Here is a 277,551-nt window from a genome sequence, read left to right as displayed (position 1 = left end):
AAACAAAAAAATCTACCATATACAACCCACAAGCATGATTTGATCAATCGGCCACCTAACTCTCTATATTAATTTCCATGTAACTTGATTTCTTCTGAGGGGTAAATAGTATATGAAATTTAACAGGTTTTTCTACTTAGTAGTAACATTAACTAGTCTGGTGTAATCTCTGCACAAACAAATGGGAATTTCTTATATATTCATTTGTTTAAATGATACATAATGCGTATGGTTAATTTATATAAGCCGTGAACTTTTATAAGTAATAGATAAAAGTTTAAATATAACTATATACACTACACTGTTTATCAACTCACTACGAATAGCCCATTCTTTTAAATGGCTGATCCCGTTCAGAAGTTTCAAACCACTTCCAAGACACGCAGAACTAATGTTAAGATTAGAACCATATCTGACAATAATGGGTAAGAGACGACGGACAGCATTTCTGGACATTTCTTCAATTACTTTTTCCGTCTTTTCCCATTTCTTCTGTACTTCAGATTTCCTGGATGAAGTTTCCACGTTCTGAGTCTTAGACACCGGGACAGTGACGTTTTCGTTTTTGTGGTGCATAGAACCCGACGCATTGAAAGTCGCTTTGTTTTCAGTCGTTGGAAATGGGGCAAGAGCCAATGTTTGTTTCTCTTCTGTGGCAGGATATGGGTCACGAGTGACAATGTCTTCAGTCTTGTTAATAAAACCGTGTAGATCTGGTGTAAAACCCTGAACAGTAGACGAAACCTCTTCTGTTGCGGCTTTGTACTTCGAGCCAATGCAGACGAGAAAAATCATTGCGAGATGACTGGAATACATTGTATTTCTGTTTTGTTTCATGACACAGAGAAAGTCCTGGTGTATTCGCCAAATTCGAACTTAATGAACTCGCGAATACTAAGCTAGTTTATAAACTCTTTGGAAAGAAAATATTCAAGATCGCGACCACAAAAAAAATTATTAACTCCCCTTTTAGTCACGTTCTCTACGATTGGCTGAGAAATAGTCTCCAAAGTTCCAGCTTCAAAGTATCTTTGTAGCGGCTTTCTAATTGGTCAGAATCAAGAAAGAGTTTAAAAAAAGCAAATGAGAAAAAACTTGTTATCTGTCAAAGCACATTAAAAATCTCGTCACATTTCTCTCTATCGTGTTTCATTGTGAGTTGAGCAACAATCAACAAAATGGGTTATTTGTGCTCTGTCCACCAGGGGCATCAAAACCCGGATTCTGACATTGTAAGTTCGCGGACATACCACTAGGGGCCGTCAGGTTTTTAAAGGAGATTTTACATTTATTGATTTGTGTTAGTTTTTTTTTTTTTTGTAATTTCACGCAAAGCTGCACGAGGGCTATCCGCGCTAGCCTTCCCTAATTTAGCAGTGTAAGACTAGAGAGAAAGCAGCTAGTCACATCATCCACCGCCAACTCTTGGTCTGCTCTTTTACCAACGAAAGGACGAGCATGTTTGGTGCGACGGGAATTCGAACCCGCGACACTCAGATTACGAGTCGAACACCTGTCATGACGGGCCGTCAATGACAGACACAAGAGACCTGATTTATTAAAGTAAGCTACATTATGTATAATTTAGTGTCTAAAGAAAATATTTTTATTTTTATAAGGTAGGTACTACCTACCTTAGATAAGCAACCGATTCGCGGTAAATTAATTAATTTGGTAAATATGCAATTTAAAATAAATAGAATAAATCGGTTAATGGTGACAAAAAACCCAATTGAAGTAAAAATGTACTTGAAAGACATCTGGTGAAAATATTTAAACTTTAATTAAAATATAGTACAAAATGACGTTTCGACCTTCTCAGGTCATCTTCAGGTTAACAAAGTTTGTAACTGACTGTTACTGGGCGCGTCTTGGGGACGAGAGTGTAAACGGGGACGATATTGTAGGGGGCGTTGCAGTTAAATGTTGGGTTATTAACTAGTATAGGTATAATGGTGTTCCTTTACATTAATTCAATTTTATTTCGAGTTTTTGTACAAGTAGGGCTTTGATTTTACATTTGTTTTCTTACTTAATATTTGGGTGTTTCATATGGTCATGTTTTGGTTATTTGAGTTCAAAAACGTGCAAAGATATTTTGTTGTGTTCTCTGTTTTTTCAATATAGAATTCGTGACAACAACGCATTGTATTTTATAAGTAATGTTGGTGTTGTGTTTGTAAAGGTAATTTTTACATAGTATGGACTTTAGTTTTGTACCTGGTTTTCAAATAAAATTAGTATTTACTGAAATGTCTTGTTGTAAGTTTTTTTCTTTTTTTCCAAATGTTGGCTAAGGATAAAAATCTCGAGAATTTAGAGTTGCACAATAAAAATGGTTTTCCATAAGCAAGAGTTCCGTTAGAGTATGATAATATTAATTAATAGCCTAACATCTAACTGCAACGCCCTCTACAATCTCGCACCTGTTTACACTATCATTCATAAGACGTACCGAGCAAGGGTCAGTTGCAAACTCTCTTCGTTAACCTTAAGATGACCAGAGAAACTCGAAACCCATACCAGCCAGTCTTTGGCATACAGAAGAAATCGGCATAAGTTCTTAGAAAATATTACAAACATAACAAGTCCCCTCAGTGACACAGCGGAATATCTGCAAAAGAACCAGCTAGGAGCCGGGTTTCGATACCTGTGGTGGGCAGAGCGCAGATAAACCATTGTGTAGCTTGGTGCTGAATTCCATAGGAACAAATCTTACGTATGTAACCAACAAATGTTAGTCGTTAGTTTCAATTAATGCCGTATATTTACTGTTCGTTGAAATGGTCTAGGTTTGAAATTAATTGTTTATCTCTATAGCACTGTTATTTACCACGTGAATTCTTGTACATTTTCAGGCCCGGCAGGACCAGGTGGTTAAGGCGTGCGACTCGTAATCCGATGGTCGCGGGTTCGAATCCCGATCGCACCAAACATGCTCGCCCTCCCAGCCGTGAGGGCGTTATAATGTTAGGTCAATCCCACTATTCGTTGGTAAAAGAGTAGTCCAAGAGTTGGCTGTGGGTGGTGATGACTAGCTGCCTTCCCTCTAGTCTTACACTGCTATATTAGGGACGGCTAGCGCAGATAGTCCTTGAGTAGCTTTGCGCGAAATTCAAAACAAACAAACATTTTGTTTTCAAGCTTTCTGATATTAGTATTAATTCCTGGTTTTACCGAATTTTGAACACACTAATGAAATGTTACTTGGTGCGAGAGAATTAGATAACATCCATATTTGTGGTTTGTATTTGTGACAAATCTTCGTAGGATATTTTCTGTAGTCCCTCATTTAGATCCAATGATCGTAAGAAAAGCAGTCAGTCAGCAGCACCATATTACACATTATTTACGCTAAGGAATTGACTGCAGTCCTTATAACGCACTCACAGATTAAGGAGCGAAGAATATTCTATGGTATCACACAGATTTGTGCCAGACTTATCTTACCAGCTCCAAAATAAATTAAAAAGATATAATTACTTATATATGTAAAAACGGCTCGTTTGGGTTGAGAAAATATTTTACGGAGAGGAGCGAACAACGTTTCGACCTTCTTCGGTCATCGCCAGGCCTAAGGTCAAATATATTGTCAGAACGCAAAAGGGAATAAAACTGACAATTGTTTTTGAGTTATTATAATTTAGTTTTTTTTCTCGAATTTCGCTGGAAGCTACTTACGAGTATTTTCACTTTAGCTGTCCCTCGTGACATGCTTAGTAATAAATGTTGATCATTAAATAAAAAAAACCCAAGGACATTCATTACGTTTCTATTCACGGTCCAAGTTATTCTGATTAGATGTCCTGGTTCTCGATAATTTTTGTCTATCGTTAAGAAAACGTAAACCAGATTCTTGATAACAGATGCAATCTCTTCTCTGACGTAAAACAATTTGGGTCATGGTTTAATAGTTGAATTTTTATAAGTCGTTGAATAATAAAAAAGTAATTTTACAGTTTATTCATTGTTTTCTTAGATAATATATCTATGTGGGTCTATCTTCTATGTCCATCGCAAAGACTCGAACTCCAGATTTTAGCGTTCCAAGATCGTTAACGTGCAGATGTCCCATTGGCAGGATAATTTTTCAGGAAAACATATTTGTGTTTGTAAAGAGGAAAAAGTTTTGAATGTGAAATAACGAAACGTTCCAATAAGGAAACGTTATTATATCGTATGAAAGAAAGGAATTGTTTCATGTGTGTGTGTGTGTGTGTGGTGGGTCTTCAATTCGAGTCCCAAAATGTTTGTTTGTTGAATTTCGCGCGTCCGTAATTTTGAAGAGACATTTTAAAGGGAATGCAATATTGTCCAGTGGTCACTCTGAAACCACCACTTAGCCAACAGATGGTGGGATTGGCCATCACGTTATACTTACCATCTGGCTGAAACAACAAACATGTTCGGTAGCGGGATTCGATTCAGCGATTTGCAGATTGCGAGTCCAGAACCCTCCTATTCTCCAGACCATGTGATGTCTTTCTAGACCTACAAATGTTAACATTTTGAAATGTCTTGCTTCTGGAAACAAGAAAGAGGGTATGGTTGTGTAATCATACATATCGCACAGACGAGTGCAAAAGTTTAAACATAGTTCAATTACCACGGCCACGTGGGTTAAGGCGTTCGACTCGTAATCCGAAGGTCGCGAGTTCGAATCTCCGTCGTATCAAACATGCTCGCTCTTTCAACCGTGGGGGTGTTATAATGTGACGGTCAATCCCACTATTCGTTGGTAAAAGAGTAGTCCAAAAGTTGGTGATGGATGGTGACGACTAGCTGCCTTCCCTCTAGTCTTCCACTCCTAAATTAGGGACGGCTAGCACAGATAGCCCCCGAGTAACTTTGCGCGAAATTCAAAAACAAACAAACAAGTTCAATTACCTGAAATGCAAGTAAAAGCCAATCAGCTGTTCGCTGATTGTTTAATCTAGGCTTCAGTAAAAGCAACAACAACAAAACAATCATCTGATTCACCCCTAACGTAGCCTCGTTTTCGATTTTACCAACTACACTGAACATATTTCGGATTCGGAGCAGGTCAAGTTCACATAATACGTAGCGACTAATGCTTGAACTGTGATTAGTGTTCCATGAAACATCTCCCCGGTTTTTAACAGTCGATCCGACGTAAGCGCCCCCACACTTTGGGCAGCAGAATTCATAAATAACACGTGATTGTTGAAAAAAAAACATTGGATACATCTTTAAACCTAAGAAAATTCTGCTTTATTAATAAAGGTTTTAACACATGTTCAATACGAACTTGTGGGTAGAATCTGTCTATTATGGGGTTTAGTGTTCCATTGAAGTTACGTGGTTGATGTTCTTGTATGCGAGTCTCTTGAAGAGAAAACTAAACACCATAATAAACAGTCTATCCATAAACTCATCTTTAACGTCTGTTATGACCTTTATTTAATTTTTTTTTCAGATTTAAATGTCGTATCCTGTTTCTTCGACAGTCACGTGTTATCTATGATTTTTGCTGCCAAAACTGTCGGGTGCTGAAGTCAGATCCACGACTGGAGGTGATGTTTTGAAAAACAAACTAACCCTAGATTGAAGGACAGTTCAAGGATTGTTTGGCACACATTAAGTGAACGTGATGTGGTCCATACTGTTGGTTTGGACAGTATGGTTACAGTAATCGGTAAAGCCAAAAATGGGCTTGTGTTAAGGGCGTAGGAGACACTTGTAGTCCTTCAAATGAAACCGACATCAAACAATCAACAAACAGCTACCGAACGTTAGACCGCATTTAGTTAATTTTACATCGTCGGTTTTTTTTTGTGCAATGGACAAGCCGTGCGATGCATAAAAAGGGTACCAAAACCTGGATTTTAGAGTTATAAGTTCGTACTCTGACCTCAGAGCCACTAGGTGGTGTCTTTATCAGTATATAATGATCTCCGAAGTGCTGAAACTATCACTGTTTAGTTTTTTTCTCGTCACGTGAGTTATAATGAACTAAAAAATATCAGTGACGTATTCCTCGTGACTGAAGAACCAAAATCTTATCTAAAAAATACTAAATTTTTTTTAACTGGATACTTGAATGTTAATTTCAATTTTTTTTACGAGATGGGGTTCTGAATTGTTAACTGTTGACGTCATTCAATTAAGTTCCAATATTACGTGTATAAACAACTGGTATTCAGTTTAAAAAAAAACAAATCGATACTTATGAAGGAGTTTTATCTTTACGTTTTTCGGCTCGGTATGGCCAAGTGGTTAAGACACTTGACTCGTAATCAGTAGGTCGCAGGTTCGAATCCCCTTCACACCAAACATATTCGCTCTTTCAGCCGTGGGGGCGTTATAGAGTTCGGTCAATCCTAGTGAATTATCATTCGTTGGTAAAAGAGTAGCCAAAGAGTCGGCGGTGGGTGATGATGACTAGCTGCCTTCCCTCTAGTCTTACACTGCTAAATTAGGGACGGTTAGCGCAGATATCTCTCGTGTAGCTTTGCGTGAAATTCAAACCCAACATTTATATATATATAAACTTTTTGTATTCATGACATTTTTAAAACGATTTTCTTTTAATTTCCGTTTTGATACTCATGTGTTCAACATTTTAATTAATAAAAGGCTTAATTTAATTTCCGTTTTGATTCTCATGTGTTCAACATTTTAATTAATAAAAGGCTTAACTTAATTTCCGTTTTGATTCTCATGTGTTCAACATTTTAATTAATAAAAGGCTTAATTTAATTTCCGTTTTGATACTAATGTGTTCAACATTTTAATTAATAAAAGGTATAAGATTGTCTTTCTGATTTACGTTCGTTTTGTTATCAAGAAGAGAAAAACAAAGTACACGTAACGTTGTAGAAACCGACAGGTACTTAACCTATGTAGCATTGTTGCGGTGATCAGAAATCATATTAGACAAAATATATAGGTTCACTGAAAGGTGATTAGATAGATACACGTTGGGAAAACACGGTATATAAAATATAAATAAAATATTCATAGAAAAATCGTGTTTACTAACAACTTTTCTTACGTAAGAAGAATTATGTAGAAGTCGACATCTAAAAACTTCTTGTGCTTGACTATATTGACCTAAGTAGTTTATCTGTGCACGAGAGGCACAATCCGCCACGATCGTATGACAGTTAGTCCTACTGTGGCATGGCTGTATGTAAACACAGCAGTCTGTCCTTGTGGCACAGTCGTACTGTGACACAGTTGTATATATACATATTAGCTTATTCTTGTGGCTTAGTCCTGTGACACATCTGTACGTAAACATATCAGCTCATTCTCGTGGCTTAGTCCTGTGACACATCTGTACGTAAACATATCCGCTTATCCTTGTGGCTTAGTCCTGTGACACATCTGTACGTAAACATATCAGCTCATTCTCGTGGCTTAGTCCTGTGACACATCTGTATTTAAACGTATCAGCTTATCCTTGTGGCTTAGTCCTGTGACACATCTGTACGTAAACATATCCGCTTATCCTTGTGGCTTAGTCCTGTGACACATCTGTACGTAAACATATCCGCTTATCCTTGTGGCTTAGTCCTGTGACACATCTGTACGTAAACGTATCAGCTTATCCTTGTGGCTTAGTCCTGTGACACATCTGTACGTAAACGTATCAGCTTATCCTTGTGCCTTAGTCCTGTGACACATCTGTACGTAAACATATCCGCTTATCCTTGTGGCTTAGTCCTGTGACAGATCTGTACGTAAACATATCAGCTCATTCTCGTGGCTTAGTCCTGTCACACATCTGTATTTAAACATATCCGCTTATCCTCAAAAGCTGGTTAATTCTACTGTGACGCAACTACACGTGTAATACAACATGTTTATCTTTGTAACCAGTTAGTCCTCCTGAGATAAGTACCCATCACTTTCCTCTTCTAAAAATGAAGGCTAATTAATTTCAATATCTTACATTCTTTTCTGAGGATTTTCTGGTCAACTAAACCTAATCATATCTAAATTTGTTCCAAACGTCTTAAAAGTTATTTTGAAGGTTGTCCCTTTTGTGATTTGATGAGCCGCTTAAGTTTGTAAGGATTCACGTTTTTTGTTATCCAGTAGTTAACAAAAAAACTTTACGTAAATCGTGGATCATGTAAAGAAACTTAACCTCAAACTTTTACTCACAAACGTAGAATTGAAAATGTGACAAAACTGTCAATTTTGAAAACAGGTTTGTTTGTCTGTTTTGAATTTCGCGCAAAACTACACGAGGGCCATCTGCGCTAGCTGTCCCTAATTTAGCAGTGTAAGACTAGAGGAAAGGCAGCTAGTCATCACCACCCACCACCAACTCTTTGGCTACTCTTATACCAACAAACAGTGGGATTGACCGTTATGTTATAACGACCCCACGACTGAAAGGGCGAGCATGTTTAATGTAACGGGGATTTGAACCCGCGATCCTCAGATTACGCTTCGAATGCCTTAACCACCTGGCCAGGCCAGGCCTTTTAAACATGACATAATTTTTTTATCGAGAACCATTATTTTTTTCATGTGCCAAGCTTCGTTATTTTGTGACGATTTCAACCTCAATTTACTGGTGTCAATTTTCCCTAAGTAATCATGAAAAACTGAATATGAAATTGACTACTACTCATGTTAAAGTTTCAACAAGGATTTATTTTTTAAAATTTGGTTTTATGGAAGTTGATACACGAACTAAACAAAGGAATTCTTACTACACAACAGAATCGAATCTAAAAATTACTAAATCGTCTTTCGCTTATTAGTATCATAACTATATGATAAGCGATTTGCTTATTGTTATAAAATGTAAAACAGATGGCTGTTCTTCATTGGAATAGTGAGAATATTGGGTTAATTCGAGCTTTTAACAACCAATACTTAAACGGTACTTTGGTTAAAAAAAATGCTGTCCAAAAGATGCCTGATCAAGTGCTTACTCAATTCTTTCCAGTTTGGTTATTATGCTAGTTGACAACCAACACATTTATTTTGTTGGAGGATAAATCGTATAAGGAAGAATTGATGAAATAATATTTACTTCAGGCATTTTCCCATGGTTCCAAAAGATAGATTGTAAATCTTTTGTATCATGGTTCAAGGAAAGCAGTTGAAATACGAAGGTTAGGGGTTAACAATGCAGCCAAATCACGAAAAACAAACCACGAGTGTTTCATGGTCATGAAAACTGATGGTTATAATTAAAAGTGTAGTCTAATCACGAAAAGCAAACCACGAGTGTTTCATGGTCATGAAAACTGATGGTTATAATTAAAAGTGTAGTCTAATCACGAAAAACAAACCACGAGTTTCATGGTCATGAAAACTGATATAAAGTGATGGTTATAGTTAAAAGTGTAGTCTAATGACGAAGAACAAACCACGAGTGTTTCATGGTAATGAACACTGGTTTAAAGAGGGATATCTTTCATGACGGTTAAAATTCTGCCCATCCCGGATACTGAGGTCTGATTTATATCATTATAAATCCGCAGACATACTGCTGTGCCACTAGCTCGACTGGTTAAAAGTTATTTCTGATTAAAAAGAAAAACATGTTTGTTTAGTGTTGAATGTCTGTGTAATGATTTGTCTGAAGTATGGATGGTTATCTGAGATAATCATTGAATATCTTATGAGTGCCTATCCAAAAACTATGGAAATATAAAAATACGATAAAAGTTTATTGATTGAAATAATATTACTTAATCAGAGCTACAATGAGATTCAGGCTTACGGTTTACGACGACCTTGTTTAATCAGAGCTAAAATGGGATTTAGGCTTAGTGGTTTACGACAATCTTACTTAACACGAACTAAAGACGGGATTCAGGCTTAATAGCTTACGATAATATTAATTAACCAAAACCAAAATATCGTACAAGCTCAGTAATTTCTTCAACAACCTCACTTAATAAGAGATAAGAAATAGATTTAGGCTTAGTGGCTTACAGTTGTTTCAATTAATAAGGGTTAAAATATTATACTATCTTAGTGGCGCAGTATAATCTTAGTTAATGAAAGATAATATAAAGATACGGGTTTCGTGTTTTAGAACACATTTATGTATCAAAGCTAAAGTCTCTGAGATCATCAAAATTAAAGCATTTAATGACTTAGACTACTGAGTAAGGTGTAAACCTTCACCTGTAAGCTTAGATAAAAACTGTTTGTTTGTCTTTTCAATTTCGCGCAAAGTTAGAAGAGAGCTATCTGCGTTAGCCGTCCATAATTTAGCAGTATAAGACTAGAGGGAAGGCAGCCAGACATCACCACCCACCGCTAGCTCTTGGGCTACTCTTTTACTAACGAATAGTGGGATTGACCGTCACATTATGACGTCCACACGGCTGAAAGGGCGAGAATATTTGGTACGACGGAGATTCGAACTCGCGACCCTCGGATTACGAGTTGAGTGCCTAATTCACCTGACCATGCCGGAGCCACCTAACACTTCTAGATCGCCTTATTCTCTTGCACGTCTTAAAAATTAGCCTTAGTTGAAACTGTGATTAATTATATGTTATGTTTGAATGCTTTGTAAGCAGTGAAAACTTAGCAATTTGTTGTGTTAAATTATTTATCTGGTAAAGTGAAACTTGAATAATTTTTTTTTTCTCATTAACTTTATTTAATTTCAAATGCTCTTCAAATCTACGAGTTACTATCTGCAAATCCCTCGAAAAAAACAGCTGTATGTTTGAACATAACAACATTTCTAAATAAACTGTACATTCTCACTTCGACTGTTGGTTTCCTTTTCAATTGGATCTCTGCACCCTTTACACTATATGGGGAACGAAACTTTGACCATTGTAAGCTGGTATTTTTCGTCGGTAAAACAGTAGCCCAAGAGTCGGCGGAAGGTGGTGATGACCAGCTGCCTTCCCTCTAGTCTTACTGCTAAATTAGGGACGGCTAGCACAGATAGCCCTCGAGTAGCTTTGTGCGAATTTCAAAAAACAAAAACTTTCATAATGGTCTCTAAATTTCTTTTAAATATTTACAATTTGAATTATATTTTGATCAATAATGTTCCTGTAAGATTAGAATTTTTAAGCATTTTAATCGTTAGCCATCTTCTTAATGGTTTTCGTTTTTGAAGAATAAATTCTAAGTTTTATTAGACAAATAAACAATTTGGAATCTGTTTTTTTTTTATCGCAGTGTTTTAAACGCGTTGGTGATGACGTCTTTTATCGAGGCGTGTCCAAAGTGGTTTTAAAGTTGTTGTCTTTCAAGATGTAATAAAAAAGTTTCAAGGAAAATATTAAGGAAAGTAATAAATATTCTGAACACCTTTACGTTTCTAGATGCCGATAACGTAAAAAGTAATTAAAATCTTTTCCTTTTTTCTAACTTTGTAACAGATCAACCGGATTTCATACATAACATATATAAGAGAAGTTATGGTTTTCCAGAGGTGACCTAACAAAATTAAAACCAACATAAAATGAGAACAAAAAGATATGGGTTTAAAACACAGCATATAACAACAATGACGAAAACAGAGCAAGTGAAGGAAGGTAACGAACAGACACATGGAAAAACAGAAAAACGGATTTATGGCAAAAATAAAGAATCTTTAGGACTTTAATGGCGAAGTTTTGCAGTAGGCTATCGGCGATATGCCCAAAACGAGGTCGAGCCTCGATTTCTTGCGTTTTAAGTCACTAAACTTAATTCTGAGCCATTGGATGACAGATGAAGCCATTAACATGTCAGGCCAGGCATGGCCAAGCGTGTTAACGCGTGCGACTCGTAATCCGAGGGTCGCGGGTTCGAATCCCCGTCGCGCCAAATATGTTCGCCCTTTCAGTCGTGGGGGCGTTATAATGTGACGGTCAATCCCACTATTCGTTGGTAAAAGAGTAGCCCAAGAGTTGGCGGTGGGTGGTGATGACTAGCTGCCTTCCCTCTAGTCTCACACTGCTAAATTAGGGATGGCTAGCACAGATAGCCCTGGAGTAGCTTTGTGCGAAATTTAAAAAAAAAAACAATTAACAGGTCAGTCGATGATAAACTTGCTCAATCGAAATATTTATTTAAAGGAAAAATTTTACTTCGATGACGTAAGGGGATTCCATGACAACATAAAACAAAATATAATAATGCGATAGTCAAGCTTCATGGATATTTTAAGTTACCTTAGACGACGTAAATTATTGAACTCTTGTCATTGAGAAAGTCAAAATATCTCCTCTCAGTGGTTCGTAAGAGTATGGTGTCCAGTTTCACTAAAACTTTAAGAAATCTATCAGCATACTAAGAAGGAATACGATTCTATCATCTGACTACATAATTTGTTGTGCCTGGCTCTCTGTTGTGTATTATTGTCAATTAGCTGTAGTTTGAGATAACTACCGAAGTTTCTATAAGACAATGAATTCCCAGATTAAGAAATTGTGCTTAACCTTAAACTGGTAATTTCTGAATTCCGCCATTTTGGTTGGAGTACAGACACCTATCTCCATATTGCCGTTTGTGTTGTCCACCGGTGGGGCAGTGGTAACTCTTCGGATTTACAACACTAAGTGGTTCGATTTCCTTCGGTGATTACAGCAGAGATCCAGTTGTGGCTTTGCTATAAGAACACACACACTGTTTGTGTCTTTTTCCATCCCTAATAGACGGCTGTATTGACTTTAGAAACTCCAACTGTTATCCAGTAGAACTACCGGTATTTTTATTCTCGGCTTGAAGACAACAATTCTAATATCAATATTTACTAAGTCACGTGTACTCACCTATTAACAACGTATAGATTTAAAATAAAACTTGCTCATTTTTCTTTGGCAGTTTTCATTGGTTTGAAAGAGAGAATCTGTGATTCAGTTTTGACAACACTTGTATATCATTATTTCCTGCCCACGTCCATATTGTGGCTTCATTTAATCGAATAACGGCTTTACTACTACAGTATAATGGCTACCTCAGTTGGAAGCACAGATATTGTTCAGTGACATAGTGAAACTCTAAATCTGGACCTTCTGATCTACAGTCAGGCACAGTTAATCAGTGTGAAGTCACAATTCTAGAGTTGTAAAAATCTCTTCATTCTGGCATAACTCAATGAGATGTTATTTAGTTTATTTGATAACTGTTATTTATTAATTTTTATCAGCTGTGATTTCCGCCCCTCCCCTACCGCCAGAGAGATCAGTAAGAAATGGTTTTTACTTCAACCATTCTCATTTAAATTCAGTGTTTAATGTTTATTATGATCGAGAGAAATTACACAAGGGTGGAAAACCGCATCAGACATAATTGCCTGCAATTCACACTAGTGGTATTCTTAGAACTTATAGTTGTTATGAGGGTTTACGTCCACATTGATGCCTTAATCAACAAATAACACTTTACTTTTCTTACACGTACAGTGCTTACATCACGAGAAAATGAACACACGCTGAAGTAACAATACATAAACTTTCTGCGAGAAAATCGAACTGGTTTGTGCTATTTATATAATACACATATATCGATAATGAACTGAAAATTGGAAAAGATATGCGCAGGTACACGTTACGTTTTCCCAGTACAGAGAAACTAACGTATTGTATTCTAATTCGATGTAATAGTTACTTAGCTTATTTTAATGTTTTTCAAGTGAAAACAATCTCTCGCTATTTTGTTTGTATTTACCTTGTTTCGCAACAACGAGCGCACGTGTTCATTTGCTTTCCTCAATTTTTAACCAGAAATTATTTTGAAACTTCCTCCTATTTTCTTGTTTTTAGTTTAGAGATTTATTGAAATAAAACCCCTGTAAAAAATCTAAGTAGTCAAAAGTATTTATAAAATAATATAAGGGTGGCTACAACATCAATTAATACAAGACAGAGTTTTAAGAACCTCTGAAGACGTAATATAACTAAAACGACATGCGATTCTAAAGAACACTCTAATGATTACTGTTATCGATTTTACCATTAAACAAAAAGAAACATCGAAGTCAACTGATAAATTTCACCGTTAAGGACAACAACATTAATGGAGCATCACGAGAACTGACAAATTTCACAGTTAAAGACAACAACAGAAAAGCAGCATCACGAGAACTGACAAATTTTACGGTTAAAGACAACTACAGAAAAGCAGCATCACGAGAACTGACAAATTTCATCGTTAAAGACAACTACAGAAAAGCAGCATCACGAGAACTGACAAATTTCATCGTTAAAGACAACTACAGAAAAGCAGCATCACGAGAACTGACAAATTTCATCGTTAAAGACAACTACAGAAAAGCAGCATCACGAGAACTGACAAATTTCATTGTTAAAGACAACTACAGAAAAGCAGCATCACGAGAACTGACAAATTTCATCGTTAAAGACAACAACAGAAAAGCAGCATCACGAGAACTGACAAATTTTACGGTTAAAGACAACAACAGAAAAGCAGCATCACCAGAACAGACAAATTTCATCGTCAAAGACAACTACAGAAAAGCAGCATCACGAGAACTGACAAATTTCATCGTTAAAGACAACTACAGAAAAGCAGCATCACGAGAACTGACAAATTTCATCGTTAAAGACAACTACAGAAAAGCAGAATCACGAGAACTGACAAATTTCATCGTTCAAGACAACTACAGAAAAGCAGCATCACGAGAACTGACAAATTTCATTGTTAAAGACAACTACAGAAAAGCAGCATCACGAGAACTGACAAATTTCATCGTTAAAGACAACAACAGAAAAGCAGCATCACGAGAACTGACAAATTTTACGGTTAAAGACAACAACAGAAAAGCAGCATCACCAGAACAGACAAATTTCATCGTCAAAGACAACTACAGAAAAGCAGCATCACGAGAACTGACAAATTTCACCGTTAAAGACAACTACAGAAAAGCAGCATCACGAGAACTGACAAATTGCATCGTTAAAGACAACAACAGAAAAGCAGAATCACGAGAACTGACAAATTGCATCGTTAAAGACAACTACAGAAAAGCAGCATCACGAGAACTGACAAATTTCATTGTTAAAGACAACTACAGAAAAGCAGCATCACGAGAACTGACAAATTTCATTGTTAAATTCAACTACAGAAAAGCAGCATCACGAGAACTGACAAATTTCACGGTTAAAGACAACTACAGAAAAGCAGCATCACGAGAACTGACAAATTTCATTGTTAAAGACAACTACAGAAAAGCAGCATCACGAGAACTGACAAATTTCATCGTTAAAGACAACAACAAAAAAGCAGCATCACGAGAACTGACAAATTTTACGGTTAAAGACAAAAACAGAAAAGCAGCATCACGAGAACTGACAAATTTCATCGTTAAAGACAACAACAGAAAAGCAGCATCACGAGAACTGACAAATATCATCGTTAAAGACAACAACAGAAAAGCAGCATCACGAGAACTGACAAATTTCATCGTTAAAGACAACTACAGAAAAGCAGCATCACGAGAACTGACAAATTTCATCGTTAAAGACAACTACAGAAAAGCAGCATCACGAGAACTGACAAATTTCATCGTTAAAGACAACAACAGAAAAGCAGCATCACGAGAACTGACAAATTTCATTGTTAAAGACAACTACAGAAAAGCAGCATCACGAGAACTGACAAATTTCATCGTTAAAGACAACAACAGAAAAGCAGCATCACGAGAACTGACAAATTTCACGGTTAAAGACAACAACAGAAAAGCAGCATCACCAGAACAGACAAATTTCATCGTCAAAGACAACTACAGAAAAGCAGCATCACGAGAACTGACAAATTTCACCGTTAAAGACAACTACAGAAAAGCAGCATCACGAGAACTGACAAATTGCATCGTTAAAGACAACAACAGAAAAGCAGCATCACGAGAACTGACAAATTGCATCGTTAAAGACAACTACAGAAAAGCAGCATCACGAGAACTGACAAATTTCATTGTTAAAGACAACTACAGAAAAGCAGCATCACGAGAACTGACAAATTTCATTGTTAAAGACAACTACAGAAAAGCAGCATCACGAGAACTGACAAATTTCACGGTTAAAGACAACTACAGAAAAGCAGCATCACGAGAACTGACAAATTTCATTGTTAAAGACAACAACAGAAAAGCAGCATCACGAGAACTGACAAATTTCATCGTTAAAGACAACAACAGAAAAGCAGCATCACGAGAACTGACAAATTTCATCGTTAAAGACAACTACAGAAAAGCAGCATCACGAGAACTGACAAATTTCATTGTTAAAGACAACTACAGAAAAGCAGCATCACGAGAACTGACAAATTTCATTGTTAAAGACAACTACAGAAAAGCAGCATCACGAGAACTGACAAATTTCATTGTTAAAGACAACAACAGAAAAGCAGCATCACGAGAACTGACAAATTTCATCGTTAAAGACAACAACAAAAAAGCAGCATCACGAGAACTGACAAATTTCACAGTTAAAGACAACAACAGAAAAGCAGCATCACGAGAACTGACAAATTTCATCGTTAAAGACAACAACAGAAAAGCAGCATCACGAGAACTGACAAATTTTACGGTTAAAGACAACAACAGAAAAGCAGCATCACGAGAACTGACAAATTTCATCGTTAAAGACAACTACAGAAAAGCAGCATCACGAGAACTGACAAATTTCATTGTTAAAGACAACAACAGAAAAGCAGTATCACGAGAACTGACAAATTTCATCGTTAAAGACAACAACAGAAAAGCAGCATCACGAGAACTGACAAATTTCATCGTTAAAGACAACAACAGAAAAGCAGCATCACGAGAACTGACAAATTTCATCGTTAAAGACAACAACAGAAAAGCAGCATCACGAGAACTGACAAATTGCATCGTTAAAGACAACTACAGAAAAGCAGCATCACGAGAACTGACAAATTTCATTGTTAAAGACAACTACAGAAAAGCAGCATCACGAGAACTGACAAATTTCATCGTTAAAGACAACAACAAAAAAGCAGCATCACGAGAACTGACAAATTTTACGGTTAAAGACAACAACAGAAAAGCAGCATCACGAGAACTGACAAATTTTACGGTTAAAGACAACAACAGAAAAGCAGCTTCACGAGAACTGACAAATTTCATCGTTAAAGACAACAACATAAAAGCAGCATCACGAGAACTGACAAATTTTACGGTTAAAGAGAACTACAGAAAAGCAGCATCACGAGAACTGACAAATTTCACCGTTAAAGACAACTACAGAAAAGCAGCATCACGAGAACTGACAAATTTCATCGTTAAAGACAACAACAGAAAAGCAGCATCACGAGAACTGACAAATTTCATCGTTAAAGACAACAACAGAAAAGCAGCATCACGAGAACTGACAAATTTCATCGTTAAAGACAACAACAGAAAAGCAGCATCACGAGAACTGACAAATTTCATCGTTAAAGACAACAACAGAAAAGCAGCATCACGAGAACTGACAAATTTCATCGTTAAAGACAACAACAGAAAAGCAGCATCACGAGAACTGACAAATTTCATCGTTAAAGACAACAACAGAAAAGCAGCATCACGAGAACTGACAAATTTCATCGTTAAAGACAACAACAGAAAAGCAGCATCACGAGAACTGACAAATTTCATCGTTAAAGACAACAACAGAAAAGCAGCATCACGAGAACTGACAAATTTCATCGTCAAAGACAACAACAGAAAACCAGCATCACGAGAACTGACAAATTTCATCGTCAAAGACAACAACAGAAAACCAGCATCACGAGAACTGACAAATTTCATCGTCAAAGACAACAACAGAAAACCAGCATCATGAGAACTGACAAATTTCATCGTTAAAGACAACAACAGAAAAGCAGCATCACGAGAACTGAGAAATTTCATCGTTAAACAACAGAGAAGCAGCATCACGAGAACTGACAAATGTTACCACTAAACTCGGATGAAAAGAAACACGAAACAGAACTGATAAATTTTATCGCTAAAGGCTGGGAAGCCGATCATCTGTTCAAACTTTATTAATCAGGTTTGTAACAGCGAAACTCGCTTGCCCAACGTTTGTTCTTTCATCGGTTTAGATATCGATGTGAAAGTTTATCTTAATCCAACGAAAAAGGCAAACTGGATATTTTTATATCAAATAAACACAGCGGAAAAATACATGCAAATATAGTCGAAGTAGCTGTTATCTGTTTTCACAATCATTGGAAACCTACATCAACTCGGGTGACGTAAAAGATTAAAAACACTGATTATGTTGAAAATCTTTCCTTTTGTAAAGTACTATTGGTTAAAAATGTTTTTATGTTAAGCAAGTCATGGAAATTAATATAATATGCATGGTTTGTGAACCGGTTTTTTGTTCTTGTGCTTATAAAATGATGACATATTTGGAAACGTGACTAAGATAAAAAGTGATATACAAAAGTCTTATTTACGTCAATATATTCACAAAGAAAAGAAACCCAGTTTTTAACAGTAGACGTGACTATAATATTTTATTCAAAAACACAACCTTGAGAGGTAACAAAATTTTAACAGTTTACCTTATATCCTTTAAAAACATGATCTTAAGAAGGAAAATAGTTCAGAATTTTATCTCATGTTACATTTTATTGTTTTGCGATGTTTTGAATTTCGAACACAGCTGCACGACAGCTACCTGCGCTAGCCGTTCCTAATTTAGCAATGCAAAACTAGAGGGAAGGCAGCTGGTCATCACTTCCCACCGCTAAGTCTTGAGCTACTGTTTTAAGAACGAAACTTAGTGACATACAACAGTATGGTATGGTCTATGAACTATATGAATTCAAAAAAAACATTCCTGGCCATAACCTGTTTGTGGTTTCTCCATTCTCGTTCGTAACTTTATAATCTGTTCATAATTTAGTATTTGTGTTTTGTTGCTAAACATTAAACTATATAATGGGCTATCCGTGCTGTAACAACCAAGGGACTGCGATGGTTTGTCCTGATGGAAAAGCAAATGCATGAAAGGCGGATTATATAACAAATAAAAAAAACCCATAAAGAAGGGCCAATAAAGATAATATTAATTGCTTGTAATCATCAATCATATTTAAAATAAAGTCTTCCAATTTATGACAAAAAAAAAGAAGAGATATTCAGCTACTTACTTACTATGTTATTTTTATTCTTCTTTCCCTTTGACTGGATAAGTTTATTACATCATCGTAAAAACTATCACTTTATTTCCAGGTCATTCTGGTTTATATTTAACAGGCTAGAAAAACACAACAACACTGGATTTCTCTAAATGGGATTTCAATAATGAATCATATATTTTTTGCATAAAGTTACCAATTCCACATAATTGCCTCGCAGGTTCCAGTGGTTCATCATGACCTCTAAATATTAATTTCTGTTCAACCAAATATCCTAGTACGTCCATTTTTCTTTTTAATGTCTCCTCTTTAGCTTTTCATTGTTCAATTGCACATTTATCTTCTGTTGACTGTTTAGTTGGAATTCACTCATTGATTTTCCAAATATAGCTAGGCCTACAGTTGAAAATATATGACTGGAGGAATTTTTATCTTTTTTAATTGCCCTATGCATATTATTTAAATCACCAAATCTGCTTGAGTTCCACGTCTCAAATTCACTGTTAAATAATAAACAAGGCTAGCACAAAAACTTCCGCTAGTTATGATAAGCAGTTAACCAAAATATCTCATATTGGTTTACACTGAATTTTCTAACGTACAGCTTTGTTCTTCAAGTTAGGCTTAGTGCTGGTATCGGTCTGCCATTTCTAACAATGCCTTCTTCATCACTAAAATTCTTTGTTCCAAACTTGTTCACTTATGAGCCTTCAATAATACAGTTACATTTTTTTCCTATTATCTTTGGAATCCATATTCACAACTGAAGAGTGACACTTCACAAAGAATTATATATAAAAAAAGAACAGTATAATTTAATACAGTACCCGAAGCACCTGCACATCACGTGATTTCATAGAAGTAACAAACAGCCACGAGGGGAAGATGCAGATCATAAAAACAAAAGTTTTTGAATATTGCAAGAAAACTAAGTAAAAATTATTATTTTTTATTAGTATATTTGATTTGTTTATCGTACATTTTAATTATAAAATAGTAATTACGAAACACTATTTTACTAATAAATTATTGATTTCGCTTAAATTATTTAGCGACTTAAATAATTTAAATTGTCAATAAATTACATTTGGCGTGTATTTTGAAGTAAAATGAACTGGTTTCCTTCATGCCATGGTAAAGACCAATATAACATTCAAGATATGTTGTTGTTTTTCAATACAAGTACGAATTTGAAATTTTTGATCGAGAAAAATGTTTATGTAAGAAGCATTTTATAGTTTAAATAATATATTTATGTAACAAAAATTTTTTAGTTAGAAATAAAGCTTTTGCTGGTAGATTTGTTTGTTGTTTCTTTGTTTGTTTTTGAATTTCGCACAAAGCTATTCGAGGGCTATCTGTGCTAGCCGTCCCTAATTTAGCAGTGTAAGGCTAGAGGGAAGGCAGCTAGTCATCACCACCCACCGCTAACAATATGGCTACTCTTTTACCAACGAATAGTGGGATTGACCGTCACGTTATAACGCCCCCATGGCTGAAAGGGCGAGCATGTTTGGTGCGACCGGGATTCGAACCCACGACCCTCATATTATGAGTCGAACGCCTTAATTCACCTGGCCATGCCGGGACATTTTCCTAGGTGGAAAAAAGCTAAAATCAACTCGAAAAAGGAAGCATTTCGCGAGTTGTAGTACAGATTTTTGCCAACAGAGCTTTTACTCGTACAAGGTAATTACTGATTATGTACGACATAGTACAGTGATCCATATGAATCAATTTCAAGTTCGTTAAAAATTATTATTATTTTTTAAACATATATTGGGGAAGCACTGTGTCTCTTTCTTTCATGGACCTCACGCCTTTGGACTGACAACCACGGTTATTGAGCTCCGGGTTTTAAGCAGTGTTTGTCTTAAGCAAAAACCTACGCAATGGGCTATCTGCGCTGTACTTACCTCCGGATACTGAGCCATCATTTCAAGTGTTGAAATCAGTAAAGCTTACCGCTGAGTTACCGAGAGGGTTGCTCTTAGGTAATTTTGTTTGTTTGTTTTTGAATTTCGCGCAAAGCTACTCGAGGGCTATCTGCTCTAGACGTCCCTAATTTAGCAGTATAAGACTAGAGGGAAGGCAGCTAGTCATCACCACCCACCGCCAACTGTTGGGCTACTCTTTTACCAACGAATAGTGGGATTGACCGTCACATTATAACACCCCCACAGCTGAAAAGGCGAGCATGTTTTGGTGCGACCGGGATTCGAACCCGCGACCCTCGGATTACGAGTTGAACGCCTAAATACACTTAGCCATGTCGGGCCTCTTAGGTAATTATTTTCGAAAACGTCACAAACGAACATTTAAAAAAAATTATGTATATAAGAATTTTGCAAAATGTTTGTCTCATAAATTTTGAAAAGCTATATACAAAAGGCTACCTACACACAGCCATCTCTAATTTTGAACTGATAGATTGGAGACAAAGCAGCTAGTCAACAGCACTTTCCGCCAACTGTTGTGCTATTCTTCTTTAATTGAAAAGCGGAGTTTCATTTTCATTCATATAGCGAAACGTTGAGGACCGCGTTTTTACGATATAATGCCACGAAACGTGAGTTTTCCCTCTGGTTTACTCTCCGAGCACGCTGAGCACCAAGAGACGCCGACTATTTGCAAAATAGAAATACGCTGCTTAGTTTTTATTTTGTATTTTTACAAGAAATAAAAATAAGTAAAAGAGGGAACAGCAGCTCTATCACAAGTATTTATTTATTTATAGGCTTAGCGAGTTTCGTTTCAATTTGAACACACCCGGACATTATTATGCGAGAAACGTGAAGCTTCGAAAAGTTAGATTATGGTTTCATCGCGTAATGGTAACTAGCGTTATCTGCCAGTAATTTAACACTTTAAATCAGGTATTTCTCTTCCACGTAGAACATATTTTGTCATATCTATCGTTTGCATATTTATTTAAGATATGATTGTACTAAAAATTCTTAATCGAATCGATAGTCTCAAACAATATAAAATTAAAAAAAAAATAAACAGATATTTTTAATTCCGTTGACGAGTCCTGGGAAATTTATTGATCATGAAAATATAGTGAAATGAATTATAAAACCACGTTAAACACGCGTCTATGTGGTGGTCACATTGTACATGCACAGAAATTGAGATGGTGCCCAAAATGAGTCAAATCAGAACAAACCTGTGAAGCCAGGAGGAAGGAATAAGTTGACGTAAGAATATATAGTGATAGTGTGAACGTTTCCAGCCAGTACCTTAAAGCAGGAATACCAATATACGTAACGATCTTGAGAGAGTGTAGAAACCCAGCCACAGGGCTTTCAGTTATATTGACGTTTGAACATTCTGCGAGGCTTTTTATAGCTTTCGTAAATAATTAAATACGTAATGCGTGTGGTCATAGCACCCAAACACGTTGTGGATATTCCATCCACCTGACAAGACCCAAATACTTGTGTTATTGATACACATGGAGAATTTCACTGACAAATTTTCAAAATATGCTTACGTGCAGCTGTTAATACACATTATAGTAGTTTGTGTGTGTTTTCTAATAGCACTGGACATCTGCGGAGTCTACCGAGGGGAATCGAACCTCTGATTTTAGCGTTGTAAATCCGTAGACTTATCGCTGTACTAGCGGGTAGCTTCTAGTAGTTAACATTAAGGTTATTTAGCCAGAAGTGAGTATTTATTCACGTGTTGTACACATTTATAGCAGTTAACTGTAAGGCGGGCTCGACATGGCCAGGTGGTTAAGGCACTCGACCTGTAATCTGATGGGCGCGGGTTCGAATCTCCGTCACACCAAACATGCTCGCCCTTTTAGCCTTAGGTACGTTATAATGTTACGGTCAACCCCACTATTCGTTGGTAAAATAGTAGCCCAAGAGTTGGCGGTGGGTGGTGATGATTAGCTGCCTTCCCTCTAGTTTTACACTGCTCAATTAGGGACGGCTAGTGCAGACAGCCATCGAGTAGCTTTGAGAGAAATTCAAAAACAAACAAACCTAAAATGTGTTTTTTCTAAACAAAAATTAGTATGTACTTGACAATGGAGGAAGAAACCAGATAATCCATTTATCCATCGGTTGCATTTCTTTTTACAATATTAACATATTTTCTTGTATTTTGAAATAATTAACTTATTATTGTATGAGAAAAAACAACGAAACTACAACAATATAACAACCAACGGAGAGAGTTACGTTTTAAAAGTGTAAGCCTAACCTCGAATTTTTGAAACGGAAAATATAACTTCCACCAAAAAGAACAAAAACAGCAAGACACAACTTAGGACAGCTTTATATTAATTATTTCATAGCTTTTGGTTTTCTTTAGGTAGCGAAGCTTTGATTTTAGTCGTTTTTAACAAGTGCCAGCAAAATCCACAAGTAAAAATAATTCATTAAGTGTAACAATTACTTAAAAAGTTTTATTTCTAATTTTTTAGATTTTTATTCTCATATTTTGATCAATTCTAAAGACTGTTTCTTGTGACTTTCCACTTCTTTCTTTCAGCACTCAAAGAGCTACGTTTAGAAAACTATATTCGAATACAGTACTCGAACCCATGATCAAAACTTTTGCAGAGATATAATTGGAACAAAAACAACTCATACTGTATTACCATGATCAAATCGGTTTCAGGGGTATACCTGCAACAATAACAACTCATACTGCATTACCATGATCAAACCGGTTTCAGGGGTATACCTGCAACAATAACAACTCATACTGTATTACCATGATCAAACCGGTTTCAGGGGTATACCTGCAACAATAACAACTCATACTGCATTATGATGCATTACCATAATAAAACCGGTTTCAGGGTATACCTGGCATTACCATATAAAACCGGTTTCAGGGGTATACATGCAACAAAAACAACATAATAAAAATGCAACAAAACAACTCATACTGTATTACCATGATCAAACCGGTTTCAGGGGTATACCTGCAACAATAACAACTCATACTGCATTACCATGATACTGTATTACCATGATAAAACCGGTTTCAGGGGTATACCTGCAACAATAACAACTCATACTGCATTACCATGATAAAACCGGTTTCAGGGGTATACATGCAACAAAAACAACTCATACTGCATTACCATAATAAAACCGGTTTCAGGGGTATTACCATGATCAAACCGGTTTCAGGGGTATACCTAAAACAAAAATAACAACTCATACTGTATTACCATGATAAAACCGGTTTCAGGGGTATACCTGCAACAATAACAACTCATACTGCATTACCATAATAAAACCGGTTTCAGGGGCATGCAACAATAACAACCATGCATTACCATAATAAAACCGGTTTCAGGGGTATACATGCAACAATAACAACCCGTACTGTATTACCATGATCAAACCGGTTCCAGGGGTATACCTGCAACAATAACAACTCATACTGCATTACCATAATAAAACCGGTTCCAGGGGTATACCTGCAACAATAACAACTCATACTGCATTATCATAATAAAACCGGTTTCAGGGGTATACATGCAACAATAACAACCCGTACTGTATTACCATGATCAAACCGGTTCCAGGGGGTATACCTGCAACAATAACAACTCATACTGCATTACCATAATAAAACCGGTTTCAGGGGTATACATGCAACAAAAACAACCCGTACTGTATTACCATGATCAAACCGGTTCCAGGGGGTATACCTGCAACAATAACAACCCGTACTGTATTACCATGATCAAACCGGTTCCAGGGATATACATGCAACAATAACAACCCGTACTGTATTACCATGATCAAACCGGTTCCAGGGGGTATACCTGCAACAATAACAACCCATACTTTATTATCTGCAGTTGAGAAAACCTCACTAGCTGAACCAATGACCAAACTGACTACAAGACAGGGTATATCTGAAACATTAATAATCCGTGTTGTACCATCAGCAGTTGAGAAAAGTGAAACTCTTGAACCCATGATATGTTGTGTCACGTGCAGGTGACAAAATCTTAAAACTTGAACCTGTGGTAAAACTGATTGCAAGGGTGCATCGAAAACATGAACAACCAATATTGCATTACTTGCATGTAAAGAAACAATTGAGGAAACATTTATTATATCTTTGAGCCACGTAAGTTAAATGTAAATTCTAATGTACCAATGTACTTACGTGATGTTTGAGTGACTCCTCTTACCAAAGCGATATAACATTTTACACGTAGATTCCAATCCCCTCAAATTATAAACAAAGGGAAAATTTTTAAGAGTTGATTAGAGGATGGGGTCATAATTTTCCCATAATTTCAGGTTTTAATGAATCAATTATTTATTTTAAAAACGATTTTTTCATGCAAGAAATATTTTAAGAAAATACTCCAAATTCGGATTTCTTGAAATTACCGAACTGGATCCCATAATGGTATGGGGAGTCCCTTAGAACTGTATCTACGATCTTTCTTTGTTTCTTCAATTCGTTGAGAATTTGATAATAAATTCTTGCAGATTAGCATCCCCTGCCCAACAGTGGCACAGGGGTATGTCTTCGGACTTAGAACACTAGAATTCGGGGTTCGATACTCGTGGTGGGCAGAGCACGCGTAGCCCATTATGTAACTTTGTCTTTAATTATAAGCAACGTCTTGTTTTGCTTTTGTTTCTTTTTGTTTTCGAATTTCGCGCAAAGCTACACGATGGCTATCTGCGCTAGCCGTCCCTAATTTAGCAGTGAAAGACTAGAGGGAAAGGCAGCTAATCATCACCTCTCAACGCCAACTCTTGGACTGCTCTTTTACCAAGGAATAGTGGGATTGACCGTCACATTATAACGCCCCCACGGCTGCAAGGGCGAGCATGTTTGGTGCGACCGGGATTCGAACCCACGACCCTCGAATTACGAGTTGGGCCTAGCCTAAGCAACGTCTAATTTTATTAAATAAAGCTACGCCGACGTGAGTTTGTTTGACTGGCTACGTGATTTGTTTCAAATAGACAATGATCTATCGATCTAACACATAAGGCCGCCAATGAAACGCACGAGAGGGCATTAAAACTGCTGCACATGTTTCACGGGTCGCGGCTGGTTTACATGACATCTAGCGCGGTTATGTAAATAGTCGCTCAACACACTTATGATTTAGAATATGGTAATTTAAAAGTTTCTCTTCTCATACGACAATGAAGGGAGGTTGTTGTTTTTTGGAGTTATTTGAAACTTAACATAATGTAAGTAGTCATTCAAAATAATGTGTTCACAACTTTATTTGTTCCTTCACGTTTCACATTAATGGAAACTGACCAGTTATAACGTAGTTACGTCTGTAACATTATCGTTTACTGGTATACCTTTTAGTCAGTTTTAATATTATCACGTGTTAATACGAAACCTTTAAAGTTATAAACACTTTTAATGGTCAGGTGGTTAGGACGCTAGACAAGCAACTTGAGGGTCGCAGGTTCGAATCTCCAACAAACTTAACCTGCTCGCCCTTTCAGCTGCGGGGGTATTATAATTTGTTAGTCAATCCCCCTATTCGTTGGTAAGAGATTAGTCCAAGGGTTGGCGGTGGGACGGCTAGCGCAGATAGACCCCGTCTAGCTGTGAGCGAAATTAAAAACAAAGGAAGAAAGATGATTTTGCAGAGTAAATTAATTTAATTATATAAACTGTTTTATTGTAATGTCGTTCTCCAAGCATGACTACGTCTTTACAGTGCTTTAAGTATCCGTAGAAGATAATAAAAGGTTTTTTATTTGTTTGTTTTTAATTTTGCGCAAAGCAACACGAAGGCTATCTGCGATGGTTGTTACTAATTTTGCAGTGTAAGACTAGAGGGAAGGCAGCTAGTCATCACCACCCACCGCCAACTCATGGGCTACTCTTTTACCAATGAATAGTGGATTGACCGTCACATTATAACGCTCTCACGGCTAAAAGGGCGAGCATTTTATTGCGACGAGGATCCGAACTCGCGACCCTCAGATTTTTTTTTTTACACAAACATAAAATAAAAATGTTCCTGGTTGGTTTGAAGTTAAGCACACAACAGCACAATGGGCTATCTGTTCTCTGCCCATCACGATTCTAGCGATTTTATTCCGCAGACATACCGTTATTCCACTACCTGGCCAGGGTTTCTGGTTCTATGCTGCGGTTAAAAACAGTTCATGTTAAATATTTTCAAAGCCAGGGGATTCAGTCATCTTCCTTCTTTGCACAACAGTTTAACATCGTAGTCATTGTGTTGAAATTTAATTATGTTAGTTATAAAAATTTCTGATGCGATTCCAATACCAAAAACTATATATTATCATGAAACATTGCAAGGTATAATGTGATAAAAAGTGTTTCTAACAGTTGTGACGCACAGATCTACAGAACAATAACATAATTCGCTGAAGAAGCGATTTTGTTAATGTTTGAAAAATGTAATATTTATTACATCTCTATTACTGATTTTTTTTTTCGTAAGAAAGCTTTTCTACTTTTGTTTTTCACGACTAGAGTGCGACTTGTTTAGATTTTTTTCTGAGTGGTCCTGGCACCCAAAGCTGATCCATAATGCTCTATTTCCTAATGCCGTTAAGTTTGAGGGATATTTCTTCCTGAAAACATCTTTAAGGTCTAAGTACATAAATATTTTGCGTGATGTTGTTATTATCATACAAGATTTCTTTAGGATCAGAATCCAGGTTTATACGTAGTCTTTACTGATTCTATATCGTTTTAACCCTAAAACACAGTTACTGGTTCAATAATACTTTGACTGTGAAACACTATTTAAGCTACACATTTCTTAAAAGTCAGCCTTGCGGTCTGGAAAAATTACGTATAATAATTTCTCACGGGAATACAATAAAAGGATTGTATTGGCCCTCTGGATTAAATATTATTTAGATAATCATTTCAGGCTCGGCATGGCCAGGTGGGTTAAGGCGTTCGGCTCGTAATCCGAGGGTTGTGAGTTCAAATCCCTATCACAACAAACATGCTCGCCCTTTTAGCCACGGGGACGCTATAATGTGACAGACAATTCTTCTATTCGTTGGCAAAAGACTAGCCCAAGAGTTGGCGGTAGGTGGTGATGACTAGCTGCCTTCCCTCTAGACATACACTGCTAAATCAGGGACGGCTAGTGCAGAAACTCTTGTGTAGCTTTTCGCGAAATTCAAAAACCCAAACCCTATTTTAAATCAAAGAGCAGAATTTATATTTTCTAATATGTTACCTCTAGGTCGTATATTGCAAATCAATGCTAATTAACTTAACATAATGAAGCCTAGGCAAAGATGATAATATTAAAATAAATTCTAGGTTGTACGAAGACGTTTAGAAACTGGTCATTTTTTAACACAGAGTGACATTTTGTGCAACACATCAGACATTGATTCAACGCTGACGTCACTCGGTTTTATCCATGGGTTTTAGAATAAAGACCTTAGTTATACGACAAGTACATGCTCATCGATTTGGATGCAAGCAAATAGCAGCTTTAGGATAGTTTTATACCGTTATGAAGGTATAACTCAGTTATTACTGGCTCAGTTAGCAGTATGTGGATGTGTGTGTACAACGTTCGCTTGATAAAGTTTTTGTCTTGTGTCGATCCAACAATAGAACGTCTTCCAGCTTTAGAACCCCCTTACCCCACCTCAATCCGTTAATATTTATTGTTTTATTTACTGACATTTGTAAGTACGTTGTAGGAGCTACTGAGCGACAAATTTGTTTATCATTCAAATTTGCATAAACAACCGATCTTAAAAGAACGTTTAAGGCATTTTTTTAAACCAAGGTAAGTAGCTTGTTTACTTTTTAGAATTTAGAGAGATAATATAGGAGGAAAAAAACACTGAAATATTTAAATACGGGTATCCTGGTGAATCACCGGCAAGTTTGTGGCTAAGCAATGATAAAATGTGCGGTTCGATTAACGGCAGTGAAATGTTGGAGCTCGCCAGGTTGTTATAGACATTGTTGCCACTTCCAATTATGCTCTATCTAACAGCTGTGCATCTCTACAGAAGCCCTGCAGTGTAATTTTTATTGTACATGGCTCCATCGCAAATGTCATGTCAAACGCTCACCACTACTCACTGCAGGCTTTCCACAATCCAGTTTGATTACGAGGACAGCTATTTCTTAATGTCTGTTTCTTCAGACCGATCGCATAGAATAGCTATTCGTGCAGAATAGCATAAGTATTCATTTGATTAAACGAATATGTAGTGAAAACAATTTGTATAAACGTGCCTTGTGTTGTTTTTCGAGAGTGTGCTTCGTTTCGTTGCCTGCATTATTATGTGTTACAAGATGTTACGCATTGCTTCTCATTGGTAGTGTACAACCTGTTTCAGTTTTTTTTCTGGGTGGTTCTGATATCCCAAGCTGATCCATAATTCTCTATTTTCTAATGTAGTTAGTTGCAATTACGGGATAGCTCTGTTTCGGAAATTCTAAGTAATCTACCTGAACATACCTTTAGGATCTGTGTGCGTGAATATTTTAGACCATAAAAAGGTTGTTACAATCCTTTCTTAAACCCGACCAATTTTCAGTAGCGTCATATTGGCATACGAACTTTTTTTAATTTAAGACTTGGTAGTAATATTGGTTTTAAAGACCTTTGGGGAGATCCCAAAGGCATACTAGGGGCGCTCAGAAACTTCTGTTCCTCTTCAGCCCCGCGCATAAGAGAAGGTTAAAATCGTCAGGAATTGTGAGAAAAACACTTGGTAGTTTAGTGACTTGGTAGATTTCTGCTGGTAGACTTGGGGACATTCGGGGGTAGTTGCAATGAAGGCCAGAGAGTCGGAGGAGAAAAGGAGGAGCGAGCTAACTTGAAGTGAGGAAAACAGTCACAAAACCGACGTCACGAGCAAGGGCAGACAAAGAGGGTAGAGCAGGGAGACGTACTAACTTATATTTAGCATGAAATAAATAGAAGTCACAGGGTAACGGATCACCTTTTCAGGGTCTGGGTAAAGAAATACCCAACATTTTGCTGTGGGGGAAACGGGAGTACCCCGAGAAAACCCACTTTTACGATCAGGGCACCGAATAATCTACCCAAACCGTGCCCTGGATAGCTGGGGGATTTGCATCAAGTAATTATGAAGGGGTTAGATATGGCCAATCCTCATTGGAGAGACACTGCGCATGTCGGAGCCTAGAAGATAACTTTCTAAGTTTCGGTTCTCTAGTCTGTCAGTAAGTCTTGAACGAGACATTCTTGCCAAAAGGGTCTGAAGTAGTGCTTCATATATTGAATCGTAGTCTTGGTCAGTTTCACAGGTTTGTGATGAATTTGGTTGCGGCGGGTACGGTGTCTGAACTTGTATAGGTAAGTTATCCGGGTATTCCTCAAATGTCTGGGAAGATTTATGTCTTCTTGGCAATCTTGTTTGAATAGCTTGAGAGATGGTAGACAGCTTGTCTGTTATGGTTGATTTGTCCGTATAGGTAACCTGTATAGTTTGCATCTGGGAAAACGTTTTCGGGCGAAGCGAAATAGATGACGTCTGAGTGAGTTTGTTGAGACACTGTGGCTTGTTCTGTACTTGGCCGTATCGTCGGCTGTCTGAGTATGGTTATCGATCATCATTGTGGAGGTTTGGATTGAGTTGGATGGCGGCTTTACACGAAACGATCTGACAATAGGCTGAGGGGGTGGCTGAGCAGATTAGATGACACATTGGGTGACGAAACAGGTTTTGATTGCTTGGGTGTCCTAGGATTAATTCAGCGACGGCGAGGACGTTCAGCACTAAGATGGAAGATGTGATAATAGCAACAATTACGTAGAATGGTATCGGCAGTACGTTTACTGGTAGTTACTACTTTCATGAAGTTGGTAGCTTGTCTGGAGTATTTCGGGAACATCCGGTGCACGGCGTATATCATGGACTTTGTTTGGCTCTCAATGGCGTGTTTTATTTCACTTGGTTGAATGGAGTGGTGAACTCCTCTCAGGAAAACAGTGAAAAGATTTACTTTAACCTGTTCAGTGCCGTAGACGAGATAACTCGTCCAAGCCGATTGGTAACACAGTGCCACGGACGAGTTAATTCGTTCTCAATAATGCCTAACTTCAAAGCTAGATGTCAGCACCACACATGCATTTGACCTACTTACAAAATGTTTCACTTTCGATTCAAAATGGCGTCATGAAAAAAGTTACAAAATGAGGAAGCATTGGAGTTGTATTGTAGCAGCTGAAATACTTGGTAGGTGAACATTTAATATTAAATTGGGTATTCCATGGTTCGCAAAAATATGACAGGTCAGCAGGCATTGATAGTTGGAGGATAATACCTCCCTTTCGAAGGATCAGCGTTCTGGAAGGGTCTAGGGAAGCGCCAGGTTTAACCTGCGCGATAAACGTGACTATTTGTAAAGACGAAAGGTGATGTGGCAGGCCGTCGACGATTACTGGCGGGACAGGTGGCGAGATTGGCACAGCCGGTCCAGGTAATGAAAGTCATGTTGGCAAAGTAGTGGGAGGACACACGTCTGACTTGCTCAGGGAAAAGCTAAGCTGTCTCTGGTGATTGGCTATGAAGACACCAATCAATGCTAAAATACAGTTCTGATATATCCTGTTCCACCATGACTATATATCAATTATTATTACCACGTGGTTTAGTCCTGGTATGGCCTTGTTCGACTCGTAATCTGAGGATCGCGGATTCGAATCCCCGTCAATCCAAACATGCTCGCCTTCTTAGCCATGAGAGCGTTATAATTTGACGGTCAAACCCACTATTCATTGGTAAAAGAGTAGCCCAAAAGTTGGCAGTGGGTGGTGATTACTAGCTGCCCTCCCTCTAGTCTTACACTGCTAAATTAGGGACGGCTAGCGCATATAGCCCTTGTGTAGAGAGCCCGGTATGACCAGGTGAGTTAAGGCGTTCGACTTGTAATCTCAAGGTCGCAGGTTCGAAACCCCGTCATTCCAAACATGCTCGCCCTCTTAGCCGTGAGGGCGTTCTAATGTTACGGTTAATCCCACTATTCGTTGGTAAAAGAGTAGCCCAAGGATTGGCGGTGAGTGGTGATGACTAGCTTCCTTCCCTCTAGTCTTACATCGCTAAATTAGGAACGCCTAGTGCAGATAGCCCTCGAATAGCTTTGCGCGAAATTCAAAACAAATCAAACCAAACCAGGCGGCTCTGCTAATTTGCATATTAAAATAATTTGCGCATAACGTATACTCAACTCCATGCAACCATATAGCATAACTTTCTTATACTTTATTTAACACTGAACAAACTGTTCAATACAGGCTGGTCTATTTTTCATCACTGGATGTGTAAAATTATAAAACTAATAACCCCTCTTTAGCTTATTTACCTTCTGTGACCCGACTTCAATATGGCCAACAGACAGTCGTTTTTATTATGTTGTGAAAAGTAAAACTAATAAGTCTCCACTATCAGACCAACGCTCGGTTGTGAGTGTATGTCATAAAAAATACAATGTTTTCATAGTACTGAGCGTGTGTTTGAGAGTGGACTTCCTAATTCGTTGTAAGTGTATTTCCACTGTTTATATGGACACCTGTGAAGTATCCATTTTACGGTGATTTATAAAACTAAGCTTTCAACGTAGTTTAAAGGCGTGAATTAAACTACCAATTATTTGTTATAATCTTGCATAAGTCACTTCCTGTGAATCGTTTAGTTACAACGAAAACGTATGATGACGTGTACACGCAAAGAAACCAAATTTATTAATAAATTTTCTGTCATTTTCCCGTTTCTTGAGAATCTAATCAAAGTGACAACAACGTCTTGTGACAACAAAACAAACCCTTAGAAATAACAGCGTAGAATTTATGCGGAGACACAGGAATTTTAAATTGTAACTAGAAAATGTCCTATCTATATGGGATGTGCGTGTTTTTCTTTATAACAAAGCCACATCTGGCTATCTGCTGAGCCCACCGAGGGGAATCGAACCCCTAATTTTAGCGTTCTAAATCCGTAGACTCATCGCTGTACTAGTGGGTGGCATTTATATGAAATTGGAGAATTAATAGCATTAGAAATGCCTTTACAATTGTGAACACATTTCTTTGTTAGTACTTATGAATAAAACGCCAGGGGGAAGAGATCATCACATTTTAAAAAAGTAAAATTAAAGTTTGAAGTGTAATTTTCAATTTCTCCTTTCGATTCATTCGGTAGAGAAATGTATTAACTAATCTTGAAACAATCGGAAGAGAGCTGTCAAATTTTGAGAAGGTAAAATTAGTAATTCATATTTACATTTGATGTTTAGTCCAAATTTTCAAATTGATTATTGATAATTTGCAAACATGGGAAGGTCAAGAGATAGGCCCGGCACGGCCAAGCGTGTTAAGGCTCGTAATCTGAGGGTTGCGGGTTCGCATCCCCCTCGCGCCAAACATGGGTAGGTCAAGAGATAGGCCCGGCATGGCCAAGCGTGTTAAGGCTCGTAATCTGAGGGTCGCGGGTTCGCATCCCCCTCGCGCCAAACATGGTCGCCCTTTCAGCCGTTGGGGCGCTATAATGTGACGGTCAATCCCACTATTCGTTGGTAAAAGAGTAGCCCAAGAGTTGGCGGTGGGTGGTGATGACAAGCTGCCTTCCCTCTAGTCTTACACTGCTAAATTAGGGACGGCTAGCACAGATAGCTCTCGAGTAGTTTTGTGCGAAATTCAAAAACAAACAAACAGGTCAAGAGATTTTTCCCTATAAATACCTCAAGCGTCCCATAACTTGCCATTTGAGCTTGTTTTAATGTAACGTTTTCCTGCTGTTTGGAGCAATTCTGTTTTTGTTTTTTCTTTGAATACCAAACACTGGACTGGCTGAAAAAACAGATATAGGAGATGAAGCAGTAAGCAATATATTTTAGTTGTTTACTGGGCTATTGTTCAAAAATGAACAATGTTTTTCTTAAAACTCTGAATTCATTGAGTCGTGTTTTAAAATTAACTTCAAAAGTCTGTGGCATGATCTGAAAAAACAAAATTCTATGACTAACTGACTTCTGAATTGTATGCTATATTACAAATATTGTTTATTAGTGGTTCTGGAAGATTAACAGATATCTAAGAAATATTGTTTATTAGTAGTTATGGAAGATTAACAGATATCTGAGAAATATTGTTTACTAGTAGTTATGGAAGATTAACAGATATCTGAGAAATGTTGTTTATTAGTAGTTATGGAAGATTAACAGATATCTAAGAAATATTGTTTATTAGTAGTTATGGAAGATTAACAGATATCTGAGAAATATTGTTTATTAGTAGTTATGGAAGATTAACAGATATCTAAGAAATATTGTTTATTAGTAGTTAAGGAAGATTAACAGATATCTGAGAAATATTGTTTATTAGTATTTATGGAAGATTAACAGATATTTGAGAAATATTGTTTATTAGTAGTTATGGAAGATTAACAGATATCTAAGAAATGTTTATTAGTAGTTATGGAAGATTAACAGATATCTGAGAAATATTGTTTATTAGTAGTTATGTAAGGTTAACAGATATCTCCGGAATACTGTTTCACGTAACAACTTTATGAACTCTTTGTTTTACTTTGGATGTGACGTTTCGCTGTCTCAAAGCCCTTCACTGTTTCTTATTCTTTCAGATGTGTGTGTTTTTATGTTTATTTTAATGTGTACTTAGTTCTACGTCTGTGTTTATGGTTCGCAAATATTAACTTAAGCCTATTACGTGTAATTACCGCTCTCTCTGCTTGAGGGGATTTATTAAACGAATCATGCCATCGTTGTGATATAAAAAAATAGAAAATAAAATCGAGTCAGACGACGGTGTAATACCTTTACATTTATCCTTTTTAAACGTCATTATTATAATTCACATCGATATTTCAATATCCGTTTACATAAAATGTAAATTTATTCTCGGTTTGTATTTCTATTCAGCTATCCAGAGCACTGGAATGGAAGAAATATCCTCGTCCTGGGTTCAAGACTGTGGAAGTCGTCCGTTTCCTGCTGTATTAGAAGCATGGAAGAATATAGGGGCGTTACCTAAACCTGGTCGACAACGACAAGGGTCAAACACGTCTCTAAGGTCCGTTTCCTCAGTCAGTAGTCTGATATCCATGTCGAGCCAGAACCAACTTATAGCTCCTCTGAATTCTCGATGTCTCTTTCAGGACATGCTCTTCACTAAACAAAACATGAAAGATCGGGACGAAAGGTAAAGAACTTTGTTGAAATGAGGCTGAATATAAATGTATATTTTAGGCTAATGAGTTATGCAATTTTTGTTGTTGTTGAGATGCGATAAAGCCAATCGCTGACGTAAGAAAAACCAAGAACAAAACTCAACAAAACAATTTGTTTTTTACGAAATACGTTTCTGACGCAATGAAAACATCTTAGTGAAAGTTAAGAAGAGTGGATTAAGCAAGTCGTCACCACATGGGCAAAGGGGACACGATCCCCCACATTTTTATTTTCAGAGCAACGTGTTTGTTGTGATATCTACATTATCTTTGAATTGTTTGTTTGAAGTTAAGCACAAAGCTACACATTGGGCTATCTGTGTTTCGTCCACAACGGGTATCGAAACCCAATTCTGTCAATGTAAGTCCTGCAGACATGCCGCTGTGGCACTGGGAGGAGGGCTTTTTTTTAGAAATAAAATCATACAATTAGATACCAAAATAATTTGAGAACACCCTCTATCTGTCGTTGTTGTGTACAATATATATATTTATTTATAAACAGTAGTTCAATGCATATTAACTCCGCTAACTAAGTTGTTCTTAATATGACTAACCTTTTGCTCGCCATGGCAAAAAAACAAGAAGAAAAAAAACGGTTATACGACAACAGGTTATCTGTTAACCCCCTTTTTACTCACTATATTTATTGGTGTGAGAGGGATTCGAACCCCTGACCCTCGGATTACGAGCTAAGCGCCCTAACCACGTGGCCATGCCGGGATTGTCAGACACGTGCACAGAAAGACCGTGCATTGGGGGTTAACGACTTTCTGTTGTCTCTACGATTTGTGGCGTACAACTTAATTCGAATTGTTTTTAAAATATTGATAGATAAATTTCTAACCCTGATGCATTTTTATCGTCAGACGATTTTGCAGTATTGTTTATTGATTATCCTTTACGAAGATTTCATTGAACGTAGATAATCTAATTGGTTGATTGCACTGTATAATGTACAATTTATCGATCTGCAGGTGGCGCTCTCACGTTTGGCGACAATTTATGAACAGTACCTGATTACGTCTTGCATTGTATGACTGTATAGTTAGTTAAAATTATATTTTAACAAATATTATTTTATGCATGCATATAAAGAAGGTTATGAAACACGAAATTGATTGTTAAATCTAACTTCCCAAAGTCAGAGAGAGATTAGAGGAATTTACTAAATATACTTTATTTATCTTTGGAAGCACAATAATTTTTACAGGCCCATAACGGGTTACTAAGCGTACTTGCTTAACTATTCCATTGCTACGTCTATACATAAATAAATCTCGCAGTACTAGGTTTAATTTTAGGTAAGTAATAAAAACAAAAGGTAGATGTTTTGACATTTCGTTACCTATTTCAAAGTGACAAACTTAAGAAAGTTGAAAGTGATTTACCTTTTTATTTACGATGTTGTCAAATTCCAATCTTCCATAAAAGTGCTTTAACCTGTTCAGTGCCGCAGACGAGATAACTCGTCCAAGCCGATTGGTAACACAGTGCCACGGACGAGTTAATTCGTTCTCTTTTAGTCTTTAATGTATCGGAGGGCTGGCATATCCAGGTGGATAAGGCACTCGATTCGTAATCTGAGGGTCGGGGGTTCGAATCCACGTCACACCACACACGCTCGCCTTTTCAGCCGTGGGGGCGTTATAATGTGACGATTAATTCCACTATTCGTTGGTAAAAGAGTAGCCCAAGAGTTAGCGGTGGGTGGTGATGACTAGTTGCCTTCCCTCTAGTCTGACACTACTAAATTAGGGACGGCTAGCGCAGATAGCCCTCGAGTAGCTTTGCGCGAAATTCAAAACAAACAAATTTCACAGTTTATTATATATATGTCGTCATTTATTGGTCTGGTAATGATAGTACATGAAATATAATTTAGCTGTTGTATCCCTTGTTGATTAACTTTGCTTTGCCATACTTAAAAATCTATAAGACATAGAATGATTTTTTGATCTTCCGGAATCATAAAATTACGTATTGATTTATAGAGGTAAAGTAGGTAGATAACCGAAGAATTATTAGTTGATTGAATTTGGCTCTAGTAAATTCAGATGTCTGATAGGTAAAAGCAGAATTAATAATAAAAATGAAGAAATAGAGAGGAAAAAAGAAAACAAAAGACTCATGGCCTTGGATACTAACAAACTCTAGATTTGATACATAACTTTGATCGCATTACCGCGTTTATCACAGTCCAAGCAAAAAACAAAAAAAAAGACTGTAAATGAAATTATTTTCCTAACAAAAATAATTATCTACCATCATAAATTCAGTGATTTTACGCTAGAGGGAGAAACAAGAAAAAATCTGACAGGTCTAGCGTCATCACACATGGTTTTTGTTTTGTTTTTACAGTTGAAATTTCACGTTAACAATTATTTCTCGTTTCATAATTTTTGATCATACGTTTTAGCTGGATTTGTTATACGAATATGCGTATAACAGGTTTCGTTTATTTTTAGATTCAAGGTGAAAAGTAATGAGCTCTGTTTCAGGAGACGGCGCTTTAGTTATTCTTTATTCATTTTTTTATATCTGTATTTATTCCAGAGCAACGTGAATAACGTTCTAAACTTTGTTGATAATGACACAGAGCGCATAAACGCAGCCTCAACTTTCTTCTAATTAGACTAATTAGACAAAATTGAATATTATTGGAAGATATATGTGAAGAAATACACATTATATTGAAATTTAAAAGAATCAAAATATGGAGACTTTAAACAAGTGTAAAATGGTCACGTGGTCGGTGAAATTGACCGAGCCTGTATTTAAAGACTAATTAGGTAAAAATATAATCTTAGTTCATTAGAAACATCGTTACAATCACTAGAAAGCACTAGACTGAGAAAATGCTTAATTATAAATCGAAAAAAGGTTTTAATAAGACATTGAAGCGTGCATGAAGCTATTAGAGAGTAAACATTTTAAATTATACAGATAAAAATTAATATGGTGATTTGTGTGAAATACCGAAAATATATTTTGTTAAGTTATAATTTCCAGCAGACGGCACTGAGGTCGACAGAAACATCAAAGTGTATTTGAATGAAAGAAAAGTTTTCTTTACTTGCTACCTTCTAACACTTGATATAACAAAAGCTAAGCCTAAGTGTTCCGTCTTAAATGCTTTCATATTTGCTTGCTTAGAACGGCGTAAGAATATGATCATTTGTGGTTTGCATAGTTATTACACAATTTAAAATCAATTGCACTGTTGACAGATCAAAAGAGATAATTAATGTCCAAAACGCTGCGGTGTACGGTGCACAAATACATCCTATTTAAGGAAATTCACCACCTAACCGCACAATGCAGGAAGCTTGAAAAGGCGCGTTTCTACATCAAATAAAGAAGCGTTCCTTTAATATAGAAATCAATATTTACTGGTAAACACGTTTGTCAACGTCAGAGTTTTTAAAAGACATAATTTCACCTAACATCAAAGTTTCTGGACCATTACGGGTTACAACCCTCGACACATTGACATAATAAATACGGATTTATTCATAAATACAATTTTAAATGGATTTGTCCAGAACCTTCCAGTGTTAGCAGATTATTTTACTTGAACTTGTCACAAGTTTCATCAGTAGAGTGACGAATGGATCTTTTGTAAAGTGGAGAGAAGTATTGCAGCTGTTTGAGACGTTAGAGAAAAAGGTATTATTAAACTAATCAAATATCAGGTAATTTTGGCTAAACCAATCAAATATCAGGTAATTTTACACTACGTTAGAATTGGATGATTTTCATATAGGGTAAACTGACTAGTCAACTGAGCTTCGAGGTGGAGTTTGAAGATACAGAATATCATATTAATCACGTTTAATTACCTAATAAAATTGAAAATAAATATTTTTATTCCCGTATCGGCATGAAATGAAAACATGTACGGTTCTAGTGATATTTATCATTTGCAACTACTTGTTCGCTTTCTTATAGAAACGACCTCTGGTAATGAGATAAGACACCAAAGACCACATAATACGCCATTTTGCGAAGAGCCCGCCGTTTAAAGTTTCGTCACGTCTTTAGCAAGTCAGAAGTTTCGGTGGTCTGATAAATTATATTTTCTTTGTTGCTAAGCGAACAAAGCCTGCAGTGACAAATTCGTTGTCTCGAGACTTGACTTTATTTTTAAGAATAATATCAGACTAGAAAAATGTCACATGTCTTGCTTTCTCACTCACAATCTGTGTAGAATAAACGTGCGTGTCAAATACATTACGCTATGGTCCATACACAGAGTTGAGTGACTTATCGTGTAAATTATGTGTATTACACGCTGGACCATATGACCCCTCTTGTTTCAAATGTACATATTTTAAACCACTTGATGATAAAACTTCTAGCAAAAACTAGATCGGTAGAAGTTGGCAACAGTTTTATTAACGTATTTTGAAACTGATATTCAAAGACTAAAACATTTTTCTAGAGATATCGAATACAGTGGTTAAGACTAGTTCGGGGTTATGCGTTCCCTGTTTATTACGTGCGATAGGTGCGAAGAATGGTTTTTTTTTATTTGGAAAATTTGGACTACTATACGCTTTTTTAGGGAAGCTAGTAGTCTTTAGTTCTTTTTGGTTATCTTTACTTCTGTGGTTACTTTGTTTGTTTCATAACTTCAACTTAAAGTTGAACAAAAGATTGTCAGCGTACATTAGTTCCTCATATAGAACTGATAGCTTAGAGGGTAAACAGTTGTCTTCTAACAGGATCCACACTAGGTTTTTGCACTACTTTGTCTGCCATTTTTTACAGCACACCGTAGTCAACACCGTAGACAGAGAACACTTTTTAGGGATCTCCCAGTGGGACGGAGGTAAAATTACGGATTTACAGCACTAAAATCCAAGGTTCGATGGTCTGCTGTGGCCCCCAACAGATAGCCCAATGATGTTTTTTTCTAAAAAAAATCAAAGAAGCCTATTGGGGACAGAAAGGGGGGAAGATAAAATACGTGTTAGTGTGTTAGTGTGAATTTATCACATCTTATAAACGTGAAACAGGGTATCAAAAATAGCAGTTGGAAATTTGGACCTGATCTGGTATATATGTCACTAATTTTGGACTGCTATTTAAAGCTGAATAGTAGGGCTGACCTTCACTTTGCAAACGCTTATAGGTGAACGTACCCGCATGCTCAGGACCATCCTGTCTCAAACCTTGGACCTACTGATACTCCACATTTCCTGACCTACAAGGAGAACTAGTGTTTAGTAGTAAAAAGGGCTGCGTACAAGACATGGTACATAAATATTTACAAGTACAATCGTGTAGTAATAATAAAAGTTGCGTTATTAGCGTGGCCGCACGCTTAACAAAAATGCAAACCACTGGAATAAAAAAAATAGAATTTAAATTTTGAAAACAATAACATGTAATACATATAAAGAAAAATAACAAAGAATAAAACTGCTAGAAAGATGGAATGTAGCAAATTCAGGTCCAACTCTTGATCAGCTGAGATACTGAAAGAGAAACACCTGCTCGATAGCACCTTTTTATTTAAAAATAAGGCAAGAGATGGCGCTCGACAAAGATAAGTAATAATAATAAAACTGTGAAGCCATTAAGAATTAATTGTAAGTGGTAGTAATAGGAACGTTGGGATGTAGTTTTAAATTTATATTTCAAATAATTTTTGTGTCACTGTTCAGTCTTGGTCAATTCTATCATGTAACAGCTTCTTTTTAAAGCGTAGATTTTGTGCTAACAGCCGTTAGATGTATAACTTTGGTTTAATTTAATCAATGTGTTTGTTTACAAACGTCATCACAATGATTATAGCGGTCACATGTTAGACTACACAGTAAATATCATTCGGTTGAAATTGAATTTCAATACTTACGCCACGTGATAGATCTCGCGAGGGTTAACTCGGTCATGTGACATGTTAATTATGTTGTGTTTTTTTTTTTTTTACACGCCTGCACAAAGTATTTATTTCGTTATCAGAAATTACAAAGAAATGTCATGTTATGTCACGTTAACTTTCTTTAACAGTGACCAGCGTTAAATATACAAGCTATTTAAGCGACTTTTTTTTAACAGTTTTTTTTAGCATACTTCAAAACGAGACCTAATTTGGCACGGAAACTATTGATTGGCCTACATTATGTTGTTTTAGGGCAGCCTCGCCCCCCAACAGCCTTAATTTGAAACCTTTGTTTCTACATCATGGTATATCATTACTCAATACTAATATCTCAGAGCAAAAAAAAAAAAAATCATTTTCCTCAGATGTCAATTTCGATTTCATTATTATGTTATCGGATCGAGCGTGTTCTTAGGTTTAGCGTGACGGACTGTAAATTTGTGGGTTCGACGTTCGCGTCCCGATAACATAAAATCTAGAATAACGTGTTCCACATTTTGGAGACGTGGTTGCGTTAGGAATCTCACAAAATACGCTCTGACAAGAATAGCTCAAGACTTGCCGATGAGAGGTCTTGACTTCTCTTCTTGTCTATCAGTTTAAAATAGGGGATGGTCAACGAGTGGCTTTGTCCAAATATTCAGAAACAACGATATTTTGTTACTAATACAAAATTTAGGACACTCTTACAAGAAAAAATATTTCACTTCTGAATGAAATTAATAACCCGTCTATCTTTCTCTGTTCCGAATAAGCTAGCAAATACTGAAGTTTCGCAGTTATCTGGAAACTTTGCTGTTTGGCAAAAAGATGCAGAATGGATTATATATTCTCTACTCAACACGGGTATTGAAATCCTATTTTAAGTGTCATAATCCTTCAGATTTGCCGATCATCTAGAACTGTCACTAGTGTTAAATTATAGGTTCAAATTAATTTGTAAGGATGAACACATTATCCAGTTGGATTTATGGTATCAGTTCAATAGAAGGGAACTTTTTGGAATAGATTGATTACACTTAAGCGGGAAACGGTCTGGTAAGTTTACAAGGGCTGTTAAGTCCTAGAAGGGAGGTTTTAACCCAGAACTAGAGAGTGATGAGAGCAGGATAAACTTAATGAAACAAAATTAAGATGTAGAGGAGAGTTAACCATAGGAAATCAATATAAAAGTATTATAAGAATAGGCCCAATTGTTACTATTGTAATGCCAGAAGTATAATAAATAAAACAGAAGAATAGGCCTAATTGTTACTATTGTAATGCCAGAAGTATAATAAATAAAACAGAAGAATAGGCCTAATTGTTACTATTGTAATGCCAGAAGTATAATAAATAAAACAGAAGAATAGGCCTAATTGTTACTATTGTAATGCCAGAAGTATAATAAATAAAATAGATGAATAGGCCTAATTGTTACTATTGTAATGCCAGAAGTATAATAAATAAAACAGAAGAATAGGCCTAATTGTTACTATTGTAATGCCAGAAGTATAATAAATAAAATAGATGAATAGGCCTAATTGTTACTATTGTAATGCCAGAAGTATAATAAATAAAACAGAAGAATAGGCCTAAATATTGTAATGCCCTAATTGTTACTATTGTAATGCCAGAAGTATAATAAATAAAACAGAAGAATAGGCCTAATTGTTACTATTGTAATGCCAGAAGTATAATAAATAAAACAGAAGAATAGGCCTAATTGTTACTATTGTAATGCCAGAAGTATAATAAATAAAACAGAAGAATAGGCCTAATTGTTACTATTGTAAATAGAAGTATAATAAATAAAACAGAAGAATAGGCCTAATTGTTACTATTGTAATGCCAGAAGTATAATAAATAAAACAGAAGAATAGGCCTAATTGTTACTATTGTAATGCCAGAAGTATAATAAATAAAACAGAAGAATAGGCCTAATTGTTACTATTGTAATGCCAGAAGTATAATAAATAAAACAGAAGAATAGGCCTAATTGTTACTATTGTAATACTAGAAGTATAATATATAAAATAGATGATCTCATGGCACTGGTAGAGATAGAAGGTTTTAATATAATGGGAATAACTGAAACATGGCTGAATGTAGATAATTTTGAAATACATGATTACAGGTTATTTAAGAGGTACGTAGTAAAGAGAGAGGAAGAAGTGGCTCTATATGTAAAGTGTGAGTTACACGCTGTTGAAGTTGGGAATGTTAAGCAGATTGAATCTATTTAGGTTTCTGTTTGTGGATATCAAGGGGAAACGCTCTTAGTTGGAAGTTGTTACAGATTACCATAGGAAACTTTATAATAACGTTAAGATTTCAACTGTTAAGGAAGTTATAATTATTGGAGATTTTAACTTTAGGCGTGTAGACTGGGAAATGATGAAGTCAAACTATGAGAGAAAAGAAGGTTGTGTGAAAAAAGGTTTGCTGAAAAAAATAACAGTAAATCTTTCTTTAAATACACCAAAGGTAAACAATAAGTTAGAATGTGGATAGGACCCTTGAGGAATAATAAAAAAGGCTCTTATCTGATGGTTATGAGATTGCTGGGTTATTAAATTTTGTTTTCTTACTGATGAATATTGAAACTGTGTTTTACGTCTTGAAGTAATGATAGATGAAAACAAAGTCGAACAAGATGACTGCATTAATTCTGAGGTTGTTAAAATAAAATTGGGAAGTTTGAAGAATGATAAAACTCCTGGGTCAGATAATATTTCCCTGAGAGTGTTAAAGGTCTAAGATTAGATACGTGAGTCACATGTTACATTTCTTTTTATAAGACTGTTTGAATAATGGACAAGTATCAACAGATTGAAAACTAGCTAATGTCATTCCTGTTTTCAAGGGAAGTGATAGAAATTATTCCAATAATTACAGGCGGATTTGGAAACGTTATGGAAAGTCTCATAAGAGATGATTTGCAAAGTAATTTAACAAAGTTTAAAATGTTATTGGATAGTCAACATGTTTTCATTAAGGAAAATCTTTCCTTAGAAATGTTTTGATATTCTGTGAAAATGTTACTGCATATGCAGATGAGGTATAGGGTGTAGTTTTGGTACATCTGGATTTTCAAAAAGCATTCGACAAAATAACACATAAAAGGCTTATAAAGAAACTTATATTTATAGGTGTGGTTAACTTATTGGATAGAAGAATGGCTTGATGGTAGAAAGCAGATGGTTGTTATAAATGGAGTTCAGTTCTTAGTGGTGTACCTCAAGACTCAGTCATAGGATCATTGCTCTTTCTGATTTACATTGATGACATACATGAAAGAATGGTTAATAAATTACTAGAACTTGCTGATGACATCAATGACTTGGGTGATGATGGCTGTGAAGAAGATGCTGCTGATTCACAAAAGGATTTAGATCGTTTATTGAGTTGGGAAAGTAAACGACAGATGGGATTTTAATTATAATAGATACAAGATAATGCGTGTGGGTTATGATAATCTGAATAGGAATAACCTTAATCACTGACATTTTAAAATTTGGAATCTGATCTCTGAGGTTTACACATATAGTGCGGACAGTTCACTCCAAAGCTTTGCGATTAAATAAACAATTATTCCGGAATTTATATCAGTTGTAACGGCCCAATGTTTCACAACATCTCGCTCGGTCAGCTGGTGAGATAGAAAGATCGTTATATAAAGTGGTAGTTAAATATAATTTATAATTTTAACTGGAATTGTTTTAGAGCAACCGTGGCTTTTGTCCCTCAAAGTTTTCAACAACTCTTGCTTTTGTTACCTCCCCTATAAAAATAAGTCTTTAACCTGTATTACAGGGATATAGTCTTGTTGAGATTTCTTAATCTTTACATTGTGGTATCTTTAATAGGGGTAAACGTTTTAGTTAATTATTTAGAAATCAAACTACAAAAGTTCAAAACGTTTTCCGTGTTTCAAAACCTATTCCTCAATTGAATCTCACAACCCTATTGGATTAAAATGAGCCTCTTGTTCCCCTGTATTCGTAAGTTTATTCCTTTTTAACTTACTTGAATGCTACTGTATAGCATATTCACTTATAGTTTCTCCAATAACAAGAACAATAATGGTAGTAAGCCAATTAGACAAAACATTATTTTTTATCGTCGTGGTTACGAACTCGGTCTCATTAACAACAACCTATGTTACAGACTACATCGATCACGGCTCCGCCCTTTAAGCTGCAGCAGATGCGCCAGGAGAGATGCACTAACGAATTTATTTTTTTTTTCCCTTTTTGTTACGTTTTCGTAAGAAGAACTTGATTTATTTGGACCACTAAAAATAACAAGGATTCATGACAATACGAACCAGCTACTTAAAGTTTTGTGTCTCGTAGTTTGGTTTCCGTTTTCTTTATTTTCTTTATTATTATATTTTATTTGAAGCAAACTAATATTTCATTTCAGTTTCTTTTTCTCACATTGTTCTTTGTTATCCAATCACCAAAGGTTTCTTGATCGATAAATGAAATTTCACTCGTTTACACATAAAACAAAATAAAATAAAGAGATGTTACTGTTTTAAGTTTCTATTTTTCTGCAAGATTTATTACAATAAAATAATATATACTTTATAATATACATCATAATATTATATATTTCATAATAGAATAAAATTATATAAAATGTACCCAAACTATTTTTTTTAAACTCCAATCTCGAAGTTTTGATTATAAAGTATAATCAGCTTTGGAATTTCTACGAAATATATTTGTTTCTTTCGTTAATAAGCACAAAACTGTACAATAAGCTATTCATCCTGTGCCCAACACAACTATACCACCTCTGGGTTTGGTGTTATAAGCTTTCAGACTTTCGGCTGAGCCACAGGGAACAACCTACAAGGTAAGTATTACTTATAGTGTAAACTCAATATTTTCTGTTATATCCACTTTCAGAAATTATCCATAGCCTAATCTGGAAATGTTATTCGAACGTGTGAAAAGACAATTTCTTTGTTTGCATTAAACTGGTCTGTAGATTTTTTTTCTGTACGACTGGCAATATATCGTATTATTTGACCCCGTTATATACATCAAAGTTCAATCATTAGTCCAAAAAATATGTTTTCATTGCTTTTCTTAGGAATTCCGTTCAATTACAACTTACTTGTTTCCAATTGTCATAAAAATAATATCAAAATTAAGCTGTTAGAAGTTCTATTATCAAACCAAATAGGGACAATTCCAAAGGAATACGGTTGTTCAGAGATAAGTGTAGGGACTCACAAATTCCGAGTTCGATTCCCCGCAGTAGATACGTCACATATCCACTGTGGCTTTGCACCGAAACAACCAATAATAATTGTTATAGCTTGTTCGCCTTTTACAAGTCCACGAGAAATAATTATAAATAAATTTGTCATAAGACATTAGTGTTAAGCCCATCATATTTTAAATAGTGCCGCCCTCTAGTTTCACAGGAATTTTCAAAAATTAGAAGAATGCAAAATAATTGTATTTCAGCCATACTATATTTCTCGTGTCCATTGCCATAAAAGGTATATACGCCATAATAAGTGTTACTGTATCAAATGACTTATAGAAACGGTGTTCTAATTATTGCTGTGTTTGTTGTGGAGGCGAAGAAAAACTGCCCAATTTTCGAACATCCCAGATGATTTAATTATTTCTAAAATAATTAACTTTAATTGAAAAACGTACCAGTAGTTTGAGATTTGCGTTTGTTTTTTACCAACGGACCTGAAAAGCTGTGAACTGAGCGAAACACCCTAATTTTGGGTAACAACAGTTTGCAAACAGACTTGAAAAAGTCTGAACTGAGCGAAACGCCCTAATTTTGGGTAACAACAGTTTGCAAACAGACCTGAAGAGCTGTGGACTGAAAGAAACGCCTTAATTTGGGGTAACAACAGTTTGTAAACAGACTTGAAAAGGTGTGAACTGAGCAGAAACGCCCTAATTTTGGGTAACAACAGTTTGCAAACAGACCTTAAGAGCTGTGGACTGAGCAGAAACGCCCTAATTTTGGGTAACAACAGTTTGCAAACAGACTTGAAAAGGTGTGAACTGAGTGAAACGCCCTAATTTTGGGTAACAACAGTTTGCAAACAGACCTGAAGAGCTGTGGACTGAACGAAACGCCCTAATTTTGGGTAACAACAGTTTGCAAACAGACTTGAAAAGGTGTGAACTGAGCGAAACGCCCTAATTTTGGGTAACAACAGTTTGCAAACAGACCTTAAGAGCTGTGGACCGAACGAAACGCCCTAATTTTGGGTAAGAACAGTTTGCAAACAGACTTGAAAAGTCTGAACTGAGCGAAACGCCCTAATTTTGGGTAACAACAGTTTGCAAACAGACTTGAAAAGGTGTGAACTGAGCAGAAACGCCCTAATTTTGGGTAACAACAGTTTGCAAACAGACCTGAAGAGCTGTGGACTGAACGAAATGCCCTAATTTGGAGTAACAACAGTTTGCAAACAGACTTGAAAAGGTGTGAACTGAGCAGAAATGCCCTAATTTTGGGTAACAACAGTTTGCAAACAGACCTTAAGAGCTGTGGACCGAACGAAACGCCCTAATTTTGGGTAACAACAGTTTACAATCTGATCATGAAAAGATGAGAGAGAAAGCTAGGTAAAACGTCGCCATAGCAACAAGATTTCCTAATGAAGATTTACGATAGTTTTCTTCTTCAACTCTAATATCAACTGAAGTTTTGCCAGCAATGATCCGTGTTTCATCTCGAACATTAAACTTTCTCTGCTCTTGTTCTGTACCTTTCGGCTAAAAAGAAAATCAATATATATACTCTTGACAGGTATGTTTATTACAGCAGCTCGAGTGTTTGTCTGTTGTCTCTTGGGTAACGCCATCTTGTTTTATCGCTTCAGTACGGAACTGAGATTCGTATTCTACAAATACGCCTACTCCGCTGTTCTGAATGAACGGGCATGTCATTGTATTTATCTTTGTTGTAAAGCACAATTACGTGTTTGGCTGTATATGTACCGTGTCCGCGCCACGGGGATTCAACATGTAAGTTTAATGTTAGGAACTCCTAAGCCTTGCCGATGAATCACTGGGACAGGGGGACATACACTACAGTAACTATTTATTTACAGCTCAACGCTTCTTTTATTCAGTATTAAACTGGTTTGTTTACACTAAATAAAGTTGTAGGAAAATAGAGCTTCTCTGTGTTGGGGAGTGGAGAAGATGTTATTTGTGTTTGTTATTTTGCACACGTATGTTTGAGCTCTAAATCACGGATATTACGTAGATTGGATGTTCAGAAACGTAACCTAAGTTACAGAATTACGTCACAAAGTGACACGAGCTTGTTTCCACTAACCTGGCGAATTATGATTATAATCATTGGGTTTACTGCTTTTCGAAAATTAACACCGAAACGCAACTGGAAACTTCCTAATCTACCAATAAAATCTCAAAAGGGTTAATAATTTATTTAGAGACACTTGCGCATGCGTACTGATTACAAAGAATTACACTACGATCAATTATTTAATAGATCTGTTCACGACAGGAATTTAGATAATACATTCTACTTTTTATGGTAAAGTGAAACAGCCTGAAATAAAACATACATTAATGAAAGAAAAAACGGACACGCGGTATTCGTTTCTAGTGGAAACACAAGTGTTTGTTGGATGACGTTAACCTATCAGTTTGTAATGTTTGTCTTTACTGGTGTTGGTTTGTGTACAGGCATACTCTCGTGTATGTTGGCTCTTTAAATAGTTTAGTAGCATAATACATTAAAAAAAATTCATATAAGAAGAGATACTCACAAAGGGTTAGCACGGTAATTTTGTTTTGTTTTTTTTCGTTTCAATAGGCCCAGCATGACCAGATGGTTACGGTGCTCGACTCACAATCTGAGGATCGTGAGCTCAAATCCCCGTCACGCCAAAACATGCTTGCCCTTTCACCCGTAGGAGAGTTATAATGTGACAGTTAATCCCACTATTCGTTGGTAAAAGAATAGCCCAAGAGTTGGCGGTGGGTGGTGATGAGTAGCTGCCTTTTCTCTAGTCTTACACTACTAAATTAGAGACGATTAGCGCAGATAGCCCTCATGTAGCTTTGCGCAAAATTCAAACTAATCAAGCAATCCTTTTGAATTTCGTGCAAAGCTGCACAAGAACTAACTGCCCTGGTCTCCTCTAATTCAGCAGCTAGTCATCACCACTTCAAACCAACTCTAGGGATACTATTTTACCAACAAATAGCGGAGTTGACCGATACACTATAACGCCCCCAAGACTGAAAGAGCGAGCATGTTTGGTAAGAAAAGGCTTAGAAGATTGAGGGTTAAGCGCCCTAATCACCTGGCCATTCCTTGCCTACACAGTAAAATCACGGGCGTATTAAATATTATGTTTATTGAGTTACATAAATTTTCATTTGAAAGAAATTGCTTTCATTTTTATATGCCCCCCAGTGGCTCATCGGTGTGTCTGCGGACTTACAACGCTAAAAACCGAGTTTCGATACCCGTGGTGGGCAGAGCACAGATAGCCCATTGTGTAGCTTTGTGCTTAATTCAAAACAACAACAACAACATTTTTAAATACTGGATTATCTAAAATATTCCACAGAACCTGTTTTTAGTTCTTTTGGGGATTTTTTCCGCTTCAAAATATTGGGCGAATCGGATTAGTGTTTAGAAAAGAGACACAAATTATTTGAAATTTATGTCCCACTTCTCTGACAGTACTCACAAATAGTGTAGGAACTTATCGAGTGAACTCACCTACACATGCATGAAATAATACCATAAGATTAGTTCTACTCTAATGAAAATAAAAGCCATTATATAAGGAATGTTAAGAAAGGACTTCGAGATTATTTATATTTATATTATGTACAGCATTTAATATTGTTTTGTTTGTTTTTTTTAATTTTGCTCAAAGCTACATGAGGGCTATCTGTGCTAGCCGTCCCTAATTTAGCAGTGTAAGACTAGAGGAAAGGCAGCTAATTATCAACATTCACCGCCAACTCTTGGGCTACTCTTTCACTTACAAATAGTGGGATTGACCGTAACATTATAATGCCCCCAAAGAATGAGCATGTTCGGTACAACGGGGATTCGAACCCGCGACTCTCAGATTACGAGTCGAACGCCTTAACCCACCTGGCCATGCCGGTCCTCTTATCTGTACAACTTGTTTTCAGGTGCACGTATTTAAATCACCTGAATTACGAACACAGTTAAGCGTGACCCAGCTTTCAGCATTCCGTCCAAGGTTCAACCCTACGATGTGACAGTACTTCGTTATTCCGTTAAAAGTAGCCAAGTAGGCGAAGGACATTGCTGATTGGTTAGTTTTCCACTGGTCAGAACTCATGCAGTACATTCGGTTGTTATTGGAATAGTTCTAACAACTAGGTTTACTGTTTTGTATTGCTCCAGAGTTTGTCGGAATGAACGACGTTTCTAGTACATGAATTTTGATAGCGGATATTTGGGGTATTTTCTGCATATAAACATTCAACCGACTTTTGGGACACCTTGTCCATGTCTGAGTCCCTGGATCTCAGGGTGTTTCTCCGATTCGGCGATTCAGGGGTGTTTTTCACATGAGATCAGTACAAGTCAGGTATAACGTTCCGTACGGATATTATTTTAAAGTATCCGCAATGGCCAGATTGATTAACTCCGCGTAGAAGTGATAGCAACAATGGCCTAATAAGCACATAACTACAAAACGGGCTTTGCCCGTCTCGATTATCAAGGCCCGATTTCTTTTCTAATGTTATTAACCCTTAAATTTACAGTTCAGTCACCAGGGGGAAGTGGTCGGCAGAAGCAAAGTAAATCAATAAATACATTTTTGTTTGTTTTTTTTAAGTCAGCTTTCTAACTCAAATAAAATTTGTGTAGAAATTTGACTTTTTACAACGTATAGCATATAATACGAAATTTTGGCTACTTTCTATCTAGATTCGGTGAGCTAAAAACCATTATTTCTTATTATCACATTTATCAGTTTTATAGTTTGAAGCGTAACTCGTCGGTTGCTATGCTGTCAAGCTTTAGTTTCCAGCTAACGTCACAATAAACTGATTTCACTGATGTAAAGAATCTAAATAAAACTTTCGTTGTCGTTGCTAAGCAACTAAAATAATTTCATTTTGGTATGCCGGTTTAAAAATAACATTATGTAACAAAATTTTTACTTTTTCTTGTTCCTGGACAGAAAGTGTTATTTCCCAGTTGCTTATGTCTAAAGTAAATGGAAAAGACCTATTTTTCTCTTCAAACTTTGCTTTTGTGACCTGGGAGCGTATAACGAAAACATGATGGGAGACTATATTCAGGGGCTGATACGTGAAAGTGATTTACATTACAGTCGCAAATCTCAAAAAACTACTCACTTCTAAACATTTTTGTATAACTTTAGTATAAATACATGTAAATCTTGATTCATACGTTGTTTTATTGAGACCTTATGTAAATGAAAATGTACAAATTTGTCCGTTTTTACACAGAAAATAGGTTAATTTCTAAATTTCATTATCTGGGTCACAAAAGCAAAGTTTGAAGGGAATAATGACCATTTTCTCTACTTTTACAACATAAGCAAATAACATATACTATCCAGGAACAAAATTTGTGTTGCATAGTGCTATTTGCAAACAAAAAACAAAAACAACAAACAAACGAGAAACTCCTAACAAAAGATTTGATTTTTAGGAGTTAAAGACTTACGGGGTGAAATTCAGAGATAAAAATCTAGAGAAATTATACATTTTCTTTATGTTTAATTATGCGAAAAATATAAAATTACACATACATATAATATAGGAATGAAAGTAATTCTAGTGAAATGGATAATCTATAAGCTACTTAAAACAACTATTCTTGTAAATGGATAATCCATAAGCTACTTAAAACAGCTATTCTTGTAAATGGATAATCTATAAGCTACTTAAAACAACTATTCTTGTAAATGGATAATCTATAAGCTACTTAAAACAACTATTCTTGTAAATGGATAATCTATAAGCTACTTAAAACAACTATTCTTGTAAATGGATAATCTACAAGCTACTTAAAACAACTATTCTTGTAAATGGATAATCCATAAGCTACTTAAAACAGCTATTCTTGTAAATGGATAATCCATAAGCTACTTAAAACAACTATTCTTGTAAATGGATAATCCATAAGCTACTTAAAACAACTATTCTTGTAAATGGATAATCCATAAGCTACTTAAAACAACTATTCTTGTAAATGGATAATCCATAAGCTACTTAAAACAGCTATTCTTGTAAATGGATAATCCATAAGCTTCTTAAAACAGCTATTCTTGTAAATGGATAATCCATAAGCTTCTTAAAACAGCTATTCTTGTAAATGGATAATCCATAAGCTACTTAAAACAGCTATTCTTGTAAATGGATAATCCATAAGCTACTTAAAACAGCTATTCTTGTAAATGGATAATCCATAAGCTACTTAAAACAGCTATTCTTGTAAATGGATAATCCATAAGCTACTTAAAACAGCTATTCTTGTAAACATGCTTTGCGTACAAGCTCGTCCTTTAAAGACAAAGTTATTTTTATATCAATAATTCCATGTCTACGTGCACTCCATTGTTGCAAGTGTATGTAATTCAGAAAGACCACAGTACTCCCTAGTGGCACAGCGAACTACTAACTATAGAAACCGGGCTTCGATATTCGCATTGAGTACAGCAAAGATTGCTCATTGTGTAGATATGTGCTTAACTATTAACAAATAAACAGTGAATTGTTTTCACAAACAAGATGTGGGCTTTTATGATCCTATGTGAAAGTTTTTGCTAACCAATGTTTAAGTAATCTGATATATTTAAAACAATAAGTATAATTGACAATTTTTTTCCTATCTGTTTGTTTGTCCGTCTATTTGGCCTCTGACTAACTGTTATACCAGGTTTATCTGTCCGTTTTGTTTAAAGGTCAAATGGATATGTGAAACAAACTAATAATAAAGCATTTCTAGAGTACATTTTATTCATAAACTGAGAGAATGTTTTTATGAATGGTTCTGTTAGCGATATTTTGTTATGTTTTCTTGACGATCGTAAGGGATTTTTAGAACAAGTTTAGAACACCGACTAAAACGTATAAATCTCTTACTTAAAGAAATACAAGAACACCGAAAGGTTTTTCCTATGGAATGGTTTAAGTCCTTTAGGTCGCAGATTAATGTTTCTCTGTTAGGTATTTCTAATGGACAGATTTCTTCTTGAGAAATCTATAAATATCCACTGAGCTGTCATTAGGCTAAACGTAAAATACCGCTCAAGTTCCACAGCTTACTACGTCACCATGGTTATTTATATTAGTCAGACTAGTGCTAAGATTCAATCAGTTCTGATAATAGTCGTGTTAGAAGGGTCTTAGTGACTTTAGGTAATAAAACGTCACCGAAAACACGAGTTATGCAAGCTTATATGTTTCAATACTAGTAAAGAAGGAACTAAAACACGATGTTATTTTTTTATGACACTCGATTACGGTTTCCGTTTTAGTGGAACGTTTCTTAAGAAGCTGCGAATCGAAACGTTGAGTATCCAGTTAAAGAATAATAGTAAAATTAGTGTTTATAAAGTGCTTTATTAGTAGTTTTAAAGTGTCTTTTATACATCAATATGCAGAAATTAAATAATTAATTTGGTTTTTATGCTAATTCACTTTTCGAGATTGCGGTGGATCGGGGAGTAAAGTTATCTTTAATTATAAAGTGTAATCACTGTAATATATGAATAAAACAAGCCTAGATTGAGAGAGACCTGATACATAACGGCACATTATACGATACATGGGCTAAACGGAACTCTGGGGTCAAAACGTAGCCAACCATCTGTAATCTAGAACTACTAACCAGGCAAGGTACTGAGTCGACCGAAATCGCCGCCTACATAGCTACGCTTAACAGAATAAGGGAACTGACTGTTATACTTCTAACGCAACTAGTGCTGAAAGTACGGAGATTATTCACCAAAAACTACTGACTTTTTCGTTTGCAATACGGAACGGTAACCGCTAGGCTAAGCCTACTCAAGAGAGGAACAACGGATAATACTGTTTCCACTCGTGTGATTTTGTTATAAACTGTATCAATAGTATTGTATGAGTAATCGAATTTTCCGATAATATTCAAAGCCTACAGCAAAACCTAAGGGACCTTCCCGAAATTCATTTTAACAACTTTCATGAGATTAACGAATAACTGAAGCGAGAATAATAATTAGGCTAACAGAGACCCACAAAACACCTGCGGCCAAATTAAAATCTATATTGAAACAGGATTTCTAGAAAAATATAAAATGATTCTAATCGCAGACGAGTTCGTTCATTTGTCTTAACATAAGTTAATTAATATTAGGCCTAAGACAAATGAACTCGTCTGCGATTAGAATTATAAAATACGGTCTATATTCAATAAAGAGAACACTATAACTTGTGTATGTTTTATGCTTTATTTAATTGTAGCTAAACTTTACCGAAATTAATCCTATCAGTGAATAAATTTATTATGTTATTCTATAACCTAATGTTAGACTTTTTAAAAACTGCGAGAAATCTTTCAGTATGTTGATTCTACTGAAGTATATTTACATTCGTCTTTTGCTTTCATCAGTTGAAACGAAATTCGTGCAGGTTATCTTCAACAGACAAAAACTGAATAACGTTATAAGTTGATACCTTACATGTTTGTGTTTACTGTTTATTCGTGTAAAAGTATAGGTACATCTGATGCAATTATTAACATCCAACACAAGTTTCATGGGCCTGGCATGGCCAAGCGTGTTAAGGCGTGCGATTCATAATCTGAGGGTCGCGGGTTCGCATCCCCGTCGCGTCAAACATGCTCGCCCTCCCAGCCGTGGGGGCGTTATAATGTGACGGTCAATCCCACTATTCGTTGGTAAAAGAGTAGCCCACGAGTTGGTGGTGGGTGGTGATTTCTAGCTGCCTTCCCTCTAGTCTTACACTGCTAAATTAGGGACGGCTAGCACAGATAGCCCTCGAGTAGCTTTGTGCGAAATTCAAAAACAAACAAACACAAGTTTCACGATGCTTATGCTAATGTATTTGTTTTTGTTAACTATCATAATTATGTAAATAATGGATATCAAATGTGTATTTTTGCTTCTCCACTTCTATACTTTAGCAAGTGTTAAAAGTAATATTAGGTAAAACGATACATTACTATCCTATTACAGTGCCTTCATAAATATACAGTATGTTAGGTAAAAATGATTTTGAATATGCAAATCAACAAGTCGCATGCAACCACAGGCAATATATAATTGCTGTGGAACGCCATGTGTAATAACTACATTTTGACGTTCTTTGGCGTTGGGTAAGTATAGAATGGTTATCATCATAAAGAGGATTTCGGGTTCGGGATTTTGAATTTCCAACTCGGGTATACCTCTTGTACTTAAAGAAATTGGAAAACAATGATATAATGGATCAACACTGAGTACCAGGACCATCGAAAACAGACCTCCGATAAGTCTTACCCCAGTTGTGGGAAAGAATGTGTAATGTCTTGAAATTGATGAAAACCTATGAATAAAGATGTCAATAGGAAGAAACCGTTTACGTAATCCAGGAAACGATGCGAAACATAATCGATATAAATCCGTCAAGAAATGAGGATAACAAAGTGTGAGTTCAACAGGATAGCGTTTCCAATCATAAATAAAGCAGCTGGAGAATGAGATGCGCATTTATGTTATTCCATACGGAAAAATGACGAACAAGTTGATAGACGCAGCACCTATGAATGTCGGTACGATTAAAGTGTTGAAACAGGCGCTGGAAGACCGTTTCTCTCACACACCGATGGTTTATAGAAAACAAATAAGAAGGAGTGATGTGCTTTGGTCCTGACAAACTTACAACGGAGCCTTTTGCAAAGGAAACTAAACTTCATGGATATTGTAAAAATGCTCAGTTGTCGGTTAGACTATGACTTGACGTGATGAGGTTCGAAACCCTTTTTATTATATCGTACTCAATATGCATATTTAATACGTAAATCTTTTTTTTAAATAACGATAGAGAGACGAATATGTATTTGTATATTACAAACTGCTAATTACTAAAACTGAACTAATAATAAGGTAACGTATAACACGTATAAGAATTGCGTACATTTAAATTTCATAATAATTGGTATGACCTTGTTCGTAGTTAAGACGTCGTTGCCAGTTATGGTCTCACTTTTTAGTCTTTAATGTATCGGAGGGCTGGCACAGCCAGGTGGATAAAGTACTCGACTCGTAATCTGAGGGTCGCGGGTTCGAATCCCCGTCACACCAAACACGCTCGCCTTTTCAGCCGTGGGGGCGTTATAATGTGACGATCAATTCCACTATTCGTTGGTAAAAGAGTATCCCAAGAGTTGGCGGTGATGACTAGCTTCCTTCCCTCTTGTCTTACACTGCCAAATTAGGGACGGCTAGCACAGATAGCCCTCGAGTAGCTTTGGGCGGAATTCAAAACAAACAAACGTGTCGGAATTACATCATCAACACACGACATGTGCTGGATGAGAAATTCTTGTACAGTCTTTTCTCGAGCCAATGCGACCACAAAACGTGCATAGCCGGAAGATGTTACAAATGCTAGTAATTGTGATTAGTTTGTTCAGTCCAAATAGCAAGTGTGTAATGTTTACATTCGACTGCGACTGACGTGTGGCATATATTTGCGGCAGAAGCTATGAACCAATATCATGGAATCACTTACTGGAATTTAAGCTATTTTTTAAATCGGTTTCAATCAATTTATAATTGATTTTACAATAGGGATATTCGTTAGGATAAACGCTGTTACAGATAAAATAAATATTTCTGTCAGTGTATGTTTGCGTGAGTATATCTGAAGTTTGATTTATTATAGCAAAACCACATCTGGCTATCTGCTGGTCCACCGAGGGGAATCGAACCCCTGATTTTAGCTTTGTAAGTCTGTAAATTTACCGCAGTACTAGCGGAGGACATCTGCGAAGTTATCATTTTACGTTTTCATTTTTTTTTATTCGAGTAAAATACGTTGGAAATTAAAAATACAAATAAAAAAAATTTTAGTTCACGCGTGGGCCCGGTATGGCCAGGTGGGTTAAGACGTTCGACTCGTAATCTGAGGGTCGCGAGTTTGAATCCCCGTCGCACCAAACACGCTCGCCCTTTCAGCCGTGGAGACGTTATAATGTGACGGTCAATCCTACTATTCGTTGGTAAAAGAGTAGCCCAAGAGTTGGCAGTGGGTGGTGATGACTAGCTGCCTTCCCTCTAGTCTTACGCTGCTAAATTAGGGACGACTAGCGCAGATAGCCCTCGTGTAGCGTTGCGCGAAATTAAAAAACAAACAAACAGTTCACGTTTGATACGATAGCTTAAGAATTAAACATTAAAGAAAATATTAAGTACGAGGTAAATCATTCACAGCACATATAATAAATTGAAACAATGCATCTGCAGCAACTTGCTTAAAATCCAAATGTATAAGCTCGATCTCGTCTGTGGTTTATCTTATTATTTCATTGAAAATATTCATGACTTTAAATGTCTGCGTATAAGTAGCTTTCCATCTCAGCACTTAGTAACGTGTATTTTATATTTGTAATAAAAGAAGTACTGAGAAAAATACAATCCAGAGTAATCCTTTCATTACTGAAAGTAAAATACTCTACCTTCTGTACTCCTGCGTTAAGCCTATTACTTTAGTGACACCATAAGAGATTTAATAATCAGTGATGACGAGAAACCCACTTGTTGAGAAATTTATATGCAAAACGGCTCGTTTGGGCTGAAAACACTTTACATAGAAGAGCGAACAACGTTTCGACCTTCTTCGGTCATCGTCAGGTTCACAAAGGTGAACCCGAAGAAGGTCGAAACGTTGTTCGCTCTTCTATGTAAAGTGTTTTCTCAGCCCAAACGAGCCGTTTTTGCATATAAGAGATTTAATTGTGAAATGGCGTTAAGCCTAATGCTTTAGTTACATCATAAGACTATTTTAGTGGTGAGATGGTGTTAAGCCTGATTGTTTAGTTACATCATAAGACTATTTTAGTGGTGAGATGGTGTTAAGCCTGATTGTTTAGTGATACCTTAAGACTTTCAACCGTACGAGATGTTAAGCCTAATGCTTTAGTTACATCATAAGACTATTTTAGTGGTGAGATGGTGTTAAGCCTGATTGTTTAGTGATACCTTAAGACTTTCAACCGTACGAGATGTTAAGCCTAATGCTTTAGTTACATCATAAGACTATTTTAGTGGTGAGATGGTGTTAAGCCTGATTGTTTAGTTACATCATAAGACTATTTTAGTGGTGAGATGGTGTTAAGCCTGATTGTTTAGTTACATCATAAGACTATTTTAGTGGTGAGATGGTGTTAAACCTGATTGTTTAGTTACATCATAAGACTATTTTAGTGGTGAGATGGTGTTAAGCCTGATTGTTTAGTGATAACTTAAGACTTTCAACCGTACGACGATGTTAAGCCTAATGCTTTAGTTATATCATAAGACATTTTTCAGTTGTCAAATGATTCGATTTAACGTTATAGCATTTGAGATGGCACCGAAAGTAGCTTTTAGTTTCTAAGTGCAAAGATTTAGCTACAGTTGACGCAATAGGAAAGTGAAACTTAATACTCCAAATGTCTTTATTTTAATTTGTATCACTCAGTATGTTGTTTATAAGTTCGTCCTGTGTATAAATTTTAGAATTTTTTGTATCATTCTTTCCTAATTAACAAAGACTCCTTAAGACCTTTGTGAGTAAATTAAATATTAACTTCTGGTCAAAGCTGCCTACATAAGTTATAATTAAAAAGAAATACTGTAATGAGTATAGGTACAAAATACAGAATGGTAAAAAATTATCTTTCCTATTTTAAAATCTGATAACTATCTAAGGAACTACAACCATACAGTCTTAACATCGTGTAGCCAAACTCAAAGTCTTTTTTCACTCTAGCAAGTATTATTACCCCGCAAAATGGTAACCCTGCAAGGAAGGGAAGATTTCCCTTATTAACTTGCAGTAACGTAGTAAGTGCTTGTGGTGCAGTGTAATTATAGACGCCACAACAGAAAAGAAGTAGGAGGTATGTTAAGGGTATCGTGGAACGAAAGACCAGGATAACGAACGCTATCTCTTCTGTAGCTGTGGACATATTGCAGTGAATGTGAACTGAAATTAAATATCAGTTACACGTTCTCAGAGCTACTAATGATGCATAGGTAAAAAGGTATTAACATGTCAATAAAAATTGTTTGAGGTTAGTTACAAATTGCTAAAAACTGTATGATTGTATTTCATTAGTAAGCTAATCATCAAATTTTCAAATAGAAAATAATTAATAATTATCCCAGATCTCCAAGACCTAAATCCTGTCCCCGGGAGAGAGAGACCTTCTGTAATCTTATATAGCAAAAACTAGATTGTGTGGTTTATTAGCGACATTCTTGATCTTCATCCCAATGATATTTCCAAGGTTTGGGTAACTTAGGAGATTTAGGTTAGTTTTAATTTGGCTAACAGAAAAATAATCTTTATATCATAAATTATATTAACAATATCACACAATCTAACCAGTACTTTTAACGGAAGTAATTTAAAAAAAGAAACAGATCTTGCTTACAGAACACCCATATAATAGTAGTTTCCTTCATGCAATTTCATAAAATTAATGTTTCTTGAAGACGTGACATCGTTATAAGAAAACAAAAACACCGTAGAAGGCCAATAAACAGCTCTCACAGTGCAACTTTAGAGCAGCTTGGCGTCAGCGATAAATTACTACGACACATTTTACGTCTTAGCTGTAGAATGAGACAGCAGTACAGTACATATAGTATATAAACTGAGGGAATAACAAATAATAACTGAATTATTCAATAAGTAGCAAGAACAATACCGAAACGAAGATAGGATAGTAGTTCTGCTAAGCCTTACTTTGGTTTCCTCTGGCAACGTTTAAGCACACAGCATATACTGAAACGAAGATAGGATAGTAGTTCTGCTAAGCCTTACTTTGGTTCAATCTGGAAACGTTTAAGCACACAGCATATACCGAAACGAAGACAGGATAGTAGTTCTGCTAAGCATTACTTTGGTTTAATCTGGAAACGTTTAAGCACACAGCATATACCAAAACGAAAACAGGATAGTAGTTCTGCTAAGCCTTACTTTGGTTCAATCTGGCAACGTTTAAGCACACAGCATATACCGAAACGAAGACAGGATGGTAGTTCTGCTAAGCCTTACTTTGGTTCAATCTGCAAACGTTTAAGCACACAGCATATACCGAAACGAAGATAGGATAGTGGTTCTGCTAAGCCTTACTGTGGTTCAATCTGGCAACGTTTAAGCACACAGCATATATCGAAACGAAGACAGGATAGTAGCTCTGCTAAGCCTTACTTTGGTTTCCTCTGGCAACGTTTAAGCACACAGCATATACCGAAACGAAGACAGGATAGTAGTTCTGCTAAGCCTTACTTTGGTTCAATCTGGCAACGTTTAAGCACACAGCATATACCGAAACGAAGACAGGATAGTGGTTCTGCTAAGCCTTACTTTGGTTCAATCTGGCAACGTTTAAGCACACAGCATATACCGAAACGAAGACAGGTTAGTAGTTCTGCTAAGCCTTACTTTGGTTCAATCTGGCAACGTTTAAGCACACAGCACGTATGAATTTATAAAACAATATTTTAGTCAGACGTACTTTTATACTTTCAAGATCAAAACAATGTATCAGACTTAACACAGTATTTCATATTAAAAATATTTGTACTAAGGATAAAAAATATTTAAGGCATTCGAACTTACATAAAAATGTATGAGTCCAAGGACGCTAGTGAGAGTTACAGAAGATAAAACGGGTCAAGTCACATTTATAATATGAAAGTCATATTTTTATTGGAGTTAGCTTTCAACTTGCAGCAGGAATAGGTCATTAACCTTAATGATCCAACAGCGAGCTCAAAACTAACCCCAACAGAACTATATATCTTGTATGTATGGCTCGCATATATAAACGTGTTTGTTTCTTTTGGAATTTCGCGCAAAGCTACACGAGGGCTATCTGCGTTATCCGTCCCTAATTTTGCAGTGTAAGACTAGAGGGAAGGCAGCTAGTCATCACCACTCACCGCCAACTCTTGGGCTACTCTTTTACCAATGAATAGTGGGATTAACTGTAAAATTATAACGTCCTCGTGACTGAAAGAAAGAGCGTGTTTGGTGCGACGGGGGTTCGAATCCGCGACCCTCGGATTACGAGTCGAGTGCTTTAATCACCTGGCCAGGCTGGGCCTCACCTTGAAATAAAGTATCTGATGTGGTACTTCGTTTAGAACTAAGCACACAGCTACACAATGGATTATCTGTGCTCTGTCCACCATGGGTATCGAAACCCGATTTTTAGCGGTATGAGTTCGCAGACATACCACTGGGGGGGCGTGTGTGTTCTTATTTTTTATAACAAGGTTGTAACAATAAGAAACGTTTACGTTTGAAGGTTTTAAACTGTACACAAAAGATATATTTTTCTCTTTTATTAACGACTTTTTATATACCGAAAAAAAGGGTTTTTATAGATTAGATTACCAAGAAAAAGACTTCAGTCAATTTGTTTGTGTGTATTTATCTTTATACAACGTGGAAGTAAACTTCACAATGATTTTAAAGCCTCAAAATTTCTATTGTATTAATTATTTGTTTCTTATGTTTTATAAGAAAGCCACATCGGGCTCTCTGGCGTGTCCACTCCGCAGGTCCACCGCTGGGACAGCGGTAAGTCTTCCGATTTACAACGCTAAAATCAGAGATTCGATTCCCCTCGGTGGACACAGCAGACAGCCTGATGTGGCTTTGTTATAAGAAAAGCGTATACATAACTCCACCCGGAGAATTTAACCCTAGATTTTAGCGTTGTAAGTCTGTAAGCCTACCTGTTTCACCAAGGAACAGCAGTTATTACAAAGAAAAACACTTTATTCTTACTAACAACGTATTCTATTAGTAAACACTCCTAGAGGCTCGTAGCAGGCTTACAAACACTAAAAATCGGATCTTGATACCCGTTGTAGGCAGAGCACAAATAGTTCATGGTATAACTTATCAGCAACCAAAGAAGTGTACACACATATATACCAACAATAAAATAATAAAGTAAATTGTCACAACGATGTTTATAGAAACATGTACGTTTGTTTCAATAACATGAAGACCCGGCATGGTCAACGGTTAAAGGTGAATTTTAACAAATTTAATAATTGCCGTAGAAACTGTACTTTGGTTAGATATAATTCCTGTGTGGTTGCCATATTTTTAAACACTTTAGTTTTGAGTAAAAAATGAAACAATATATGCGGGCCCTCGAACTCAAGTTCCTCTCGGTCGTTCGGCTGTTTCCGTGACGTTTTACAACTATGACGTAATAGTTGCCAAACATGCTTCGCTGCGCGCCGACCATTTTGTTCCTTTCAGTGCTGGTGTTTCATGTAAAGCTATTGGTGTTTTCTCGGATTACTTATTTTGTGAGACTATTTTTGTGTGATATTGCTACTTTATGTTTGTTTTATGATAACACGGTTTACTGCGTTGCTTATGGTTGTAAAACGGTTCGGCATCGGGCAATAGCTTCTTTTCGTTTCCGTGCAAGGAGAAGGAACCGGCAAGGTGGCGACAGTGGGTGCGGATGGTCAATAGGAAGAACTGGACTCCTTCACACCAAGCAAAGCTTTGTCGAGATCACTTTGAATGCTCATGTTTTGTGTCGGATCCCACAGTTTTGGATTCCGTTGGTTTCAAACCAGGCAGGTTAAGACTGGAAAAACCATCGGCAGCAGACAGGATCGTCCCCACCATCTTTCTTCGTGTAGAGCTGAGGACTGATCTCAGCCTGCAGCGTACAGGTTCCATCCCTCTGAAGCCATCCTTTGCCATCACGAAAAGAACAAACTTAAAGGTATGTGTGCAGTATAAAGCGATAAACAATAACTAGTATAATATAATAATTTAAAAAGTACCAGTTTTTGAAGAATGTAACTAGACATACACATTTCACATTCATGAGCGTGCTTTGCATTTGTGGCACCTGAAAGTCAGTGAAACCTTGATTTCCTAGTCTAGACAGTGAACAAATTTATCTCAAATAGAGTATATTCCAAGTTTAAAAGCTGGTAGATCATTCTGTAGATGTTTTTGTATCATTTTTACACATGGAAAAGTTTGAAGAATACCATTTTTCAAATGTAACATTTCAAGATAAATTTAAATAAAACTATATCTTGAATATGTTGAAGTAATCAAGCACATGTTATGTATTAAAAAATAAAACATTGTAGACTTGTAAACAATCAAATATAAACTCCATAACATATTTCCATAACTCATCATAATAAAATTAATCTTAACACAGTACTTTGACATTGTCATATTAAATGTAAATCTCATAAACCTCATAAAGCATGTTGTTTCAATATATAATCTTATTTCTTCAGTATCACTCACAGTTCCGCTGCTCTCGCTCGTGGAACTGTTCTCATCACTAGAACTTGTCAGATCTGTGTCAAAAGTAACTGTTCTAGGTTCGTTCAGAGTAGGTTTGAATTGATATGGAGCTACTCAACGCTGTTCAGAACACAAAGTCAAAACAGACTCCGCCTCTGTTTCTCCGTATGCACTGGCCGTGTATATTTACATTCAACGCGCCGGCGTTGGCGGTTTGTTTGGCAACTATTACGTCACAGTACTTTTCCTAGCGGCAAACGTAAAAACTAAAACGTTCGGATTGCCACCCGGAAAGGGCTCTTTCTGCACCAAGTTCTATGTTTCATTTATTAGCACATATGTTTTATAAAAAAATGTGAACCTGCAAAATTAATCATTATGAGTAGTTCTTTTGACTGCAAAGTTTTTTTGTTTTTTTTCGAAATTCACCTTTAAGGCACTCGACTCGTAATCCGAGGGTCGCGGGTTCTAATCGCGATAACACCAAACATGCTCGTCCTTTTATCTATAGTGATCTTATAATGTGACGGCCAATCCCACTATCCGTTGATAGAAGATTAGCCGAAGAGTTGGCAGTGGATGGTAATGACTAGCTGTCTTCCCTCTAGTGTAACATAACAAAATTAGGGACGGCTAGCACAGATAGCCCTCGAGTAGCTTTGTGCGAAATTAAAAAAAAAACAAATTATCAGTACGATACTTTTGCAGCAGTTGGACTATGCGGCCGTATTAGAAACACAAAGATAGCACACAGTCCACCTTAATTTCGAACAGAGGAAAGGCAACTAGTCAGCAGCATTCGTCTCCTATACATTTGTTCTTAAACTAATAGCAAAATTGTCTGTCACTTTTATAACGTTTTCAGAGCTGAGAGTTCAGAAAGATTTCAACGGCATATTACAGGCTCGAACCTTGGTCTCTTTGATATTCATCCCAATTTCCTACCCACTATTCTATGTCCTGTCCTCAACAAATTCCCATAAACAGAACCGTTTTACTGATATAAGCAAGTGATAAAAATAATATTGACATTCGTAGACTGCGTGGATTATTCCTTGACGTAAATAATGCGGTGGTAAGTTGATTAATTTTTCCTTTCTCAGCACTGAGCTTTCTGTGCTGTGTGTGTATATATAGAATATTAATACTCAACACATACACAGTATATATGCTCCGTAGTTTTGATAAAGTTACATGTATGATTACATGTATTCAACCGTTCGTACTCTCAAACCTTCGTATTCGAGCGGAGCATCAGAATTTCTTTTACCCATCGTTCCCGTGCTCGGAAAACTAGCTCCATCAGACCTTCATGTATATTACAGTTCACTTTTCGAATATCGTCAAATGTGTTCGGAGGCGGTGTACAGGGCGTAACTTCCCCCCGTGTTTCGTTCTGCAGATTGTTCTTATCTTTAACCGTGTCGAGCCAAAGTGAGCCTGTTAAATTAATACACGTAACAGTCAAATAGGAAATAGGCACAGAGAACTTTACGGAAGTCTGGCGAACGTTGCGTAAGCGGAACGAGGCTTGCGATGCTGTTAAGCCTAACTGTAGCGGAATGTCAACATTGTTGTGGATGGTACAGTTGAGAATGAACCTTTCGTTTCTTAAAGAGTTGTTAAACAGCTATTCTGGAAAACAAGCAGCTAGAGTTGACATATTTTAATGGGTTTTGATGGTATAACTAAGATCACAATGGAGACTAGGAAAATGTCATTCCCTGCAAACGTTTATTTACCTCGGTCAACTTTGACGGTTCCTGACAGGTCTTCCCTGGACGTGCAGGCAGCAAAACTATTCCGGGTACGCTCGGAAGAGAGGTAAGACGTTTTGAAACACGTTGAATCACAAATGTTTTATAACAATACGTTAAGTGCCAAGTATTTACAGAAGTTAGGGTTAGCAGTGTATGTGTATTATAAAGAACTAAAACTTCGAAGTAAGACGTGTACGGCTCCTTAGAAATTCAAAATAAGACGTTCTAAAAGGTAGAATTATTAATACGGATTACGAACTTTAATTTCGAGAAAACAAAAATCGTTTACTGAAAGTAGGGTTAGCAACATGATATGAACTGTGACTTAATAGAATATTCCTTACAATTCTCACCTTGTAATATAAATTATTATTATAACCTTACCTAGTAATTTTAGGATATAAAGAGCACTCGATTTGAAAATAGTGTTTCATTAGTTGATCAGTTGATGAGCTTCGCGTGACTGAGTTGAAGAATCACCACCGAGCAGTTAGTTGTTTTGTTCTTGGCTAGTTGTTTTCACGCAAGCCTAATTCGTTCTTTTAAAAACATACCTGTGAAATTACGTACAAGATAAATACTGTAACGTATGTACAGAAGATTACAGAATAAATTATTTGCAGTGTGAAGTGAGTTTATTTGGTAGGATATACAAATCTCTAAATTTGTAATAAAGCAAGATTTAACACTTTTTGTATCCGAAAAGAAACAACAACAAACATTAGCATTTTCACACTCGCTTATATTCCGTAATAATATTTTCACTTTCTGTCACGAAAATGAAATTTTGGTGACGTTTTTTGGCAGTAAAAGTTTTCTATTAAATTATTTATCTCTCCAAGATGGTTGTAATAATGTTTCTTAATGATGTAGTATTTTTACTAAGAAATGTTTATTTTGAAAGCTTTTGATGTCTCGTAAAGATAGAAGTTTCTTCTAATAACGGGTAGATTTGAAAGTGCTGGTATCATAACTTCATAGTAGGGTTACTGTATTTTCTCGTAGCAAAGCCACAGAGGGCTACCTGCTGAGTGCAGCGAGGGGAATCGAACCCCTGATTTTAGCGTTGTAAATCCGTAATCTTACCGCTGTAACAGGGTTTTTACCTAAACCATTGTGATAAAACTGTCACGTATTGATAACGGGCTAACACTTTCTCTGACGAATCGATCATCTCACACCAGAAGTTAACGCGATTGAATAGTTTCGTAATATAAGTTGATACTGCTATATTAATCGTTCAGTGTAATTTGAAAGTGGTTTCAATATCGAAAAAATTTACAAAATACTTTTCGTTAGAAATCATTACCTTAGATTACAAATATTGTCTCTAAATGAAAGTGGATACGTGTCAATGTTTATACTGTCTGTAAATGAAAGAGGCACGTGTTGTTGTTTGTACTTTCTCTAAATGAAAGTGGATGCGTGTCGATGTTCATACTGTTGTTTCAAAAGAAGGTAAGATCCGCTAGATGAGATCACGAGTTTGTAGGATTGTAACTGGATTTTCAGCACACCTCTAGTGAATATGATGTGTTTATGTGTTTATTAAACGTGTTATTTCACACAGCTACAGCGTGAGTAACGTCTAACCTTTATAAGTTGACTAATAAGGCTTAGAAACAAGGTGAAAATGAATTTTATACCTTGTACGGTGTTGAACTTTATCAAAGAAATGAAGATACACAAAATATTCTATCTAGATTTCACTGGCTGCTTAATAAATTTTTTCCTTTTAATCATTCAGTAAATGATTGAATTATTAATTAATTATTCCCAACTTAATTTTATTACTTATATTCTCTCAGTGTTTAATTCAGTTTTAGGAAGTCATTGAATTGTTGTAAATGGTTCAGAGGACGGTTACTAAAATGGTCCTTTGGATGGAGAGATTGTTATATCGAGAAATATAAAGATTATTGTTTTTCTCTTGAAGAAAGAAGAGTTAGAATTCACTTGTTCAGTGCCGTAGACGAGATAACTCTTCCAAGCCGATCGGTAACACAGTGCCACGGACGAGTTAATTCGTTCTCAATAATACCTAACTTCAACGCTAGATATCAGCACCATACATGCATTTGACCTACTAACAAATTGTTTCACTTTCGATCCAAAATGGCGTAACGAAAAAAGTTACAAAATGAAAAAACATTAGAGTTGTATTGTAGCAGTTGAAATACTTGGTAGTCAACAGGTTAATCTGATGGAAGCGTTGAAGGTTGGGAAATGAACTGATAATGTTGATATATCAACATTTTTCATACCTAAGAGCGAGGTGTACAGAACTCGGGGACACAAACCGTTTTAGGCAAGGCACAAGCCTTCTTTCGCTAAGACAGTTTTACTTCTCAAATAAAATGGTTCGCCTTTGGGATGGGTTATCTTTGGATATTGTGGGAGCAGTAAATTTGGGTGAATTTAAAAGAACGCTTAATAGATATTTTAAAGATAATGGCTGCCTTTAATTATTTTAAAAAAACTAGTTAGGCTTAGGTGATTAAAAGTATGGCGTTATTTGTTTCAGTTGTCCAATATTTACCATAAATTTCGATTTTTCGTCGCTTAACACCGGTTCTCGAGAGACAAGTATTCATACAGCGTGTGTAAACTTTCGAGAGTTTTGTAATGGTTCCATCTGTCATCCTACCTTAAATCCTGATATTATAGTAAATACGGTTTCATTATTATTATTACAAATTCAATACAGTCGTCTAAAAAGATGCCCTTTTAACAAATCACCATCAAACATAAGCTTGGCCGTATAATAGTTTCTTTAAGCAAGATGTATGATGCTTTGTTGTTTCCAAAAGTCCCTAATGTCAGCACATTCTATTAAAACAAGACGTCTGTGTTTTTCCTAACGAAAGAAGGCTGAATACAAACACCTTGATTGAAGTGCCAATCGAAAGAAGTGATTAACAATAGCAGTTAACTCTGTTTGTACTAGGAAGCTAAGCACTAAGAAAACTTACTCGTGTGTAAATGGCGGATCAGGTATCATAGATGAATGGTGAAGTGTGGCTGTCGCAATACATACGAATTGAGTCAAATTATAAGGCTTATTATTGTCTGTTCTAGAACTGAAACGTTTACAGAAGTGGCAAATGGTTGTTGAGATGGAAACAAAGATGGCAGCGGGTAAAATATTTTCTTTTTACAGTTTCTCGGAAAGCATGCTTTAGGTTTAAAGTCCCAAGCGAAATTAGTGAAGTAATAACAGAAATCAACAAGAAACTTCAAGGTTCTTTTAAACAGAAGATGCTCGAATCTCCGTCACACTAAACATGCTTGTCATTTCAGCATTATAATGTGACGGTCAATCCCACTATTCGTTGGAAAAAGTAACTCAAAAGTTGGTGGTGATGACTAGCTGCCTTCCTTCTAGTCTTACAGTGCTAAATTGAGGACGGCTAGCGCAGATAGCCCTCATGTAACTTTGCTCAAAAATTCAAATCAAACAAACAAACAAACAGAGAATGCTCAGAAGATGTTTTACTGATGCTCTGGCCAAAATAAAAAATAATAATATTGTAATAATTATTGAGGCACTGAGTAAAGAAGTAATAAACATCAGTAATACCTACCTTATCTTCTGAGCATGCGCAGAGTGGAAATGTCTGGAGTTTTTAGTACACATAATTTTTTAACCTATAGAATGCACTTGCTTGCTAGTTTGACCAGTAATATTCTTTACTTGTTTTGGTGACGCTTGGCACGTGCCACAGTATCTACGTCATACTATTACTGGAAATCATTAGTATTACTCCTTATTGTCTCCTCTTATGCCTAACTTTTATCATACTGTATTTCCCTATTTCGTATTAGTAACTGACATTGGGTCCCTATTGCTTTATGAACCCTTTTATCAGCAAAGATTTCCAAAGGTATTTCTACCTTTCCCTAGTCTTTCCCGGAGCACCCTACTAAAGAAAGATTCATATGTTATACACATAGATACTGACCAGTCATGTTCAAGAATTATCTGTTGCATTGAAAACATACCTACTTCTTGGGATCTTTAAATTATCGACTTGCTATGGAAATATATAATTCAACATCGCCACTGGGTCACTCCAGAGGACACTGACACAGGTTTACTCATGACCGTAACTCACCAAAGAACACCCACACAAAGTCACTTCACAGAGCATCCGATAACAAAACACTGGCAGCTACTTTCACAGTAACCACGGAACGATGACATAAAACAACGTTCACTCTAAACGGGGAATAACGTGTTATTGTTTACTTCATGTTGATAAACATGAAAATAACGTTTGAACAACAGGGCGAATATTTCGTTGAAACACAAAAAGTTAGGAAAATGTCTAAAACATTTAACCATAAACTTATTCCCATAAACATAATGAATCGTTCTGAAATAACCTGATTTCAATATATTTATTGGTCTGTCTGATATCGGAAGTATTTAACAGGAATGTGCAAATTAATCTGAATTTTACTAACGACTGGGTATAAAGTCACGTGATAAACGTAAAGATTGAACACATTTTTTCCCTTTCTAACGATTGGGTATAAAGTCACGTGATAAACGTAAAGATTGAACGCATTTTTTCCCTCTAACGATTGGGTATAAAGTCACGTGATAAATGTAAAGATTGAACACATTTTTTTCCTCTGACGATTGGGTATAAAGTCACGTGATAAATGTAAAGATTGAACACATTTTTTCCCTCTCTAACGACTGGGTATAAAGTCACGTGATAAATGTAAAGATTGAACACATTTTTTCCCTCTCTAACGATTGGGTATAAAGTCACGTGATAAATGTAAAGATTGAACACATTTTTTCCCTCTCTAACGATTGGGTATAAAGTCACGTGATAAATGTAAAGATTGAACACATTTTTCCCTCTAACGACTGGGTATAAAGTCACGTGATAAATGTAAAGATTGAACATATTTTTTCCCTCTCTAACGACTGGGTATAAAGTCACGTGATAAATGTAAAGATTGAACACATTTTTTCCCTCTCTAACGACTGGGTATAAAGTCACGTGATAAATGTAAAGATTGAACACATTTTTTCCCTTTCTAACGACTGGGTATAAAGTCACGTGATAAATGTAAAGATTGAACACATTTTTTCCCTCTCTAACGACTGGGTATAAAGTCACGTGATAAACGTAAAGATTGAACACATTTTTTCCCTCTCTAACGACTGGGTATAAAGTCACGTGATAAATGTAAAGATTGAACACATTTTTTCCCTTTCTAACGACTGGGTATAAAGTCACGTGATAAATGTAAAGATTGAACACATTTTTTCCCTCTCAACGACTGGCCAGAAGTAATACCTCATACTGAGACATGATGGAATCTGTCTTTTTTAAGGTGAGGATATCCCTCACACACTGTTTGTCACTCGTGGTTCTACTGATAAGTTCCTTGATGAACTTGTCTGTGACTGTCCTCTAGATCTATTGATACCATTGCAGGTTATATTCTATTGTGCAGTTGCCATAGATTGTCATTGTAAGTAGCAAGATTCTTTGCCCCAATCCTCTTTCGAGCCTTCAATTTAACCTAATGGGTTGCGTGGTTCTTGATAATATCAAGTCGACGATACAACTCACAGACGACTGTATCCTACCCCTTTTGTTGCTCTCAATTAGATGTTCATAAATATTCATAGCTGAACTATCCAGGCTTAGAATCATACATTGAACTGACTGAACCTGAGTCCAGGCTGTTTGTTACCTGCCTGAAATTTTTCAAGTTCTTCTTTCTGCACATTGGAATGGCATGTGCATTGTCCTGCTCACATGGACAAAGAAAACCCTTCCTCAAAGGTCTTCAGCCAATATCTGAATGAGGTGCCATCAATGTAGCATGTGCTGAGTGATAGACGTAGTCGAGGATTCTGAAACACAAAGAGCTAACCATTCCCGGATCCAAGATGGCACGAATGTTAGGATGGCACGACTATTAGCTGCTTACAGCAAATAATCACACAGCTCTGCTCGATCACAGGTTTCGTCAAGAGATACAGGTTTAGTAAGGGAAACCTTCCAGTTTGGAGATACTCACAGACTTTATCCCATGGTTGTTAGGGAAACAGCACTGATTGGCAGATGTTGTCTGATTCAGTGACACTTGTAGTCTTTCTCAGCTGATCGTCACTGGTCTGGTTTAGAGCTAATACTGTAGTACTTTAGCTGGTATCAGACTCGGAGTCCTATAGAAACCATTTCGAGTGCCATTGGACTCACAAAACACTAGTCCACGTCGATGATCCGCAGTTGTTCTCACTTTCATTGTGCCAAGATCAATCCTCCAGGGAAAGATAAAATCATCTGGTCAAGGTGTTTCGGACACGAACACCTCTTCCTGACATGGCGAAAGTCTTATGTCCAGGAAAGGACTTCTTCCAGACTCCCTTTTAGGACCGTCTTTCTCTGGCAACAAGCTCTTCCTGTTATGTTACTTAAAAAAAATTAGAATCGTTCATTTAAACACGCATAACTCAAGAATTAAAATAATGGCCAATAATGGAAAATATCCCAGAAAGTACTGATGACGACAACACCAGAACTACTTCTTCATATTCACTTGTATCCTAGGGTAACTCGATTTTCGTGCAAACATGATATAGTTCCACTAAATAACTAGCTGATAGAGCAGAAAATCTGCGATTTAAACCCGGGAACAACTATTATTTGTGGTACAACAACAAAAGTAGTGTGTGTGTGTGTGTGTACTTACGTGGGCGGCCCGGCATGGCCAAGCGTGTTAAGGCGTACGACTCGTAACTCTGAGGGTTGCGGGTTCGCATCCCCGTCGCGCCAAACATGCTCGCCCTTTTAGCCGTGGGGGCGTTTTAATGTGACGGTCAATCCCACTATTCGTTGGTAAAAGAGTAGTTCAAGAGTTGGCGGTGGGTGGTGATGACTAGCTGCCTTACGTCCGGTTTTACACTGATAAATTATGGACAGGTAGCCCTCGCGAAATTCATAAAACAAACAAACTTACGTGGGCACAGAGCTGATCGCCTCTTCTGAATTAGTAAACGTGTTTGTTGGCAGTTTTCTTTATCTCGAGATAAAACTTGGCCAAACTGTTTTATTTCAGAATCCAGGTGAAAGTTGAAACGTGTAGCTGGAGTTTCGTATCAATAGATAACAGCAACCCTATTCAATTGCGATGAACGTTCCTTCGTGATTGGTTCGTTCTCTCACAGCATTAGCTGGCTGCAACATACAGATATTACCCACTGCCACTAAAGGACGCTGCTGTTATAAACCTATTCTAAACATAGGGCGAAATTGCAGCAATGTCTTCGAGGACAAGATAAATATTATGTGCAATAGAGAACTAAGGACAACTAGGACTATTTCAGTGATTTTATAAACAACGTGTTTATGGTAAAGCTGTACAGAAGTAGATCATTTTAAAAAACAACCCATATTAGTAAAAGATGGTGCAAAACAATGCCCGCATATCACACATTTAGGTGTCTTTGAACTTGCACAAGTTTTACTAAAACTAAACTAAACTAACGTGGCAGGGGTTCAGTTTAGAGAAAGAGAAATCCGAAGAGTTCTCTCTCCAACTGGGGTGTTCAGGAACTTTGTAGTTCCTCTTCGTCCCCTTTCGTGAATTGTTATTAGGATTAAGTGGTGGGTTTTTTTTTTTATTATTATTATTTTAATAAATTAATTATCGTTATTATTCTTGACTTTTTGGGTGGGGAATGTCTCACTAAATGGTCTTTTGGGTGGAGGCAAAGGTAGCAGTGGAAAGAAGGAAAGGTCGGGACCTGTCTCGAAAAGAAAAAGTTGGGTAGATGTGAACATGAATGTAATTCATTCAAGTTTAGATCAAACCAAACGGCCCGATTCTGGGTCTGGCAAAAAGGGGTTGCCTGGGCTGGGATCTAGAAATCCAATGCCTGAAGATTTTGATGTGGGGGGGGAAACGGGAGTACCCCGATAAAACCCACTTTCACACGACAGGCGCCGAAAGTTTTGCCTGTCGTGTGCCCTGTACCTGAAAAAAAAAGGAATTCATGTTAATAACATAGTTTTTATGTATTTAAACTCTTTGTTGAGTGGATTGTGATTCTTGAAATATGTTGTATGGTGATATGTATTTTGTTGGTGCACTTGATAATTTGTGTAGTGATGCCGTTAGTTTGTTTCTGTTTTCTGCTTTTCGATAATATTTCATAGAAAGTTCTGTTATTCTATCTCTTATAGTTGGTAAATTACTAATTTGGTGTAGATAATTTGTTGGTGTAAAGATGGTAAACTGAATGCGGATTTTAATATTTTGTTTTGTTGCACTTGGATTTTTTGGAGTGTGTTGTTTGACATATTGTATGTTACTTGACATCCGTACTCTATTAGTGGACGGATGTAAGCCTATGTATATTTGTATAATGGTGTTCGGTGCGCATTTAGATTGTTTACCAGTTATAGTCTTTAGATATGAAATCCTTTTCTTATTGATGAGTGTATATTGTTTATGTGTTTTTTCCATGTTAGTTTTGTGTCGAAAGTGACGCCAAGGAATGTGATGTTTTGCTCATGTTGATGGTTGTGTTTCCAAGTGATAGATTTATTTTTCTAGATTTTTTCTTTGCTTCTTTAGTTTTCTATAGAAGGTGATTGCTTGTGTTTTTTGTCGGATTTAACACGACCCTCCACTTGTTGCTCCATGTTGAGACGTTGTTTAGTGATTCTTGTACGCGAGACATGGCCATTACTGGGTTTCTGGAGGTGCTCCAGATTGCGATGTCATCTGCGTATTGTGAATTGTGTGTGTATGTTAGATTTGGAAAAGGTATGTCACTGACGAAAATTATGTAAAGAAGTGGAGAGAGGACTGATCCTTGGGGCACTCCTGCCGTTATATTAAATAATTTGGATATGGTTTTATTGACTTTTACTTGTGCTGTTCTATTGGTTAAAATTTGAAATCCATTTAACTATCGTAGGATTTATTTGTAGGTGGTTTAGTTTGTATATGATGGCATTGTGCCAAACGCTGTCGAATGCTTTTTTGACATCTAGGAATACCCCGATGGTTACTTGATTGTTGTTGTAAGCTTTGTATATTGATTCGGTGAGTCGTGTGAGATGATCTGTTGTTTGTCTATTTTTTCTGGAGGCATTTTGAGATTCTGGAAGGATGTTGTTTGATTCGCAAAAATGGAGGAGCACAAGTTTTTATTTCTTATAATGCATTTATGCCAGAAATCTGAAACGCCCATGTGGTTGAGCTATCATTTTTTTTTCTCAAATATTTACCCACTTAACGTAATAACTGAATATTTAACAACGTTAAGAAAGAAAGAGCAATTATATTTCAGAAGAATATGAAAATTATCAGAACTCTTAATGAGAACTGATTTAGTAAACAGCTTATAATAAACAAGAAACGGTAAGTAGTAAATTGTCTTGGTGATCTAGGAAGGTCAAAACGTTGTTCTCTCCTTATCAGTAAAAGTGTTAATATCCATACCAGCCGTTCTGAGATACATTTTTATTTCGAGTGGGTTTCTCGTCATCAAGAAGAGATAATGTGTTGAACGTTTTCACGTGAACTATTTCTACGTTTGTAGGTATATCATGTTTAGATTATAACAAATTTACAGCAAAAAATATTTAGCCTGTGTCCAGAAATACCGTATAAAAGATATGTGCGGTTTTAATATACCACATTTTATGTCACGTGTAAGCTCTACTGACAATACAAGAACTCGGTAGGCTGAACAATGTCGTAACAATGCTTGTTACATCAAATAGAAATATTATCCTAAAATAAATACTTCATCAGTTATTCCAGAATATTCTACGGAATAATAATCACCCACCAAAAATGTTTTTCATAGAAATACGGGAAAAACTAAGAAGCCAAGGTCACGTGCTACTAAAAATAGGGAGACATTACAACCTACAAGTTCAAGGATTGTGTTGAACGCTTTGTACGTGTCTCAAAAAACAAGAAATGAAAGTATTTCTTTGACAACAACGTATAGGTGCCAAAGATTTATAACTGAAGTAAGTGTTATTTAGATTTTGTGAACTGAAATAGATATAAAATTAGTTTTTGTTTTCATTTAGTAGTTCTGATTGATGATTTAAATAAAATCGATCTTTGAACCTTATGATGTGCAATGATAGTTTAACAGCTACTTTACTAATATTTCGTTTTTATGTTAAGATATCTTTCGAGGAAAATGTGATACATATCTTCTACGCGCCGTCTAGTGGCCGAACAGTAACGTTGCAGGCTTGCGACGCTAGAAGCAGAGTTTCGATAGCCGTGGTAGAAAGTGAATAGACAGCCCACTCTGTATCCATATTCATTGTGCTTGGGACAGAAGAGAAATAAACACAGAAAGTGTGCATTCTGATAAACAGAAGTATAGAAAAGTCTGGACGATTTATTTGAATTTCGCGCAAAGCTACACGAGGGCTACCTGTCCATAATTTATCAGTGTAAAACCAGACGTAAGGCAGCTAGTCATTACCACCCATCGCCAACTGTTACCAACTTTTACCAACGAATAGTGGGATTGATTGTTACTTTATAACGCCCCTACGGCTGAAAGGACGAGCATGTTTAGTGGGAGGGGATTCGAGCGCGCGATTCTTAGGTTACGAGTTGAGTGTCTTAACCATCTGACCATGCCAGGCCAGATAGTGGACAGCCGTCGGTATAATTAAAAAACAAATCGAATTGAGTGCCATATTTTAAAGTAATTCTTTAATTAAAACGAAACATTATGAGTTAATTCATTTTCCAATAACGTTTTGGATTTCGTGTAAAATACAGGGAAGTTAAAACAGCGTAGCAGAACAAGGACTGAGTTTACACTTTCGATCTCTCTGTCTCGGATTAAAGTCTCAGAATTAACTACAGAATTGGAACGGAAATAAAATAACATAACAGATTATAATAATTTTTATGCAAATTTACACAATAAAGAAGTAGTTTAAAACACTGGTTTATTGTCTATCGTATATCGCATTCTAATCACTGTTAATTTGTTATACGTGAAGGAAAATTCTCACGAGTGGCTTCAACTGTTGTGTTAATAAAAGATATATCTTACAAAAACATTTAATACACGAACAAGAGGCACCCTTTATTCACCCTGTCTGATGGCGGAGGTACTGGTGTCACTCCTGTATGTCAGTATGTGTAACAAACATTTCCACTTGATTTCGATCAGTGACATGTTCAAGTTTTCCACTAGGTGGTGTGAGTGTAGAAAATATTGATGGGGTCAATAAATTTAAAAAAATTCTGAAATTTATATAAATATTTAATAAAATGGTCGTTACAATAAATTGGTTAAATTCTAATAGTTGTTATGGAAATTTTATTTTGTAATTAATTACACAAAACGAGTTATTATACATAAAAGCTGAAAACTAATATGCCATCAATATGCCTAGAATTTTCAGGGGACCAGGCCCTCTTGGCCTTCTGTGGCTACGTTTATGATTTTGACCAAATTTGGAATGAAACGCGAATGCCCCCAACAAACAAACAAGTTCTCGGCTGGTACAGCGGTAAGTCTACGGATTTACAACGCTAAAATCAGAGGTTTGATTCCCCTTGGTGAACTCAGAAGATAGCCCAATGTGGCGTTGCTATAAGAAAACACAAACACACACAAACAAAAAACAGCAGTCGTTTAAATATTTGTTAAGTATAGCAAACAGGTCAAGGTTACATTGTAGGTGAACCACTTTCGTTATAATGGTCAAGGTTACGTTGTAGGTCAACCACTGTCGTTATAATGGTCAAGGTGACGTTGTAGGCCAACCACTTTCGTTTTCGTTATAATGGTCAAGGTTACGTTGTAGGTCAACCACTGGCATTATAATGGTCAAGGTTATGTTGTAGGTCAATCACTTTCGTTATAATGGTCAAGGTTACGTTGTAGGTCAACCACTGTCGTTATAATGGTCAAGGTTACGTTGTAGGCCAACCACTTTCGTTATAATGGTCAAGGTTATGTTGTAGGTCAACCACTGTCGTTATAATGGTCAAGGTTACCTTGTAGGTCAACCACTGTCATTATAATGGTCAAGGTTACGTTGTAGGTCAACCACTTTCGTTATAATGGTCAAGGTACGTTGTAGGTCAACCACGTTCGTTATAATGGTAGCAAACTAGAATTTAGAAAGATGTCAAACTCGGGAGCAAATTGATTTTTGACATTATACCTACACGTTCGAGGGAGGGGGTTATTTGGTGTATACCTTAGGTTTTTAAGTTGGATACTGCAAAAGTATAATACGTTTTCTCGTGAAACTGCACTTTCTAAGTGCTCTTCTAATTTTAGTTGAGTTACTCCAATTGCTTTATCAGTTTAAGATAATAATATCTATATTATAAATGCTCTAACACTTTTTGGTGCCCAAATTTTGATGTGAAAGCATATTTATATTAATACATTATCCAATCATTTTGCTTATTGTGTAAGTCTTCTACTTAGGTTTTGAAAGGATTCCGTGTAAATTGCAGACTGTTTCATGTATATTATACGGATATATATTCAACGTCATTAGTTTCTTGACTTTGAGCCTGAGCCTCAAGGGGCTCTGACCTGGCTGCATTATCTGTGGGTCACATGATATACCATTCGTATTGGAATTACAAATTCCGTTTTCGGTAATGGTTACAGGTTACTTATCTAGTCGCATAAATGGTATTAATCTAAATTTCGTAGTTAATTTGAAATGTTGTTTTTTGGGGGATGATATCCTATAAAAATGACATTTTTATTTGAAATACTTCCAGATCCGTAACGTGTAATGTGTTAGCTGAAATGATCTCGCAGTTCACTGGTTGGTAAGTCTGAAAAGTATGCAGTAATTGCTAAGCCAAGGTGCGTGTTGTATAACATCAACGTTATTGAGCTGGTTTTGATGCAGGTCACGTGCTTCGATACGTGGCACGCGCAATCCAATTCCCACTTCCAGTTAGACCCCCGAAAGAAAAGCGCATGCGCGAGATAATTAAATTTTGTTCGGCTTAACTGAACAGACTTGGCGATTTTGTAGATTTGTTGGAATAACCATGAGATTACTGGTTCAAAAAATAATAATAAACCCATATTATTTGATTGATTAATGTTTCCTGTCTTGGACAATATCAGTTCTTGATAGTTCTATATGACTGAGGGCAATAACACTATGTAACAAAATGTTTACTTTTTCTTGTTCCTGGGCAGAAAGTGTTATTTCCCAACTGCTTATGTCTAAAGTAAATGCAAAACTTTGCTTTTGTGACCTGGGAGCGCATAACGAAAACATGATGGGAGACTATATTCGGGGTCTGATACGTGAAAGTGATTTACATTACAGTCGCTAATCTCGAAAAACTACTCACTTCTAAACATTTTTGTATAACTTTAGTATAAATACATGTAAATCTTGATTCATATGTTGTTTTATTCAGACCTTATGCAAATGAAAATGTGCAAATTTGCCCGTTTTATACATAGAAAATAGGTTAGTTTCCAAATTTCATTATCCAGGTCACAAAAGCAAAGTTTGAAGGGAATAATGGCCATTTTCTGCACTTTTACAACATAAGCAATTAAGATATAACACATACTATCCAGAAACAAAATTTGTGTTATATAGTGTAATCCATGATACACATTGTCACTCAATAGAACTATATTCAACTTTTGGAGAAACAATCGATTTTCAAGCAGACTGAGTTAGTGAGGTCTCAAAACCGTAATTCTCTATTTGTATGAGATTTATTATATAATCTGACCTCAAATGTCTCGTATTACAAGTTACAATAATGGAGCGTAACGAAATCCAAAGTACTAGATTTCATATATCTCGTATTACAAGTTACAATACAATGCCAATAGAATGGTACGTTCTTAATATGCATGCAGCCTTACAGTCTTTTAAAATAGTGTTAGTCATATAACATGAAGAAGTGTTACTTCAGAATACTTATATGACTTAAACCTAACGTTTTGTTTTTATATACACTTTTTGACCAGTGTTGTTCTTAGGAGATTTCTTTAAAAAAATACATTCCTGTTGTTATATCTGTAGTCTTACACTAGTTTAGGTACCTTAAGGTGTACCTTGAAGCTTGTTTTGTATATATTCAGTAAGAACCAGTGACAGAGACGCTATATTTGCCATCTCTTTGTAGCACTGGGCGTGCGAATAGAATCTTGTCAAAGTGCAGAACGTGACATATTCAAATATAACGCTTTCTGTTGCGAAGGCTTGCTGTAGTTCTTTGAATACAGCGTTAGGTCGTTTCCTTGGTAACGAAAAGCTCTCGTGAGGTTTGAGAAGTAGTGACTATTGGGTTTCTCCTCATATCAGTCGCCATTATGTTTTATTTACAAAGCAAATAGCACGTGTTAGACTCATCTGCTTCTGTGGACCATTACTCACAAAATTAAGATAATTGTCTGAATCAGTTATAATTACGTAGATACAGAATATATTTTCTAATCCTAAATTTTTCTGAGAATAAAGCTGTTCAGCTGACAGTTTCACTAAAATACAGTATTTCTAGTTTGTTTGTTTTCATGTGTTGGTTTAATACGTGACGTATTCAACTTTGTATTGTCGTATCATCTGATAACATATAAATCACAATTAACGCCATATTAGTTTGTGTAACACGTTGGTGATTCGATATTGGCTACAATCTTATATGTGAAGATAGAGCATTGGAGACTTCGCTGTACGTGGTTCTAATAGATCACCCTGTATATTGTATACACGTGTATTGTATACACATCCAAGAAGGTAATATAAGCAAGTTTACACATCATGTGAAACATGTGCACTCGTAACTATTTTTTTGTATGGTTAAACTAACATTAATACCACAATTGCTTCTGACTTTAACACTGTTTCACAATTGACGAAATGTTTTGTCCTCGTAACTTACTCTGATTTTATTATACCTCATCTTACTCCACCAACAAACAAGAACTTTGTCTGCCATCTTTCTTTTTTTAGTGAAGAAATAATAACTATTCGTCTCGATCTGTTTTTTTTTTATATTTTGGTTTGAATTTCGCGCAAAGCTACACGAGGGCTATCTGCGTTAGCTGTCCTAATTTAACAGCGTAAGACTAGAGGGAAGGCAGCTAGTCATCACCACCCACCGCCAACTCTTGGGCTACTCTTTTACCAACGAATAGTTGGACTGACTGTCACATTATAACTCCCCACGGTTGAAAGGACGAGCATGTTTGTTGTGACGAGGATTCGAACCCTCGACCCTCAGATTACGAGTCGAGTGCCTTAACCACCTGGCTAGGCCAGGCCAAGTAGGTAATAACTCTGTTTGATCTCGTTTTCTCCTCTTTATTTTACTCTGAATAAACAGGAACCATATTCGACCTCTTATCTCTCTTTGAGACATTTTAACTATCAAGTTTAAGTGGCTTAGTTAATGAGAAGGAATCCAATCTGTGGTAGAGATGCGTTGGATGATTTCTGGGATTATTAGAACATTAAAAATCTCAGTTCTTCTACTCGAGACTAAACTGGAGATATATTCTATTTGTATCTGAGGTACTAATATAAAAATCTGAGGCTCTAGCTCTGTTGGTCGTTAGATTAACTCGGACCTCCTTCAGGAGCAGTGAAATAATATAAATCATTTAACTACTATTAATTATACTTTAAATTCTCCCTCTTTAAAATTACGTCATTATATTATATGAAATTCAGTTTGAAGTAAATTGAGAACAATCCTAGCGTCAAGGTAACTGTATTTAAGTTTTAAGAACAATCAGAATAAATCTATTTCATTGGACGAAACAGAGAACTGACTTAGTGTGCCGACGCGTAACCATATTTTTCTTATTATATAAAAATGTCTAATGGAACATAAAATACGTACTTTGCGTTTCACGTTAGAGAACAGAATACCATCACGAATTACAAAAATGTGTTTGTGTAAAACAAGCATAACAGATATGTAGCTCAGTACAGCACCTTTCTGAAAATAGCACTTGCTAAACAGGACATTTTAAATAGCGACACATATTAACATTTTTTATATTTCTCTTATACGATTTAATTCGACTTGAAACTTCTAATATGTGTTCTATTTATTGGTTTTTTTTTAATATTCGAAATCTGTTTTAATATTCGAGTGACTGAAAGCTAAAGAGACGTATGTGGAAGGAAGGCCAGTGGAGCAGTTCAGATGTAAACAAGGGTCAAGTTTGGAAGAAGAGTCAGCCTAGAAAGTTCTGTAATTTTTGTTTAACACTAAAAGGCTTAGCTCAGAGGAAAAACAGTTGAAAAAACAACAAACTATTTCTCAGAATTTGTGTCTATTACATAACACGAATAAAAGCACAGGCAAACACCAGGTCGAAAGAGAAAACAGCTGCGTACAGGGTAGACGTAGAAACAATCTTTAAAACAGCTGCTAAGTATAGGAGATAGAACAGCTGCTAAGTATAGGAGATTAGAACAACTGGTAAGTGTGAGAGACGTGTGAATGGTTTCAAGAGATCAGACACAAAGAATAAAGAAACCAATAAATTAAATAACCATAATCAACAACCACGATGGTAATCTAGAGGTGACCATCTGTGAAAATAGGGGCTGAGCTTGAGTTGTGTCTGTCAGTATATGGACTGATCTTGAGTAGTGTCTGTCAGTATATGGACTGATCTTGAGTTGTATCTGTCAGAATATGGACTGATCTTGAGTTGTGTCTGTCAGTATATGGACTGATCTTGAGTAGTGTCTGTCAGTATATGGACTGATCTTGAGTTGTATCTGTCAGAATATGGACTGATCTTGAGTTGTATCTGTCAGTATATGGACTGATCTTGAGTAGTGTCTGTCAGTATATGGACTGATCTTGAGTAGTGTCTGTCAGTATATGGACTGATCTTGAGTTGTATCTGTCAGAATATGGACTGATCTTGAGTTGTATCTGTCAGAATATGGACTGATCTTGAGTAATGTCTGTCAGAATATAAACTGATCTTGAGTAACGTCTGTCAGTATATGGACTGATCTTGAGTAGTGTCTGTCAGTGTAGGGACTAATCTTGAGTAGTGTCTGTCAGAATATGAACTGATCTTGGGTAGTGTCTATCAGTATATGGACTGATCTTGAGTAGTGTCTGTCATTTTTGGACTGCACTTGAGTGATGTCTGTCAGAACAGGGACAGATCTTAACTAATGTCTGTCAGTATGTGGACTGCACTTGAGTGATGTCTGTCAGAATATGAACTGATCTAGAGTAGTGATTTCAGAATATGGATTGATCTGGAGTAGTGTCTGTCAGAATAGGGTCTGATATTCAGTAGTGTGTGTTAGAATATGGATTGATCTGGAGTAGTGTCTGTCAGAATAGGGTCTGATCTAGAGTAGTGTCTGTCAGAATAGGGTCTGATCTAGAGTAGTGTGTGTCAGAATAGGGTCTGATCTAGAGTAGTGTGTGTCAGAATAGGGTCTGATCTAGAGTAGTGTCTGTCAGAATAAGGTCTGATCTAGAGTAGTGTGTGTCAGAATAAGGTCTGATCTAGAGTAGTGTGTGTCAGAATAAGGTCTGATCTAGAATAGTGTGTGTCAGAATAAGGTCTGATCTAGAGTAGTGTGTGTCAGAATAAGGTCTGATCTAGAGTAGTGTGTGTCAGAATAAGGTCTGATCTAGAGTAGTGTCTGTCAGAATAGGGTCTGATCTAGATTAGTGTGTGTCAGAATAAGGTCTGATCTAGAGTAGTGTGTGTCAGAATACGGTCTGATCTAGAGTAGTGTGTGTCAGAATAAGGTCTGATCTAGAGTAGTGTGTGTCAGAATAAGGTCTGATCTAGAGTAGTGTCTGTCAGAATAAGGTCTGATCTAGAGTAGTGTCTGTCAGAATAGGGTCTGATCTAGATTAGTGTGTGTCAGAATAAGGTCTGATCTAGAGTAGTGTGTGTCAGAATAGGGTCTGATCTAGAGTAGTGTGTGTCAGAATAAGGTCTGATCTAGAGTAGTGTGTGTCAGAATAAGGTCTGATCTAGAGTAGTGTGTGTCAAAATAAGGTCTGATCTAGAGTAGTGTCTGTCAGAATAGGGTCTGATCTAGATTAGTGTGTGTCAGAATAAGGTCTGATCTAGAGTAGTGTGTGTCAGAATAGGGTCTGATCTAGAGTAGTGTGTGTCAGAATAAGGTCTGATCTAGAGTAGTGTGTGTCAGAATAAGGTCTGATTTAGAGTAGTGTGTGTCAGAATAAGGTCTGATCTAGAGTAGTGTCTGTCAGAATAGGGTCTGATCTAGAGTAGTGTGTGTCAGAATAAGGTCTGATCTAGAGTAGTGTGTGTCAGAATAAGGTCTGATCTAGAATAGTGTGTGTCAGAATAAGGTCTGATCTAGAATAGTGTGTGTCAGAATAAGGTCTGATCTAGAGTAGTGTGTGTCAGAATAAGGTCTGATCTAGAGTAGTGTCTGTCAGAATAGGGTCTGATCTAGATTAGTGTGTGTCAGAATAAGGTCTGATCTAGAGTAGTGTGTGTCAGAATAAGGTCTGATCTAGAATAGTGTGTGTCAGAATAAGGTCTGATCTAGAGTAGTGTGTGTCAGAATAAGGTCTGATCTAGAGTAGTGTCTGTCAGAATAGGGTCTGATCTAGATTAGTGTGTGTCAGAATAAGGTCTGATCTAGAGTAGTGTGTGTCAGAATAGGGTCTGATCTAGAGTAGTGTGTGTCAGAATAAGGTCTGATCTAGAGTAGTGTGTGTCAGAATAAGGTCTGATTTAGAGTAGTGTGTGTCAGAATAAGGTCTGATCTAGAGTAGTGTCTGTCAGAATAGGGTCTGATCTAGAGTAGTGTGTGTCAGAATGTAGGATAAACGTCATTTGTGTTTGTGAGATACAAACTTAAAATCAGTAATGTATAACTAATAATGATTTACTATATATATATAAAGTGTTACGTCATCAGAACTCTCATTATGCAATCAGTTTCATAAAAATATCGAATAAACAGGTAATTTTATTTAAGTGTTCAGTGACCAATCATAGCAACATATTAGCCACTTTAGATACCAGTCGTAAAAGCTGCACACGAAGTTGTAGTTCCTCAAAGTTAACACATGTCACGTTCGCTCGCGAATTTGCCTTAAGGGATTTTCTTTCAGTTTTGTGACGAAGATTACAAAGATCGCTTAAAGGCATTAAAAACAAAACATTTAGAATTTTAAAAGTGGGAATAAAGAAGACATGTTTAAAGATAATTCTTTTCATTATACATAGTTTCTTCACTTACGATAAGAAAAGTTAGTAAATATTAAATTAAACCAATCAAAATGAGGTTGTGGTTAAGACACTCGACTCGGAATCCCGTCACACCAAATATTCTCGCCCTTTCAGCTGTTGGGGTGTTATAATGTGACGGTCAATTCCACTATTCGTTGGTAAAAGAGTAGCCCAAGAGTTGGCGGTGGGTGGTGATGACTAGCTGCCTTCCCTCTAGTCTTACACTCCTAAATTAGGAACGGCTAACGCAGATAGCCCTCGAGTAGCTTTGCACGAAATTCAAAACAAATACTAATGTAGAGTAAAAAATGTTTGACGTGCGGTAGTTTGAAGTTTTTAACACGAGATTAGAATGGATTAGTAACGGATTAGTGACGGATTAGTAACGGATTAGTGTAAAATTGACATAAATAAGGCTCACATTTTAAATGCAACACAAATAACATGCTTATGTCTGTCCGGAACTCTTACCGATCAAGTTTCACGTAACACATATCGTTAGAAAAGCCTTTTTTGTGAGGAGATTATACAGCCTAACCTTACCTGTTTTTTGCTTAGGTAAACTTTTTAATACAACCAGCATTTGTACAATGTCATTGTCATCACGTGACCATTGGCCTCGATTTCAACTTCAGTTGTGGTTTTGGTTTTGTTCAAAGTACTTCGCAAAAGCTCCCCCGCCCCCAGTGGCTCAGCGGGATGTCTGCGGACTTACAACGCTAAAATCCGGGTTTCGATACCCGTGATGGGCAGAGCACAGATAGCCCATTGTGTAGCTTTGTGCTTAGTTCAAAAACAACAACAACAACTTCGCAAAAACAATACTTATCCCACGTGTAATTTGCTAAAATATTGTAATCACGCTAAATATAATTTCTGTGGGCTTTCTCTACTTATTTAGGTTTAATATGCGCACGCGCAGTTCGTTCAAAACCATATGCTTATCAGTTTATGAAATGCACATTCAGATGTTACTTAATAACCTGCTACACAATTATCATTTTAACTTTACAGTAACATACTGTCGGTTCGCTTCACTGACTTCTATAAACATATTTTGGTTATTTTTTTTCTACGCTACGGTTTTATATTTGTGTGTGTTTGAGAGATAGTTTCTTTGTTTCAACTCGTAAAACTGTCGTATACTGATCGCTTATAACTGTTCCATACTGTGTACACTATTATAAACGCCATAGGTTTGCTTGGAGTTTTGGTAAATGAAGTTACGTCTAACTGAGTATTGTCTGATCGCGTTTTATTTAAACATTAGACCAGAATTTATTGATCGAACACATAATGCCTGCAAAAAATCGTAGCTTAAAAGTTGTGCATGAATATGATACAATGAGGAAAATTCAAGTCAAGAGAATGAAAACCACTGCAAATGTTTGGCTGGTCGCGGCTAGCATCAGATTAAGACAAGTTATTACCAGCTTAGGTCACTAGACTTTCAAACCAATAAAGATATCTTTTAGCGAGGAGATTGGCTTCTCCTAACGGTTAGGGATGCTCAACTCGCAATCTGAGCGACACAAGCTTGAATCCCATTAATAAACATGCTCGTGGAGGCGTTTAATGTGACGGTCAGTTCTATTTTTTGTTCGTAAACAGTGGCAATTAGGAGTTGGACGTGAGTGGTGTTGTCTTCCTTCTAGCCTAGCACATCTCAACTTGGAACAGCTAGCGCAAATAGATGTGCTCGAAATTCAACGCACGAATCTTTCCATGAGACGTATTCCCTGGGGTGTTTTTTGTCTTGAAAAAGAAGAGGAAATTCTGAATTCGTTTTCTGCAAGTAAATATGAGTACTTGTAATTGTATATTGTAAAATACAAAGAAGGAATATGAGTACTTGTAATTGTATATTGTAAAATACAAGAAGGAATATGAGTACTTGTAATTGTATATTGTAAAATACAAAGAAGGAATATGAGTACTTGTAATTGTATATTGTAAAATACAAAGAAGGAATATGAGTACTTGTAATTGTATATTGTAAAATACAAAGAAGGAATATGAGTACTTGTAATTGTATATTGTAAAATACAAAGAAGGAATATGAGTACTTGTAATTGTATATTGTAAAAATACAAAGAAGGAATATGAGTACTTGTAATTGTATATTGTAAAATACAAAGAAGGAATATGAGTACTTGTAATTGTACATTGTAAAATACAAAGAAGGAATATGAGTACTTGTAATTGTATATTGTAAAATACAAAGAAGGAATATGAGTACTTGTAATTGTATATTGTAAAATACAAAGAAGGAATATGAGTACTTGTAATTGTATATTGTAAAATACAAAGAAGGAATATGAGTACTTGTAATTGTATATTGTAAAATACAAAGAAGGAATATGAGTACTTGTAATTGTATACTGTAAAAATACAAAGAAGGAATATGAGTACTTGTAATTGTATATTGTAAAATACAAAGAAGGAATATAAATACTTGTAATTGTATATTGTAAAATACAAAGAAGGAATATGAGTACTTGTAATTGTATATTGTAAAATACAAAGAAGGAATATGAGTACTTTTAATTGTATATTGTAAAATACAAAGAAGGAATATAAGTACTTGTAATTGTATATTGTAAAATACAAAAAAGGAATATGAGTACTTGTAATTGTATATTGTAAAATACAAGAAGGAATATGAGTACTTGTAATTGTATATTGTAAAATACAAAGAAGGAATATAAATACTTGTAATTGTATATTGTAAAATACAAAGAAGGAATATGAGTACTTGTAATTGTATATTGTAAAAACACAAAGAAGGAATATGAGTACTTTAATTGTATATTGTAAAATACAAAGAAGGAATATAAGTACTTGTAATTGTATATTGTAAAATACAAAAGAAGGAATATGAGTACTTGTAATTGTATATTGTAAAATACAAAGAAGGAATATGAGTACTTTTAATTGTATATTGTAAAATACAAAGAAGGAATATAAGTACTTGTAATTGTATATTGTAAAATACAAAGAAGGAATATGAGTACTTGTAATTGTATATTGTAAAATACAAAGAAGGAATATCAGTACTTGTAATTGTATATTGTAAAATACAAAGAAGGAATATGAGTACTTGTAATTGTATATTGTAAAATACAAAGAAGGAATATGAGTACTTGTAATTGTATATTGTAAAATACAAAGAAGGAATATGAGTGCTTGTAATTGTATATTGTAAATACAAAGAAGGAATATGAGTACTTGTAATTGTATATTGTAAAATACACAAAGAAGGAATATGAGTACTTGTAATTGTATATTGTAAAATACAAAGAAGGAATATGAGTACTTTTAACTGTATATTGTAAAATACAAAGAAGGAATATGAGTACTTGTAATTGTATATTGTAAAATACAAAAAAGGAATATGAGTACTTGTAATTGTATATTGTAAAATACAAAGAAGGAATATGAGTACTTGTAATTCTATATTGTAAAATACAAAGAAGGAATATGAGTACTTGTAATTCTATATTGTAAAATACAAAGAAGGAATATGAGTACTTGTAATTGTATATTGTAAAAATACAAAGAAGGAATATGAGTACTTGTAATTGTATATTGTAAAAAATACAAAGAAGGAATATGAGTACTTGTAATTGTATATTGTAAAAATACAAAGAAGGAATATAAATACTTGTAATTGTATATTGTAAAAAATACAAAAGAAGGAATATGAGTACTTGTAATTGTATATTGTAAAATACAAAGAAGGAATATGAGTACTTTAATTGTATATTGTAAAATACAAAGAAGGAATATAATTACTTGTAATTGTATATTGTAAAAAATACAAAAAAAGGAATATGAGTACTTGTAATTGTATATTGTAAAAAATACAAGAAGGAATATGAGTACTTGTAATTGTATATTGTAAAAAATACAAAGAAGGAATATAAATACTTGTAATTGTATATTGTAAAATACAAAGAAGGAATATGAGTACTTGTAGTTGTATATTGTAAAATACAAAGAAGGAATATGAGTACTTTTAATTGTATATTGTAAAACACAAAAGAAGGAATATAAGTACTTGTAATTGTATATTGTAAAATACAAAGAAGGAATATGAGTACTTGTAATTGTATATTGTAAAAAAATACAAAGAAGGAATATGAGTACTCTTTAATTGTATATTGTAAAATACAAAGAAGGAATATAAGTACTTGTAATTGTATATTGTAAAATACAAAGAAGGAATATGAGTACTTGTAATTGTATATTGTAAAATACAAAGAAGGAATATCAGTACTTGTAATTGTATATTGTAAAATACAAAGAAGGAATATGAGTACTTGTAATTGTATATTGTAAAATACAAAGAAGGAATATGAGTACTTGTAATTGTATATTGTAAAAAAATACAAAGAAGGAATATGAGTGCTTGTAATTGTATATTGTAAATACAAAGAAGGAATATGAGTACTTGTAATTGTATATTGTAAAATACAAAGAAGGAATATGAGTACTTGTAATTGTATATTGTAAAATACAAAGAAGGAATATGAGTACTTTTAATTGTATATTGTAAAATACAAAGAAGGAATATGAGTACTTGTAATTGTATATTGTAAAATACAAAAAAGGAATATGAGTACTTGTAATTGTATATTGTAAAATATAAGAAGGAATATGAGTACTTGCAATTGTATATTGTAAAATACAAAGAAGGAATATAAATACTTGTAATTGTATATTGTAAAATACAAAGAAGGAATATGAGTACTTGTAATTGTATATTGTAAAATACAAAGAAGGAATATGAGTACTTTTAATTGTATATTGTAAAATACAAAGAAGGAATATAAGTACTTGTAATTGTATATTGTAAAATACAAAGAAGGAATATGAGTACTTGTAATTGTATATTGTAAAATACAAAGAAGGAATATGAGTACTTGTAATTGTATATTGTAAAATATAAAAAGAAATATGAGTACTTGTAATTGTATATTGTAAAATACAAAGAAGGAATATAAGTACTTGTAATTGTATATTGTAAAATACAAAGAAGGAATATGAGTACTTGTAATTGTATATTGTAAAATACAAAGAAGGAATATAAGTACTTGCAATTGTATATTGTAAAATACAAAGAAGGAATATGAGTACTTGTTATTGTATATTGTAAAATACAAGAAGGAATATGAGTACTTGTAATTGTATATTGTAAAATACAAAGAAGGAATATAAATACTTGTAATTGTATATTGTAAAATACAAAGAAGGAATATGAGTACTTGTAATTGTATATTGTAAAATATAAAAAGAAATATGAGTACTTGTAATTGTAACATGTGCGCAAGTCATTGGAACACGACAGGCAAAACTTTCGGCGCCTGTCGGGTGAAAGTGGGTTTTCTCGGGGTACTCCCGTTTCCCCCCACATCAAAATCTTCAGGCATTGGATTTCTAGATCCCAGCCCAGGCAACCTTTTTGCCAGACCCAGAATCGGGTCGTTTGATTTGATCTGAACTTGAGTGAATTACATTCATGTTCACATCTACCCAACTTTTTCTTTTCGAGACAGGTCCCGACCTTTCCTTCTTTCCACTGCTACCTTTGCCTCCACCCAAAAGACCATTTAGTGAGACATTCCCCACCCAAAAAGTCAAGAATAATAACGATAATTAATTTATTAAAATAATAATAATAAAAAAAAACCCACCACTTAATCCTAATAACAATCCACGAAAGGGGACGAAGAGGAACTACAAAGTTCCTGAACACCCCAGTTGGAGAGAGAACTCTTCGGATTTCTCTCTCTCTAAACTGAACCCCTGCCACGTTAGTTTAGTTAGTTTTAGTGTAATTGTATATTGTAAAATACAAAGAAGGAATATGAGTACTTGTAATTGTATATTGTAAAATACAAAGAAGGAATATGAGTACTTGTAATTGTATATTGTAAAATACAAAGAAGGAATATGAGTACTTGTAATTGTGTATTGTGAAATACAAAAAAGCAGTAACCATGTTATATAGCCAAATAATTTTTTTTATTTGTAGATTTTACGTCACAGATATGATGAACTAAAACAGTCGAATCATACAATCACTATTCAAAATACAGATATGATTCATTGTATTCTAGAAGATACAAAATACAGATATCATCCATTGTACTCTAGAGGATACAAAAGTGTATTCTAAGTATCGTATAATAATATAAAGAACTAATGAACTAAAATTAGAGTGAATTAGTCTATAATTGAAAGATGGCTGTTACTTGCTGCGTGTTGGAAAACTTTCTAAGATAAGTTAGGTTTATTTATTTCGGTATTCAGTGTCAATTTAAGCCGTAGTTAAATGGTTAAATTAGGCATGCAGGTCGTATGTCCTGGGTTTTGTTTGTGTTGGCGTAGTAGGAAGGGGTTTTAACGCTTGCTGAAACTGTCTTGCTGTTTAAACACGTGCTTAACCTCACATTGTATGAAACTGGCTCGCTGTTTAAACACGTGCTAAACCTCACATTGTATGAAACTGGCTCGCTGTTTAAACACGTGCTAAACATCACATTGCGTGAAACTGGCTCGCTGTTTAAACACGTGCTAAACCTCACATTGCGTGAAACTGGCTCGCTGTTTAAACACGTGCTAAACCTCACATTGCGTGAAACTGGCTCGCTGTTTAAACACGTGCTAAACATCACATTGCATGAAACTGTCTCGCTGTTTAAACACGTGCTAAACCTCACATTGCATGAAACTGTCTCGCTGTTTAAACACGTGCTAAACCTCACATTGCATGAAACTGTCTCGCTGTTTAAACACGTGCTAAACCTCACATTGCGTGAAACTCTCGCTGTTTAAACACGTGCTAAACCTCACATTGCGTGAAACTGTCTCGCTGTTTAAACACGTGCTAAACCTCACATTGCATGAAACTGTCTCGCTGTTTAAACACGTGCTAAACCTCACATTGCGTGAAACTCGCTGTTTAAACACGTGCTAAACCTCACATTGCGTGAAACTGTCTCGCTATTTAAACACGTGCTAAACCTGACATTGCATGAAACTGTCTCGCTGTTTAAACACGTGCTAAACCTCACATTGCGTGAAACTGTCTCGCTGTTTAAACACGTGCTAAACCTCACATTGCATGAAACTGTCTCGCTGTTTAAACACGTGCTAAACCTCACATTGCGTGAAACTGTCTCGCTGTTTAAACACGTGCTAAACCTCACATTGCATGAAACTGTCTCGCTGTTTAAACACGTGCTAAACCTCACATTGCGTGAAACTGTCTCGCTGTTTAAACACGTGCTAAACCTCACATTGCATGAAACTGTCTCGCTGTTTAAACACGTGCTAAACCTCACATTGCGTGAAACTGTCTCGCTGTTTAAACACATGCTAACGTTCACGTTGTATCAAACTGTCTCGCTGTATGAACACGTGGTAAAAAAATTTAAAAACAAGATAAATCTCTAACAAATATTGTAGTCTTTATTTTCCAAAGGAACTTTTTAATCATAAATATATTTAAGGTTACTCGATCGTCGGCAGAATGTGATAGGTGGATAAAGCAAGACGATCTGGTAAAGATAGAAGGATAAATATTCACTTCGCTAGATGTGAGAGAAATGCACAGATATGGTGATAGATACTGATTGTTCTACGCACTCACTCAACCAGAGACTGACCACCAGTGGACAGAAGTAGATATTGATTGATTTTTTTTACGTCTGTGGTATCCAGATTTTAAGTTTTGTGTTGCTTTATTAGTCGCGGATAATTTTCTGTACGAAACTGAATTGTCACAAATCTCTACTCGCAACTAGAAAACGTATGTCTCGAAAAACGACAACGTAAAAAAATATACATTTTGAAATACTGCTTAGTTACTGTTAAGTTTAAATGTTAAAATCACGATTTTATGTATTATAGTTGTGACTTACCAAGGACTGCGAAATATTTTATAAGACCAAGACGGGGTAGTTTTGTATAGATAGTGGTTCAGTGCTTTCTGATAGCACACTAAACTGTTCGAAACTGTCCCCAAGTGCTTTCTGAAAGTACACAAAACTGTTTGAAACTGTCCCCAAATCCCCATCGAGCTGTGTGTTGTCATAGTAAACCGTTACTATAGTAGAGTGTCACAATTCTGTTAAAAGTCGCTGGTGAGCCATGTTAATAAATTGACATCTTAAAGATATCCTTACTTGTCAGTTTTCTATGAAATAAACACAAAACAGGTAGCGTTAAAATATATAATAAACACAAAACAGATAACATGGAAATATATAATAAACACAAAACAGATAACATGAAAATATATAATAAACACAAAACAGGTAACATGAAAATATATAATAAACACAAAACAGGTAACATGAAAATATATAATAAACACAAAACAGATAACATGAAAATATATAATAAACAAAACAGGTAACATGAAAATATATAATAAACACAAAACAGGTAACATGAAAATATATAATAAACACAAAACAGGTAACATGAAAATATATAATAAACACGAAACAGGTAACATTACATTCTATGAAATATGAACACAGAACAGCTGACATTACACGTTGTAAAACATACACGCAAAACACGTAACATTAAATTGTATAATAAACATGAAACAAGTAACATTAAAATATATAATAAACACAAAACAGGTAACATTAAATTATATAATAAACATGAAACAAGTAACATTAAAATATATAATAAACACAAAACACGTAACATTAAATTATATAATAAACATGAAACAAGTAACATTAAAATATATAATAAACACAAAACACGAACATTGAAGTGTATAATAAAAACAAAACAAATAAGGTTAATTAACCTATAACAAACTTATAGTTTGGAGATTATTCTACTCTGACATTTTGACTGGGTTTGTTTTTCTAGTTCGACATTGTCGTATGTTCGTCTGATATTTTGACTAAATATACTTTGTGGCATTTTGAATAGACACATAAACCTATACAACGCAGATTAACTCGAGATACTTTTGACGATTTTTTAAAAACACTTATATTTTTATCCAATCAATGGCCATCGTTGCACAAAGACCGTTCCTTGTTCTCTGCGGTCATGGGCGAGTTAAAAGAGTAACAGTCAAACCTCCTTATTTGATTAGAGTAACCCAAGAGTGTCGTTGACAAGTTGCCTTCCCTCTAGTGACTCTGGTCTATCAGTTCAAAACTAGGGCAGTTATCACAGATAACTTTTGGCCAGTTTTGCGCATATATTCGAACAACAACAACAACAATGCACGAGATATTGATGTTAAAGCTTTACTTTTGATTGTTTTTGTAATTAAAAGATATTTGTGCTCCACAGAATACACGTTTCTTGAAGTTTATGTGATATATGTTTTATTTGTAACATAGATTGATTAGTTTGGTTTGTTTTGAATTTCGCGCAAATCTTCACGAGTGCTATATGCTGTTTAACCAACACATTTCTTCTGTTTATAAACAAGCAAACACCACATTCTGAATTAATTTTCTCAGCCGAGTTGTAGTTTTATATTAATGAAGCCTTGATTCTGAGTCTTAAATGATTCTATAACTTTATGAACTCATAAAAAACGACTGTTGTTAAGTTCTAATTAACTTCTTATATTTCTGTAACTATTTCAAGCTTTAATATTTTAACTAAGTGCTGCTTTATTTTAATATCAGTTGGAAAGTTATCTAGGCTCTTTGAGAGCACAGTCGTATAATGTTTGTTTGCAGTTAAGCACAAAGCTACACAATGGAACATCTGTGCTCTGCTAGTCACGATTATCGAAATACGGTTTTTAGCGATGCAAGTCCGCAGAAATTCCGCTGTGTCACTGTTGAGGGGGGTACGTCATATAAACCTTAATCAATATAGAATACCACACTTTACCGTATACAAACTACGATGTAATAAAGCTTGGTTAAAGCGACTTTCATTGGCATGTTTTCTGTGCCGAAAACTGCCCATTTTCAAACACAAGACCTGTTGTTATCTTTACGTAGAAAGATAAACATCTCGATGACAGAGAATCGAGTTCACATAACTCAGAGTAAGAACATCCAGTTACGTTAATCTGGTCTCAAGACTTTCAGTAAAGGACAGCGAAGAGACCTCTGCGAGAAATAAATAGATTTAGTAAGATACACAAAACAGCTAGGGTTCAATATGTCTGGGTTTCTATGGATAACGGGCGAGCGGAATTACGTGCGCAGAGACTCGAGAGATAAGGTAATGGGTATACGATTCCTCGTGCAAGTTTCTAATAACGTACCTCCAATAAAAGCCTGCTTCTTCAGTGACGTCATGGTAGTTGGCTAATACAGATTATCTCTTGTTACTCAGTTTTTCTTGCCAGTATTTTCTTCTTTCCCGCAGTGGTCTTTATTATTCAACCACAGATTCACGAAGAGTTCAAGGTGTCAAAAAGTGAAACATTCTAATTTTCTTTTTATCACAGATTTTATCCAACAGGGGGTCATTTTGCGATATGTCTATTCGTATGGTTTGGTTTGTTTTGAATTTCGCGTAAAGCTATACGAGGGCTATCTGCACTAGCCGTCCCTAATTTAGCAGTGAAAGACAAGAGGGAAGGCAACTAGTTATCACCACCCAACTCTTGGGCTACTCTTTTACCAACGAATAGTGGGATTGACTGCCACATTATAACGCCCCCACGGCTGAAAGGGTGAGCATGTTTGGGTCTGTTCCTATTAGAAGGGTAGAAATGTATCTCGGTGTGATGAAAACCAGTATAGGCGAACATTATGTTTAGGTCTTTCAAGACACTTGGTGGAACTCTGAAAAGCGTTGTTTTTTTTATTATGTGTTTTATATCGTAAAGAAAACTGAGAAAAATTTAATCTTGAAAATTTTCTAATTTATTATCTTCTCTAGCTAGCACCAGCTAGCGGCAACAAAAGGAACTTGCCAGTTTTGATGTCTCATAAATTTGGGCATTATTTCTAAATCTGGAATGTCAAGGCATCGTTTGTAATTACGTCATCCTTTAATAACTGATCCAAGTAATGTCAGACAACTGGTCTTATTAAATCAGTCAACTTACTGCACAAATTATAAAAAAATCTTAAAATTCTATGTTAACAGAATTAATATCTATTTTCTGTAGTCTGCAACTAGCAGTTGAAGTTAATACGTTCCAGTTAGCTTTGTCCCTCGCTGGTACAGCAGTAAGTCTACGGATTTACAGATCACGCGTTCGATTCCCCTCGGTGGACTCAGCAGATAGCCCGTTGTGGTTTTGCTATAAGAAAAACACACACGCCATTCATCGTTAGTGTCCAATAGAAGAACTTAATACATTTGGATTATCGTTAACAGCCAATAGCTTTGTGTAATACACTATGATCGTTATCAATGGATCAACCATAGGTTTTCGGATTTAGAATACAAAAATTCTGCGTTCGATTTGCCGCGGTGGACACAGCAGAGATTCCAGTCTGGCTTTGTGTGAAACATTAACCAACGGTTAAGTTTAACTCATGATTTTATTGTTGAGAATTAGTAAGTATTCGATAAGTACTGTCATGTATTGTTACCATTCACTATTATTATGTATACTATTTACTATTATGTTTGTTTGTTTTGAATTTAGCATAAAGCTACACAATGGGCGATGTGTGCTCTGCCCACCACGGGTATCGAAACCCGAATTTTAGCGTTGTAAGTCCGCAGACATACCGCTGAGACACTGGGGGGCTATTATTATGTATACTATTCACTGTTATTATATGTACTATTCACTATTATTATTATATATACTATTCACTATTATTGTTATTATATAAAGTATTTACTATTATTATCATAATGTATACTATTCACTATTATTATTATTATTATGTATACTATTCACTATTATTATATGTACTATTCAGTATTATTATAATTGTGACATATAGTATTTATTATTATTATTATATGTACCACTTCTATTATTATATGTACTATTCATTATTATTATTATTGCTAATAACGAAATGCATTTCACAGCTTGTAAGATTCGTTGAGACGACTTGGGGTTCGAGTTCCTCAACTGTTGTTCTTGTATTACGTGTGATGTACTCGTGTGTAAGACCGTGTGATGTTTGTATATTTCAGACATCAATCATTTCTAGGAATTTTTTCAGACAATCAGAAAAATTGTACTTGAAACATCGGCGTTTCGAAACGGGTTATGACAGGCAAAGAACTTACAATAGAAAGGGAATAGCCATTGGTCTGAAAATGAAACGGCCATAAGAAAGCTACGTAATACTGATATATATCGTTTCGGAATACGTGAAGCTCACGTGAACAGCGTGCCCGAGACATACGTGATTGTTTGTCTTTCGTAATTACATATATATGCATATGTACATATGTGAATGTTTCTTTATGTTGTTATTTTAATACTTGATAATTGTGCAAGCTGTAAGTTACATAAATATATTTTAATACTTGATAATAGTGTAAGCTGTAAGCTACATAAATATATTTTAATACTTGATAATAGTGTAAGCTGTAAGTTACATAAATATATTTTAATACTTGATAATTGTGTAAGCTGTAAGTTACATAAATATATTTTAATACTTGATAAATGTGTAAGCTGTAAGTTACATAAATATATTTTAATACTTGATAATTGTGTAAGCTGTAAGTTACATAAATATATTTTAATACTTGATAATTGTATAAGCTGTAAGTTACATAAATATATTTTAATACTTGATAATAGTGTAAGCTCGTAAGTTACATAAATATATTTTAATACTTGATAATTGTGTAAGCTGTAAGTTACATAAATATATTTTAATACTTGATAATTGTGTAAGCTGTAAGTTACATAAATATATTTTAATACTTGATAATTGTGTAAGCTGTAAGTTACATAAATATATTTTAATACTTGATAATTGTGTAAGCTGTAAGTTACATAAATATATTTTAATACTTGATAATTGTATAAGCTGTAAGTTACATAAATATATTTTAATACTTGATAATAGTGTAAGCTGTAAGTTACATAAATATATTTTAATACTTGATAATAGTGTAAGCTGTAAGTTACATAAATATATTTTAATACTTGATAATTGTGTAAGCTGTAAGTTACATAAATATATTTTAATACTTGATAATTGTGTAAGCTGTAAGTTACATAAATATATTTTAATACTTGATAATTGTGTAAGCTGTAAGTTACATAAATATATTTTAATACTTGATAATTGTGTAAGCTGTAAGTTACATAAATATATTTTAATACTTGATAATTGTGTAAGCTGTAAGTTACATAAATAAATACTATTATTCAATATGAATAATTTTATCTTTTACGAATTACCATTATTTTGTTTTAAAAGTTTTTATCACGTAAATGCTTGTTGTTCTACACGAACACGTTTCACTTCTCTAATTGATTATTGTTCATTTTGAACAGTTTCATGTGTTCATTATTTGAGCGGATTACTTCATCATTGTTCCATCTTATAGAGTTTTATGAATTTTTTGTCTCAGTGTAATAGAAAAAAATCATTTTTTATATATATTCTAACTTTAAATCAGTGACATATTTTAATATAAAACGAGAACAAAACGTGACCGAATCTTGAATTAGGTGTCCTGATTTCGAAATCATTTCAAAGGAGCCATCCCTAGATTTTCATTTTTACATAAACACAAAATCTCGGAAATCTCATGCAACTGTTTTCACTTGCGCAGAAAGAAATTTACTTTTCGAGATGTTAAATATAAATGAAATGATAATTTCTGTTTTTTTCTGAAAATTCTCTGCATAAGATTCTCTAACCACGCTGTGAAACAAATCTCGCTCTACTTTAATCACTACGGTCCTTCCTGCTTAAATATTTAGGTTGACTGATACTTTGGTAATTGTTAGATAACCCCCTGCCATATATTTGTTTCCTCTGAAACCAATTTTCACGCAACGGAAAATGTTAATCGAATAAAAATGAGATTAGGTTATTGTTGCCTGGTTACCGAAACCAAACATTTCTCACCAACAGAACGAACTGTGTTTATACTTATGTTTACTAACATGGTGTAATTATAAGGAGTGTTAATTTATGATTATTACGCGTCATCAATTGTCACTCCAGAGACATGACTTTTTTTTAAAAGAAAGATCCGATGTTTTTCAAAGTTCCTAAGATGAAAGACACTCAAACTTTATATAAAATATTCTTATTTGTAATTAACCGTAGTAATGTTGTGGTTTCAAAAGTTGTTGTGAACTAAGCACAAAGGGCTATCTATGCTCTGCCCACCACGGGTATCGAAACCTGGTTTATAGCACTGGACGTCCGCAGACATACCGCTGAGCTACTGATTTCAAACAACCTTTTAAATAAAAATATATTTAAACAGTTCACCTAGATACCAATATCCTCGTTGTTAAGTCATAAATGCTACTAGAGGGTACAACAATACTTCTCAAGGGTGTCACTTGCTACTAGAGAGCACAAACGAATTATACATATTTAATTTTCATGTTCGATACCTGCTTCCTCCCCGTGACACTGCTAGAAACTGGTTAAAATACGAATAACCCATTGCCTCGCGTTGTGCTTAATACCAAACAAATAACTCAATATTTTATCCCATAAATTAATGAAATTTTATCAGCTCATTATGTTATTTTTATATTCTTTACCGCTTTGATCGCTCGGGTTATTATTATTAACTCATTTCTTTTCTTATGAGATTGATCACCAGTTTACTAATATTTCTGATCACATATGAAAATGTTTTGATCTCCGTCATTTTGTCCGACTAGTATTTGCATAATCTATATCATAGAGCGATCTAAGATAACTAATGACAGGTGGCGACAAATCGACACACACTGTGTGTGTTTTCATTGCAAAGCCACATCGGGCTGCCTGCCGAGCCCACCGGTTGGAATCGAATCTCTGATTTTAGCTTGTAAATCCGTAGACTTACCGCTGTACTAGCGGGGGTCTTCGACAAACATCCTAAGATGCATGTTTCTTTTTCTTTGCTTTGTCGAAATTCATAATGTGGTGTTTTCCAGTTGCACAGCAGTATGTTTGCGGACTTAAATGCTGCAAACTGGGTTTCGATACCCGTGATGAGTAAAGACAACCCATTTTGTAACTTTGGGCTAAACTACAAACAAACAGACATAATGTGGGTAATTGAAGGAAAACAAATCATTTTAGTTTAGATCAGCCCTCTTACTGCGCATTGTAAAGTAAGTTAAATGTATCTTTGTTATTTAATACATGAACAAATACTTTACTTTTTGAAATCGAACATTCTTATTTCCAGGTAACAGCCTGAATAAACCATTAAAATAAACTGGTTCGTTCAGTTGAACAATGCCACTCCTTGGTAACCTATTCATTTATAACTTACCATAAAATAGTTTACGTGAACATTTTTTTTTTGCTATATTGACCAATTTAAATGACACGTTCCTGGACCGGAAAGACGTATATATGTCTAAGCGTGAAACGTGTCCAACTGTGAGTCAGATGGTTCGAGGTTCATAATGCTGCAGAACACTATCCAAAGTATCAGCTGTGGTCCTACGGTAACAATGATAGTCAATCACGTTATAAGTTATAAAATGAATAGAGTACCTGTGGCGGATTGCTTTAACCTTACTTTACTATCTAGTTTCAGTTATGGGTTTTTAACGTCTGTAACGCAACATTATATCACCAAGTAAAAGCAAAAATCTTCATCTAAGAGACCATTTTGCATTCTACGATTTGGTGTTACCCCCACTTTATTCTAATAACACCCCTTATAACAGAGAGGAGTGGATTGTAAACAGGGAGGTAACTCAAATTGAAATGTTGGTGGCCCGACATGGCCTGGTGGTTAAGGCACTCGACTCGTAATCTAAGGGTCGTAGGTTTGAATCTCTGTCACACCAAACATGTTCGCCCTTTCAGCCGTGGGGGCGTTATAATGTTACGGTCAATCCCACTATTCGTTGGTAAAAGAGTAGCTCAAGTGTTGGCGGTGAGTGGTGATGACCAGTTGCCTTCCCTCTAGTCTTAAGCAGCTAGTCTTAGGCAACTCTTGGACTACTCTTTTACCAACAAATAGCGGGATTGATGGAAACATTATAACTCCCCCACGGCTGAAAGGGCGAGCGTGTTTGGTGCGACGGGGATTCGAACCCGCGGCCCTCTGATTTCGAGTGCCTTAACCCAACGGGCATGAGGATAGAAGGAAAGAACATTCTGAACGAAAGAAAGACTAAAACATGAGAGAAACAGGAAGAAAAAAAAACCGGAAATATCGCGAAATGTAAAGAAATAATTCTTTTTTTTTTTACTGTCTTTATTTCAGTCGCGAAATTCGTGACAAAGATTGTAATAAGGATATGATATTACCTAAACTGTCTGAAACATAGGGGTAACATCTTTGTAAGTGATCTTCGTTTTAACGTATATTTAATCCTTCTAGAAAGAAAGAAAAGATTGAAACGAAATCCATTTCGTTATTTGTGTAATTATTCACGACGTTCCGAACTGTTGATAACTTCCCGGAAAAATCGATACAACATTTCTGTACTTCCGTCAGTATAGAAGAAGTCTAGAGAGTTTCCCGCGAAATCGCTAACACGTGTGTATTATCCTGTACACACACACAATTGCTTCATCATTCTCATTACGTAGTATTTCTTGAACTGAAATGTTTTGTTTTGTATGTATTTATGTGGAGTTCTAATTATGAAATGTTTTGTTTTGTATGTATTTGTGTGGAGTTCTAATTATGAAATGTTTCGTTTTGTATGTATTTGTGTGGAGTTCTAATTATGAAATGTTTTGTTTTGTATGTATTAGTGTGGAGTTCTAATTATGAAATGTTTTGTTTTGTATGTATTTGTGTGGAGTTCTAATTATGAAATGTTTTGTTTGTATGTATTTGTGTGGAGTTCTAGTTATGAAATGTTTCGTTTTGTATGTATTTGTGTGGAGTTCTAATTATGAAATGTTTTGTTTTGTATGTATTTGTGTGGAGTTCTAATTATGAAATGTTTCGTTTTGTATGTATTTGTGTGGAGTTCTAATTATGAAATGTTTCGTTTTGTATGTATTTGTGTGGAGTTCTAATTATGAAATGTTTCGTTTTGTATGTATTTGTGTGGAGTTCTAATTATGAAATGTATCGTTTTGTATGTATTTGTGTAGAGTTCTAATTATGAAATGTTTTGTTTTGTATGTATTTGTGTGAAGTTCTAATTATGAAATGTTTTGTTTTGTATGTATTTGTGTGAAGTTCTAATTATGAAATGTTTTGTTTTGTATGTATTTGTGTGAAGTTCTAATTATGAAATGTTTTGTTTTGTATGTATTTGTGTGGAGTTCTAATTATGAAATGTTCTGTTTTGTATGTATTTGTGTGGAGTTCTAATTATGAAATGTTCTGCTTTGTATGTATTTGTGTGAAGTTCTAATTATGAAATGTTTTGTTTTGTATGTATTTGTGTGAAGTTCTAATTATGAAATGTTTTGTTTTGTATATATTTGTGTGGAGTTCTAATTATGAAATGTTTTGTTTTGTATGTATTTGTGTGGAGTTCTAATTATGAAATGTTTTGTTATGTATTTATATGTGTGGGAAGTTCTAATTATGAAATGTTTTGTTTTGTATGTATTTGTGTGAAGTTCTAATTATGAAATGTTTTGTTTTGTGTGTATTTGTGTGAAGTTCTAATTATGAAATGTTTTGTTTTGTATGTATTTGTGTGGAGTTCTAATTATGAAATGTTTTGTTTTGTATGTATTTGTGTTGAGTTCTAATTATGAAATGTTTTGTTTTGTATGTATTTGTGTGGAGTTCTAATTATGAAATGTATCGTTTTGTATGTATTTGTGTGGAGTTCTAATTATGAAATGTTTCGTTTTGTATGTATTTGTGTGGAGTTCTAATTATAAAATGTTTCGTTTTGTATGTATTTGTGTGGAGTTCTAATTATGAAATGTTTCGTTTTGTATGAATTTGTGTGGAGTTCTAATTATGAAATGTATCGTTTTGTATGTATTTGTGTAGAGTTCTAATTATGAAATGTTTTGTTTTGTATGTATTTGTGTGGAGTTCTAATTATGAAATGTTTTGTTTTGTATGTATTTGTGTGAAGTTCTAATTATGAAATGTTTTGTTTTGTATGTATTTGTGTTGAGTTCTAATTATGAAATGTTTCGTTTTGTATGTATTTGTGTGAAGTTCTAATTATGAAATGTTTTGTTTTGTATGTATTTGTGTGGAGTTCTAATTATGAAATGTTTCGTTTTGTATGTATTTCTGTGGAGTTCTAATTATGAAATGTTTTGTTTTGTATGTATTTGTGTGAAGTTCTAATTATGAAATGTTTTGTTTTGTATGTATTTGTGTGGAGTTCTAATTATGAAATGTTTTGTTTTGTATGTATTTGTGTGGAGTTCTAATTATGAAATGTTTTGTTTTGTATGTATTTCTGTGGAGTTCTAATTATGAAATATTTCGTTTTGTATGTATTTGTGTGGAGTTCTAATTATGAAATGTTTCGCTTTGTATGTATTTGTGTGAAGTTCTAATTATGAAATGTTTTGTTTTGTATGTATTTGTGTGGAGTTCTAATTATGAAATGTTTTGTTTTGTATATATTTGTGTGGAGTTCTAATTATGAAATGTTTCGCTTTGTATGTATTTGTGTGAAGTTCTAATTATGAAATGTTTTGTTTTGTATGTATTTGTGTGGAGTTCTAATGATGAAATGTTTCGTTTTGTATGTATTTGTGTGGAGTTCTAATTATGAAATGTTCTGTTTTGTATGTATTTGTGTGGAGTTCTAATTATGAAATGTTCTGTTTTGTATGTATTTGTGTGGAGTTCTAATTATGAAATGTTTCGTTTTGTATGTATTTGTGTGGAGTTCTAATTATGAAATGTTTCGCTTTGTATGTATTTGTGTGAAGTTCTAATTATGAAATGTTTTGTTTTGTATGTATTTGTGTGAAGTTCTAATTATGAAATGTTTCGTTTTGTATGTATTTGTGTGGAGTTCTAATTATGAAATGTTTCGTTTTGTATGTATTTGTGTGGAGTTCTAATTATGAAATGTTTCGTTTTGTATGTATTTGTGTGGAGTTCTAATTATGAAATGTTTCGTTTTGTATGTATTTGTGTGGAGTTCTAATTATGAAATGTTTCGCTTTGTATGTATTTGTGTGAAGTTCTAATTATGAAATGTTTTGTTTTGTATGTATTTGTGTGAAGTTCTAATAATGAAATGTTTTGTTTTGTATATATTTGTGTGGAGTTCTAATTATGAAATGTTTTGTTATGTATTTATATGTGTGGGAAGTTCTAATTATGAAATGTTTTGTTTTGTATGTATTTGTGTGAAGTTCTAATTATGAAATGTTTTGTTTTGTGTGTATTTGTGTGAAGTTCTAATTATAAAATGTTTTGTTTTGTATGTATTTGTGTGGAGTTCTAATTATGAAATGTTTTGTTTTGTATGTATTTGTGTTGAGTTCTAATTATGAAATGTTTTGTTTTGTATGTATTTGTGTGGAGTTCTAATTATGAAATGTATCGTTTTGTATGTATTTGTGTGGAGTTCTAATTATGAAATGTTTCGTTTTGTATGTATTTGTGTGGAGTTCTAATTATGAAATGTTTCTGTTTTGTATGTATTTGTGTGGAGTTCTAATTATGAAATGTTTTGTTTTGTATGTATTTGTGTGAAGTTCTAATTATGAAATGTTTTGTTTTGTATGTATTTGTGTTGATTTCTAATTATGAAATGTTTTGTTTTGTATGTATTTGTGTGACGTTCTAATTATGAAATGTTTTGTTTTGTATATATTTGTGTAGAGTTCTAATTGTGAAATGTTTTGTTTTGTATGTATTTGTGTGGAGTTCTAATTCTGAAATGTTTTGTTTTGTATGTATTTGTGTGGAGTTCTAATTATGAAATGTTTTGTTTTGTATGTATTTGTGTGGAGTTCTAATTATGAAATGTTTCGTTTTGTATGTATTTGTGTGGAGTTCAAATTATGAAATGTTTTGTTTTGTATGTATTTGTGTTGAGTTCTAATTATGAAATGTTTTGTTTTGTATGTATTTGTGTGAAGTTCTAATTATGAAATGTTTTGTTTTGTATGTATTTGTGTGGAGTTCTAATTATGAAATGTTTTGTTTTGTATGTATTTGTGTGGAGTTCTAATTATGAAATGTTTTGTTTTGTATGTATTTGTGTGAAGTTCTAATTATGAAATGTTTTGTTTTATATGTATTTGTGTGGAGTTCTAATTATGAAATGTTTTGTTTTGTATGTATTTGTGTGAAGTTCTAATTATGAAATGTTTTGTTTTGTATGTATTTGCGTGGAGTTCTAATTATGAAATGTTTTGTTTTGTATGTATTTGTGTGAAGTTCTAATTATGAAATGTTTTGGTTTGTATGTATTTGTGTGAAGTTCTAATTATGAAATGTTTTGTTTTGTATGTATTTGTGTGAAGTTCTAATTATGAAATGTTTTGTTTTGTATGTATTTGTGTGGAGTTCTAATTATGAAATGTTTTGTTTTGTATGTATTTGTGTGGAGTTCTAATTATGAAATGTTTTGTTTTGTATGTATTTGTGTGGAGTTCTAATTATGAAATGTTTTGTTTTGTATGTATTTGTGTGAAGTTCTAATTATGAAATGTTTTGTTTTGTATGTATTTGTGTGGAGTTCTAATTATGAAATGTTTTGTTTTGTATGTATTTGTATGGAGTTCTAATTATGAAATGTTTTGTTTTGTATGTATTTGTGTGAAGTTTTAATTATGAAATGTTTTGTTTTGTATGTATTTGTGTGGAGTTCTAATTATGAAATGTTTTGTTTTGTATGTATTTGTGTGGAGTTCTAATTATGAAATCTTTCGCTTTGTATGTATTTGTGTGAAGTTCTAATTATGAAATGTTTTGTTTTCTATGTATTTGTGTGAAGTTCTAATTATGAAATGTTTTGTTTTGTATGTATTTGTGTTGAGTTCTAATTATGAAATGTTTTGTTTTGTATGTATTTGTGTGGAGTTCTAATTATGAAATGTTTTGTTTTGTATGTATTTGTGTAGAGTTCTAATTATGAAATGTTTCGCTTTGTATGTATTTGTGTGAAGTTCTAATTATGAAATGTTTTGTTTTGTATGTATTTGTGTGAAGTTCTAATTATGAAATGTTTTGTTTTGTATGTATTTGTGTTGAGTTCTAATTATGAAATGTTTTGTTTTGTATGTATTTGTGTGGAGTTCTAATTATGAAATGTTTTGTTTTGTATGTATTTGTGTGAAGTTCTAATTATGAAATGTTTTGTTTTGTATGTATTTGTGTGGAGTTCTAATTATGAAATGTTTTGTTTTGTATGTATTTGTGTGGAGTTCTAATTATGAAATGTTTTGTTTTGTATGTATTTGTGTGGAGTTCAAGTTATGAAATGTTTTGTTTTGTGTGTATTTGTGTTGAGTTCTAATTATGAAATGTTTTGTTTTGTATGTATTTGTGTGAAGTTCTAATTATGAAATGTTTTGTTTTGTATGTATTTGTGTGGAGTTCTAATTATGAAATGTTTTGTTTTTGTATGTATTTGTGTGGAGTTCTAATTATGAAATGTTTTGTTTTGTATGCATTTGTGTGAAGTCCTAATTCATGAAATGTTTTGTTTTGTATGTATTTGTGTGGAGTCCTAATCATGAAACGTTTTGTTTTGTATGTATTTGTGTGGAGTTCTAATTCATGAAATGTTTTGTTTTGTATGTATTTGTGTGAAGTTCTAATTCATGAAATGTTTTATTTTGTATGCATTTGTGTGAAGTTCTAATCATGAAATGTTTTGTTTTGTATGTATTTGTGTGAAGTCCTAATTATGAAATGTTTTGTTTTGTATGTATTTGTGTGGAGTTCTAATTATGAAATGTTTTGTTTTGTATGTATTTGTGTGGAGTCCTAATTATGAAATGTTTTGTTTTGTATGTATTTGTGTGGAGTTCTAATTATGAAATGTTTTGTTTTGTATGTATTTGTGTGAAGTTCTAATTATGAAATGTTTTGTTTTGTATGTATTTGTGTGGAGTTCTAATTCATGAAATGTTTTGTTTTGTATGTATTTGTGTGGAGTTCTAATTATGAAATGTTTTGTTTTGTATGTATTTGTGTGAAGCCTTAATTCATGAAATGTTTTGTTTTGTATGTATTTGTGTGGAGTTCTAATTATGAAATGTTTTGTTTTGTATGTATTTGTGTGGAGTTCTAATTATGAAATCTTTCGCTTTGTATGTATTTGTGTGAAGTTCTAATTATGAAATGTTTTGTTTTGTATGTATTTGTGTGAAGTTCTAATCATGAAACGATTTGTTTTGTATGTATTTGTGTTGAGTTCTAACCATGAAATGTTTTGTTTTGTATGTATTTGTGTGGAGTTCTAATTATGAAATGTTTTTGTTTTGTATGTATTTGTGTAGAGTTCTAATTATGAAATGTTTCGCTTTGTATGTATTTGTGTGAAGTTCTAATTATGAAATGTTTTGTTTTGTATGTATTTGTGTGAAGTTCTAATTATGAAATGTTTTGTTTTGTATGTATTTGTGTTGAGTTCTAATTATGAAATGTTTTGTTTTGTATGTATTTGTGTGGAGTTCTAATTATGAAATGTTTTGTTTTGTATGTATTTGTGTAGAGTTCTAATTATGAAATGTTTCGCTTTGTATGTATTTGTGTGAAGTTCTAATTATGAAATGTTTTGTTTTGTATGTATTTGTGTGGAGCTCTAATTATGAAATGTTTTGTTTTGTATGTATTTGTGTGGAGTTCTAATTATGAAATGTTTTGTTTTGTATGTATTTGTGTGGAGTTCTAATTATGAAATGTTTTGTTTTGTATGTATTTGTGTGGAGTTCTAATTATGAAATGTTTTGTTTTGTATGTATTTGTGTGAAGTTCTAATTATGAAATGTTTCGCTTTGTATGTATTTGTGTGAAGTTCTAATTATGAAATGTTTTGTTTTGTATGTATTTGTGTGAAGTTCTAATTATGAAAAGTTTTGTTTTGTATGTATTTGTGTTGAGTTCTAATTATGAAATGTTTTGTTTTGTATGTATTTGTGTGGAGTTAAATTATGAAATGTTTTGTTTTGTATGTATTTGTGTAGAGTTCTAATTATGAAATGTTTTGTTTTGTATGTATTTGTGTGAAGTTCTAATTATGAAATGTTTTGTTTTGTATGTATTTGTGTGAAGTTCTAATTATGAAATGTTTTGTTTTGTATGTATTTGTGTGAAGTTCTAATTATGAAATGTTTTGTTTTGTATGTATTTGTGTGAAGTTCTAATTATGAAATGTTTTGTTTTGTATGTATTTGTGTTGATTTCTAATTATGAAATGTTTTTTTTTGTATGTATTTGTATGGAGTTCTAATTATGAAATGTTTTGTTTTGTATGTATTTGTGTGGAGTTCTAATTATGAAATGTTTCTGTTTGTATGTATTTGTGTTGAGTTCTAATTCATGAAATGTTTTGTTTTGTATGTATTTGTGTGAAGTTCTAATTATGAAATGTTTCTGTTTTGTATATATTTGTGTGGAGTTCTAATTATGAAATGTTTTGTTTTGTATGTATTTGTGTGGAGTTCTAATTATGAAATGTTTTGTTTTGTATGTATTTGTGTGAAGTTCTAATTATGAAATGTTTCGTTTTGTATATATTTGTGTGGAGTTCTAATTATGAAATGTTTTGTTTTGTATGTATTTGTGTGGAGTTCTAATCATGAAATGTTTTGTTTTGTATATATTTGTGTGGAGTTCTAATTATGAAATGTTTCGTTTTGTATGTATTTGTGTTGAGTTCTAATTATGAAATGTTTTGTTTTGTAAGTATTTGTGTGAAGTTCTAATTCATGAAATGTTTTGTTTTGTATGTATTTGTGTGGAGTTCTAATTATGAAATGTTTTGTTTTGTATGTATTTGTGTGGAGTTCTAATTATGAAATGTTTTGTTTTGTATGTATTTGTATGGAGTTCTAATTATGAAATGTTTTGTTTTGTATGTATTTGTGTGGAGTTCTAATTATGAAATGTTTCGTTTTGTATGTATTTGTGTGGAGTTCAAATTATGAAATGTTTTGTTTTGTATGTATTTGTATGGAGTTCTAATTATGAAATGTTTTGTTTTGTATGTATTTGTGTGAAGTTTTAATTCATGAAATGTTTTGTTTTGTATGTATTTGTGTGGAGTTCTAATTCATGAAATGTTTTGTTTTGTATGTATTTGTGTGGAGTTCTAATTCATGAAATCTTTTGCTTTTGTATGTATTTGTGTGAAGTTCTAATTCATGAAATGTTTTGTTTTCTATGTATTTGTGTGAAGTTCTAATTATGAAATGATTTGTTTTGTATGTATTTGTGTTGAGTTCTAATTATGAAATGTTTTGTTTTGTATGTATTTGTGTGGAGTTCTAATTATGAAATGTTTTGTTTTGTATGTATTTGTGTAGAGTTCTAATTATGAAATGTTTCGCTTTGTATGTATTTGTGTGAAGTTCTAATTATGAAATGTTTTGTTTTGTATGTATTTGTGTGAAGTTCTAATTATGAAATGTTTTGTTTTGTATGTGTTTGTGTGAAGTTCTAATTATGAAATGTTTTGTTTTGTATGTATTTGTGTGAAGTTCTAATTATGAAATGTTTTGTTTTGTATGTATTTGTGTGGAGTTCTAATTATGAAATGTTTTGTTTTGTATGTATTTGTGTGGAGTTCTAATTATGAAATGTTTTGTTTTGTATGTATTTGTGTGAAGTTCTAATTATGAAATGTTTTGTTTTGTATGTATTTGTGTGAAGTTCTAATTATGAAATGTTTTGTTTTGTATGTATTTGTGTGAAGTTCTAATTATGAAATGTTTTGTTTTGTATGTATTTGTGTTGATTTCTAATTATGAAATGTTTTGTTTTGTATGTATTTGTGTGGAGTTCTAATTATGAAATCTTTCGCTTTGTATGTATTTGTGTTGAGTTCTAATTATGAAATGTTTTGTTTTGTATGTATTTGTGTGGAGTTCTAATTATGAAATGTTTTGTTTTGTATGTATTTGTGTAGAGTTCTAATTATGAAATGTTTCGCTTTGTATGTATTTGTGTGAAGTTCTAATTATGTAATGTTTTGTTTTGTATGTATTTGTGTGAAGTTCTAATTATGAAATGTTTTGTTTTGTATGTATTTGTGTTGAGTTCTAATTATGAAATGTTTTGTTTTGTATGTATTTGTGTGGAGTTCTAATTATGAAATGTTTTGTTTTGTATGTATTTGTGTAGAGTTCTAATTATGAAATGTTCTGCCTTTGTATGTATTTGTGTGAAGTTCTAATTATGAAATGTTTTGTTTTGTATGTATTTGTGTGGAGTTCTAATTATGAAATGTTTTGTTTTGTATGTATTTGTGTTGAGTTCTAATTATGAAATGTTTTGTTTTGTATGTATTTGTGTGGAGTTCTAATTATGAAATGTTTTGTTTTGTATGTATTTGTGTGAAGTTCTAATTATGAAATGTTTCGCTTTGTATGTATTTGTGTGAAGTTCTAATTATGAAATGTTTTGTTTTGTATGTATTTGTGTGAAGTTCTAATTATGAAATGTTTTGTTTTGTATGTATTTGTGTTGAGTTCTAATTATGAAATGTTTTGTTTTGTATGTATTTGTGTGGAGTTCTAATTATGAAATGTTTTGTTTTGTAGGTATTTGTGTAGAGTTCTAATTATGAAATGTTTTGTTTTGTATGTATTTGTGTGGAGTTCTTATTATGAAATGTTTTGTTTTGTATGTATTTGTGTGAAGTTCTAATTATGAAATGTTCTGCTTTGTATGTATTTGTGTGAAGTTCTAATTATGAAATGTTTTGTTTTGTATGTATTTGTGTGAAGTTCTAATTATGAAATGTTTTGTTTTTTATGTATTTGTGTGGAGTTCTAATTATGAAATGTTTTTGTTTTGTATGTATTTGTGTGGAGTTCTAATTATGAAATGTTTTGTTTTGTATGTATTTGTGTGGAGTTCTAATTATGAAATGTTTTGTTTTGTATGTATTTGTGTGAAGTTCTAATTATGAAATGTTTTGTTTTGTATGTATTTGTGTGGAGTTCTAATTATGAAATGTTTTGTTTTGTATGTATTTGTATGGAGTTCTAATTATGAAATGTTTTGTTTTGTATGTATTTGTGTGAAGTTTTAATTATGAAATGTTTTGTTTTGTATGTATTTGTGTGGAGTTCTAATTATGAAATGTTTTGTTTTGTATGTATTTGTGTGGAGTTCTAATTATGAAATCTTTCGCTTTGTATGTATTTGTGTGAAGTTCTAATTATGAAATGTTTTGTTTTGTATGTATTTGTGTGAAGTTCTAATTATGAAATGATTTGTTTTGTATGTATTTGTGTTGAGTTCTAATTATGAAATGTTTTGTTTTGTATGTATTTGTGTGGAGTTCTAATTATGAAATGTTTTGTTTTGTATGTATTTGTGTAGAGTTCTAATTATGAAATGTTTTGTTTTGTATGTATTTGTGTGGAGTTCTAATTATGAAATGTTTTGTTTTGTATGTATTTGTGTGGAGTTCTAATTATGAAATCTTTTCGCTTTGTATGTATTTGTGTGAAGTTCTAATTATGAAATGTTTTGTTTTGTATGTATTTGTGTGAAGTTCTAATTATGAAATGATTTGTTTTGTATGTATTTGTGTTGAGTTCTAATTATGAAATGTTTTGTTTTGTATGTATTTGTGTGGAGTTCTAATTATGAAACGTTTTGTTTTGTATGTATTTGTGTGTAGTTCTAATTATGAAATGTTTTGTTTTGTATGTATTTGTGTGGAGTTCTAATTATGAAATGTTTCGCTTTGTATGTATTTGTGTGAAGTTCTAATTATGAAATGTTTTGTTTTGTATGTATTTGTGTGAAGTTCTAATTATGAAATGTTTTGTTTTGTATGTATTTGTGTTGAGTTCTAATTATGAAATGTTTTGTTTTGTATGTATTTGTGTGGAGTTCTAATTATGAAATGTTTTGTTTTGTATGTATTTGTGTAGAGTTCTAATTATGAAATGTTTCGCTTTGTATGTATTTGTGTGAAGTTCTAATTATGAAATGTTTTGTTTTTGTATGTATTTGTGTGGAGTTCTAATTATGAAATGTTTTGTTTGTATGTATTTGTGTGGAGTTCTAAATATGAAATGTTTTGTTTTGTATGTATTTGTGTGGAGTTCTAATTATGAAATGTTTTGTTTTGTATGTATTTGTGTGAAGTTCTAATTATGAAATGTTTCGCTTTGTATGTATTTGTGTGAAGTTCTAATTATGAAATGTTTTGTTTTGTATGTATTTGTGTGGAGTTCTAATTATGAAATGTTTTGTTTTGTATGTATTTGTGTAGAGTTCTAATTATGAAATGTTTTGTTTTGTATGTATTTGTGTGAAGTTCTAATTATGAAATGTTTTGTTTTGTATGTATTTGTGTTGATTTCTAATTATGAAATGTTTTGTTTTGTATGTATTTGTATGGAGTTCTAATTATGAAATGTTTTGTTTTGTATGTATTTGTGTGAAGTTCTAATTATGAAATGTTTTGTTTTGTATGTATTTGTGTGGAGTTCTAATTATGAAATGTTTTGTTTTGTATGTATTTGTGTAGAGTTCTAATTATGAAATGTTTTGTTTTGTATGTATTTGTGTGAAGTTCTAATTATGAAATGTTTTGTTTTGTATGTATTTGTGTGAAGTTCTAATTATGAAATGTTTTGTTTTGTATGTATTTGTGTGAAGTTCTAATTATGAAATGTTTTGTTTTGTATGTATTTGTGTGAAGTTCTAATTATGAAATGTTTTGTTTTGTATGTATTTGTGTTGATTTCTAATTATGAAATGTTTTGTTTTGTATGTATTTGTATGGAGTTCTAATTATGAAATGTTTTGTTTTGTATGTATTTGTGTGGAGTTCTAATTATGAAATGTTTCGTTTTGTATGTATTTGTGTTGAGTTCTAATTATGAAATGTTTTGTTTTGTATGTATTTGTGTGAAGTTCTAATTATGAAATGTTTCGTTTTGTATATATTTGTGTGGAGTTCTAATTATGAAATGTTTTGTTTTGTATGTATTTCTGTGGAGTTCTAATTATGAAATGTTTTGTTTTGTATGTATTTGTGTGAAGTTCTAATTATGAAATGTTTCGTTTTGTATATATTTGTGTGGAGTTCTAATTATGAAATGTTTTGTTTTGTATGTATTTGTGTGGAGTTCTAATTATGAAATGTTTTGTTTTGTATGTATTTGTGTGGAGTTCTAATTATGAAATGTTTCGTTTTGTATGTATTTGTGTTGAGTTCTAATTATGAAATGTTTTGTTTTGTATGTATTTGTGTGAAGTTCTAATTATGAAATGTTTTGTTTTGTATGTATTTGTGTGGAGTTCTAATTATGAAATGTTTTGTTTTGTATGTATTTGTGTGGAGTTCTAATTATGAAATGTTTTGTTTTGTATGTATTTGTGTGGAGTTCTAATTATGAAATGTTTTATTTTGTATGTATTTGTGTGGAGTTCTAATTATGAAATGTTTTGTTTTGTATGTATTTGTGTGGAGTTCTAATTATGAAATGTTTCGTTTTGTATGTATTTGTGTGAAGTTCTAATTATGAAATGTTTTGTTTTGTATGTATTTGTGTGAAGTTCTAATTATGAAATGTTTTGTTTTGTATGTATTTGTGTGGAGTTCTAATTATGAAATGTTTTGTTTTGTATGTATTTGTGTTGATTTCTAATTATGAAATGTTTTGTTTTGTATGTATTTGTGTGGAGTTCTAATTATGAAATGTTTTGTTTTGTATGTATTTGTGTGGAGTTCTAATTATGAAATGTTTTGTTTTGTATGTATTTGTGTTGAGTTCTAATTATGAAATGTTTTGTTTTGTATGTATTTGTGTGGAGTTCTAATTATGAAATGTTTCGTTTTGTATGTATTTGTGTGAAGTTCTAATTATGAAATGTTTTGTTTTGTATATATTTGTGTTGATTTCTAATTATGAAATGTTTGGTTTTGTATGTATTTGTGTGGAGTTCTAATTATGAAATGTTTTGTTTTGTATGTATTTGTGTGGAGTTCTAATTATGAAATGTTTCGTTTTGTATGTATTTGTGTGAAGTTCTAATTATGAAATGTTTTGTTTTGTATGTATTTGTGTGAAGTTCTAATTATGAAATGTTTTGTTTTGTATATATTTGTGTGGAGTTCTAATTATGAAATGTTTTGGTTTGTATGTATTTGTGTGGAGTTCTAATTATGAAATGTTTCGTTTTGTATATATTTGTGTGGAGTTCTAATTATGATATTTATCGTTTTGTATGTTTTGTGTGGTTTGCGAATTCCAAAATATTTTCTATATGAATTATACAGACGTTCTGATAGATAATTTCAATCTGTTTCTCTTCACCATTTTAAAAGTCGCTTGAAGGAAATTGAACAGACAGCGGCTTGTGTAATAATTGTGTCAACCTGCAACAGATGGCGCTTCGTTATGGATGACACTTTTTGATTCATGATAGAAATATGTTTTCACGGGAATGTTTGCACAACTTAGTTGCCAACGAACTAGTAAGGTAGAGTAATTTACCAGAAATCCATAGCATGTTCGCGTTTTTTAGTGTTTATCGAACGCGGTTACATGCTATTCACTGTAGTACATTCGAACTAGCAGACGTAAAATTCGTAAATAACGAATATCTTACCGAACACTTTCAGAGAGAAAAGGAACAGAGCTTTCAGTTGCGGCATAAAGGCTGATAGAACGGTTCTGATTTTTTTTTTAAGTATAAGTTTTTACCTTATATCTCCATCTCTTAACCGAGTTGAAATCTAATTACAGCCGAGGCTAGTGAGGATTTCCTCTTTTTTTTTTTGTTTCAGTTGGATTTCATTCAGCCAATTATACCGATTATGCTTAAATTAATATTTACTATGCTGATAACGTAATGACCAACGACTAGTGGGATTGACCGTCACATCATAACGTCCCCACGGCTGAAAGGGCGAGCATGTTTGGTGTAATGGGGATTCGAACCCGCAACCCTTGGATTACGAGTCTAGTGCTTTAACCACCTGGCCATGCCGGGCCGATTTGGTTAGTTAAACATTCAAAGAAATCTATTTGAAAACCAAATGTCTGAGTGTGGAATGGCCAATGTGTGCTAACAAAAATTGTAGTTGTAAGAACTACAGACCGAAATGTTTCATTGTTTATTAAACATGTACTAGTTCCATGTCGCGAGTCAGGTAACTTGTTTTGTCCACAGAACACTTTCTGCTTTTGAATTTCGCACAAAGCTATTCGGGGGCTATCTGCGCTAGCCGTCCCTAATTTAGCAGTGTAAGACCAGAGGGAAGGCAGCTAGTCATCACCACCCATCGTCAACTCTTTTACCAACGAATGGTGGGATTGACTGTCACATAACGCCCTCACGGCTGAAAGGGCGAGTATGTTTGGTGCTACAGGGACTCGAACCCACGACTCTCAGATTACGAGTCGAACGCTTTAACCCACCTGGCCATGCTGGGCCCCACAGAACGCTTAAGAATATTATGTAGTCATATAATTATTAATTTCCTGTCTTTACCAAAGAAATGTGATTGGTCAAACAAGTGAACCGATGCTATAAATACCATTTCATTAATGAAACGCTTCTTTAGGTAATTTCAATGGAACTCACTGAGTTTAGATGCATGTAAGATTGATTATGAAGAACAATTCTTTTTGCAGGCACTATCTATAGTGTGTGTTTTCGTATATCAAATCTACATCGGGCTATTTGCTGTGTCCACCGACGGGAATCGAACCGTTGATTTTAGCGTTGTAAATCCGTAGACTTACTGCTGCACCAGTGGGGTACTGTACAGTAGATATTTTGTAAATATCAAAAAAATATATTGAAACAGAAAAAAGTTCAAGTCGAGGTCACGTGGTTTTTTTTTAATATTTTATAAAAATACTGTCATATCATGGGGTTCTAAACTCATCAAACTAGAAAGTGGAATAGATAGCGATATATGAAATCATACGGTTTTCGAAGTAAAATGTATAACATTAAGTTAATTATACAAACCGAAATTATACATACGTGCAATATTACGTTGGGTCTATAGACCTGTAAGACCCCTCTAACTGGAAAGAATAATGTTTAGATTATTTGTACGGGTTTATTGTTTCGTTTATAATCGCTTAATACTAGAAAGTGCAATATTACGTTGGGTCTCTAGAGTTATAAACTCACCAATCTGAAAAGTACAACATTGAGGTTGCTTGTAAAAGGGTATTGTATTTCATTTCACCAATAGGCGTGTAGATTGGAATACCCCCTACAGGTTTATTAGTTATTCATCCGATTTGCATTGGCTAACAGAATGTTAGCATTGTTTACGTTGCTTTTATTTTGAAGTTCAGTTGGTGCTCAAATTGAATTTTTGATCTAGAAATCCTTGAAATGTAAAAAAGTTTTTGTCTATATCTATCTGATTTGGTTACGAAATTATCATATGCGGGATCTAAGAAGTAACTACGTTTTAAAAAGGAATGTAAACATGTATTCGTCACCTAGCAACCAATGGAAGAAATACGTTATAGTCGATAACTTCCAGGATGTGAGGCACGTGCCTACTTGTAAAATATTATTATGGTCGACATACTTTTAAACTCAGTTTGGTTTGTTTTGAATTTCGCGCAAAATTACACGAGGGCTATCTGCGCTAGCCGTCCTTAATTTAGCAGTGTAAGACTAGAGGGAAGGCAGCTAGTCATCACCACCCATCGCCAACTCTTGGGCTACTCTTTTACCAACGAATTGTGGGATTGATTGTTAAATTATAATCTCCCACAGCTGAAAGGGAGAGCATGTTTGTTGTGACGGGGATTCGAACCCGTGACCCTCAGATTACGACTCGAGTGCTTTAACCACCTGGCCAGGCCAGGCCTTTTAAACAGGACATATTTTTTTATCGAGAACCATTTTTTTTTTTCTCAGATGCTGAGCTTCGTTATTTTGTGACGATTTCAACCTCAACTTACGATAGGGTTAACAGCCGTAATCTTCTGTCAAAGTCCTTAAAGCGATAAAGTTGAAAAACTTATAAAATAGTTATCTAATTTAGAAGGAGGAACGTATTTTTTTTTAAAAAAAACTAAACACTTTTTTTTTATCAGTTAGGAATAAAAAGAAAACTTTGAGACATGGAATATTAGCTGAGGAAAAATCGTGGAAAAGCAACTTTTAAGCTAAGCATTTAAACATATTTTGCGTGCAACTTAACAGTACGAAGTGAGAAAAATCGGCGATCTATGAGCAGAAAGGGCATAATGACACATACAACAGGCACGTGCAGTCGGTAGACGGAAAAAGTACTTGTAAATACCAGTTTACAGAAGTTGCATGCTGGTATATAGTTGTGTGTATGTGTTTTTCTTATGTAGCAAAGCCACATTGGGCTATCTGCTGAGCCCACCAAGGGGAATAGCATATATTTCATTTTGATATTATGATTCGCCCCCCGCTAGTACAGCGGTAAGTCTATGAATTTAGAACTCTAAAATCAGCGGTTCGATTCCCCTCGGTGGGCTCAGCAGATAGCCCGATGTAGCTTTGCTACATAAGAAAACACACATATACTCTGAATGCCAGGGATCAGAGCGTCATCTGACGTTATAAAAATGCATTTTTAAAAGTTTATCTCCTCAATTTCTTTCAACGCTCACCATAAACTTCTTACAAGACCTTAGTATCATATCACTGTTTTCATCCCACTATTCGTTGGTAAAAGAGTAGCCCAAGAGTAGGCGGTGGGTGGTGAGGACTAGCTGCCTTCCCTCTAGTCTTACACTGCTAAATTAGGGACGGCTAGCACAGATTGTCCTCGTATAGTTTAACGTAAAATTTAGTATCCAAATCAAACCAAGGAAGCAACTCGGCTCCACGTTTTACTTTTGTTTACAAAACCTAAACGTAAACTTGGATTACACAATTGTTTATTCATTTCGTCAAAGTAACACAAGACACTTCTTGTCCATTCTGTACCTCGTTAACGCAGAAATGGCTCATTGGATTAATTTCAAATCAGAACGCATTACGTTGATGTTTGTGCAGTCAAGAAAACATGCACGAGTTATTTTACACAAGCTGTTTCGCACAGCTACGTGCAGTTTTAATACAATGTACACGTTTTGTGGCCCCGGCATGGCCAGGTGGTTAAGTCACTCGACTCGTAATCCGAGGGTCGCGGGTTCGAATCCCCGTCGCACCAAACGTGCTCGCCTTTTCAGCCGTGGGTACGTTATAACGTTACGGTCAATCCCACTTTTCGTTGGTAAAAGAGTAGCTCAAGAGTTGGCGGTGGGTGGTGATGACTAGCTACCTTCCCTCTAATTGTAAGGTGATAAATTAGGGACGGCTAGCACAGACAGCCCTCGTGTAGCTTTGAGCGGAATTCAAAACAAACCAAACCAGTACACATTTTAGCATAGGTTTGTGTGCACATGCGTACGTATGTAATTGTCTTTGAGTACGTATGCTTATGTGTTCATATTTGAATGTTTGTCTTTGTGACTTTACTCAGCAACAGACGTAATACCTAGTTTCCAAGAACGAAAGTTGAGAACATATTTCGGTTTTTATAACGAATACAAAACTCTGAGTTTCTAAGAATTACATAAGTTGAATGACCGACCTAAATGCTGGTTTAATTTTATCCTGAAATAATAATCAGTGATGTAGAGAAAACCCACTTGTAGAGGTAATATATATATGTAAAACAGCTCGTTTGGGTTGAGAAAATATTTTACAACAATGATCAAAGGTCGAAACGTTGTTCGCTCCTCTACGTAAAATATTCTCTCAACCCAAACGAGCAGTTTTTACATATATATATTTTATTCTGAAAATCTAAATAAATGTATTACGAACATGTTCTCCACAAATAATTATATTACACTAACATTACACGTATAAATAATGTTTGTCCTTCTATTATTCCGCTAAACGATTTTTTTATGTATATTTGGCTATGTTTTGTATGTTTTCCTTGATTATAATTATGACTTGTGCTTTTATTTATGTTGATATGTTCTCGATAAAGCCGTACGGATCGAACCATTCGAAAACACTGGTCTTGAAGAACTATTCTTACATCGTAAAGTGTCCAAATCTTTAATTTATTAATTGTGCCAGCAAGGACAATGAATTTTCAAGGTTGAGGGAAACGCATGAGAACAAACCATTGCAAGCCTTATTGCATTATTCAGTTTAGATGCTTTTATTGAAACCTGAATTTATGCACGTGAAATAAATTCAACATTTAGTTGCAGGAAAAAGAATTTCATGAATAAATTTGGCTACTTATGAAGTGAACTTTACATGGTTTTGTGACCTCTGACTTAGGTCTGCACTTGTTATCATTGCCGGCCAATGTGTCATACATTCTGAAATAATGCCTTGTTACTTCTATAGATTAGGAGCTCTTGTTTTTAAAAGTAGTAAGAATTAGTGCACGTGTTAATTTGTAATCAGCAACAAACTTCTAAATCCTAAGGACCAAATATTTGGGGAAAGAACAAAAATAGTGTTGATTATAGAACAAAACTTTGTGTTCATTTTTAACTGAAATAAAAGCTGAAATAACGTAATTCATAATAAGATATAAAACGAATAAATTACAACTGATTGTAATCTACTAATACTTCTGTTTTATGTTCTCTTATAAGCTTTTTAAAGTTTTCCCAGTGAGAGGCTGTCTTCAAAAATTTAAAGGTTCAAGTGTACGTTGTGAAACATGGGCTGAAATCACAAATCAAGACGTTTTTATCCTTGTCTGCCCACATTAGAATTTTTGCCGATTTATATACTTTGATGTAAATGGTTTTTTTTTTTATATTTACTTTCTTTGTGCGGGTTTATATTCCGTTTATTTTAGAATTATTCCAATTTAGCGTACGGTCTTATGCGTGCGTGTTTTCCTTATAGCAAAGCCACATCGGGCTATTTGAGAGGTTCACCGAGGTCTTTTGTTTGCGACACTGTTGCGGATAAATCGATACCACAGTCTTGTACGTCTGAATTTGGACATTTGTAGGCATTTTTTATTCTTTTGAAATCATTAAAATACATCAATTAATTAACATCCTAATTATTGTTGGAGGTCTGGGAAGAAACTCCCAACTTGTCCATCAGGAATATCCTAGTCCAAATCACTACCATTACAAACACAAAGACAGTGCTTCTAAGGACTGCTATGAAGACGGCACCAAATTAACAACTTGAATTTATCCATGGTGACTGAACATCAAGTGTAACCTTCGTTCAAGTCGTATACTATTATTTCTTTCATTAACGGTATTAGTTAGGATATTTAGTATGTCCTATCTTATTACTATATGATTTTAATTCGTATTATTATCCTCTTATTAAACAAATTGTTTGGAGTCGGTGGCTGTATGTATTTGTGATTAACCTAAATCTTTGAAGCTGGTCGAACATCACGTAATACTATTGGAATTACGGACGAAAACGTCTTTAGCAGCGAGTGCACTCAACTGATGAAACAGCGCATTCTAATTCATATCAATGGAAACGTAATATTTAATTAGTTATGTTCCTTTTACCAAGTTGATTTATAGTCTCGCTCTAAATAGTTAGCTTTCTGTGATCCAAATATATTAAATTTGTTTTTCTTTTGCACGAGATTAAAATATATTTAGTGTTTTTATCTTGTACTTATTTATATCTAAACCGAAACAAGAACTTTCGCTTTCCTCTCGAGAGCCAATAAAGAGCTTTGTCCAACAACTGTCGTGATTCAGTGTACTTCCGCATTGGCTTCTTTAAAATCGCATGATTTACGTTTGATAATGAAAACGTTTTATTTTCATAAATTAATTATTATTCATGGTATTTCTGTTATTATGAATGCACAGGTTAAGCCGGAAGTATATTATTATGCTACTGTATATTCTACATTCATCTTTTCCCGTTGTGTACAAATCCCCCTTTCGGCTGTATTTTATACTACATTAACGGCCCGAGATGGCCAGATGGTTAGGGCGCTCGACTCGTTATCTGAGGGTCGCGGGTTCGAATCCCTTTCACACCAAACGTGGGGAACGTCATAATGTGAGGGTCAATCCCACTATTCGTTGGTAAAAGAGTAGCCCATGAGTTGGAAGTGGGTGGTAATAATTAGTTGCCTTCCCTTTAGTCTTACACTACTAAATAAGGGAGGGCTAGCGCTGATAGTCCTCGTGTAGCTTTGCGCGAGATTCAAAACAAACCAAACCAAACCTACTACATTAGAAACGCTTTTCTTACCAATTTTAAAGTAACTGCCGCTAAAGGGAGGTAGCATTGTTTTTGTTTGTATCTTTTGCGAATGAGAAAGCTCATTTCTACAATGCCGAATAAATTAAAACAAACCAAGCAGGTTTTGAACCCATAATTCGAAGATCTTAAACGTAAAAAATTAAACAAATGAAAGGTCCTTAATTTTAAAAAAATATATCACGAAACTATGACGTAAGGAACGTGTTCACGTCATATTACTTTCTAATTTGCCCTTGCGGATGTGGTTGTTTGTTTGTCGACTTTCCCTAAACCTGAACCCAAGGAGTCTCTGACATGGTTGATTAGCTCACGTGATCACCAGGTACCACTTAGATTAAAAATAGAACTCCATTTATTTTCACATTAAACATTTTCACAAATGAAGTTTTGAATCGAAGCGGTGCTTCATGCGACATATTTAGGATAGAAGCTTCCAGATTTCAAGAATAGCTTTCCATAATTTGAAATTAACACTCAATATAAAAACTGTCTGTCACTAGGGCCCACCACCCCAAAAGTTTATTCCTACTCAACGAACGTAGTAATTGGAATAAATGTCGATTTTTTTTTAATGATTCGCTAATCCTTAAACATATGAATGGCGTTCATTGGTAACATGACTCGAACCTTAGTAGCTTCGTGGTTCAGCCCACTAGGATATTGCGCCTGTAGAAGTGGGTTTTCTCGGGGCACTCCCGTTTTCTCCCCCACAGCCAACTCTCAGGCATGGGATCTTTAGATCCCAGCCAAGGCAACATTAATGCCCTGCCCTGAAACGGGTCGTTTCGCGTTCACATTTACTTTGACATCTGCTTTTTGGGTTCTGGCCTGGCTGGTTTCTCCGGTGCTGCCTTTGTCTCGCTCATCAGTATTATGACCAACCTCACTTCTTCACCTTAAAAGAGTCAAAATAAAAAAAAAAAAAAAAACATGCAAATTTCAACATTTTATCACGTGAGGGACGAAGAGGAACCACAACGTTCCTTATCAGCCCATTTGGAGACAGAATTCTTCTGATTTCTCTCTCTCTAAACTAAACCCTTGCCACGTTCGTTTGCGTTTGCCACTAGGCGAACTCCTGCTGTGTCTTTTACTGACACAATATTACCTGTATTACTAATTACGGTTGTGTTAGTATTTCTGAAGTACACACTAAATTAGGATATTATTGAAATATTTAAAAGAGGACGTTTTCGAATCAATTGTTCTTTTTCATATCCGACAGCCAGTCTAAACGTAGACGTGACATTTCGCAACTTAGTCTCTAAAATTTTCGAGCGAGGCGAGATGTTCTTGTTTCTTTTTTGTATTATTTGGTAGTGCATAGAATATCTACAGCTTGCACGTGGTAACCCTGGTAACAGTTTGTACCCCTAAGAACACTTCACATATTTAGTGCGCACGCGTGGACTAATGTTCTTGTCGTGTATTATTTTACCCTTTCTGCGCATCTGGTGACATTTGTTTTTACTAACTCAGTTCTTGGTACTTTCTAGTGTCTTTAGTATAATACTTTCATGGGCATTATCTCTTTTTAGTGTCATTAATAATAATCTAGTGGCTTTTGATATATTTTAGTGTCGACGTCTACTGTTCTAATGAATAATGTTACTTTTTAGTGTATTCAACAATACTGTCATGGCTGTCTAGCCCCTACTTTCGAGTACCTTCAACAATACTGTCGTGGCTGTCTAGCCCCTACTTTCGAGTACCTTCAACAATACTGTCGTGTCTGTCTAGCCCCTACTTACGAGTACCTTCAACAATACTGTCGTGGCTGTCTAGCCCCTACTTTCGAGTACCTTCAACAATACTGTCGTGGCTGTCTAGCCCCTACTTTCGAGTACCTTCAACAATACTGTCGTGTCTGTCTAGCCCCTACTTACGAGTACCTTCAACAATACTGTCGTGGCTGTCTAGCCCCTACTTTCGAGTACTTCCAACAATACTGTCGTGGCTGTCTAGCCCCTACTTTCGAGTACTTCCAACAATACTGTCGTGGCTGTCTAGTCCCTACTTTCGAGTACTTCCAACAATACTGTCGTGGCTGTCTAGCCCCTACTTTTTAATGTTTCTGATGATGTGTTCTTGCCACCCTAGTGGTATTCGTTATCCATAATTGTATTTTATAGTTTATTAAAGTGTATCGGCGATGATTTATGAAGGGTAATATGGTGGTAATATTTGGTAAATTTGGCCAGGATTGTAATTTTTTTACCAAATTTTTCCACAATGTTTACATTATCTGCTAAGTAAGTGGCTTTGGGCGTGTGAACCGGAAAGTTTAAGCCTAATAACACTCGTCGTATATCAATAGATTATGCTAATTACAGAACAAACAAAGAATTTTAACAACGTGTGTGATCCTAATGTATTGATAGAAAACTCAACATTCAGGAGAAACAGAATTATTCACGCTACTCAATGTTTCCTTTCATTTACTTGGTTTAAACTATGTCAGTTTCGTGAGAATTCTGACCTATAGCAGTTTCACCTTTCCAGGAAAACGTTGACCTTTTCTAACTACCAATCAAACGTAAGTGCGGTCATTCATCTCCACGTAAGCCGGTTATCCTAAATAGCTCCATATCGCGTGTTTGTATTAGATCAGGAATTCTTAAGCTAATTCAATTTCAGAGCTATACTGAATTTTCCATTTACTTCCATGTGTAGGTTACAGGTTAGCTTCTACAAGAATTTGTATGTCTCGCTTCGATTTTCGATTTGTCGGAAGCAGTTAGACTGCGATACACATATGTACAGGAAGTGTTCTATTTATCTAGATGAACGTGTCATCTCGAATTTTCGCGGTTGTGTTATTCATATCAGACGAGATTTTACGTTACTCTCGGTTAATGACCATACCAAGTATCTAATGTAGTTTGTGTTAATTTCACTAAAGATGAACGGTTTGTGTATTTGTCTGCTAACCTTCAAACACGTGGATGGTTGTCTGTTGTGTTCATTTACATGAAAAACGAAACATAATTATAACTCTTCGATAGATAATCTAACCCTAATGTACATGTTTCTTAAGTTGTTGTTGTTTTAAATCGTGGTTAAAATCTAGAGAATTTCTATTGGCCTGTTTGTTTCTACACTGCCTTTCTGTAGCAACCTGTTATGCCATTGTGTCTCTCCCTCAGTTCGTGTGTGTATATGTGCATGTAAATTCATATAAAACACGTTTTTTTCAGTGCCTAACAATAGCGATTGTCCATTCATGTTGTACATTGAAAGTTGAAGCTCAGAGAGTAACCTCTCTGTACATGTTTATAATATTGAATTCTTCACTTGAGGGTTCAAAACTTGTGTCTGTTCCTCTCATATCTCGTCACGTGGTCTTTATTTAAAACTTTTAATGTTGCTGTGTCGACAAACTTAGCGATGACATTCATCAGACATTCAACCGCTAGGTGACACTGGTATCCAACCTTGGCGAGAAGTGTCCGTAGACAAGTGGTCGCACACTTTAAAATGACTCTCCTTAGACTGCTGAGCTCAGTGACTCCTGCTCAATAACGCAAACTGTGTGAAACCTGATATTTACTTCGGTTAATGTAAACCTCTTCCTGATTGGACAGAACAGCTGAAACTCGGTGAAAACTTATTTTGTTATCCGTAGCCTAATTGGTTTATGATTAGTATATCTTGCGACACATTTTTTTTCCAGATGTAAGAACTGTGATATTAAATATACAAAGAAACAAAATACGACGTTTTCTGTCTCTCTGTAAACCAATTCCATTTTCAAGTGATCCACTTCGAAGTTACGTTAAAACTAACGTGCCTTTCTGCAAGAAAAGGAAACTCTAATGTGGAAAGTTGAATTGAAAGAAACAAAATGGTGTTGAGGCGTTGAAACTGACGCGTTTTTTATGCTCACAAAGCGAGTTGTCAGGAGAGAGATTGCAGAGCTACTGTGACAACCTTCTACACTGCATGTTACAGTAATGCCTTCAAAGCAATAATTGTACTGTTGGTTCTAGTTACAATTCCATTTCTTTCTGTTCAACAGAAGACGTGGAAGATGAAATAAGCGAATAGGTTTGTTTGGCCTATTCCACTGGTAAGCGTAAGCATCTATTTCATCCGCTAAATCATTCCTTTATCATTACGCTGTTTCGAACTTCTTACTTGTAACAGTTAAATAGTATTTGTTCAAGCCATATAGAAGTAAGTAGAATTAACAGTATTGCTTAGGAGAAGCTGTAATAAGTATTTGAAAATAATATTTTTTATAAGCACGATTAATATGTTTAAAACAATTTTTTTTCTATGATTAAATCATACGTTTGTTTTACAGCTCTAACATTTTACACATTTTAAAACTTTTGACATGTAAATACTGCGTATGTGTGGGAGGGGGTATGTCTACAGACATGTATAAATCATTTCGATATCGTAACTCACAGTATAAAATCCAACTTACATTAGATTTTGTTTGTTTGTTTGATTTTAAATTTCGCGCAATGCTACACGAGGTCTAGCTGCGCTATCCGTCCCTAATTTGGCAGTGTAAGACTATTCATCAATCACCACCCAGTGCCAACTTTTGAGGTGCTCTTTTACCAGTCAGTAGTGAGATTGGCCGTACATTATAACGCCCCCCACGGCTAAAAGAGTGAACATGTTTGTTGTGACGGGGATTCGAATCCGCGACCTTCAGATCACGAGTCGAGTGCCTTATCCACCAGGCCATGCCGGGCCTATTACATTAGACGCGTTAGCTTGCAGTTTGTTGTATGGGAAGTTGAGGAATTAAAACAACGAAGAAGTATTAATATCATTCAACAGCACAGAACACATCTTTTCAAACTCATGATTACAAAAGTAGGCTTATCTACAAGTTTTATGCTATAGACAAATTACATACCATAAAATTATACAAGGTTCTTTTGGTACCATTCTTTCATATCGATATATTAAGTCTGATAACAAGTTACACAAATAGAAACTGTAGCTCTTTACCGTTGACCTGTGAGGTTTAATAATAAGATACATAACTAGGATATTCTGGCCTCTGTTGGTCCTAACATTTTAATATTCCAAACATTTGATACACTAGCAAATAACACGTAACTTACCTAGAAACTACAGTTGTTGACTGGTTATGGTATGTTAACATTCCTAACATCTGGTTCACCCACAGTGATGAGAAGTTACAGAAGTAGAAACTACAGTTGTTGACTTGTTATGGTATGTTAACATTCCTAACATCTGGTTCATCCATGGTGATGAGAAGTTACAGAAGTACAAACTACAGTTGTTGACTGGTTATGGTATGTTAACATTCCTAACATCTGGTTCACCCAGAGTGATGAGAAGTTACAGAAGTAGAAACTACAGTTGTTGACTTGTTATGGTATGTTAACATTCCTAACATCTGGTTCATCCACAGTGATGAGAAGTTACAGAAGTACAAACTACAGTTGTTGACTGGTTATGGTATGTTAACATTCCTAACATCTGGTTCACCCACAGTGATGAGAAGTTACAGAAGTAGAAACTACAGTTGTTGACTTGTTATGGTATGTTAACATTCCTAACATCTGGTTCATCCATGGTGATGAGAAGTTACAAAAGTAGAAACTACAGTTGTTGACTGGTCATGGTATGTTAACATTCCTAACATCTGGTTCATCCACAGTGATGAGAAGTTACAAAAGTACAAACTACAGTTCTTGACTGATCATGGTATGTTAACATTCCTAACATCTGGTTCATCCACAGTGATGAGAAGTTACAGAAGTAGAAACTACAGTTGTTGACTTGTTATGGTATGTTAACATTCCTAACATCTGGTCCATCCACAGTGATGAGAAGTTACAGAAGTAGAAACTACAGTTGTTGACTGCTTATGGTATGTTAACATTCCTAACATCTGGTTCATCCACAGTGATGAGAAGTTACAAAAGTACAAACTACAGTTGTTGACTGGTTATGGTATGTTAACATTCCTAACATCTGGTTCATCCATAGTGATGAGAAGTTACACAAGTACAAACTACAGTTGTTGACTGGTTATGGTATGTTAACATTCCTAACATCTGGTTCATCCACAGTGATGAGAAGTTACACAAGTACAAACTACAGTTGTTGACTGGTTATGGTATGTTAACATTCCTAACATCTGGTTCATCCACAGTGATGAGAAGTTACACAAGTACAAACTACAGTTGTTGACTGGTTATGGTATGTTAACATTCCTAACATCTGGTTCATCCACAGTGATGAGAAGTTACACAGGTACAAACTACAGTTGTTGACTTGTTATGGTATGTTCACAGTGATGAGAAGTTACACAAGTACAAACTACAGTTGTTGACTTGTTATGGTATGTTAACATTCCTAACATCTGGTTCATCCACAGTGATGAGAAGTTACAGAAGTACAAACTACAGTTGTTGACTTGTTATGGTATGTTAACATTCCTAACATCTGGTTCATCCACAGTGATGAGAAGTTACAGAAGTAGAAACTACAGTTGTTGACTTGTTATGGTATGTTAACATTCCTAACATCTGGTTCATCCACAGTGATGAGAAGTTACAAAAGTACAAACTACAGTTGTTGACTGGTCATGGTATGTTAACATTCCTAACATCTGGTTCATCCACAGTGATGAGAAGTTACAAAAGTACAAACTACAGTTGTTGACTTGTTATGGTATGTTAACATTCCTAACATCTGGTTCATCCACAGTGATGAGAAGTTACAGAAGTAGAAACTACAGTTGTTGACTTGTTATGGTATGTTAACATTCCTAACATCTGGTTCATCCACAGTGATGAGAAGTTACAGAAGTAGAAACTACAGTTGTTGACTGGTTATGGTATGTTAACATTCCTAACATCTGGTTCATCCACAGTGATGAGAAGTTACAAAAGTACAAACTACAGTTGTTGACTGGTTATGGTATGTTAACATTCCTAACATCTGGTTCATCCACAGTGATGAGAAGTTACACAAGTACAAACTACAGTTGTTGACTGGTTATGGTATGTTAACATTCCTAACATCTGGTTCATCCACAGTGATGAGAAGTTACACAAGTACAAACTACAGTTGTTGACTGGTTATGGTATGTTAACATTCCTAACATCTGGTTCATCCACAGTGATGAGAAGTTACACAAGTACAAACTACAGTTGTTGACTGGTTATGGTATGTTAACATTCCTAACATCTGGTTCATCCACAGTGATGAGAAGTTACACAAGTACAAACTACAGTTGTTGACTGGTTATGGTATGTTAACATTCCTAACATCTGGTTCATCCACAGTGATGAGAAGTTACACAAGTACAAACTACAGTTGTTGACTTGTTATGGTATGTTAACATTCCTAACATCTGGTTCATCCACAGTGATGAGAAGTTACACAAGTACAAACTACAGTTGTTGACTTGTTATGGTATGTTAACATTCCTAACATCTGGTCCATCCACAGTGATGAGAAGTTACAAAAGTACAAACTACAGTTGTTGACTGGTTATGGTATGTTAACATTCCTAACATCTGGTCCATCCACAGTGATGAGAAGTTACAAAAGTACAAACTACAGTTGTTGACTGGTTATGGTATGTTAACATTCCTAACATCTGGTTCATCCACAGTGATGAGAAGTTACACAAGTACAAACTACAGTTGTTGACTGGTTATGGTATGTTAACATTCCTAACATCTGGTTCATCCACAGTGATGAGAAGTTACAGAAGTAGAAACTACAGTTGTTGACTTGTTATGGTATGTTAACATTCCTAACATCTGGTCCATCCACAGTGATGAGAAGTTACAGAAGTAGAAACTACAGTTGTTGACTTGTTATGGTATGTTAACATTCCTAACATCTGGTTCATCCACAGTGATGAGAAGTTACACAAGTACAAACTACAGTTGTTGACTGGTTATGGTATGTTAACATTCCTAACATCTGGTTCATCCACAGTGATGAGAAGTTACAGAAGTACAAACTACAGTTGTTGACTGTTATGGTATGTTAACATTCCTAACATCTGGTTCATCCACAGTGATGAGAAGTTACAGAAGTAGAAACTACAGTTGTTGACTGGTTATGGTATGTTAACATTCCTAACATCTGGTTCATCCACAGTGATGAGAAGTTACAGAAGTACAAACTACAGTTGTTGACTTGTTATGGTATGTTAACATTCCTAACATCTGGTTCATCCACAGTGATGAGAAGTTACAGAAGTACAAACTACAGTTGTTGACTGGTTATGGTATGTTAACATTCCTAACATCTGGTTCATCCACAGTGATGAGAAGTTACAAAAGTACAAACTACAGTTGTTGACTGGTTATGGTATGTTAACATTCCTAACATCTGGTTCATCCACAGTGATGAGAAGTTACAAAAGTACAAACTACAGTTGTTGACTGGTTATGGTATGTTAACATTCCTAACATCTGGTTCATCCACAGTGATGAGAAGTTACAGAAGTAGAAACTACAGTTGTTGACTTGTTATGGTATGTTAACATTCCTAACATCTGGTTCATCCACAGTGATGAGAAGTTACAGAAGTAGAAACTACAGTTGTTGACTGGTTATGGTATGTTAACATTCCTAACATCTGGTTCATCCACAGTGATGAGAAGTTACACAAGTAGAAACTACAGTTGTTGACTGGTTATGGTATGTTAACATTCCTAACATCTGGTTCATCCACAGTGATGAGAAGTTACACAAGTAGAAACTACAGTTGTTGACTGGTTATGGTATGTTAACATTCCTAACATCTGGTTCATCCACAGTGATGAGAAGTTACACAAGTAGAAACTACAGTTGTTGACTGGTTATGGTATGTTAACATTCCTAACATCTGGTTCATCCACAGTGATGAGAAGTTACACAAGTACAAACTACAGTTGTTGACTGGTTATGGTATGTTAACATTCCTAACATCTGGTTCATCCACAGTGATGAGAAGTTACACAAGTACAAACTACAGTTGTTGACTGGTTATGGTATGTTAACATTCCTAACATCTGGTTCATCCACAGTGATGAGAAGTTACACAAGTACAAACTACAGTTGTTGACTGGTTATGGTATGTTAACATTCCTAACATCTGGTTCATCCACAGTGATGAGAAGTTACACAAGTACAAACTACAGTTGTTGACTGGTTATGGTATGTTAACATTCCTAACATCTGGTTCATCCACAGTGATGAGAAGTTACACAAGTACAAACTACAGTTGTTGACTGGTTATGGTATGTTAACATTCCTAACATCTGGTTCATCCACAGTGATGAGAAGTGACACAAGTACAAACTACAGTTGTTGACTGGTTATGGTATGTTAACATTCCTAACATCTGGTTCATCCACAGTGATGAGAAGTGACACAAGTACAAACTACAGTTGTTGACTGGTTATGGTATGTTAACATTCCTAACATCTGGTTCATCCACAGTGATGAGAAGTTACACAAGTAGAAACTACAGTTGTTGACTGGTTATGGTATGTTAACATTCCTAACATCTGGTTCATCCACAGTGATGAGAAGTTACACAGGTAGAAACTACAGTTGTTGACTGGTTATGGTATGTTAACATTCCTAACATCTGGTTCATCCACAGTGATGAGAAGTTACACAAGTACAAACTACAGTTGTTGACTGGTTATGGTATGTTAACATTCCTAACATCTGGTTCATCCACAGTGATGAGAAGTTACACAAGTACAAACTACAGTTGTTGACTGGTTATGGTATGTTAACATTCCTAACATCTGGTTCATCCACAGTGATGAGAAGTTACACAAGTACAAACTACAGTTGTTGACTGGTTATGGTATGTTAACATTCCTAACATCTGGTTCATCCACAGTGATGAGAAGTTACACAAGTACAAACTACAGTTGTTGACTGGTTATGGTATGTTAACATTCCTAACATCTGGTTCATCCACAGTGATGAGAAGTTACACAAAAGTACAAACTACAGTTGTTGACTGGTTATGGTATGTTAACATTCCTAACATCTGGTTCATCCACAGTGATGAGAAGTTACACAAGTACAAACTACAGTTGTTGACTGGTTATGGTATGTTAACATTCCTAACATCTGGTTCATCCACAGTGATGAGAAGTTACACAAGTACAAACTACAGTTGTTGACTGGTTATGGTATGTTAACATTCCTAACATCTGGTTCATCCACAGTGATGAGAAGTTACAAAAGTACAAACTACAGTTGTTGACTGGTTATGGTATGTTAACATTCCTAACATCTGGTTCATCCACAGTGATGAGAAGTTACACAAGTACAAACTACAGTTGTTGACTGGTTATGGTATGTTAACATTCCTAACATCTGGTTCATCCACAGTGATGAGAAGTTACAAAAGTACAAACTACAGTTGTTGACTGGTTATGGTATGTTAACATTCCTAACATCTGGTTCATCCACAGTGATGAGAAGTTACACAAGTACAAACTACAGTTGTTGACTGGTTATGGTATGTTAACATTCCTAACATCTGGTTCATCCACAGTGATGAGAAGTTACAAAAGTACAAACTACAGTTGTTGACTGGTTATGGTATGTTAACATTCCTAACATCTGGTTCATCCACAGTGATGAGAAGTTACAAAAGTACAAACTACAGTTGTTGACTGGTTATGGTATGTTAACATTCCTAACATCTGGTTCATCCACAGTGATGAGAAGTTACAAAAGTACAAACTACAGTTGTTGACTGGTTATGGTATGTTAACATTCCTAACATCTGGTTCATCCACAGTGATGAGAAGTTACAAAAGTACAAACTACAGTTGTTGACTGGTTATGGTATGTTAACATTCCTAACATCTGGTTCATCCACAGTGATGAGAAGTTACAAAAGTACAAACTACAGTTGTTGACTGGTTATGGTATGTTAACATTCCTAACATCTGGTTCATCCACAGTGATGAGTTAACATTCCTAACAGTTACACAGTGATGAGAAGTACAAACTACAGTTGTTGACTGGTTATGGTATGTTAACATTCCTAACATCTGGTTCATCCATAGTGGAGAGAAGTTACAAAAGTACAAACTACAGTTGTTGACTGGTTATGGTATGTTAACATTCCTAACATCTGGTTCATCCACAGTGATGAGAAGTTACACAAGTACAAACTACAGTTGTTGACTGGTTATGGTATGTTAACATTCCTAACATCTGGTTCATCCATAGTGATGAGAAGTTACAAAAGTACAAACTACAGTTGTTGACTGGTTATGGTATGTTAACATTCCTAACATCTGGTTCATCCACAGTGATGAGAAGTTACACAAGTACAAACTACAGTTGTTGACTGGTTATGGTATGTTAACATTCCTAACATCTGGTTCATCCACTACAGTGATGGTATGTTAACATTCCTAACAGTTCATCCACAGTGATGAGAAGTTACACAAGTACAAACTACAGTTGTTGACTGGTTATGGTATGTTAACATTCCTAACATCTGGTTCATCCACAGTGATGAGAAGTTACACAAGTACAAACTACAGTTGTTGACTGGTTATGGTATGTTAACATTCCTAACATCTGGTTCATCCATAGTGATGAGAAGTTACACAAGTACAAACTACAGTTGTTGACTGGTTATGGTATGTTAACATTCCTAACATCTGGTTCATCCATAGTGATGAGAAGTTACACAAGTACAAACTACAGTTGTTGACTGGTTATGGTATGTTAACATTCCTAACATCTGGTTCATCCACAGTGATGAGAAGTTACACAAGTACAAACTACAGTTGTTGACTGGTTATGGTATGTTAACATTCCTAACATCTGGTTCATCCATAGTGATGAGAAGTTACACAAGTACAAACTACAGTTGTTGACTGGTTATGGTATGTTAACATTCCTAACATCTGGTTCATCCACAGTGATGAGAAGTTACACAAGTACAAACTACAGTTGTTGACTGGTTATGGTATGTTAACATTCCTAACATCTGGTTCATCCATAGTGATGAGAAGTGACACAGGTAGAAACTACAGTTGTTGACTGGTTATGGTATGTTAACATTCCTAACATCTGGTTCATCCATAGTGATGAGAAGTGACACAAGTAGAAACTACAGTTGTTGACTGGTTATGGTATGTTAACATTCCTAACATCTGGTTCATCCATAGTGATGAGAAGTGACACAAGTACAAACTACAGTTGTTGACTGGTTATGGTATGTTAACATTCCTAACATCTGGTTCATCCATAGTGATGAGAAGTTACACAAGTACAAACCACAGTTGTTGACTGGTTATGGTATGTTAACATTCCTAACATCTGGTTCATCCACAGTGATGAGAAGTTACACAAGTACAAACTACAGTTGTTGACTGGTTATGGTATGTTAACATTCCTAACATCTGGTTCATCCACAGTGATGAGAAGTTACACAAGTACAAACTACAGTTGTTGACTGGTTATGGTATGTTAACATTCCTAACATCTGGTTCATCCACAGTGATGAGAAGTTACAGTGATGAAGTACAAACTACAGTTGTTGACTTGTTATGGTATGTTAACATTCCTAACATCTGGTTCATCCACAGTGATGAGAAGTTACACAAGTACAAACCACAGTTGTTGACTGGTTATGGTATGTTAACATTCCTAACATCTGGTTCATCCACAGTGATGAGAAGTTACACAAGTACAAACTACAGTTGTTGACTTGTTATGGTATGTTAACATTCCTAACATCTGGTTCATCCACAGTGATGAGAAGTTACACAAGTACAAACTACAGTTGTTGACTGGTTATGGTATGTTAACATTCCTAACATCTGGTTCATCCACAGTGATGAGAAGTTACACAAGTACAAACTACAGTTGTTGACTGGTTATGGTATGTTAACATTCCTAACATCTGGTTCATCCACAGTGATGAGAAGTTACACAAGTACAAACTACAGTTGTTGACTGGTTATGGTATGTTAACATTCCTAACATCTGGTTCATCCACAGTGATGAGAAGTTACACAGGTACAAACTACAGTTGTTGACTGGTTATGGTATGTTAACATTCCTAACATCTGGTTCATCCACAGTGATGAGAAGTGACACAAGTACAAACTACAGTTGTTGACTGGTTATGGTATGTTAACATTCCTAACATCTGGTTCATCCACAGTGATGAGAAGTTACAGAAGTACAAACTACAGTTGTTGACTTGTTATGGTATGTTAACATTCCTAACATCTGGTTCATCCATAGTGATGAGAAGTTACACAGGTACAAACTACAGTTGTTGACTGGTTATGGTATGTTAACATTCCTAACATCTGGTTCATCCATAGTGATGAGAAGTTACACAAGTACAAACTACAGTTGTTGACTTGGTTATGGTATGTTAACATTCCTAACATCTGGTTCATCCACAGTGATGAGAAGTTGACACAAGTACAAACTACAGTTGTTGACTGGTTATGGTATGTTAACATTCCTAACATCTGGTTCATCCACAGTGATGAGAAGTTGACACAAGTACAAACTACAGTTGTTGACTGGTTATGGTATGTTAACATTCCTAACATCTGGTTCATCCATAGTGATGAGAAGTTACACAAGTACAAACTACAGTTGTTGACTTGTTATGGTATGTTAACATTCCTAACATCTGGTTCATCCATAGTGATGAGAAGTGACACAAGTACAAACTACAGTTGTTGACTTGTTATGGTATGTTAACATTCCTAACATCTGGTTCATCCACAGTGATGAGAAGTGACACAAGTACAAACTACAGTTGTTGACTTGTTATGGTATGTTAACATTCCTAACATCTGGTTCATCCATAGTGATGAGAAGTTACACAAGTACAAACTACAGTTGTTGACTTGTTATGGTATGTTAACATTCCTAACATCTGGTTCATCCATAATGATGAGAAGTGACACAAGTACAAACTACAGTTGTTGACTTGTTATGGTATGTTAACATTCCTAACATCTGGTTCATCCATAGTGATGAGAAGTGACACAAGTACAAACTACAGTTGTTGACTGGTTATGGTATGTTAACATTCCTAACATCTGGTTCATCCATAATGATGAGAAGTTACACAAGTACAAACTACAGTTGTTGACTGGTTATGGTATGTTAACATTCCTAACATCTGGTTCATCCACAGTGATGAGAAGTGACACAGGTACAAACTACAGTTGTTGACTTGTTATGGTATGTTAACATTCCTAACATCTGGTTCATCCACATAGTGATGAGAAGTGACACAAGTAGAAACTACAGTTGTTGACTGGTTATGGTATGTTAACATTCCTAACATCTGGTTCATCCACAGTGATGAGAAGTTACACAGGTACAAACTACAGTTGTTGACTGGTTATGGTATGTTAACATTCCTAACATCTGGTTCATCCACAGTGATGAGAAGTGACACAGTACAAACTACAGTTGTTGACTGGTTATGGTATGTTAACATTCCTAACATCTGGTTCATCCACAGTGATGAGAAGTTACACAAGTACAAACTACAGTTGTTGACTTGTTATGGTATGTTAACATTCCTAACATCTGGTTCATCCATAATGATGAGAAGTTACACAAGTACAAACTACAGTTGTTGACTGGTTATGGTATGTTAACATTCCTAACATCTGGTTCATCCACAGTGATGAGAAGTGACACAAGTACAAACTACAGTTGTTGACTTGTTATGGTATGTTAACATTCCTAACATCTGGTTCATCCACAGTGATGAGAAGTTACACAAGTACAAACTACAGTTGTTGACTGGTTATGGTATGTTAACATTCCTAACATCTGGTTCATCCACAGTGATGAGAAGTTACACAAGTACAAACTACAGTTGTTGACTGGTTATGGTATGTTAACATTCCTAACATCTGGTTCATCCATAGTGATGAGAAGTTACACAAGTACAAACTACAGTTGTTGACTTGTTATGGTATGTTAACATTCCTAACATCTGGTTCATCCACAGTGATGAGAAGTTACACAAGTACAAACTACAGTTGTTGACTTGTTATGGTATGTTAACATTCCTAACATCTGGTTCATCCACAGTGATGAGAAGTGACACAAGTACAAACTACAGTTGTTGACTTGTTATGGTATGTTAACATTCCTAACATCTGGTTCATCCACAGTGATGAGAAGTTACACAAGTACAAACTACAGTTGTTGACTTGTTATGGTATGTTAACATTCCTAACATCTGGTTCATCCATAGTGATGAGAAGTGACACAAGTACAAACTACAGTTGTTGACTTGTTATGGTATGTTAACATTCCTAACATCTGGTTCATCCATAGTGATGAGAAGTTACACAAGTACAAACTACAGTTGTTGACTGGTTATGGTATGTTAACATTCCTAACATCTGGTTCATCCATAGTGATGAGAAGTTACACAAGTACAAACTACAGTTGTTGACTGGTTATGGTATGTTAACATTCCTAACATCTGGTTCATCCACAGTGATGAGAAGTGACACAAGTACAAACTACAGTTGTTGACTTGTTATGGTATGTTAACATTCCTAACATCTGGTTCATCCACAGTGATGAGAAGTTACACAAGTACAAACTACAGTTGTTGACTGGTTATGGTATGTTAACATTCCTAACATCTGGTTCATCCACAGTGATGAGAAGTTACACAAGTACAAACTACAGTTGTTGACTTGTTATGGTATGTTAACATTCCTAACATCTGGTTCATCCACAGTGATGAGAAGTTACACAAGTACAAACTACAGTTGTTGACTTGTTATGGTATGTTAACATTCCTAACATCTGGTTCATCCATAGTGATGAGAAGTTACACAAGTACAAACTACAGTTGTTGACTTGTTATGGTATGTTAACATTCCTAACATCTGGTTCATCCACAGTGATGAGAAGTTACACAAGTACAAACTACAGTTGTTGACTGGTTATGGTATGTTAACATTCCTAACATCTGGTTCATCCACAGTGATGAGAAGTTACACAAGTACAAACTACAGTTGTTGACTGGTTATGGTATGTTAACATTCCTAACATCTGGTTCATCCACAGTGATGAGAAGTTACACAAGTACAAACTACAGTTGTTGACTTGTTATGGTATGTTAACATTCCTAACATCTGGTTCATCCATAGTGATGAGAAGTTACACAAGTACAAACTACAGTTGTTGACTGGTTATGGTATGTTAACATTCCTAACATCTGGTTCATCCACAGTGATGAGAAGTTACACAAGTACAAACTACAGTTGTTGACTTGTTATGGTATGTTAACATTCCTAACATCTGGTTCATCCACAGTGATGAGAAGTTACACAAGTACAAACTACAGTTGTTGACTTGTTATGGTATGTTAACATTCCTAACATCTGGTTCATCCACAGTGATGAGAAGTTACACAAGTACAAACTACAGTTGTTGACTGGTTATGGTATGTTAACATTCCTAACATCTGGTTCATCCACAGTGATGAGAAGTTACACAAGTACAAACTACAGTTGTTGACTTGTTATGGTATGTTAACATTCCTAACATCTGGTTCATCCATAGTGATGAGAAGTTACACAAGTACAAACTACAGTTGTTGACTTGTTATGGTATGTTAACATTCCTAACATCTGGTTCATCCACAGTGATGAGAAGTTACACAAGTACAAACTACAGTTGTTGACTTGTTATGGTATGTTAACATTCCTAACATCTGGTTCATCCACAGTGATGAGAAGTTACACAAGTACAAACTACAGTTGTTGACTTGTTATGGTATGTTAACATTCCTAACATCTGGTTCATCCATAGTGATGAGAAGTTACACAAGTACAAACTACAGTTGTTGACTTGTTATGGTATGTTAACATTCCTAACATCTGGTTCATCCATAGTGATGAGAAGTTACACAAGTACAAACTACAGTTGTTGACTTGTTATGGTATGTTAACATTCCTAACATCTGGTTCATCCATAGTGATGAGAAGTTACACAAGTACAAACTACAGTTGTTGACTTGTTATGGTATGTTAACATTCCTAACATCTGGTTCATCCACAGTGATGAGAAGTTACACAAGTACAAACCACAGTTGTTGACTGGTTATGGTATGTTAACATTCCTAACATCTGGTTCATCCATAGTGATGAGAAGTGACACAGGTAGAAACTACAGTTGTTGACTTGTTATGGTATGTTAACATTCCTAACATCTGGTTCATCCACAGTGATGAGAAGTGACACAGGTAGAAACTACAGTTGTTGACTGGTTATGGTATGTTAACATTCCTAACATCTGGTTCATCCACAGTGATGAGAAGTGACACAGGTAGAAACTACAGTTGTTGACTGGTTATGGTATGTTAACATTCCTAACATCTGGTTCATCCATAGTGATGAGAAGTGACACAGGTAGAAACTACAGTTGTTGACTGGTTATGGTATGTTAACATTCCTAACATCTGGTTCATCCATAGTGATGAGAAGTGACACAGGTAGAAACTACAGTTGTTGACTGGTTATGGTATGTTAACATTTCTAACATCTGGTTCATCCATAGTGATGAGAAGTGACACAAGTACAAACTACAGTTGTTGACTGGTTATGGTATGCTATTCTAGAATTAATGAAAGAGTGGTATCACCCTCATAGAACAGAATTAGTAATACTAATGTCTTTATTGTAGTAAAAATGTATTCTCATGACATCTGCTGTTAACACTTTAATTAAAATAAAGTACAGAACAATGTTTTGACCTTCTTATGTGGTCTTCAGGTTAACAAAGTGTCTTCGCTATGTCCTTCGTGCACTATATACATGTATATCGTTACTTGTCTCTGCATTTTATGTACACATACACGAAACAAGTAAAAACTTTGGTAAAAGATTGTGATCTGTTTCCAGTTAAGCACTCTCGTTTCCAGCGGTAGTTTGAAGTACACCTAACAACGACAGTGTTATTGAGAAAAATAATATTTCTCTACAAGAATAATAGGGTTTCTTGATATTCTACGTAGTGAAGGTTTAATGTGTTAGTCTGTAAGAAGAAGTGAGATATATATATATATATATTTATGTTTGTGTTTCTCACATAGACCAAAAAAGTCATTTTAACACAATGCGAGCTGTCCATTACAATGTGTGTGTCCAATAACGGAGATGTCTTGTTACTTGAACAGGTTTATCTTTCAATATTATAACCTTTTAAGACTGTTATCATGAAGTTATAATTTATACTTTCATGTCAGTATATATTTTGAACAAAGTAACTTTGTACTACAACGTTAGACAATTATTTTGCTTTTTGATGTCAACAGTGCAATGTCGTATGACGTAAGCTGTGCTTTTCCATGAAATTTTAAGTACAACGTAAGTGAGTATGGACTGTTTTTTTTGTTGTTTTTTTTTTTACTTTTTAAAACACCCATGATGTGCATTCATCTCGTTAGAATAGCATGTCCAACTTGTGGTTTTTTGGAAGGCGACATCACGAGCAGGAAGCCAAGAACCGACCAATGACACGTCCTGACCCTGTTGCCGAAACGGATAGGTCATACACTCATTCTCATCATGGAAACGCAACGCTCTATAGTCCTCCGGTTTCTCCTAAACGAAGCATGGAATCAAAATTAGGAAACGCCTCTTTAAACGATAGTTTGGACACCTTTTCTCTTCACAGTCCAAGGTTCATACCATTTTATCCTGAGTGAAAAGGTTGATAAATGGAAAAAAATGAATATTTTGAATCAGACGATAGCGAAGACGAACGCATTGTGTGATTAAGCACGTTTATAATATGCGTTTTTTTTTTGCTGTTTTTCTTTCGTAATTAATAAATTATTTGTTACTTAAATCAAATATATTAACATTGTATTATCAGGTTAAATTGAAAATGTTTGAGGTAATGAAGAAATATAGAATTAGTTCGTAAAACTAATTATACGAAAGCAATTATTTTCCGTAATTTATGGGTTTAGAAAACGTCAATTTTAATGTTAGTTTTATAGTAATATACTGTTCAAAAACGTGTACCAGCTTGAAGCGACTTCAGTATAGTCATTTATACAGGAAGTTTGGGAAACCCACTGTACACAATGTTACTAGAAATTGATAATTTAAAAAGGAGAACAGAGAACGTCAAAAAAGTCCAAAACCTAAATAAATCATATTGCAAAGATTACGTTGTCAAGCCTACAACTACGGACTCCAATAAAAAGAAAATGTAAAAAAAAAAAATGGATTGAAATATCCCTTACATTGTATTCTCAAGCTACAAGTCCATATTTCCTGCCTTGTTTGTTTACGGTCCCTAACTGTAGGCTTCAGAATATAATTTTTGTAATTTAATTTAACTTTTTCAGTACTTTTTTGATGACCCCTATTCCCTTTTATAAATTAACAGTTTTTAATTATCTTGTTTCTTAAGTTTTCGTGTCCATATATAGAGAATAAGATATAGAATTAAGTGTTAAAAATACTCTCTTTGTTTTCGTTTTTTTCAAAATTCGTGTGTGATTCTTCACTACATTAGATGTCGCTTCCAATAGTGGGGTCCTAATGAGGATTAATAGCTTGAGCAAACTGTTAGCAGTAGATCTCTGGTGTTGTTTGTATACTCTTTTGCGATCCATATTTGTAGATTTTTAAATTCTAAAGTTTTGGTCATCTTATGTTGGCTTTTTTAATGCACAACGATGAGCAGCTGTGTGCCTAAAGTAAGACACAACCTCCACTACACGCGTATAAAAGCTTAGCAGTAGCAAAGATGTTTTTTCAAATAAAATAAATACGTCTGAAACATTGCTTTGAATTAAGCTAGCTTCGAATATATTAAAGTAACTATATTCACTGAACCAGATTTCGTGTAAACACGCGTTTAACACGCGTCAAGTACAAAAGCAGCCTCTCAGGATAACTTTGCATCTGGTTTGGTTTGTTTTGAATTAAGCACAAAGCTACGCAATGGGCTATCTGTGCTCTGCCCAACACGAGTGTCGAAATCCGTTTTTAGCGACATGAGACTGTAAACATGCCGCTGTGTCACTAGGGGGAAGCACATCGCATCTGTTACGTCATTATAGATTTGTAAATCAACTTTCAATGATCAATAAACTTTAAATAGGTCATGGACAATCGCAGCTTTTCATGCAGTGTACCTGTCTAGTAATTTGTACAAAATACCCAATCCGATTTTGCCGTACGCTTGTAGAACATTAATGTTAATAATATGAACAAATAGGTAAATTTTGCTTTTTGCTCACAGTCGTGAAATCACTTTATTCTGCTTATTACCAATGTTGGGGGATCTGAACTATTGCAAAGGAAGTTTTTGAACGTTGATTCAAGAATAGATTTTGAGCGAGTTCCTGCGCGATCCATAGTTTGATCCACTATCGTGGTTCGTGATAATTCATGAAAACTATCTTTTTACAAAACGTACAAAATTAGTTACGGAGTTTCATGTGGTTTGATGTCAAGAATGTCATGTGACCAACGGTACTTTCTTACAGAGAGGGAAATTCACATCCAGCCAATCAGATAAGAAGATAATACGTCAACCAAACAGACACGTACGCACAAACTTATAGGTCAGTTATGACGTTTTACGAATGGGCAGGTTGCTACATAAGTAAATGAACTGTCAGACAAATAAACAGAGAGAGACAGACGGACAAGCAAACCACGGATACAAAGATAACTATAAAAAATAGGGAGGTGTCTCTCATATAGATGTACAAACGATATTTGTATAGAGAAAAACAAACATTAGTCGGACAAACAAACAAACGGTTAGAGACATAAAGTGGTTAGAAAGCCAGATAGAAAAATAAACAGAGAAACATTAAAATACAAAAAAATGGAGGACGGACAAACAGAAATAGACAAGGTAGAAAGACGTATTGACAAATGAACAAACAAATAGACCGATATTTAAAACACGTGTTCCCATAAGCAAACACGTAGAGATACAGTTGGAAAGGACAACGTGCTAATAAAATATATAGAAATCGCCAAAATATGTATCTGTTTTAGCCCAGAAGGATGACTTGAACGTTTTAACTCTTACACGAATTAAGCATTCTAAATCAGTGGTTCCCAACCAGGGGTGCGAGATAACATTTGTTTTGGCCACCTTCACCTTTATTATTAAATAAATAATTACTGTGAGGGGTGCGGGGCATAAAAAAGGTTGGGAACCACTGTTCTAAATGAACCATAAAATTAATAACTTATTACAACAGGAATACGTAGAGGACTGGATCGAGACTATACCTAATGGAAACTGTAAGGTATTGCCGTTACTGATTCGCCATATTTATTTTATCCATTAGGGGGCCATCTCTTTATCTCGAACGCTTCGAATTTCGCAACATTTTCTCTATTTAATTAAATGGTATGAAACATGTTTTATATAACTAAGATTTGTTTGACTCACTCTTTAATTAAAATGTAAAAACAGAAGCCGCGTGAATTTAATATAACTACTCTTTTCCCTAATAAGCATGGCAGTTTTCTAGTTTTTAATGTGTTGTTAACCAGCCGAATATTTCAGTGATTTGTTTAACTATAATTACTGATTCTATACGTTTAATCTACTATGATTTAGGTAAATGAAAAGACAACTTATATGTTTCTATTATGCCCTTACTATAAATGTGTTCTACTGTACCTTTACTACGACCTGTAGGCTTGATGTGTTCTACTGTACCTTTACTACGATCTGTAGGCTTGATGTGTTCTACTGTACCCTTATTACGACCTGTAGGCTTGATGTGTTCTACTGTACCCTTATTACGACCTGTAGGCTTGATGTGTTCTACTGTACCCTTATTACGACCTGTGGGCTTGATGTGTTCTACTGTACCCTTATTATGACCTGTAGGCTTGATGTGTTCTACTGTACCCTTATTACGACCTGTAGGCTTGATGTGTTCTACTATACCTTTACTACGACCTGTAGGCTTGATGTGTTCTACTATACCCTTATTACGACCTGTAGGCTTGATGTGTTCTACTCTACCTTTACTACGACCTGTAGGCTTGATGTGTTCTACTGTACCCTTATTACGACCTGTAGGCTTGATGTGTTCTACTATACCTTTACTACGACCTGTAGGCTTGATGTGTTCTACTATACCCTTACTACGACCTGTAGGCTTGATGTGTTCTACTCTACCTTTACTACGACCTGTAGGCTTGATGTGTTCTACTGTACCTTTACTACGACCTATGGGGCTTGATGTGTTCTACTGTACCTTTACTACGACCTATGGGGCTTGATGTGTTCTACTGTACCTTTACTACGACCTGTAGACTTGATGTGTTCTACTGTACCTTTACTACGACCTGTAGGCTTGATGTGTTCTACTGTACCCTTATTACGACCTGTAGGCTTGATGTGTTCTACTGTACCCTTATTACGACCTGTAGGCTTGATGTGTTCTACTGTACCCTTATTACGACCTGTAGGCTTGATGTGTTCTACTGTACCCTTATTACGACCTGTAGGCTTGATGTGTTCTACTGTACCTTTACTACGACCTATGGGGCTTGATGTCTTACAAATTATTTCAAAATTTGATCAATTTTAAGTCGTATAAGACATTTATTAAATCTGATAAACTGGTTTATAGTGTTAGATGTTTGACCCATTTTGAGTCGTGTAGAACATTTATCAAATCTGATTCACATTGATTTATAGTGTTGGACATTTGACCCATTTTATGCGTGTGTTTTTTCTTATAGCAAAGCCATACCGAGCTATCTGCTGAGCCCACCGAGGGGAATCGAACCCCAGATTTTAGCGTTGTAAGTTCCTAGACTTAACGCTGTACTAGCGAGGGGCTTGACCCATTTTGAGTCGTGCAAAACGTTTGTTTCATGTGGCTTACTTTAGGGGTTTCTAGACTACAATTTTATGCCAGCGTGAAGTTCTAAATTTAAATACAATTTTTTTACGTATGTTAGGAATAACAACAACAAATACATATACGTGGTTAACGTTTGTAATTTTTGTTTTCAAAGTTTGTTTCCCCAATATGACGTTGTTTTGTCTCGCAACTGAAATTTATTTTAACTAACTGTAACGAATATTTCAATTCTACTTCTTATACGAGAACCACAAAAGCAAATTCGCAGTTCTCTCGAGTATTCTGTCGGTGTTTTTATTGTTGTTGAAACAATGCAGTAAGGCAACATAACGGTAGGCAGAAAACAAACTATTCAGTAAACAACTGAATTTATGCGCCCCTAAAACCTATCGAAAGCTTCCAACCCCGTTGCTATAGTTACGACACTTGAACTATGAGGGTAGTGTTTAACCAGCCAGTCGTTAAGGGCGTCACTAGTCTAATATATTCAAATATTTTAACAGTTGTTTTTTTCGCTGTTAATTAAGTATATGTTACACTCTACGTGTATACATACCAAATGTGTGTTATGTCTCTGTACCTTTCAGTGTGACCAGAATAATCACACACAATCTGTCTCTTTACCCTCACGTTTTCACTTGTTATTGCTTCTGGTTGTTATTAGTTACCTTTGTTTTGTATAGACAACTCGTTCACAGGTTCAGCTTCATGTAAGTGTGAAATAATCCGTGGTGTTTACGGAAATGTTGTGTTTCGAGGCTATTAAATCTCTTTAAAACAAAAATACGTACACAAATGACTGATGTTCGTGCTGTATTTCTGTGAGATAATGCCAACTTTGTATATGACAAATCCGAGGCCAGTTTGACTTTTACAACAGTGTTCAAACAAGCTTTCTTATGTGGTGACATTTAGGTTATTAATGAACCAATTAATTAATGTATTGTGTTGCCATAGAGATGCCTTTCAACCAGTAATAACACTTGATTTCACGTTGAAATCTAGACAGTAAATAACACAATAAAAAGTCCTTTTGTAGAACCATTTTCCAACTGCAGTTGTGGTACTTGTATAACAGCTCTTTTTGATTTGATTCTGTGGAATATCAGAAAGAACAAACAGATACCAGGTATTAATATCGGACGTAATGCTCGACTATTAAACGTTTAGTGGCGCGTGACTTGGGCGTGGCCTATGACTAGCGTGCCGTGTTGAGATTCGAAAGGACGATCCACGCCGTGGTACCACTAAATATGCTCTGCATGCTCGGGTGTGGGTGCGTTATTAGAGTAACAGTAATTACAGTTATTCGACTTCAAGATGAACAAAGCCTTGGTGGCAGCGGGTACTGCTGACTGGCTATTGTCTTTGGTCAGTAGTTCAAAATTAGGAATAACTATACCTCAAACCTAACGGATTCTGATCCGACCGTTTAGACTACACGAGCATAAAATGCCATTGAGACTGGAACTGTAAATTTTAAATACCTTTAAAACAAAAAGAATCTGTCAACAAAACGCTGTGCCACTCTTTCTGTGATATGTTACTGCAACAAGTAAATACATTAACTTATATGTCTTCTGTATTCATAATTTGTTTTCAGTGAACCTTATCTTCAAACGGTGATTTTTAAAATATATATTTGTCCCACACTTATACAATGGGCATCCGCACTCTGCCCATAGTGGGGAATGGAACCCCGCATGGTTGCGCTTAACTCCATAAACTTATCGCTGATACACTGGGAGGAATCCAGAATGCCCCAAGAGATGAGTTTTGAGTGTAGCCTGAATAGTGTCAAGTGTACTCTATAGAGAACATAAAAGTATCACATCTGTATTTCAATTCATCGTTATAAATGAATTATCCCTAAAATTTCTGTAATAGAATATCAAACAATTTCATAATTCTTTCACTGCAATTTTCAGTTCATAGTTTTTGAAGTTTCAGCGTTTTCCTGTAACAAATATTTCTGGTCACATAGTATAACATTCCAATCTGCTACTAGCAATTTGAAGCACCGTGTTTTTAACAGGCCCATTACTGATATTTTAAGCGTGCTTTTTTTAATGTATTTTATATCACTCCGTAATAAAGTTTCGACGTGATACTTCGCTTGGAAGCGCCATCTGATGAGCCTGGAAAGACGGTATCAAAAAAAGGTGTTGGTATGTGCGTTTTTTATTACTTAAAATCAAATCTGAGCCAGTCATTTCCTAGTGCTTGGTGTAATCGGACCGTTAAACCGAGGATTCAGGGTTCACGTTCCATTAGTAGAAATTCGGGCTTCGCACTTTGAAGCCGCGGGTGCGTTACAAGAATGACGGCTAACTATTCGATTAAAAGTAGCATAAGAGTTGATGTTAAATGTTGTTGACTATCTACCTTCCTTTCAGTATATTAGCTGAAAATTAGGTTGGACTATAACAGATATTGCTCGGATGGATTTACGCGATAAATATCCGAAAGAAACAAACAAATAAAAGTCCATGCCCTTGTTTCGTCGTACACTGTATTTATTTTAAACACTCTATCAAATTTTAATTTTCTCGTTTTCAAAACACTTATGAAATTAAGATTTAAGTTATTTAAATAATGGATATTTGTGGAGCAGTTGCTGAGTACATTTTTAGTTTATTTTGAAAAGTCTACCTCATAACAAAGTAAAATTTGATGAAATGAAATCCAAAATGCAAGAGTAAGGCTTGTGAAGCAATATAGATATATAAAAAAACATCTCAAGAAGTTGTGGAACTCCCAGTTTATTTTGTTTGCTTTTTGAATTTCGCAAAGCTACTCGAGGGCTATCTGTGCTAGCCGTCCCTAAATTAGTAGTGTAAGACGAGAGGGAAGGTAGATAGTCATCACCACCCATCGCCAACTCTTGGGCTACTCTTTTACCAACGAATAGTGGGATTTACCGTCACATTATAACGCCCCCACGGCTGGGAGAACGAGCATGTTGGTGCGACCGGGATTCGAACCCGCGACCCTCGGATTACGTCGCACGCCTTAACATGCTTAGCCATGCCGGGCCCATGGAACTCCCAGTAGGTGTGTTGTGTGCGTGTGTTTTCTCATAGCGAAGCCACATCGGGTTATCTGCTGTGTCCAACCAAAATAATCGAACCTCTTATTTTAACGTTGTAAATCCGTAGACTTACTGCTATACCAGCACAGGGAACTCTCCTAAGATGAAGAAAAAAAAGAGTACAAATGTTTACTTTCAAAGACGATTTTTTTTCGACAAAAAAAACAACATAACAAATTTATATAGAAACAGTTTATTATTTAAAGAAAAGTGTGTCATTTTACAGTACCAATGTTTTGTAAAAGGTACCTGATGAAGCCAGGTTAACCTAGTGAAACGTTTTATTGCGGACGTCAAAAATGAATAAATGTTTCAGTCATGTGACTGGGTGCGCCCTCTCGTTTTATATTTGTTAAACTAACCTGTATAGCAAAAATAAAATTATTAACGCGAACGAAGAAGCTGAAAGTTGTTATTCTAGGTGATGCCAACACGTTTATCGAAACTGTAAATTATATTAAATAATGATGCTTATTATTGTGCAAAAAAATGTTTTTTGATGTTGCTAGTCTTAATAAAATAAAATACATTTTTAAGTTTGTATATATATATGACACAACGACCTGCAAACATAATGAAAATCAATAATACGTATTTTATATTTCGTTAGAACACTGGTGTGTTTTCTTTAGTCAAAACATGCGGCATTTATTAATTTTTTTATTATGCTTTGTTTGATCCTTATTAAATTTCGCCTAAAGCTAAACGAGGGCTATCTGCGCTAGCCGCTTAATTTAATAGTGTAAGACTAGAGTGTAGGCATCACCACCCACCGTCAACTCTTGGGCTATTCTTTTATTAGCGAATAGTAGGATTGATCGTAACATTATAATGTCCCCACAACTGAAAGGATGACCATGTTTGTGTTGACGGGAATTTGTAATCCGTGACCCTCGGATTACGAGTCGAGTGTCTTAACCACCTGGCCATGCCGGGGCTTGAAATCTTTGTATCTCCTAGTGTAACGTACTTCCCCACAGAAATCACTTTAATTAGTGTTGGGATATCTAGTGCAAAGCTACACAAGTGCTTAGCCAAGATTTATCTACTTGAGTTGTTTCGAACCCTTGATTTTAACGTCATAACTTTGTAAACATGCCGTTTACCCACCAATGGCACGTTTGTTTGTTTTTTTAAGTGAATTAAACCACGATAATAATTTGTAATAGGGATTGTACGACCTGCACTAAAACCTAATAGAAGTTTTGGGCAAAAATCACCTTAAACAGTAGCGATTCAGTTGAAACAACACTTTAAACGTTTACTATTGGGCCTTGCATGGCCAAGTGGTTAAGGAACTCCAGTCGTAATCTGAGGTTCGCGTGTTTGAATCCCTGTTACACCAAAGATGTTAGCCCTTTTAGCCGTGTATATTATGTACGAAGTGAAGAAGTAGAATATATCAATATATATAATATTACATTTTAGTACATACATTCGTAGAATGATTACTGTAAAAGATACAAAGGTTTATTCAAAGCGATGTTTCAGACGTATTTGTTTTATTTGAAAATGGTAATTTTCTACTGGTAATTTGTTTCTGTGCTTAGAGGGGTTTATGATTTAGTCAATGCATATATTTGCCATTTCTATGTATTATATCATTTAGTAACATAAGAACTATAAATGCTTAATATATTCTCAAACAAACCTTCATGATAATCTCCAGTTCCAGCTTTACATTTTACATCTCGAACTAATGTGATCAAATAGTCAATAGCTACTGTAAATCATCATGATCGTATCAGCTAGTTATTAGCTCTGTTTATTATCATTATAATGTATAAAGTTAGCTACTGTAATACACAATCCATTACCCATAGTTGAACATAAAAAAGGCCAACAAAACAGATAAATAAAAATATTGGGATTTTTAAAACCTGCAAATGGGGATCGTAAAAAAAGTAAGAGAACAAGGTTGGAGATACTGTAGACATTATTTAGTCAACCTAGAAATCTATATTTTTATTTCACCAAATGTAATTCTAGTTAACAGCAGATATCCAAAGTGGGGATTTATATTTTGAGTAACTACTGTCTACAGTATCTCCATTCTTGTTCACTTCCTTTTTTTCGATCTTTATTTGAATGTTTTTTTGAATCTTTTAAATCTCCACCTTTTATTTATCTTGCTTTTTAAAATTTACTTTGATGACTATAGTTCTTAAATATTCATTCATAACAACTACTTTAACCCTTCCTAATTATCAGTTGCTTGAGAATCAAAACTTTTTTTATTTTACTTGTTATAAGATAGTTACATCAAACTGCTGACAAAATACGAAACAGGTTAGGTAAGCCTAAAATACCTACATCAAAGTACTAAGAGAATACGAAACAGGTTACGTAAGCCTAAGATACCTACATCAGTGTAATAACATAATACGAAACAGGTTACGTAAGCCTAAGATAGTACATCAAAGTACTAACAGAATAGGAAACAAGTTAGGTAAACCTAAAATACCTACATCAAAGTACTAATAGAATACGAAACAGGTTACGTAAGCCTAAGATAGCTACATCAGTGTAATAACAGAATACGAAACAGGTTACGTAAGCCCAAGATAACTACACCAAAGCCTAAAATACCTACATCAAAGTACTAATAGAATGCGAAACAGGTTACGTAAGCCTAACATAACTACATCAAAGTACTAACATAATAGGAAACAAGTTAGAAGTTTAAGATAGGTACATCAAAGTACTAACAGAATAGGAAACAAGTTAGGTAAGCCTAAGTTACCGACATCAAAGTACTAATAGAATACGAAACAGGTTACGTAAGCCTAAGATAGCTACATTAGTGAATAAAACAGAATACGAAACAGGTTACGTAAGCCTAAGATGAAAGTACAACATTTAATGTGACATGAAACTGTAGAATTTTAAACGTTATTACGTATTATTCTTTATATCCGATTTATAGGTCTCGCATATTTACACGTATAATTGGTAGGCCCACCGAAACGTGGTTCTTCAAATTTATAAAGTCTTATTCGAGTTTTATTTCGACAAAATTAAATGCTAATGCAGTGGCATATCGCCACCGATAATATCCGTCAATGTGTATTATTTGGTATGTAGTTTGAGGAATATTTAAAACAAAATTCAAATAATGCTAAAATCATAATTGAACCTGGTACATACTTGGTACAAACTTTGATTAACCTCAGCTCTGCAATTTTGTTTTACTATGCTGAAAAGAAAATAAAAGTCTCGTTACATGTTTTGAGATTCGAAACTTTTGTTGTTCCTCTCTTCCATTTTTTTTTATTATTTGCTTAAAAGGTTTCTGTCGTTCTGAAATACCCACATTACAAGTACTATCAGAATGCGAAACAGGTTACGTAACAGCAGGTAATGACCAACTTAAGCCTAACGTGAAAGTACAACAATTAATATGATAGGAAACTGTATAATTTTAAACCAAGAACGAGCATAATTCCTAAAAAAAATCATGGTAAATATTAGCCTTAAATAATAATTTAAATTGATTGTTTTTTTATGTATTGTGTTTCAATAATCAATAAGTTTGAATGTGAACTTCAAGAACACTAGTAGGGTTAGGGAATCAAAATTATATGAACATTAGTAGGGTTAGGGAATAAAAAACATATGAACACTAGTAGGGTTAGCGAATCAAAAATATAGGAATACTAGTAGGGTTAGGGAATCAAAAATGTATGAACACTAGTAGGGTTAGGGAATCAAAATTATATGATCACTGGTAGGGTTAGGGAATCAAAAATATATGAACATTAGTAGGGTTAGGGAATCAAAATATATGAACATTAGTATGGTTAGGAAATCAAAAATATATGACACTAGTAGGGTTAGGGAATCAAAATTATATGATCACTAGTAGGGTTAGGGAATCAAAATTACATGATCACTAGTAGGGTTAGGGAATCAAAAATATATGAACACTAGTAGGGTTAGGGAATCAAAATTATATGAACACTAGTAGGGTTAGCGAATCAAAAATGTAGGAATACTAGTAGGGTTAGGGAATCAAAAATGTATGAACACTAGTAGGGTTAGGGAATCAAAATTATATGATCACTGGTAGGGTTAGGGAATCAAAAATATATGAACACTAGTAGGGTTAGGGAATCAAAATTATATGAACACTAGTAGGGTTAGGGAATCAAAAATATATGAATACTAGTAGAGTTAGGGAATCAAAAATATATGAACACTAGTAGGGTTAGGGAATCAAAAATATAAGAATACTAGTAGGGTTAGGGAATCAAAATTATATGAACACTAGTAGGGTTAGGGAATCAAAAATATATGAATACTAGTAGGGTTAGGGAATCAAAAATATATGAACACTAGTGGGGTTAGGGAATCAAAAATATACGAATACTAGTAGGGTTAGGGAATCAATATTATATGAACACCAGTAGGGTTAGGGAATCAAAAATATATGAACACTAGTAGGGTTAGGGAATCAAAATTATATGAACACTAGTAGGGTTAGGGAATCAAAACTATATTTGGAATAAAATAAAACAAAAGCAAAATTTCAAATTCATATCAAAATATTTTAGGCTTTTGTTTTTTGTTTTTGTTGCTTGTGCCTTTTTTTTTCTTTCAATATCGAGTTCATATAAGATAAGAGATTGAAGTTTAATGGATGGTGAACAATGGCTCTTGTGCCTTCACAGTATGCTGGTTTCTTTATCTCTCTGTCTCAGTTGTTCCAAACGACTGATTATTTCAGTCGGAAGGAGACATTATCTGTTTAAACAACTATTAAACTATTATTTTGCAATGAAAGAGAAAAAAACACCTACGGTAATAAAATAATTATGTGGCATGCCAAGTAATGGGGAAACTTAATTATTATTTAAAATCTTCTTATGGTTGACTTGATAATGGTATCAAGCACCAAAGCAATAGGTACACCTGATAAAAAGGTTTAATATCTTTCCATGGCTGACTTGGTAATGATGTAATTATTTAAAACATTGAGTGTTTCTCAAAGTAAGAAAGACCAGACTTTCGCAACTACCTGAAAGTTGTTGCTAATGGAGCAAGTTCAACACCTAGTGACGTTTAGACGAACCCTGTCTGGTATCTCGTACACTCAACAATTTTAGGAAAACTAGAGCATGGTCTACTGCTAACTAATAAGTGTTGTAATATGTGATAAAGTGGTGCTAATATTTTTTGTTTGTTTTTGACTTGCAGACAAAGGCCACACTTCGTTATAAAACAAAGAATTTTAATTTATCACATAATAATTTTCACATACATCTTTATATACATATTCGTATAATTTACGAACATCAAGGAACATGTTGGTCCATTTGGACCGTTCCATTCATTGAGCTAAACTTCAAAATGAAAATAAAATACTCAAAGTTAGCCCGCATTACTCAAGAGTTTACCAAGCCTTCCTTAGACTCCCATAAATATATTACACCCACATCACATCTGAAGAAAAACTACTCCAAAGATCAACCGTCCTGTTAGAAAACTGAGGCTATCTTAGCTGAAGATAGCTCCTACCCTGAAAAAAAATTATTATTTACGTTTTCTAATCCTTGTATTCCTACAGTTATTAACTACCATAGTCACACAAATACACTTTTTTTTTTTTGTTTCTCCCAGATAGTTGACAAAAGGTTTAACATCAAACATAATAGTAACATACTGGATTTGTTATTCTATGTTAATAAACACATATTTTGGGGTTAAAAGAATTAGAATGTTTTTGTCTTCCTTTTCTGGTGCCTAAACGTTTTAACACCAGATCTATTAATGAAATGTTGGATTTATAATCTATTATTAAAACATATATTTTCGTTTGATGACTTAAAATACTCTTCTCTTCTTCTATCGGTCGGAAGTATTAACATCAATCGTATTAACAGAATATTGGTCGGTCGGAAGTATTAACATCAATCGTATTAACAGAATATTGGTCGAACGGATGTATTAACATCAATCGTGTTAGCAGAATATTGGTCGGTCGGAAGTATTAACATCAATCGTGTTAACAGAATGTTGGTCGGTCGGATGTATTAACATCAATCGTGTTAGCAGAATATTGGTCGGTCGGAAGTATTAACATCAACCGTATTAACAGAATATTGGTCGGTCGGAAGTATTAACATCAATCGTATTAACAGAATATTGGTCGAACGGATGTATTAACATAAATCGTGTTAGCAGAATGTTGGTCGGTCGGAAGTATTAACATCAATCGTGTTAGCAGAATATTGGTCGGTCGGAAGTATTAACATCAATCGTGTTAACAGAATATTGGTCGGTCGGAAGTATTAACATCAATCGTGTTAACAGAATATTGGTCGGTCGGAAGTATTAACATCAATCGTGTTAACAGAATGTTGGTCGGTCGGAAGTATTAACATCAATCGTGTTAGCAGAATATTGGTCGGTCGGAAGTATTAACATCAATCGTGTTAACAGAATATTGGTCGGTCGGAAGTATTAACATCAATCGTGTTAACAGAATATTGGTCGGTCGGAAGTATTAACATCAATCGTGTTAACAGAATGTTGGTCGGTCGGAAGTATTAACATCAATCGTGTTAACAGAATATTGGTCGGTCGGAAGTATTAACATCAATAGTGTTAACAGAATATTGGATGTATTATTTCGTGGAAAATGAAAGTATTGATTGGTGTCTAAAGAATAACACGTTTTTATTGTATTTTGGCAGTTAGAAGCATTAACATGAAATTAGTTAATGGAATATTGAATATATTATTCAGTGTTAACAGTCCATAAATATTAAGACTATTTTAGACTCTTCCAGCAACTAACAATTATAAATTTAATTTCAGGGTGCGGGTAGAGTTTTACGTGAATGAAAACACCTTGAAAGAAAGACTCCAACTTTTCTTCATAAAGAATCAGCGATCAAGTAAGAATATAAAACAATCTGTTTGTAACCACATTGTTCTAATGTTACCGTTATAATAACACTTTGTAGCTGTAATATATCACAACCACATTGTTTTAATGTTACCGTTATAATAACCCTTTGTAGCTGTAATATATCACAACCACATTGTTCTAATGTTACCTTTATAATAACACTTTGTAGCTGTAATATATCACAACCACACTGTTTTAATGTTACCGTTATAATAACCCTTTGTAGCTGTAATATATCACAACCACATTGTTCTAATGTTACCGTTATAATAACACTTTGTAGTTGTAATATATCACACCCACATTGTTCTAATGTTACCGTTATAATAACCCTCTATAGCTATAATATATACAATGTTTGTTTTCGTCACAACCACATTGTACTAACGTTACCCTTATAATAAATCCTTACAGCTTATCACACAACAATGTTTGTTTTCGTCACAACGAAACTTTTCTAATGTTACTGTTATACTAAACCTTTGTAACTATAATATAACTTAGGACTGTGTCTTGAGTTTCACACTTTTCAGTACAAAGATTAATGCCATCACTGGACAACTCCCTTCTGCCATTGCAAACGGGCGCTAGCTATGTCGACGACTTCCGCATCTCGTGTCAGTCGTCAAACGTGAGGTTTATTGAGCGGCAGCTACAGACAGCCCTCAATCGTTTACTGAAGTGGACCACAGCATGCACTTTTGCCACCAACGCGGTATTCACCCCGATTCTGAACTCCGTGTCAGTGAGTTGTGCCTCCCGTGTTCCCTGAGGTAACGTTCTTGGGTCTTAACTTTGATCGTAAGCTGACCTTTATACCACACATCAAGCAGCTACGGGTCAAGTGTACAAGAGCACTGAACATCCTCCATGTCCTCTCTTCTTCCTTTTGGAGAGTGTATCGATGTGCAATGCTAAAAATCTATTGTTCGATTAAAACTGGACTGTGGGTCTCTGCCAGGACCTGTGCTTTGAAGATGTTGAACTCCGTTCACTATCAGGAGCTTCAGCTCAGCATGGAGGTTTTCCGCACTTCCTAGTCCAAAGTTTGTGCACAGAGTCTTATGAACCTCCTCTACACCTCTGCTCCCCTGGGGTTGTGTTTTCCTTCCTCAGTGGGCCATGCTTTTTCAGAATAGATGGTATGCTATTGTACCTAGGGACCTTAGTATCAATTGAATGAATTAGGTCTGTCCTTGGATGACACTGCTGTATCCACTGGTCAGTTCATCCCGTCAAATGTGCCTTTCTGCGAGTCATTTGAGGAAGGCAAATATTCCTGATTGGAAATTCCGTCTTCTGTTTTCCGAACATCTTTCGAATCATCCTTCCATTCCCATTTATATGGATGGTTTGAAATCAGGTGACTCTATGGACTCTGCCATGGTTGTGTAGAGAATTCCATCTACACTTTCTGTGTTCACTGTCAAATTGTACGCCATATCTCTTGTCCTGGATCACGTAGAAGCTAAGTAGTACACGATTTGTTCTACTTATACCGACAAGCTTAGCGTTTTACTGGCCCTGGAATTGCTTCACATTAGCTCTCACCCTGTTCTCGCCGATATTCAAAACCGATTGGCTTGTTTCCCTTTAACATCTACGTCTATCCAGTTCTTTTGGATATCAGGTCACGTCGGTATTCGCGGGAAGGAGCTCGCTGATACTGCAGCTAAATCAGTCTGCTCTGGCACTGTCACTACTGTGCCTGTTCCATACATGGACTATGGTCATGTATTCAAGGCTTGACTCCATGCTAGTTGGCTGTCTTGGAGTGAGCAACGTGAAAACAAGCTTTACCAAATAAAATCCTATATTGGACATTGGCTGTCTTGCTTCTGCAAGGATCGGAAAGAGGAAATTTTTTACCGGTTGTTTGGCGCAGATAGTCCTAGTTGCTTTGCGCCATTAAACGCCAACCAACTAATCGTCACAACATTTTTCTAACGTGACTATTGTTATAAACCTATACAGGCTAAAATATAACAATGTTCGTAGGCCCCGCATGGCCAGGTGGTTAAGGCACTCGACTCGTAATCCGAGGGTCGCGGGTTCGAATCCCCATCACACCAAACATGATCGTCCTTTCAACCGTGTTACCGTTATAATGTGATGGTCAATCCCATTATTCGTTGGGAAAAGAGTAGCCCACTAGTTGGCAGCGGGTGGTGATGCCTAGCTGCCTTCCCTGTAGTCATACAATGCTAAATTTGGGACGCTAGCGCAGATAGTCCTCATATAGCTTTGCGCGAAATGCAAAACCAAAACAAACATTAAATTCTTGAAAGCTTGCATCATATTACGAGTGAAGGAATTTTATAGTAGTACCAAACCACTAGGCGTATCATAGCTGGAGTAAAATAGTCTTAGAGATTGTTACTTTTGACCAACGTATTTTTAACAGTTATTTTACCAGGAAATTTTAAATTACTCTTAATTGTACATTAGTTTGTCTCTCACGAATTATTTTTGAAGAAAAAGAAATAAAAGGTGCGATTTCCTCTTTTTATCTGGGCAGAGCTTGGATATCAGTTTATTAGATCCAAGGTTTGAGTCCACGCTATGTCACTTCCAGCTGTGAACATATGAATGTGGCAGCCAGTCCTGCTACACGATTAAGACCAGCTGTGTAAGCGGCGGTTACTTATCACCGATTGCCCTCCTTTTAACTAATAGTGGTAAGTTACGGAAGTCTGTGTCAAGTATCACCTCCAGTTCAAGCGACATTTCGGTAGAGTCTCAAAGAAATAACTAAGTCTATGAAAGTAATAAGAAATCGGAATAAGGCTTGCGTCATGTTTTATCTGGTTCGAGATTAATTGGAACAGATCTTAAGTCGTACATTACCCAGTCCGAGAGTAACCAGTATAGATATTACATCATACTTTACCAAGCTAAATTTGTAGGAATATATTTTTCGATACAAGACTCTTCTGGACGCAACATTTCAGAATTGTCTACAGATCTGTTAGTTAGAGAATCTATCATTTAAACTTATTACAGGAAATGATAAAGGATGCGCATCTGACACTATCCTTAGAATTTACGAAGTTTATATTCGTTCTGTGATTGAATACGGCGCTCAAATCACATACTACATGCAAGAAAGCATGGCCAGAACACTTCAACTCCAACAGAATGACCCTTAAGAATGACCCTTAAGCTACCTAACTACACTCCACTTAACTACGTGCATGAAGTTTGGAATATACCTCTACTCAAGGATCGCCTTACAACACTAGCTTACAAGCATTATGAGAAAGCAGATTGTTTGCTTGTTTTTTGGAATTTCGCGCAAAGCTACACGAGGGCTATCTGTGCTAGCCGTTCCTAATGTAGCAGTGTACGACTAGAGGGAAGGCAGCTAGTCATCACCACCCACCGCCAACTCTGTGGGCTACTCTTTTACCAACGAATCATGGGATTTATCGTAACTTTACAACTTTCCCATAGCTGAAAGGGCGAGAATGGTTGGTGCGACCGGGATTCGAACCCGGGACCCTCAGATTACGAGTCGAACGCCTTAACCCACCTGGCCATGCCGGGCCAAGAGAAAGCAGAACCACGTAACTCCTGCTAAATTACACACCATGACAAGCGCCTCACACAAAACAATATCCCAATACAACACATACTTGGCCTCCAAGACATCATAAATTAACAATGAACACATTATGTCAGTTTACTAATTATTATTGATGTTTTTTTCTACATTTCAGCTCTGGGCACAGGACAGGTAGAATATTCGGCGCAAACTCTGAGGCACTTGGATTTACAGATCCCAGCCACTCCGTGGCCCTGACCACGAGATGTTTCAGTGTTAGTTTGTTGACCTGCTTCTTTCCGTACTTCAGTCAAGTCAGTCCCTCATTCCGTCATTGAACATCGCAAGGACAAGGTTACGACGTCGGTCATGATTCCTTTCTCTCCGCCATCTTGATCCATTCGCTCTTCTCTGAAACTACTCACTACTTCAATTTTCAGTATCAATTGAGTAAAACAAAAACAAGCTAGACCGAAAATTTAATCCAAATTCCCAATGTTGACATCAAAATTCTATCGCGAGAGGAGTAAATGGGGATATAAATATCCCTGAACACCCCAGTTGGGGGAAGTTTATCTTTCTGTAAAACCAAACACCTGCCGCGGGATTTTTTTTTCTTTACTTAGTTCGAGATTAAATATCTTCAAATCAAGGTAAAACTATGAACAATATAAACGCGTTAAACAAAAATCTAACGACCGTGATAGTTCACTAAATCACGTCCCCCGCTGGTACAGCGGTAAGTCTATGGACTTACAACGCTAAAATCAGGGGTTCGATTCCCCTCGGTGGACTTAGAAGATAGCCTGATGCGACTTTGCAATAAGAGAAACACACACTAAATCACTTCTTGATCATAAGGTAAATATATGGAAGTATGTACAATTGGAAATTAGGGAGATACATTTCACAGAGGACACTTTATTCAAATAAGATATTCCACCACACACCCTACCCGTAATCTATATTAATAGTGTTGTGAACCCCTTCTACAATATTTACTGCCATTTTTAACGTGTTTTCACGCCATCTACCGGTCAAGAAGCACATTTCTTTACAATAAATACTTCAAAAACTTCTAACAGCTTGATAACAAATTTTATGGTACAGTGACGATATACGTGGACATCCGCATATAGGAGCATCAGTAAAGATACATATGAATTAGGCTTAGGTAGAGTGTTGGCGACATCAGTAAAGAAAGATACATATGAATTAGGCTTAGGTAGAGTGAGGTCGACATCAGTAAAGAAAGATACATATGATTTAGGCTTAGGTAGAGTATTGGTGACATCAGTAAAGATACATATGATTTAGGCTTAGGTTGAGTGTTGGTGACATCAGTAAAAATACATATGAATTAGGCTTAGGTAGAGTGTTGGTGACATCAGTAAAGATACATATGACTTAGGCTTAGGTAGAGTGTTGGTGACATCAGTAAAGATACATATGAATTAGGCTTAGGCGAAGTATTAGTAACGGGAAAACAAAGGTTTAAAGGGGGAATGTTAAGCCAACGCGACACTGTTGGAGAAACTATCAGAGGAATAAACTACAATACAGCACAGATGGAAGATCTTTGAAACGTCGTCCAACTGTGCTTTTGTTGTAATTAGTCCTCTGAAACTACAGACACGAGCGTATTGCTGTAATTAGACAAACGATACCCGCTCTACCACAGTTCGTTCGTTTGTTTGTAATTAATCTCATAGATACATAATGGGCTATTTGTGTTCCGCCCACAACGGGTATCGAAACCCGGTTTCAAGCTTTTTAAGTCAGAAGACTTACTGCTGTGCTACTTGGGGACGAATGTTTTCTTCATTTAAGGTTTTGTTTTTGTAATTTTTCTGGTATGAAAGGCCCCGGCACGACAGGCGGTTTTGGGCGCTCGACTCGTAATCGGAGTTCAAATGCACGTAACACCAATCATGCCGCCCTTTCAGCCATGGGGGCGTTATAATGTGACGGTCAATCCCATTGTTCATTGGTAAAAGAATAGCCCAAGAGTTGGCGATGGGTGATGATGACTAGCTGCATTCCTTCTAGTTTTACATTGCTAAATTAGGGACGGCTAGCGCAGATGGCCCTCTCACAGCTTTACGCGAAAATTCGAAACAAATAACCAGTTAGATTATAAAAATCCTTGATTCTAGGATTTAAATGTTTTAAATATTTAAGATTTTCGTATTAAAATATGTAATTAATAATTTTTCTAACTGGTAACTTTTTTTTCTTCTTAGGCTTACGGATTCGGATCTTCAATCTAGTCATTAAGATTGTTCTCTGTGTCCTGTATGTCATCCGTGTCGTTTTGGACAGCGGACCTCTAAAAGCCACGTGGTAAGTTTAGTTTCGATGAAACAGACATCGCTCTAGAATTGCACGTAAAAGAACAAACTAATGACAGCACGTGCTCTATAAATACATGCACGGCTTTGAAACTCTTCTCTGGCATTGATCAAAAAGATCGAAATTATGAAAGCTAGAATACTGATATGCGATGTACGGTCCAGACATATCCATATCTTATGGGGAAAAGTTAAGTGAGTCACTGCTTATTTTAATGAATGTAATATTAAGTCGAGTTCTATTGTTATTTTTTCTTTTCTTTCACATTTCTAATGGGAAGCGTTTCCTTGTTTGTATGAAAATTATTTTCCATTCGTTATTTAAAACGAGATATTATTTTCGTAGTGCAAAGTTACACAGTGGACTATCTTGACTCTATTCATCACTCAGCTACCGTTTCGCGACAGTTTCTAAAACTGAATTTTATTTTCGCTTTTCATACCGCGACATGCTACATTTGTTTGTCCACCACGGGTATCGAAACCCTAGTTTCTAGAGGTATAAGTCCGCAGACATGACACGGTGCCACTGGGGGACTCACACTACATTAACCAAATATGAATGACTACTCCATATCGAACGAAGTCTTGTTTGTTTGTTTTTGAAAATAAACTTTTCGTGCTAAAAACGATTTAGGTTTAAGCCTTTAAAATTTCAGAATATTTCAGTTTCTTCAAACATGTTTACTGAGTCGTTCGTTAAAAGTTCACAGAATTTATTTCTTGATTGATTTCATATTTTATCGTAAGCGAAATTTTATAAATATTTAAAAACGGACAGCTCATAACGTATAAACAACGGACAGTTCATAACGTATAAACAACGGACAGCTAATAACGTATAAACAACGGACAGTTCTAACGTATAAACAACGGATAGTTCATAACGTATAAACAACGGACAGTTCATAACGTATAAACAACGGACAGCTCATAACGTATAAACAACGGACAGTTCATAACGTATAAACAACGGACAGCTAATAACGTATAAACAACGGACAGTTCATAACGTATAAACAACGGACAGTTCATAACGTATAAACAACGGACAGTTCATAATGTATAAACAACGGACAGTTCATAACGTATAAACAACAGACAGCTCATAACGTACAAACAACGGACAGTTCATAACGTATAAACAACGGACAGCTCATAACGTATAAACAACGGACAGTTCATAACGTATAAACAACGGACAGCTCATAACGTATAAACAACGGACAGCTCATAACGTATAAACAACGGACAGTTCAAATCAACATCTTCCATCTTTAAAAGGTTTATTTGCTTGTTTCATGTGAACCACATCTGTGAGCTATCGGTGAGGCCCGGCACGGCCAAGCGTGTTAAGGCGTGCGACTCGTAATCGGAGGGTCGCGGGTTCGCATCCCCGTCACGCCAAACATGCTCGTCCTTTCAGCCGTGGGGACGTTCTAATATCACGATCAATCCCACTATTTATTGGTAAAAGAGTAGCCCAAGAGTTGGCGGTGGGTGGTGATGACTAGCTGCCTTCCCTCTAGTCTTACACTATTAAATTAGGGACGGCTAGCACAGATAGCCCTCGAGTAGCTTTGTGCGAAATTCAAAAACAAACAAACTAAAAGGGAACGACGTTCAGCTTCTGGAAAAAGGCAAAGTATAAAAGCCGAAACGTTCTGCTTATCAAATATGTTTTTTTGCCCAGCTTATAAACCTTTTTCGTTTCTTTACCAGTTGGACATGACCTGCTAGCTAACTTACTAGGGCGAACTGTTCACGGTTTGCGCATCCATCATGCACTATCGCTTGTAAGTGCCGTGATAAGAATAACAATCAGTCTTGCTCGATATAAAAACCAGATCAATCTCAATTTGGGACACTTCTGTACAGCTTTTGGCTAAAATTCCGCAACCTTTTATTTGTTGTCCTACAAATTCAATACCAACTCACTGGATTCTTTCGTCTTCCAACCCCAGTTGTTTAACGATAACCTGAGCGCTGATACTAGTAAAAATGGGGTTTTGATACTTGCGATGGATACAGTACAGATAACCTATTGTGTAACTTTGTGCTTCACAACAGACACAAGTTACCAGATTCTCTTGCTAAGCCTTCAACAACGCTTCAAAGTAAGTGATAAGAATATACTGTGGGCGAACTGATTGCAGAATGTTCTGTTCCAGGAAGTATCACGGTGTATGTTTTCTTATAGCAAAGCCACATTCGAGATGAATCGAACGCCTAATTCTACCGTTGCACATCAGAATACCTATCGCTGGCCTGCCGGAGGACAATTAACATGGATTTGACATTATAAGAAATGTCCCTCTGACAATACTCTGCTTCAAACCCTACTTGAAGCAGGATCCCTCCTAAACTGATAGTTGTAATATAAAGATGGCTCTAGTCTTTAGTACATAAAGTGATAGTTGTAATATGAAGATGGCTCTAGTCTTTGGTACATAAACTGATAGTTGTAATCTGAAGATTGCTCTAGTCTTTAGTACATAAAGTGATAGTTGTAATATGAAGATTGCTCTAGTCTTTAGTACATAAACTGATAGTTGTAATATGAAGATTGCTCTAGTCTTTAGTACATAAACTGATAGTTGTAATATGAAGATTGCTCTAGTCTTTAGTACATAAACTGATAGTTGTAATATGAAGATTGCTCTAGTCTTTAGTACATAAACTGATAGTTGTAATATGAAGATTGCTCTAGTCTTTAGTACATAAACTGATAGTTGTAATATGAAGATGGCTCTTGTCTTTGGTACATGAACTGATAGTTATAATATGAAGATTGCTCTAGTCTTTAGTACATAAACTGATAGTTGTAATATGAAGATGGCTCTTGTCTTTGGTACATGAACTGATAGTTATAATATGAAGATTGCTCTAGTCTTTAGTACATAAACTGATAGTTGTAATATGAAGATTGCTCTAGTCTTTAGTACATAAACTGATAGTTGTAATATGAAGATTGCTCTAGTCTTTAGTACATAAACTGATAGTTGTAATATGAAGATTGCTCTAGTCTTTAGTACATAAACTGATAGTTGTAATACGAAGATTGCTCTAGTCTTTAGTACATAAACTGATAGTTGTAATATGAAGATGGCTCTTGTGTTTGGTACATGAACTGATAGTTATAATATGAAGATTGCTCTAGTCTTTGGTACATAAAGTGATAGTTGTAATCTGAAGATTGCTCTAGTCTTTAGTACATAAACTGATAGTTGTAATATGAAGATTGCTCTAGTCTTTAGTACATAAACTGATAGTTGTAATATGAAGATTGCTCTAGTCTTTAGTACATAAACTGATAGTTGTAATATGAAGATGGCTCTTGTGTTTGGTACATGAACTGATAGTTATAATATGAAGATTGCTCTAGTCTTTAGTACATAAAGTGATAGTTGTAATCTGAAGATTGCTCTAGTCTTTAGTACATAAACTGATAGTTGTAATATGAAGATTGCTCTAGTCTTTAGTACATAAACTGATAGTTGTAATACGAAGATTACTCTAGTCTTTAGTACATAAACTGATAGTTGTAATATGAAGATGGCTCTTGTCTTTGGTAGATGAACTGATAGTTATAATATGAAGATTGCTCTAGTCTTTGGTACATAAAGTGATAGTTGTAATCTGAAGATGGCTCTAGTCTTTGGTACATAAAGTGATAGTTGTAATCTGAAGATGGCTCTAGTCTTTGGTACATAAACTGATAGTTGTAATATGAAGATTGCTCTAGTCTTTAGTACATAAAGTGATAGTTGTAATATGAAGATGGCTCTAGTCTTTAGTACATAAACTGATAGTTGTAATATGAAGATTGCTCTAGTCTTTAGTACATAAAGTGATAGTTGTAATATGAAGATGGCTCTAGTCTTTGGTACATAAACTGATAGTTGTAATCTGAAGATGGCTCTAGTCTTTAGTACATGAACTGATAGTTGTAATATGAAGATTGCTCTAGTCTTTAGTACATAAACTGATAGTTGTAATACGAAGATTACTCTAGTCTTTAGTACATAAACTGATAGTTGTAATATGAAGATGGCTCTTGTCTTTGGTAGATGAACTGATAGTTATAATATGAAGATTGCTCTAGTCTTTGGTACATAAAGTGATAGTTGTAATCTGAAGATGGCTCTAGTCTTTGGTACATAAAGTGATAGTTGTAATCTGAAGATGGCTCTAGTCTTTGGTACATAAACTGATAGTTGTAATATGAAGATTGCTCTAGTCTTTAGTACATAAAGTGATAGTTGTAATATGAAGATGGCTCTAGTCTTTAGTACATAAACTGATAGTTGTAATATGAAGATTGCTCTAGTCTTTAGTACATAAAGTGATAGTTGTAATATGAAGATGGCTCTAGTCTTTGGTACATAAACTGATAGTTGTAATCTGAAGATGGCTCTAGTCTTTAGTACATGAACTGATAGTTGTAATATGAAGATTGCTCTAGTCTTTAGTACATAAACTGATAGTTGTAATATGAAGATTGCTCTAGTCTTTAGTACATAAAGTGATAGTTGTAATATGAAGATGGCTCTAGTCTTTGGTACATAAACTGATAGTTGTAATCTGAAGATGGCTCTAGTCTTTAGTACATGAACTGATAGTTGTAATATGAAGATTGCTCTAGTCTTTGGTACATAAACTGATAGCTGTAATATGAAGATTGCTCTAGTCTTTAGTACATAAAGTGATAGTTGTAATCTGAAGATGGCTCTAGTCTTTGGTACATGAACTGATAGTTGTAATCTGAAGATGGCTCTAGTCTTTAGTACATAAACTGATAGTTGTAATATGAAGATTGCTCTAGTCTTTAGTACATAAACTGATAGTTGTAATCTGAAGATGGCTCTAGTCTTTGGTACATGAACTGATAGTTGTAATATGAAGATTGCTCTAGTCTTTGGTACATAAACTGATAGTTGTAATATGAAGATTGCTCTAGTCTTTGGTACATAAACTGATAGTTGTAATCTGAAGATGGCTCTAGTCTTTAGTACATGAACTGATAGTTGTAATATGAAGATTGCTCTAGTCTTTGGTACATAAAGTGATAGTTGTAATATGAAGATTGCTCTAGTCTTTAGTACATGAACTGATAGTTGTAATCTGAAGATGGCTCTAGTCTTTGGTACATGAACTGATAGTTGTAATATGAAGATGGCTCTAGTCTTTAGTACATAAACTGATAGTTGTAATCTGAAGATGGCTCTAGTCTTTGGTACATAAACTGATAGTTGTAATCTGAAGATGGCTCTAGTCTTTAGTACATAAAGTGATAGTTGTAATCTGAAGATAGCTCTAGTCTTTGCCACAGTAAACTGATAGTTGTAATATGAAGATTGCTCTAGTCTTTAGTACATAAACTGATAGTTGTAATATGAAGATTGCTCTAGTCTTTAGTACATAAACTGATAGTTGTAATATGAAGATTGCTCTAGTCTTTAGTACATAAACTGATAGTTGTAATATGAAGATTGCTCTAGTCTTTAGTACATAAACTGATAGTTGTAATCTGAAGATTGCTCTAGTCTTTAGTACATAAACTGATAGTTGTAATATGAAGATGGCTCTTGTGTTTGGTACATGAACTGATAGTTATAATATGAAGATTGCTCTAGTCTTTAGTACATAAAGTGATAGTTGTAATCTGAAGATTGCTCTAGTCTTTAGTACATAAACTGATAGTTGTAATATGAAGATTGCTCTAGTCTTTAGTACATAAACTGATAGTTGTAATACGAAGATTGCTCTAGTCTTTAGTACATAAACTGATAGTTGTAATATGAAGATGGCTCTTGTCTTTGGTAGATGAACTGATAGTTATAATATGAAGATTGCTCTAGTCTTTGGTACATAAAGTGATAGTTGTAATCTGAAGATGGCTCTAGTCTTTGGTACATAAAGTGATAGTTGTAATCTGAAGATGGCTCTAGTCTTTGGTACATAAACTGATAGTTGTAATATGAAGATTGCTCTAGTCTTTAGTACATAAAGTGATAGTTGTAATATGAAGATGGCTCTAGTCTTTGGTACATAAACTGATAGTTGTAATATGAAGATTGCTCTAGTCTTTAGTACATAAAGTGATAGTTGTAATATGAAGATGGCTCTAGTCTTTGGTACATAAACTGATAGTTGTAATCTGAAGATGGCTCTAGTCTTTAGTACATGAACTGATAGTTGTAATATGAAGATTGCTCTAGTCTTTGGTACATAAACTGATAGCTGTAATATGAAGATTGCTCTAGTCTTTAGTACATAAAGTGATAGTTGTAATCTGAAGATGGCTCTAGTCTTTGGTACATGAACTGATAGTTGTAATCTGAAGATGGCTCTAGTCTTTAGTACATAAACTGATAGTTGTAATATGAAGATTGCTCTAGTCTTTAGTACATAAACTGATAGTTGTAATCTGAAGATGGCTCTAGTCTTTGGTACATGAACTGATAGTTGTAATATGAAGATTGCTCTAGTCTTTAGTACATAAACTGATAGTTGTAATATGAAGATTGCTCTAGTCTTTAGTACATAAACTGATAGTTGTAATCTGAAGATGGCTCTAGTCTTTAGTACATGAACTGATAGTTGTAATATGAAGATTGCTCTAGTCTTTAGTACATAAAGTGATAGTTGTAATATGAAGATTGCTCTAGTCTTTAGTACATGAACTGATAGTTGTAATCTGAAGATGGCTCTAGTCTTTGGTACATAACTGATAGTTGTAATATGAAGATGGCTCTAGTCTTTAGTACATAAACTGATAGTTGTAATCTGAAGATGGCTCTAGTCTTTGGTACATAAACTGATAGTTGTAATCTGAAGATGGCTCTAGTCTTTAGTACATAAAGTGATAGTTGTAATCTGAAGATAGCTCTAGTCTTTGCCACAGTAAACTGATAGTTGTAATCTGAAAATGGCTCTAGTCCTTGACACAAAAGCTAACAGTTGAAATGTGAAGATAGCTCTAGTCTTTGCCACAGTAAACTGATAGTTGTAATCTGAAAATGGCTCTAGTCCTTGACACAAAAGCTAACAGTTGAAATGTGAAGATAGCTCTAGTCTTTGCCACAGTAAGCTGATAGTTGTAATCTGAAGATGGCTTTCTTTCTTGGCACATAATCTGATAGTGGTAATCTTAAAGTTACTCTAGTCCTTGACGTAATTTCTTTTACATAACTTCAAGCTCTGATAATAAACAACAACAACAGAAATTGAAATCAAATTAATTATTCTACACTAAACGAAACTATTGGTGGAAAGAATATTTTTAACATCTTTCTTCAACAGACTTCAAAACATATTGGGAAAACAAAACAGATCAGAAGAAGTACATTGTAGTTCAGTCCTAACTTATTAATGTCTTACATTAGCTTGGTCGTTTGATAGTAAGTTGTTGTTATTTTCATTAGCTAAAGACTTTACACGAATCAACATATTCATCAAAAAAAAAGGTTAAAATATTCCAATTAATGTACTTATTATTTCTCGAACACAAGTGAACACGTTTGTTTTTATTCTGCATACATTGGAATTGGACTTAGAGAGCTGGAAGTGGAGCGTTGATTAGATTTTGTAATCGATACCATGTGTAACTGCAGCACAGTAGCTAAAAGTACTTCAACGAATCATTTATTAACAATGGTATTTCTTATACAAGTTAAATTATTCGGCAGTAAGCATATGACAAAACTTCCATTTAAAGTAGCAGTACTGAGCTCTGTTATGGAGACAAACCTAAATATTTCTATAAACATCGTTGTAAGAATTTTTCCTTTGTATATACGTGAACAATTCTTTGGTTTCTGATAAGTTTACTATGAACTATTTGTGCTTTGCCCATCACGGGTATCGAAATTCGATTTTTAGTAAGAATAAAGTTATTTTTGATGATAACTGCTCTTCCCCGGTGGAATAGGCAGACTTACAATCCTCAAATCCGGGGTTCCGTCCTCTGCAGTGAACACGTCAGAGAGCCCAATGTAGCCCAAAGTCTTTTATAACCATTGTAAAATTCACCTTGTATAAAGATAAATACACACAAACAAATTAACTGAAGTCTTTCTCTTGGTAATCTAATTTCTAAAAACCCTTTATTCGGTACATTAAAAAGACGTTAATAAAAGAGAAAAATATATCTTTAGTATACAGTTTAAAACCTTCAAACGTAAATGTTTCTTATTGTCTCTGCGTTACAATCTTGTTATAAAAAATGCAAACACACATGCTCCCCAGTGGTACAGTGGTATATCTGCGGACTCACAACGCTAATAACCGGCTTTCGATATCCGTGGTGGGCAGAGCAGCAATAGCTCATTGTATAGATTTGTGCTTAGTTTTGAGCAAACGAACATAACATTATGGACAAAAACATGGACGTGTTGTTTTCCTAACTGCAGAAGCTGGAATTATTAAAAATTAAATAATTTACTGTCTGATGTATTTATTTTTTTTGAATTTAAGCTATGGCTGTCCTGAAGCGAACATTACAAGCGAGGGAGAAGTATCTCATGATTTCAATACGAGACCGAACGGCCATGTTAACTGGTAGGTTATCCATGTTGTCTTTAAACATTAGTGGTAAACTTGTTGTTTTAACACGTAATGCATACTTGCGGAATACAGATTTGTTCTCAGTCTCACGGAGCTATTTAAGCCGGAAAAAAGAAAAAAGGCTTAACGCTCTTGGATTAATTCTCTCATGACGTAACGGAGCTAAATTCGGGGTCTTCATAAACCAACTGAAATTCTACCTTATTCTACCAATACGATAGATAGAGGTAGTAAACCACAGTGAAGAGTTTTCTTATGAGAAGATAATGAAATAAGAACACTAAAGAAATCAGACAGAAAAAGGACAGACAAGCGGCTGGAAGAGAAGACTAATTCTGAACTTGTTCGAAGGTCAACATAAATGTTCATTCTCAAGAAACCAACGAAACCGTAAAGGGATTGTTTTTAACTTTCAAGAAAAAAAAGAAAGAAGAAAGCAAAGAGCGAAACGGCCTGGAAAAGACTGAATTTTTCTGGAAAACGTAACCGAAATGGTAAATTTCAAACGATCATAAAGTTTCGAATATTTGTGCTTAAAAATAAACAAACAAATAAAAACTGTTGAAAACATTCTTTTGCTGTTCTGTTTAAGGACTGACTTACCTATTTCAGTGTTCGAATTCCGCAGTTAACGTTCCGCAGAAATCGGTAATATATCGAGAAGTTATGCCACCCCGAAGTATGTATTACGTGTTAGATAGATGAATAAGTGTTATAAATTAACTCATTTCTAAGCCTATTTTTTTATCGAGGTAATTGTTTGTTTTGAATTTCGCACAAAGCTACTCGAGGGCTATCTGTGCTAGCCGTCCCTAATTTAGCAGTGTAAGACTAGAGGGAAGGCAGCTAGTCATCACCACCCACCGCCTACTCTTGGGCTACTTTTTTTACCAACGAATAGTGGGATTGACCGTAACAGTATAACGTCCTCACGGCTGAAAGGGCGAGCGTGTTTTTGTGCGACGGAGATTCGAACCCGCGACCCTCGGATTACGAGTCGAACGCCTTAACACACGTGGCCATGCCCATATAGCCCAGTATGAAGTGCGAATAAAAGTGAAATTAACAGGTTATAAAAAGTTTAGAGTCCTAAATTATTCTGCATAGGATGGATCAGCTTTCGAGTTTGATTTAGTGAAAAGCTGATAAAACGCTATCTAGGCTCTCACCTCTGCGAGGAATCGAACGCTGTATTTTAGTGTTGGAACTTTGTAGACTATCTACTTACTTATCAGGATCTAGCGTAATAGAAGTTTGATCGTAAGTTATATGTTTGTTAGAATTTGAAAATAAATTTATATAATATTAATTCAAATTCTTTCTTACTCAGTGTGCGCTCACAAACCATTTCCTTAAAAGTATAATATTCATATTATAGACCACGATTTCAAAGAACCACAATTTTCATTTGAATTATTTGGATTTAAGACTATATATGATCACTTCAGACAACAAATTTTATACCATAGCCATCTGGGAAGTGCACATCATCTGTTATCAACCCGGTCAGCCCGTGCAACGTCATCTCTCATTAGCCCAGGTAGGCCCGGCATGGCCACGTGGTTAAGGTGCTCGACTTGTAATCTGAGGGTTGCGGGTTCGAATCCCATTCACACCAAACATGCTTGCCATTTCAACCGTGGGGGCGTTATAATGTGACGGTCAATCCCACTATTCGTTGGTAAAAGAGTAGCCCAAGAGTTGGCGATGAGTGGTGATGACTAGCTGCCTTCCCTCTAGTCTTACACTGCAATATTGAGACGGCTAGCGCAAATAGCTCTCGTGTATCTTTGCGCGAAATTCACAAACAAAAATTATTGCAATTAGTCCGCGGAACTTTATAATATAATTACTATAGCAAACGGCTTGGTGTAGATTTCAGATAAACATATTTACACATTTTATACCAGACGATCACGCGTAACGTTTGTACATCTATAAACACTAAAACATTTTTGTCATTTTATATAATTTTATTTATCTATTTTTTTTCAGGGTGGCCATATTATGGGTTGACCGTCCCTTGCCATTATGGGGCATTCAGGTAAAACATGTTGGTTAATTGTTGTTTTTCTTTCAGTGTTACTCAGTTCGACCCCTTGTGTGTGTTGTACCTGTAAAGCGATTGATGGTGTTGTCTGTGTGTTTGTATTTATATGGTAACACGTAACACATAAATGTCATTATTCCTTCTACAAACGATTAACATTTTTGTGATCGAACTAAAACCTTTGGACCTTGACTTTTTTACCTCAAAAGACAATTTCTGAACCAGAACTGGAGATAAATATTTTACACTATTTAAATATCATCTAAACAGTTGAGGTTGAGCGTGCATCTTGTGGCATAATTTTAGGCTTAACGAAGGATGTGTTTGTTTTTCTAGGTTGCCCTTTCGGTGATATGCTTATCAGAGGCCTTACTTTTAGCTTATTTAGGATATAAGGTAAGTTTTGTATTTATTCAGTGAACTTTGAAGTGTTATTAACAAACTAAACACAAGTAATCTTACACTTACACGTAAATGTTAATAATGTACAGTAATTTTGAACCCCAAACCCGATAAGCTCTCGAATGATGTCTGTCTTGTGGACTTTTCAAAAATGTACCAGTGCGCAAAATTTGAGTTGTGGGTTTTTAGAAACTTAATCAGTGCTTGAGGTTTGTGGAATTTTTATAAGAAATTTTGCGCTTATTTCTAAACTTAATTATTGCACAAAATTTGTTTTTCGTGTATTTTTTTAAACCTTAATTAAGTACAAAATTCATATTGTGGATATCTTATATTTAATTTATGCGCATGTTTCTCTGAATCTTTAAAACGTAATTATTACGTAAGGAAATAAGATTTTAATTAATTTGATTGACAGTTCATGAATTTATTTTTTTATTTTTCAGGGTAACATCTGGCAACAGCTAATGAGCTTTAATTTCATCTTGGAACTAGTGAATAACGTACCATTTATCATCACAGTGAGTGTTCTCGTTTTCTTTTCTTGTTTATATTCAATAAAATATCGAAGCTATTTGGGATCAATTTATTATTCATATCAGCATTATAAGAATTTTCTCTGATCCAATTAAAATTGAATTAGAGTGATGTAGAAACAAAACAACGACAAAAGAAAAGGAAACATTGCGAGCAAAAAAGTAGTTCTTCTTCCTTCTGTAACCAAGTTCTGATGTTTCACATCTGCTATTTACGCTTCGCTGGACGATTTTCCCCATTGTGTTTATTATAGGAAATTTCTTATGTTTCCAATAGTATATTTTCTGGTCTTTATCGTTTTTTGATTTTTTTCAAGTTCAGAGAGTTAATCTTGTAGAAATTTTGAAGGTAATAAAAAAACAACCAAAAGGTGGCGCTTTTTTTTTTTTTTTGTAACAGAAATGACATTGAATGATGGTTTGATGATACCAGTTTTAAGATATGTTTAGTTTAGAAATTGATCGAATCTTAAACACCTCAAGGAATTGTAAAATAACTGATAAATTACTGGACACAGATACTGTGAACACATATTTAGTGGTCAAATTAAAACCAAATTTGCTTGACATGATTTATTAATTATTTAACGTCATTATATCTTGAAGGTTAAAGTCACAAGCTTGGAGAGCTAACGTATTAATTAATGATTAACGTTTCCGGCTATTCTAACGACCCATCGAGATTAGATTGTGTATAGTTGAGGTAACCACCATTTTAAGGTATAATTTAACTCCTGATTATAAATGAAAAACTAATATTTGAAAAAGACCCCTGTACCAAGACTGGAAGCCATCATCTATGGTTTACAGAGCCAATGCTCCATCAGTAACTTATAAGAGAGTGCAAAATCTCTTTATGAAGGTTCACTTTTTCACTTATCGGTTTTTTTTTGTCACTTAAAACATGTTGTTAAATATTATTCCGTCATTGTTTTCTCACGGAATATTAAAGTATTAATATATATATATTTATATCAAAATTAACTTGTAAGATTATGGTTTAGACTGGAAGCCATCATCTATGGTTTACAGAGCCAATGCTCCATCAGTAACTTATAATAGAGTGCAAAATCTCTTTATGAAGGTTCACTTTTTCACTTATCGGTTTTTTTTTGTCACTTAAAACATGTTGTTAAATATTATTCCGTCATTGTTTTCTCACGGAATATTAAAGTATTAATATATATATATTTATATCAAAATTAACTTGTAAGATTATGGTTTAGAATGTATTAACAGTGTCTGATGTGCGTGTATTGTTGTTATATTGATTGTTTTACATATTTTTAACACAAGTTATTTCAAATCAGCTTTCCTGGCCACCACTCCGCAATCTCTTCATACCAGTCTTTCTCAACTGTTGGTTAGCTAAGCATGCTCTTGAAAACATGTTTGTAAGTATTCTCCTTAAAATTACCAAGAATTAAAGTCTAGATTGAATGTGAAGGTCATATCCCATCATGTTCTGTGTCTAACATAACGTGTTTGCAAGTGTTGGATCGTGGGATAAATGTAATGAATTGAACATCAAGGCTGGGACAACAAAGTTTATACCATGACCATCTGGGAAGGGCACGTCATCTGTCATCAGTCCAGTTAGCCCGTGTAACGTCATCTTTCATTAGTACAGTTAGCCCGTGTAACGTCATCTTTCATTAGTCCAGTTAGCCCGTGTAACGTCATCTTTCATTAGTCCAGTTAGCCCGTGTAACGTCATCTTTCATTGGTCCAGGTAGCCCGTGTAACGTCATCTTTCATTAGTCCAGTTAGCCCGTGTAACGTCATCTGTCATCAGTCCAGTTAGCCCCTGTAACGTCATCTTTCATTAGTCCAGTTAGCCCGTGTAACGTCATCTTTCATTGGTCCAGGTAGCCCGTGTAACGTCATCTTTCATTGGTCCAGGTAGGCCAGGCATGGCCGTGTGGTTGGGACGCTCGGCTCACAATGTGAGGGTTGTGGAGTCGAATCCCCGTCACACCAAACATGCTCGATAGTTCAGCCGTGGGAGCGTTATAATGTGGTGGTCAATCCCAGCATTCATTGGTAAAGGAGTAGCCCAAAAGTTGGCGGTGGGTAGTGATGACTTGCTGTCTTCTCTCTAGTGTTACACTGCTAAATTAGGGGCGGCTAGCGCAGATAGTCCTCGTGCAGCTTTGCACGAAATTCAAAACAAACAAACAAACTAGAATGTGTGTAAAGATTGGCTGTAATCGATGAAGGTGATATCCCATCATGCATTGTGTCTTTCAACGTACACTGTGGTATTTTCGCCGTTGACTTTAAATCGTGATATTTTCTGAACATGTAAAAGACAAACCACGTTTTGTTATCAAGTCCTAATCAGTTATTCATGAAGCACGTGACACTGTAGTCATTGGCTTTATAGAAACATATATATTTCCTTTGAAGAAATTAGGAAAACAATGTCTGTCTATCGTCTTTGATGTTCTGTCTGTGCCTTAACTTGTCTCATTTGTTTCTACTCGATTTCAGTTAGCGACATGTTGTGAAAAATATTCTTGACCATTTTGTTGGAATTAGCTTCTTGTTATCAGATTCGCGCAGGTCCGGCATGGCCAGGTGGTTAAGGTACTCAACTCGTGATCCGAGGGCTTAACAGTTGTCACATATTTGGTTTGTTTGTTTGTTTTTTGAATTTCGCGCAAAGCTACTTGAGGGCTATCTGCGCTAGCTCTCCCGAATTTAGCAGTGTCAGACTAGAGGGAAGGCAGCTAGTCATCACCACCCACCGCCAACTCTTTTACCAACGAATAGTGGGATTGACCGTAACATTATAACGCTTTCACGGCTAAAAGGGCGAGCATGTTTGCCGCGACAGGGATGCGAAGCTGCAACCCTCAGATTACGAGTCGCACGCTTAAACCCCCTGGCCATGCTGGGCCCATAATAAATAACAGTATGTATGTGTTTTCTTATAGCAAAGCCACACTGGCCTATCTGCTGAGCCCACCGAGGGGAATCGAACCCATGATTTTAGCGTTGTAAATCCGTAGAATTACCGTTGTACTAGCGGGGGATACACATATTTGGTAACATCCATTTTGAAATACCATTTGGTATGATAAAACAAACATATTTTATTAACCAATAACACACGTTGATGGCCTGGCATGGTCAGTTGAGTTAAGGCGTTCGACTCCTAAGCTGAGGGTCGTGGGTTCGAATCCTGGTCGCACCAAACATTCTCGCCCTTTCAGCCGTGAAGGAGTTATAATGTGACGGTCAATCCCACTATTCGTTGGTAAAGGAGTAGCACAGAGTTGGCGGTGGATGGTGATGACTAACTGTCTTTTCTCTAGTCTTACACTGGTAAATTAGCGACGGCTAGCGCAGATAGCCCTCGTGTGGATTTGAGCGAAATTCAAAGAAAAACAATACTAGATTCGGACACGCAAAGTGTTCACGAAAATCATTAGATTTCTTTTTGGTAATATACTGCTTCGTAATTTCTAATATTTGAACTCCTTTAAGTGTTCCTGTAATTTACATTCAAAGCTTCAATAATCGTTTGAATCTTTAGTCACCTGAAATACACAAAATACTGATATTATGTGCGGTAAATATAAATCTAATATAAGTTAATGCATGGAGAGAGATTTCAACCATCTTAATACATTAAACTTAGGTTTTGGTGCGAGCGTATGTGAAACGTTGGTTTGGTTTGTTTTGAATTCCGCGCAAAGCTACACGAGGGCTATCTATGCTAACTGTCCCTACTTTAACAGTGTAAGACCATAGAGAAGAAGCAGCTAGTCATCACCACCCACCGCCAACACTTAAGCAACTCTTTTAGTGGGATTTACTGTCACATTATAACGCTTACACGGCTAAAAGGGCGAGCTTGTTTGGTGTGATCTCCGAGGATTCGAACCCGCGACCCTCAGATTGTGAGTCGAGCGTCTTAACCACACAGCCAAGCAAAAAGGAACAAACAAAACGTAAGTGATCTCATTCAAAAATACATTTGATTTACTGGCTTCAGACTAAATATTTTTGTTCACTGGTATGAACAAAAGTATGAGATTAAATGCTAAGTATTTTCGGTTTCAGACTAAATATTACATATTATTATTTATTCGATTACAAACTAAACATTACGTGTTTTGTTTTGTTTTTTGTACGAAGCGGTTTCATTTAAGATGGTTTTAGCGTAAGGAAACTTATTTTAGGAAATTGCCTTCTGTGTTATTACTTACGTAAGAGCAGCAATTCTTTATACACATACATATGTTTGGAAGCGATCTTAGCCCACTGAAGGGAAGGGAAGCGAACCCTTGACTTATATCATTGTAAATCCGTACACTTATCACTGTTCTAGCGGGAGGCCCTCTGTATCATCAAGAATACATTTATAAAAACTAAGAATAGTGTTACAATTTTTTTCTTTCCTTCTCACAACAGTAGATTTTTTTGACAAATAAAAAAATAATATATTTGTACATTTCAGCCACATTAAAGCACGTTCTTTAAAGTAGTTTTAATAAATAAATTAAAACTAGTCAAAATAATTATATAAGTATCAACAGTTAGTTCTTTCAGATTTGAAATTCATATCTTGTTTTTCTTAATTGTTTCAGAATGATTTACATCGTGCTCTCCAGAGGTCGCAGTCAGCGCTGTCCCAGAGGCTGATGGTTCTGTCGGTGACACTTCTGTGCTTGATTTTTACTAGGTGAGAATTCATGAAGCAGTTCTTATTAAACATACTTTTAAAAATCGTCTCTGAGTTGTTTGCCAGGTAGTTTTGGCCAATGTGTATTTTACACTACATGGCTAAAAGTATGTGGACACCCCTTCTAAATAGTGGGTTAGGCTATTTCAGCCACACCCATTGCTAACAGGTGCATAAAATCAAGCATACAGCCATGCAATCTCCATAGACAAACATTAGCAGTAGAATGGATTCTACTGAAGAGCTCAGTGACTTTCAACGTGCTACTGCTATAGGATGCCACCTTTCTAACATGTCAGATTTTCAAATTTTTGCCCTGCTAAAGCTGTCTGTCCCGGTCAACTGTAAGTTCTGTTATTATGAAGTGGAAACGTCTAGGAGGAAAACAGCTCAGCCACGAAGCGGTAGGCCACACAAGCTCACAGAACGGACGGGACCACCGAGTGATGAAGCGCATAGTGCGTAAAAACCGTCTGTTCACAGTTACAACACTCACTACCAAGTTTCAAACTGCCTCTGGAAGCAACAAAACAAGAACTGTATCTGGAAGCAACAAAACAAGAACTGTTCGTGAGAAAACCCACTTCTAGAGAAAAATGTACATGTGAAAAAAATGGTATGGGTAGAGAAACAACGACGTAAAGGAGCGAACAACGTTTCGATCTTCTTTGGTCATGGTCAGGTTGCAGATGACCGAAGAAGGACGAAACGTTGTTCGCTCCTGTACATAAAGCTTTCTTTATCCATACCAACCGTTTTTCATATTTACAAGAACTGTTCGTTGGGAGCTTCATGAAATGTGTTTCCATGGCCGAGCAGCCGCACACAAGCCTAAGAGCACCATGAGTAATGTCAGAGGTCGTTTGGAGTGATGTAAAGCACACCGCTGGAGCAATGGAAACGCGTTCTCTGAAGTGATGAATCACGTTTCACTAACTGGCAGTCTGACGGACGAACCTGGATTTGGTAGATGCCAGGAGAACGCCACCTGCCTGAATGCATAGTGCTAACTGTAAATTTTGTGGAGGAGGAATAATGGTATGGGGCTGTTTTTCATGGTTTGGGCTAGTCTTTTTAGTTCAAATGAAAGGAAATATTAACGCTACAACATACAATGACATTCTATAGAATTGTGTGCTTCCAACTTTGTGGTAACAATTTGGGAAAGGCCCTTTTTTGTTTCAGCATGACAATGTCCACGTGCACAAAGCAAGGTTCGTAAAGACATAGTTTGTTAAGGTTGGTGTGGAAGAACTTGACGAGCCTGCACAGAGCCCTGACCTCAATCCCATGGAACACCTTTGGGTTGAACTGGAACGCCGACCTAGCTCAAGCTAGGCATTTTCGCCCGACCTCACTAATGCTCCTATGGCTGAATAGGAGTGAATCCCCGCAGCCATGTTCCAAAGTCTAGTGTAAAGTATTCCCAGAGGAGTGGAGACTGTTTTAGCAACAAAGGGTGAGACCATGGACTAATGTCCATGGTTTTGGAATGAAATGTTCAACAAGCACATATGGGTGTGATGGTCGGGTGTCCACATACTTTTGGCCATGTAATGTATATCCAGTTTGTTTATTTTTCACTAAACATGGCTATGTCTCATCTGGACATCAGCAAACAAAATGGCGCCATTTTCTCTTTTTCTCCTTTACTCTCCTTATTTCAGCGTTTGTGGATACCAACACTTCCAAAGAGCAGGAAGCCTTCATGTGAATCTGTTCGAAAGCCTGTACTTTGTTGTGGTGACCTTTTCCACTGTAGGATATGGTGACTACCGACCTGACTGTTTTCCTTCTCAGTTGTTCATGGTGGTGATGATATGTGTCGCTCTGATCGTCCTACCCACTCAGGTATACCGAATATAATAAAAATGTCATTCAATTTGTTTGTTACAAACACAGAGATGTCTATTTCATCCACCCTGCAGGGTAAGTTTGTTTGTTTGTTTTTGAATTTCGCGTAGTAGTAGGTACAACACAGATAGCTTTGTCTAACTTTTTGGCTAACAAATAAACAAAAATACTCTGTTAAGTGGTATTATTAGTACATCAGACGACGAATTATTCTGTTAGTACATGAGGTGACATTATTCTGTTTAGTAGTATTATCAGTACAAGAGGTGACATATTATTCTGCTACGTAGTATTATTAGTACATGAGGTGACATATTATTCTGTTTAGTAGTATCATTAGTACATGAGGTGACATATCATTCTGTTTAGTAGTATTATCACTACATGAGGTGACATATTATTCTGTTTAGTAGTATTATTAGTGCATGAGGTGACATATCATTCTGTTTAGTAGTATTATTAGTACATGAGGTGACATATTATTCTGTTTAGTAGTATTATTAGTACATGAGATGACATATTATTTTGTTGAGTAGTATTATTAGTACATGAGATGACATATTATTTTGTTGAGTAGTATTATTAGTACATGAGGTGACATATCATTCTGTTTGGTAGTATTATTAGTACATGAGGTGACATTATTCTGTTTAGTAGTAGTATTAGTACATGAGGTGACATATTATTCTGTTTAGTAGTATTATTAGTACATGAGATGACGTATTATTCTGTTTAGTTGTATTATTAATACATGAGGTGACATATTATTCTGTTTAGTAGTATTATTAGTACATGAGATGACATATTATTCTGTTTAGTAGTATTATTAGTACATGAGATGACATATTATTGTTTTTAGTGTTATTACTGCATAAAATGAGATTTTGCTGCAGAGGTGACATGTTTATCTGTTATTTAGTACTGGTGTGGAGATAACATATTTGTATGTGTACTGTTATTACTACATAAATGACATATTCTCCTGTTTAGTTTTATTTCTGGAGATGACATATTTTCCTGTTATATTACACTCATGACATGTTGCCCTGCATAACACAACTGTGTTCTTATATTATATCTCTTAAACATTTCTTACAGTTAATGAACATAAAAATTATGAGAATCAGAGGCGGTAAATCTTCCGATCATCTGCACAATGTCACTGTTCAAACAGTATTTGACATTTTTAACGAACTCTGTGGTAAGCTGGACTACCAGGCAGACCTGTATATGTGGTATTAAAATTTAATCTTATTACAGCCAATACGGTGGTGACTACGATTGTAAATCGAAGGGTTCATGGACCGCGTCCCTTTTTTTACCTCAAAAACGTGCTCCATACTTTGGAACAGTGGGTACGTTATTATAGTTTAAAAGCTATTCGGTCACCCAAGTGTTGTCGGTTGGTTTTGTTCGCCAACTGCCTCCCCTCTCTGTATAAAATTAAGGTCGAATATGTGAAGATAGCCTTTGATGTAGCGGTGCACGAGAGTTTTGAAATACATATAAATGTGGCTTCTACTGACCTATGAAACTTAGACCCCAAATTCTGAGATATGCTGGTAACAAAGAATTTGAAACTCAAACCTGTGATTACGTAATCCTAGATACTGATTTTTTGTTACACAGTGTGATATATGGAAGCTTTTCTCTCAGTAAAGTGGTTCTAGTTGTTTCAAGGTTCATATTTTTGTTTTATATTCAATATTTCTCTCGAAAATGTCACGAATAGCGCGTTTAAACAACTGAGAAAACAGCGCATTACAATCCCAACAAATCGAAACTTGAGGAAAACGTATTTAATTAGCTATACTGATTGCCAATTTCATTTTTAATTTTGCTCTAAGTACTTCGCTTCCTCTGATTGGAAGCTAATATTAATTATTAAAGTATCAGAGTGTTTTACTGAACCAATAGGATTTTGAGCTATGTTATAATTTTCTCAATTATTGGGACCTCGTAGGTCTTATCAGTTTTAGGTTGAAATCCTTTTGTCAATTGGATCAATTTGTGATCATGTTTATTTTCCCCGTCCCATAATATTTCTTTAGATAATTTTTGCAACGTCTAGGTTTGAGATTGAGAAAATAGAGTCATATTTAGATAAATATTTCGTTAAGTTCTTTCACTGTAAATAACCTTAACTAATACATATAAATGAAAATTGCTGTTGCGACAAGCAATAGTTAAATTTCTCATTATTTTTGTTCGTTTCAGCTTCTTTACGTTTCGTTTCTGTGCATGTAATCTCATCAGTTTTTTTTTCGTAATTCGTAGTTTGAACAACTTGCTTACACTTGGATGGAACGCCAGAAACTTGGCGGGACCTACAGCATGCATCGTGCTCAGAGCGAGAGACACGTGGTCGTTTGCAGTACAACTCTTCGGGCAGACACCATCATGGATTTCCTGAATGAGTTCTATGCCCACCCGCTCTTACAGGTCAGATCAGTTTTATTCTTATCTGAAGTGATACAACAACATCAGCAGATTTTGTATCTGTTATTGTTTCTGTGTAACAAATTCCATAACACGTCCAATGAGTGGAGAAAATAAATAATTAAACAAGAGAACAAAAAACATCTGAATCTGTGGTTCGCTACTAATAATGTTAAGGCGTTCGACTCGTAATCCGAGGGCCCCGGGTTCGAATCCCAGTCGCACCAAGCATTCTCGCCTTTTCAGCCGTGGAGGCGTTATAATGTGCCCGTCAATCCCACTATTCGTTAGTAAAAGAGTAGCCCAAGAGTTGGCGGTGGGTGGTGATGACTAGCTGCCTTCCCTCTAGTCTTACATTGCTAAATTAGGGACGGCTAGCGCAGATAGCCCTCGAGTAGCTTTGCGCGAAATTAAAAACAAAACAAACGCTACTAATAAAATAAATTACTGATCGTACTATAAGAGTAGAGAAACACGTTCTATTTCAGAGTTTCTAATTAGCCCATTATTTAGTTTTTCGTTTAATAAAAACCGAAACGACTAACAAATTACTAACCACAGCTTAATGGTACAGAAAAAGCCAACCAGTCCTAACTTGAATGGCCACCAATAAACATGTTGTTTTTTAACACTAAAATCACACTAATAATTGGAGTTGTTCCCACTGTTCCGTAAGAATGTAATCGTTGTTATGACGATAAAGAAAGAGTGTTTCCTAGCAACAACTCGCATCAATCGATTTTTAAAAACGTTGGTGTGTTACCTTTTGGAAAAACTGTTTTCATTTTACGAAGTTACATTAAAAAACGCTATCGTATTTTATACGCATACAAAAGTGGAATGTTTTGCCGATAGTTATAGAGTACTTTTAACCAAAATTATATTATGGATATTTTTAACAATAATTGTTATGACGCTGTTTTACTTCGATATTATATAGTGCATTTTTATTCGGCTTCATCTGGTGCTTTTTGTAAGATATTGATATATGGCATTTTTGTTTGATTTAATCATGAATATTTTTTTCAGGATTATTATGTGGTACTCTTGTCGCCTTGTGAGCCGGACACTACTACCAAAATGATCTTACAAGTGCCAATGTGGGCTCAAAGAGTCATCTATATCCAAGGATCTGCTCTGAAAGACGCAGATCTAACTCGAGTCAGGTGAAATATTAACCGTTCTTTCTTTTAATTTAACACAGACTTATTCGTGTGTGTGGACGTGTTTTCCCATAGCAAAACCACATCGAGATATCCACCGATAGGAATTGAATCCTTGATTTTAGCTTTGTATATCCAAAGACTTACCACTGTCCCAGGGACAGGTTTATTCGAGCTATATGATATGTTGACCTTTATTTTTTTAACATTGACACAGGTTTACTTGAGACAGATGAAATAATGACCTTCTTTTAATTTGACACGAACTTAGTCGAGTCAAGGTGAGACAGTGATTACTCGTTTCCTTAGCTGACGTGAATGAAGCAATTTAAAAAAGCGCATTTCATAATTGAAACTGTTACTTTGAACACAAATTGTTGTTTTAATAACAAGAAGAGGAAAAAAAACCTTTGGTCTGTGACCATCTTTAGAACAGTATTTGCACGAAAATGTTTTAAGAAAAAAAGATTCTAGTGGGTAATAATTAGTTAAGAGTTAACACTTTGCAAACATTTGCTTGATACATACCTTATTAATGTAATTATCTATTGTTCTGGAAAGACAGACTGGCTCTAATATTTATAATCAATTGTAAGGAAATGCATTTTATGAAGGTTTTTTACAATCGAAACCTCTTATGTCATGTCTTTAGATTTTGATTTTGAATAATAGGATTGTTCCAATTGCTCAGTTTGTTTCATATTTTCCCGTCTAGCAACCTCGTTAACTGAAGGTGAAATATTCAGTTGTCGTATTTTCAATCGTATTTCTTCAATGCAAAGAACACGATGATGTATAACTGTCTCAAGTCTGAAAGATCTGCAGTTGTCCTGGTGCGCAGAGAATTCGTACTTATGTGTATACTCATCTTATCAAGTTCTTCCAAAAACCGTTTTGTTGGGATTTCAAGTAACTCTTTGAACAGAGATTGTAAACGTCGTTTTATGTTTTCAAAGGCCCGGCATGGCCAAGCGTGTTAAGGCGTGCGACTCGTAATCTGAGGGTCGCGGGTTTGCATCCCGGTCGCGCCAAACATGCTCGCCCTTTCAGCCGTGAGGGCGTTATAATTTGACGGTCAATCCCACTATTCGTTGGTAAAAGAGTAGCCCAAGACTTGGCGGTGGGTGGTGATGACTAGCTGCCTTCCCTTTAGTCTTACACTGCTAAATTAGGGTCGGCTAGCACAGATAGCCCTCGAGTAGCTTTGTGCGAACTTCCAAAACAAACAAACAAACATATGTTTTCAACCTCACGTGCACGCGATTACAGTAACAGGCCAATCAAGTTTCTTTTTTATTTTATCGAGGTTCAACTGTTAAATTGTATGTTTGTGATAAATGTTGACATCAAACGTACCATGTGCTACATGAATCTAATTCTTATTGTAATTATTTTACATATTACAAAACTTTCTTGTTTTTGCGAAACGCAACGAAATTATCATCCAACCGATATGTAAGGTAACAGTGGTTTTGAATTTCCAAACAGGCGTTTCACTGTTTCTTTTCACGATAGCACATGAAGATATTTCTCAATATAAGAGCCAAACTTGAGCTTTTGCTCGCCCTGTCTTTACGTTCATATTTTACCATTAAACATTAAAATATGATTCATTAGTGAGTAATGCAGTTTTTTTGTGTAATCTTGAGCCAAACGTTACGTTTCTCTTCATATATAACCAAGATTTGTGTTTTTTTCGTCCTCAAGTATCAAATTTAAGATCCCAATTATGAAAAACCGACTCCTCTAGGTGTCGCGCCAAATTTTGAAATGTTATGTTCCAGCAGGTGCTGATTGGTTGACATAAACTACGTGGCTCTACTATTAAAAATCGTTTTCTCAGATTTGAAATCCACTAAGTGTGAAAAGAGATACAGTCGTATATAGCAGTAATGGTTTTAGATGTTTCATCGTTTGCATATTCTCTAGAATCAATATCGTACAACTTGCTGTATTCTAATTCAATTTTAACCTCTAAGGTCACTTGTCATTCTCATTACTCTGAGAATAAAGTGAATAAGTTAATATGTTTTGTTTTATTCGAGCCATGAATCCAAGGGTGAACCAGTCTCATTTCTTTCTATATTTATGTACCTGACGAGGAATTTCACAGATTTCACTTACGAGTCTATTTTTAAGGAGAGAAGAATTCTTTTAGATTGTATTATTGGTTACGTAGTTTGACGCCTTCAATATCTTTCCAGTTCTGACGTTTTCCTCCAAAATTTGGGTCGGTTTTTTGCGACCGAGAGTCTTAACCAAGTATCTAAAGGTTCTGTTAATGACATTTTTACGAAAAATGTCTCTTGATGTAAATTGTCAACATTGTCATCAACATTAATTGTCTTGAATGTTTCGGCGAACTGAAAGCTGTATTTTAATGTCACCATCATAAGGACAAAAATAACGAACAACTCTGTATTACTAAAAGTATGACAGTCATGAATATTGTCGTGGGTCGATTTCACACTGCCTTGCTGTACTTGCACTTCGCTTGACCACTGACCTTTATAAGGTTGTACTTACTACTCGAGGAATTGACCCATATCATGAAACGTTGCTGTTTATTACTATAATCAATAACATAAGAGTTAAAACTATAGTTTGTTTCTTACTGGCAGCTTGTTACTTTCTTCCTTCTCCTATCTAAGTTTATTCGTTCTCTCTCACATATTCCGGTCCTTTTCTATTTCTTTGTTGAACTCCTATCGTTTATATTCCTGTCTCAAAAAACCACGCCTAACACAAGTTTCTCTTGTATTGAGTTATGTCTCATAATGACAAGGGGCTTGGTAATCTTCACAGCTTTTGAACTAGAAAGACGGTTGCCTCTTCCAATAATTTTCTAAGAACTTAGAGTGCTGTAATCGTCTAATCCGTTAGAGACTGACTACCAAAGGCCTGTGTTTTTTACATCTATCTTCCTAATAACATTAAGTCTCCTTTCAGAGCTGGTTTCTTGTACTGAGAAATCTCCTCAGTCTTTGGGCTGAAGCTCTATTCACCTTTCAACTAAGCCTAACACACGTAACTACAAAAAGTTATAAATCATGAGATTTTCTTCAGACCGTTCCTGTGTCTGATGGTTGATACAGTTTTTACTTTCGATGTAGGATGAACGCTGCAGAAGCTTGCTTCATCCTCACGGGGAGAAATTACTCCGACAGAAGTGCGGCGGTACGTGTTCACTTTCTGTTTGATAGAATAACTTAACAAACTCAGGTACGTCTTCACTTCACTTCCTGTTTGATAGAATAAATTAACAAACTCAGGTACGTCTTCACTTCACTTTCTGTTTGATAGAATAAATTAACAAACTCAGGTACGTCTTCACTTCACTTTCTGTTTGATAGAATAAATTAACAAACTCAGGTACGTCTTCACTTCACTTTCTGTTTGATAGAATAACTTAAGATCCTCAGGTACGTCTTCACTTCACTTTCTGTTTAATAGAATAAATTAACAAACTCAGGTACGTCTTCACTTCACTTTCTGTTTGATAGAATAAATTAACAAACTCAGGTACGTCTTCACTTCACTTTCTGTTTGATAGAATAACTTAAGATCCTCAGGTACGTCTTCACTTCACTTTCTGTTTAATAGAATAACTTAACAAACTCAGGTACGTCTTCACTTCACTTTCTGTTTGATAGAATAAATTAACAAACTCAGGTACGTCTTCACTTCACTTTCTGTTTGATAGAATAAATTAACAAACTCAGGTACGTCTTCACTTCACTTTCTGTTTGATAGAATAAATTAACAAACTCAGGTACGTCTTCACTTCACTTTCTGTTTGATAGAATAAATTAACAAACTCAGGTACGTCTTCACTTCACTTTCTGTTTAATAGAATAAATTAACAAACTCAGGTACGTCTTCACTTCACTTTCTGTTTGATAGAATAAATTAACAAACTCAGGTACGTCTTCACTTCACTTTCTGTTTGATAGAATAACTTAACAAACTCAGGTACGTCTTCACTTCACTTTCTGTTTGATAGAATAAATTAACAAACTCAGGTACGTCTTCACTTCACTTTCTGTTTGATAGAATAAATTAACAAACTCAGGTACGTCTTCACTTCACTTTCTGTTTGATAGAATAAATTAACAAACTCAGGTACGTCTTCACTTCACTTTCTGTTTGATAGAATAAATTAACAAACTCAGGTACGTCTTCACTTCACTTTCTGTTTGATAGAATAAATTAACAAACTCAGGTACGTCTTCACTTCACTTTCTGTTTGATAGAATAAATTAACAAACTCAGGTACGTCTTCACTTCACTTTCTGTTTGATAGAATAAATTAACAAACTCAGGTACGTCTTTATTTCACTTTCTGTTTGATAGAATAATTTAATATCCTCAGTTACGTCTTTACTTTACGTCCTGTTTGATAGAATAATTTAATATCCTCAGTTACGTCTTTACTTTACGTCCTGTTTAATAGAATAAATTAACAAACTCAGGTACGTCTTCACTTCACTTTCTGTTTGATAGAATAACTTAAGATCCTCAGGTACGTCTTTATTTCACTTCCTGTTTGATAGAATAATTTAATATCCTCAGTTACGTCTTTACTTTACGTCCTGTTTAATAGAATAATTTAATATACTCAGATACGTCTTTACTTCACTTCCTGTTTGATATAATAATTTAATATCGTCACTGTTACAGCTAATGTGATGGTTCCGTCTAGTTAGCACTACTTCTTCCGACAAGTAACGAACATGTGACACTACAACTTCAAACAAGTAACGAACATGTGACACTACTTCTTCCGACAAGTAACGAACATGTGACACTACTTCTTCCGACAAGTAACGAACATGTGACACTACAACTTCCGACAAGTAACGAACATGTGACACTACTACTTCCGACAAGTAACGAACATGTGACACTACTACTTCCGACAAGTAACGAACATGTGACACTACTACTTCCGACAAGTAACGAACATGTGAACTGAATGTGATTCAATCGAAACGTTTCTATGTTATATTCTTATAACATTTCGATACCAAACTTAAAGAAGTTTCACTTTACAAAGTAATTGGATTTTATGTATATTTGTACGTCGATTTTTACCAATTCCACCCAAGTCATCAAGTCTAGCTAACTCAACTTATATTAGTTTCTAAATATACAAGCAATAACCAAGTTACGAAGTCTATTCAAACTAATTTCTCTAATTTTTTAATTTTTCTCAAGAGTTCCTGATGAGGAACCTTGTTCCCTAAACTCAGAGGAAGTAAGAAAAACAAATAAAACGTTTTACCTTATACACAGATTCATATGAGAAACTGACAGACAAACAACTACAAACAAACTTTAGAGATCTTTAAAACTCCATTGTGAGAGACCCATAATAAGGTTTCCAAAGATCACGCGAGTTACAACTGTATTCCTGAAACATATTGAAACATTATGCATTTTTGTGGAAGTGATATAAACACGTGCATTTCAGCACAATAAACTCGTATAAATATTCCCTTAATCTCACTGTAATAATCACAAACCTATTAAATAAACTCGTATAAATATCCCCTTAATATCACTGTGATAATCACAAACCTTTTAAATAAACTCGTATAAATATCCCTTTAATCTCACTGTGATAATCACAAACCTTTTAAATAAACTCGTATAAATATCCTCTTAATCTCACTGTGATAATCACAAACCTTTTAAATAAACTCGTATAGATATCCTCTTAATCTCACTGTGATAATCACAAACCTTTTAAATAAACTCGTATAAATATCCCCTTAATATCACTGTGATAATCACAAACATTTTAAATAAACTCGTATAAATATCCTCTTAATCTCACTGTAATAATCACAAGCCTTTTAAATAAACTCGTATAAATATCCCCTTAATCTCACTGTAATAATGACAAACATTTTAAATAAATTTGTATAAATATCCCCTTAATATCACTGTGATAATCACAAACCTTTTAAATAAACTCGTATAAATATCCTCATAATCTTACTGTAATAATGACAAACATTTTAAATAAACTCGTATAAATATCCCCTTAATATCACTGTAAAAATCACAAACCTTTTAAATAAACTCGTATAAATATCCTCTTAATCTCACTGTGATAATCACAAACCTTTTAAATAAACTTGTATAAATATCCCCTTAATATCACTGTGATAATCACAAACCTTTTAAATAAACTCGTATAAATATCCTCATAATCTTACTGTGATAATCACAAACCTTTTAAATAAACTTGTATAAATATCCCCTTAATATCACTGTGATAATCACAAACCTTTTAAATAAACTCGTATAAATATCCTCATAATCTTACTGTGATAATCACAAACCTTTTAAATAAACTCGTATAAATATCCTCATAATCTTACTGTAATAATGACAAACATTTTAAATAAACTCGTATAAATATCCTCTTAATCTCACTGTAATAATCACAAACATTTTAAATAAACTCGTATAAATATCCCCTTAATCTCACTGTAATAATCACAAACCTTTTAAATAAACTCGTATAAATATCCCCTTAATATCACTGTGATAATCACAAACCTTTTAAATAAACTCGTATAAATATCCCCATAATCTTACTGTAATAATGACAAACATTTTAAATAAACTCGTATAAATATCCTCTTAATCTCACTGTAATAATGGCAAACATTTTAAATAAACTCGTATAAATATACCCTTGATCTCACTGTAATAATCACAAACATTTTAAATAAACTCGTATAAATATCCCCTTAATATCACTGTAATAATCACAAACATTTTAAATAAACTCGTATAAATATCCCCTTAATCTCACTGTAATAATCACAAACATTTTAAACAAACTCGTATAAATATCCCCTTAATATCACTGTAATATTATTCAACTTTATTCTTATATTCAACTTTTTTGAGATAAAGAAACATATTAAGAAATTGGTATTTAAAATGTTTCTCTTTATTCTTTCCTAGTGGCACAGCAGTGGTCATCCGTAGTTTTTTGGACTTACAATATTATGTTATGAGGTCCGATTAATCGGAGTGAATAGAGCGTAGATAGAATATAATGTTACACCTTTTGTAATGTATTGAACTGTATTGGTTGCAACTTAATAAGAAGGGGAGAGGACTTCGATTAAAGAAAGTGTCATAACAAGACAGTACTTAGTTATTGATATAATTATATCTCTTTCTTTGGTTGTATTTTTTTCCTTTTGGAATCCATCTAGGATCAGCATACCATCCTCAGGTCTTGGGCTGTCAGAGACTTTGCTCCAACTGTACCACAGTATGTTCAGATTTTCCGTCCAGAAAATAAAGTCCACGTAGCATTTGCAGGTTAGTTCAACGTTTCTTAAGTTGGATGAATTAGAAATCAAAATACAACCTCACAGATGCAAATTTAAAAACAAACAAACAACTGTACAACGTAAACGTGCCAAACGAAACAATCTATGTAAGTAAAGTATCTGGAAATACAATTAAGCATGAACAGTTAATTACTTAAGCAGACTAAGTTTTATGTATAATTGATGAGAACAGATAACATTATTGTTAACAAAAACTACCAACAGGTGGTGTCTCGTTGTCAAAGACGACAGAGTTATGAAACGTTTAACAGACAGGACATGTACTGAGCTTTCATTGTTGCAAGTGTCATTATAGTTTTGATTGTTGCAAGTGTCATTATAGTTTTGATTGTTGCAAGTGTTATTGTATTAATTAAATAATAATCATAACACGAAAATAACTGATTATCAAAAACCTCTGATCCGTCATAATCTACATCATAACGGAGGTGATAATAACTAGGGCGCTTGACTGGCAATCTGAGGGTCACGGGTTCGAATCTCCGTCCCACCAAACATACTCGCCTTTTCAGCCGTGGAGGTGTTATAATGTGACTATCAATCCCACCATTCGTTCGTGAAAGAGTACACAAAGAGATAGCGATTGGTGGTGATGGCTAGTCGCATTCAGTTAGGGACAGTTAACGCAGATAGCCCCTGCGTAGCTTTGCGCGAAATTTAAAAAACAAACAAACTGATTGCGATTTTGAAGCTTCAAGGTCTCGTTCTAAAATTGGTTGTCTTTCTGTGGTCAATAGTTCTAAATTACGACCCGGATGACCAGTTTGAGCCTTGAAGTCCCTCATCTGGTTGTTTTTCTAATGTGTCTCATAAGGTACCTTGCACAATACCATATAATCAAACATAAAACATACTTATTTAACAAGTTTTCAATACAATTTAAGTAACAGCTTAAAGAGAGACAGTTTAGTTGGAGCCTTTTCATTAAAATTATCAATGATACGGATATCTGTGATGGTTTATTATATAAAAGTTATTTTCAGAAATTATCGACATTGTATTGCAAAGCTTTAATTTAAGTTAGAGAAAATATAGTTCACAAGTTGAATGAGAAAAGAAATTTAAACATGGTATCTGCTCCACATTTCATGACATCAATCTAAATGGTGTTATTTAAGGAGACAGAGTTTCTGCTCCACATTTCATGACATCAATCTAAATAGTATTATTTAAGGGGACACAAGGCTAATCCATATTTCATAACATCAATCATAGTTTCTGCTCCATATATGTATTATTTAAGGGGACATAGTTTCTGCTCCATATTTCATGACATCAATCTTAATGGTGTTATTTAAGGAGACATAGCTAATCCATATTTCATAACATCTGTCATAATGGTGTTATTTAAGGGGACATAGTTTCTGCTCCACATTTCATGACATCAATCTAAATGGTGTTATTTATGGGGACATAGCTTCTCCATATTTCATAACATCTGTCATAATGGTGTTATTTAAGGAGACATAGTTTCTGCTCCACATTTCATGACATCAATCTTAATGGCGTTATTTAAGGAGACATAGTTTCTGCTCAATATTTCATGACATCAATCTTAATGGTGTTATTTAAGGGGACATAGTTTCTGCTCCACATTTCATGACATCAATCTAAATGGTGTTATTTATGGGGACATAGCTATTTCATGACATCCATATTTCATAACATCTGTCATAATGGTGTTATTTAAGGAGACATAGTTTCTGCTCCACATTTCATGACATCAATCTTAATGGCGTTATTTAAGGAGACATAGTTTCTGCTCAATATTTCATGACATCAATCTTAATGGTGTTATTTATGAGGACATAGCTTCTGCTCCACATTTCATAAAATCTGTCTTAATGGTGTTATTTAGGGTGACATAACTTTTTTCCACAATTTCTACAATGGTGTTATTTAATATTACAATAATTATAATTAATTTCTGATCGAAACAAAAATACCGAAGCAACTAAAGATAAGTGATTAGAATATGTTAAGTCACGTCTTGAGTACCTCCTTGTCTGATCAGTGGTTTGGTTTTCTACCTAGAGCACGTTGTTTGTGAAGATGAATTCAAGTATGCTTTATTAGCCAATAACTGTTTGTGTCCAGGGACGTCCACCCTCGTCACCCTTCTGCTGCACACATCTCGTGGACAGTAAGTACAGGGTTTTTGATTAACCACCCGGAAAATAATAACGTTAAATGAAATCACGTGGCATTGTTTGTCCAAGAAGCTTTGTTATCGATGCTATTAAACAATTGAAGGTAATATTGCGAAGCTTATATATAACTTATATACGTAAGTGCTAGATTTTTTAATAAAGTAATTGTTGTTATATATGCACTTATAATTGGCAGTTTTAAACTGAAAGGGATTGGGTGAATAGATCCAGTCAGATAACATACCAAAGCGAAAAGATTTGTAACAAGACTCATAAATCCTATGCCAAGCGAAAATTATCTTTAATAATAAACTAACGCGACACCTTTGAATTGGATGAACAGTTCATGTTCTACGCGTCAAAACAATGAAAAGCGGTGCTCCTATCTCGGTATTTAGCATTATATTTCAAGCCAAGCATTACTTTTCATAGGGCCCCTGCATGGCCAGGTGGTTAAGGTACTCGACTCGTAATCTGAGGGTCGCGGGTTCGCATCGCCGTCGCGCCAAACATGCTCGCCCTTTCAGCCGTGGGGGCGTTATAATGTGACGGTCAATCCCACTATTCGTTGGTAAAAGAGTAGCCCAAGAGTTGGCGGTGGGTGGTGATGACTAGCTGCCTTCCCTTTAGTCTTACACTGCTAAATTAGGGACGGCTAGCACAGATAGCCCTCGAGTAGCTTTGTGCGAAATTAAAAACAAAAAAAAAAACTTTTCATAAGGCTCCTGCATGTCCAGGTGGTTAAGGCACTCGACTTATAATCCGAGGGTCGCGTGTTCGAATCCCCGTCGCACCAAACATGCTCGCCCTTTCAGCCGTGGGGGCGTTATAATGTGCGGTCAATCCCACTATTCGTTGGTAAAAGAGTAATCCAATAGTTGGCGGTGGGTGGTGATGACTAGTTGTCTTCCCTCTAGTCTTACACTGCTAAATTAGGTACGGCTAGCGCAGATAGCCCTCGTGTAGCTTTGCGCGAAATTCAAAAAAGAAACAATCCCTAGAATCGTTCTTCATAAATGAGTCGAACGATCACGCGTTATGGCTTCTTTTGTAAGATCTCGAGAAGCAACAAGAAACAGAAACCACTTAAACGTTGGCCTGTCTTATGGCTTTTCGAAATATCCAAACTTATCGCTTCTTCTTCATCAGAGAAGGCCAAACTTCAGCGGAGGAATGGCATCGACAGTATGGAAAGTGCTCTGGGAACGAGATTTACCACATTCGACTCGGTGATAGTCGCTTCTTTGGAGAATACGAAGGAAAAGGCTTCAGTTATGCCTCTTTTCATGCACACAGAAAGTGAGTTTATTTGTTTATTAAAAAAAAATATTCACTAATAAGTGAGGAGGCTGAAATGACTAGGACAACAAATTCAACTAAAACGAGCAGTAAATAAATTTGTGTATGCCAGAAAAAGTGAATTATTTTAATTTTTGTTAATTTGAAAAAAAAACAACTTCAGAAGCAAATAATTTCAAATAACATTTTTAGTCTTAGAAATACATTTTATATATATATGAGAATTCTTATGTTTTACGATTATTGATAACAAAATATTCGTATTTTGTTTTTCGTAAGAACACGAAACTTTGTCCGATTCAAAACTTTCTGCACATTGCTCTTTCGAATCTATTATGAATATTTAAATAAAATATTTTTAAAGTTTTAGCACCTAGTGTCAAAAAAATCTAACTACTGAAATGAGCTGGTAAGTAGAGTAGCCTAATATTTCCCTTTAAGTTATAACGATGTGAAGATTCAAACTGTGCATCAGGAACGTAAACTCGTTCTGACTTTAGAGAATCGTGTTTGTTTGAAATTTCAAAACCGTTTTTACGTTGATTTTATTTCTTAAAAGTGAACGTTTTGATTTGTGATTGGCAATGTAGGTTTGGAGTGTCGTTGGTTGGAGTCCAAACTGACCTGTCGGGGACGTGGCCGATAATGTTGAACCCAGGTCCATCTTATATTCTCAAAGCATCTGATATCTGTTTTTATATGAGCATTACTAAAGAAGAGAACAGTGCTTTTTTACCAAGTTCTTCTGGAGATGAAGCTAAGCCTAAATTCTCAGGAAATGAAGATAACGTTAAAGATTTTAAACTTGAAAATAGGCTTAAAGGAAGGCTAAAATCAGGTAAGTAAACTTGAAAATAGGCTTAAAAAAGGCTAAAATCAGGTAAGTAATGAACGTGAGTACGAGTTATGCGTTATTTTTGGTGAAATGTTACACAGTTTTTGCTTTCAAGTACATCACGAGAGCGAATAAAATTTCGAAATTTTGATACGTTGACACAATTACCTCAGGCGAAATTTGTTCCTGTCGACATCGGTGAAGTAAGAAACTTAAAAACTGCGTTTTGTTAAAATACAAGTAACAGATGCTCAAATATGTGAAAGTTTATCAAACGAGGCTTCTGAGTTTATTCTAAAATCTATATATATATTTTGTTTTCATTTTCTGCACATTGAGTTACACTATTTTCTCTATTTCTCACCGCCTTTTGTCTTTATTTTTTAAATTTTATTTCTATTGTTTAGTTTGGTTTTATCTTTATATAAATTAATTAACAGTTCTTATCACTGTTATGTAATGTACACATCCCTTTGATATAAAACTTAACCTGACACAAACAACTCTTGGTTATGATTGGCTAGTTTTCAATACCAACTCGTGCTGAACATCCGGTTCACGTGACGTCGACATCCGACCCCATATATTTCGTCACACTCGTTAAATATAACCCTTTATTGTCCTGAAGAAGGATAGTCCACTACTCGAAAGCGCTCGAGTTTGATGTCTCGTTTTGAAAATATATGCAATATACAAGTTATACGTGAGGCCCGGCATGGCCAGGTGGTTAAGGCACTCCACTCGTAATCCTACGGTCGTAGATTCGAATTCCCGACACACCGAACATGCTCGCTCTTTCAGCCGTGGGGGCGTTATATTGTGGCGGTCAATCCCATTATTCGTTGGTAAAAGAGTAGCCCAAGAGTTGGTGGTGATAACTAGCTGCCTTCCCTCTAGACCTACAGTGAATAATTAGGGACGGCTAGCGCAGATGGCCCTCGTGTAGCTTTGCGCGATATTCAAAACAAACCAACTTGTACGTAAGATAAAAATAGGTTGATATAACCTGCTTATAATATTTATTATTATTAAATTAAAACGTGTTAATCGTAGTTAAAAAGGCTTGTTTGTACTTGATTGTATTACTTTTTGCCAATAAAGTATTAATAGATATTGCTACTACGATGATTCATCTAACTAGTTTTGTTTTTGTTCTGCTTTTCATGATTTAATTTGAAAGTTTTAAACGGTTTCTGGACTTCAGAGTATCGTAAGTATCTTCCACATCTTATTTATTTCTGATTAAGTTCTGGTTTATTTTCTGAATAAAAAATACACAGTAAGCGTTGTATAATATGTCCCTTACAGCATTCGATTGTTTGGAATTTCTCACATAGTTACTCGAGGGCTATCTGCGCTAGCCGTTCCTAATTTAGCACTCTAAGACTAGAGGGAAAACAGATAGTCATCAGCACCCACCGCCAACTCTTGGACTACTCTTGTCCAAGGAAGAATGGGATTGATTCTAGCATTATAACACCCACACAGCTGAAAAGGCGAGAACGTTTGGTGTAATAGGGATTCGAACCCGCGACCCTCAGATTACGAGTCGAGTGCTTTAACCACTTGGCCATGTGTTTTTAGTTCTCACGCTTACCGCTGAGCGCGCTGTGTACTGGACGCGCAGACAATGCTGTTTTATATGTTTGCTTTAAGGCTTAAACATTTCATCAGAGATTTTCAGTTTTCTGATATCGTCGTGTTAAACATCTTCTCGTTCTCCCAGTAATAAAACGTGATAAATGAATATTTTTCATACACCACATGTTTTGTATTTTAACTTCAGTTTCACCTTCCTTCGTCACACCGTTTGTGAAATATTACATCGTGAACTTCGAAACACACCACGTGACAAAAGGTGAAATTATAGTGATGCTTAGAAATCATATGAATGAAACTGTTAAACAAGAATTTTCTTTGTGATAACTGTGGGTCAAACGTAGTTACTTATTTATTATGCTTTGTTATTAAGCTAATATGACGAATGTGTTTACAAAGATGATGTTAGACGTTCAAAACTTTGGTGAAACAATTGAAACTTGAGATGTGTATTGATAAATAAAAATATCACTCAGGCAAAAACTAACAGGAAACCTTTGTAATACATCAAGGAAAAAATTACTAAAAATTCGTTTGTACTTTCAGAGTAACTCGTGGAGTAAGAATGTTAAGAAACGATTGTAATTTTAGAGTAAATCATGGGGTAAGAATGTTAAGAAACGATTGTAATTTTAGAGTAAATCATGGAGTGAGAATGTTGAGAAACAATTGTAATATTTGAGTAAATCATGGAGTGAGAATGTTGAGAAACGATTATAATATTTGAGAAAATCATGGAGTGAGAATGTTCAGAAACGATTGTAATATTTGAGTAAATCATGGAGTGAGAATGTTCAGAAACGATTGTAATATTTGAGTAAATCATGGAGTGAGAATGTTAAGAAATGATTGTAATATTTGAGTAAATCACGGAGTGAGAATGTTAAGAAATGATTGTAATATTTGAGTAAATCATGGAGTGAGAATGTTAAGAAATGATTGTAATATTTGAGTAAATCATGGAGTGAGAATGTTAAGAAATGATTGTAATATTTGAGTAAATCATGGAGTGAGAATGTTAAGAAATGATTGTAATATTTGAGTAAATCATGGAGTGAGAATGTTAAGAAATGATTGTAATATTTGAGTAAATCATGGAGTGAGAATGTTAAGAAATGATTCTAATATTTGAGTAAATCATGGAGTGAGAATGTTAAGAAATGATTGTAATATTTGAGTAAATCATGGAGTGAGAATGTTAAGAAATGATTGTAATATTTGAGTAAATCATGGAGTGAGAATGTTGAGAAACGATTGTAATATTTGAGTAAATCATGGAGTGAGAATGTTTAGAAATGATTGTAATATTTGAGTATATCATGGAATGAGAATGTTAAGAAACAATTGTAATATTTGAGTAAATCATGGAGTGAGAATGTTAAGAAATGATTGTAATATTTGAGTAAATCACGGTGTGAGAATGTTAAGAAATGATTGTATTATTTGAGTAAATCATGGAGTGAGAATGTTAAGAAATGATTGTAATATTTGAGTAAATCACGGAGTGAGAATGTTAAGAAATGATTGTAATATTTCAGTAAATCATGGAGTGAGAATGTTAAGAAATGATTCTAATATTTGAGTAAATCACGGAGTGAGAATGTTAAGAAATGATTCTAATATTTGAGTAAATCATGGAGTGAGAATGTTAAGAAATGATTCTAATATTTGAGTAAATCATGGAGTGAGAATGTTAAGAAACAATTGTAATATTTGAGTAAATCACGGAGTGAGAATGTTAAGAAATGATTGTAATATTTCAGTAAATCATGGAGTGAGAATGTTAAGAAATGATTCTAATATTTGAGTAAATCATGGAGTGAGAATGTTAAGAAATGATTGTAATATTTGAGTAAATCATGGAGTGAGAATGTTAAGAAATGATTGTAATATTTCAGTAAATCATGGAGTGAGAATGTTAAGAAATGATTGTAATATTTGAGTAAATCATGGAGTGAGAATGTTAAGAAATGATTGTAATATTTCAGTAAATCATGGAGTGAGAATGTTAAGAAATGATTGTAATATTTGAGTAAATCATGGAGTGAGAATGTTAAGAAATGATTCTAATATTTGAGTAAATCATGGAGTGAGAATGTTGAGAAACGATTGTAATATTTGAGTAAATCATGGAGTGAGAATGTTTAGAAACGATTGTAATATTTGAGTAAATCATGGAGTGAGAATGTTAAGAAATGATTGTAATATTTGAGTAAATCATGGAGTGAGAATGTTAAGAAATGATTGTAATATTTGAGTAAATCACGGAGTGAGAATGTTAAGAAATGATTGTAATATTTCAGTAAATCATGGAGTGAGAATGTTAAGAAATGATTCTAATATTTGAGTAAATCACGGAGTGAGAATGTTAAGAAATGATTCTAATATTTGAGTAAATCATGGAGTGAGAATGTTAAGAAATGATTGTAATATTTGAGTAAATCATGGAGTGAGAATGTTAAGAAACAATTGTAATATTTGAGTAAATCACGGAGTGAGAATGTTGAGAAACGATTGTAATATTTGAGTAAATCACGGAGTGAGAATGTTGAGAAACGATTGTAATATTTGAGTAAATCATGGAGTGAGAATGTTTAGAAACGATTGTAATATTTGAGTAAATCACGGAGTGAGAATGTTAAGAAATGATTGTAATATTTGAGTAAATCATGGAGTGAGAATGTTGAGAAACGATTGTAATATTTGAGTATATCATGGAGTGAGAATGTTTAGAAATGATTGTAATATTTGAATATATCATGGAATGAGAATGTTAAGAAACAATTGTAATATTTGAGTAAATCACGGAGTGAGAATGTTAAGAAATGATTGTATTATTTGAGTAAATCATGGAGTGAGAATGTTAAGAAATTATTGTAATATTTGAGTAAATCACGGAGTGAGAATGTTAAGAAATGATTGTAATATTTCAGTAAATCATGGAGTGAGAATGTTAAGAAATGATTCTAATATTTGAGTAAATCATGGAGTGAGAATGTTAAGAAATGATTCTAATATTTGAGTAAATCATGGAGTGAGAATGTTAAGAAATGATTGTAATATTTGAGTAAATCATGGAGTGAGAATGTTGAGAAACGATTGTAATATTTGAGTAAATCATGGAGTGAGAATGTTAAGAAACAATTGTAATATTTGAGTAAATCATGGAGTGAGAATGTTAAGAAATGATTGTAATATTTGAGTGAATCATGGGGTGAGAATGTTGAGAAACGATTGTAATATTTGAGTAAATCATGGAGTGAGAATGTTCAGAAATGATTGTAATATTTGAGTAAATCACGGAGTGAGAATGTTGAGAAACGATTGTAATATTTGAGTAAATCATGGAGTGAGAATGTTGAGAAACGATTGTAATATTTGAGTAAATCATGGAGTGAGAATGTTCAGAAATGATTGTAATATTTGAGTAAATGATGGAGTGAGAATGTTAAGAAACAATTGTAATATTTGAGTAAATCATGGAGTGAGAATGTTAAGACATGATTGTAATATTTGAGTAAATCATGGAGTGAGAATGTTGAGAAATGATTGTAATATTTGAGTAAATCAAGCAACAATATTGTTAAGAAACATTTTTAACACATCTTACCTGAGGCATGTTGTGTTGTTACAAGACAAACAGAAGTTTCAGAAAAGCAGAGTCTATCACGTATTAAACAGAATTATCATCAGGTCTCTTCATGAGACCGAAGTGTTTGTTTTATTTCAACTCACTCTTTAGATGAGTTTTCTTATAATTGTTTGTTAAGCTTTTTAATGTTCTTTTCCTGCATTACTTTAGTTGTTTTTATTTTATACACTTTTGAACGTATCTGTAATTGTACTGTAGTTTCCCCAGACAGTTATTTCGAACTTTCACCTATCAAGTCCAAAATGGCGTTTGACTTAAATAAAAAACATCACCTGGATGTTCCCACGCTGGATGGTGTGGCGGGAATAGACAGCTACTGTTCTTCGCAAGGAAAACGTCCTAGTATAGCTCCAGTGCCAGCCATGATGGGTAATGACGACTTTACACCAGATGATGAAGGCCTTGATGGAACATTGAACGAAGAGGAAGAAAAATATTTGGACATTCCGTGGATTACACCTGCAGAAAACTGCGAGTAAGTAACAACAGTTACAACAACTTAGGTTAGTTGTCAACAAGTGTATTAAAATAATCTGATACTTAGAAATACTTAAAACGAGTATTCACACAATACGCATGAATAAAGCCAACTTTCTCCAATTAATTTTTAATGCCCTGTACGACAGAGAAGCGTGCGCTAGTGTGTGCGAATAAGGACTAATGTTTGTAAGCTGTACACACATCTGGACCTCTTTCTAGATACGTGATACACTGTTTTCAAATGTTCCACTATCTAGATGTACTTCTATATTGATGTGTTAAAGAGGGTTAATTCGTTCTAGCTTTGAAGAAACCTTGAAAGACAAGTACAACAATGTGACTCTATGGTCCTTTTGGATCTGATGCTGAACTTTGACCTGCCAGTAAAATAGAAATATTCAAAACTTATTCGAACGTTTATGGCCCTTTTGGATCTGATGCTGAACTTTGACCTGCCAGTAAAATACAAATATTCAAAACTTATTTGAACGTTTATGTTTCTTCGACATTGGAGACAGTGAATACATTGTAGAGTTCTTAATCTAATGGACTGTTCCTGTCTTGGCTCAGTTATTACTGAGTTTTTATTCATAACCTGAAAAGTCGTCTATTTCAGTACTTCGAATCTATCTTGAATTATTCACGAACATTTTGTGTGTGATTATGATATCACGTAAAGTTAGGAAATAAATGGAAACTGTAAAATAAATAAGTGTCCATTAGCTACGTAACTTCTCTTGGTTAACAGGTAATTTAGTAGTTTTCGTATTGTTTGTAAAACATTATAAAAGTATCAAGTAAGTCTCCGATATAATAAACGGTACTAATGCCACAACTTCCCTCCTCATGAAAAGACAACAAAAGTACATATTATTGACTCAGCGTTTCAGTCGTGATTAAAAACCTCATATTGAATTAACTTGCAGAAATAAGCTTTTTTATTTGACTATAGGATTGTCAAAGGATTTCCTCCAATTAGCCCGTACATTGGAGTCGCTCCAACTTTATGTTATCTTTTAAAAAAGAAGAAACCAACTTGCTGTCTCCAGCTTGCTCAGGTAAGATAAAATATTTAAATTATTTTAGTACAAAGCTTCTTTTGGATCTGACCCAAGATTTTAGACTTGTAAGTCCGTAAATTTACCAATAATCACTTGGGGAAGAAGTAAGACAAAATAAATTGTTTGTTTTTTAATGTGCAAGTGGTTATATCACAGAAATCTAAACCCATCTACATAAAACCCAAACTACTTGCCCGGCATGGCCAGATGGTTAAGGAACTCGATTCGTAATCCGAGGCTCGCGGGTTTGAATCCTGGTCGCGCCAAACATGTTCGCCCTTTCAGTCGTGGGGTCGTTATAACGAGACGGTCATTCCAACTCTTCGTTGGTAAAAGAGTAGCCCAAGAGTTGGCGGTGGGTGGTGATGACTAGCTGCCTTCCCTCTAGTATTACATGAAAGGGCGAGCATGTTTAGTGCGACGGGGATTCGAAATCGCGACTTTCAGATTACGAGTCTAACACATTAACCCACCTGGCCATGCCGGGTCTTGTTTTCAATTTCGCGCAAAGCTACACGAGTTCATAAGTTTATCTAATAAAGGGTGGCAGGGCTCTAAACTCAGCATTTCAAAAATAATGGAAAGAACCACGGAACATCCCAGAATTAGGAAGATGTTTGTACATTCTTGGATGGTTCTGTGCTTTTAATGGGACGATGAATGGATGAAGAGATATTATAATATATAAAAATTTTATAATGACTGTTGTATCGTTTTGAAATTTTACATGTAACAACTTTTCTGCTATGATACTTGGGACAGAGTTCAACTACTTTTACACCAATTCGTGAATTTAACGAATCCTCAGTTATTCCCATATCTTCTCAGACACACACCTACTGCACTCACTTCCAAAATGAGATCAAACAGCTTCCGGTGGGTTATCTGTAAGTTTATAGGCTTAAAACGCTAGAATTTAAATTTTGATTCCTCGCTTTAGACAGATCGCATAGCTCTGTGTTAAAACAAACAGGCTAAACAGGCCAAGTTGCGTCAAACAAACTCTACAAATCCGTTAATTTCTGGTGGTTTTCCACAACGTTTAAAATTTATTTTTGTGAAACGTTGTAACAACCCTCATAACAACTTTCTGTGATATAAAATCTATTACTCAGTTTTAACATCGACTTTTTACGTTTACGTTTTAGAATAAGACAATTCTTGTCAACATTCCGTCACACACCAACCTATTCTGCTTCACCTTTTAGTGTAATCTATATTTTTTACCCAACATTCTTGTCAGGAGGTCATTAACTCGTAAATACTATTTTACTTCAAACTAAGGTTTGGTTTTCTGAATTTCGCGAAAAGATACACAAGGGCTATTTGCGCTAGCCGTCCCTCATTTAGCTTGTTCGCTTGTTTTTGAATTTCGCACAAAGCTACTCGAGGGCTATCTGCGCTAGCCGTCCCTAATTTAGCATTGTAAGACTAGAGGGAAGGCAGCTAGTCATCATCACTCACCGCCAACTCTTGGGCTACGCTTTTACCAACGAATAGTGGGATTGATCGTCACATTATAACGCCTCCCACGGCTGGGAGGGCGAGCATGTTTGGCGCGACGGGGATGTGAACCCGCGACCCTCAGATTACGAGTCGCACGCCTTAACACGCATGGCCATGTCAGGCCCCTCATTTAGCAGTGTAAGGCTAGAGGGAAGGCAACTAGTCATCACCAGCTGCTGCCGACTCTTGGGTTACTCTTTAACCAACGAATAGTAGGATTGATTGTCACTATATAACACCCCCACGGCTGAAAGGGCGAGCATGCTTGGTTTGACAGGAATTCGAACCCGCAAAGCTTTGATTATAAGTCCAGTACCTTAACCACCTGGCCATGCCGAGCCTTTCAGATTAAGAATTTATTTCTCTTCACACACGTTCTTCACCGGAAACAATCCTAACTTGTTCAAGTTATATTCTCAACTCATTATTGTGGACGACCCTATGAATTCTGTATTCTATTTTACACTATTATACGCCATCTTTCAACGGCATAGAAGGAGTAGAAAGAAATGCAGGTACATTTATTTTTAAGCAGTATGCGACCCTATCTCTGTTCCGGTAATTCCTAAAAGTATGAAAAACATGGAACAGTTGGCAACAACGAAATAAAACCAAGAGAAACCGGCGCCATATTTTCGGAATTTTAACCAACTAACCCAAAACATTTACAATTACAGTTTGTGCGAATGCCAGTCTAGAATTTGGATTTGCCAAGTTCAGCCTGTCTTTTTCAAGCTTGTTTACGTTTCATCAATTACTTTCGAAATAAAGCCCCTATTTTTTTATCATAGTAGCTGGCACGTGACTGTAGCGATATGGAATCGATTTTTTTTTCTTCGTCATCTGTTTTGCTTTCCCGCAGAGCGTTAACGTTCGATGAGGTCTGTTTATGCAGTGTCTAATGCAGTTCCTAAATATCGTCTTAACATATAAAAAAGAACGTTAATAAATTTTGTGCTTTTTCGCCTCTCTTCTCTCGACAAACACGTTGGTTATCGAATCCAATTTTTAAGTTAAACGGGCTTACTTTAATATGCTATCTGTAGAAATAACGCCCGTTTTACATTGTATACTGTACATTTTAGGAAGTTCAAGATGAAAACTCTTTACTCCCTTTCAATAAAAAAAAATATTCCAAGCAATGAATCGTCTGCTTTTGCAAGTTTGATAATTGCCACGTATGTGCTTCAATAAAAATATAATTGTACAAATTCCGATAAATGAAATTAATATATATAAAAATTATTGCAAATCCATGCGTGGCTTCTCTACAAAACATTGATGCTTGAATATAGAAAACATTTTAGTGAATTTACATATATGATTTAATAAATGAACTCAGGTTTGTATTTCAGTTCAAAGCTCAAGTTTTCAGCTTTATATATTTGAATAATTTAAAATTTATGAGGTATAGACCTAAAGAGGGACAGAATCCGACTTACAGCAATAGATATTAGGCCTAAACAGTCATATGTTACCGAATTCGATGGTGTTCAGTGTGTAACAACGGACTAGGCCTATATATGTATTGAATTTGATCATCTTGCCTTATTCCTGTATAAATTAATGTAACTTTGTTCAGTTTAGATTTGTATGTCTTTTTTTCAATACTGTTACATATCTTTATTTGGCAGATAAGTTGTTTATATGTAAGTATATAAATGTAAATGGCGTTGAAGTGCAGTAGCTATTGTCGCGAGCACACTTTTAAACTGTAATGATCAACCACAACTGACTTATATTCACAATTAAACAACCATCTCTAGTAGTGCACCACGTGTGCATGTTGTTTTTGTTTTTTTAGTTACAACTATACAACAGAAATTTAAAATATCTTCTGTATATATATATATATATATATATATGTAGGTTTGCGACCACTGTTCCTTCCGCAATGCAAAAGAATATGGTTGGCCTAACCGGTGTATTATCTTGGCCGCTGATTACGCTAGCAACGGCATCTACAATTTCATCGTCCCTCTAAGAGCACATTTTCACAGTCCACAGACTCTGCGACCCATCATACTCCTCTTGGAGAGAAGGTAAAGATATGACTCAGGTCACGCGGCCGTCATGTGACCCCCAACAAAATAATTGTATGACCTTCAGCAGGTCTTTAATGACTAAGGGTTTTGATTGGATTAATCAATTTTGTGTGCCTCTTTGTTTATCTGTCTGCCTACCTATGTATCTTATAAGTCTGCCTATATATTATCTCTGTCTGCCTGTCTCCATTTATGTGAATACCTTTCTATATGTCTCTTTCTATAGGTTTTTATTAACCTGAAAAACCTTCCAATCTCTCTATGTTATTGTTTATAATATACTCTTCGTATCTAGGTTCATATTACACTTTTTTGTCTTTCTATATATTTTTCTGTCGAATGATTTATTTCTTCATCTGAATGTGTTTCTATATTTTTATATTTGTGTGTGTGTGTATTATATCTTTCGTTTTATCTATCTTTTTGTTGTATTTAGTTCCAGTACATCGATCTGTATGTATTTATTGTTACACAATATATCGTTTGATGTTTTAATTATCCGATAGATGTCAGCCGATCTGTGAATCTGCCTATTTTTAAGCTTCCGTGTGTGTTTGTCTGTTATGCTTATGGATCGTCTGTTTTGTTTATACCTTTTAACATACTGCTCAAAGGTTATAGTTAGTTATACAAAACACTTTATAACTTTTCAATTAAGAGTCTTAAAAAAGTGTATGTTATCTTTTTTTAAATTTATTGAACTAGACAATAACAAAAGAAACCATTACTCCTTAAAATTTGTTTCAGGTTTCTAACCTTTTCGTGTTTTTTTTTAATTGTACGTACCTGGTTATATACCTGAATATTTCTACACGCCTCTTTCTACGTTCCACCTATTTATACTTCTATAGGCTTGGTTATACCTTTTCTGTGTATTATGTGTCACCAGTTGATCTGTCTATACATTTTCTATTCATGTCTGTCCATCTATAGGTTTGTCTGTATCTTTTCTATGTACATCTGTCCATCTATAGGTTTGTCTGCATATTTTCTATGTCCATCTGTCCATCTGTAGGTTTGTTTTGTCTTTTACATACATCTGTCCATCTATAGGTTTATTTATATATTTTGTGTATGTCTGTCCATCTGAAAATATGTTTATATCTTTTGTATGTATGTTCGTTCATTTGTAAGTTTGCTTATATCTTTTCTATATACGTCTGTCCATCTGTAGGTTCGTCTATATCATCTATATACATCTGTCCATCTATAGGTTTGTCACTAACTTTTCTATTAACGACTGTTCATCTGTAGATTTGTTTATATTTTTAGGTACGACTGTTCATCTGTAGATTTGTTTATATTTTTAGGTACGTCTGTCCATTTGCAGATTTATCTATATTTATTTTATGTATTTTTATCGACCTGTAGGTTCACTTATGTTTTCTATTTACGTCTGCCTATCTACAGGTTTCTTTATCTTTTCTATATAGTTTGTCTAGTCTATCTATGGATTTCTTTAACGTTTCTATATACGAATTTGTCTGTCCATTTATAGGTTCATCTGCATCTTTCTTAATAAACTTTGAGTATGTCCATCTGTAAATGTTTTTGCATATTTTTCGACACATTCTCTGTCCATTTATAGGTTTGGTTCTCTGTTTGTATTGTAATTCGTAGAGGGAAATGTGTATTCGTTTGAGTTTGGACAAAATAAATAATTACGAAGTAATCTGCTTTTTGTTTCCCTTTATACATAATGGTGTCTAATTGCTGTTATGTATTTTAGATTAAATCATCCTCAGTTAATCTGGGAGACGTTACTGACGTGCAAGCACATTCTGTACTATACATAGTAAGTATCAAACGTGTAATTTGTGTTGAGATAATAGACATATTGTTTTGTCTTGCAGACCCCACCCTGCTTTCCTCGATGCAATTTCCTTGTTTCCTTTGGTCTACTGGATGCAAGGCTCCATCGATTAGTAAGTACTTAAGTACTGTTCTAAATAAACGTGGTTATTAACAACGAATTTGTTCTTATCGACTTATCCGCACTAAGCCTAATAATTAGAAACATTTTTTTTTTTTACTGTTAACGACTGTAATATTATATTAAAGATTATGCTCACACCACCGGGATAGAAACTTTGTTTTTAAAAGTTTTTATTTATCTTTGTGTCTAAGTAAATAAGTAGTTATATTTACTTAGAAATTAGTGACTGTAAGATAACTTATTAATGGAACATTTTCCACTCAGATGTTACGTTTTATTAAACGCGAGTGAACAATATATGCTTCAGTGCGCCATCTAGTAATTCGTAACAAAACGAAGAACGACCATAAGGTACAACATTCTAACGAATGTGACCTAAAACAGTGTGTCAAGTGGAAGACAAAGTTTTATAATAAATCTTAAATACTGGTATATGATGCTGTTTTTTTGTAATTAGAATATTGTAATCTAAACATTTTAAACTTTGATAGCGGTTCGGAAAAATATTGTTTAATATTACTATGTTTTAATATTTGTTATACTATTTATTATAATTTATTCTATGATCAAGCATTTTGCTAAACTTGAAACACTAAATGATTGTACATGTTGGACAACTTTTTATTTTTATCACACTTAATTAATTTTGTAGACAACTTGATGTTTTATTGTAGTTCTGTACTACAATATATTATTATTAATATTGTTATAATTTCTTTATTTTTGCGTACATTTCTACTGTGATTACCAGTAATTGACTCGCGCTGTTGGTATAACACAATACATCTAAAATATTAATTTTGCAGTTTATTATTATTTAGTTGCAATAATGAGGCAAAACTAAATGAAACATTTATTATATCTCATTCTTTAAGATACAGTGTTGCTAATTAGAGAAAAAAAAACAGTATTAAAATTGTTAACACTTTTATGGGCTTGGGACAAGATGTAAACCAATCTAAACAAGGCATGGTTCCCAATATTGCGATAATATGTATTAAAATATATGAACTCTTTCTTTTAAAACAAGTAATGTAGTTTGAATATTAGGAATGTCTTTATTTTCCACATCGTTCATACATTGTACATTGCGTATAACTGTTTCATATTTATATATTAGAAATCAGAACCGATTAATTAGTAACCAAGCAGCGTATATAAATTACACTGCATAACAATTTTTTGAAAAGTTTTGCTTCCTGCAAAGTTTTTGCTGATTGTGACAGGTACCTGGTGGGTATGCACAAATATAGTTTTGGTTTAGCTTCATCACGTACGAACTTTGAGAAATAGACAGTTAACTGTTTACCGGCAATAACGTATTTAATTGCGTTTATGTTTCTAATACGCTATTAATTTCAACATAATTAAAAGTGTTTTGCTCCTGATTTTCGTTTGTATTCAATGTCCGGTGCATCACGTTGCAGTGTCCAACAGTGGTCAACAAGCATTGATGGATTCCAGTTGCCCTGATACCGTTTTTCTATTGTAGCAATGTTCTGGTGAAACCTTCACCGTGTTCATTACTGACAGCACTGAGATTTGCGGGGAAGAAGTCTAAGTGTGAGTGGAGGAAATGAATCTTGAGTGACATGTTGCACTTCATTGTTTTGTATGCTTTGAGAAGTTTGTCCACCAGCTCAATGTAATGTGGGGCTCTGTAGTTGCCAAGAAAATTGTAAACAACATCTTTGAAGGCTTTCCAGTCAATCTTTTCCGGCCTAACTAACAGATCTTCACACCGCTTGTCACTCATAACATATCTGATCTGAGGGCCAACAAAAATGCCCTCTTTGATCTTGGCCTCAGTTATTCTTGGGAACATCTGTCTTAAATAACGAAAACCTTCGCCTTCTTTGTTCATTGCTTTCACGAAATTCTTCATAAGTCCCAAGTTTATGTGAAGAGGAGGCAAAAAAATTTTTTGCCTGATCGACAAGCGGTTCATGCGCCACATTTTTCTGTCCTGGAACTAACTTTTCACGGAGTGGCCAGCTCTGTCTAGAACAATGTGACTCTTTGGCACGACTGTCCCAGTAACAGATGAAACAACAGTACACTGTACAGCCGAGCTGCAGTCCCAGTAACACAGCAACGACTTTCAGATCTCCACAGATATTCCAGTTGTACTTGTTATGCTGGATGTGCTTCAGCAACATTTCCATGTTCTCGTAGGTTTCTTTAATGTCTGCTGCATAGCCAACAGGTATTGAAGGGTGAACGTTATTTTATGTAACATAACAGCTTTGAGGCTTAACATTGATGAATCAATAAAGAGACGCCACTCTTGCGGGTCATGGTCACAACCCAAAGCAGAGAACAATCCTTCGATGTCAACACAGAAACAGAGATTGTCAACTTGTGTAAAGAATTTGGTTATATCGTCTTGGCGGCTTCGAAAAACAGAAATTTTTATACCTGGTGACAGCAAACACCATTCCTGCAGTCTCGAACCCAGCAGTTCGGCTTTTGCTTTTGACAGACCCAAATCTCTGACCAGATCGTTTAATTCTGACTGTGTTATGAGATGTGGATCACCTAAGGAGCACGTTTCAAAACCCGAATCAATATCACTGCCAGTTCCCGACATTGCAGTTTCTTCATGTGGTTCGTCTGAGGTCCATTCCTCTGGTGGTTTCGGAGTTGGAAGACTATCGTCATGTGGCACGGGTCTCGTTGCTGAAGGCAGATTAGGGTATTCAATTGACTTCTTGTTTTTGGCAGAGAAACCAGACACATTAGTCAAACGGACTTTCTGTTTTCACCATTTCATCAGGACAGCAAACAGCATTGTCTCTCGAGTGCCTCTGAGCCAAGCTCTCAAACAGACAGTACATGTCGCACAACAAATGTGAGGCGTCCATTCCTGGTCTTGATCACCAATTTTACAGCCGAAGTACAGATGATATGCTTTCTTCACAAGAGCAGTCATTGAGCGTCTCTAATGAACAAGCGTATAGTCGCCAGAAATATAGCAGAATGTATCGCGGCTGTTACGACATTGACGAGACATATTGACCGACACCAATAGTCCTGTAAAACGTCTATAACATCTAACATACTTGTTATAGTGCTACTAAGGCAATGCTATATTCTTAAACAATACGTACACACTGTAAGGTCTATATTAATTTAATGAACAGCATCTAAACTAAACTAAACTAACGTGGCAGGGGTTCAGTTTAGAGAGAGAGAAATCAGAAGAGTTCTCCCCCAACCGGGGTGTTCAGGAACCTTAACAGCATCTGTGTTTGCAAGCCACTTTTGTAGCCTGCTGATACAGTGTTAAGCTGGCTTCGGCCTGCCCAGGCATGCCCGGGATGCATACTTCCACAGAACAGCTTCCAACCTGGCCTAATTTCATGCCTGAACATGCCCAGACTGTACAAAACGTTGTTCATAGGTTTCTTACAGAAACGAAAATTTTTGGACACAAATATGAGAGAAAAATAAACATGACAAAACTGACGATTTCAATGAAACGGTACGTGATGGGCAAATTTGGATGTGATTTTCGTGATCAGCAGCCAAATATCTATAAGAAACACCCAACAGTATTCAAGAAGCAAAAACGTTGTTGTGCGGTGTTACTGGCTCTCAGTAACGTACTTTAAATATAAAGGTTCAATATACCTGAGTGCCACCTATTATCCACACTTTTAACTATATTTAATTGTATTTATTAATAAATGTCCACACGTATCAGTTCGTACTTCCTAGTCCTATGAACACACAATTTACCGACATTTTTTTAGTCAATACTAAAGAAAAATTCGTGTTGTACTCAGCAACTGATAAGCTAAACTTGACACTTTCTTAATAATCTTAAAGTTAGAAGTTTAAAAACAAATGACAGAGAGTATATATATATATATATATATAAATATAAGGTAGGCTTAATTAGGATATAAAAAATAAAGTAATATTCTGCACATTTTATTCGAAGTTTCAGATGTTTCCATAAAAAGACTTTAGTTATTTTTGTTTTTAAAAAAATCTCTTCGTCTGACATTTTAAATTTGATTGAAACTTTTACACATAAACCAATCAGATGATATAAAACAACTTACAGCACAACATAAACCAATCAGATGATATAAAACAACTTACAGCACAACATAAACCAATCAGATGATATAAAACAACTTACAGCACATAAACCAATCAGATCATTTCAAACTACTTACAGAACTTTTACACATAAACCAATCAGATGATATAAAACAACTTACAACAGATGATATAAAACAACTTACAGAACTTTTACACATAAACCAAAGATTATAAATAAATAAAATACATCAGATGTATAAAACTACAAGTCAGAAACATAAAATGATTTACAGAGTACACCAGTCAGAGGATATCAAACAACCTATAACATTAACCAGTCAGAGGATATCAAACAACCTATAACATTAACCAGTCAGAGGATATCAAACAACCTATAACATTAACCAGTTCAAAAGATATCAAACAACCTATAACATTAACCAGTTCAAGATATCAAGCAACCTATAACATTAACCAGTTCAAGATATCAAACAACCTATAACATTAACCAGTTCAAAAGATATCAAACAACCTACAACATTAACCAGTTCAAAAGATATCAACCTATAACATTAACCAGTTCAAGATATAAAACAACCTATAACATTAACCAGTTCAAGATATAAAACAACCTATAACATTAACCAGTTCAAGATATAAAACAACCTATAACATTAACCAGTTCAAGATATAAAACAACCTATAACATTAACCAGTTCAAGATATCAAATAACCTACAGCACAACCAGTTCAGAGATATCAAACAACCTATAACATTAACCAGTTCAAAAGATATCAAATAACCTGTAACATTAACCAGTTCAAGATATCAAACAACCTACAACATTAACCAGTTCAAAAGATATCAAATAACCTATAACATTAACCAGTTCAAAAGATATCAAACCTATAATATTAACCAGTTCAAGATATCAAACAACCTATAACATTAACCAGTTCAAAAGATATCAAACAACCTATAGCATTAACCAGTTCAAGATATCTACTTAAACAACCTATAACATTAACCAATCAGATGATATAAAACTATTTACAGCACAAAAAGCTTTAAATAAATAAAATACATTAAGTATAAGCAAGTCAGAAACATAAAATGATTTACAAGTACACCAGTCAGAATATCAACCAACCTATAACATTAACCAATCAAGGAATATCAAACAACCTATAACATTAACCAATCAGAGGATATCAAACAACCTTTTACATTAACCAGTTCAAAAGATATCAAACAACCTATAATATTAACCAGTTCAAGATATCAAACAACCTATAACATTAACTAATCAAGGAATATCAACTAACTTGCAACATTAATTAATCAAGGAATATCAACCAACTTGCAACATTAAGCATACAAGTAATATCAAATAACCTGCTAACATTAATTAATCAAGAAAATTAACCAATTTACAAGATTAACTATCCAGGTATATCAACCAACCTGCAACATTAATTAATCAAAGATATCAACCAAATTGCAACATTAATTAATCAAAGATATCAACCAATTTGTAACATTAATTAATCAAGATATCAAACCAATTTATAACATTAACCAGTTCAAGACATCAAAGGAATATCAACCAACTTGCAACAATAATTAATCAAGTAATATCAACCAATTTGCCCCATTAATTAATCAAGGAATATCAACCAATTTGCAACATTAATTAATCAAGGAATATCAACCAACTTGCAACATTAATTATACAAGTAATATCAACCAACTTGCAACATTAATTAATCAAGGAATATTAACTAATTTACAAGATTAATTAATCCAGGAATATCAACCAACTTACAAGATTAATTAATCAAGGAATATCAACCAACTTGCAACAATAATTAATCAAGGAATATCAACCAAATTGCAACATTAATTAATCAAGGAATATCAACCAATTTGCAACATTAATTAATCAAGGAATATCAACCAACTTGCAACATTAATTAATCAAGGAATATCAACCAATTTGCAACATTAATTAATCAAGGAATATCAACCAATTTGTAACATTAATTAATCAAGGAATATCAACCAACTTGCAACATTAATTATACAAGTAATATCAACCAATTTGCAACATTAATTAATCAAGAAAATTAACCAATTTACAAGATTAACTATCCAGGTATATCAACCAACTTACAAGATTAACCATCCAGGTATATCAACTAACTTGCAACATTATTTAATCAAGGTATGTCAACCAACTTACAACATTAACTAACCAAAGAATATCAAACAACTTACAAAGTTAACCAGTAAGGGAATATAAATTTATTTACATTATCAAACAATCAGAATGTATACATTACAATACATTATTACTTCATTAATCTCGCTAATGAACGTTATTTTAGTTACTACCAAATTTCATTGTTGTGAAATTGCAGTTTTTCATTCATTTCTTTTCCTTTTTTGGCTTTAAGAAATTCTGTAAAGTATATGAAATATATGCGCAATTATAAAAGTTTCAGTTATTTGAACCATTCGTCTAGTAACAAACGATAAAATAAAAGAACAGTGTTTTGAATCGTAGTAGTACTTTGGCATTTATCAAGCCGGAAGTTTCCTGGCTATTTTATTATACTTTATTTCTTGTAAGTACATAGGGGTATGTAGGAAAATAACTTAGAAGTAGTTGTCTTTTCTGCTGTCCAGTCTAGACGACCTCTTAAGAGCCGGGATCACACTAGCTGACAGTGTTGTAGTTGTGAACAAGGAGAGCAGCAACTCTGTTGAAGAGGACCACCTAGCGGATTGTAACACAATTGTGGCAGTTCAAACCATGTTCAAGTTAGTACGAGACTTTGTGAAAAAGACACGAACGTCTTTTTAGGACAGTTTTGAATTCATGACTTAAATTCAACAAGAAAAGTAGACTTCACATATATCTTTCACTCTTACCAAGTTTCCGAAAATAACTTTACCCCTATTAAACCCTAGTTAACAGTTAACGCGTTTCATGTTGCTTAGAGAAACAGTATTAAAATATATTAGTAATACGTTTTGCTTTATTTGGAAAACAATATAAAACACTACTAAACAACCGTACCTCAGTAACGCGTTTTACATTGTTTGAAGTAACAACGTTAAAAAACCAATAAACAACTGTATCTTAGTAACGCGTTTTATTTACATTGCTTGACGGAACAATACTGAATACTAATAAACAACTGTATCTTAGTAACGCGTTTTATTTACATTGCTTGACGGAACAATACTGAATACTAATAAACAACTGTATCTTAGTAACGCGTTTTATTTACATTGCTTGACGGAACAATACTGAATGCTAATAAACAACTGTATCTTAGTAACGCGTTTTATTTACATTGCTTGACGGAACAATACTGAATGCTAATAAACAACTGTATCTTAGTAACGCGTTTTATTTACATTGCTTGATGGAACAATACTGAATACTAATAAACAACTGTATCTTAGTAACGCGTTTTATTTACATTGTTTGAAGTAACAACGTTAAAACCAATAAACAACTGTATCTTAGTAACGCGTTTTATTTACATTGCTTGACGGAACAATACTGAATACTAATAAACAACTGTATCTTAGTAACGCGTTTTATTTACATTGCTTGACGGAACAATACTGAATGCTAATAAACAACTGTATCTTAGTAACGCGTTTTATTTACATTGCTTGACGGAACAATACTGAATACTAATAAACAACTGTATCTTAGTAACGCGTTTTATTTACATTGCTTGACGGAACAATACTGAATGCTAATAAACAACTGTATCTTAGTAACGCGTTTTATTTACATTGTTTGACGGAACAATACTGAATACTAATAAACAACTGTATCTTAGTAACGCGTTTTATTTACATTGCTTGACGGAACAATACTGAATACTAATAAACAACTGTATCTTAGTAACGCGTTTTATTTACATTGCTTGACGGAACAATACTGAATGCTAATAAACAACTGTATCTTAGTAACGCGTTTTATTTACATTGCTTGATGGAACAATACTGAATACTAATAAACAACTGTATCTTAGTAACGCGTTTTATTTACATTGTTTGAAGTAACAACGTTAAAAAACCAATAAACAACTGTATCTTAGTAACGCGTTTTATTTACATTGCTTGACGGAACAATACTGAATACTAATAAACAACTGTATCTTAGTAACGCGTTTTATTTACATTGCTTGACGGAACAATACTGAATGCTAATAAACAACTGTATCTTAGTAACGCGTTTTATTTACATTGCTTGACGGAACAATACTGAATACTAATAAACAACTGTATCTTAGTAACGCGTTTTATTTACATTGCTTGACGGAACAATACTGAATGCTAATAAACAACTGTATCTTAGTAACGCGTTTTATTTACATTGTTTGACGGAACAATACTGAATACTAATAAACAACTGTATCTTAGTAACGCGTTTTATTTACATTGCTTGACGGAACAATACTGAATACTAATAAACAACTGTATCTTAGTAACGCGTTTTATTTACATTGCTTGATGGAACAATACTGAATACTAATAAACAACTGTATCTTAGTAACGCGTTTTATTTACATTGTTTGACGGAACAATACTGAATGCTAATAAACAACTGTATCTTAGTAACGCGTTTTATTTACATTGCTTGACGGAACAATACTGAATGCTAATGAACAACTGTATCTTAGTAACGCGTTTTATTTACATTGCTTGACGGAACAATACTGAATACCAATAAACAACTGTATCTTAGTAACGCGTTTTATTTACATTGTTTGACGGAACAATACTGAATACTAATAAACAACTGTATCTTAGTAACGCGTTTTATTTACATTGTTTGACGGAACAATACTGAATGCTAATGAACAACTGTATCTTAGTAACGCGTTTTATTTACATTGCTTGACGGAACAATACTGAATGCTAATGAACAACTGTATCTTAGTAACGCGTTTTATTTACATTGTTTGACGGAACAATACTGAATGCTAATAAACAACTGTATCTTAGTAACGCGTTTTATTTACATTGTTTGACGGAACAATACTGAATGCTAATAAACAACTGTATCTTAGTAACGCGTTTTATTTACATTGTTTGACGGAACAATACTGAATACTAATAAACAACTGTATCTTAGTAACGCGTTTTATTTACATTGTTTGAAAGAAAAACATTTAAAATCGATAAATGACAGTAACTTACATCTTTTACACTGTTTGAAGGTACAGTGTAATATGTACAAGTCACAAGGAACTAATACGGTTGCAAGAGCTATGTCGTATTTTATAGCTTTGTCCGTTAAACATCGGCAGAATTGCAAGGGGAGAAGTGAGACCAGCTGTTTCCTTCCTTTTTTCATTTGTACAATATACTATATATCACATTCATAATATCTACGTTAGGGTTTTTCACCCACCCTAAACTTTAGTCCTAAATCACGCCCGAGACATTAAAGGTATTCGCTAATAAAAAGGAAAGGCCAGAAGTATTCATCTTTGTACTAATTATTGTTGTATATTTTTCTTATTAAGTGAAATTACAAACACAGATTTAAACTAATTGAACTTGTGGTTAAAAATGACATATTTTTCCCTCCTATTTTTTAAAGAAATTAATGTGTAAATGTCCATATATATGTATAGAACAACAGATGTAATTACGGGTTATTGTGTGAAACTTATATATATGTGTATATATAACAAGAGATGGAAGTTAAAGGTTCTTTATTATTTACAAGTATGGTTTCCTTTTGTTTGAGAGCTCACTGAAGAAATTTATCAATTTTAGAAATCTTACATCACAAGTGACTGTGAATTCTTTTAAACAAACATTTTGGAAACTTTACAGCTTATAGGATACGTTGTGTAAGATATATGTATTCATGTAATGTTTCAATAATTATAAAAAGAAAGACTAAATATTGCACTAATTAAATTTCTAAGTGTAATCTTACTCCGTAGATTACTTAACATAAATCAGTTGAAAACAATACTGTAGTTTCTCTTAGTTTAGATACAACTGTTGTCATCTCTCAAACGAATTTGTGCACATTACAGACTTTTTCCCAGTGTACGAATAATCACAGAACTCAGTCAGTCCAGTAACATGAGGTTCATGCAGTTCCGAGCTAATGACACCTATGCTTTACATCTGTCAAAAATGGAAAAGGTACAGAAATAACTAGTAATTTAACCTGATGAATCTATAGCATTGGAGCGAAGAGGCTTAGTGTAGCATTTAAGTTGTTCTTGTTTTCTTATGTCACTCAGTATCTTTATAGTAGTAGTAGTAGTGTTTCAAGATACTTCCATTTTTTATTCATGTTCAAATAAAAATTGTTAAGCCTGCAGAGTGACACCGAAAATCTCGGGAGAAGAAATTGTTTCGTAATTGCAAGGTACTTTGATTTGATGTAGATACCCACCCATCCCTCGCAACATGATATATATACTATATAGAAATATATAGCAAAACTTATACTAGTCTAATGCATAAATAATTACGTTTCTAATCAAGAATTCTTCATTCTTTAAATGCTTAAATTATAATTCAATATTTCGGCCTGCGTTTTTCGTAGTGAATTTTAACAAAGTTTCGCTGCTGTTAAAAACTAAATTGCGTACTGAAGTCTGACCTCGTGGAACGTGGCTTCGCGCGCTTTTGTTTAAAATTAGGACCAATAGCTAAGCCTACTGTTAGAGCTCTTCAAACTGGAGTGTAACTTATAGAAATTTAAACATTTGAATTAATTAAATAAATATATATATATATATAAGGATACTTAAAATGTTTATATACAGCGTTTTAGGTACTAATACAAAAATACCTTGATTATATTTAATTAAAGTGAAACGAAATTAAAACATCCATCAAGTTGTGAACTGATATTTAGCGTTTTTGCTAATACTTTTAACGACTGTGTTGTGTGACGTGTCCCCCTAACGGTCAGTATTTTTGTTTTGACAGAGAGAAAGTGAAAGAGGTTCGCATATCTCCTATATGTACCGATTACCGTTTGCATCGGGTACAGTATTTAGTGCCAGCATGTTAGACACTTTGCTCTACCAGGTAAGAGTAAATAACACACTAAACCGAACCAACATATATCTAGATTAATATTGATATTAGTAATTTAAGGCTTAACACAACACTAGTTTAATGCTTTGTTAGTGACGTAAGATTTAATAACGTTCAGTTATATCATTTATGCATTGCCGCGGGAAGCAATTTTGGAGTGGCTAGGTCATTGCCACATTGGCATTTATAGGGGATCTAGAAGCATGACCCTCCCCCAGAAATTCTTTAAAAAAGTTTAATACTATGAGATTGAATCTTCGTCCATTTTAACCAAGAAAGACTGCAGTACACACACAACCTAATGTATTGAAATAAAAGAAACAAGTTTTAAAACATAAGTTGTAGGTGGCGTTACTGCTGCCTGCGGCCCTGTATGATTTATGTTATTAAGTTAAACAAAATATTTTAAGCCATTGTAATAAAACGAAGGCTAAAAGTTATGCGTGATAAAACTAATATGTAAGATAACACTACTGTTTCGACCTCGTGGTTTCGAAAAAACGGAAAAACTTCAGAACGTGACGGGGGGGGGGGTAAAGAAAAGGGTTTTATTCGAAGGCTTGAAAAATAATTCCTTTTGGGGGGTAGAGTGTAAAATACAATTTAATTTACATTCGTTTTTTTTCATACTTTAGATTTAACAACTATTAATTATTAACTTTACTTCGTTTAGGCATTCGTTAAAGATTACATGATAACGTTCATCAGACTACTGCTGGGAATTGATCAGGCACCAGGCTCAGGATTTCTGTCTTCGGTTGGTGATTCCAGTTTCTCCCTTAAACAGGGATATTACGGCCCTTACCATTAATTACCGGTTCATTCGTTAACCTGTTTGTTTTAATTTTGTACTCTCGTTAACAGATAATATTACTGTTTGTGCTTTAGAGGTATTTCCACTAATTCTTTTAATCTACGCACCATTTTTTTAGAAATTTGATGATGGAGTGTGAATCTTTCATAACGTCTTTCACCAGTAAAACGTTACTTATATTACGGTCGTTGTACCTGAATTGCTTTGCTTTCATAACAAATCAAACAACAAAACGTGTTACCCTTTTCTGTTTTCTTTAGCGAGCTCAGTAAGATATAAATATGATTATAATTCTTAAGACACGAGTGCTAGGCTCGGCATGGCCAGGTGGTTAAGGCACTCGACTCGTAATCTGAGGGTCGCGGGTTCGAATCCCCGTCACACCAAAACATGCTCGTCCTTTTAGCCGTGGGAGCGTTATAATGTGACGGTCAATCCCACTATTCTTTGGTAAAAGAGTAGCCCAAGAGTTTGGCGGTGGGTGGTTATGACTAGCTGTCTTCCCTCTCGTATTACACTGCTAAATTAGGGACGGCTAGTGCAGATACCCCTTGTGTAGCTTTGCGCGAAATTCAAAAATCAAACCACACCTTTCTAGTCTGTCGGCTCAAATTTAGTGACGGCTTTCTGTAAATAACTCTTGTGTAGTTTTGTGCGAAAATTGTAGAAAATAAAAAAACGAATACAAGTTACAGTAGGAGTTTTTTTATGAATGTGAAAAAAGTTTGGCTTAGTTTGTTTTTAATTTCGCGCAAAGCAACACGAGGTCTATCTGTGCTCGTCGTCCCTAATTTAGCAGTGTAAGACGAGAGGGAAGGAACCTGGTCATCACCACCCTCCGCCGACTCTTGGGCTGCTTTTCAACAAACGAAAAGTGGGATTGACTGTCACATTATAACGCCCCCACGGCTGAAAGGGCGAACATGTTTGGTGTGACGGGGATTCGAACCCGCGACCCTCAGATTACGAGTCGAACACCTTAACCCACTTGGCCATGCCGGGCCATAATACACATACTTCCCGGCTGGGAATCGGGAATCGAACCCCCGTTTCCCGCGTGACAGGTGGGAATGACACTCACCACTACACAACTGAGGAATGAAAAAAGAAACTTGATAATTACCCGATTTGGTCAGTGTTTACTTACGAACAGTACTTTTATAATCAAGTGAAATTTCAAAGCAAGCATACACGTTGCTTTTAGATTTTACATTTTAAAACCAACAAAATTAACTCTGTAAGAAAATCGTGAACCTAAAACGTACGTTATCTATATAGTAGTAAGTCTGCCATTAAATTAACTACTATTTTATAAGAACAGTTGAAAAATGACAGTTAATTTAGATTGTGTGTTTTTTGTTTTTTTTTATTGAGAATAGATTAAAATAACGGAAGAAGACCTCTGGATCAGAACATATGGACGTCTTTACCAAAAACTCTGTTCCACAACTTGTGAAATACCAATAGGAATTTTTCGAACTCAGAGTTCATTGACAGACATATCCTCTGTGAGTAACAAAGTAGCAAGATATGGATTTTTGTACACTGGCGTACAGCTTTTATTGGGTCCGGCATGGCCAAGCGTGTTAAGGCGTGCGACTCGTAATCTGAGGGTCGCATCCCCGTCGCGCCAAACATATTCGCCCTTTTAGCCGTGGGGGGGGGGTTAGAATGTGACGGTCAATCCCACTATTCGTTGGTAAAAGAGTAGCCCAAGAGTTGGCGGTGGGTGGTGATGACTAGCTGCCTTCCCTCTAGTCTTACACTGTTAAATTAGGGACGGCCAGCACAGATAGCCTTCGAGTAGCTTTGTGCGAAATTAAGAACAAAAAAAAAAAAAAATCCCTGCGCTCAGCAGATAGGCCGATGTGGCTTTGTTTACGATACACTTACAAACTCTAACGTTAGTACCTTTCGTGTTCACTTTTCTTGGAGTTGGCGCAGTGTGATGGTCGCGAGTTCGAATCCTCGTCCCACTAAAGACAGTCGTCCTTTCAGCCGTATTGGGCGTTATAATATTAGGGTCAATCCCACTGTTCATCGGTAAAAAAAGTAACCCAAGAACTGACAGTGATGACTATCTGCCTTCCTTCTAATCTTTTGCTATTAAATGAGGGACAGCCAGCGCAGGTAGCCCTCGTTGAACTTTTGCGCGAAGTTGAAAATAAACCAAACGTTTCTTGCATTTAAAAGGTGGTCTAACCTAACGTTGGGATTGTTTGTTTGTTTGTTTTGGATTTCGCGCAAAGCTACACGAGGGTTATCTGCGCTAGCCGTCCCTAATTTAGCAGTGTAAGACTAGAGGGAAGACAGCTATTTATCATCACCCACCGCCAACTCTTGGGCTACCCTTTTACCAACGAATAGTTGGATTGACCGTCACATTATAATGCCCCCACGGCTGAAAGGGCGAGTGTGTTTGGTGTGTCGGGGATTCGAATCCGTGACCCTCGAATTACGTACGAGTCGAGTGATTTAACCACCTAATGTTGGGAAGATACCCTACAAAAGTGTTAAGTCATTGTTTTACGTCTGCACGAATGTATTTAAACAAGACGCCATCTGGTGATGGCAAGGAATAAAATATTTCTCAGTTTGTCATTCAATTACGGCCAATTTAATGTAGAATGATTGACTAACTAAGAAATATTTTATTCCTTGCTATCACCAGATGGCGTCTTGTTAAATATATATATAAGTATGTATTTATGACAGATACAGCAGTTCTAATTAACAAACATTATTGTCATATTACCAGCTGTCTCTCGAGCTACTTGACAGTGACAGGTCTCTTCTAACTGCCCACGTGGAGAGACAGGAGATCAGCAGCATGGTAAGAGCCCGGATGAACAACCTTGGACTGCCACTGGAAGATTATGGTTTGTAACTCTCTAACTTCGTTAATTTTTGTTGTGTTTTTAATGTCACAGACTTATAGCAGTTAAATTACATAACTAACCTTAATTGACTCGATGAATATTTATAGAATTCATAACTCAGTTAGTTACAGAAATTTATTTGAGATCTAAAAGGGAAACTAGTTTATTTTAAGTAATTTTTAAGAAGGATGGCGTATGTTTCATTTAAAATGGCTCAACGGTTTCACCCCACCTTTGGACTGATTTTAAAATATTATGTGTTATGTGTTAAATATAAACACAAATTTACAGGTTTAATGAAAATATTTAATTTAACTAAGATATTAAGTTTACAGCGTAATACGTGAATTTTTTGTGTGAGACATAAGTAGGATAATTGCCCCTTCGGGAGCGCCTATTGCTAACGCTGTTTTTATGAGATTTTTAAAATCCTGACGAGAATCTTAAATATTAAGTGAAATTATTTCTAAACAGGATGAATCCCTTGAATATTTACTGTAAACACATTGTCGTATTCCAGTGTTCGGTTTCATTTATAGATCAGTTCTAAAGTACAAGCTAAAGGAATACATTCCCCACTGTATCCTCACGTGCACCCGGCAAGTGCAAGCCAAAGGGGTTCTTCCTGTGTACACGCAGCGCGTACAAGATAAGAGGATTCAATGCCTCCACTGTCTTCCCATGTGCACTCGACAGATGCAAGCCAGAGGAGGACGCACCGCGTGAAACATAAGAGGATTTACCCCCACACTGTCTTTCCATGTGCACTCGACAGATGCAAGCCAAAGGAGGACGCACCGCGTGAAACATAAGAGGATTTACCCCCCCCCCACTGTCTCCCCATGTGCACTCGACAGATGCAAGCCAAAGGAGGACGCACCTTTGGCGTTTGTTAATTAATTAAAGGGATTTCAGTCTCATGTGGATATATATGGCGCGTGCGAGCCAAAGGGATTTGAGTTTTCCTGTCTTCAAGTGCACGTCCAGCGAATGAAGCGAAATGAACTCACTCCCTCTGTCGCGACATCTCAACGATAAATTGGTGACCTTGAAACACTAAAAGTCTGGTTTCGTTACCCGCAGTGCGCAGAGCACATGTAAATTCACTTTGTAATTTTGTACTTCATTAATTTAATAAACAAAATAACTAAAGGGATACGCATTTCGATGTCTTCACGTGAACATCTAGCACGTGCCTGCTTTTATCTAAGTGAACTATGCATCCTAAGCGTTTTAAGTCAAATTCCAAACTAAATTCACTTAAAACAAACACAAGTCAGACTCATACGTGCTAGATTGATATTGAGTCATTTATTAAATACAACTTACCATTTTTATTATATCAGGGGTGTTGAGGTGTTTCGATTTTGTTGAATGACTTCAGCGTCAATCCCCGTTAGTAACACAAGTTTTAGTTGTGAAGCCTTTTCGAAGAAGCTATTTAAAATTCGCGTTTCTTTTCAACTGTTATTAAACTAACAGCTGAATATCTGACCACCGTTCTGTGTTTGAAGATAGTAATTTACGATTATCTTGAGTAACGGTTTATTTGTTGGCGTCGCACCAAACGTGCTCGCCCTTAAAGCCGTGGAGGCGTTATAATGTGACGGCCAATCCCACTATTCGTTGGTAAAAGAGTAGTCCAAGAGTTGGCGGTGGGTGGTGATGACTAGCTGCCTTCCCTCTAGTCTTACACTGCTAAAGTAAGGATGCTTAGCGCAGATAACTCTCGTGTAGCTTTGCGCGAAATTAAAAAAACAACAACAAACAAGACAAATACTTGTTGGCACTTTCTGACAGACGTTTGTTTCTCTAGATGACGTCTCGGAGACGAGAGATAGCCTGTCGTTCGTTATGATGAACCCAAGCTGCGATTTGAAACTCCTGGAAGGAGATATTGTGTAAGTTCATACCTCAGTTGTCAGTCGAAAATTAAATACAGTGTTTTAGGCGTTAAGAATAAGTCGACAGTTACCTAAAACAGTATTGTTACATTACGTACTATATGCATTCATAAACTGGCACCCAAATTATTAATTTTCCTTCACAACATGTCTTACTAAAGTTATAATAAAATGGTTTGGAAATTGCATATGTTTATTTTTATCGTCTCTGTATCTGTGTTCTGATTTATATTTTGTTACGGCCATAAGTGGTTAGGGTGCTTGAATCGCAGTCTGAGGGTTGCGGGTTCGAATTATCGTCCCACCAAACATGCTTGCCGGTTCAATCGTGGGGACGTTATAACTTTCGGTCCATCCCACTATTCGTTTTTAAAAGAGTAGCTCAAAAGTTGGCGGTGGGTGACAACGACTAGCTGCCTTCCCTGCTAAGTTAGGTACGACTAACGTAAGTAGTCCTTGTGTGTCTTTGCGCGAAATTAAAAATGAAACAAGCTTATTATTTGCTAAGTACTTTTATATTTTTGTGAGAAAATGTTAATAAAAACACATTTGAAAGTTTGTACTATCTCTTTATATTTTAGTATCGATTGTAATTTTGGGTTATTTTACAATGTTTTTTTGTTGTTTTTTTTTAGATATTTAATAAGACCTAGTCCCATTCCTACAAAGAAAATATTTCTCACTCGTGGCTCCGTTAGGGTGAAGAAATCGAAACAGCCATGTGATGTCGCCAGTCATCATGCATCCCAAGAACGAGTTTTACCAGGCGCGACATCTGGTGGGCACCACAATGATGACCCGGATCTAAATGAACGAATAGAAGACGGTAAATTAAGAATTCCAGTACGTGGAATTATTGGAGTTGAAATTACGCCACCTCCAGTTGAAACTACAAATGGAACTGTGGTTTAGAATGATGACTTAGATAGAAGGGTAACATTAACTACATTCGTAAGTCGCTTATAACAGAGAAGCTGGTGTCAAAATCACGCTTTTACTAAGTTTTTCAAAACCAGTAAAAAGTTGAAATTCTACATGTCTGTGATTGAAAAGTTTGATAAGACGCCATTTTTGTACACATTGTAAGCCGCGTGAACAAAGACGAATGTTGAATCCTGATGTAGGTGACGTAACGAAAAGGAGGCGGAAGAAATACTTTAAACTCCTCCCTATTTCTGATACGATTCAATCCAACTTCCACAAAAAAAAAAAACACGTGATCAGTGGATGAAACCAATGAAAATGTTTGCTGTATATACACATAAGTTTATGGACTTATATACTACCTTTTTGTTAACCATTGCTATTTCTATATAAGCATATATATATATATATATATATATAAATTAATGATATGCTCTTTAATTTTACCAAAAAACTCGATAAAGCACTTAAAGATATACATGTATATAACCTCCATATTTAATTCAGTGCACGTGTATATGGCTACTACTCCGTTTTATATAACTCCTGGGGTAGCGATTCGAACGCAAAAACCTCCCACGTGTTAGACAAGTTCTCTAGTTACCGAAGCGAATCGCTAGGTGTCGGATGTATAAACACTTTTAGTAATTCCAACTTCTTTACGGGTCTTATCTCAGACACTTTTAACACGGCCTTTATTATTCGGGCACTCGATTTTTCTGTGTCAATCCATTTCACACGTCTCTTGCTCGCCAGCTGACTGCTCTGTTAAATATTGGATTTCTTGTCAAAGGCTCGAACCAGCAGACGTTAAATCTTTTTTCAAACGACCTAACTATCCTAATTTTATTCCAAAATCCAAATTGAAAGGGACAACAAACCAAATTGCAGAGCTGAAACTGTAAAATGCTGTACTTGCGGACAATTCATTAAAATGAGGCGCTGATTATTGGACTTAAACTTTGATCTCAGGTTTTTTGTCAGATGACATAAAAAAGCTATCAGTAAAACACGACTACACTGGTAGTAAAGTTTCTGGAAAAAAGATAGATTTCAAAAGCCTTTTTTAAAACTAATGAAATTAGTTTTTTTCGTACACCACTCGAAATTATTGTACCCGCGTGCCAAACTTCACGAGTGGTGACTATACTGTATATAGAAAGTAAATTGTACTTAAAAAATTCCCATTTGGTGTTTGTGCCTTCCGTTTACGTGAAATCAAAGCCGGAACAGAAATTGTACATAAAACGTGTGTGGTAGAAATTGCGTTTCCTGTCAAATTTTACCAGATTATTAAAAACTAAAAAAACAAAACCTAATTCAGTTAGTGTATCAGTTGAACCGTCACGTAATTATTAATGTATTAGTATTGTAGTTGACTCTAGAAAGTGGCTACCCTGTTTTTCAACCGATGGCAAATACTTTACGAAACAAAATCGAAAAATAAATAGTTGCTTACCAAACGGTAAGAACTGTTCAAAATAGTGAATGTTTTGAATTTCACACGAAGCTACTCTAGGGCTGTCTGCGCTAGCCGTCCCTAATTTAGCAGTGTAAGACTAGAGGGAAGGCAGCTAGTCATCACCACTCACCGCCAACTCTTGGGCTACTCTTTTACCAACGAATAGTGGGATTGACCGTCACATTATAACGCCCCCACGGCTGAAAGGGTGAGCATGTTTTGGTGCGACCGGGAGTCGAACGCTTTAACACGCTTGGCCATGCCGGGTCCTCAAAACAGTGAAACTATACTTTAAAATGGCGAACCATATAAGTTGATAGATGGTAGGCAGCTCATTCATACTTGAATCTACAAGAATTTATATTCCGGTAGTCTCATCCAATGGTTCAACAGTAAATCTTGGAGCTTATTATGATAAAATTAGAGGTTCAATCCCTGAAATGGATACAGCGCAGATAGCGAATTACGTACGTAGCCTTGCGCTAAAAACACTAACGCAGTTCTGTTGTCATTACCTGATGTCGTAAAAACTTATCCTAATGAAATCTTCCCACTAACACGTGAGTGACTCAAGTCACAAAATTATTTTTTTGTAACTAAGAACTATCGTTACATTAAATCGTAATTGGCTAATTATAACGTTAATTTTCAACTATAAGTCAAATATTAACCAGATACTTGGAATTATGATATTAGGATTAGTTTAGTGAAATTATTCGGCTATACAGATTACCAGGTTCAAATTAGTCCAATGAAACTATAATACTAGTACCAATTTAGTGTCTTTAAAAAATAACAAAAAACTTCGTAAAATTACTGACGTTTCAATCATCAAGAATGCAGACAAACGCCCCCTAGCGACACAGAGGTATGTATGCGGAATTACAGAGCTAAAAACCGGATTGGGCAGAACACAGTGAGCCCATGGCGTAGCTTTGTGCTTAATTCAAAACAACAACAACTGAAAATAAAATGTTGATCGATTATCTTTGAAGAGTTGAAAAAATATCGTTGCATTCCAAATCGGTTGTTTCAAATATTTAAGACATTGAAAATACGCCCCCTAGTGGCTCAGCGGTATGTCTGCCGACTTACAACGCTAAAAACCAAGTTTCGATACCCATGGGGGGGCACAGCACAGATAGCCCATTGAGTAGCTTTGTGCTTAATTCAAAACAACAGTAAAAAGATTTCATAAATATTTTTTTGTTCACTGGCTGTAAAGAAACTAGTTAATTTAATGCGTTTATATTGATATAATTAACTACTCGAAATTACTAAACTGTTGGAGAATAAACAAGGATAAGATTTTCTAACAAAATTTGACAGATTTTAATTCAAAACCCAAACAAAGAACTTGTAAGAATGACTGATGTCTCATAAAATTTGCAACATAAACAAAATGAAAATTAGTGCAATTCGCGCCCTCTTTCGTGCTAGATAGAGAAAAACATTTTTTTCTAGCACTAAGCAATTTTAGTGTTATGAACAGAACAGTTGTCTTTTACTTCATTCTTTAGTTTTGAAAAATATGCAAAATCCTTCCAGAGAACAAATGGGAATTTTAAAGTTTTGCATGCGTCGTGCCGGACTGGGGATCCGACGTTTGCGTTTTATCTCCAAAACAAATCGGAGTCCGCATTTTGGGGCAGTGGATGGGTTATAAAAGTGACAGTCAAATTCATTATTCGGTAAAGAAAGAAAATTCAAACGTTCACGGAAGCTGTTGTTGTGTAGAAATGTTTCAAGTCCGCTTATAACAGGCGTAATTAGGCTTCTTAGGTAGCATGGTTGTAGGAGTGGCTTTAGTGATTAACTCGTCCAATGAATAGCCCACATTATCACACTTTAGAATATTTCTTCCCTATTTCCTGTTCAATTAAGAAACACGTCTACAATCGCGAACTTTAAGACTCGCCCACTTAATCTGCACAAGTTGCCGTTTTGAGGAATGGCCATATAGTTTGGTTTGGTTTGGTTTTTTGGAATTTCGCACAAAGCTACTCGAGGGCTATCTGCGCTAGTCGTCCCTAATTTAGCAGTGTAAGACTAGAGGGAAGGCAGCTATCCATCACCACCCACCGCCAACTCTTGGGCTACTCTTTTACCAACAAATAGTGGGATTGACCGTAACATTATAACGCCCCCACGTCTGAAAGGGCGAGTATATTTGGTACGATGGGGATTCGAAGGCGCAATCCTCGGATTACGAGTTGAACGCCTTAACCCACCTGGCCATGCCGAGCCAGGAAAATTTTAATAGCAGTGTCGTTTGTTTTTCTTGCTTGATTTGACAACACTTCTTGTCTGTAAGTTCGAAATTAGCGACCGCTTTGCGCGAAATTCAAAAAGTAAACAGTTTTGAAACTACACGTAATTACGTAAACCATTCTTAAATAGGAGTCGTACCCTTCCCAACAGTAAATTAATTAATGTTATATCTAAACATCATTCAACGACACATTTCTTACGAACGATATATCGTTAAATATTTTTCACTTATCGAAGATACGTGTTCTGAGTTCGTACACACCGATGCACCAGTAGTTAGCACGTGACAATTTTTACACCTTATTTTTCACGTTGTGTTTTATAACTATCAGCGACAGTTGGTGTATATGTATATTCTCGTGTTTAGATGTCGCTGTTGAAATCGACTACAGCAGTTCAAGAAATGTATTCGTTTCTAAGGAACTGCGCTAATTTATTTGCAAGCTTTACTAGAGACTAGACTTCAGAAATGTTGCTGCAACTCTATTTCACGATGAAGCGAAACTCAGGTGGGAATTTGAACTTTTTCTTAGGTAGGGAAGTTGAAACTAGTTTTTTTTCCAAATATTCCATATTGCACTATAAATATTATATATCAGTTTTATTTATTAGAAGTTCCAATTCTTAGCATTTTAATGTTACTCAAGTTACTCTTTAAAAAATCCGTTGTTTTCACAAAGATACAATAGCATTGTTTTGATTAAGAGATTTTTCGCTATATTAAAAAAGATTCCGAGAGAGTGAATAGGCGACCAGTTACATAGTCTTCAAATACGGTAGCAATTTACTTAGAAACAGATTTTTCTAATTATCTTCACCTCTTTGTAGCCAGTCTGTGGATCGCATGGTCCCAAGTTCGAGACGTAATTATTTAAATACGTTCTGCACATTCATTAATATACAGGTTGTACTACGTTGACTGTCAATCTCATTGTTCAGTTCGAGGCTGAATAAAGTACCCCCTGGCGACGGGTAGTGTTGAACAGATGTCTTCATTCTGATTAATATTTCAAGATTCAGTGCACTCTACTTGGTCGTTTAACGCAAAGCTCGTGCAAGTAGAAAGCACTCCCCAGCTCTTCTCTCCAGAGTTAACACTGTTTCGAAAAGGAAACTAAAGTGTTCCTTTTTGACTTCCGTATATTTTATTTACCGAGAGTACTGTTGTTATTGCAGCTGAGTAGTTAAACTTCCGATATATTTCTAAAAGGCCTAATACATAACAAAGATGTTTGTAAGTCACGTTGAAGTAATGCATGGTGTTCGGAAAGTCACTGTGCAGTTTTGTAATCGTATTTTATTCAGTCTATTTCAAGCCAGCAACTGATAGCGGTGTTTAGAAACAAAGTAAGAAGGAACCAGGCCTGTATTGATGCCAACAGGGGTCACTTTCAACATTGTTTATAATTGTCATTCATATTTACCTCCTGTATTCTATATTGAAACATGTCTGTTAATAAATATATAAGTGCACAGTGACTTCCCGAACACCCTGTATGTTCAAATAAGTTTTTCTTGTTGCTACAAAACAATATATTAATTTATGAATTGTTATTGAAAATGGTTATCAAATGTCATTGACAGGAAGTATTATTTTAACCTCGTTCTGTGTTCTTGAAAATTCAGTTCCAGATAGCCCAGAAGTAACCCTCTTTGGTTAAAATCATTTATCGCAGCCCCCACTGTGGCTGAGTAGTAACTGGGTTATAATAACACTTTATATCTCGTTTTGATACCAGCACACAACTAAAACGGAATCAGCCACATTCTGTAACTTTGTTGATGCTGTAAAATTATTACAGAATACTAATGTATCGACAGAGAATACATATCAAATTTATTTATTCCTGTCTAGCATTTTTACTTGTCTCAAATCTTTTGAAATTTGATGTACATAAACGTTCCCCAGATGGCGCTAGTTAAACTGGACCAGTAAGCAGCAGTGTGCCTTTCCTTGTGTTTCGCTTCAATCTAAATTTATCAGTAGGGACATTTACAGTTTGTTCTTCAAAAAAAGATTAACTATGAAATATTCAGCTCAATATTCTGATACGTGACTCCATCTTGAGACTTGCACTTTTAGAAGGTGTGCATATTTCTTTGTACTTGAAGGTATCACTTACTGTAAAAATACTTATCAGAAAATATATAAAAATACTTCCAAGATTAACTGTGTTGCTTTATTTGTCTTCATTTTAAAACTCAAGTATTTATATTAAAACAGAACCATCATCTATACCTCCAGGTTTCCTTTTCCATCAAGGCTACAACTATTACTACTGTTTTGGATCTGGAAGCAGAATTTATGTTTTTGCTGGACGTTTTCAAAGTTCGTTAATGTCCATTTGTTTGGAGATGTAAGTGGTATTTTGTTTAACGAGTTCATTACAATAAGCAAACTTAAAATGAACATTGTCATATATACTGACATCTTTATGTATAATACTGTCCTATTTCACATGTAACATCCAAAAACATGTACAATATTCTGAAAATAACAGATCAAGAGAATCCAAATTTAAGATTTGTAAGAGATGGGCTAAGCTCCAGTTTTCAAGAATACTCATTTATCTAGTTTGTAATGCTATCTCATCCAAACTGTTGGATGCAAACTCTCTTTGCTAACTTGATGATGACCTCAGAAGGTCAAAACGTTGTTCTGTACTTTATTTTAAAGTTTTGATATCAGATGCCTTGAGAAAACATTTTTACATCAAGTGAGTAATTCATGATGATGATGAACCAGATCATAACACAATTCACCCCACCATTGTCATGTTGTCACACCATATCACATCACGATGTCATCTTTTTCCTTATTGTGACAAACAACCTTATAACACTTGAACTGTTGGTTTTTATCACAATAATCTTCTTTATAATGCTCTTTCATCTCTTTGTTGACCTTTTGTACAACTTCCTTTCTATCATTTTACATCTCTTCAAAAGTTAATTCACAAAACAATGACGTCAAGTTAAAAATGATCTATTTACACATTTCAGAACAAAATGGCTACAAGAGAAACAAAAGTACAGGTCAGTGTTATCTAAATTGTGATTTTCTTGGCTTCTTTAGTACTTTACTTTTCTTGGTGGTCTTACTGCGTTTTGCAGCGGATTGACCAAGTCCACTGTCAAATTCTGAAAACTGTTGTAACGAAGACCTCCTCTTCAATTCCTTGTCTCTGTAGAATAAAATAACAGGTAGAAACTACCATTTACAACATGAGCTGACTGGCATTAACATATTACCAAATGTAATAAAAACATTTTTCCCTGTAATTTGTAATTTCTTTAAAAAAACAACTGAATAACCACAATTCTTAAGTAATATTGTATTACAAGTTACACCTTTTACAGTAAGAAAGATTGTTTTATTCACAGTACTAGGGTGTGAACCTACTATTAATATTTTGTTTGTTTGTTTTGGAATTTCACACAAAGCTACTCGAGAGCTATCTGTGCTAGCCATCCCTAATTTAGCAATGTAAGACTAGAGGGAAGGCAGCTAGTCATCACCACCCACCACCAACTCTTGGGCTACTCTTTTACCAACGAATAGTGGGATTGACCGTCACATTATAACGCCCCCACGGCTGAAAGGGCGAGCATGTTTGGCACGACGGGGATGCGAACCCGCGACCTCAGATTACGAGTCGCACGCCTTAACACGCTTGGCCATGCTGGGCCGCTAATATTAATAGAAGTAAAATCAGGGTAGTTTATAAATAAAATAATTATTAATATTTAATATCCCCCCCATGACATTCCTAATCTTATCCTAATACATGGTATGTTTAATATTTTTCACTTTATTTTTTCTGGCAATTCACACGTGTTGATGTGCACGTGTGCACACGTAACCACTATCTATTATACACTTTAAACATACTTTACTATTAAAACTTGGATACTTGAGAATGATTGAACCAGTGACTGAAATGTCTACCTGTTCTAAAACAAGTCTCTTACTGTAAAAGCTATAAGTTGTAATAAACTAACCATAGTTTTTGTTAGTTTTATGTAATGTCTGTTTTTTATTAACTGAATGAAACATGTAATAACAGCTGATTTGCAAATTTCATTTCGTGGCATCCATTTCATTTTAGTCTATTATTTTCACATAATTATAAGCTAAGAGTGAGCAATGTACAAACATTTGTTGACATATTAAAACATAGATGGCAGCAGCATAGTTATACCTGTTTTCAAAACAAATAAAAAAACTAATAATTAGTTTAACTACCTCCCAGTGCAATATTAAGAAAACATTTAGGCTCAAAACATTCACATAAATATTCAGATAACTGACCTCAGTTATCTGGGCAATATTTGATCTGACAATGTTTATGTAAACACACAAAGGTATTTTATCATAATTAGATTATAATAATTATAAACTCTATAAAAAAAATTCAAAACTGTTATTTCTAAGAACAAGTTTCAAATGTTGGTTACCACACAAAAAGTAGTTTGATAGGTGAATGTTTTGTCTATATGATACAACACACTTCATATGTGTTCTGCATTTAGGCACAAGGTTCACAAACATCCAATGAAAAGAAACATTTAAAATAACCTTCTAAAATTATTTAGAGCAGAACTATAATAATAAATTAAGCCATTGCCCACTTTCAAGAAATAACCTGGTTTCCAAAATTAATTGAATCTCATTTGTTTCCAACAAACTAATTTAACTTTAAAATAATTTTACAGGGTAGGCCGTACGTCCCTACCCATCCATATGTCTTATGTATCCATGTGTGCTGTCCCTCATTCTCGCTGCATAATATTACGTGACGCCATGTTCTGCGAGACATTTTCTTCAACATAGTAGGTGTTATTGTTCCAAATGTCACAGTAACAGCTGCCTTCAACTCACCATTAGTATTATAACGTTGTTTATAATAACATATGGATGGGTAGGGACTTACGGGCCACCCTGTATATTGTATTACTAGTTGCTTCAAAGAAAATTACAAATTTCAAAATATTTTTTTTCTTTTCTTTATATTAAAGTAACGCTTTAAATATACTTTGAACACACAAGCTGTATCTTTATATTAATGTACTTTCCACATTTAATTAGTTTTCACAAAAATAAGAAATATTTTCAGTAAAAAATGAAACAACTAGAACCTTTTAAGTTAGGAAAATGTTAATAAAACTTTTGAAATTTATTAGTGATGCTTGTATGTATGAAGAAATGGAAGGAGCAGATCCATCAAGCTAAAAAATCTTTAAGTATTTGTTTTACATCTAGAACTCGAGACTTGAGTCTTCAGGTTTAAATATATTTCTAAACGTGAAACATCAGAGCTAATATTGGACTACAATACTAATTTTTCACAGTCCAAAGAAAATGTCTGTTTTTAGAATTTAGGGAGTATTTCAGGGGTATTCAGTTATTAACTGTTGAATGTGTGGCTTCTATTAATGAAACAACTGTTGAACTTGTTGCCTCTACTAGTCAAACATTCAGTTCAACTTACGGTCTTTTCTTTGTGAAGTGTTTCTCTCTGCTTCTCACTTCTACCCCTTTAATTCCAAGCACCGACGGAGCTTCCCGAAGACAAAAACTTTTTGCGACATGACCCAAATGAAGAGATTTAAAGGGCAACACTTCTTTCAAGTTCTTAGGATACGATGCATACGATCGGACGTACGAGACAAAAGCTGAAAAAAAATGTTTTCAAGAAGTTCACAAAAATACCAAGAAATAAGTAAATTATAAACATTACTTTCATATAAACTATTAGAAATGTGACAAATATATCTTTGACTTATAAAAGAATTATTTCATTTCTATCAAACCTTTTCTAGCACAGTCTAGCAGCTTCTGGTTGTGATATACGTGGTTTTCAAACTTCAGCTGCAGGGCAGTGGCATGTTCTTCAGCTGTGTAGGGTTTTTGAACCTTTAGAAAATAAAATATAGGTTCTTACAATAACTGACAACATAGTAGAGACTTTAAACACAATAACACAACATTCATCTGGTTGACCAAACTTTATCACTTGCTTTCACTCACGGGTTCTTAAAAGTGCAGTAAAGTTTCCCTGTTCACAGCATAGACATGTACATACAAGACAGCAGAATGCAGCATAGGGATCACACATACTAACAACATGGTAGATGTTTTATGTTCACAATATGACATAGGTATCACACATACTGACAACATGGTAGATGTTCTATGCTAACAATATAGCATAAGGCTTGTACATATGATAATTATGTCCACCATATTCCAGAAAGTCTGAACAGCACTGGTATTAGTAATTCCTTTTTGGCAATGTATACAAAAGATATAATATGTTTGAGTGATAGTTTAACCATACAGAATAGATTCTTACAATATTTAGCAATACAACATCGGGTTCACCCATACATAGACTAGCAATATATAGCATAGGTTCAAACACAAAGAGTGCCAAGTGCTTTCTGGTGATGAAAATATTCAAGCAAGTTCAAGTCCCTAAGAACTTGGAAATCAAAAGAAAGAATGTAATTGTTGTAGGAATGTTTAATAAACCTAGGGAACACCCAAATCTCCTAAACTTCGTATTCTCTTCCACCACACAGAATTCCCATCTAACAGCTGTTAATATGTAAGAATCATAAAACATTCATTTTTTCCCAAAACAACAAATTTAAATATATTTGCTTCAGCTCTAATGACACGAAAAATATTACCAGTTAAATTCTTGTTTAAGTGTGTATAGGACTATATAATTATTTTGTTTGGAAAAGATGAATCATCATGTGTTTCTTCCACGTTCAATCACTGCATCAATATCTGTTCATCTAACAGTTTCCTTTTTTCCAATTCAACCGTTTGTGGATCTCATCTAATTTTGTTAACTTCTGTAGTACCATTTAACAGGCAACAAACAGTCACTTGCCTTTAGTAGCATATTATCTTTCACTGGCAAACTACCAGTTACGTAACTTACAACTTTCTAAGACTACATCTGAATTGTAAGACTGCTTTAATTAAGCTTCTGAAGATTATGTGCTGTTTCTCTAAGTAAAGTGTTTTGTCATTCAATTAGATTGTGGCACCAATAGAAGTCTCTACAATAATCTAGTTAGATGATACACACTAATACTTAAGTAATGGTTTGTTTGTTTGTTTTGAATTTTGTGCAAAGCTACAAGAGGGCTATCTGTGTTAACCATCCCTAATTTAGCAGTGTAAGACTAGAAGGAAGGCAGCTAGTCATCACCATCCAACGTCAACTCTTGGGCTACTCTTTTATCAACAAACAGTGTGATTGACTGTCACATAATAATGCCCCCATAGTTCAAAGGGCAGCACATTTGGTGTGATGGGGATTTAAATGTGAGATTCTTTAAGTCATAGAATAGTGGGAAGGCAGCTAGTTAACATCATTTATCATTAACTGTTTGGTTAGTCTTTACCACTGAGTAGTAGGATTGACTGTTACATTACAACGATAGGTCAAGAACATCAAGCAACAGGTTCTGAGCCCACAGTCTATAGATTGAGATTCAAGAACCTTACCCACCAGGCCATACAAAACGTAACTCACTAGTTTTAGATAATTAAAATAAGAAGGCTTTGATTGTCGGTATTTCATCAATGCATGACTCTCTTAAATTGTATCACGAAAACAAAATTATTGGCAAAATACGATTGTGGTCTGTAAATACTGTTCAACTGCTACTTCTATCATATCCACAAACCTATGTACAACACTTTACAAAGTGTTATAAAATTCACCACACGAGCTGTGATGTGTAGAATATTGTGCAATCACCACTCTTGAAAAATGCAAATGATCTAACATAACATAAAAAAATACCACACGAAGAAACCAAATTAATATATGCATTACTTGGCAATACAGCTATACTATAATTATAATTATTTATGTTTCTGAAAACACGTTTAGTAACTTAACACATTCTATTAAAGAATTAGCTGCACATTGGATTTCTTGCTTACAAAAGTCCTTAAATATAGGATATCTGACCCCTTAACATGCTATAATACAGCACAGGTTTTAGCATGTTAATAATATAACATGGGTTCCAACAGATGTCTATAAACCAACACCGGTTCTTATACATGCTAATAATATGATGGACGCTCTAACATGTCTTCAGACATCATAACAATTAAACATAATTTAAGTTTTAATACACAGAAATAAAACAGCAAATGTTACTTGAACACTGAGAATACAGTTCATTTGTACATATACTAATAATACAGAAAGGTTTTTTGTTTTTACACAGCTTATAAAGGAACACAGCTTCTTACAAATGCCAACAATACACCAGAAGGTTCTCAAGTAAGAATTACCAATCACCATATTGCTATCTTGATATAAACTCTGTTATTCATCTGAGAAATGTTTACAGATGCAAATGTATCTATAAAAGAAATTCAGATATAACAGAGAGTAACTTCTACAAAACTTTTAGAGAACTGTTTGGGTAACACAACAGTTGCTATAAACAACTGAAAACCTGTCAAAATAAAACCTTGTTCGCTTACAAATGTAAACAGTAACATGTTACCATGGCAGATTTAAGAAATAACAAAAGATGCTTGCCACAAACTACTTGTGGCAGACATTCTGTAGTTTATGTTCAATATAAGAAAGAGATTCCTGTTTTTAATGTTTCTATTTTATTTTGTATCTTCAGGATAACCTGTGAACTTTCAAAGATATATCGAAATGTTAAGTTTAATGACATAACAAAGAGCACTCACTCTGCCATCTCCTTCGATATCAAGAACCAACAGCTTCAAGGATGGAAGAAGATGTTTTAAATGGACTTCCTTTAAGCTAAAAGAAACAAAAAGGAAATAATAATTTTAAACATATTTATATAAGTTACTACTAAGCCTAATGAAATTATTTCATTTACTGAGTAAGTGGAGAAACATCAAAAACTTTTCATGAAAGCCAAGTGCAATCGACCTTCATCCACAAGTACAATCTTCTAATGACCAAAATACACCACTGGTCTAACGTTTCAAACAAGGTCTTAAGTGTAGAGCCAGAAAATCTTCAGAGGTTACCATGTTTGTTGTTTTAAATATTTACACAAAGCCACCCGAGGACTATCTGTTAGTTAGTTAACAGCACACGCTGCCAACTTTTGGGCAACTACAATGTGACAAAATAGTTGGACTTAACTGTTACTCTGATAATGCATATTCATAAACAGCAACCCAAGGGTTAACTATACTTATGCAAGCTATATTTAATCTTAAAAGACATACCAGAGAGAAATGGCCAACTCTTCAACTGGTATTGTCTGACCAGACAGTTTTATTTGATTGTCATCTTCATAATAAACCCATGGGCACAATGTATAGAGCTCAATTTTCCACGTTGGTGACATAATATGAAGTTATCTCACCTTCGGAGACCATACTGCTACATACCAAGTCCCTCTCAAACAAATCTGTTATTTTCTCAAGTGAAGTTTATCTGTTGAGTTAAATGTATTGCACGCAATAAATATTTTTCTAGCAGTAGCCATTTTAAACAGGAAAAACAGTTTATATTTCTTTGTCATTTATTGTTATCAATAATAGAGACAAAATGACAAATATATTCACATTTTCATGTCAAATATTACAAGGTTGATCTTGTGGTAACAAGACACAAACGAGATATCCATAAATCAACATTCTAGCACTTTAATCACTGGGACACACTTACCCCAACACTTGTGTGAAAAATATCTTACTTCAACATGAAAATCCTCACTTGCAAGTCACAAAAATGCTGAGTTTGGTTTGTGGTTTATTGAAGTTTTAACCTTATACTTTTAAAACACACAAAACTACATTCTAGACTCAATACATCAGACTGTTGTTATAACCACACATTTATATTAATTTCACCAAAAAAAAACCCCAAAAACAGCAAGTATCTATGGAAAAGTGCCTGACAACACTTACTCTTTCCTACATTATTTCTTCACAATTTGAACACTAATGATGTCAAAGAAATTTAATATTTTACTAAACATACCCTGTAAATAAAGTGAAAATAAATGTGACTGTACCTGGTCTTGTGGTGCAACAGTAGTTTCAAGAAGCCTGTCTCACTCGGTGACAACAAAAGTAAAGCATTTCCTTTGGTGCCTATCCGAGCGGTGCGACCAACACGGTGAACGTAGTCTTCTGCTCTTGAAGGTGCGCTATACTGAAGGATCCAGTCAACGCAAGGCAGATCCAAGCCTCTGGCTGCAACATCCTGAAAGTCACATAATCTAGGCTCACACACAGTACAAAAACACATGTAGAGAAATCACAGAGTATCAAAACATATGCAAAGTGTAGTGCCTAGAAAACAGTCAGCCCACATAAAACTAATGTGATGTGGACATCTGTTGAAGCTTTAATAATTATTATGAGAATAACTTCACATCAGATTTAATATTCAATGATTTAGTAGCTTCCAATGAATCCTATGAAAGCATCTTACATACATACATATTATTAGAAAGTGTAAAACACTAGTCTGTAGACAATCAGATTAGTAGCACAGGGCTGTTGTAGTTGTAACCAACTTACAAGTTTGTAAAGTTGATGAATTTTTAAACATTTTCCAGTTGACATGATTAACTAAAGATAATAAAATTAATATTTATATGAAAGAGTTAATTTTGAAAATTACATGTTTGAGTCCCAACAGACATGGATTGTGGTTTCTCAAACTTGTTCAGAGATTATTTTATTAAATATTACCAGTCCAAAACTCATTGTAAAACATGCCATATAAACAACGTACAGCAAAAACATACTGAAAACACAAAACACTTTTTTTGGTAATAGTTCTATATTTCAAAGCCTTAAACCTATTACAAACAAGGGTCATTACACTTCTAGCCCTAATATGTACATATTTGCAATGTTATTCAAAACTATCAAGTGAACGTAATCATAACAACTTTGTTATATAACTTGCCCTTACAAATACTTACAGTACATAGAAGAATCCCAGCCCGACAATCTCTGAACTCTTTGAAAACTTTAACCCGTTCCTGGAAGTACGGTTAAAAAAAACAATATTTTCAACATTATAATCTCATCTGAATTGTTCTACAAAGTCAAAGTAACCAATGGTCAGGTTGTTACATTAATGTAACTAGAAATAAGGATAACTTAAGTGTTCAACAACAGTTTTACAAAACAATGTAAATAAAAATAATATTTGTTTTTATCACTTCGTGAATAGAACAGTTTACGTCAGCAATCGCACTGAAGTGCAAGTTAACCTGAACATTGAAAAAAATACCTGTTGGTGCATGTTACCATGGAGCTTGAAGAACAAAACTGAATAGCCACTGTCTGTTAAAAGCCTTTGCAACTTTACAGAAAACAAGTCATTGTGAAAGTCAACTACATCCTGGGTTGCCATAAAGACTATAGCTTTCAAGCCACCAACGGCTAACTTGTCAACGATGAAGGAAGACAACGTGATCAGTCGAAGCTTCACTGGGGTTATGATGAAATGCTGCTCCAACAGTGACGGGACAACAAAATCTTCACATGTCATGGCAACTTCTTCAGAATTTGCAGCTAGATCAATAACCGCGGGGTCGGCGAGGGTTGTGCCAGCTAAGTTTTCCACTTCTAGAAGAAAATGCATTTAACATCTTCAGTTAAACTTTTTGTTGTTACACCTCCAGAATTGGACTTAGATTTTAGGAGGCGATAAAATAATGACTGGATAAAAATTGTATCAATCTTAGGAATAGCAAAAAAAAAAGTGACCCAACTTTCAGTGTTATTCTGAATTACTGTTTATTTTACACGTATGAATGTCAGTTGTGTAAAACCCACGAAATAAAAAAAGTTTTAACGCAGGACAGAGAACTGTATCTCAGAACGGCTGGTAAGGATATTAACACTTTTCAATGTTTCCTCTTTTTGTAAACTTGAACATGACTTAGGAAGGTTGAAACATTGTTCTTTGCTTATCAGTAAAAGTGTTAATACCCATACCAGCCATTCTACGATACAGTTTTAAGTGGGTTTCTCGTCATCAAGAAGAAGGTAAGGAATCGATTCATTGTAAGACAGAGAAATTCATGAAGTTATTACAACCACAAATTGTGTTTGTTTTAGTGCACAGCTACACAATGGGTTATCTGTGTTCTGTACACTGTGGAGAACTGTTTGTTTGTTTGTTTTTGGAATTTTGCACAAAGCTACTTGAGGGCTATCTGTGCTAGCCATCCCTAATTTTGCAGTGTAAGACTAGAGGGAAGGCAGCTAATCATCACCACCCACCGCCAACTCTTTTACCAACGAATAGTGGGATTGACCGTTTGGCGAGCATGTTTGGGGCGACGGGGATGCGAACCCACGACCCTCAGATTACGAGACACATGCCTTAACACACTTGGCCATGCTGGGCCCATGGAGAACTGAAATTTGGATTTTAAATTACCACTGAAGGAATCACAAAGAGAAATATTAGTGATAATTTTACTGATAACAGATCCTTTCATTTCTTAATTACAAAAACACATCTGTCTTTTAATAAGGCAGGAATTTTATTAACTTGCATCTTGTAGGTCTGAAGCCCAGAAAAAATACTTGCATATCAAATTCTGATTTAAACTCTTCTTAGTACAATGCCCCTAAGACTGTATGATACCAGTAAGGCTTACACTTCAGGTTAATGTACGAACAATCAATGATTACTATAATATAAATACTTGACAAAATAACAAACATATTTATTCAAAAATCCTTTACATTGATGCTGGGCTTACTCTTGTATGAACATTTACTAAACATAACACACACATTTGTTATGGAAAGTATTTATATATACCAGATATATGTAGAATATATTGTCTACAGTATTGTATAAAATATACATTTATCCTGAGGGATACTTGTATACAGAATATATGGTATGTGGTGTAGTATATAATACATACTTTTCCTGGGGGAAACATATATAATAGCCTGAAGAATATTTATACAGGCTCCACAATCCCAGAACTGAGTTAACTGATAATATTTGACAACGAATACAATTACTCCATCAGATTAGGGCTCGGCATAGCCAGGTGGGTTAAGGCTTTTGACTCATAATCTTAGGGTCACGGGTTCCAGAACTGAGTTAACTAATAATATTTGACAACGAATACAATTACTCCATCAGATTAGGGCTCGGCATGGCTAGGTGGGTTAAGGCTTTTGACTCATAATCTTAGGGTCACGGGTTCAAATCCCCATCGCTCCAAACATGCTCATCCTTTCAGCCGTGGGGGCGTTATAATGTGACAGTCAATCCCACTATTCATTGGTAAAAGAGTAGCCCAAGAGTTGGCGGTGGGTGGTGATGAACTAACTGCCTTCCCTTTGGTCTTACACTGCTTAATTAGGGACAGCTAGTGCAGATAGCCCTCGTGTAGCTTTGTGCAAAATTCGAAAACAAACTATTAGATTAATTAATTAATTATTATATTTCTCAAACCATAGTTGTGCAAGCAAAAAACCACCTGTGACAAGTGCTGCTAGTTGCAGATGCTCCTCATCAGTTCTTTCCCTGTAGTCAGCAACTCAAAATTAGTCACAGTGGCAGTTTATTTAATGATTTAATATTAAATCATTTAGATTTCAAAATAAGAGTGTTAAAAGTTATATATTTTAAAAGTGGCACTTGTGACCAGTTTTGCTACATAACTCTGAGTTTTAGATTGCATGTGTTGTTGCTAGAGGGCTAGATATTTAAAAAATCTTCTGTCATGTGTTATTAATACATAAAGACAGAGAGAACAAGTAGGTTAGTGAAAGCAAGACAAAGTTAGTGAGCAATCTAGATCTAGACTGTGTTTGCGAGGTTAGCCATAAAGAGGGTGTAATGGCAACTTTTAAAGTGTAATAATCACAGATTGTATTGCAATAACAGAAAATAAGAGGAATAATTTGTTTTGTTAATGGGTTTTAATGTAACTGGCCCAACCTGTATGGACTGTTGGTGTAAAAGAAAATTATTTAAAAGCTTTGGATATAATTATGATAAACTTTAGACTTTTTTTATATACATGCTTCACTTATTCTGAATATATTAAAACAAGTGGATTGTGTGCTGTCCATTTATTGTTAAAATTTATCACCAACAAATCACTGACACCTACTACCAAGCATCTCGGTTCAATAAAACCTAACAGCAGTACTGCTAAAACAAACAGCAAGCTGGTCTGTTGTCAATGGGAATTGAGCCCAAGATTTTTAAGTAACAAAGCTACCATTCTTCCCATTCACCAAAACTGGGCAAACTTGAAATACAGAGAAAACATGCTACAAGGTTAAAACTGGGCAGAACAGAGAAAGTTCATTAAGCAGCTTTGTGCTTAACAATAAACTTTATAGCAATATTTTGCTTTCTTAAGACAGTTGGAAAATAGTAAAAGTCAGAAATTTGAATTAGCTGCTTATTTTCAAATCAATTAATATAACTGGAATTATTTTTTATTAATCAGTTGTTGAAATAATCATAAACACTAATTTCAGTTAATAAGCTACTTTCTAATTTTAATTAACCAATCAGTTTATGTGACACTAATCAAAGTAACTGTCACTCCTAGATAATCAATCAAATAATTCATTAAATCATCCAGTTCTACACATGTAGTAAATATTTCGTTAACGGAAAGAATAAACTTCCACTGTGAAACTAGGGAAAAAAAAGAAACAATCAGTTATATATCATTAGTTCAATGGGATTTACAAAATAACAAGTTTCTTAACTTAGTACAGATCCTGAATAATTCTTCTTTCATTACATCATCAAAGTAATGTAGCTGCAGAGTTATTAATACCAACTCAACATCGTACGTTTCTCCTGGAATTTACTTTCTACAATATGATGTATTAATGGTTTTCAAGTCAAATACCTTTAGTTAATGTTGCAGACAGCAACACAGTCTGTAGACTGTCATAAGAATGTTCTTTCAACTTGTTAGCAATCTTCAGAATGGCTTGCTGAAAACCCATATCTAAAAGTCTGGAAGAGCAACAGAATAAACACATTGTGTTTAACTTGTTTCAGCATCTGCTAGTCATTAAAATAGGATTGTACAGTTATAGATTACTGTGGTATTATTGTGAAGAAAACAAGTTGGACAAACTTAATGTTTCAATATATGATACCTTCTCTCTAATTAGTACTTTCTGTGAAAGGTATGTGACCACTTGGGAGTTAGTGCTAACTGCCAATATTAGTTAACCTGTCCTTTTGTGACAGCATAAACATTGTAACATATTCCATAACAGTACCATTTAATACCAGATATTTCATCACTGTAAAATATGATTCTAGATCGTGCATTGCAGTACCATTTCATGTAAGATTTTTCAAAGTACCAACAATTATAGTAACTCAATAAATAGATCGACAGCACACACTTGTGTGTACTAAAAAGGAGATCATTCATTTTGTTTATTGTCATGTGGAAATTTTAAAAGCTTCAATTAATGCATTTAGTAGATGTTGTTTGAACTATGGAATCACTGCTTATTGGTAATTATGTAAGGTACTTAAAAACCTGGAACCAGTGTTCTCTGTGAATGTCAGAGAAGAATTATATCATTTAAACATAATTCCAACAGCCAAATCAGAAAAAAAAAAAAACTCATGTAAATTTAAAAATTCTTATTTTCTATTTATTTTAGTTATTATTCTAACCACCAGGTGCACAAGTAGGATTTGTACGTTTTTAACTTTATATTTACCAATAGCATAAAAGCTTGAAATTTTAAATATTTAATATTAAAACCATTAAAAGTTAACTAGTTATACAAAGTAACTTTTTGATTTTGATTTTCCAGGATATCTGGACATGAAAAACAGGAAAATGATACATAATTCACTAATTAAAAGTATTCATACTCATAAATCACAGGTGATAAAAAACAGAATAATTATTTAAGTGTTTCTGATATTAAGGGAGAAGATAAATATTCTGTTAGTACCTATCAGCCTCATCAATAATAAACCATTTGACGTTGCTAAAAGACAAGTTTGCTGTGTTTTCCACGTGATCGAGCAGTCGTCCTGGCGTACTGATCAACACAGACAGCCCTTTACGAATCCTGCGTGAAGAAAAAGGTACATCCAGTGATGTAGAATAAAACAAAACATAAAGGAACTACAAATTACTGTAAAGTATGACAGTTAAAAAAGAAATATCTATTTTTATTAAGCCTTTTCTACCTTGAATGTTCTTAAGAAAGACAGGAAGAGGTGAAAAGAATGTTTTCAAAATTCAACTTGTTTTGACATGCACATTTCACTACATGAAGTAAATCTTATTGTTTTATTTATTTGGTTGAATATTTCATAAACATACTCAGGCCTACCATCCTTAATTTATAAATAATAAACTCAAGAGAAACCAGACATTTGTCACCAGCTCGTGGACTAATAAGATCAATTATAACCTTAAAACACCCTTACAACTGAAACGGGTCATAACATTAAAACACACTTACAACTGAAACGGATCATAACAATAAAACACACAACTAAAAGCACTTTCAGTGACTGGATTCAAACACACAAACATTCAGTGACTGGATTCAAATGAACAAACATTAAATAAATCTTGGTCTAACTCAACACATTTCTGTCTTCTTATTTTGCTCTGTTATACAAACCTTCTACAGTAAGCATGAGGACAAAAAGAGAAATTATTAAAATTATCTAGTTTTTTACAATTAGTACTGTATGTAAGTTAGGAAAATGTTTGGCAGCATACTTAGAATTGTAAAATCAAAGAAACTGAAGCCTTTTTACACAACTTACTGTTCTTATTTCAGAAGAACAACTGTACAAAGATTCCAGTGTTTCGAGCATTTTGGAACATAGTTAATTTTCTCCATAAGCACTTGTGGTAATTCTTTCGTTATATTTAGAATTGTTAAAACATTTCCGAATTTTTCATCTGAAAATTTATTCTCCCACTCATAAAAACTGACAATCGAGGGCGTATTAAAATCACCTGAAAAGTTTCTGAAACATGAACTTGTAGAATAATATTACGCTCACCTTGCCTTCTCAGATTTCTTCTTTTCTCCTCCCATCAGATAACCAGGAACGAGCCAAGTGAACGCCTAAAATGGTTTCACAGTTTTTATCTCACTACAAAATTCAGCAAAATCCTGCTTGATTTCTCGACTACCTCATTTGTTTTTAAGAGTTAAGTTATTTTTTAACAAAATTTTATCATTAAAAAAACGACAGAACATGAAAGTTCATTTACCACAGAATGGAATTTCACTAAGTATCTTCATTATTATGAATAATATAATGCACAATGCATGCTATCAGTGTGCATTTCACGATATTATTGTTTAAAACTATAGAGCACAATGTTGCATTCATACCCAACACTCTTACCATATACACACTTGAAAATGATTATCTAGTTCTGAAGTCCACAAAGACAGAAATGAGGGTATGCAGTAAAAAGGAGAGAAGTAAAGTCTAGAACCTTCTCCCAGTAAAACTACATGTAACTGACTTGAAATTACTAATGAAAACAGTACACGATTTAGGTCTTCTGACCAATTCTGGTGGAAAAAAAAACAATCCAAAAGACAGTTGGAATTACTACATAATTTTGTGTAATATATGTCAAACAAATACCCATGCATGATTTTCCTATATTTTACATACCTGTTTCACTATGCCAGATGGAAAACTGGTTTCTTTTGGCTGTCTTTTTGATTCATTAAATTTTAGTTGAAAAAAAAATGCATGGGTTAAGTGAAGAAAATTCCAGTGATAATGGTCACATTTTGTATTTCTGGTTTATTACAGTCACAACAAAAATGCAGAATAACACAATTAAACTCACCCTGCACAGGTTCTCAAAATATTCATAGCTCTGGATGACCAACTGTAAAGAAATCAATCATTTACTTTATATTCTTAATATATTAATAACAACGACAGATATAAAACTACGTCAAGGTGCTGATTTTAAAATTTCAGTGTTAATAAACGTAAATGGCTGAAAAACATGAACAAAAAATATACTGTTTGTTTTATAATACTTGAACATTATTTAACCAAACACATTGCTCACCTTGTCACTATTTGTAATAGAGCCATACAAGTAAGACGGTCAGTTCTGAAATAAACGAGTCCAGTCAAAATAAACAAAAAAAATTCAATAACCGTTCCACCAGGAGGAGGTAAGAAGATGCTCTAAGTAAACATCGAATGTGTGACTGGCACCGTGATTCCTACTCCAGAGTGAGTACTTGCTAGATGACAATTCAAAGGGTTACATTTGTCCATTATTTGAAATCCGAATTTTGAAGCATGCTACATGTTCGAGGAAAACGACAAATCCAACTTGTGTGTGTGTTAGTACAACTGGAAAGTCACTTGTTCTCTCATATAACTTGGTACAGAAAATTAGATAAGTCAAAGATTATAAATTCAAGTCCTACAGAACTACTGAAAGGCCATAAAGGACCAAGAATTAAAAGCTAATAGACACAAAATCCTTCAGAACTAATTAGTAATTTAGTACAATGTCACTGTGTTAGATGAATTTCTTTCAATATCTTCTCTGGAGGACATTTAGCGACTTTGATGATTTATTCACAACAATAAGAGTTCAATATATTTAGTCAATTCATGTAGTTAGGACCTGATCCAGGAGGCAAGCTGCAGGAAACTGAAAACTCTTAAAGAAATCCAAGTACTGAGTATTGTCAAATCTCTAAAGATGTTGATCTGATTCTAATATTGTGTCATGCTATCTATTCAAGAAAAGAGGAGCAATGTTGATAACGTATTTGTTGATCCAACTTGTTTCTCATGTGAAAAACTGCAAAATGTGTTAGAGATTAAAAAGTTAAAGTTCTCAGAATCTTGTAACAATGTTGAGCTAATTCCAATTTTGATCCAAACTTGGCCAAGATGTGCTTCATTAGAAACACTGAGGAATACTGATATTGATTTGTGTCCCTCAACATTGACAGTTACACCCATGTAAAGGTACCATGCCTACACTTTCAGCACATGGAATGATATAGAAAAAGGCTTGAGGAAATGCTGTATGGAACAACATATGTGGTGAGCTGTGCAGCCAAAGGTTTGCACTCCCTCAGCCCTTCATGAACCACCAAATGCAATTCCTAAAGATAAACAGAGATTAGAAGCCTTAAAACACGAGGCACGTTTACAATAGAGATGAGTGTTCTGGCCCTGCAGTGAGGCCACATGTCAAGGTCGCCTAGGAAGAGGTAACTACCGTGTTTCTCCGAAAATAAGACAGGGCTTATATTAATTTTCACTCCAAAATATGACACTAGGGCTTATTTTCGGGGGATGTCTTATTTTGATATATTAAAAAAATGAAGTTACAAAGTAAAACTATTAAACTAACCATTTAAAATAAACTATTATTAAACTATTAAACTAACTGATTAATACTTAAACAAACTAATTAACTAACTATTAAACTAATTAATAAATTAATTTTTTTTTATTTATTTCCTCTTCCTGCCACTCTTAACTAGGTCTTATTATCGGAGAAACACCGTAGATATGTGCAAGGAAAGAATTTCCTTTAGCTGCTTGCTTACAATGTGTCTCATCAATTGTCAATGGATAGACTGCGAAGGTGCACGATGGTGACTGAACATTATGTAGGGCATTTATTTGACTTATTCTCTTGTCACTGACATGTCTAGCGTACACAAGTCTTCATACAACCCATTAAAACAATACATATCTTGCACATATCAGATGCTGCAGTGGGTTCCACATGTCAAAGCCAAGAGAATATTATGAAAACATAGTAACAGATTTTAGAACAACATATTTTGACTAGGAGGTTCTCCAACCACCTGTACACACTTCCTGGTATCATGGGCCAGCATTTCAAGATACTGGTTTGAGAGATTTCCTGACAGAGTACTTATAACTAAGCAATTTAAGACTGGAAAGATAACCTTCTCCTTATAAAGGCGAACCACAGAATCACACTGATTTCGAGACAAATCACATCTAACATGCATTTACAGAGATACTGATGGATCAATCATGTCTTCATCTTATTTATTCCTTTAACAAATAGTTTAATTGTTATTTTTCATACATGGGCATTGTGTTGAAATTAGACTGGACTCGCACCAAGGGCCTCCAGGGAGAGAAAATGAAAACTGGTTCAATCAACTATTTGTGCCATAAGTGCTTGGTGTTTTACCAACTTATGACAAGTCTTTCTGTAGAGAATACTGATGAAGTGGAAGAACAGCTTGTTATTGAGCATAAAGCTACACAAAGGGCTATGCCAACAATGGGTATTTAAATCCAATTTTGAGCAGTATAAGTCTACAGACATAACACTGGGGAGAGGAAACGTAGTTGTGAGGACACAGGTAAACTGGTCGTTAGTAAATAAATAGCTGGCTTATGTAACTTTACAGTGAGCTGAATAACTGTATTCACGAATCATTAGCAACACTGTAAATATACATTATGGGTTTTATTTGCTTTCTATGAAAGTGAGTTGATAAGGATGTGTTTGTAAAAATTCTTAGCACTTAAAGAAAAACATAACACACACATATTTGTTTTGCATTATGACATTCACATCCAACATTTGAATACAATATGTATTTCAGCTAAGCACTGGTGGATTTTTTACATGTGGCAGAACCCAAAGTTAATGCCAACCAAAATTCAATTCATTTCTAAGAAACACTCACTTCTCTGGTAGGTGCAATCACTACGGCATGTATTCCATCGGATCTCTTTAACTTGGGAGTAATTTCTTGCAGTTTCTGGATGACTGGAATAGCATAGGCTAAAGTTTTACCTATGAGACAAATACAGAAGTGATAACAAATAAAAACAAATAACAAAAAAAAATTATAGTTCTATAATGATATAGTTCTATAGAAGTTCTATATAGTTCTATAGGGATGATGTTCTAGAATTGTGTTTTTAACTTTAAAAACATTTTCTGATAACCAAAACGAATAATATAAAAAACAAATACACAAATAATATGAACAATGTTTGTTTGATCTATCATTTCCCATTTCCATTGAATGAGTAACCAAAATATATACGTGTATCTGTACATATTTATTCCTTTCTAAAATAGTTTTGTAGCTTTTAGAAGCAGTTTAAGGGAAGAAAGACTGGCTCTAACAACTCTGGCACAGTCCTACTACGTTTATCCAACAAAGTAAATAACATTGGCTAACCTAGAATTTTTATCATTATTATCTTGAATATCTAGTTATAAACTCAAAACAGACAAACCTTTATCCTGCTTCAAGACACTGGCAATAAAAACAGTGCATCATGGGAGAAAAAGTTACTGAAGTAAGAAAACACAAACTTAATGATACCGATAACACGAAGAACGAAAGCCAATTAAGACGTGTTAGGTTTAACAAAAACATTAAAACATGTTACTGAGAAGCTCAAAATATGTTCTAAATGAGCAGGTGGTCTTTACCTTACATCAGAAAAGTGCATTTATTTGTACAACATTTAACACAAGTACTTTGTTTCTATACTGGTTCTTACCAGATCCTGTTGAGGACTTCACCAAGGCGTTCCTTCCAGAGAGCAACACTGGAATAGTTTTTTGTTGTACAGCTGTCATCTTTGTGATATCAAATCTATCTCGCAAACAGGCAACCTGTGTAAGGTATAGGCAAGGTAGAATGCTTGAATGCCAGCTTTGAGAGGAAAATTATTTGTACGTATGTTTATTTATAAACAATGAACTACATGTACTTATGAACACATGAAAGAACAGGAAAAACAAGATTTGGGGGTCAGCCAACCGACAAATTGTAATAACATTAAAATATGTATATTACAGAACATTACGACTTTACATGCCAATTAGATTCTGTACGTGTGTGTATGTGAGGGGGATCTTTTGTACATGTGCTGTTAGTTTAGATACAACTGATCAACCAATTTTATTGTTTTTTAAAATTTATATTCATTGTTTTTTATGCTTGGAGTTTTTACAATGTAATACTCCTTTAATTGTCAACAAAATTGTTAAGTTAGCAAAATACCAACAAAGGGTTAGTAACACTGAGTATTTTCTCACATAGCACTAAGCTGCTACACAAACCACAATAAGATGCAAACCACAATATTACGTGCAACATGTTCAGCATCTGTATATTATCTGGTTGACAGTATGATCTTAATCATGTGACAACTGGAGGAATACATCAAGATTTTCTGAAGAGAAATGTTCATGCAGCAAGATTTTTAATAATGCTGGCACAGCATTCTGGAGAAATAAGCATTCTTTGATTCCAACAGAATTAACAAAGGTAATCCCACAGAGCAGTGAGAACAGCAAATGGTTCCAAACCCAACCAAAAACAATGCTCTTATCTGAAAAATGAGGGATATTGTTAAGAGACCCCAGTACAAACAAAAGTGGAGGGGGAAAAAGAGAAAAAAACAATGCTCTTATCTGAAAAATGAGGGATATTGTTAAGAGACCCCAGTACAAAACTGGAGGTGAAAAAGAGAAAAAAACTAAAACAAAGTTAGCACAGGTAATGAACACAGATGAAACCCCACAATCCAAAGGTTCACCCATGAAATCAACAACTTTCCATGAGAAAAATGACAGAAGAAACTGGATTACACTTTTTAGTTCATTTTTATCATTGATTTCTTCATTTCTAGTTCTATAACTTTGATAATTTCAAACAATTCACTTTTGTTATACTTGTCTAGTTGTTCAAAGGACGGTGATTCAAAAAACCTTGATAATTAGACACAATCAAATTTTGTTGACATTGCTAAATGCAAATTTTAATTATAATTTCAGATCTGATTCAGATCTTGGATACAAGCCCCCAATTTATTATGTTACATATTATGATTTACAGTTACAACAGAAAGTGTTCATACCCCTGCGTCCTGAGTAGTTTTTTGCTCATAATTTAAAAAGTATCACGATTAGGATAATGAAATTATAATATATGATAAATATTATACTAACACATATCTATGTAGATGTTTATGTAAATTAAACAAGAAATAAAATGTTTATAAACAAATAACCAAAAATAGGAGGAGCAGAAAATGTTCACACAGTTCAGAACATGTGAAAAAACTGATATTCCCCTAAAAATTTTGTTTAGTTTGGAGAATAAACTACATTATACCATTCCAAAACTAGACACTGGGTTCATAATTATTAGAATTTAGCCAGCAAAAAATGTACTTCCGGCAATTTAGCTCCGTCTCCGTCATTATCTGCTTGGTCATCATGGCGAACAGGAAACAACTGTCCAGTGATTTAAAAAAACGAAAGACTGTAAAATAAAAGTCTCGTGTGTCTCTTTCTGGTATTGCTACACAACTTAATGTGCCGAAATCTACTGTTCAAAGCATAATTGCCAAGTTTAAGCTTACAGGATCAACTACTAACCTCCCTCGTTCCGGACGCCCCACCAAAATTCCAGAAAAAACCAAGAGGAAGGTTCTCAGAGAAGTTAGTAGGAACCCTGGTTTAACACGTAATGACATACAGAAACTGGTAAGGGAAAGTAGTGTTGAAGTAAGCACCTCTACAGTTACAAACATGTTATGTTCATCTGGATTCAAAGCATGCCGTCCTCGTAGAACTCCATATTTAAAGCCTGTTCATTTAGAACCATGACTGAGGTATGCAAGAAAGCATGATGATAAACCCTTAACCTATTGGAAGAGTATTCTTTGGTGAGATGAGACTAAAATCAAGCTTTTCAGCCACAATGATGTTCGCTATATTTTCCGTAAGAAGGGGAACAAAATCTTCCAAAGAACACCGTCCCTACAATTAAACACAGAGGTGGCTCGATCATGCTATGGGGTTCCTTCAGCTCTTCTGGTGTAGGCAAACTTCACCGCATCAACAGAATCATGAAAAAAGAAGAGTACGTTGATATATTAGGCACTTATATCAAGAATGATGCTCGGAACTTGCAGCTTGGGCGTCATTGGATTTTCCAGCACGACAATGTCCCTAAGCACACATCAAAATATGTGCAATCCTGGTTGCAGAGGAACCATATAAGCATTCTGGAGTGGCCATCGCAGTCACCCGATCTCAACCCAAGTGAAAAGGTTTAGCATGAGTTGAAGACCAGGGTTCATCAGCATCATCCAAAAAACTTGCAAGAGTTGGAGGCTTTCTGTAAAGAAGAAAATACCAGTCGAGTACTGTCAAACAATCATGGAGGGCTATGAGGAGAGACTGTGCCAAGTAATTCACCTGAAAGGTTACACAACTGACCATTAAACTGGACACATGAACACTTTCTGCCCCTCCTCTGTTTGGTTACTTGTTTATAAACAGTTTATCTGTCATTCAATTTACATAAAAATTTATGTAGATGTGTTAGTATAATATTCATAACATACTATACTTTCATTATCCTAATTGTGATATTTTTTAAGTTATGAGGAAAAAACTAATCATGACTCAGGGGTACGAACACTTTCTGTCATAACTGTATATTGGATGAACCCCCAATATATTATATTATATATCATGATTTATATTGGATAAGCCCCCACTTTATTACATTACTTATTACAATTTAAAATAGCCTGAAATTGAGTTAAATAAATGTTGATGTTTGTGAATATTAAAATAAATAAGTAATAGTAAATCCATCACAAGCTTCACTCGTTTAAGATTTGATCATAATTGACCATGATCAGTATAAAGTGATAAAATCTGTAGCCAATACATCAATGACTCTGGTATGACGAACTTGTTAGTAAAATAAACTTTGTTTACAAAACATTCTTGTTATGTCACAATACATTCATTCCTATTACTTCTAAAAAACAACTAGATACAGATATTTACCAAATGGGGATGGAGTTTTAGGTCTTCAAATTCCTGGTCTAAGAATAATGGCTCTTCCTTTTGTTTAACACTGGCACTAAAAATAATAAAAGTATTTGTACATATACAGCTGTAAAATTATTATTTTAATTTTCTTTCACAATCTTGTATTAAAAAAGTCATACAACAATCTGGTACGTAACAAAACCTGTACTGTATTAGACCGTACAGAGGGATGAAGTTCACTTACCATTCATCTTATACGATTTATATTTAACACCTACTACGAGAGAAGCCATCATTCACTATCGTAAGATTCATTTGGTACACTAGTTCTGTACTAAATCAGCATGGTTAGTTCTAACAAACAAGGATTCCGTGTTCAATGAATCTTACCATAGCAAATAATGGTTTCTCTTCTTTGTTTACTATCGTAAGATTCATTTGGTACACTAGTTCTCTACTAAATCAGCATGGTTAGTTCTAACAAACAAGGATTCCGTGTTCAATGAATCTTACGATAGCAAATAATGGTTTCTCTTCTTTGTTTACTATCGTAAGATTCATTTGGTACACTAGTTCTGTACTAAATCAGCATGGTTAGTTCTAACAAATGAGGATTCTGTGTTCACTCATAATGACAATGGTTTTGTTCAAACTTAAATAACAGCAATATTACTGATCTTACAATGTTTAAACCCTTTCAAAATTTTTTAAAAATATGTTTCATATAAAGAAATTTAAAAAGTTTTACAGTTTGCACTTTAATCATAGTATCTGATGAACAAAGTGAAATAATTCATTTTAATATAACTACTTGATCACCAAGTCTATGAACTGGTCAAATTTCTCCTGTTTATGACATTAACTCTTACTTCTTAAATAAGTTTATTTTTACTTCAGAAATAAGCAGGGTCTTGGAGTATTTAGAAATATATAAATCATAACTTTTAAATTAAACTCAACCAAGATATTTTACACATACACTGGCTGTCATTAACCCTAAAATAATTGATAAAATCCATAATTCTAAATTAATCATGCACTAATTTCTTGTAGAATCATGTGTCTATTGATCACTGGGAACATAATAAACATTTGCAAAATAACACAATAAATATTTCAATTTATCTGTTAATAAAAACAAACCGCACAATAAGCACTGTGCTGTACCTACAAGGGATATTAAAACATAATTTTTAGTGCTATAAATCTCCTGACTCAGTGCTGAGCCACCAGGGGATACCATTTCAGTTAACATCATTAATGACTTCTGATGTTTTTGATAGAACGAAAACCACAAACTTGAACTCACATTTTACACTATAGTGTTCTATGTTGACTGTAGACAGTCATTTTAACTGTTTTCTTAAAATTAAAAATTTTTGTTTCTTCTACAAGTTTAATATAAATAACCCATACATCATATTCAAATTAGTGAAATATTATTATAAATATATTATAAATCTCATTCATGAACTCATTCTATTTTAATACACTTTATATTAAAGTATGTGGTTGAAAAATCAGCTAAAAAAACATTGCATGTTAACACAGAATGGAACTTACAGTTCTACAACAGGAATTTCGGGATTGTGTCTAAAAAGAGACGATATGAAAGGAAGTGCATGTGTAGTTTCATCGTGGGAAGTTTTACTGTCTTCACTTCTTTTCAGCTCCTTCGTGTAGTTTTTGTCCTTTCTGAAACCTTTCTTTGTTTTTACTTTAGCCAGATCTTGGTCCTCAGCATACCATTCTTGTTTCTTATTAGATGGTCTTTGAACCTTTGAAACAAATTAACATTTTATGATTACAATCAATCTGAAGATAATTACCTCCACTACAACCTCAGCTAATGACTCCATCAGGTAACAAATCTAACTTCTCTAATTTCAACTAGTCCAACAACTTCTACATAATTCACACTAAACAATGTCCTTTTGTTGAAAAATAACAGTATATATCTTAATGTATCTCAAGACAGCTGGTGTGGGTATTGAAACATTTATTAAAATAAAGTAGAGAACAACATTTTGACTTTCTTAGCTCACCTTCAGGTAAACAAACTCTTTGTTGAGATACATTTTTACTTCAAGTGGGTTTCTCATCATCATGAAGTATATATCTTAACCAATTATCACATTATTCAAGAGAGAACAGGATTCATTGTTCTAAAGATATTCTTATGAACATCATTTTAATTCTAAAATATTACTTTCAAATATAGTAATATATACTTCTATCCATATCATAACCTGAACTATAATACTCACAATAAAGATGAACAAAGACAAGCACCTGTAACTCCTGGAAGAAAAGAATTGTAGAGAAACCAATATCTCAGCAAGCTGACTCGCGTGGACTTCACCTTTCATTTAACTATAGACACAGGTGTCGTTGATGGCCTTACAGGCCTCAGCATGAGTTAAGTGAGTAAGTTGGGAGTCTACTCAGACCTGAAGACTAAAAAGACATGGAGCACTCATTTGTGGGCCCAAGACAACAAACCAGGTGGTCTGTAAGTCAAGTATGAAGACACCCTCAGTATCTATCAAAAGTGATACAGCCATCCTGACTGGCTTATGTGGAATAAACAGTGCATAACTAGATTACCCAATTAGTAAAAGAGAATCCAACACTGTCCAGAAGACCCACCATCTCTTCAAATGAGTAACCACTCCAAGAACTGTAAAACAACTGGAAATTCAAACACAAGCATAAGTGAGATAAGCTTACAACTTCTATTCTCAAGGCTAGGCTGGCACAGAAAATTTTTTGAATACATTAAAACCTGGTGTAGATTACCAAAGTTAAAAATGTACCCAATCCAGGAATCAACAACTAAAGATGTAAAATCAGATGCAAGTCAAGTTAGATGTACCTAAAGGCCAAAGTTACTGTACAAATGACTGGCATGAGAAGTGAAGACAAAGAGAATGACTGCTGACCTTAAACTTTTGTTTTTTCAAGAAACATCAGCAGGTATATAAACAGAATAAAATAAAATAAAAGGGGATACCTGTTGCCTTAAAACTTATAAATCCCATTAAATGACATTACCTGGATGAAAGATTGTAACATGTTAATATGAAAGAACTCTTACCAGCCAATAGCTGCTTCAGTTAAACACACAAATAGAATTGCAAAAAACAGTGATATGAGATTGCTACAGTTTTTAATATTCTTTAGAAACATGCACAGGAGTAGCCTAAACCATCAATGTGAGGGAAGGAACTGATACTTAACAGATCACCTAAACCATCAATGTGAGGGAAGGAACTGATACTTAACAGATCACCTAAATCATCAATGTGAGGGAAGGAACTGATACTTAACAGATCACCTAAACCATCAATGTGAGGGAAGGAACTGATACTTAACAGATAACCTACATCATCAATGTGAGGGAAGGAACTGATACTTAACAGATCACCTAAATCATCAGTGTGAGGGAAGGAACTGATACTTAACAGATCACCTAAATCATCAATGTGAGGGAAGGAACTGATACTTAACAGATCACCTAAACCATCAATGTGAGGGAAGGAACTGATACTTAACAGATCACCTAAACCATCAATGTGAGGGAAGGAACTGATACTTAACAGATCACCTAAATCATCAATGTGAGGGAAGGAACTGATACTTAACAGATCACCTAAATCATCATTGTGAGGGAAGGAACTGATACTTAACAGATCACCTAAATCATCAATGTGAGGGAAGGAACTGATACTTAACAGATCACCTAAACCATCAATGTGAGGGAAGGAACTGATACTTAATGGATCACCTAAACCATCAATGTGAGGGAAGGAACTGATACTTAATGGATCACCTAAACCATCAATGTGAGGGAAGGAACTGATACTTAACAGATCACCTAAACCATCAATGTGAGGGAAGGAACTGATACTTAACAAATCACCTAAACCATCAATGTGAGGGAAGGAACTGATACTTAACAAATCACCTAAACCATCAATGTGAGGGAACTGATACTTAACAGATCACCTAAACCATCAATGTGAGGGAAGGAACTGATACTTAACGGATCACAAAGATTCTATGATGAAATAAATAGACATTTATGAATTCCTTCAAAAAATGTGTTTGAGCATTACCTGAACAGGAAACAGAAAATGGCTTGTACTGGAATGCTCACATCCAAGAAAAATAAAAGACAAAAAGTAAGAGTGAATCCACTTTGGATTTAATTTGCAAGTCATGTTTGTTTGTTTGTGTTTTTTTGGGGGATAATTATTATAAAATAACAGTTCCTGAAAGAATAAATAAGCGTGTTTAATACATGACCTAAATCAATGATGCATATAGGCTAAGATTAACAAACAAGCCTTCTGCAAAACGAACTTGTATAACAGTTGTTCATATGTTCAAAGGACATATACATGTTTAGGAAAACACTGATTACTGAAGTACAACTGAAGCCAATAATGTAATGATCATAAAGATGTAGTTAACATACTGCTATTTCTTTATTTTATTTCTTTATGCAAGAATAATGGACAGTGTAGCCCTACTGCAATGTGGGTCCTACTTCTTCAGTCACCTCCCAAACCTAGGGTACATTTTATATCCCAAATTATAGCCTGACCCTCTAATCTTTTCAATTGGTGCAGCATTTTTTTATTCTTGTTTTCAGCTTGTTTTTGTTTATAACAAACTATATATATATTGAGAGATCAATTACAATTCTTAATTTCCTTTATTTGATATGTTTCATCACATTTATTACAGAAATGCATATCGCAAATGTATATATATGGTTACTAGACGTCCCAGTAAAACAAGGACCATTTCAGTTTTTGCCTTATGTAAATGATTCCACTACAGCAAAGTTCTTGATTTTGCTCAAATATAACAATACTAAATATGCTTTATAGCAAATTTACTACTAAATTATATAACATACACGTTATCAGAATTTATGCCGGACTTGCTGATTTTACTACTTTCATTCTGAGTAGCCAATTATGCGTGCATGGCTTAAAGATTATAATGTAGCCTACAGTTATACTCTACACTATCGTTATTTATTTATTTATTTAGTATTACTGTGTTCGTGACAATCTGGGTAATATACATACTCACCTGCAAATCAGTCTTCTGCTCATTCAAGTTTAGTAAAAGTGACGAACTTGAATTATTTTCCTCCATCTAATTATAAATTTTAATATATTTAGTTACATAAACACGGCCTATAAATTCCTTCACCTTTCTCTATGCGTCACACCATGATCCTGATATTTGATTCCAGCGCCATCTAAGAGAAGATAATATAAAATTGTAAAAAAAAATAAATTTTGTTTTTTGGGTTTAAATTAGCACAAAGCTTCAACGGTTTGTGTGTGTTCTGCCCACTGCGAGTATCGAAACCCGGTTTTTAACGTTATAAGTCCAATGGGGACTTAGAAAACAAGCTTATTTGTATGTATGCATGAAATAATAAATCATTCCGCTTTCAGAAGCTCTATTTGCGTATTACGCTTTACATAAAACAAATATATTTACGGATAATGTCCGAATACTTCTAAAAATTACCGAAAATAATCTTATTAGACGAATTTATCAGTTCTAATTGGGCATTATGTTTTACATAAATAAAATATATTATTTTATGCTTCTAAAGATAAATATATTTGTCCGTTTACGTTCAGAAAAAAACAACAACAAACTGCGTGTTTACACCCTTGACACTAACATACATTTGTAGGTCCCAGGTGAGTTTAAGTACACAAAATAGTGACTTTGTGACGCTCGCTGCGGACAGAATTTGTATAGTAAACTATGTAGCTTTACACACCGAATCATGGTAATTTAATAGAGTAATTTAAATGAGTATGTTTCAATGAAAACAGAACTAAAACAAGGTTATCTGCTTAATGTCGAATATATTAGTAAACAAACCATGTGTCAAAACATATAGACCCATAATGTAAAAAAAACACTTTTTTTTTGGAATGTCAACCGTCATAAGGTTTTACAAAAGCAAATATGAACTAATCAAAGTATTTCCCTCCTGATACCCGGGCCAGGCACAGCAATACAGATCATTATGTAACATTGTGCCAAAGTTCTGAAAGAAAGAAATTTCAGCGATCTCTATTCCAGTATATAACTTTTCAGTAATCGCTAATTTGAGGTCCGACATGGCTAGAGCACTTGACTCACAACCTGAAGGTCACGGGTTCGGATCCCGCCACCTCTTTTCAGCCGTAGGGGCGTTATAATGTGACAGTCAATTCCTCTATTCTTTTGTAAAAGAGTAGCCCAAGAGTTGGCGGTGAGTTGTGATGACTAGCTGCCTTCCCTCTAATCTTACACTGCAAAATTAGTGATGGCTAGCGCGGATAGCCGTCGTGTGGCTTTGTGAGAAATTCAAAAACAAAGAAACAAACTAAACTTACTGAAAGAATAAATTTAGAAAATTTTTAAAGCCAGCCCTTTTCATTTCTATAGTTATCAAGTTTTCTCTTAAACTCACTAAAATTTATTACCTCCACAACATCTGAAAGAAACCCATTCCAAAGGGCAACCACCCTGTCATAAAATAAAATTGTCTTAGTTAAAGAAGACTTCTATTTTTCCAAGGTATAACGCTTTTCTTTATAACATGCAATACCAGGGGCGTAGATTATATGCACCATACCCCCCCACCTAAAATGAAGGGAATGTATCCCCCCAGGATTTACGTCCCTGAGCAACACAATAAATTAATTTGACTCAATTGATTTACCACATACGTATTTGAAACATCTGTTTTTTGTAATGAAATGTAATGAAAACACTGTACCTAAGCCTTTATTTTTTTTAAGTATGTTTACTCACTTGTAAGTGGTAAACCGCTGAACTGATAATTGAATCAGTAATGAGTTCTAGCCTGTTCATTGCTTGGAGCACTTTTCTTGAGAAACTGTGATGAGTTTAGGAAGAAATTTTCCTATGTAGACGCAAATATTTCAGTATATTATACCTATCGATCTGAAAAAAAGAACAACTTTAGTAGTAAAAAACTCCTTCAACGTGACTCTTACGTTTCGAAAACTTATAACATCACTTTTGTATTCATACATCATTGGAAACGAATGCTGAAGAAGAGCTGATAATGATTCCACGTGTAACTGAGGAATAATTATCTCGATTTCATTATTGCAAAAAAAAAATATTGAAGAAATAAATTAAAAATATCATTTTATTACGTCATTAGGCCCGGCATGGCCAAGCGTGTTAAGGCGTGCGACTCGTAATCTGAGGGTCGCGGGTTCGCATCCCCGTCGCGCCAAACATGCTCGCCCTTTCAGCCGTGGGGGCGTTATAAGTTACGATTAATCCCACTATTCGTTGGTAAAAGAGTAGTAGCTCAAGAGTCAGCGGTGGGTGGTGATGACTAGCTGCTTTCCCTCTAGTCTTACACTGCTAAATTAGGGACGGCTAGCGCAGATAGCCCTCGAGTAGCTTTGTGCGAAATTCAAAAACAAACAAACAAAAACGCAATTACGTCATTGTGTTTTTCTGGTAGCAAAGTCACATCGAGTTATCTGCTGTGTCCATTGAGGTGATGGACATATTTTAGAGTTGTAAATCCGAAAACATATTGCTGTCCCAACGTGGGACTTATTTCTTCAGAACAGCGCCATTTATTTTGTGTTGTTTGCTTCCCTTTTGTCAAGCACAAAGCTACACAACGAATCGGCCCGGAATGGCCAAGTGGCGTGTGTGTTTTCTTATAGCAAAGCCACATCGGGCTATCTGCTGATTCCACCGAGGGAAATCGAACTCCTGATTTTAACGTTGTAAATCCGTAGACTTACCTCTATTCCAGCGGGGTACTGGCCAGTTGATTAAGGTGCTAGACTTGTAATCTGGAGGTTGCGGGTTCGAATTCCCGTCGCAGTAAACATGCTCGCTCTTTCAACCGTGGGGGCGTTATTATATTACGGTAAATCCCACAATTCTTTGGTAAAAGAGTAGCCCAAGAGTTGACAGTGGGTGGTGATGACTAACTGCATTCCCTCTGGTCTGACACTGCTAAATTAGGGACGGCTAGCGCAAATAGCCCTCGAGTAGCTTTGCGCGAAATTCAAAAACAAACAAACAAACAAGTAAACAAGCAAACAAACAGACCTTGCGGTTAAGAGAGTAATTAATCCTTAAAGTTGATAATTATATTTTTTGTATCATAAAGAGATGGGCGATGAAACGTCATGATTTTGAGACATTTAGTTATCGAAACATTATGAAAATGGAATATACTTTGTGCGAGCTTAAAACAAACTTGTATTCTCAGGTTAAACATTAACCACCTGTAACTTCGCAGTCAACTATTTCGGGAGAAGTAATTGCTAGCTAGTCTTCGTTTATTGGAGGATTTATGATAGTCGTCAGTTATTGGAGGAATTCCTTTATGTCGGTTTTCATTTATTGGTGGAATTTCTGTAAGTTATGATTTGTTAAAAACAACAACAAAACAAAAGAGTGCGCTCCGTACTTTAAGACGTTGGCTGTATTGTAAAAGAACGGACAAATCTCACTATTCCGTTAAAGTAGGCCCGGCATGGCCAGGTGGGTTAAGACGTTGGACTCGTAATCTGAGGGTCGCGGGTTCGAGTTCCCATAGCACCAAATATGCTCGCCCTTTCAACCGTGGAGCATTATAATGTGACAATCAATCCCAAATAGCCCAAGATTTGGCGGTGGGTGGTGATGACTAGCTGTCTTCCCTCTAGTGTTAAACTGCTAAATTAGGGACGGCTAGCGCAGATAGCCTTCGAGTAGCTTTGCGTGAAATTAAAAAACAAACAAACAAACAAACAAACCGTTATTGTAGCATAAAAATTGTCGGTACATGATATTTTTTGTCATGTGTTTCTAGTTAATTAGTTCAAAATTGGGCAAAGTTAACGCAAAAAATCGTTGTGTGGCTTTGTTTGTTCAGAATTAAACACAAAGCTACACAAGGGTTATGTGTGCTCTGCCCACCACGAGTATCGAAACCCAATTTTTGTGTAGCTTTGTGTGAATTTTAAGAATAATTGAGATTATGTTAAAAAATCCCAGTTAACGACGACTGAAATTATAAGTCAGTTTGAAATTGATTGGTTTCGAGAGTTGGATAAACAACTCTTTACCTGTTTATAAGTAATTCAGAACATAACCTTAGCACAATTTAATCAGGTAATTGTTGAGGGTTTCCTTCTTTATATATATTGTTTGGAATAATTGTTGATATATGGATTATTTGATTACTCTTGATGTGGTAATATTATTTCTGTTATTCTTATTTGGTGTAGGCATGTCTAAAAAAAACCTTTCTCCAGCTCCAGCAATCAGTTAATAACACAACGAAATATATAGATGGCCAGGTGGTAATAAACATAATATCATTATTTGAAACAAAGGTTTGTTTTATTTATTCGCTAGTTTTCTTGTTTTCCTTCCTGTGTTTGTTGTTTTTTTTTAATTTCGCGCAAAGCTACTCGAGGGCTATCTGTGCTAGCCGTCCCTAATTTAGCAGTGTAAGTGTGTGTTTGTGTGTTTTTCATATAGCAAAGCCACAAAGGGCTATCTGCTCAGCCCACCGAGGGGAATCAAACCCCTGATTTTAGCGTTGTAAATCCGGAGACATACCGCTGTACTAGCGGGGGCTAGCAGTGTAAGACTAGAGGGAAGGCAGCTAGTCATCATCACCCACCGCCAACTCTTGGACTACTCTCTTACCAATGACTAGAGGAATTGACCGTCACATTATAACGCCCCCACGGCTGAACGAGTGAGCATGTTTGGTTCAAACCCGTCCTTTCTGTATATAACATTTCCTGGGTCTGCAGTTTTATCGAAACATTTGGTTAACTGTTTGATAAGAGTTTAGCTGGGTGTGAGTTTGGCCTAACGATGCACATGCCAGACTGTAGAACTGAGAGTTAAGGTTTGCGTGACATTATCATCAAACAACGATACAAAATAATCGTGCTTTGTACGTTAATGCCATAGGTAGTTGTAAGAGTAACAGTCAAACCCAACTATTAATTCTTGGAAGCGTTCTTGGAAGGGTAAACTGTCAAGCGTAATTAGGACTAAAAGAGGAAACATGGTGGATACAAATTCTTGGATTTTCTTCACAGTGAAATTTAGCAGAAGAGCGATGAACAAACAAATGATACATAAAAAAATGTAAGTTTACGAACCAGAATGCTACCAGATATTATTTTGATAAAATTTTTATCACAAATATTATATATTTATATGGATGACTACAGCTTTGTCCAATGTCAGATGTTCATTTCTCATGGGCTTTCACCCTATGTTACTTTGCGATGCTTGAAAAAAAATGCCTCTTTCTCTCTATCAGCCTCTACCCCCTAAATGTTTTCTGAATCGAAACCTAAACCCATCTAGGGTTCGAATTTTTTAGCTGATATTTAGGGTAAATTAAGAGAATCCTCATAAGAACGATGTTCATATACCCTTTTTGCTACTGCTGTACAACCAATAATTCAAATTAGCGTTAGTTTGTTTTTTTGAATTTCGCACAAAGCTATACGAGGGCTATCTGCACTAGCTGTCCCAAATTTAGCAGTGTACGACTAGAAGGAATTCAGCTAGTTACCACCACCCACCGCCAACTCTTAGGCTCCTCTTTTACCGAAGAATAGTGGGATTAAACTCACGTTATAATGCCTCCCACGGCTGAAAGGGCGAGCATGTTTGGTGTGACGGGGATTCGAACCCGCGGCCCTCAGATTACCAGTCGAACACCTTAACCGATCTAGCCATGCCGGGCTTGTGATCATGTAACACATTAATTGTGATAATATATTACTATTAGTTTTTAGAAGTACATACAAACTTAATTTCATGAAGTTATGTAGTCCCTAGTTGGATTACAATAGCACTCGCTGGAAATGTATCAATAGTTAATAACATGATTAGTGAAATAAAGTAATACTTTTGAGGCCTGTTCAGGATTTTGCCATCCTGAGTTATGCAGAAGGAAATGATTTTCATCCTGTCAAAAGTCCACATAGGTATGCAATAATGCGATCATGGACGTGTAAAAGTTCCGCACGTGTGTGTACTAATCAAAACGACCTGTTGGAACGCCAGCTAATCTTAAATTTTATATAGAACAGCTCATCCCTTAATAACGTGAGCATCTTTACTCACTCTGCTGACAAAACTGGGGCATAAAAATACGTTCAGTCTCATAACGAAATACAAAGCTATACATTATATTGACTTCTAGACTATTTGTTTGTTTTAGAGAACAACCATATTTGACTATCTGCTGTGTCCAACATGGGGAACCAAACCTCAGAGTTTAGCATTGTAAGTCCGTAGACTTATCGCTGTTCTATGAGGAGACAGGATGTAAAGAATTCTACCATTAGACCACAAACAAAAGATGTTAGAAGCTACGAACTGTCTGATAAAGTCTGCAGCATTATAAGAACATTTAAAAGGTTTCCTTTTCTACTTGTAGTTGGAGCCACGTGCTTTGATCGATCACTGAAGTGAAATTGAATTTTTTTCTTTCACAGCACGCAAAGACAACTCCAGAAAATGGATTTAAAACTAATATAATTATGTAGACACACACAAATTCCACTATATTTGGTGTTTTATTTTTAACATCATTGTATGCCATATCTAAATAATAACATAGACACTTATCTACATGGGACCCCCTTTAGACATATGGAGGACACACGGATAGCAGAACACTGACTTAGTTCACGTGAAGTGGAATATATAATAGAAGTGATAAGACGGAATATGACGTTTCGTACATTATTGTTAAGTCAATTTAAATACATAACCTTTTTGCCTAATTTATTAAAAGTGCTGTGGCTAATGTTCTTAAAATAACAATATAAATGAAATCGATAAAGTGCGTTACTTTACATGCAATAAAAATAACCTAAAAAGTGACAACGTGTTTCAAATCAAACGCAGAATAAAAACAAAGAGACGTAAATTATAATGGAGTAGAATACAAGTTTTTCATTTCATAATCTTGTTGGCCCGGCATCAAACATGCTTGTCCTTTCAGCCGTGGGGGCGTTATAATGTGACGGAATTTGAATTTCGCGCAAAGCTGCACGAGGGCTATCTGCGCTAGCCGGCCCTAATTTAGCAGTGTGAGGCCATGTGGGTTGTGATGACTAGATGCCTTCTCTCTAGTCTTACACTGCTAAAGACAGCTAGCACAGATAGCCCTCGAGTAGCTTTGTGCGAAATTCAAAAACAAACAAACAAAAAAGCAATTACGTCATTGCGTCATTACGTCACATATACAGGCCCGGCATGGCCAAGCCTGTTAAGGCGTTCGACACGTAATTCGAGGGTCACGGATTCGAATCCCGGTCGCACCAACATGCTCGCCCTCCCAGCCGTGTGGGCGTTATAATGTGACGGTCAATCCCATTATTCGTTGGTAAAAGAGTAGCCCAACAGTCCGCAATGGCTGGTAATGACTAGCTGCCTTCCCTCTAGTCTTACACTGCTAAATTAGGGACGGTTAGCGCAGATAGCCCTCGAGTAGCTTTGTGCGAAATTCCAAAACAAACAAACAAACCAAAACAAACGAATTTTGCAAACGTACTCGAAAAAAGATGAATAATTTATTTCAGTTTTCAACTCGTGCTTTTTAGATTTTATTTGATTTCTTTAAGCGCAGAAAGCGCCTTCTCTATAGGAGGCGCAGATAGTCTAGTTGCTTTGGGCCATTAAACACCAAACCAACCAACCAACTCTATAGGAATCGCACATACATAATTAGGCTTAGCAACGCTAACACTGTTGAAATACCAGACACCTGAAATTATTCATATTGATAAATAATGTAACGGTTCAATAACCCAAGCAGATTTGCTTTATTGAACTTAACATAAGCATGATGAAGTGTAATTTTGAAAAAAAGATATTAAAGTACAGGGTTTTTTTTATAATTACATTTTCAGTATTTTACAAAATATGAATATGGAAAAAGGTTTAGCGGAATTTGTTAATATTTTTTTTATTTCCGGTTTCTCTTTGAGCAAAATTGACCAGAGAACAACATAAAACAACTTTGTTATTCTGTTTGTACAATGAAACAAGTTTTGAATACCTGTAGAAGTTCTTAAGACAACGTTTCGAAACGCTAGCGCAGATTTTCATGCAGGCTTGTTTGTTTTTTTAAATTTCGCGCAAAGCTACTCGAGGGCTATCTGCGCTAGACGTCCCTAATTTAGCAGTGTAAGACTAGAGAGAAGGCAGCTAGTCATCACCACCTACCGTCAACTCTTGGGCTACTCTTGGGCGTTCGACTGATAATCTGAGGGTCGCGGGTTCAAATTCCCGTCACACCAAACAGCTCGCCCTTTCAGCCTTTGGGGCGTTATAATGTAACGGTCAATCCCACCATTTGTTGGTAAAAGAGTAGCTCAAGAGTTGGCGGTGGGTGGTGATGACTAGCTGCCTTCTCTCTAGTCTTCTGGCCAGGCATGACCAGGTGTTAGGGCGCTTGACTCGTAATCTGAGGGTCGCGGGTTCGACCACACATACTCGCCCTTTTGTATAAACACCCTGAAACGTTTTCACAATTCTCTCATGTAATTTGCAGACAATTTGTCTAATAATTCATAAGGGCCAAATATTAAAAAAAGATCCATTTAAAAGAGGTATAAGGTAACTTAACAAGTTTGGCGAAATTCTGTGGAGTTCTTATTACAAATTAAGTGTGTGTGTGTTTTCTTATAGGAAAGCCTAGCGTTGTAAACTTGTGGGCTTACCGCTGCACTAGCGGGGGGTGGGGGGTGGGGGGTGCAAATTAAGTAAACATTACTCTAAATGTACGTTTACAGGAGTTTAAAAGCAGCAACTGTGATTATTTTACTTACTGATCACTAGAAATTCTTCGGTCAAACAAACTGCGTGCACTTGTCATGAAATTCATTAAGTTACGATCATCCAAAGTGGCACAAGTCAAATGTTTTATTTCATTGGTTAATGTTCTGGTAGTGGTTATCGCCCATTATCTCTCGTACAGCAAAAGGGCGCCACATATGTGTCGAGGGAAGCAGAAGATTGTGACGTCATCAGAGATGACGAGCCATAGTTTTCAAAGGGACTCTTTGCCAGGTGGACGTGATACCAAAAGTCGACAACAGAGAGCGTCTCGTTAGGGGGCGTTGCTAGGCTGCCATGAAAAGCGGACAAGTCGACAACAGAGAGCGTCTCGTTAGAGACGGTACTGCATGTTTTTGTGATAAAGTCCATAAAGTTACTTACGGTCATAAAAAGTCTCAAGCTAACTTTTTTTTCCCGTTAGGCAATTTTACGGTTATTTCTCTGGCTGACAGAGAAATTCAAGTGTTTTGAAAGCATGAGTCATACATGAAAAAATACCGTTTTCAGATTTTAGCTTTCCCTCGGGAACTCTCGAAATAGTTGTTCTAGAATTTACATGTAACTTTTACGTATTCCAAAGAACGTTGTACTTAAATGAACAAGTTTACCGAGAAAGTTTTACGTGCATGCTACAGAAAGTGAATATTTAGTAGCATTGATTAAAATATTAAATAACTTAAAAGTGTTGTGATGAAAAATGATAATAAAGTTTGTTTGTTTTGTTTTTGAATTTCGCACAAAGCTACTCGAGGGCTATCTGCGCTAGCCGTCCCTAATTTAGCAGTGTAAGACTAGAGGGAAGGCAGCTAGTCATCACCGCCCACCGTCAACACTTGGGCTGCTCTTTTACCAACGAATAGTGGGATTGACCGTCGGCTTATAACGCCCCAACGGCTGAAAGGGCGAGCATGTTTGGCGCGACGGGGATGCGAACCCGGGATCCTCAGATTACGAGTCGCACGCCTTAACACGCTTGGCCATGCCGAGCCTGATAATAAAGTGACTATACTTAAGTAGAAGCAAAAACGAGAACATGTGACACACTTGGGAAAAATTAAAGCACATAAATACACTATACGTCTATACCCATACTTAGGGGAACATATCAGAGCAAATGAACATACGATACATCTACACTCGTGCTTGGAGTAACATATCAGAGCGAATAAACACACGATACATCTGTATCCATACTTGAGGGTAGGGAGGCAACAAATCAGAGTACATAACACTTGTTATATCTATGGCTGAACTTGGGGCAACAGATCAGAGTACATAACACTTGTTATATCTATGGCTGTACTTGGGGCAACAGATCAGAGTACATAACACTTGTTATATCTATGGCTGTACTTGGGGCAACAGATCAGAGTACATAACACTTGTTATATCTATGGCTGTACTTGGGGCAACAGATCAGAGTACATAACTCTTGTTATATCTATGGCTGTACTTGGGGCAACAGATCAGAGTACATAACACTTGTTATATCTATGGCTGTACTTGGGGCAACAGATCAGAGTACATAACACTTGTTATATCTATGGCGGTACTTGGGGCAACAGATCAGAGTACATAACACTTGTTATATCTATGGCTGTACTTGGGGCAACAGATCAGAGTGCATAACACTTGTTATATCTATGGCTGTACTTGGGGCAACAGATCAGAGTACATAACACTTGTTATATCTATGGCTGTACTTGGGGCAACAGATCAGAGTACATAACACTTGTTATATCTATGGCGGTACTTGGGGCAACAGATCAGAGTACATAACTCTTGTTATATCTATGGCTGTACTTGGGGCAACAGATCAGAGTGCATAACACTTGTTATATCTATGGCTGTACTTGGGGCAACAGATCAGAGTACATAACACTTTTTATATCTATGGCTGTACTTGGGGCAACAGATCAGAGTACATAACACTTGTTATATCTATGGCGGTACTTGGGGCAACAGATCAGAGTACATAACACTTGTTATATCTATGGCTGTACTTGGGGCAACAGATCAGAGTACATAACACTTGTTATATCTATGGCGGTACTTGGGGCAACAGATCAGAGTACATAACTCTTGTTATATCTATGGCTGTACTTGGGGCAACAGATCAGAGTGCATAACACTTGTTATATCTATGGCTGTACTTGGGGCAACAGATCAGAGTACATAACACTTGTTATATCTATGGCTGTACTTGGGGCAACAGATCAGAGTACATAACACTTGTTATATCTATGGCGGTACTTGGGGCAACAGATCAGAGTACATAACTCTTGTTATATCTATGGCTGTACTTGGGGCAACAGATCAGAGTGCATAACACTTGTTATATCTATGGCTGTACTTGGGGCAACAGATCAGAGTACATAACACTTGTTATATCTATGGCTGTACTTGGGGCAACAGATCAGAGTACATAACACTTTTTATATCTATGGCTGTACTTGGGGCAACAGATCAGAGTACATAACACTTGTTATATCTATGGCTGTACTTGGGGCAACAGATCAGAGCAAATTTACCCCATTACATTTGTAGCTATACTTAGAGGACCAGATCAGAACATATAAACACAGAATACGTCTGTAGCAATGTTCGGGGAAACTGATCAGAGCCAATAAGTTCGTGTCACATCTAAGAACACAAAGAAGTTTTACTGTAAGTGTGTTAGAAAGTTGTTTTTAATTTCGCGCAAAGCTATGCAGGAGATATCTGCGCTAGTCTTCCCTAATTTATCAGTGTAAGACTAGAAAGAAGGCAGCTAGACATCATCACCCACCGCCAACTCTTGGGCTACTCTTTTACTAACGAATAGTGGGATTGAACGTCACATTATAACTCCCCCATGGCTGAAAGGGCGAGTATGTTTGGTGCGACCGGGATTCGAACCCGCAACCCATGCCGGCCGTCAGCTACAAGTAAAAGCAAATATGAATTAAGGTATTTGTCAAACAAAGGGTAAGCTCGTTCCCAACCATTTGTATTTCTTTATTCGAGAAAATGCCCCCAAAATTCAGGGACACAGAATATGATAATAAATCTTGTGCAAATCTCCAACCTATTCAGATCAACGTCGCAATAATTATAGCTAATTGCTCTTCCCTGCTTTCTTACTGATAAACGTGGGAAGGTAATTGTATCATTAGCTCGGTAATCTCATTGTTAACGACATTTTCGGCCATAAATCCAATAAGGTCTTCCGAGGTTCGACCAGCTTAGGAGGCTTAGGTTAGTCCTAATTCATACATTAAGCTAACAATACAAATAATATTTATAATAAAAAGTTATAAAACTAAATATTTATTTGTATGAGAGCAAAGTCATATTGAGCTCTCTGTTGGGTTCATCTTGAGGAATAAAATACAGAATTTTAGTGTTTTAATTCCGTAAACCTACCACTGTCCCATCGGGGGTCAAAAACCAAATACACCAAAACATTCTAATCAATACTGCTAATGTGAATGTTGTTAGAGAACGACTAAAGTATACCTTGTCCTTTAGTGTCACAGCGGAATGTCTGTGGTCTTACAACGCTAGAAACCAAGTTTCGATATCCGTAGTGAGCAGAGCCAGGTAGTCCATTGTGTATTTTACTCACGGTAAACACAAACACTAGTTGATACTTCAAGTACTGTCTTAAACCTCTTTCACCTTTTCGATACAATTCATCGGCGACATTCAGGGAGATATTCGGAATTTCATAAACACAAAAGATTAGTTTTACAAATGAAAGTGAATGTTGTTGTAATACTTACATTTACTGGAAAGAAGTAAACCATATTTATTCGCCTGAGCTAAGCTGATACGTTCCTGAAACATCTGAATAATTTAAAGGCTGAGAAGGAATCAGATAGAAAGCACTGTTTATCTCGCATTCCGCCATAAACGTAGACACTGAAATGTCTTTTATTACCAACATTTCAAGACATAAAGAGGATAAAGTCAGGGCTTTGTCACATAAAAATGCTCTTTTTCACAACACATTTGAAGACGGTAATGGAATATAGCCAAAACACATAAACCAGGCGAAATGATTAACTAATTAATTAGTAATTTAAAACAAAACACGATGTGGTTATATAGGCAATCTATTTCTAACTGGTGAGCAAAAATTTCAATCCAGTTACACTGTAATGACTTTTTAAATTGTATTTAAAAAAAATATAAGAAGGTGTATTTAACACTATCTTCGTAAAATTCTTCAGAGTATAGGGTTATTTGTTTATTTGTTGGTGCAATACTCGTTACAAAGTGGTTTTAAAATACACTCTTCTGGTAAGGTACTTGGAATTTTGATCATGTACGGCCCTCAAGCACACACCGGATGAAAAGCTATTTAAGAGAGTCTAAATGATCTGGTATAATTGTCTCAAATTTTGAACAACTGCCCTGAGGGTTAGCAGTCTAACAGACATAAAAGCTTTGTTCGACTTTAAACGAATAACGATTTTAATTGCGATCTTTAAAATAGACTTATAGCTAAAATTACGGAGTGTGTTCAGCGATATCAACGCGAGAACATCAGACATTGCGATTCGTAGCCCCACACGTCAGACTTTGTTTTCTAATAACAGTATTATTAAATACGTTTTATTTCAGACAACGTGGATTATTTTGCTGCCTCTCTTGTAACTTATTTTGCATCATCTTGTGGTTGTTTAGGTTAAATTTGATTAATTAATTTAACCCTGTAGAAACTTTGGTGTTACGTTTTTAGTTTTGTAGTCAAAATGTTTTAAATTAAAACTGAAACTTGAACTGTTGACATTCGTTAAAACGATTTTTCCTCTTCGCCGAAGTAAGTATATGTTTATACATGTGCTTAAACAGTTAATAAATAATTAAATTGAAAATAATTATATTTTAATTATTCACGAAACCAGACATTACACAGCTTCACAAAAGTGAAATACATTATTGATGGAACAAATCTTCAATTTTTGTTTTGCTACTATAAAGATGGCTGTCTACGTTAGGACTACAAGTAAACATCATAGTTCATAATTTAGATTATAAGACGTAAATAACAGTTTTTAAACATTATGATAATTCTTATTCTGGATGAGAAGAGTTAAACATACGTTTTAAAACATAATAACTCACAGTCTAGAATAGAAACAAACAAACGTTTTAAAACATAATAACTTACAGTCTAGAATAGAAACAAACAAACGTTTTAAAATATAATAACTCACAGTCTAAAATAGAAACAAACAAACGTTTTAAAACCTAATAACTCACAGTCTAGAATAGAATTAAACAAACGTTTTAAAATATAATAACTCACAGTCTAGAATAGAAACAAACAACGTTTTAAAACATAATAACTCACAGTCTAGAATAGAAACAAACAAACGTTTTAAAACATAATAACTTACAGTCTAGAATAGAAACAAACAAACGTTTTAAAATATAATAACTCACAGTCTAAAATAGAAACAAACAAACGTTTTAAAACCTAATAACTCACAGTCTAGAATAGAATTAAACAAACGTTTTAAAATATAATAACTCACAGTCTAGAATAGAAACAAACATACGTTTTAAAACATAATAACTCACAGTCTAGAATAGAAACAAACAAACGTTTTAAAATATAATAACTCACAGTCTAGAATAGAAACAAACAAACGTTTTAAAACCTAATAACTCACAGTCTAGAATAGAAACAAACAAACGTTTTAAAATATAATAACTCACAGTCTAGAATAGAAACAAACAAACGTTTTAAAATATAATAACTCACAGTCTAGAATAGAAACAAACAAACGTTTTAAAACCTAATAACTCATAGTCTAGAATAGAATTAAACAAACGTTTTAAAATATAATAACTCACAGTCTAGAATAGAAACAAACAAACGTTTTAAAACCTAATAACTCACAGTCTAGAATAGAAACAAACAAACGTTTTAAAACATAATAACTCACAGTCTAGAATAGAAACAAACAAACGTTTTAAAACATAATAACTCACAGTCTAGAATAGAAACAAACAAACGTTTTAAAACCTAATAACTCACAGTCTAGAATAGAAACAAACAAACGTTTTAAAACATAATAACTCACAGTCTAGAATAGAAACAAACAAACGTTTTAAAACCTAATAACTCACAGTCTAGAATAGAAACAAACAAACGTTTTAAAACATAATAAATCACAGTCTAGAATAGAAGCAAACAAACGTTTTAAAACCTAATAACTCACAGTCTAGAATAGAAACAAACAAACGTTTTAAAACCTAATAACTCACAGTCTAGAATAGAAACAAACAAACGTTTTAAAACCTAATAACTCACAGTCTAGAATAGAAACAAACAAACGTTTTAAAACCTAATAACTCACAGTCTAGAATAGAAACAAACAAACGTTTTAAAACCTAATAACTCACAGTCTAGAATAGAAACAAACAAACGTTTTAAAATATAGTAACTCACAGTCTAGAATAGAAACAAACAAACGTTTTAAAATATAGTAACTCACAGTCTAGAATAGAAACAAACAAACGTTTTAAAACATAATAACTCACAGTCTAGAATAGAAACAAACAAACGTTTTAAAACCTAATAACTCACAGTCTAGAATAGAAACAAACAAACGTTTTAAAACCTAATAACTCACAGTCTAGAATAGAAACAAACAAACGTTTTAAAACCTAATAACTCACAGTCTAGAATAGAAACAAACAAACGTTTTAAAACCTAATAACTCACAGTCTAGAATAGAAACAAACAAACGTTTTAAAATATAGTAACTCACAGTCTAGAATAGAAACAAACAAACGTTTTAAAACATAATAACTCACAGTCTAGAATAGAAACAAACAAACGTTTTAAAACCTAATAACTCACAGTCTAGAATAGAAACAAACAAACGTTTTAAAACCTAATAACTCACAGTCTAGAATAGAAACAAACAAACGTTTTAAAACCTAATAACTCACAGTCTAGAATAGAAACAAACAAACGTTTTAAAACCTAATAACTCACAGTCTAGAATAGAAACAAACAAACGTTTTAAAACATAATAACTCACAGTCTAGAATAGAAACAAACAAACGTTTTAAAACCTAATAACTCACAGTCTAGAATAGAAACAAACAAACGTTTTAAAACCTAATAACTCACAGTCTAGAATAGAAACAAACAAACGTTTTAAAACCTAATAACTCACAGTCTAGAATAGAAACAAACAAACGTTTTAAAACCTAATAACTCACAGTCTAGAATAGAAACAAACAAACGTTTTAAAATATAATAACTCACAGTCTAGAATAGAAACAAACAAACGTTTTAAAATATAATAACTCACAGTCTAGAATAGAAACAAACAAACGTTTTAAAATATAGTAACTCACAGTCTAGAATAGAAACAAACAAACGTTTTAAAACATAATAACTCACAGTCTAGAATAGAAACAAACAAACGTTTTAAAACCTAATAACTCACAGTCTAGAATAGAAACAAACAAACGTTTTAAAACCTAATAACTCACAGTCTAGAATAGAAACAAACAAACGTTTTAAAACCTAATAACTCACAGTCTAGAATAGAAACAAACAAACGTTTTAAAACCTAATAACTCACAGTCTAGAATAGAAACAAACAAACGTTTTAAAATATAGTAACTCACAGTCTAGAATAGAAACAAACAAACGTTTTAAAACATAATAACTCACAGTCTAGAATAGAAACAAACAAACGTTTTAAAACCTAATAACTCACAGTCTAGAATAGAAACAAACAAACGTTTTAAAACCTAATAACTCACAGTCTAGAATAGAAACAAACAAACGTTTTAAAACCTAATAACTCACAGTCTAGAATAGAAACAAACAAACGTTTTAAAACCTAATAACTCACAGTCTAGAATAGAAACAAACAAACGTTTTAAAACATAATAACTCACAGTCTAGAATAGAAACAAACAAACGTTTTAAAACCTAATAACTCACAGTCTAGAATAGAAACAAACAAACGTTTTAAAACCTAATAACTCACAGTCTAGAATAGAAACAAACAAACGTTTTAAAACCTAATAACTCACAGTCTAGAATAGAAACAAACAAACGTTTTAAAACCTAATAACTCACAGTCTAGAATAGAAACAAACAAACGTTTTAAAATATAGTAATTCACAGTCTAGAATAGAAACAAACAAACGTTTTAAAACATAATAACTCACAGTCTAGAATAGAAACAAACAAACGTTTTAAAACCTAATAACTCACAGTCTAGAATAGAAACAAACAAACGTTTTAAAACCTAATAACTCACAGTCTAGAATAGAAACAAACAAACGTTTTAAAACCTAATAACTCACAGTCTAGTTTTAAAACCTAATAACTCTAATAGAAACAAACAAACGTTTTAAAACCTAATAACTCACAGTCTAGAATAGAAACAAACAAACGTTTTAAAACCTAATAACCCACAGTCTAGAATAGAAACAAACAAACGTTTTAAAACATAATAACTCACAGTCTAGAATAGAATTAAACAAACTTTTGCTTGTTTCTCTTCTAAACTGTGAATTATAATGTTTTAAAACGTTTGTAGTAATGATGAGAAGCAATCACTTCTCTAAATGTGACTAATTTTTTATTCTATAGTTAAAAAGTGGTAACTAATTTTGGTAACTAATATTTTGACATTCTTATTAAATAAGATGTCATTTGTGTTGCGAAAATATCAACGAATACAATATACAGCCATGTGAAAAAGTTAGGACACCCCATGAAAGCCTGTGTATTTTTGCAACATTTTTGTATATATATATTTAATCTCAATTATAGCAATACTGAGAGATTATAGGAATATAACTAAACAATTAAAACTGAAGAAAAGACTTTTCAAGATCTTCTGTAAATGTCGTGCTACAAGAATGTATATTCTTGTTTTTAATCATAATTGACATTTCTTTAAAACCTTATCGATCTATTGGTAACGATCTATGAGGTATCGGTTTTTGGTTCTTTATCAAACTGATCCTTACTGAAACCACTGCAGTATAGTATCGTCCATATTGGTTCTTCATGAAGGTGATCGTTACTATAGTATCATCTATATTGGTTCTTTATCAAACTGATCCTTACTGAAACCACTGTGGTATAGTATCATCTGTATTGGTTCTTCATGAAGGTGATCGTTACTATAGTATCATCTATATTGGTTCTTTATCAAACTGATCCTTACCGAAACCACTGTAGTATGGTATCATCTATATTGGTTCTTTATAAAGGTGATCGTTGCTGTAGTATCGTCCATATTGGTTCTTTATGAAGGTGATCGTCACTATAGTATCATCTATATTGGTTCTTTATCAAACTGATCCTTACTGAAACCACTGTAGTATAGTATCATCTATATTGGTTCTTTATAAAGGTGATCGTTGCTGTAGTATCGTCCATATTGGTTCTTTATGAAGGTGATCGTCACTATAGTATCATCTATATTGGTTCTTTATCAAACTGATCCTTACTGAAACCACTGTAGTATAGTATCGTCCATATTGGTTCCATATAAAGGTGATCGTTGCTGTAGTATCGTCCATATTGGTTCTTTATGAAGGTGATCGTCACTATAGTATCATATATATTGGTTCTTTATCAAACTGATCCTTACTGAAACCACTGTAGTATAGTATCGTCCATGTTGGTTCCATATAAAGGTGATCGTTGCTGTAGTATCGTCCATATTGGTTCTTTATAAAGGTGATCATTACTACAGTATCGTCCATGTTGGTTCTTTATCAAACTGATCCTTACTGAAACCACTCTAGTATAGCATCGTCCATATTGGTTCTTTATGAAGGTGATCGTCACTATAGTATCATCTATATTGGTTCTTTATCAAACTGATCCTTACTGAAACCACTGTGGTATAGTATCATCTGTATTGGTTCTTCATGAAGGTGATCGTTACTATAGTATCATCTATATTGGTTCTTTATCAAACTGATCCTTACTGAAACCACTGTAGTATAGTATCATCTGTATTGGTTCTTCATGAAGGTGATCGTTACTATAGTATCATCTATATTGGTTCTTTATCAAACTGATCCTTACCGAAACCACTGTAGTATAGTATCGTCCATATTGGTTCCATATAAAGGTGATCGTTGCTGTAGTATCGTCTATATTGGTTCTTTATAAAGGTGATCATTACTACAGTATCGTCCATGTTGGTTTTTTATCAAACTGCCTTACTGAAACCACTCTAGTATAGCATCGTCCATATTGGTTCTTTATAAAGGTGATCGTTGCTGTAGTATCGTCCATATTGGTTCTTTATGAAGGTGATCGTCACTATAGTATCATCTATATTGGTTCTTTATCAAACTGATCCTTACTGAAACCACTGTGGTATAGTATCATCTATATTGGTTCTTTATAAAGGTGATCGTTGCTGTAGTATCGTCCATATTGGTTCTTTATGAAGGTGATCGTCACTATAGTATCATCTATATTGGTTCTTTATCAAACTGATCCTTACTGAAACCACTGTAGTATAGTATCGTCCATATTGGTTCCATATAAAGGTGATCGTTGCTGTAGTATCGTCTATATTGGTTCTTTATAAAGGTGATCATTACTACAGTATCGTCCATGTTGGTTTTTTATCAAACTGCTTTACTGAAACCACTCTAGTATAGCATCGTCCATATTGGTTCTTTATAAAGGGGATCGTTGTTGTAGTGTCGTCTATATAGGTTTTTATCAAACTGCCCAACTGAAACCACAACTCTGTAACATCATCCATGCATAGCGACAAAAGAATAAAAAAATGCAGGCGTTAGTTTTATTTTACGTGAAAGATTAGTTTGTATAGAGACAAGTAAAAACAAGGTTCTTTGCAGTAGATCCACTAGATAGAGAAAGTTTTGGATCCATCAGTTTTACTACCAAACATGTTTTTGTTGGTTTATGTTTATTATATGTCGTTAACAACTACGTTCTCATTTCTTAGTCCAAGTTTGTATTTTTTGAAAATTTACTTTCCATAAATTAATTAAAATTTCTATACAGGGAAAATAATTTGTTTCCTTTTTCTCAGTTTAGGTTTATATGTCGTTAAATATTTTTTTTCGTATTTCTTAATTTAGGTTTAGGTTTTTTCCTACGTTTGTATATTACGAAAACAACTTTTGTTTCCGTTTTTAATTTAGGTTTCTCTGTCAGGAAAATGATGTTTTCCATTTATTTTTACTTAAGTTCATGTTGTAAAATAATTATATTTATGTTCATTTGAACTCGTAAGAATGTATTTATTTTTATACGTATTACGAAATGAGTAAACGTCGTAAAATCAATGAAATATCTTTGTTTGTTTCTTCACAAGTTTCATAACAGATTATGCGTTATGTGTCGGCTCGGCGTGGCCAGGTGGTTAAGGCACTCGACTTGTAATCCGAGGGCTGCGGGTTTGAATCCCCGTTACACCAAACCAGCTCTCCCTTTCAGCCGTAAGGGCGTTATAATGTGGCGGTGAATCCCATTATTCGTTGGTAAAAGAGTAGTCCAAGAGTTGGTGACGACTAGCTGCTTTTTCTCTGGTCTTATACTGCTAAATTAGGGACGGCTAGCACAGATAGCCCTCGAGCAGCTTTGCGCGAAATTCAAAACAAATCGAACCGTTTAAGTCCGTGTCAGATATTGAAACCAGAAATTTAGCATTAAGAGCCGCCATATTTTACCACTTAACCCTCGGGGTGTCGCAAATAAATTATTTTGGTTTGGTTGCAATTTAGTGCAATCATACACAATG

At 34.9% G+C, this 277,551-nt stretch overlaps 2 protein-coding genes across 6 annotated transcripts; one reads left to right on the top strand and one right to left on the bottom strand.

Annotated features, from left to right (window-relative positions):
• The first annotated feature begins 34,989 nt into the window (after positions 1 to 34,989).
• LOC143228826 (potassium channel subfamily T member 2-like) lies at positions 34,990 to 223,675 on the top strand. 3 transcript variants are annotated; one of them, XM_076460205.1, is made up of 29 exons: positions 34,990 to 35,251; positions 153,940 to 154,019; positions 159,821 to 159,920; positions 168,407 to 168,490; positions 170,492 to 170,540; positions 170,883 to 170,942; positions 171,395 to 171,469; positions 172,795 to 172,878; positions 176,083 to 176,177; positions 177,845 to 178,028; positions 180,309 to 180,473; positions 181,500 to 181,636; positions 184,747 to 184,810; positions 188,875 to 188,983; positions 191,050 to 191,158; positions 192,315 to 192,464; positions 193,055 to 193,302; positions 198,749 to 199,025; positions 199,983 to 200,088; positions 203,467 to 203,639; positions 205,496 to 205,567; positions 212,321 to 212,455; positions 215,716 to 215,827; positions 216,626 to 216,727; positions 217,410 to 217,493; positions 218,930 to 219,058; positions 220,309 to 220,429; positions 222,246 to 222,330; positions 222,969 to 223,675. In XM_076460205.1, the coding sequence occupies exons 1-29, from the start codon at positions 35,154 to 35,156 to the stop codon at positions 223,243 to 223,245; spliced, it is 3,564 nt and encodes a 1,187-aa protein (XP_076316320.1). In that variant the 5' UTR covers positions 34,990 to 35,153; the 3' UTR covers positions 223,246 to 223,675. The 3 variants fall into 3 exon arrangements, with proteins under 3 accessions (XP_076316320.1, XP_076316319.1, XP_076316318.1); XM_076460204.1 differs by lacking the exon at positions 34,990 to 35,251 and adding an exon at positions 65,035 to 65,534 and having other exon boundaries at positions 198,758 to 199,025; XM_076460203.1 differs by lacking the exon at positions 34,990 to 35,251 and adding an exon at positions 65,035 to 65,534.
• A 6,285-nt stretch (positions 223,676 to 229,960) lies between these two features.
• LOC143228827 (ATP-dependent DNA helicase DDX31) lies at positions 229,961 to 257,153 on the bottom strand. 3 transcript variants are annotated; one of them, XM_076460207.1, is made up of 16 exons: positions 256,979 to 257,153; positions 253,436 to 253,650; positions 251,888 to 251,963; positions 248,572 to 248,686; positions 247,740 to 247,822; positions 244,868 to 244,909; positions 244,057 to 244,121; positions 242,982 to 243,101; positions 241,904 to 242,013; positions 238,282 to 238,619; positions 237,968 to 238,027; positions 237,047 to 237,237; positions 235,737 to 235,812; positions 232,805 to 232,907; positions 232,483 to 232,666; positions 229,961 to 230,175 (listed from the first exon to the last, which is right to left on the bottom strand). In XM_076460207.1, exons 1-16 carry the CDS (start codon positions 257,042 to 257,044, stop codon positions 230,034 to 230,036), a joined length of 1,986 nt encoding a protein of 661 aa, XP_076316322.1. In that variant the 5' UTR covers positions 257,045 to 257,153; the 3' UTR covers positions 229,961 to 230,033. The 3 variants fall into 3 exon arrangements, with proteins under 3 accessions (XP_076316322.1, XP_076316321.1, XP_076316324.1); XM_076460206.1 differs by having other exon boundaries at positions 247,740 to 247,849; positions 256,979 to 257,150; XM_076460209.1 differs by having other exon boundaries at positions 247,740 to 247,849; positions 256,975 to 257,142.
• Between the last annotated feature and the right edge of the window lie 20,398 nt (positions 257,154 to 277,551).

This window comes from Tachypleus tridentatus, chromosome 10 (genome assembly GCF_004210375.1).
Source record: "Tachypleus tridentatus isolate NWPU-2018 chromosome 10, ASM421037v1, whole genome shotgun sequence".
Classification (NCBI taxonomy): domain Eukaryota; kingdom Metazoa; phylum Arthropoda; class Merostomata; order Xiphosura; family Limulidae; genus Tachypleus; species Tachypleus tridentatus.
Note: the sequence above shows the minus strand (reverse complement) of the source record. Positions and strands in the feature narration are given on the sequence as shown.

What these genes read in the sequence shown, in the direction of transcription:
- LOC143228826 (XM_076460203.1), top strand. Translation starts at nt 65,380, where the DNA reads ATGGGTTTTGATGGTATAACTAAGATCACAATGGAGACTAGGAAAATG. An exon ending in GCTGTCTCCAGCTTGCTCAG is followed by an intron (nt 200,089 to 203,466) that starts GTAAGATAAAAT and finishes ATATATATGTAG; the next exon opens with GTTTGCGACCACTGTTCCTT. An exon ending in CATTGACAGACATATCCTCT is followed by an intron (nt 219,059 to 220,308) that starts GTGAGTAACAAA and finishes TCATATTACCAG; the next exon opens with CTGTCTCTCGAGCTACTTGA.
- LOC143228827 (XM_076460206.1), bottom strand. Translation starts at nt 257,044, where the DNA reads ATGGAGGAAAATAATTCAAGTTCGTCACTTTTACTAAACTTGAATGAG. An exon ending in ATTATTGATGAGGCTGATAG is followed by an intron (nt 242,014 to 242,981) that starts GTACTAACAGAA and finishes TTGCTCTTCCAG; the next exon opens with ACTTTTAGATATGGGTTTTC. An exon ending in ATGGTAACATGCACCAACAG is followed by an intron (nt 238,028 to 238,281) that starts GTATTTTTTTCA and finishes CCGTACTTCCAG; the next exon opens with GAACGGGTTAAAGTTTTCAA.